Source organism: Peromyscus californicus, unplaced genomic scaffold, assembly GCF_007827085.1.
Source record: "Peromyscus californicus insignis strain IS unplaced genomic scaffold, ASM782708v3 Scaffold_12__1_contigs__length_115047231, whole genome shotgun sequence".
NCBI classification, from domain to species: domain Eukaryota; kingdom Metazoa; phylum Chordata; class Mammalia; order Rodentia; family Cricetidae; genus Peromyscus; species Peromyscus californicus.
Window position 1 is genome coordinate 62580102 of NW_026294413.1, and position 240565 is coordinate 62820666.

A 240565-nucleotide genomic window follows, 5' to 3' on the forward strand; every position below is an offset into this window, starting at 1 on the left:
CAATTTTCAGAGTGTGTTACTTACTGTTGAGTATTTAGAGTTATATGTGGGCTTTGTGTAGATTCCTATCAACCATCTGCAGATATTTTCTACAATGGGCTCACATATTTTTCATCCTGTCAGCCACCTTTTGTGGAGATGAACATCTAAGTTTTAATGAGGTTCTGCTTATGTGCCTTTAATGTTATGTCTGGAAATTCACCATCAAACCCAAGGCCATCTAGATTTTCTCCCATGTTATCTTCTAGGAGTTTTATAGCTTTGCATCTTACAGTTATATTTATGATCTATTTTGAGTTAATTTTGTGAAGAATATAAAGTCTGTGACTAAATTCTTTTTTTTCCCATGCAGATGTTCAGTTGTCTCAGTGTCTTTGCTGAAAAGACAAACTTAGCTCCATTGTGTTGTCTTTGCCCTTCGTAAAAGTTCTGCAGACTGGCTTTATGTGGGTCTATTTCTGGTCTTTCTAGTTTATCTCTCTCTCTCTCTCTCTCTCTCTCTCTCTCTCTCTCTCTCTCTCTCTCTTTCTCTCAATCAGTTTTAGAGGTTTCTATTGAGATGTACTCAAGGTCAAAGATCCTTTCCTCAGCCATGTCCTGTCTATGAAGAAGTCTATCACATCATTCTTCATGACTGTTCCAGTTCTTTTGCCTCTAGCATTTCTTTTGTTACTGTTATTTCTTTGTGTTTTCATCTCTGCTCACATTGCCTGCCTGTCTTGCATGCTACCTGTCTCTTGTTTGTTATATCCCATAACATGCCATACTAGTCAGGGTTCTCAGAGAAACACAACTGATACACACTACACACACACACACACACACACACACACACACACACACACACACACACACACACAATCTATTACAGTGGCTTACAGGCTATGGTCTATCTACTCCAACAATGGCTGACTGTTGACAAAATGTCTAAGAATCTAATAGTTGTTAGGTCCGTGAGGTTGGATGTCTCAGAGGATCTTCATTATATGTCAGAATCTGCTAGGAAAGAGGGGAAAAAACTTGAAGAAAGTGAGTGAGGTGATAAAAATATATGGAGTCTATGAAGTGGTGACTGAGGCTTGCAGGATCGCAGACAGGAGGGTCTAAAGCCACTCTGACGCTTCCTCTCAGTTTCTCGTTACCACCCATCACTGTCCCCCCCCCCTCCTCATGTCAGAGCATCTTCATACTGCCCTCATCTTTGAGGTACCACACTTCCATAGTCACGATACCTCTAGTACCCAAGTTCAGTGGTAAAGGATATTTGAGGAAACAAATTCTGGGTTAAGGGGATGGGATGAGAGGCGCTCAGGAGGCGACATAAGTGGGACACTGTTAGTCACAATAGGCTGCATGGGAATCCTAGCACCTCTTAAAAGGAGATAATGGCTGCTGGGTGAAAATGACCATGAGCTAAATTGACAGATCATGTCTACAGTTAGGACTGACACTCAGCAATAAAGGTCTTTTATAGGTGGGGGCTGGAGAGAAGACAGCTCAGTGGTTAAGAGCACTGACTGCTCTTGCAGAGGACCAACGTTCAATATATCTAAATGGTGGCTCACAACCATTCCTGACTCTGATTCCAGGGGATCTGACACCCTCTTCTGGCCTTCATGGGCACTGTATACATGTGGTGCACACATATTCACACAGACAAAACACACATGCACATAAAAAGAAAAACAAATCTTTTTTAAAGAGTCTTTTAAAGGTTAGAGTTAAACATCTAAAGGGAGCGCTAAGTCAGCTCAGAGAGAGGAAGAGGAGGTGGACGGGCAGAGGAGGCGCCAAGGATTTTAGATGCTTGTTTGTTCATGAACCATTCTGATCAATTACTTCCTTAACCTGCTGTGTGTATTTGGCTTTGATGGTTACCCTCATTGCTTCTTCGGAGATTCTGACTGCCAGAAATAAGAATTGCTGCCCACCAAGTCAATTAATAGAGTTCTAATGTCTGTTCCCTGTGAATGATGCCAAGTCACACCTTCATGGCATAACTGTCAGAATATTATAACTCTTTCAGGGTCAGTCACGGAGCTTTAACATTTCAGGAGGAGTTCTATTTTCTCTTCTGAAATTGAAGTTTTCTTTTTCTTTTAGTCTTTCTTATACCTCTTACATCATCAGTATCCCAAAGATCCCTCATTTATTACATGTGTATTTTCACTCTGTCTGCCCTCACTGTAATGAATTAGGCTTTGACCCTAAACCTTAGCTCCCAGCTTCCTCCAAAAGAGCATGATAAATACAAAGTATTTGTATTTAGTAATCTAATAATCAATCTAAGTTTTGCTGATATGTCATTTATGGATGGAATCTGAATTCTGAGCTGAGGAGGTAGCTTACATGGTAGAGATTTTGCTTAGCATGGACAAAAATCCCTGAGTTCGATCCTTAGCTTCCCCCCACCCCCCAATAAACTAGACATGGTTGCTTAGAATAGTGACCCCAGCACTGGAAAGTAGAGGTAGGAGGCTCAGAAGTTCAAGGCTTTCTTGGGAAACATGAGACTCTGTTTCAAAAAAACAAATTAGAGAAACTGGAAAAGAATTAGCCAGGATCTTGCTGTATAATCTAGGTCATCTTCAACTTTGTAGCAATCCTCCTGACACAATGGCCTCTGGTCATTGTCTTGAGAATGTTTTCTTCCACAATGGTCTCTGTGATGGTTGGCTTCATTTGTCAATCGGACACAATTTAGAATCTCCAGGGAAGAGAGTCTCCATGAGTTGTCCACAGTGTGTTGGCCTGTGAACACGTTTCTAGAGCATTGCCTTAATTAGTTGATGTGGGAAGACCCAGCCCACTGTGGGTGGGACCATTCCCTAGGCAGGAGGTCCTGAACCATATTAGAGTAGAGAAATTTAGCTAAGCCCAAGCAAGTGAGCAGGTATGTGTTTACTTCTCTCTGCCCTTGACTGTAGCTCTACTGTGACTGGCAGCTTCAAGTTCCTGTTATTTTGACTGCTCCACAACAATGGGCAGTCAGCGGAAACGGTGAGCTAAAACAAACTCTCTCCCACCTAAGTTGCTTTTTGTCAGGACATCTTATCAAAATGTCATTGTTCATTCTCACTCCAGAGACTTCCAAGGTTATGACCCCACTATCTACCCCACTATACTCTATGGTTTGGATAATTTCATTTAACAGAGATCACATGGTCCAGTGAACTGGGAAGACGTTGGCGTGAGATCCAGGTAGCCCTGAAAAATGCATGTGTTTCAGAAAGATGGTACCATATCTTAAAGACCATCTGAAAGCTTTAAACAAATAAGTGATGTGGGACGGACTGCTGGTTCGGTGAGAAGCCCTATTACCGCTCTAGTGGTGATGGGACCTGGGGGAATGGGGCTGATAAATGAGACAGACTAAATGACAGACAGTCTCATGCAATAGCCAATTTTTTCAGAGCATCAACTTATACGCTGAGGGTTAAGAAGAATCACATGAGTAAAGTGTACAATCACAAGGGCAAACCACACGTGGCAAAAACATCTTTTTCCATAGAGGCATAAACATTTAATTGAATAACACCAGCAAGCAATAATTAGTAATCTGAAGTAAACTCACTCCTATCCAATACATCTGGGAGGAGCAAGAAAACACATTTTACGAACAATTTCGTGTTTTGAAGAAACTGAGGTCACAAGACTCTTATTTTCTTAGTGTTTTCTCACTAGCACTCAGAATTCTCCTCACAAGGTTCCATTCCTGGACTATGTTCTGACAAACCCCTGTTTGAGAGATAGAGAGATAGAGATAGACAGACAAAGACAGAGACAAAAAGACACATACAGAGAGACACAGAGAGTGACTAAGAAAGACCCCTGAAGTCAACCTCTGTTTTCCACATACATGTGTATATATGTGCAAGTACATCCATCGGCACATGTATACACACAAGATTATGTACATCATATACACACACAGCAACACACAAATATGCATTGCAGGGTGTGATATTTTCAACATATGATAGGTGGCCCATCCACAATGGGGTAGCATCACATCTCCACTTCAGTCTATTGCAAAGTCAGGGTGCAGGGTCAGAGTTGAGATGTAGACTTGTGTTCAGCTATTGAGGAGAAAGGGTGGGACTGGGTCCAGGTGAACTAACGGGTGGGTGGCGAACAACATGTGGACAGAAGGAAAATTCCAGTAGGCCACATCATTCGTGGGAACTAAACCAAGATGACCCGGAACCGTTGGGAGTTCTCTGTGTGTTGCTCATCAATGCACACACCTAGTGGCACAATGACAGGTCAGCAGGGCCATCACAGTGGTGATGCTGGATGTCTTCTTCTTGATGGAACCAGGACGAAAGGGTTGGACCTTTTCCTCAGCCTGGTGTGTCTCGTAAGTCCTCAGACCTACTTTTCCTAATATGATTTTAATATGCCGTGTGCTCCTATAGTCTCAATTCACCCTGGTAAATTGATGGGTGGCAACCTCTCCACCTCTAGAAATCAGTTTGCATTGCACTGTCTGCCAGGAAGATGGTGTTTTTCATGTGCCATCCAGTTGTGGAACCATCCTCTGTCCTCAAAACAAACCCAATGCTTCTCTTGTGGGCAAGAGTCTTTCAGGACAAATCACAGTCTAAATAAAACCCACCCTTTTATACAATATGAACTAATTTAGGGCAGTGCACAGCCTGCTCTCAATACACCTCCAACTCCATTTGTCCAGATTGTAAGACAGACAGACAGACAGACAAATGTTACTCTCCTAAAAGTCAAAAGATAGTACCTTATATATTTAGCAATGTGAATTGGGACTGTGTAAGTAGTGCCTTGTACACTTAGCAAGAAGAACTGGGGCTGTGTGTGTGCTTGGACATATTAAAACCATATCAGGAAACCAGGTCCAAGAACCTGTTGAACACAGCACACTAAGGAAAGGGTACAACACTTTCCCCTGGACCCTACAAGAGGAGGATCTCCAACACTGTGATGCTGATGGCCCCAATGACCTGTCATCTGACCACATGGTGTGTGCATCAAAAGACCAATAGGCAGAGAACTTCCCACTGTCCCGGGGACTTGAGCTCAGCTGAGTGCCTGCCGTTGATCTGTTGACACAGGCTACTTGGATTGGCCATTTATCTGTCACTCCATATGTTCATCTGGATCTAGACCTGTCCACTGCCTCTTCAGCACACACACACACACACACACACACACACACATTTTACTTCTGTTTGTTGTGATCAACCCTTGAGTCTGGGTTCAACCCTTACCAGTTGCCTCAGTATTTCCAGAAGATGGGAGAGCTAGTTAGCTGACCGCTGGGGAGCCTTCTTCCCCGTCCCTATCAGTTCCCAGTTCTGCCTCCCAGTCCTCTTGGAAGAGCATTGAACTCTGCAGTGGCCTTTTTAATACTTTGTGCTCATTCTCTCTCTCTCTCTCTCTCTCTCTCTCTCTCTCTCTCTCATCTCTCTCTCTCTCTCTGTGTGTGTGTGTGTGTGTGTGTGTGTGTGTGTGTGTGTGTGTGTGTGTGTGTGTGTGTTTGTGTGTGTGTTTACTGTGTGGTACATAAGGTGTGGTCCAAGAATTAACATTAATAGTTAAGACAGAAAAAAAGAAGCTGTGTTTGCCTCAGCAGGCTGTCAAGGAAATAGAAATTATTCGGCAAATTGAAGCCAATAAAACTACCTTATCTAATTTATTGTTAGTCAATAAATTCTGATACTATGGAAGGACACAGACACGTTTGCCTGTTTTTGACATAGCATGCTTATGACATAGATCCATTTTCATTGATCAATTTGTGCCTTGATTTCTTTTAGGATGTGGTGAATGTTTGAATCTAAATTCACCCTATGACATCACTACCCAAACCTCTGATACCACTAGGGCTATCTACACTGAGAAAACTTGAAAGACAGGGACCAGGACAAAGGCTGTAGCCCTCTAAGCACTGTAGTATAGTGCTAGAAAAAGAAAATGAGATGACACCAGGCTAGACCACAGAAGTGTATGGCCATACATGGACGCCATGGGTGTACTGAACAGGTATGGAAGCCGAGCCGGCTTTCTGGTCCTTTCTGCTCGTGTCTTATTAGCCATGGAACCTTGAACACATTACTTGGTCTTAGAGTAGAGTTACTTTATGGTCTCTTCTGTATATCTTTTAAAATGCTGTAATTCCATTGAAAACATATCATGTGTGAGTTTCAGACTTAAGCTAGACCTACATTAGAAACATAAAAATCTTAGTCAATAATTTCAACTGACCTATAAAATCAGACACATCTTGAGTCCTTCTCACCTGGAGTACTGGATGTAGACATTGATAACATGAAATTACCTAAGTGTGAGTGGAAAATATGCATAATGCTTGACTGACATAAAAAAAAAAAAACCATCCCCAATGACAAGTGCCTGGTTGCAAATCCAATTGACCTACCAATGAAAAGGGCAATGTTGAAACCTTCAACCTTGTCCCATTTCAATCAGAACACAGAGTTAGGACTTTCAAACTTCTATTTTTCCATTAGTGTGTGCATGAAAGGTGAAGGTGGCATCCTTGGCAAATAGGTGAACTATTTTTATTAAGAATTGATTGTTGTGCTCTGGTTTTCATTTGAATTGTCACAACAGACAAAATTGTGTGTAGAGGATCCATGAAAGAGTTCTAAGTGCCCTATAAATATAAGATGATTTGAAACTGTCCTGGTTTAATTTAAGGCCTGCAGCTGTTCCTGTAGAGAAGCATCAAGTTTCAGAGTTACAAAGACAATGAAAATAAAGAGAGAGGGAGTGTCTGTCTCCCAAGGGGAAAGTAAGATTAACCCTGTGTGTCCTGTGGCCCTGCTCCGTCTACGCAAGGTTTGCTGCTAAGACATAAATCTCAAAGTATGTCATTTAGTCTGCTTTACTTCATGTTGCCAGGCAGTATGCAAATAATGCAAAATATAAGATTAAGATGATTCAAAAGGTTGATATATTTATGCCTGATAAAAATTAAATGATCTAAATATTTTTAAATAAAGACATTTAGCACCAGATGGTTACATTCACATAACTTGTTAAATGGATATATTACCTTCCTTGAAAATAGCTATCATCATTTTAATATGTAAAGTTGACTTACCTTCTGTTTCTTACGGTAACCACGATGTAAATTTCTTTCTCAAATAATAAAGTTTTTTCACTTACAGTTGGACTTAAGGAAAGTGTTTTTCAAAGACAGACTGTTTGTTATTGGATAGTTTCCTCATCTCTGGGTAAGAAATCGAACCCTTAAAGCAGGGAAGCCCAAAGTCTAAGACTGTGAGCTACTGTGATGTGATTGTGGTGAGGCTTGGCATCCGAGTTCACCAAAGAGGCCTACTTACTCTTTCTCCTTCAAGAGAAAGATTCTTTTCCAAAAGTGGAGCAGGATTTACATGTCAGGGTGCTGGCTTTGCAGAAACGGTTGGGATTCTGTGTGGCCCTGGCTTGGGTTTGGCACACCCGAGGGTATGGGCTGGAATTGGTTCCCAGTTTTAGGAGAGTCTGAGCGATTGAAGTCATGGGGTAAAATTAGATTCGCCTGTTGCTGCAGGAGGGGCAGAAACCTGAGCTGAGGGAGCCTTTTCTTGGGGCAGAGCCAGTGAAGTCAGTGTCCGCCTCGTCCTACACAAATGGGAGTTTAAATCTTTCCACCCCTGCAGAGCTCAGCCTCACGTCTGGAATCAGTTCATCAGTGTGGTTTCTGAGTCGCTAAGGTAAGCAAACAGCTTGGATTTTATATGATTAATGTGTAGCTTATAAATCAAACAGGTACAAGGTTCCTTACTTTTTTTCTCCCCCAGTGGCATAATGGTTAATAATCGGAAATAATGCTGAATAAATTCTCTCAATTGTATTTTAATTATTAACACAGTCCAGTCCCCTCTCACGTCACCTGAGTCAGCCATCCCAGGAGTTTCTGTGCTATGCAGTCAGCCTGGCTGTGTGGCTGACATTATACACTTGTCATAACGATGTGACTGTGTCACGGGATGTGGACTCTGACAGTTAAACAGAGCAGTTATACTCTTTAAAATCATCTTCAACTCCACCCAAGCCTTTCTGGTAGACTGAGTCTGGCGATCCAGACTTTCTGGGTGGTTTTCTTAGAGACACTAATAGGTGAAAATGGAGACAAAGTCAAGGTGCTTTGAGAATGAATAACACAAGAGCGAACTGTCAAGCCCGCTCGGGAACTGATCCTGGACTGTTTCCCTCACTAGATTTGGAAAAAAAGAAAGTGTTATGCACAAACAAAAGCCATCCTGTGCGGTAACTATAAAGAGGAACGAACGTGCTTTTGACTGCTCACATTAGGCTTGTTTCTTGTGTTACTAAGTTACTATGTGGCGAGTGGAAAATGTGAGTTACTTTTAAAGGAATGAAGGAAACCAGGGGAGAACAACTGGGCTGGTTGAAGGATTAGCCCCAGGACGGGTGAGTCTGGGTTCACAGGAGCTATAAAAACCTGCCCTGTTTGCTTTTTGCCTCTGTTCTTGGAAATATCTAGATACAAGGAGGTCCACTTTGGGAGTTTCAAAACTAGTGGTTCAAGAGGAGTTAATTTTGTGAGTTCTAGAATGGCTTGAGATTTTCTTTTAAAGCCAAAGAGACAGTAGTGTCTCAGATGGTTAGGTCTGCCATTCTGAAGACTGCCAGGTTCCCAAGTGACCTTGACAAAGATGGCAGTTAAATATCGAAAATAACACCCTTCCATCTTGTCCTATAAAAATACACTTCCTGGGGCTCGAGGTATAGTTCTGTGATCCAGTGCTTGCCTAGCATGGGTGAAGTCCTGGGTTCAAAGTAGTTAGATGATGATGATGATGACGATGATGATAGATAGATAGATGATGGATAGATAGATGATAGATCGATAGATGATAGATGAAAGATAGATGAAAGATAGATAGATAGATAGATAGATGATAGATAGATAGATAGATAGATAGATAGATAGATAGATAGATAGATGGGACAATGATCTTCCAGTCATTAAGCTAAATGCAATTAACTGCTATTAAATGCAATATGAAAACTAACACAGACTATAGACTACAGTGGCGCCAACTCCATTCAGTACTGTGTGGTAGGTGTTCTGTTTCAGCCCTTCCCTTCCCTCTGGCCAACCAAGACCCCTTGCTGCTCGCCATCCATGCCCAACTTCCCTGTGGCTTCCTAGAGAAAACAGACAGAGCTCTGAGACTAAGTCTGCCACTTCCGCATTCCTTCAGGCCACGCCTTCTTTCTACCTCCCCTCTTAGATCAGTATCTAGGTAGCTCTAGCCTTGTCTGGCCCCATGACAAAGCCCTATCGTTCAACTCTTGAGTCTGGGTTCAACTCTTACCAGATACATCAGCGTCTCCAGCAGACCTCTGGGAGAGCTGGTTACCTGACCACTGGGGAGCCTTCTTCCCTGTCCCTATCAGCTCCCAGTTCTGCCTCCCAGTCCTCTTGGAAGATCCTTGACTCTGCAGTGGCCTTTTAAAAACTTTGTAGCCATTCTGGTGTGTGTGTGTGTGTGTGTGTGTGTCTGTGTCTGTGTGTCTGTGTGTGTGTGTGCATGAGGTGTGGTCTGGGAATTATCGTAAGTAGTTAAGACAGGAAAAAAGAAGCTGCGTTTGCCTCAGCCGGCTGTCAGGGAAACAGGTTATTTGACAAAGTGAAGCTAATGAAATTGCCTTACCTTCAGCTCTATGGCCTTCTTATGACAACTGTAGAACCTGTCCCATCCTTTGCTATTTCTTCCCCTATAAACACTTTTTAATTTTGTCATGTTGTCATGTAAGGAATTTTCTAAGGAAGTCTGTACAGGAGTATTTTGTATTTTGTAAGGAGTAAGTAAAGTCCTGAGTGAATATGTATTGTTTGATAAGGGCCAGCCATGTCAAGGACCCTAATGCCTTAGACCCATGGGAAATGGCAAGGCTTTTCCAGGGTGAGGCTCCAAGGAATTGCAAAGCCTTGCCCTAATGGTCGCTGGGTGGATGTTGATACTGTGTGAAGAAGACGTCCACTTCTTTCTCTGCCTGCCCCGGCTGTTCCTACAGAGGGATCCCTTTTCAGCTGTGTATAACAACTTCTTGTTTATCTGTGTGTAATAACCCTGCCTCACTGTCTATCTGTATGCAATAACCCCACCCCTGTGCAGCTATAGATCATAAACACACTGAGCTTCTCCATCAGAGAGCCTAGCCCACCCAACACCAGCTTTCCTGTGTCCATGTGTCTGTCATTTCTTCATTCCCTCATTGCCCGAGTCAGGGTTTTGGGACCCAAGCTGTGCAAGGACAAGGCAGTGATTGGTGGCTTCATAGAGCATTTCAGACTTCTCTCAATCTCCCTCAAAATACCTAAGTCAGCTGGACTTTAGGGTGACTGGTGTGAATGCAGCACAGATGAAAAAAAGAAAAAACTAAACTAATTATTAAGTATATATTAGGAGGACTTGATGGTGAAAATCATTTTTATGTGATCACTATTTAAAATATTTTAGTATGAATGTAATGGAGAAAGCATATTAGTAAGTAAGATCTCTTATTTAATCACTTTAGTAAACTGGCATTGGAAAGACTTTTGATTAGCACATTGTAAAATAGTTGCAAGGTAGGGTGCAATATTTCAATATGTCTATGCATGAAATCAGGCCAATTAGTATATCTATTATCTTAAATACATATTGCTTCTTTGTGGTGATAACACTCCAGATCCTAGCTTCTGGTTATTTTGAAACACATGATATATTTTTAAAACTACAGGTAATAATTGGCTTGTTGCTCTGACAAAATATCAGACCAAAGGCAACTCAAGAAAGGAAGAGTTTATTTCCACTCACAGTTTGAAGCAGTATAGTGTGGGAGACCAGCTCCCACCTTTTGAATGGTTCTTATGAGAAAGAGATAAGAAAATAATAGATTAGAAAGAGAGCCCTAGTTGATGAGAAGAAAGACAGAAACACAGGATAGCTTCAGGAGGGCCTGGATCACCACCCAACAGCCCTTTCCATTTATTCAAAAGGGCTTTTTATAACAATGCCAAGGGGTGGGGCAAAGGACCTCCCCCTTGCTAGACCAAAGCACATGGCACAGCCAAGTGTAGACCCTTCCAAATACCTGGTAACCAAGTTCTCACTAGGAAACCTCTGTGGGTCACCGCAGTGTAGTCCATCATTGTGGAGAAGGCATGGCAGTAGGAACAGAGACAGCTGGTCAACCTCTGTGGTGATATTTTGTTGTAATCTAATAAAACTTGCCTGAAGATCAGAGGACAGAGCCAGCCACAGAGTTAGCCACAGAGGTCAGGTAGTGGTAGCACATGCCTTTAATCCTAGCACTCTGGAGGCAGAGATCCGTCTGGATATCTGTGAGTTCAAAGCCACCCAGGACTACATGAGATTAATCCAGTTTGAAAGAGAAACAGCCGGGCAGTGGTGGCACACACCTTTAATTCCAGCACTTGGTATCACACACCTTTAATCCCAGCACTAGGAAGGTTGAGACAGGAAGTGATATGGCTGGCAGAGAAAGGAATATAAGGTGTGAGGAGACAGGAATTAGGCTCTTTCCAGCTGAGGACTCAGAGGCATTCAGTCTGAGGATTCGTGGAGTCAGGATCTCCTCTTTTTGGCTGAGGAGTTGGCAAGGTAAGAAGTGGCTGTGGTTTGTTTCCTCTGATCTTTCAGTATTCACTCCAATATCTGGCTCCAGGTTCTTATTAAAAGACCATTTAGGATTCATGCAACAAACCTCCGCACTTGCAGTCAGGAGTTAGGGAAGGTGAGAGATGAATGCTGGTGTTTAGTTGGTCCTCTCTCCTCTTTATTCGGTCCAAGATACAGGTTCACGGGATGTTCTCACCTTCATTCAGAGTGGGTATTCTCTCAGCTAAACTTCTCTGGAAACACCCTCACCCAAAGGTGTATCTCCTAGGTGGTTCTAAATCCAGTCAAGTTGACAATGAAGGTTATTTTTAACCTACTGTGAGATAGACCACAAGATGCTATTTCTCCTAACTATAATCTAGCACCTGTGGATCAATCTCTTTCATCCCTCCCTACCTCGACTTTCCCAGCCTCTGGAAACCAACATTCCACTCTCAACTTCTATGAAAAGTCTTTAATTAATTAATTAATTAATTAATTAATTAATACTGTTTTTGGAAACAGGGTCTTATTATGTAGCTCTGGCTGTTCTGGAACTAACGATGTAGACTAGGCTGGCCTCAAACTCACAGAGATCCACCTGCCTCTGCTCCTGAGTGCTGGGATTGAAGAGTCTACCACTATGCCCACCTTTGCTTGGCTTTCCATGCCTGACTTATCTCACTTAACATTGCCATGCCCAGTACCACCTGTGCTGTCACAAGCAACAGGATTTTGCCATTTTTGTGGCTGAAGAACATTCCATTGTATTTATGTATACTGCATTGTCTCTGTCCACTCATCGGAAGCTGCATACCTTCTGTTGATTCTGTACTTTGATTTTTCTAACACTCAGTAGACATGGGATGCTGGAGTCCTCTCAACACACAGATCTTGCTTCCCGAGGATACAGACCCTGTAGTGGGATTGCAGGATGACATGGATGTTCTGCTTTTAGCTTTCTGAGGAAACACATACTTTTAACTGTAATGTCTGTACTAATTTACATTCCACACATACTATGAAAGAGCTCCAGTTTCTCCACACTTTCACTAACATTTGCAATCCTTCATCTTTTTATGATAGTCATTCTAATAGATACGATGCTACCATTATAGGTTTGAATAGTGATTGCAGTTTTTGTCAACTTGACAAACTAGAGTCGCCTGAGGTGACTCTGTCTCAACTGAGGAAATGCCTCTGTTGGATTAGCCTGTGGGCATGCCTGAGGAACGTTTTCTTTATTGATGGTTTGTGTGGGAGGGCTCAGATTACTGTGGGTGGTGCTGCCCAGGATGGTGGTCCTGCATGGTATAAGAAAGCAGGCTGAATAAATCATGAGCTAGAAAACAGCTTTCCTCTGTGACCTCCGATTAAGTTCCTGCCTCCAGGCTCCTGCTTGAGGTCCTGCCCTGACTTCCTTTGATGATGGAGTGTGATCAGGTGGTCCATCAGTTTCTCTTTGGGCATCTGCATCACTTTTGTAATATTTGAGACATAGTGGCTTGCTTGGATATCATGCCTTCCCAGTTGTAGTCTCTATATCTTGACTGATAATATCACCCTGTGTTACACAACCTTGATATTGGAAACGGGCTCACACAGCTGAGCGCGGGATCACAACCACAAGAAGCTGAAGTAGTCTTCCTCATGCAGACAAGAGAACAGTAGGTGCCCAAGCATCATATACAGAAGCAGACATTCACAGAATACAGTAGGCACTGACTGCAATACGATGCAGAAGAAAACATTGGGAATCCCCTGTAACACGTTAAGAAGAAAACAGTAGGTGCTTTCTATGATCTCACACAGAAGAAAACCATAGGCGTCTACCTTGCATTCACAGAAAGAACAGTGAAAGTGTCAGATCTTTCAACCACTGTGGGAGCCCACAGAGGTTTCCTGGTGAGATCTGAGCTTGCTTTACCCAGCAGGGGTATGGATATGCATAAGAGGATGGATTGATCACATGCGTGGTTACCAGATGTTTGGAAGGGTCTGCACTTGGCTAGGGGGAGGTGTTTTGTTCCACCCTTTGGCATTCCTTTAAAAAGCCCTTTAGAAGAGACAGAAGGTAGATAAGGACCCAGGCCCTCCAGAGGCTATCCTGTGTTTCTGTCCCTCTCCCCTCTATATTTCTATCTAAATCTCTTATTCCTCACTCTTCAAGAGTACTCTGACAAAAAAAGTGTGAGCGGGTCCCCCACAAACCACCACACTCGGATTCCTGTTTTCAGATATACTTCGTATAGTACTAACCCAATAACTATTAGGTACTCACAAAAACACAAAGAAAACAGAAGGTGCCCACAGTCATGTGATACAGGAAAATTAGGCACCCTCGACAACGACTCAGAAAAAACAGAACAGTAGGCATTCACTATCACATGACAGAGGGAGGCACCCAGTAGTCGGCGTCCACTATCGCCTGATGCAGAAGTGCTGTGTCCAAGCCCTCAGCAGTTGCTTGTAGAATTTTGTCACCACTGTTGCAGCCACTTACAACTTTCCTGTCCCCACATGACGTATGTGCGGTAACTCAGGGGCCGATGCTTCGCATGCTGAGGATGGAAGTCAGGTTGGCAGTGAGTAACACCAGATTGTGTTTAAGGCTAAGGAGGCCGAGGGACATGGTTTTCATTACAGCCCCTTAACACATGCACGTTGAGGTGCCTTTAGTACTGTTCTTACCTGGTGGCTGTGCCGAATGGAAACGTGTGTCATTTGCGACAGTTCAGCCTCCTGTTGCTGAGGACTCCCACGGTTTCTGAGTGCGCTGACCAAAAACCCAGACAAAACGCCGAGGGAAGTAGGGAATGGAGCTGCTTACTGTTGGAAACACGACACTGTGTTCTGAAATGAGCCTGTGGCTGAAGTGAACAAAGCGAGACCACAGTGTTGTAAGCTAAAAAACAGTAGGGCAGTCAGCTGGGCCTTTGCTCTTCCCTCTGTTCTTTCTAAAAAGACATCCTTTTGGGTTTGTCAGGGTCTGAGTGCTGTGTTCTGGTGGCTTGGTATACTTCTCGAGGACCTTTTTTTAAAAAACTGCCATTTTAAAAGCCGATCCCACTATAAAAGAGCAAGAACAATTTTATGACTTTTTAATGTGTTTGTGAGCACGCATACATGGTGCCCTTTGTCACTTGGATACATGTATAATAGGGCTATCTATGTGCTATTCTGATAATCAGACTGCTTGGAGAGAGTCCAGAATTATGACCCAGCAGCTTCTCTGTCTTGAGGTAAATCAGATAGAGTGACTTGGGCAAAAATGAAGCAGAACTATCTCTAAAACTATTTGGTCATTGAAATGTGGTCATGAATTTGGGACAGTGATAGAAATGGAGTCATATTATTCATTTTACTATGAGAAGGACTACTACATATATGTAGATGCACATGCATATTTATAACTCAGTCGTGTAAATCCATGCAGAGAGGCTGGCTGAAGTCACACTTGGGGTACATAGTCATATTTCAGTCCTGTGTGGATGGAGCAGTAGAGGTCAGAGAGAAGTGATATTTTTAGACAGGCTCAGACTAACTTCAAACTCACCATTCTCTTGCCCAGACCTGCCCGAGCTAACATGCTCTGCTTCTGTGGCCTTTTCTGAGCTCTACCTTCCAATATACACATTTTATTTCCAGCTTGTCCTAGTTTGCTTTCATGGTGGTCTGAATGAGAATGGCCCCACAGGCTCATATAATTGAATGCTTGCCAACAGTTGGTGAACCATTTAGGAAGGATTAGGAGGTGTGGCTTGTTGGAAGAGGTGTGTCACTGTGGGTGGGCTTTGAGGTTTCAAAAGCCCATGCCATTCCCAGTCTCTCTCTCTCTGCCCAGTGCTTGTGTCTCAAGATGTAAGCTCTCAGTTCCTACCTCAGTGCATGGCTGCATGCCTACTGCCATGCTCCCAGCCATCATGGACTCTAATCCTCTGAAACTGTAAACCCCAAATGGACTCTTTCTCCTTTAAGTGGCCTCGGTCATGGTGTGTTCTCACAGCAACAGAAAAAGTAGTAAGACTTTTTTTTATTGCTGTGATATAACACGAAAAGTGTTTATTTGGCTTAGAGGTCCTAATCACAGTCCATTACTGAGGGAAGTCAGGGCAGGAACTCAAGGCAGGAACCTGGAGACAAGAAGGGAAACACGGAGGAGTGTTGGTTACTGGCTCACCCCCAGGCTCAGGTCCAGCCTATTTCTTCCCAGAGGTGGCCCATCCACAGTAAGCTAAACCCTCTCCCACATCAATCATTAGGCAAGAAAATTCCCCATAGACTTGCCTATAGGACAATCTGATGAGGCATTTTCTCAATTGAGAGTACTTCTTCCCAGATGACCCTAGTTTGTTTCAAGTTCATTAAAACAAACAAACAAACAAAAAACCCTTATCACTACACAGCTTTGTATACCCTGTCAGATGTGTGGGACTCAGTATACTGTGAAATTGTAAACTACGTAACTCACCCTTTGAGTTCTCAGACAGAATTGAATTTGTAGGTTTTCAAGACTGACTAGATTTTTTTTTTTTAACATACCCACCCCCCTTATGAAATCTTGGTGTTTTGTTTGTTTGCTGTTTTTGTTTGTTTGAAAGTCTGGCCACATAGCTGAGGCTGACCTTGAACTCAAGTCCCTGCTGTCTGAGGTTCTGTGTAATAGGATTGTAAGCATGCACCCCCACACCTGGCTCCCTTTTAAAGTGATATGCTATTAACTCCTTTTGAGCATGATTCATATGTTAGTCATCTTGGTGTGCCTAGCTCCTGGAAGTGTCTTGTCTAAAGCAGACATGTAAGCAAGGGCTGCTTGAAATACAGTAAGACAGATTAGACAATTCATTCAACCATTTGCCGGTTTAACAGGAATCAAAGGTGGGACCAGAGTGATGGCTCAGTGCTTAAGAGCATTTGTTGCTCTTCTAGAGATCTGGGTTCAATTCCCAGCATCCACATGGTGGCTCACGAGCATCTGTAATTCCAGTTCTAGAGGATCCAGCAACCTCTGGTCTCCATGGGCACCGAGTGTACATGGTGCACAGACATGCATGCGGGCAAGACACTCATACATACAAAATAAAATAATTTCTTTAAAAAAAGAATCAAAGAATGTGTTAGATAGAATACTCATCTGTAAGATTGTTTTGCTTAAATAACAGAGAGCTATGAATTAAAAATATGGCAAATCTGATGTTTTTGTAAAAACACTAATGACTTATATCTAATGAATGAGCAATAAAAATACTGATATTTACATTTGAGCCATGCATTTAAAGTCAATAATAATTAGGCATAATACCAATATATTTAGAAGGATGGTTAACAGGAAGTACAATTTTTAATGCTAACATAAATTATTTAAAACTAGCTTATAAAATGATTATTTTTTCAATATATATAAATTAAAGTACAGAATTACTCCATGTCATTGAGTACAAGTCTGAAGTTCCAGAATATTCACTCTGTCCATTGCTGTTGTACAAGGTTATAACTAGATCACAGAATGCTCTGTGTTTTCAGGTCAGTACAATCTCTTGTCAACATGAACTCCACTTTGCATGACCTCAAAGCACTAGGGAACTGCTGTCCTGCCCAGTGCTGATTAGAATAAATATCTGAAAGACACTAGCTGAACTTCCGGGGTCCCTTTCCACAGGCATTTGGTTTCGGTACCAACAACAAAATCGGCTCTTTAGGAAGACTATATTGTATGCTACCTGGTCATCAACTCACGCTTATCGGAGAAAGGCCTTGTTAATACAACGCAGCTGACATCAGCAGGTAACAGTTTAGGCAGAAACATTAGAGAGGCACTCATCAAACACGAGAATGAGGCGCAGTGGCTCATGCCTGAACTCCCAGCACCCAGGAGACAGAAGTCAAAGGACTGCCATGAATTTGAGGCCAACCCAGGCCAGAGTGAGTTCTAGGCCAGCCTGGGCCATAGAGTGAAATATTGTTTGTTTGTTTTTTTGAAGTAAATAAGTAATACTGGTATGAATTTAACAGCAGGTGTGCTCAACAGCAAATGGAAATGGTTCAGGTAAATTCAGCCAAAGGAGGGAGAATCAGGAAGCATCCCCAAGCTCCTGACAGCACATGGGCTGGACTCAGGAAGTGGGCCTAGCTCCTCACTCATGTGAGCGATACAGTTGCAAAGGTGAGGGTGACCATAAGCCCAGGACAGCTCGTGCCCAGGTTCCCCTTTCCAGGGAGAAGTGCCTGTGAGAGCAGTGAACCCATGGAGCCTCCTCACCACCTCTGCACATGCAAATGAGAAAATTCAGACCCCTCACGTTTCATTGATCTATATCCAGTTTCAATTGAAACAAAATGCTCTGGGCGCTTGATCACATAATGTATTCAGCTTATTCAGCAAGTATTTACTGAGCTCATCCACTATGGCAGATGCTGTTCAGCTGCCAGGACACAAGAAAGTGGCCAAACAGTTGGGGACCCGACCTTCATATGTGGTGACTGAAGCAAATACAGAAAAACACCCGGATAAAGTCCACAGTGTCGCCTGTAGGGCTGAGTGATATGGGGCGAACTTTAGCAGGAAGGAGCAGAGTGCCATCTCAGCTAGGTGACAGAGCAGGGACCGCCAGGAGGTGAGAGGTGCCAGGAAGTTACCTGGGAGAACTGTGCAGGGGACAGCAGCTGCCGGGCAGGAGTCACACTTGGGGCACACACACATTCACACCTACAACCTGTGGGGCTGGAACTCAGGGCACGAGAGAATGCTGCTGAAAAGGAGTTATGTAAAGTGAGGTGCCTGTGGATATTGGGATCCTGGGTTCAAAGTAAGCCCAGGCTAGGAATGAAAGTGTGTGTGTGTGTGTGTGTGTGTGTGTGTGTGTGTGTGTGTGTAGTGTGTGCATGTGTGCATGTATGTATAAGCATGTGTGTATATGGGATCCCTTCCCTTACACATGCATGCACATTAGTAAAAACGCTTCTGAAAGTGGAGTCCAAGGTCTGGGCCTCAGTATGGAGTCTAGGCAAAGTGGACAAGGAGAGAGCATAGAGTATCAGTTGCCGTGAGAAGAAAGCCAAGTGGGTTTCCAGAAGCCAAGTAAGAAAACTGCTCAGGAAGGAGGTGATGATGATCCTAGGCCACCAGGCTGTATTTTGTTTAGCAGAGAGGAAATCACCAGTGACTTTGCCTGAGCAAGGCCAAAGGAGTTCTAGAGAGAATGGAAGACACAGAATTCAATGACACCAAGGCCAACCAGTCACCTAGCTGGAGAGGAGCAGACACACCCCTTAGGCCCGGCTACCAGTCACATCCCTCAGGAGGCTGTAGGCCGTGGCTTCTTCCGCCTAAAGCTGCTTCTCCAGCCTTGTACATCATACAGTCGTTGGTAGTCTGTCCACACTTAAAATACTGGACGGTTTGAGTTCCCCAACACTTCATTTTCTTTTTATTATATATATATGTGTGTGTGTGTGTGTGTGTGTGTGTGTGTAGGTATGTGTGTGCAAATTGATTAAAATCTGAAAATATGGCCATTAGATTTTAAGTGAATTGGTTACATCCAAATTATTTTAAGTAACAAGTTAAATATCTTCCTGTGGTTGAAACAGTATGACATGTTTCAAAGTAATAGTATCTCTCTCTCTCTCTCTCTCTCTCTCTCTCTCTCTCTCTCTCTCTCTCTCTCTTGTTCTTCTTTTGAGATAGGGCTTTATGCAGTTGGCCTTGAGCTCACCACGTAACCAAGAATTCCTTTGAACTCTCCCCCTGGAGCTCTGGGCTTACAGTGGTGCATGTCATACCCAGCTTCTGATCTCTTTTTTAAAATTATTACTTCTAGAAATTTAGGCCTGGGGTAAATTTGTTTTCTAGACTCATAAGTCAGCACTGACAACTAAGTTCTCCCTCCTCCCTCCGTCCCCTCTCCTGTCTCTCTGCCTCCTGTACTCCCCGAGAAGATGGTACGAGAACAGTACACCACAGTCACGGAGGGCACCCACATCGAGCGGCCCGAGAACCAGCACGTCTACAAGATTGGGATTTACGGCTGGAGGAAACGCTGTCTCTACCTCTTCGTTCTTCTCCTGCTCGCCACCCTGGTTGTGAATCTCGCTCTCACGATCTGGATTCTGAAAGTGATGTGGTTTTCTCCAGTGAGTATCGCCTTTGCCTGAGCATGCTCCAGATGTACTGGATTACTGTCTTAATAGTGCGTGGATAGAGGTTTGCTGTCTTCATCAGGATTGTCAGGAGATAATGGCATCATCCTCTGACTCATTGTAAACTATAGGGTGCTGATTTTTTGGTCCTTATTGCCTTGTATTTTTCATTAATCATTATCTCTGTAGGGTAGGAAAATTCTAATCTTGAATTTGTGGTTGATTGTGTCAAGATGTCTTAGTGGTCACTTGTAGAATATGTCTATAGGACTATATAAATCAGTTTCCTAATGTTGTCAATCCTATATGTTTAGCATTTGTACACTTGCTCTCATCTAATTAAATTAGCAGAATAAAATATCTGAGGCGGGTATATGTTTGCTTTTAAAGAAGAGAATTTTTGTTTTTCATTTAGTTTTTTAGTTTGTTTCCTTTATTCTTGGTAATTTTATGCATGTATACATTAAAATACAATCGTGTTTACCCCCATTTCCCCCTCCAATTCTCCCCATATCTCTCTTAACAGATCCAACTCCCAATTTTATGTCATTCTTTTTATAACTAATTCCAATGAGTGCTGTGCGCATGTGCCAGGGTGTGGGGCCGTCCACCGGAGCATGGGAAATCTAGCTACCAATGGCCACATCCTAAGAAAAGTGATTCTCTCTCCCTCTGCAGTTATCCACTGCCATAGCTCCCCGGTAAGGGCTGTGGCCCAGAGTTCATCTACCCATCCATGCCAGAATTTGGACTGGCTTGGTCTTGAGAAGGTAACCGCAGCTGCTGAGAGGTCCTGAGTGCACCCACCCATGCCCCAGAGAACTTTCACGGCTCTCCTCCCCATCCTCCAGCTCTTATATTCTTCCTGCCACCCATTCCCTGAAGGTCCCCAAGCCTTTTGGGGAGGGACTTTATAGAGATGGCCCATTGGGAGCTGATTGACTCAATATAAAAAAGTGGTTTGTTTGGCTCACACGTTTGTAGAGTTAAGGACTCAGGTTCAGCTCTGATGGGAACCTCAAGGTGCCTGGTGGGAATGTAAGAATTCGTGTGTCGGGAAGAATCACAGCAGCAGGGCAAAAGCCAGCCAGACCGAGTGGGACCCAGCTGGGGCTTCTGTCACCCCTCTCCTATGAGAACTAACCAGGGCCTCCAGACAAATATTGCAGGTACAGGTTGCCATTGACCCAAGGGCCTTCCATGTGGACCCACTCCTTAAAAGTCCGAAAAACTGCCACCCCAATTGTCAAGCTGCTAACACAGGAGCCCTTGGAGCAGTGGTTCACAACTTTCCTAATCCTGTGACCCTTTAATATATTTCCTTACGTTGTGGCGACCCCCATCCATAAAATTACTTTTTTTGCTACTTCCTAACTAATTTTGCTACTGTTATGAATCTTACTGTAAATATCTGATATTTCTGATGGTCTTAGGTGACCCCTGTGAAAGGATTGTTCATCCCCCAAGGGGTTGCAATCCACAGGTTGAGAACCACTTTCTTGGAGGGACACACTTAAACCACGCCCAAGCCAGAGCAATGCAACATTTGCATATTTTAAACACTCTGATCTGATATGTGGGAAAACACTTCAATATTCACAACAGAGTTAGTAAATAAAATACCATTAGTCTTAAAGAATGTATTCTATTCTGAACATTTGCATACACTAAAAAATAATTGCATGATGTTATTTGCCTTGATACTTTATTACACTTCGTTTATTTTGTGGTACTGGGAGTAGAACACAGGGCCTTTTTGCTTGTTGGGCAAGTGTTCTACCATTTAGCTATGTCCCAAGAAGTCCTTGTTTTGTGCATTTGGGGATGGGATTCTAAAAATTAATGTAGAATACATTAATTTGGCAAGAGAGATCCAATGAGATAAAAATACTACTGCCAGGAACTTCACAGTTTAGTCATTATGTTTTTCCCAGGCAGCTGAGGGTGTGATGTGTGCCCAGGCTCTTTCTAAGAATGATAGCTTTAGTCTGAGGTTTAGTGTGAAATGCACTCAATGAATCCTGCATTTTCTGCATCCTTATTTCTGTCCTGCCATGATTCTCAATACCATTACTCTTGTCATATAATAAACATTTGTATTTCCACATATTCTGGTAAAATACTCATAAAAATTAAATTATAGCTTGAAAAACATTATTGAATAATTTAGTATAGAATACTATAAGTGTATTTACTATAAATATACTGTAAATTATTACTATAAATAATATGTAAGTAGAGGTTACAAATATGAGTGTGTTTAATATTAGGCAATATAGAATATAATTTATGGGTCAGAATTTATAATGATAATATTTCTGTAGCAGTATGATGGTACTAGTACCAATGCCCAGCATTTCTTCATGAAGATAGGACATCTGGACATATATCAGTTACTTTTCTGTTACTGTGATAAGACACCCTGACCAAGGCAACTTATGGAAGAGTCATAGCCACAGTCTAACTTCAGCTAGCCACAGAGCACTGAAGGTTGCTTTAAATGCTATCGTACACAGCAAAGCCTACACCAGATGCACAATATCATGTCACAGTCATGCAGTTTATAGAACTCATTTGTACAGATTTCTAAGACAACGCAATCTCAGACAAAGAAGACAGCAGTGACTTCAGGTCCCCCTCATGCAAGGCACAGCCTACACTCTCGGCCACAGTTGATATATGAGATGGTTTTCCTCCTTCAGGAATTTGTTACTGACAGTGTGTGTGTGCAGACTCTCTAGTGCTGATCTTATTGACAGTGTGTGTGTGCAGGCTCTCTAGTGCTGATCTTACTGACTGTGTGTGCAGACTCTCTAGTGCTGATCTTACTGACTGTGTGTGTGTGCAGACTCTCTAGTGCTGATCTTACTGACTGTGTGTGCAGACTCTCTAGTGCTGATCTTACTGACTGTGTGTGCAGACTCTCTAGTGCTGATCTTACTGACTGTGTGTGTGTTCAGGCTCTCTAGTGCTGATCTTACTGACTGTGTGTGTGTTCAGGCTCTCTAGTGCTGATCTTACTGACTGTGTGTGCAGACTCTCTAGTGCTGATCTTACTGACTGTGTGTGTGTTCAGGCTCTCTAGTGCTGATCTTACTGACTGTGTGTGTGTTCAGGCTCTCTAGTGCTGATCTTAACAGAATGAGATATCCTACCATTCACATTTGAATGCCTCAAAAGGCAAGAAATACAAAGCCCTAATCCACAAAAGGTGCTGGGCCCTCACCCAGAGGTGTTGAGTATCTCCTGGCCTGTGTACCTGCAGTGGAGTAACATTCACCACACAGCTTGTATGGGTGTAAGCTTGAGGCTTTGCTTTGAAAACATCATAGCTTTGAGACTACAAATTGTTTTCTAATTCATGCTTTAATTTTTTCTGTTTCGAAAAATCTTAACATATAGTATTTCTGCTTTTTAAATTTCATTTGGTTGTGGTAAGAAATAGCAGATCTACTCATGAAATTTGTAGGTGTAAAATAGAGTATCATTAACAATAGATGTGTTTTGATTCAGCACCTCTGTAGGCTTTGTTCATGTTGGCAACCTGAAAATTTATGGATATTTATTAAGCAGTCCATTTCCAAGTCCTCAGCCCCTGTAAAGACAATTGCAGTGCTGAATCTCTTGAGTGTGACTGTACAGAGATCTCATTCATATGTGATGGTCACACCACATGTGTCCTTTTGTGTCTCCTGGATGTGTAGTTTGTTTCTACATCTTTGCCACTCTGAGTGTTGCTAAAACTAACATGAGTGCACAGACAACACCCCTACATCCTAAGTTCTACTCTTTTTAATAAATGACAACCTACCTGAAAAAGAAATCAGAAAACAACCTTATTTTCAGTGGCATCAGAAAGAATAAAATATCCAGTGAAAAACCAAGGAGGTAAAAACTTGTTCATGGCAATTGTAAAACATCGATGAAAGAAAATTTAAAAGATACAAACAGATAGGGAGGAAATCATAGGTCACATTCACGGGTTAAATAATTTAATACACATGGGGCCTGGAATGTTGGCGAGCACCTGGTGTCCCATCACCAGAAGGTGGAGGCAATGCAGGGAAACCCGAGTATTCACATTCCCAAGAATGAAAAAGAACCCATGCTTTACACCACACACACAGAAGTCATCACACGCACATTAAAGACTTAAGACTAAGGCTTGTAACTGCCAACCTCCTCGGTGTGTCAGGGGATTAATAGGAAAGACTGATGACTGCCTTAGCAATGATTCCTTGTGAATGATCCTGAAAACATTAAAAAATCAATAATAGACAAATAGGACTGTATAAATTTAAAAGCTTTTGCATATTTACATCCATACATACGATAAAGATAAATTCTAAAATATATGAATGATTCTGGCAACTTGATAGCAGAAGCATTAACAAACCAATTTTGAGAATGGGCACAGGCCTGGTAGATAATTCTCCAAAGAAGCTACAAATGGCTAGTAGAATATGAAAAGTTTCTCAATCACTAATTGACAGAAAAACACCAATTACAACCACAGTAAGAGAACACTTCACATCTATCAGGATGACTATTGTCCTGATACAAAACAAAGAACAATTTTGTCCAGATTTTTTTTAAAAAGAACTTTCTTTTGGCAAGAATATGGAGAAATTGGAGCTCTGAAACATGGTTGGTGGGTGTGTAAACTGGTGCAGGCACTCTGGCAAGCATTTCACAGGCCATTAAGAGTTACAAACCTAACTACCGCATGACCCAGCAGTCGTGTGGTAGCTTACCCAAGTGAATGGAAATTTACCCAAATGAATGGAAATTTCTTTTTATTATTATTATTTTATCCATACATAAGCCAATATCCCTTCCTTATTAGGGTGATTAGTTCATTCCCAGCATCATTTGGGTAGGTACTCCCCCTACCCCTGCCCACGAATTCTCTTTATTAAATTCTATTTCTTATCTCAGCTTCCTTATTTTACTCATCTCTTGGTTTTGTTCTCTAGGAGTATATTCATGTTCCTTGAGTTGTTTGGACATATTCATGATCATCCTCTTGAATTCTTTGTCTGGAAGTTCTTCCAGGTCGTTCTCATTGGCTCTATTATTGTGGGATTAGTTATTTTTGAAGGAGACACATGCATGCATTGTCTTGGATTTTCATGGTTCCCTGTGCTGGGACTTGCACACCTGGAGTTGGTTGGGTAGAAGTGTGTGTGGAGAAAGAGGTGGTGACAGTCTGGGGGCTGCTTGCCTGACAGAATCTGGAGCTAGGGGAACCACAAAAATATGAGCCAGGGTCCCAGGACAGGGGGCTTCTTGTCCACACCAGAGACTAGGAGCTGGAAGGTGTCGGAAGTTTGGGCTGCGGCTGAAGGTCTGGAGAACCCCTGCCTGTGAGCACCAGGAGCTTAGGAGGCAGCAGGTTGAGCTGAGTGTTCAGGGTCTAGACACTGTTGGTGAAATTATTAAGGCCACTCCACGTAGTTAAAAGGGAGGTTTATTTTGTGGGGTAACTTACAAGTGAAGGGATAGGTAACAGGGTCTGGGAAAGGTGTGGCACAGTCCGGTGGTGTTCTCTGGAGAACTCTGCTCGGTCTACCTCCAGCGTCCAGGGTCCAGGAACCAAGAGCGCTCACGCATCCAGATCTCGGGTCTTCATCCAGATCTCGGCCCCGCCTTGTAGGCGTGACAGTTACCGAAGCCTCAGTGAAGTTGGAACTTCCAGATCAAAGCTGGAATGGCTACCCACTACAAGACATCACTTACCTAGCAGTGCTAGGAGCAAGGGAGGAGTGGAAGTTTGGGGTCTGGAGACCCCTTACCTGTTGGTACCAGGAATGAGTAGACACCAAAAGTTTGGGCTTTAATATCCCTTCTTGAATTCATATGTGCCAAGGAAGTATTGTGACTTGTACAAGCTTTGGCTATAAAATGATAAATGATAGTGCATTCACCATTTGCAGAAAACTGTAGAAGCTTGATCATATTCCAACCAGTGTAGAATTCTCCACCTAAATCCACCACAGTAACCTCTAGTATAGAATTCCCCACCTAAACTCAGTGTAGTGTATCACCCACATAGCTGTTAGTCAGACAAGGAAAAACATAAATTTCCAAATTAGTAAAGTGACTCTTTTTGCTTTGATCAGTATAGTAGTGACTTGTTAATTATTCAGTTATCAATCAACTCACTGTCTTTACCTCATCGTGATTTAAGACTCCATCAGAGGAAAAAGAGAGAAAGTTAATGAACAGCAATGAAGGGATGGCTGGGCCATAACTCAAAAGTAAAGCATTACCTGATGTGTTCAAAGCCCTGATTGATCCCCAGCAAAATACACACACACACACACACACACACACACACACACACACACACACACACACACACACACACCACAGCTAGAGATCTTTTGAGGAAGGGGGTGCAGGTTAATAATCCCAGGGCTGCAAGCCTGGAGGGTCAAGAATTCAAGACAACCCAGAGCTACAGAATAAGACTACTAAAGAAAAAAAAATCCATAGTACCAAGACAAAATCAAAGAGAAATCAAAAAGAAGTCTGTCTTAGTGAGGCTTTATTGCTGTGATAAAACACCATGACCAAAAGCAACTTGGGAAGAAAGGTTCTGATTCATCTTAAAACTCACAGGTCACACTCCATCACTGAGGAAAGTCAGGGCAGGAATTCAAGGCAGGAACTAAGAGGCAGGAGCTGAGGCAGAGGCCACTGAGGAGTGCTGCCAACTGGCTTGCTCCCCATGGTTTCTTCAGTCTGTCTTCTTATACCATCCAGGGCCACCTTCCAGAGCTGGCACTGCCCACAATGGGCAGAACCTCCCATATTAATCACTGATTTAAAAACTGCCCCACAGGCTTGCCGACAGCCCAGTCTTGTGGAGGTAGATTCTCAGTTGTGGCTTCCTCCTCTCAGACAACTCTAGCTTGTGTCAAGGTGGTAAGAAACCAACCAGAATGAGGTCATAAATTGAAAACAGGATAACAAAGAGCAATAGAAGTTGAAAAAGACAAAAGTCTAGGAGAGATGGGCACAGTAGCAGTGAGAAGTGAATGGGATCTAGTGAGGCCAAGTCAGTTTCTGCCTAGCTTCGATTATGAAGGACCCAAATCACAACATCTAACACGTTCAATTCTTAGAATTAAGACTTCATGCTGGGCGGTGGTGGCACACACCTTTAATCCCAGCACACAGGAAGCAGAGGTAGGCGGATCTCTGTGAGTTCAAGGCCAGCCTGGGCTATAGAGTGTGAGTTCCAGGAAAAGTGCCAAAGCTATGCAGAGAAACCCTGTCTCGAAAAACAAAAACAAACAAACAAAAAACAAAACAACAACAAAAAACCCAAAAACAAAAAACTTCATATAAGACCAATGCACACAATTACTGTTGGCTATAAATACTTGGGAAATTATAACAACTAATGTTGTTGAGCATTGAGATTCTGGAATATAACATGGTAATTAATATAAAAGATAAACCAATTAGGAAAATGGGGATTAAAAAATAAACCAGTGTGTGCCTAGGGTTGCAGCTCAGTGGTACTGTGCTTGCCTAGCTGAGTTCAGCCCTCATGCCCATCCCCTCACTACACACACACACACACACACACACACACACACACACACACACACACATTAGTGCAAGACAATGTCTTCTTACGGCAGAAACCTTTAAAATTTTATAGTTATCGATATTTTCTCACACACGATTATTTTACAGCATTCAGTGACTATAACTATAGTAAAATAGAATTAATGATACTGCTAGCTAAATTAACCTTGAAAATTAAATCCAGGGAGCAATTTTATTTGGGAAAGGGGTACAAGTAAAACAGAATTTATAATGGCAAGTGTGGTTAAGTTTATATTTCTATAAAATACTCTGTTGGCTAGTTGTGTTTGTTGTTATTTATTGTTGTAATAGTTGGCATTACCCTTTCTAAGAGGCTGAGAACTCCAAGTGAACTCATTCTTACATAGATTTGAAACTAATTTCCATTACTATGCAGCAGCTGAAGATCTGCTACCAAGGACTGTGCAATTAAGAATTTATCATTGGGCAGTTGAGTGCAGAGTTTTTAGAGGCCTCTGTGGGCATTTCCTTAGATAAGTGTTTGTTGTTAAGTAGTTGGTGATTCTTCATTGGGTGCGAGGGAATGGAAATAGATAACAACTTGATGATTTTTATTTTAATCTGAGGTGCTATCACTTGGAGAGAATTAAAAAACACCGAAAAGGATGTAGATATACAGTTGACCTTTGGCTGTTGGTGAATGCATGGTGGTCCTGGGCGGGCATCTAGATACTACATTTGAGCCAGGCATGGTGGTACACATGCTTAATCCCAGAACTCAGGGGGCAGAGGCAGGAGGATCTGGAACTCAAAGTAATCCTTGGGTGTATAATAGTGAGTTCAAGGACACCATCAAGTACATAAGACTGTCTCAAAAAGTCAAAATGTCTGTGTTTGGCATGGGAGTCCAGCTCAGTGAAGAGCACTTATCCAGCATGCATGAAACTTGAAGTCAATGCCCAGCACCCCCACCCCCCAATCACCTCTGTGTTGTTTTTTTTTTTCTAAAATCCCACTCACAACTCTCAAAATCTCCTTTAAATTAAAATCTTTGCCTCAGTGTTACAATATCACCAACTGGTCTAAAGCAGGATCCTTTCCCACCCCTGGATAACTTAGATCCTATACCCCAACATGGATGCCATCATAAGTTCCCTGATGGACTTGGTTTTAATGATGCTATTTGCTGAGTCAAAGCAACTGAAATTATAAAGGAGCTCCATATTATTTCCTTCAAGACTTAGCTCATCTTCCTGAGCTTGAGACCCAGAATAAGCAAAACTGCTCCAGAACCCCAAGATGCATTTTTCACCCTAGATATTTCAGTTGAGACCCATTCTCTTCAATGAGCATGCTGGTGGGAAACATGTGATGGAGCCCAGTGCAGTGCCTGAATCATGTTCTCCAAGACTGCCACAGTAGGAGGCAGCCGGGTCCTTCCATGTCTGCAAAACATGTCAAGCCAGAGCCTCTTCTATGTTGATATTGAAGCCCCTTAGAGGGCTCTCTAGGACCCTTCACAATAACCTTGTGTTCCTTCAGGGTTATGATGACATGTTCTAGAGTGTGATAGTCAACAGGAGATACAGCAAAAATCAAAACTCTTTCTCTCTCTCTCTCTCTCTCAAAAAAAAGAAGAGTTGTACAATTCAGTATGAAAGCATGAATGAAGTGTTTATCTCAATGCCCTTTGCTTCTGTCTTAGTCAATTTTCTATTGCTGCGATAAAACACTATAACCAATTTATAGAAGGGAGAGTTTATTTGGGCTTACAGTTCCACGTAGCTAAGACTCTACCATCATGGTAGGGAAGCATGGCAGCAGGCAACCATGGTAGCCAGAACAGGAAGATGAAAGCTCACATCTTCAATGGTAAACACAAGACAGAGAGAGGAAGTAAGTGAGGCAAGGCTATACACTCTCAAAGCCCCAGCCATGGTGACACACTCCCTTCAGCAAAGCTATACCTCCTAAACCTCCCCCAAACAACGCCACCTACTGGGGACCAAGCATGAACTTCCTGAGCCTGTTGGGGTATGTCATTCAAACCAGCACAACCTTCTTCCTTTCTAGTGTACCTGATATAACAAAAGCTTCTGTGGTCCCTCCTGGTATAAGATAGATGATTTTATGGCCAATGTACTTTGCTCATGGATTTTAAGTAAGTGTTAGCCTCTTATTTTTGTGGACCCAGATTCCCAATCCCATAAAACACTTGTTGCTTTATTGCTGTACAAATGCAGCACTGAATCCTAACTTTATGACTATCTGCACTGTTTTATAGAATCAATTAGATGATTATCATAATAGCCACTAAATACCTTTATATTGTCACAAATGTTTTCTTTTAAATGCCTTTATTTCCTTCTTAATAACCTACTTGCCAGAATTCTAAGATGTCTCCATGATGTCCACCCACTGGGTTACAGCCCCTGTAGCCCCGCCCTTGAGTGTAGGCTGGTCTATGGTTTCCTCCATCCAACAGGAGATGGTGAAAGTGATGGAGCAGCAGTCCTTCAGTTACCTTAAAAATATACCATGGAGGAGTCTGCAGGTGTAATTAGGGCTTCAAATCAGATGATTTTGAGTTCATGGGAAGGAGTATTCTAGGTGGGTTTGGCTCTTGTTGTAAGGACTTTTACCCCTGTTGTAGGGATTCCTGTAAGGCAGCAGTTCTCAACTTGTGGGTCTCAACCCCTTTGGGGGTTGATTGACCCCTTTACAGGGTAACATATCAGACATCCTGCATATCAGATATTTACATTATGGTTCATAACAGTAGTGAAATTATAGTTATGAAGTAGCAAAGAAATAACTTTATGGTTGGTGGTCCCCACAACATGAGGGACTGTATTAAAGGGTTGCAGCGTTAGGAAGGTTGAGAACCACTGTTGTAAGGAGTTCTCCAATTGGCCTTGTGTTGCTGTGTTTAGAAGGTTCCTGGAGCAACTTGGCAGCTTCCTCTGCTCCCCACACAGGAGGGTGCTCAGTAGGCAAAGAGACTTGCTACTAAGTCTGGCAAGTTGTGTTGGATTCCTGGGACTCACAAGGCCAAGGGAAAGAACCAATTCCTGAAAGTTGTCCTCTAACCTCTACACAGACACTGTGGGACATATGTGCCTAGATGCAATCCATCCATCCATCAATTAATGTCTTTAAAATAAAAGAAAATCAGTAATAACAAGATTTTATTTTCTTTTATATGGACATGGGGTCTTAGATGTTTATTATAAAATGATTTGTTAAATCTTATACACATCTCCCAAATAGACCTTTGTACTTTCAAAATGTTTTTTAAAATGAATATTGAATATAAATACCTAAAGTTTCAGGTAGACATTTAAGAGAAATACAGAAAAATGAAAGGAATATATGGAGATTCATGTGTAATTTTAGTTAATCCAAGAGAAGCAAAAAATAAAGCAATGGGAAATTTCATGTCTCTTTTTCTTTAACAGATAGGAATGGGTCATTTGCATGTTACACAAGATGGACTTCGCCTGGAAGGGGAATCCGAGTTTTTATTTCCACTGTATGTCAAAGAAATACGCTCCAGAGTGGTAAGAAGGCTGTGTGTCACATGATTTGTGAAAAATAAGTAACGGTTAAGCACAGCAATTCATGGTATGTCCTATCTAACACATTCATGGTATATATGATCTAACACATACATGGTATGTCCTATGTAACACACTCATGCTATGTCCTATGTAACACATTCATGCTATGTCCTATCTAACACATTCATGGTATAAGTCCTATCTAACACATTTATGGTATGTCCTATGTAACACATTCATGCAATGTCCTATGCAACACATTCATGGTATATGTCCTATGTAACACATTCATGATATGTTCTATCTAACACATTCATGGTACATCCTATGGAACACATTCATGGTATGTCCTATGCAACACATTCGTGGCATGTCCTATGTAACACATTCATGGTATGTCCTAACTAACATATTCATGGTATGTCTTATCTAACATATTCATGGTATGCCCTATCTAACAATGTGCTACTGGACAGTAAGCCTTACTTTACAGAATATATGCTATGAAGATTTTATTCTTAAATGCTTCAGCTCTGAGTTTAGTAACCTCAGCAATTTATTCCATAGGAAAAAAAACATAATTTATAATTAAAAGTCTTTACTCAGAACAATTGACTATCATTGATGTTGTAGAATATTTGTTTAACTAAGTAAAGATGTGTTACATTTGTTTAATTATGTAAAGATGTGTTGCTGTTTCACCTTGCCTGCCTAAGGCACCTGATTGGTCTAATAAAAAGCTGAATGGCCAATAGCTAGGCAGTAGAGGGATGGGCAGGGATGGCAGGCAGAGAGAATAAGGAGGAGGAGGCATCTAGGCTGGGTGAGAGAAAAGAGAACAAGGGAGAAAGAGAGGGAGACATCTGGGGCCAGTCAGCCAATCAGCCACCAGCCAGCAAGACACAGAGTAGGATATACAGAAGGAAAGAAAGGTAAAAAGCCCCAAGGCAAACATAGATGAAGAGAAACACGTTAAAATAAGTTGTAAGAACTAGCAAGAAATGAGCCGAAGCTAAGGCCAAGCATTCATGACTAATAATAAGTCTCTGTGTCATGATTTGGGAGCTGGTGTTGTCCCAAAAGAAAGCCTGTTACACATTGGTGCAAGCAGCTTAAACAGACTTGATTCAGAGCAGTCAGAGCTCTCTGGGGGGACTCCAGAGAAATTCCTGCCATAGAGACATTCTGCATTACTTGTGCTACTTATACGTTTGTGAGCCTGAGATTCATCATAAGCAGATCCAAATCAGTCACTATGAAATAATCATGAACTTGAAAAGCAAATCGAGACTTGCCTTGCCTCCATGGAATTTAAGAAAAAGATCACAGAGACTGAAGTAAAGATATCCTAAAAGAACCATCAGGACGTTCACCAGGGTCTCCTACCAGCAGCAGAGTGACTCAGCAGGAGAGTCCCAGTCCTGACACAAAGGGGCGTCCTAGAGAGGACAGAGCAAAGGGGAAGTCTCACCCATGGTTGTGTTGTATTGTTTCTAGGAATCTTGCTGGCGGAAGGGGCATTCAGATGCGCTGTAATTCAGACTGATTCATGCATGGACCAGATGTGAAGTTTTTCCGGCAGTACACTTGCATTAACCCTAGTGACATTTAGCAGTGTTATGGACACTGTTGTGTGAGGACAAGGAAAGTTAGCACAAGTTTTGTTAGTAAGAAAGTCAGGCCTGAATAAATTAAAATGTGAGATCTTATTCTCTCCACCTCCCCAAGTCATGTTGGTTGATCCCTCCCTGTATTTAGGGAGACAACAGACAGTAGGACCCGGTGACTAAAGCCAGGTAAATTGATCATAGCCAATGGGACCTTCCAGAATGAAAAGCTTTAAGTTTTATTTTATCAGGCTGTCATTTCCAGAATGCTTTAAGAAGAACAGGGAGTACAATTAGAAAGAAAGTCAGATAACCAATCACATATTAAAGGTTCACAATGTGGCATCAATGTCAATCAGGACATAGAATTATAGAAACCATGAAGTGAACAGAGCTGTGCAGCAGTTTGTAACAAATATGACTTCCCTATAGTGACATGTGAAGAACAGATCTCCCCTGAGAAACCTGTGTGTGCCAATATGTTAGTTCTGCTTTTCTGGGGAGCAGTTCTCTATAAAATCCTAGCAAGTGAGCTCCGTCATCCATCTGAAGAGTTTGCCATTCAACAGTGATCTACATTACTGAGCTGAAAGAATGTCTTCTCATGAATGTAATTCAGTGTGTGCTCGTGCCTCTGACTCTGGCTATGTAGTACCCTCAAGAGTAATGGGGCTGGGGGATGGCTCAGTTGGTAAAGTGCCAACTTCACAAGCTTGAGGAATTGAGTTTGCACAGTTGCTGTGGGATGTTCTGTATGGCAAATGTGTTGCTCTGATTGGTCAATAAATAAAACACTGATTGGCCAGTGGCTAAGCAGGAAGTATAGGCGGGACTAACAGAGAGGAGAAAAGAAAGAACAGGAAGGCAGACGGAGTCACTGCCAGCCGTCACCAGGACAAGCAGCATGTGAAGATGCCGGTAAGCCATGAGCCACATGGCAAGGTATAGATTTATGGAAATGGATTAATTTAAGCTGTAAGAACAGTTAGCAAGAAGCCTGCCATGGCCATACAGTTTGTAAGCAATATAAGTCTCTGTGTTTACTTGGTTGGGTCTGAGCGGCTGTGGGACTGGCAGGTGAGAGAGATTTGTCCTGACTGGGGGCCAGGCAGGAAAACTCTAGTTACACACAGTCATGGTGACCCCACTCTCAAGCTCACACTCATGAAGCACCAGGAAACACACATTACATACTTTTCAAAATTTTTATATACTACTAGTAGTGTGTGTGTGTGTGTGTGTGTGTGTGTGTGTGTGTGTGTGTGTGTATGTGTGTGTGTGTGTGTGCGCGCGCGTGTAGAGGACAACTTTTGAAAGTTGTTTCTCTCCCTCTGTGATGGGATACAAGGATTGAAGTCAAGTCATCAGGCTTACACGACAATCTTTTATCTACTGAGACATCTTACCCACCCAAAACTTACATATTAATGAGTACCCTGAGATGTTCCAATGCATACATATATTGGGTAATGTTTAAATGAGGTCAAACATATTTCCTCCAAAGTTTAGCCTTTCTTTATTGAGGAAACATTAAAAGCGATGTCTTCTAGCCTTTGAAATGTGCAGTGCATCACTGTTAACGATGGTCCCTGCAGCTCCCTAGGACTCCCCAGCATCTTCCTGTCCCTGATGGACTGTAACTCATACCCACTAATGACCTCCTCCACCCTCTCACCCCACCTCCATCCTCCTCCATCCTCCCTACCTTCTAAGTGACTGGCTTCTTCAGACCACACAGCTGAGGAGTCCTGCAAGACTTGTCTTTTTCTGTGTTAGGCTTTCTCTTTTTATTGGGAGAAACCTTTGCATTTTGAAAATAAGCAGTGTGGTGTTTCTTGTAGAATAGCTAACATTCTCTGATTTATCCCCCCTCAAATGCCTTGGACATAAATAACAATGACAACAACTGTGAATGTCTTGGCAAAGATAAAACACTAATTAGAACCTATTTTCCTTGAGAACTAATCAACATGTTAAGAGCAGTATTTTCAAACATCATAAACTCAAAGGATTATTATAATCTTTTCTTAAAAGCCAATGCATTTATATCCTAAGCATAATATAGTTCTGGTTATTTAAATGTTTTTGCTGCAAGTGTATAGGATCCAAGGATCTAATGTAGAAAGTATAAATGTAAATTATACACAAACATAGCGGTATACTTTGCTAATTTTGAAAATCCTTTCCAGGACTCATCTCTGCTTCTGCAGTCAACTCAGAATGTGACAGTCAGTGCTCGCAACTCAGAAGGGGAGGTCACAGGCAGGGTGAAAGTGGGTGAGTCCAACAATCTTATATCAAGTCCACGGAGGGTGTTGAACAGATGGAGTTTCTTCTAAAGAATTGCAAACTTATTTATAAGTAATAAAAAATGAACTTTTTAACTTTCATATTGTGCATAGAGAACAGTTAGCACTGAGAGGCAGAGGGGCAGTGTGAAGGTTTGTATGTGGAGAGGGGATAGTGTTAAACCTGAAAATAGTGAAGAGAAAGACCAAATCCACAGTTATCTAATTAAAGCAAGCTTTATTAAACACTGGCCAGGACGATGGACACTGGCCAGGTCCATACCCAGGATTCCCAGAGAATGGCACTGAATTGGGCTAGTAGGGTGCTCATAAGGCAAAAATCCACAAGGTTATGTACTTCCCACCTTCATCCAGCAGGGGGCAAGCATACATCCTGCCCTACTTCCTGTCTACATACCTCTCACCTATGTGTGTAGCTGGGCAACCAACCTTGTTTACAAAAGTGAAAACACATGCCATGTTATTTTACATGAACAACAGCCCCCAGCATTCCAAGAAGTTATCTGTCCTTGGGCAAGTGGAGCTTACAGGTTAGAGGCTTTTTTTTTTTTTTTTTTTTTTTTTTTTTTTTTTTTTTTTTTTTTTTTACAGATCCCTTAAGTACAATAATTTAAACTTGAAACATAACTTGAGCGCTCATATTTTCCCCTTGTGTTGTATCACGAGTCAAATCCTTGACTCTATAGTGGGTACCTATACATATTGAGATCTAATAACTATCAGTTTAATAGCACCCAAATGGAAATTTATGTATCTAGTTAAGGCATTAATGAGCAAAGGCCAACAGTAATTAGCAGAAACAGAAGGGCCAAAGGCTCTGTGATGGTCAACATCAGAGCGGCTGTGAGAATGGAAACCAGTCATTTTTCATCTTGGGTCCTTTTTTTTTGCAAGGTTCCTGAGTGATTTGCATAGAAACAACAATTTCTATTAAAGTCACATAATAATATATCTGTTCACTCTCTACTTCCTGCCCACTGATGCAATGTGACCGGCGGCTCTTGCTCCTGCCCCACACCTTTCCTGCCACAACCTCCTAGAACTGCAAACCGGAACAAACCTTCCTCAAATTGCTTCTGTCAAGGCATTTTGTCACAGCAACAAGACAAGTAACCAATGCCCTTTCTAAGACTGGCCCATGGGAAAACACGCCAGCACATGATGGCACCTGCTAGAACTTGGAGCCCACTCTTCTGAGCACCAAATCCCAGAGGTCACAGAACAAATTCTGAGACTAAACTACTGAGGCTTTTGTAGAAGGGAGAGTGCCGAACATGGAGAATGGGATGCTAAGCATTGCATCAGAGAAGGGGAAATTCTGGAATCTGAGAAAGGCAGAGTGATGAAAGTACCAGTAATGGGGCACGGTGGGAGGCTGAAGTGGGTCTGTGGAGATGTCTCATTCTTCCACGAAGAAGCAAGAGCTTGCCGAGAGGTTGGCCAGCACCCTCCCAGACGGACCACCGTCCTCAGCCCCAGGAGAAGTCTAACCCAGGAAGGGTTCCAGAAACCACCTTATAAAAAGGGGACAAATTCAGTGGTGCTCAGTAAGCCCCACACGGAAATGCCCACATTGCAGTGCGTAGCACAGATGGGCCAGCAAACAGTTAGGTACCTTCACCCAAGAATTCCAGGTTTGACAGGAAGACGAGACTAGCAATGTCCCGAAAGATCGGCTAAAGAGGGTCTGTGGGGAAGAAAAGAAAAATGAGCCCATTTTCACTCTCACAAATAGAGAGAAGAATATTCTCACACTGCATTGTCTCCAGAATCCAGGTGCAAAGAATGTTATGGGAGGAAAAGCCACTGGGGCCATGATGCATGCTTTTAGGAAAAACAAAACAAAAAACAGAGCTAATGGAATGACATAATAGATGAGTGTGTTTCTCATTCCTGGGATCATGCTGGCGATAATCCTTTATGTTTAAAAATTGAAAGGGAGCTGGAGAACAGCTCAGTGCTTAAGAGCACTTGCTGCTCCTGCAGAGGACGTGTGTTTGGTTGCCAGCATCCATATCAAGTGGCTCACAACTGCTTGCAACTCCAGTCCCAGGGCATCCTATACCCTTGTCTGGCCTCTTTGGGAACTCACACATGGTGTATATGCACAGGCACACACACACACACACACACACACACACACACACACACACACACACACACACAACTTTTTTAAGCTGAAAGGCAACATATTTTGGAAAGCAGTAAAAATGATCCACAGGAATATAAATGAAGGAGAACTTAATGTCTCAATGGACGTGTGTAAGGATGGAGTATGCACCATGTTGCTGTGGCTTGCAGAGATACCTCAGAACAAATATGGTTCTGGTCATGTGATGGCTAGCTTCATGTTTAAGAGTGTAAAATTACTGTGCTTAAGAGAACTATAAAGCAAAATTGAATTTCCAAACATGAAGGGCTTAAGTTAAGGGTTGATCTTTGTAATTGCCTGGTCTTGTACAATTTCAACAAAACTATTGTTTATACAAGGTAATAGGTCATAAGGTCAACGGCTGTTCCTGCTGCTGTAAAGGAAAGCTTGTTTGCTCAACAGAACCATAACTTAGTGTTCTTTGCCTTTACAAACCCCTGACTGACGTGGCTGACTTGGCTGGTGCAGCATTTGGGGATCCTTAGTCCTGGTTGTAGATCCGGTGCCAGTATATAAAAGGAAGCCTCTTCTTTGTTAAAATGTATTCATGGCCAGACTGGTGGGTCTCTGAATGACCCTGGACCCTTAACAGTCACTGCAGCTTCCTCCTCAGCCTCTGCTCTGTTCCCCCTTTTCACTGCCTGTGGGGAGCCGGGAGTCCCTTGACCCTCAGTCTCACCCAACTTTGTTTTCATGGAAGTGAGTGGACCCATGTGCAAGGCCTTCCCTCGTTCTCGAGTGGGAAGCAGTGAGCCTGCACTGCATAAGTTGCCCTATTTTTCCATAATTTTTTCGTCACAAAATGCCACATTTCATTCAATAAGAGTCAATATTAATATAACATATATACGAGATGCTGGTGACCCTGGATCTCTGGGTAGGAAAAAATATATATATATATGTATGTATATGTATATGTATATATATAATTATCTAAAAGTAAAGCCACGTTTTCTTAAGAAAAAGAAAATTTAACAAACTGAGGGCTTTAACTCCTAACTACATCTGCCACCCAAACCATTTCTACAAGTTTATGTATTATTATTGTGGTAGGGATGGGGAGATGCATGCCATAGTGTGCCTGTGGAAGCCAGTCATGTCCTGTGATTCAGTAGTGACCCAGCAGTTGTGAAAATAGGGAATCCATGCTGCTTACAGCAAACGTCTAATACCCTGTGCTGATTGGCCCCTCAGGTGCCGAAATGGTAGAAGTCCAGAGCCAGCACTTCCAGATCAGCTCTGAGAATGGCAAGCCACTGTTCACCGCCGAGGAGCAGGGTATGGTGGTCGGCACGGGCAGACTGCGAGTCACGGGTATGTGGAGACAGGCGGCTGCAGCGCATCCATAGCTCTGCTCTGCACTCGGCTAAGGAACAGTATCTGGCTGTTGAAGTTTCTTCCTGGCATTTCCTTTGACATTCTGTTTGCGTCTGAAGGACGATGCCTTCCTCACACAACTTTGCCCACCTTCGTCTTTCTCCTTTATCTCTTTTCTAGTCACTGAAGCCAAGAGCTCACACATCTCTCTGTGTGGTTTTCGTATCTGTTTTATCCCCCATGTGTCTACAGACAGCCTTTTGAGTCTGGCTGATTCAAAAGTGGACTGGAACTCTCAACAGGTTCACCTTCAGTATAAAAAATTCTATGAAAAACATTTTCAGAACCTGTTGCAAACTTGCTTGCTATGTTTCTGGAAGTCTAGAGGTAAAGCAGACAGATGTGTTTAAGCCACTTTCGGAATTTTTCTGCACTAATCAGAAGATCAACAGTAACATTATTCTCTCGCACAGTGTTAACAGGAAGTAGACTCAACCCCTGATATACAATTTTATGTGATTTATGCATCACTTCCAAGCACGCTCTAAAGTAGTGACCTAATGTTGCAGACTATGCCAAGGAAGCAGCAGCTTTCTTTCTTTCTAAAAGACACTAGGAAAGCCAAGATAAGAAATTGAAGCCAGTGGGCGGTGGGGGGTGGGAGGGGTGAGGCATGTGCCTGCAGTCCAAACATCAGGAGACAGAGGCAGAAGATCATGAATTCAAGATGTGGGCTAAATGGTGAGACCTGTTTCTCTCTCTCTCTCTCTCTCTCTCTCTCTCTCTCTCTCTCTCTCTCTCTCTCATTCTCTCTCTCTCTCTCTCTCATTCTCTCTCTCTCTCTCTCTCATTCTCTCTCTCTCTCTCTCTCATTCTCTCTCTCTCTCTCTCTCTCTCTCTCTCACACACACACACACACACACACACACACACACACACACACACACACACACTTACCGCTTAGTAAGTAAAAGAGCAAGTAGCTAAGTATCTGACATAGAATCCACTGGCTCAAAGTACATACGGTCTCTGCCTTGTGATGGTTTAGCTCGTCTGCCTTGTAATGATGGAGACACGACACAATTAGTAGGCACCGACTGGAATTTTTTATGTGCTTACTTTCTTGGACTAGCATTACATCATCCCATCCTCATGGCTGGAGAGCTACAGTGGGCAATACTACACCTCCTACTCAGTCCTTGGATCACATACGATTGAACCACCTCACTCTACAGTGGGCTGTGCTGCTGAGATGGCATGGTTGATAGTCAGGTAGATGCTATCTTCCACTTGGGATATTATCAGTTTATGACATGGTTATTAGAACATACCACCATTATGAGTCGAGGGCCACCTGTTTAGGACACATTGGCTTTCTTGACCTTGATGCTATTTCTGTACTCGCTGCATGCAAGTTGTCAGTAGGTCTGTCTCCTGATGTGTAAGAGCAAGTTGGTACCACTAATCTTCTTGATGGTGGATCAAATTAATATGTGCAAAGTCAGCAAAGCCCTTGGGAAAGTACCATTGTGCTGTAGGGTATAGTGAAAAGAGTATAAGTCAGGTGGTGGTGGTGCATGCCTTTAACCCCAGCACTCGGGAGGCAGAGCCAGGTGGATCTTTGTGAGTTCGAGGCCAGCCTGGTCTACAGAGTGAGATCCAGGACAGGCACCAAAACTGCACAGAGAAACCCTGTCTGGAAAAACCAAAAACAAAAAAAAAAGAGAGAGAAAGAGAGAGAGAGAAAAGAATATAAACAGAAACTTGGATTCCATCAAACCCAAGCCATCCATCACAGAGGATAAACCATTCCCAAGCCTGGGGTTTCTTTCAGATTATGGCATTATAAGGGAAGCAGATGAGAAACCTGATAAGCAGTTGCAGTGGAAGTTAACTGTATACATCAGAACCACTTTGGGCGGTTGTTATGTCTGTATTTATTGTATTCAACCCTGGAATCTCTGGCTGGGTAGCACATCGGTTACTTCTCTTGCTCCCGGGACAAAGCATCTGCCAGAAGCACCCTGATGGAGGAAAGGCTTGTCTGGGCTCACAGTTCAGGAGATGCGGACCATTGTGGGAGAGAAGGCATGAGGCTGAACATGCTTGCTGTGCAGCTGAGAGAGCTGATGGGCTGGCTTTACACATCTCAGAGGGGCAGCAAACAGAGAGAGCTCAGACAAGAAATTAGATGAGCAAGAATCATCAAGATCTGCCCCTAGCAACCCACCTCCTCCTGCTAGGCCAACCTCCTAAGGCTCCACAACCTCTCCAAACTGTGCCAACACCTAGGGACCTGGGAACTGCTTGAGCCTGGAAGGGCATCTCACATCCAAACCATCAACAAGTAGGCTTGGCATAAGACTGAAGACTCCATTTCTAACCGGTTCCTAGGGGATGTCAGTGATACAGTTCCAGGGGCCACACTGAGAACCTCATCCCCACACTAACCTGACCAGAGTCGGTGGGAGAAGTAGCTGGTCAGTCGCATATAAATGCATTCTCCAGCACAACCTTGAAGCTATCCTCTTAAGAGACAATCTGAGCCCACGCTTCCATCTCAGGCACTAATTTCTCCCAAACTCCCCCTTCTCTCCAGTGATGCTAACCAGGGTATGTGAACCTCACCTCTAACAACTGTGTTCCTTCCCTGTCGTTACAATATGGAGGTTCTTGTTGCCACAGTAACCATGAGTGGGGGAGTGAATGACCAGACCTGAGCTTGCTGAGCTTTCCAATGTGTCCTTGGCTTGACCCAACTCTGACAAATTGTAGAAAATTCCACAATTCTGGTATTTCTCTTCTGGGTGTCTCTCTATATTTATTGTCTGGTTCAGGCTTCCTCAACCTTAGTACTGTTACCATTTGAGGTGGGTAGTGTTGGAGTGTAGATGGGGTGTACACAGGAAAACTAAATAAAACCATCATGCAATTAATTATAAGTACGTTGAGAAGGTTATCACCAAAAGTTATCTATTCATAGTGACTATAGTTATGACCATATTTTGTTAAATAGAAAATTTAGTAGGATATTTTCATGAACTTTAACTTTTCAAAATAAATTCCCATGGCAGCTTTTCTTCACTACATCCTGTGAAAGTCCAGGGTCCACTAAAAAATATGAAAACAGATGTATCTGGATCACCATGCCTGTTAGGCCCATAACCAAAAGCACAGACACTTTGTGGTATGTCTCCATGGACAGCTGACAAGCCACAGGCACGGGCAGTCGTCTTTCTACTGAAAGGAATGAGGACTCCCCTGCAGTGGCTGCGGCCTCACGGACACACAGATATCACATGGGAACCCGGAGGGTGCACCTCCAGGTTGACTCACACTGACTCCAGCTTTTCCTGAGTGCAGGAGCTCGGACATGGGATGCACCCTGCCGTTCTGTGTGACTTTCTCCGCAAACATCTACGTGAGGGTCTCAGTAGCTTCTGGGGCCCTGGTGCTGCCAGTCAGGTTGCCACAGTCTCCTCACCTCATTTCTTTTTATGTAGTTTGGCAGTTGCTCTGTTTGGGTGTCCCTCTGTCACAGCAACTTCATGGCTGCTCTGTTGGAATCGTTTCGTGTTTTTTGTGTCAGATAGTGTATGATGAGAGAGAAAGGACACCATCATATACTCACTGGCTACAGTGAGGATCTCTCTTCAGTGCAATGCAAAGATGTTGAGTTTCCTGGACGGTGGTGTGCCTTGACTCATGCTGTAGAACTCTGACCTCTGGGTCCCATTGAAATCAGAACAGCTGCAGTCACCCACGAGAGAGACCCACAAGACTGGGCGGATTAACGACTTACAGTTGTTAGAAAGAGAGACTCCTTAGTGGTATAATTGTCGATGAGTCAACCATGCACCTCTGACTAACCCCTTATCCACACTCCTGTAAATAGCTTCAGTAGACTCAGTGGTTCACCAAGCTAGACTTGGATGGAATGATTTCTTTGATACGTCATTGCAACAGATAGAAATGTAGTTCCCAAGAAAAGTCACAACAAATCCATTGTACATTTTAAGGCCAGTCTAATCATTACAGGGAAAATAGATTGTTTAGAGGCAAGAATCAAAGCATAGAGCCAAGTAGGATGGTGGCCCGCCGAGGCGGGGGCAGTGTTCTGGAGGAAGTGGGTCACTCCGAATTAAGGTCTGAGATAAGAAGCTCTGTCAGGGTTCAGGTGGGTGTCAAGCATCTGGGGAAAGAATCAAAGGCGATGCTTGTTGGTGGGTAACAAGGTTGTTCTGTGGGTAATGGAGAACCCAGGGGAAGAGAAAACACCACACAGCAGAGGCAGCCCGCAGATAATTCTTATGTTGAGGATCAGCACAGCTATTGACTGTGCATCCATGGACACTTGGAACAGAAGCCTTGAGTGAGCACACGTGAGCATCACACACCAAATGAGCTATGAGAATGCCCATGAGGCCCCAAGTGGAAGAGTGGAGAGAGAGCGTGGGGGCAGGATTATCTCAGTAGCCATTTTCCTGGTGCCAGAACAGCTGATGTTCCAGAATTTGAGTCCAGGAAAGATAGAAATTGTCCTTGGATGTCATCATGGAGGTTACTACTATCTTAGAAAGAGCATTTTCAAGGGGGGAGTGAGGGATTCAAGGCAAGAAGCAATTTGAATTGTTTGCATTGTGAATAGAGTGGGAGGTTGTACAGATGCCATGCAGTGTGGCCATGATGGGAACAATGGCATTATTTTACATCATCTGAATAGCCTGTGACAGTCCACAAATGCTCAATGAATGTGTGGAATTGACCCTAATAAATTTTGGGCAGCAAAGATGCAGTGATTTAACAAAGATGCAGTAGCATCCCCTACTCAAATAGAACTGTTAATATTGAATTCTGTGTATTGGAGGAGTCTAAAAGGAACCTGTCAGGAAGAATGGAGCCACTTGAAGCCACCCAGTACTGGGCTCTGTCTATGAACTCCATGGTTGTTGGACTCTACTCCATGAACCGTCTCCCACCTTCACCACTGTAATCAGTCTAGTGCTCAAGGCTTACTGCAGATCCCCCCATGACTATCATTCATTAAAAAATAGGTGGGCACATAGGTATGTCTGCAGGCAGGTTTTTCTGTCTCTCCTACCAGCTTCCAAGTCATGACACAGAGACTCATTGTTAACTATGAAAGCTCGGCAGATAGCTTAGGCTTGTTTCTAATTAGCTCTTGTAACTTAAATTAACCCATTTCTATTAATTTGCTTTCTGCCTTGTGGCTTTATTACCTTTATTCTGTACTGCCCATGTTGTTTTCTCTTTGTCTGTCTGGCAACTCCTTGGGACTCTGCCTTTCTTCTTCCCAGTATCCTCCCTGTCCTGAAAATCCTGCCTATCTATTGGCTGTTCAGCTTTTTATTAAACCAATCTGATTGACAAATCTTGACGGTGTACACAAAGATTATTCCACAACATATGTGGAATATAGGACATTTATTTGATTGATGTGGGAGGACCCAGCCCACCATGGCAGTACCACTCCTGGACAGATGATCCTGGATTGTGTAAGAAAGCAGGCTGAGTAAACCATGGAAAGCAAGCCAGTAAGCAGCTTTCTTCCATGGTCTCTCCTTCAGTTCCTGCCTCCAGGTTCCTGCCTGTGATGAACCTGGAATTGTAAGCTAAGAAAACCCTTTCTTCCCATGTTGCTTTTGATCATGGCATTTATCAAAGCAATAGAAAACAAGCCAGGTCAGAAACTGGTACCCATGTGTGCCCTAGGCATGGGGTATGCCTACAGTGAGGGTGGGGCCTGGTGATAGGTGAGGTCCAGGCAGAGGTGTGTCCTAAACCTGGGATGGGCCCAGTCAGGGGTGGAGTCTAGGCATGAATGGGACCTAGGCAGGAACTGAGCTTTGGCCTGGCAGAACCTAGGCCAGGCAAAAGCCCTGGATAAATCTTAGTGGGTGTAATAGATGAAGCGCTACTGCTAAATTCTATGCATAAGCCCATAAAACTTAAGGTAAGAAATACCTTGAATATAGCCTGAACAATGGATTTGCATTGCCGCTGTGCCCAGTGTAGCGGTTACCCACTTGTTCTCACGTGCTCAGTGCCTGCGGCCTTGCCACTTTGCTTGAATCCTCACCTGCAAACTTCGAATGTCACAAATGACTTTATCACAAGGTTTGTACTAGCCCCCATGTGCTGTAGTCTGCCCTGCTGCCTGAAGGTGGATAAGGAGCTGTGCTTTAACCACGGCAGGACTTTCCAGCCAACACTGCTCGTTTACTTAGGTAATGAAGCCCCACGGCATGCAGATTTAAAATGTGAACGCTGGTCTCAAATGATAGCTAACGTAGGATATGACAAACAGTGTGTCTGCTGCTCAATGTATCTCTGTACCGTACCCTGGGCACATTCTTGCCTGTGATCATGTTCTCTGATAAATGGACTGAGAGAAATGCTAGTTCCAGAAACACAAGGGGGCTATTTCAGATGTTTAGAATTCTTTAAAACTGTTCTACTGGGCCTTAGAAACAAATGACATAAGACACACCTGTCACACACACACACACACACACACACACACATACACACATGCATGCACACACACACACACACACACACACACACACACACACACTAACTTAGTATTACTGGAAAAAAGATGGATGCAATGTCAATGTGAGTTATTTCTTTTTTTTTTTTTTTCGGTTTTTTGAGACAGGGTTTCTCTGTGTAGCTTTGTGCCTTTCCTGGAACTCACTTGGTAGTCCAGGCTGGCCTCGAACTCACAGAGATCCGCCTGGCTCTGCCTCCCAAGTGCTGGGATTAAAGGCGTGCGCCACCACCGCCCGGCACCATTCTCTACTTTTAAAATAAGCCTGTTAGTTTGCAATAACTTGGGTCAAAAAAAATCACACTCTGTTGATAAGCTGTCCTGGTGGCCTCAACATGTACAGGAACTCTTGTGCCCTTTTTCCCTGAATTTTGAACCCATGAACAAATTTGGCAAAAAAGAACACAGACTACAGGCTCAGCATCCCTTACCAAATCTTGGGATCCAGAGTGTTTGAGGTCCCAGACGTTTTAGATTTGGAACATCTGCCTGTGCACAGACACCCGAGGGATGAGAATTCCCTTGGGCTGTAGCTTGGAGGTACTAATCTGTATTAGAGTGGGTTTCATGAGCTTGCGTTTTGACTGCAGCCCATCACATGGGGTCAGTGATGGAACTCTCTACTCTCGATGGTTAAACTGATCGAAAACCCTGGATTCTGGGACTAGGGACGCTCAGCCTTTTGGCTGGACGGGCTGTTTAATTTGGCTGATTCCACTCCTTGTATTTTGTTCTGATGCATCTCTGGGCTTTGTTTAGGGCCAGAAGGAGCTCTTTTTGAACACTCAGTGGAGACACCCCTCGTCAGAGCTGACCCATTTGAAGACCTTAGGTAAGGAGTTTGCTTCCAATATAAACACACTTTCTTACAGCAAACACCAAGTTGTGCCTGCAGACTGATGCTCAATGTCCCCATATCACTTCTTACTGCCTCGGTTGCCTTGACTTTCAGGGCTTTCAGCACATAACTAACTGGTTATTACTTATTAGAACCCGAGGCAAGTCCAAAGCCCTGTTGGGTCTAAACTTTGTTGTGGTTTCATGGTTCTTCCTCTCTTGTCTCCACTGCCTCTGTTCAGGCTCCGTAGGACAGTAGGGGTCTGCTCGTCACACTCAGTCAGAGGGACACTGCTCTTTGGACACTGTTTAAAATGCTTTGCTGCTTCCGCATCAGCCATGGGATGATGGGTGTGTGCTCAGGGCACCCATGGGTAGGGCTGTGCCTGGCAGTCCTCTCCCTCACAGGCCTCCCCGACTTGAGCACCTACTGCCCCTTTCCACCCCAGGCTTTTGAACAAACTCTTCCCTCTGAGGGGGGTACCTTCCATTACATTATCCGTCCCTACCCACCTAAAACAAGCCAAAGCCTCATGGAAGAGGACAGTGCCCTACATAGACTTTGAAATTTGAAATCAGCATTCTTGAAAGTGTCCACTTACTCAAGTAGTAGGTGTCCTCTCCTCTGTGTGTGTGTGTGTGTGTGTGTGTGTGTGTGTGTGTACTATTCATTGAGGAAAGAATGGTATAAATGCAAGCACAGGATAAATTCATATTTGCAAAAAAATGTTAGAAAGCTTTGGTTATCTATGGTAAAAATTCACATCATGTATAATTTACCCTCTCAGCCATTTTTAGTGTGCAGCTCAGTGGTGTTAAGTACTTTTTGAACCATTGCCACAGTCCATCTCCAAAGCCTTTTTCCTCTTTGAACTGAAATTCCATCCCCCTTGAGTAGGTCTTCATCCTCCCCTCCCCACCTCAGCCCTGGTATCCACCACACTAGTTTCTACTTCAGTGGACTTGACTGTCCTATGTACCTCATGTAAGAGGAATGTACTGTGATTCTCCTGTTGTGACTGTTTCCCTGGGTATAAGGCCCTCAGCCTTTGATGTGTTTGTGCATGATGACTGAATAATTTTGTACAAAAGTTTCCTCTTACAGAGTCTATCTGTAATTCTAGACTGTTGGCTATCATGTATCTAATGTTAACTCCACTAATACTTTTTTTTTTTTTTTTTGGTTTTCCGAGACAGGGTTTCTCTGTGTAGCTTTGCGCCTCTCCTGGAACTCACTTGGTAGCCCAGGCTGGCCTCGAACTCACAGAGATCCGCCTGGCTCTGCCTCCCGAGTGCTGGGATTAAAGGCGTGCGCCACCACCGCCCGGCTCACTAATACTTTTTATGCCAAAGGCCAAATAAAATTTTTCAATAAATGGTCTATCATAGTAAGGATGTAGAATGTCCCCCACAGGTCCAAGTAGCTCTGTGGTGTGCTGACAGGATCTTTGGGTATATATACACTCCGGCATGGTATAGCTGGGTCATGTGGTCACTTTCAGGACTTTCCATACTTTCAGGAACTTCCATACTAATTTCCGGTGACTGGACTATTTTACATTCCTGCCAGCACTGTATGTGTGTTCCTCTTTCTGTGTATCTTCACCATCGCTTTCTTTTCTTTTCCCCCCACAAGGTCTGAACATTCATTTGTTGCTATTTAAGACTTGCGTTTTTTTTTTTGTTTTTTGTTTTTTTTTTTTTTGGTTTTTCGAGACAGGGTTTCTCTGTGTAGCTTTGTGCCTTTCCTGGAACTCACTTGGTAGCCCAGGCTGGCCTCGAACTCACAGAGATCCACCTGCCTCTGCCTCCCGAGTGCTGGGATTAAAGGCATGCGCCACCACCGCCCGGCAAGACTTGCGTTTTTGACTGGACTCAGACGTAGAAGCTCTCAGCAAGGACAGTCCAGGTCTTTTGGCAACCTGTTCCTGGAGCATTTCTCTGGCTTCCTTCATTTTCTTGGTCAAAAGTTTAGCATATTCTGCAGTCTCCTCTTCATTTTTCTTAGTGTATTGTTCCTTCAGAGCAACATGTGGGCATCGGTGTTGCAGGACATGTAGGGTAACAAGACACTGAGTCTTGGGTGCCTTGGTCTTGGACGTCTTACCTTCTTTATTCAAGGGCTTTCAGACAACATGTCGGCAGACATCATCATCTCAAGAGAGACCGAAAAGTTTTCAGATTCTGCTCTCTCTTTTTGAGCCCCAACTGCTGGTGTCCTGGAAGGAGATATTCGGTTTTATCTTGGCACAGTGGACCACCTAGGAAGCACCATGGAAAGGGGACTTTGTTTTCCTTGATCACTGTTCTGGTTGGGATCATACATAGTCATGATGCTATTTTAATTTGCATTTCTCTTTGGGTGTTGCCTTAGTTTCTTGTGTCTGTGATAGACTATCCAGACAAAATCAGCTCAGGGAAGAACAGGTTTATTTCAGCTCATAGTTTGGGAAGTCAGAGCCACAGATGCCTGAAGCAGTTGGTCTGATTGCACCTACCCACAATTAGGAAGTGGAGAGGAACAGATGCCTTTGCTCAGCTTCCTTGATTCTTTTTGTACTGCCTAGGATCCACCCCAGGGAATGATGCCACGCTCAGTGAGCAGGTCTCCCCACCTCAATTAACCTAATCAAGATAATCCCACAGGAATGCTCATAAGGAAACCATACACATGGCAAACAGACGGACAAATAGGCATGTACCACCCTCCTCCCAAATAACTCTCCTTACTGTATAAGAAAGTAGGTGCAGCTAGAGAGATGGCTCAGTAGTTAAGAGCAGTGTTGCTCTTTCAAAGGACCTGGGTTCGATTCCCAGTACCTACATGCTAGCTCACAACTGTCTGTAATCCCAGTCCTAGGGAATCGGATGCTCTCTTCTACCTCTGAGGACACTGCACTAATATATGTGTACTCATAATCATGAACATACACACTCACAATTTACAATATCTTTAAAGATATCATTCATTGTGGAACATTTGATTTTCTTTCTTTTTGTTTTTAAGACTTTTCATTCATCTCACTGATCTGTATGATGTGGGGGTGGGTATATTTTAACGTAGGTGGGGATATTGGTGACTGACTGGGACCAGCAGGTCATTCTTGGGTGACAGGACCCTAATGTGGCTGGCCAGAGATGAGAAAATAAAGAATATAGAAAAGTTGGGACCAGGAAGTACTGCATACACTGATGGTTTATGCCAAGCAAGTTAATGGGAAGTGCAGCCCCTTATACACAGTTGGCAGGAGGGTGTGGGTGGGACAGGGAGCAGAAAGCTGTCATAGGATGGGATGAGGTCAGCAGCAAGCTAATCAAGCAGGGTTGCACAAGGGGAACCCATCATACCTCAAGTATATCACACATGGAGCACACAGCAGCCTGGAATTGATAACTCTGGTCTTTTCAGGGAGAAAGGCCAAGCTCCCAGAACGGAAACTTTAACTCCTTAGAGACCCTGGCCCCAGCCCCAGAGTAGACCTTGGCAAGTCTGCCCCTTGGCAAGGACACAGAACTAGGTTCCCTTCATCTTTCATGGGGGCTTCGAGAACACCTGGGATCTGCCTTGATCTCAGCGGGAGACCTTCAGTTCCAGGGGCCCTGCTCCTTTTGTGATTCTGGAGAACCCAGAGCCCTTAGTTCTCAGTGTGTGCCATCCTTGTTCTCTGGAGGTGCCAAGTCCTTTGCTTCTGCCCTCGGACTCCTTGGGAGATCGGGAATAGGATTCTGTGTGTCAGTGAACGTGGCTGGAAAAGCGTCCTTCATTTTCATGGATTTTCAGCTGGAGTTCCACATGCCCTTTAGGTAGGAATTACAGCCACAATCCTCGGTGGCCTCACCAATAAGAGTCACAGGTATTTCATTTGAAAATTGTGGCGGGTGTCTCAATATGCTGCCTGGCCTCTGCATCAGAATTTTAATTCTCGCAAATCCCACTGCTGAATGTTACCAAACGCATAGCTCAGTGAGCTCTCAAATCACCGTGTCATGATTTTGAAAATCTCATTCTTACACTTGAAAGTTTGCAAAGTCCTCTGCAATTCTGTTTTATTTTATGTATGGAAAGTATTAAATCCATGGACTTCACTAGAATGCCAAAGACTCCATGCTGCACTGGCCCCCATTGCAGAGCCTTCCCCTGAAGACACCCCACTCCTCACCTCCAGAGTTTTAATGTTTTGCATCATACTTTATCTGCATTTAGTAACTGATCTGAGGGAACAGACCCATCTTCACTTCTTCACTAAGGCTGTCAAGGTCACGCAGGATTTGCCTGAAATGCAGCAGGCCTATAGGAGCTGCTTCCATGTTTTTCCTTCCCGGCAAGAAAAATGCAGGTCACAGCAGAGCACCAGTGACCCAGATGCATGGACAAGCAGACAGAGCAAGCAGGAGAAGATTCACCAGCGCTCACACAAATGAAGCCAAACCGAATTAGATGAATCAGCTCCATAGATGTCCTTTAGGGGTATGCTCACATTCAAAGCAAGATTTCAACATATGCAGGACTCGGATTTTACATGCTCTGATAACTGAACAAAAGTGAAATTTTGTCTTGTGTTATCCACAGTGATGGAGGGGGCAGGGTGCTGAAAGAGGGCAATGGGAGATGAATATGATCAGAGCACATTATATGTGTGCAAAATGTCATAACAAAACCCACTACTTTGTGCAATTAAGATATGCTAATTAAATGTAGGAATAAAAAACGACAGAAATTTCCAATCTAACATGTATCCATCTGACTTAAAAGTCTCTCCAGGGCTGGGGGAAAGGTTCAAAGGTCAAGTGCTTGCTCAGCGTTCATGAGGTCTTGGGGTTCACCCCTAGCACTGAAAAAACGCCATCAAATCCACTCCTAGGGCCTTTTAAAGCTATGCCACACCTTCCTAACCCTCCCGTGGTCAGTGCTACCCCACAGCCGGCACCGTCCCTGAATGGCGCAGCTTTCCTGTCTGCTGTCCCTCTGACTGGTCTGAGTTGAGATGTTTCTGTGAAATCACGTTTGTAGCTGTGGGGCTGGACTGTCCACCACCAACTGCATTGTGCCCCCAGGTGGAATCCATCCTTTTCCAGGTGGAGGCAAACAAGACATACTTTCTGGCACATATATTTATGGTTTGTTCTTACGCTTGGCCCAACCCCAGGAGAGCCTGATCCACTGTACCAAGCCAGGTGGGGCCAGCAGGCATCCTGTCTCCTGAGCTCTTCACTTCAGTGTTTTCGAAAAAAATAATCTTCCCAGTTACCCTTGGATCTGGCTGAACTTAAAGAGACTTTGAAAGGGGAGGCTGGGGAGACAGCTATCAGTAAAGCGCTTGCCAGGAGCTAGACAACTTGAGTTCATTCCCCAAAACTGCATAAAAGAATCAGGCACAGTGGCCTATGTGCCTGTAACCGCTGTGATGAGGAACATCCAAGGCATCCTGGCCACCCAGCCTTCCCTAACCAGCGAGCTCCAGACCAATGAGAGGCCGCGTCTCAGAAAAATGAAAAGTGAACTGTTCCTAAAGACCAACACCAAAGGTTGTTGACTGGTCACCACCTACACGTGCACACATGCTCCCTACTCTGTGTTAAGAGTGTGCCATCATGAGAGCATACACATGTACACACACACACACACACACACACACACACACACACACACACACACACACTAAACACGTAGCAAATATTTGTCCCTAAATCTGTCTCCCTTTCCCTTTCCTGGGAGTTTGTCCATTAACTAAATACTATCATTGTTTAAGCTGTCCACCAATGGCAGTTCCTTCTGCAGGGCCGTCTGCACAAGATTACAGCCATCTGCCGACTGTACCCGGGGACAGAGCACACTAAGTTCATAGGCTGTCACTAGTGGGATGCTTATTTCTCTGCTACTCACTGTGTAGGTTATTTGTTGTCAACCTGACACAAACTAGAGTCACCTGGGAAGAGGGACCCTCAGTGGAGAAACTGCTTTCATCAGACCGACCTGTGAACAGTTTTGTGGGGCATTTTCTTGATTGATGATTGATTTGGGAAGACCCAGCGCACTGTGGGCATGCCATCCCTGGGCAGATGGCCTTGGGCTATGTAAGAAGGCAGACTGAGCAAGCCATGGAAAGCGAGCCAGTGAGCAGCATTTCTCCATGGTCTCTGCTTGAGTCCCTGCCTCGAGTTCCTGCCCTGGCTTCCCTCAGTGATAGACTGTAAGCTGAAACAAACCCTTTCTTCCCCTAGTTGCTTGTGGTCAGTGGTTCATCACAGCTACAGAGAACAAACTAGAACACTCATTATTTCTGGATGTATGAGTATAGAGCACGTCAACACTCACAGTGACATCAAGTTTCTTGGAGAGTCTGCATCCCTTGTTAGCTACCCTTTCTATATGAAGCCACGTGCTGAAGGTTTGTGTGGTAGTTTATTTTCCTCCTTCAGTCTGTTGGTCCTCCCTGGCCCAGAACTGCTCACCTGGAGCCATCCTCCCACCTCAGGCTTCTGAGTAGCTTGGGCTCAGAAGCATCTTACTGCTGTACCCCACTCAAGGGTGGCTTTTAACATTTTTTTTCCTCATTTCAGGTTAGAATCCCCAACCCGGAGTCTAAGCATGGATGCCCCGAGGGGGGTTCACATTAAAGCTCCCACTGGGAAGATGGAGGCCCTTTCTCAAATGGACATCGTCTTGCGGAGTAGTGATGGAGTGGTGAGTGCAGTGATGGAACTGTGTGTGCTGGTGAGGCACCAGAGTGCCGCATCCGCCAGGGCGTCAGGATACAGCCTTCTGCTGGCTTGTACTGAAACATGACGAAAGGGATAGCATGGCCAGTGTGGGAAGGACTGAGTCAGATAAGGACTGGGGAAGGGCACAGAAGATTAGATTCACACCATAGTGAGCTCACTTTCATACACTGGCATCTGCAGCACCAAGTCACTCATTATTTTCAGCTGTGAAAAAGCGCTGCAGACTTTCTGGACATGCAGACACCAATTTTTGCATTTCCTAGTGACTCAGTGTTTCAGAGCATGGCTATGATTGGGGTTATACACAAATGACAACTGGCCCCTGTTGTTGCCCAGAGCACTATGCTTGCTTGCACAGAATTTAGTGCAAAATAAAATGAACGAAGAAAAACAAGTATTTTTCCAAAGGTCAACTACAGTAAGGTTCCTTTCTGGGGCTCAAGTCCAGAATGACAGTATAGCAGATCCACCCTACACCATGATTTGTAGAACTTTATTAATAATAGAAGGCAAAGGCTCAGCTTCAGTCAGTGGGGAAACCAGGCATTCCAGGCTACCTAAAGAGTCCACAGTGAGGTGACAGGTTGGAGCAGAAGCTGACTGTAGTCATTAAAGTGCATATTGCACAGATTGGGAGCTTGCTTCTATGTTCAAATAATGCATAGGTTCAGGAAGTCTCTTAAACAGAGGCTCCAGAATGTCCTTTTGATGTGTAGGTAGAGCTGTGTGCACTTGTGCTCCTGATTCCTGGGTGTGTGTGTGGAGTGTTGTCCTAAGTCACTAGCACAGTGGGGGTGCATGGTTAAGCTCTCTCTCCCCAGCTCTGCCCCAGGCTTGCCCCAGGGACAGTCAGCAGAAACGGTAAAACACAGTACAAGGAGTGCAGGGCACAAGAAAACCCGGAAGCCTGGGCCCTATGGGTCACCAGTCCTCCAATTCAAATAGGGATTTGAGTTCTGGAAAGTTTGCCAGCCCTCTGTACCTGTCTCCTCATTAGACAAATGTGGGAACTGTTTGCTTAATGGTGTCTGTGGTCTGAAGGCACTAGTGCAGCATTTTGAAATGACGTTCATTTAAGATGAACAGGAAAATGTAGTTAGGATGAACCTAAAGATGGTCATGAGAAGCCACTCTGGGTATATGGACAGAAGCCAGTCAATGATCACCCACAGGGAAGACATGAAAGTCATCTACAAACTGAAACTTAGGAGCTTGTGAGACCCAGAGCTGGCAAAGTCAGAGATGAAGTCAGGGATTTTGAAATCTTAATATGGAGACACGGTGTCACCACACACTGCACAAAGCTTCAGTTGCTAAGGAGACACAGTGTCACCACACACTGCACTAAGGTTCAGTTACTATGGAGACACAATGTCACCACACACTGCACAAAGCTTGAGTTGCTATGGAGACACAGTGTCACCACATGCTGCATAAAGGTTTAGTTTTTAAATGGTCATATTTCCTTCTGTGAATCAGGCAGCATTTTTGCAGGCAGCACACAGTGGGACCTCTAATTCCAGTTGCTGTTCCCCATGAGTAGGAGCTGGACAGAGGGAGGACAGATGTCTGGAGTCCAGCCTAACATGGCGAACAGAGAAACAGTGTGGGCTGTGAGTGGAGAAAAAGAAACGACTGGACCAATTAACCTACTAACTACAAGACAGGAGAGGGCAGAGAGGCCGGGGTAACAGCCCCCCAGGAAGAGCAAGCACTCGAAGATCCCCTGGCATGGCCCGGTGCCCGCTGGGTTGCCTCTGCTCTGCTGCTCTGCAAGGCCACACAGTGCAAGGCGTCTGTCATGCAGCTAGCAGTGCTCTGACAGCCCATTAGGAGATGGGAATTCTAGACGAGAGCTATAGGAATCAAAGAGAGCGCTAAGCTGGCTGACAATGAAGACACTATGCCAACCTACAAAGCACCGAAACTTCTTTTTAACGATTGAGTGTGGGGAGGAAGGGGCAAGCGGCTCAAGGCGACTGTTCTCATGTCCTTAGCAGAGTGGTTCCCCTGCCTCATCAATGGCTCTTTCTTAGGCTCCTATTTAACAAACCCGGTGGTTTCCATGGTGCTTGCCCTGGCTTCAGTCTTCAGGTCTACTACATTCAGCACTTGGTAGAAGACAGAAAGGTTTCAAATAATGGTAAGAGTTTAGGGAAATGGCTGGCAGCTAGTAAGGTGAATTCAGTTGTCTCTCCTAGGAAAACAAATCACAGATAAAGTCAGGATAAAGTCGGACATCCACAAGCAAAAATAAAGATGATCCCATTTCTATGGACTGTTTGTTATCCCAATGGGAAGGAGATGATTTAGCATAAGCTCCACTCGATCACAGTATGAATTGGCATAACAATTCTGTCAGTTTTATCAGATAAGTTCAAAAGCCATTTTTTTTTAGGAGTGTGTAGTTGGTTGTTTTTACTCTTTGCTCTTGGGGGCCCTCCACCCAGCTCCCAAATAAATACATGGAATCTTATTCTGACTTATGAATGCCCGGCCTTAATTTGGCTTGTTTCTAGCCAGCTTTTCTTAAATTAGCCCATCTGCCTTTTGGTTCTAGGCTTTTTTTTTTTTTTTTTTTTTTTTTTTTTTTTTTTTTGGTTTTTCGAGACAGGGTTTCTCTGTGTAGCTTTGCGCCTTTCCTGGAACTCACTCGGTAGCCCAGGCTGGCCTCGAACTCACAGAGATCCGCCTGGCTCTGCCTCCCGAGTGCTGGGATTAAAGGCGTGCGCCACCACCGCCCGGCTGGTTCTAGGCTTTTATCTTTATCTATTCTATATACCTTTCTTTACTTCTTACTCTGTGACTGGCCTCTAATGTCTTCCTCCTCCTCCTCCTCTTCTCGCTCCTCATCTCTTCCCAGATTTCTCCTCTTATTTATTCTCTTCATCTGCCAGCCCTGCACATCCTTTCTCCTGCCCAGCTATTGGCCATTCAGTTCTTTATTAGACCATCAGACAAAGTATCACAGCTTTACAGAGTTAAACAAATGCAACATAAAAGAATGCAACACATCTTTGCATCATTAAACAATTATTCCACAACATCAATGAGTATATCTTCAATTATACTCCACAACAGGAGGGAAGCAACCCAGAATTGAAAAGCAATGTAGTTTGCTGAACCAATTGTAAAACAACTGGGGAGTAGAGGAAAATATGGTCTCTCTCCACATTGGAGGAGCATGTCAGTCCAGCCTGCACAAAGAATGGAAGAGGTCATTTTGGGAGGACTCAAGTACAGGCAGGATCCAGCTGCTCGGTACCCAGCCTGCTTTCAACGGGAGGAAACTATCTTTCTTAGAATACGCTGGGAATTTCCCTTGGTGCCGCCTGTTCCTCCTTCCTCATGTCTCACTTTCTCCCAAACAGCTGGTGCTTGATGCTGAAACTGTGGCTTTGCCCAAGCTGAAGCAGGGGACACCGGGTCCCTCTGGCAGCTCTACGGGGTCCTTTGAGATTTGTGTGTGTCCTGATGGGAAGCTGTACCTGTCTACGGCTGGTGAGGCCACCACCTGCGAGGAACACAGCCACATCTGTCTCTGACCGCTACCTCTTCTGCAGAGCACGAAGTCATCTTGATGAGCCGAGAGCTGTGGCCTCAGCCTTCGTGTCCATGGCAGCTGGATGGGAGCTGGAGGCTCATTGCTAAAGCACTTAGACGCATGAAGGGGATGGGGGGGGGGGGGGTGTGTGCCGACGGAACTGTTGGGCCCAAACTGCCTGGTTTCAGAATGGCACAAAGAAATGTCAAGAACTTACTCACTGGATTTTCATCTTTCTAGCCTCCCTCCACGTCTCCCATGTTGAACTGCTGTCTGGAAGCAGCAGTTTATAGTGCTCAGCTATCTCTTCACATACATACAGCTGGCTGGTGGATTCTGAAGTGCCCCAACTCTGCACAGCCCTTCCTTAACCTTAAACCTCGAATGCTCCCTTCAGCCAAGTATAGTGTGTGAGGTTTTACCAAGAGATCTCCAGGGTTTGAAGGAAATTTGAGATTGATGGATTTTCAATAGATAGTTAAGGAAAGAAACCACACAAAATTAGTCATGCTTTTTATATACATACCAGCGAGCAATAAAAATGACATTTTTTTTCAGACCAGAGTTTAAAAGTGTCTTACTTTCTTTAATCTCACAACTCTCCAGGGTAGGTATTAATTTTCCTCATGTTACTTGTGACAAAGACTCAGGCCAGTCAGTCATAAGGTAACTTATAAGTCACGGGGGTCCCAGGTAACTACTGAGATGAACTCAAAATGTGACCCTAAATTGGTATGGCCATTTTCACTTGGAGAACTGATATACTCACTCCACCCCAAACTCCAACTACGGAAGCTGTATGCATAGATGTTAATTTGACAGATTTAGAAGGTGCCAAGGGCTTTTGTCTCCAGGATCAAAGGGAATGATAAGCCTCTACCTTCCAAGCCTAGTGCTGGTGCTGACTTCCACAAACAGGGGAGGCTGGGTGCAGCGGCATGGGAGCAGTCATGCAACTTCTACAAAGGAGGCTGGGTGCAGCGGCATGGGAGCAGTCATGCAACTTCTACAAAGGAGGCTGGGTGCAGCGGCATGGGAGCAGTCATGCAGTGTGTGAATGCATACAGTGCCCATTGTTGCATAGGTTGATAAAAACAAAAAAACACAGCACATACCTAGGTTTTTATGGAGGCCATTCACTGACAATGTCCATCATGGGAATTGAGAAATGGCTCAGTGGTTAAGAGCACACACTCCTCTTGCAGAGGACTAAGTTTATAGAAAGCGGTTCACAACTGTCTGTGACTGCAGGTCCAGGGGTACCTGCCACCTCTGGCCCCCACCAGCACCCACTCACATGCTCATACTTCAACACAGACACATCCAAGTACATATAATTTAAAAAGTGTTAAGGTCTTTTTAAAATGCCCACCGTTTAAAAAAAAACCAAGGTGACGGAAGTTGCTTGCTTGTTTTTAACAGTCTTAGAAGAATCTTTGACAGTTTAAGATGGAGTGAGACCAGCTGTCCTGCAGCTTCCTGACCACAGATCTGGAACACTAACACAAGCCAAATGGGCCTTCTCATCTCAGAGCAGGAGAAGGAAGAAAACCGAACTCGTTTTAATGCTGTTTTAATAAGGTGTTTATCTAATGTTCTCTTCCAAATCCCTTTTTAAGGGCTAGCATACACCACACAGGAAACCTCAAAGTAAAAATACAGTGCTTCCTAGCAATTTGAGAGCGAACACCTGCATGCACAGTGCTCCTGGATCACAGGGGTGGGCATTTTCATTTGGGTTAAATCTTGATTTTTTTTTTTTTTATCTCTGATTTCTGTGGCGTGTCTCTTGTCAAGGTCAATCAGTCAGCTGTTCTGTTGTTATTTACTCTGGTCCCATGTCCCATGCTTGTGCCTAAGCAATGTCTTCAAGCCCACATGACCTAACAGGACCACATTTATAAGTGAACTTTTCTCTATACAAGTCCACAAAGGCTCCAGTGGTAAAGTGAGGTCGAAGAGAAAGCAGGAGGATGCAAGATAGATATGGGGAGGTGGCTCAGAGGACTGGAGTCCAGATTCCCAGAACCCACTAAATGACAGGTGGATGTGGCCATCCACCTGAAACACCAACCTTAGAATGCCCAGAAGCTGGCTAGTGAGACTAGCCCTACCAGAGAGCTCTGGGGGTTAACTGAGAGACCCTGCCTCAAAAAGTACAGCGGCAGAACAATCAAGGAAGATTCTTGACATTAAAACCTCGAGCCTCTACAGGCAGATGCACATGTACTTGTCTACACACACACACACACACACACACACACACACACACACACACACACACACACACACTAAAAGGTATGAATAAAATGTTTAATTTTTTGTGTGGCTTGGCTTTGTAGACTCATTGGAAGATCCTGTGCATAGAGTCCATTCTCCAGAGTGATAAGTACTTTATCCTTTGTTAGGATAAAAAATAAATAAATAAAAAAACAACTTTAGATAGACCCTAATATAAAATTATAGATACATGTAATTTACAAATTTCTCACATTCAAGAACACACCTATGCTTACAAGGTCTAATACTTGCTCCTGGGTTTGTTTCTTTTTTTCAACTTGACACAAGATAGCATTACTTTAGAAGAAAGTATCAGACCTGAGAAAATCCTTTCATAAGATTGGCCTGGGAGCAGAAAGATTGTAAGAGCCAGAGATCAGGGAGTTTGCTATGAGACTGAAAGAAAGTATGAATTTGAGAGGTAGCAGGGAGGGGTATTGTGAGGGTTCATAGGGAGGAGAGGGAAGGAGAAATGATGTAATTATAATCTCAAAAGTAAAAGAAAAAATACTGGCTTGTAGCAGGCCTGAAGGGCATTTTTACATTAGTGACTGATATGGGAGGGCTCAGGCCATTATGGGTGTTGCTCTTCCTTTTATTTACTAGTGGTCCTAGCTTGTAAGAAAGAAATCTGAGAAGACACGGAAGGCAAACCAATAAGCAGTATTCCTCCATGGTCTCTGCATCAGCTCCTGCTTCCGGGTTCCTGCCTTGAGTTCCTGCCCTGACTTCCCTTCATGATAGGTTATGATGGGGAAATGTAAACTGAAATAAACCTTTTCCTCCATGAATTGCTTTTGGTCATGGTGTTTCATCACCACATTAGAAACTGGGATGGAAATTGGTACCAGAAAGTGGGCTATTTTTGTGATAGGCCAGACCATGTGTTTTGGGAAGGCTGTGAAAGGACTTTGGAATTTAGGACTGGAAAAGCCACTGCGTGTTCAGAGCTTAATGAGCTGTGGTGGGAACTTGGAGGTTGACACTGAACGCAGTGAGGACGATGGAGGCCTGGCTTGTGAGGCTTCAGAGGGAGCCTGAGAGTCCCTTAAAGACCCTATCAGGGCTGATCATGTGATTTTAAATTAAAAACCACTAAAATGAAAACTGCTTTGCTGGGACAATTGAAACTGGTCATCTGGGACTGAAGAATCAGCCGTGATTAGGAAGAGACCAGCATCACTGAGGCAAAATCTGGAAGAATCTTGCTCTGCTCCAGATCACAGCTTGTGTGTGTGCTGACACTGAGAAAACATTTCCTAGAAGATTCTGTGTCAAGTATGCCTCACTGTCTGTCTCTGCCTCTGCCTCTGCCTGTCTCTCCCTTAAATCAAGGCCAGCAAACAAACAGAATCTGTGATCCAGAGGGGGCCAGGCTGTACCTGTGCTGGCAGCTGAACTTGGTAATGTGTAAGAGTCTCCCAGGTCTCTTCTCCAAGGCATGAGGAGGATACAGAGAATAGATGCGGCTTGGTACCAGGAGAGGCCATTGGTGAAGGTGCATCCTCGATTGCAGTAGAAGTCCCAGTATTTAAGGGGTCATAGAGAGAAGTTGAAGTTTGGCACTATGTGGCAGGGGCAGGGTCCCTGAGGAGAGCCCAGCAGAGGCTACTGATGAAAGAAGGTACAGTTCAATTGTAGCAGAGACCCCAGAATTTTGGAGATGCCAGTACCATGAGACAGCCACCAAGGACAGCAGCTTATGTGGAGTGGGGCCAGGCTGAGCCTAGAAGACAAGTCACATGTGTTGTGGATGGCAGAGCCAAGAAGACAGTTACACAGGCAGTGGTTTTATAACCCAATGAACACAACAGAATTCAGGCTCTACCTCCCATAGCATCCTGTTTAACGGGCACTATGGTGGTTTGAATAAGAATGGCCCCCATAGGCTCATACATTTGAATGCTTGGTCATCAGAGAGTGGCACTGCTTGAGAAGGATTAGGAAATGTGGCCTTGCTAGAGGAAGTGTGTCTCTGGGGGTGGGCTTTGGGGTTTCAAATGCCCAAGCTAGCCCCAGTGGCTCTCTTCCTGCTTCCTGTGGGATACAGGATGTAGAATTCTCAGCTACTTCTGCATCATGTCTGCTTGCATACTGCCAACTTCCTGCCATGATGAGAATGGACTAAACCTCTGAAACTGTAGCCAGCCCCAATTAAATGTTTTCCTTTATAAAAGTGGCTATGGTCATGGTGTCTCTTCACAGCAATAGAACCCTAAGACAGAAGTCATTGACTAAGACAGACATACAGTTTTCTGAAAGCTGCCAAGTTCTTATGATAGTGCAGAGCTATGCTGGCTGAGCCCTCCCTCAATCCACCCATCGGCTGTCTTGAAGGCAGAATGCCCAACGTATGGTTTTCAGTGTATCTGTTTTGTGTGGGTTTTGTCCCTTCCCTGACTTAAATAACAGTGGGTCTAGGCTGGCTTCAGTCACCCCCTACATGTTTTAAATTTCACTATCTACATTCTTATAGCTTGGAACACAATGAACTTTGCATCAAGTATAAACCAACAATTTAAATAGTGTGAGCACTGTGTATGAAAAGCACACTGTTAACAGAGTAGAGCACAAGTTCATTTCTGGCTTCTTAGAGGCTATGGCTTGTGGTATCCTCTTTTCCCTCACAGTCCACTGGCCACCAGTCCACAAGGACAAAGGGGCAGAAGAGGCAAGAGAGAACTTTGTATGGACTGAACATGGGTGGAAATAGCCTTCCAGGAGATAGCTTCAGGGAGACAGCTCAACTTTATTCCAGAGTGAGGAGATATAAAAAAGGATGGGGACAGAGGCTGGGGCATCACCTAATTTGCATTAAACAGCAAGTTCCTATCATGAGGCTCCTAGCTCATGTCTAATTACCTTATGGACATCAGGGGGAAGGCTTCTGCAGGGAACTGTGTCAAGGGTCACACTAGAGATAAGTCAGGCATCCAGGCCTAGAGACATTCTCCAGATAACGTCAGGTAGAGCGCATGAAGCCCCCCCTCCCCCGCCCAGGGTGGAGAGAGTCCCCCAGTTGCTGAGCTTGGAGAGAGCTGCCAGGCCATGGTAGACTGCAACCTCTAACCAGCAGGGCCTCCCAACAATGGCTTTGTCTTCAGAGGTAGGAGAGGGCATTTCCTGAACCCTGTTCCACTATTCCCTACTTACACTCATGATCTTTAAACGAAAGTTAACTAATTTGGCTTTAGAAAGTATGCAGATTAGTTTTATCATGTTGCTAGGTAAATCATACCAGGCTTTGGTCTGACTGAGACAAACAGGCTGGAATGCCCTCACCATATCCTCAGATCTAACACAGGGGACACCTACAATGTGCTCAGAGGGTCTGTGTGATAGCTAATCTTGGTTGTCAACTTGATTACATCTGGAAGCAACTAAAAGCCAAGCAGCTGAGTACACCGTGGGGGATTTTTCTTGGATTATTTGAGGCGGAAGACTCACCCTGAATTGTGATCATCTGTGATCAGAAGACCCACCCTAAATCTACCACATCTTCTGGTGGTAGCCCACATAAAAGGACACAGGAGGAAGCTTGAATTTTGTCTCCTTACCCTCACTCTCACTGGAATGCTCGTCTATCCTGACCAATTCCTTTGCTGGTGTTAGAATCTACTTCTTTGGGGTTCCAATGTGGACTAAAAACTGGCAGCTCTCTAGGACCTCCCAGGGACTCCAGCATCAGATTGGGACTGCTAAAACATGCAGTCTTGGGACTGAACAACTACTGGATCACTGGCCTTTCCGCAGGAGAGAGCCATTGTTGGACTACTCAGACCACAGCCTGTAAGGCACTCTGATAAATCCCTAATATACAGGTATATATTAGTTCATTCTATCAGTTCTGTTCCTTGGAGAACCCTAATACACTTCTTTTAAATAAATGAAGCATAACCTTAAGTCATGTTAAGACAAACGGGCAACAAGTTTAGAAATCAACGTGTTGAGAAATTCTATCTGGGGATTGTTCCTCGGCTTCTACTCAGCTCTTTCAGTCTTAGGGGGACCACTGCATTCTAGACTTCTGCCCAGTTACCAGGCACTGCCAGGCAGTGAATCTCCTCATATACACCCTACTGGTTCTGACTAACGCATGGTAACTAAAACCTCGTATGACTGCCATTTTCTCCCGGAACTAGAGCTGTATCATGGTGTTGTATAAGATTTCAAGAGCACAGCTTACGAGCAGTGTTGATGGAATAAACGTCACCCATCCCCAAGTCAACTAAACATCTTACGGGAACAATTCTTGGACTCAACACCCTTGCTCTCCTCTCTGCTGTACTGACTGCAGTGCACAGACTTGCCTGGTACAGCCAGGACACCCATCCTTGCTGGGTGCCCTGTCTAATCCCGAGAGAAGGCCTTACTTCTACCCCATCTCAACCAAGATCTACTCAGAAGCACCTGCTTCAGGCATTCAGTTTTCATTATTGTAAAGAAAAAGAAAGAAAGGAAAGGAAAGGAAAAGAAGCAAATAGGTATTTAAAAGCTTAAGCTAGTAAAATACACAATTTTATTCAGGGCAGAAATTCTTTATTCTCAAACTCTAAAAATATCCAGGGGGAAAGACTTTTCAAATATGCTTGCTGCTGCTGTCAAGTTAGTGTTGAAAGCTGATCTCAGTTCTGCAAGGCTATTTATGAAGACTTTGTAGTCAAGTTAGGGTGGATATTCACAGGCTTACTGCAGAGGACTGCAGGGTATTGTCAAACCCCATGAAGATGTTTCATTAAAAGCATACATGATCTCACAGACCTAGAGAGATGGCTCAGAAGTTAAAGAGACCTGGCTGCTCTTCTAGAAGACCCCGGTTCAATTCCCAGTGCCCACATGGTGGCTCATAACCACCTATAACTCCAGTTCCATGGGATCTTATTATTCTGGCCTCCATGGGCACTGCACATACGTACGTGGTGCACCAACAGACATGCAAGTAAAACACCCACACACATAAAATAGTAAAATAAAATAAAAATAAATCTAAAAAAATTAAACAACCAACCAACCTAACATGCTCTCAGGTTAGCTCATTGAAGTGAAAATCTGAAACACCTCTGAACCCAATACTGCATATAAGGGATTATTAACCTGAGTTGTTTGGTTTGTTTTCAACTAGATCAACTATCACAAAGGCCAGACAGAGTTTTCTGTGTAATTTTAGCATTAAAAGTTCTAAGTGCTGAATCTAAGCATCAAAATAACACACACTTTTTAAGTAAAGCAGAACTGGGTAGGACCACAACTGAATGTTTAGCCCTCAATCACTTACCTTCAGAAGTCTGGTGCCTGAGGCACAAACCATTTCCCAAAAGTTAGGGCTCAGATGTGAACCAGCCCCAAACACAGGGCTGTTCTGAAACACAGGAACTGTCACGAGATGCTAGATATGGTACAGTTATTTCCAAACCCACCCCAACAGATGTATCAACTAATTCTGTTCCCTACAGAGGTGAAGCAAGCTCTTAACTAAATCAGTGAACACCTAGTAAGGCTGCATATATTGTGCACTTTCTATCAGTTAACCACAAGGAAACCTAACATCTCAGCATGAAACACATAGGACAATGCTCTCCTGAAACTCACAATGAACACATACAGATGCACACCAAAACTCAAAACATGGGAAACACTAAGCTTGATTTCCACAAATTGTATTTCTCAAGAAATCACCCGAGGCTGCAGAGATGCGCAGCAGTCAGGAGCAACTGACTGCTCCACCAGAGGACCCAGGTTCAGTTCCCAGCACCCACATGGTGGTTCAACATCATTTTTTAACTCCTGTCCCAGAGGATCTGATGCCCTCTTCTGGACTCTGAGGGTACTGCATGCAAGTGGTATATGGACACATCCAAAACACGCATACACAAAAATAAAAATAAAATCTCAAAACAAAAATTATTAAAAAAAACAAAATGATTTTCTATGTACATTTTTATTTATTAAAATTATGGCATTTAATATTAACAGCAGAAAATATTCATGATTCACATCCAGAAGCAATTAACATTCCTTATTACAAATGAAGTAAAAAAAAAATCTAACATGTTCTGTATTTAAGCCCTTAATTGCATAAAATATATTTAAGCATCATTTACAGCCAGTGCACTTATATAAGTTATTATTTCCTTTCTTTGACATTATGCAAAAGGATATGTTAAATATGTATGTTAGGACTTTCGAACATCATGAAAATTCAATGTCAGTTCTCAGTCATTCATGGGGGATAGAACACACTCATAATTCCCTTTGTAAACTACTACATATCATCTCAACAATTTGAGCAATTTTAATGTACTTAAAGTAAAAATTTTAAAATTCCCACTAAGTGCCATATTGAAAGACAGGTTTTTTTTTCACTGCAGCACCTTTAGACAACGAAAGATTGCATCCTGTTCAGCCACACTATACAAATTATGACATCTGTGGAAAATATGTACACAAAACATAATGCCAATGTTCTTTTGATAAATGGCATGTTGGTAAGCAGTTTTAGAAACAATATCTAGTAGTAGGAACCGGCACTCTGAGATTTCCGTAAGTTATCTTCAGGAATCAGGAAGCCTGCAAACACAAGTATAAAAAAAATCAAAATAAAGATGTAAAGTGCACCCAGTGCACTCCAAGGCCCATCTTCACACTTGTAGTCAAGTAATAGTCAGGATTAAATACTGTACCATTTTAAAATATACAACTTAAGATTTGAAACTGCAACAAATTCACAATCAGATCCAGCTGATAAGAAAATAATGCATCTAAAGTGTCCACTTAGAAAGTGATAAGCTCCAAAGACCTAGTTCCCCTCATATGTCCAAATTAGCATGTCCAGTGTTTCCTTCACTTCAAAAACATGTTTAAAAACAAAATTACCTTCCTCCTAACTGGAGACATGTGTAGACTCTTATCTAACAAACCGCTAAGCTTTGGTTACATAAAGTGCAGCTCAATAATGTGCCACCCAACTGTTCAAATACTCCTAGGAACTCTGCAGTTCACTGCCATCTTCAAAATCCGTTTTCAATTCTGTTAAGGTTTCTATTAGGAGTCATACAGCTTCAAAATGTTTCCAGAACATTCTGCCGTGTGCTTCACAACTCCCAGGTACTGGCAATGAAGCTGAATGAAGTACAGAAATTCGTATTTGTGCTATAACACATCAAGACCTGGCTCTGCTTTTTTCTTTAAATACTTTCATACCTTTTGCTGTATAAAATTCTCAAGTTTTATGATGATGCAGGCAGTACATTCCATCACCCTCATGGCAACCTCAGATGTGAACCTGTCGTTGGGGATCTGTGGGAAAGGAAGCAGGTCAGGGTATCTAGTTTTCAAGCTGTCCACACCATAGGCTTCCAGTGTGTGCACATCGTTCGTCAGCCCTTCCAGCTGCTGACTGTACTCCTCGATCTTCTGTGCAAGTGCAGTTGGCTTGACATCTTTGTCGGACTTCCCCCTGACAGCATAGTCGGCCGCAATCAATGCTAACTTGGTGGAAAGGTAGCACTTGAAGCACACCCATTCATTGGCGTTCTTGTGAAGGTCATTCCTGGCAGCTGAGAAGTTTGCTCTGGCTTGTCTTAGCCATCTCCGGGCTTCCACCGGATTGCCCACAGACTTGAAGGTGGGAGGGACAAAGAACCTCTGAGAGTATGTCTGTCCAGCAGAAGGAGGGCACTTTTCTTTACTTTGCTGTTGCCTTTCAGATTTATGGCTTGTGGCTTCTTGATTCCATGAAGTATAAAACCTTTGAAAAGAGTACTTGTCTGACTGAAATCGGGATGCAGAGGTTGAAAACGTTCTTCTTGAAGCTCTGTCTGCATTTTGATCTAGAAAAGCCTGTTTTTCTAATCTGTTGATTTCATTCTGCAGATGTTTGAAAACCTCATTAGCAATATCATGATTCTCTGGATTTTTGTCAGGGTGCCACTTCAAATACAACCGTCTAATGATCTTCTTTCGTTCTGATTCTGGAAGCTTCCAAGCTTGCTCCACTACAGACGTCACTTCTTTTAAGATTTCTGGTAGAGCATTTACCTTGAGCTTTTTGGGGGAGTGGTGTTTGGAGGAGGGGGACTTGTGACTCTCTCTGCCAGAGAAAAGAGGAGGAATGCTTCTCAGACCAGGAGTCAGGAATTCGGTGGGGCTTGTTGGCGTGGTGGGAGCACTGTCTCTGCTCTGAGAGCTTTCTTCGGGCCTTGAGAACTTGTACAGATCGAGAGAGCTGACTATCTTATACTCACTGTAGCCAATGTCAATCTGATAGATCTTTCCTAGGAAACTAGTATTGTCAGCATCTTCTCTCTCAACTTCTTGCACAATAATTGCATATGTGTATGTTGGCTGGTATGACCCATAGATATCTCCTCCTTCAGCATCCACAAGGTACCCAACATATTCCCCAGGATAAAAAACATTCATTGGATCCATAAGCAGTGTATAATGGATCTCAGCAGGTATTGGCGTGCCAGGCATGGGAAGTTCCAGTTTTGATGGCTCAGAAGAGTCATATTTTACCCCTAAACTGTCAAGTTTCTCGCTGATCCTGTAAATGTCGTTGCATCCCAGCATAGCAATTAAATACGATGTGTCAGAAATCAAGTTGTCAGTTGCCGATTTAAGTGTCATTGCTAAGGCGAGCAGGAAGTTAATGTCTTTACTGTCTGAATGCTGGATGTAGAGCAAGATGACCGCGTTGCCAAACCGCTTCAGAAAAGCGAAAGTTTCGCTCCTGCTGTGGGGAATAGGGTTAAACCCTTTAACCCTTAATGTTGTCTGAAGCTTTTCAAAACAGGACACTTTCAGCCCTTCTCTTAGAGCTTTGCAAAGTCTGATGGCTTTTTCTTCATTGGCCAGGAAAGCATTATCATTTTCATGTTTCATGATTCTAATGAGTCCTGTGATGAACTGCTCTGAAGACAAGAGAAGCTGCAGTCTTCCCTGAAGAGAGCACAATGCTCCAAACTGGCACACTTTGGGAGTCTCTTCATCAAGCTGTTCTTCAAGTATACTGCTCAGCAGACGTGGTCGAAGCTTTTGAGGAAAAAGCATTATCAGCTTAGTGTGGAAACCGTGGTCTTTCCCTAAGTAGCACTGGCTAAGATCAACTAGCATTTGCACGCCAATATTGCCTTGGATTCTACTTTTATAGTGTGGTGCATCATCAAACACCAAGATGCTTGACTTCACCAACCTACCGTCCTGGCTCGGAAGGTAGAGTGCCAGGTCCCGGGCATTCTCCAGATCACTCCTCACCTTGACTGAATCATTTTGTAGACTCTTGAATAGACCAGAAACCACTCTCTTAACTGTGCGCATTTCATTAGGATCTAACTGCTTTCCTTCAGAGTTTTTGAATATGCGACTTAATACTTCAACATATTGCTTAGTTGAGATGATATCTTCAGTGCCTAAATGTTTAAACAGCTGATGAAATGTGCCAAGCTCTAAAGGCAGCTTGTACAAATAAGGTTTAAAATCAGCTTCATATTCCAGGTTTATCACTACTTCCTCAGGCTTCAGAAGTTTCCAGCCATCTTCGACCATCACAAAAGCAACACCCCGAAGTTGAAAACGGAACTCCCGTTTTTCTGCACTGAGAAATTCATATATGCTCCTTAGGACCTTTGCTCTAGTTTTTACCATTTCTTCATCCAAAGTTGTTATGTTGCAAATGTTTCTGCAATTATTAATGACCTTATCAAGAGGGGGGTCCAAGTTAACATTAAGCATATTTAAAACTTGCTCAAGCTGTTCCTGTGGACCAAGGTCACTGCCTTCTTGTTCTTTGATGCTCAAGGGTGTGGCTTTCTCTGGAAGAATAGGGCAGGATGTCCACAGCAGCTGGAGCACATCACACTGCTTGAACTTTGGATTCACTTGTGCTCCATTGAACTTTATGAGAGGAAGTGTTCCATTTACCTCCTGGTACTGAGGGTGAAATCGAATGTACTCAGCAGGGGCCCGTTCAGGACACAAGAATGGTATTAAGGATAGTTCCTTCAGAAAATTCCCAGATAACAAATCCATTCGTTCTTGGAATATGTGATGGAGAAGGATGTCAACTGTATTTTGCAGTGTTTCTTTAGACCAGTTTTCTGTATTTGCTCTCACACTGATTTCCTTAGCAAACTGTAGCAGCTGCTGCTGGGAAAGTACGTACTTTAGTCCAACATTTCTCAAGAATTCCACCCAGGATGTCATAAAGGCAACTTGATTTTTAGGTTTTATTACTTGTTCTAATTTTTTAAAGAACTCTTTAGGAATAAACAATTTTTCAGGAAGCATAACTTCAAAAACTCTCACAGTTCTATCATAGAAATGTTTTGCTTGTTTTAGTCGATTGTTGGCATCATGGATAATCAATAAGCTTTCTAGTTTTTCAAAAAGTTGTTCTTTAATCTCTGACAGCTCCTCAATGCTTGACAATCTATTCTTCAGATAGATCAAGTGCTCTAATTTTGCCTCGTAAGAGAGATTTTCAATTTTTGGCAGAAGGTGTTTCAAATACACCTCCAGATCATCTACTGGCACACAACCGAGCACCTCATACAGTTCTTTTAAATAGACCTTTTCTTCAAGAAATGCAGATGATGATGACTGGGTCCATTTTTCCACTTCAGCTGAAGGGATACTTTTGGTAAGCACATAGCATGTTCCAAATTTTGCAATGCTCATATAGCGGCCACTGATGGATTTGTAGCATGGAAGAGACTTTAAGATTTTTATGTCATCTTGGGACATCAAGTGACTCAAATTACAGTTGAAATACATTAAAAGTGCTTCAAAGTCATTTTCCACTAGTTTTTCAGTCCTAAATGTTGAAGTTTGAACCATATAATGTACAGCCTTCAAGATACTTGTGGGACTATCTATGTTTGCTGTGTGACTTGACAGCAGAGGAACTAATGCACTGTCTTTAGAGCAGATTTTGTTCAAAGCAAGCTGAATACAGCCGGCTTTCATTAGAGCGTGAAACACCTTATCGCTCTGAGCATTTGGGAAAACGGCAATGTGCATGAGGCTCAGAGGAATCAGCACATCTCCCTCAGGAACAACAAGCTGACTGGCTGACACAGTGAACTTGGTTCCTGGAAGCAATGCCCAGTCTTTGAGGATGTCAACAATGACATCAAATGCTGGCTTGGGTTCTTCCTGATCTTCTGTGACACTTACGGATTCACTGATAAAATGCCAAGCATTCTTAAGCCAAGATTCACTGGCAAAATTGTCTTTCCACTTTGTACAGTTTTTGGTCTTATATTCACGAGGCAACACAGAAGAGAGTAAGTCAGCAAAGCTGGAAATGTCAAACACTTTTGCAACTTTGCAGTTCAACAAAACGCTACTGTATTTCAAGTATAAAGTGTTCATAAACAAGTCTTTACGTGATGGAATTAATTCGTGGTATGTTGTTAGAAACTTGGGTCGTTTACCATCAAAAATCTGCAAAACGCTGTCCAGTGTGATGAGCAGAGGCAGTCCCTCAACTTCAAACTCACTTTCTTCAGCATCTTTAAAACAGTAATCAACTAAAAGTTTTAAACTATGAAAAAGTTTTAGGTTAGTTTGCTGAAGACGGCAAGGCAGCTTCCCAATATGGCAATTAGTATCAGGAGAAGAGAAAGTCATTAAAAAGGACCTAACATCAGCAGGAGTCACATAGCTAACAGGAATGTCTGCATCTATGAGACAGTGGTAAAGATTGGCAGTTTCATCACAGTTATAAACCAAGTTGAACCCGATTTCTAAAAGCAGGTGCTTTAGCCTGTAGACATTCTCTGCAACTGTTTTTCGAGTTGTGATGTTATAATCTGCATTTTTAAGGTGCTGTAATTCATCCTGTAGTAAGTTATCAAAAAATGGTCTAGTTTTATTCAAAGTAGACATATTGATCCAAGTAATTATAACTGCAGAGTGCAAATCGGAGCCGTCAATATTTGGAGCACGGACAACAGGTAAAAGACGTTTCATGTCTTCATGAATGCAACTGTAAAGTGCTTTTACTAAGCAATATAAATCTGGCTGCAGATCAAGCCTGTTAACTGGAAAGAAGGACAGAAACTTCTTTAACGTGTCCTTTACAACATGAATGGGTGTGTTCTGTAAAACTGATAATGTTGGGTCAGAACCAGGGAAATACCGTTTTTTTAACTGGATTAGTAATTCAACATATGCAGGTGCTATTAATGCTGTCATTAAACTATTATTCCAGTCACTTCGAACACCAACCCCATTATCATCACGCCACAAGTTTCTTCTGGCTGAATCTAGAGCAAAGTGGCCGTTCACATGAAATGGCAGCCCTGTCTCCAAAGAGAGAGGCAGAAAGCAGAAGGCCCTGTGGGGCTTTTTATAGTTGTGAGTAATGCAGGCAGCTACTCCACCACGTGGAAAGAGAGTGATATCTTGGTTCTTGTGAGCCGATATAACACTCTTGGATACTTTGTCCATACTTGAAAATCCTGATCTATTGCAGATCAGCCATGTGGTCAGATTTCCTTCAGAATCCTCAGTATCCATAGTGTAGGTTATCTGTTGAACTGGTATGTCTTTGAGCTGCCTCTTTTTAGTAACACTATCAATTACAGATGCGTGGAATTGCTTCCTTTTCAATCGGTCTCCATCAGTGATCTTGCCCTTTACTGAATAGAGCACATTCAAACCTCCTGTGGCCTTATCTATTTCACAAATAGATATTTTTTCCATGTGATTGAGAAACATCAGAAGTTCTGCCCCATCAGAGCGCAATTTGTCCAAAAGATTCTGGACCATTCTGTCTGATGATGGAACTGAGGAAATTTCTGAAACTTGTGCCATTTCTGCATTACGCAGAGGGAATCTAAACATTGTACAATTGTCCAGTTTAAAGTGGTTTCCCAAGTAAAGATCCAGAACATCTGAGAACTGGGTTCTAAAGTCTGCATCCAAATCTCTAAACATACGACCAGGACTAACTGATGTGGCTCCTGGTGCATATCTGGCATGGGGATCAAAAATACACAGGATATCATTGCCAGAAATAAAGGAAGGGCAGTCTGTAATGTGATACACGGAATTGAACCCGATTCCATATTGTCCCGTTTTGCAAGGATTTCCTTCTTTGGTGCCTTTCCCAAGATTCTGAATTCCTCTAACATCATCTTCTGTGAATGGCTGGTTGTTGTACACACACAGTGCTGGCCCTTGCAGTGGGGCCCATTTATCATCAAATATTCGGTCAACAGGATGCTGTCTAGGATCAAACACAAAGCAGATTTCCGTGGCCTTTGCATCATCAGCATTTTGAAGAAGCTCTTTCAGCATTTCCTTTTCTGAAGGATAGGCATTGAGTATGCTCTTAATTCTGCTGGTCAGTTTTTCTTTCTGCCCAAATTCTGTGCCCAGAGCTGTGAAACAGACGTTGGATGCATATCTCTCTAAGGCTTTATGTCTCTTTGGTATTGCTCCTAGTTTTACAGCTACTTCCCGGGGTATGTCAGCATGGCAATACTTAACAGTAGAATCCTTTACTTTTATCCAGGGACAGTCATTGTAGCATAATGACTTAGCAGGGAGAAGCAGGAGATTAGTGTCTGGCAGTAATATTTTGCCATAATTTTTCTCACAGAATTCTTGTCTCTTTTCTCTAATGAGACTCCAGATTCCTTCACTGACAATTCGTCGGCAAAGCTGAAAATTCTCTTCTGTTATTTGTTTTTTCCCTCTTTCTTGATCAATAGTCTCTAAAACTAGGGCAAAATCTTCAACTGTAAATGACTGCCGCACACCCACACTTTCAAAAAGTTCACGGAAATTATTTTTATACTTGTTAGGTAACTGATAAAGGTATGGTGCTGCTTCAAAATTCAAATGAAAAGAAACTTTTTCTGACTCAACATATACATTCTCAACCAAAATGAAACGAAATGGTTTTAGCTTTTCAATAATTGATGCCTTGGCCATTTCATTCTGCATCATTGCTTCATGGAGATATTTGTAGCAAGCATTGGTGATATTTTCCTGATACAATGTAATGCCATCATCAACTGATTTTGCAACTTGCTTCAACTGGTTTATTACCAGATCAACTGTTGGCTTCTTTAGTAAACCCAAAAACTCCTTAACGGCCAATGACACTGAACCACAGCCTCTGAAGGAATGGGAATTTTCATTGAGAATTGGTTGCAAAAGACAGACTATATCTTGATGTTCAGCTGTGTAAAGGTCAGTTGCTGCAAACATGGTTTCAGGCTTAAAACTGTTCCCTTTCCACTCTAAAGAAAAACCTGCTGGCTTTGTTAGAAACGGAAGGAAGGGAATTGTTTGGTATTTTGCAGCAAAATCCTTTGCTCTAGGATCCCTTATTTTTAGCTTCTCATCAATAAGGCTTAGGAGAATACTGCTCCTCAGACAGGCAGCAGCATGGTCACTTTTATTAATCTCAGCTACTGACTCTGCACGCTCTAGCATGTCATCCCATAAAATATCATCTTTTGCCATGCCTAACTGAACTAGTTTAATCAAAATAATAGGATTGAGGTAATCCTGTGTAGAGCCATAAGGGAATCTCCCATCTTTAGTATCAAATAGCTTTGCAACTCGTCCTTCAGGGTGGATCAGTCTTGATGGCAAAACCAAAGGATGGCCCTCCAAGGAACAAGGAACACATGGGGTAACACGAAGAATTCCTGAGAATTCATCAAGTTTTTCATTTAGGACAAAATTCATTAAAGGATCTCTCAGTTCTGCTTCAATTTCCTGAATATTAGGAAAAAAGACTTCTGAAAAAAACTGTTTCTCTGAAAATGTATTTTCAAGCAGTATCTGTTTGCAGCCAGCCTCTTCAAATCCTGCTTTTACTGAAGAAGGAAGCTCAACAGCGCAGAGGTTTTTGGAGCCTGTTTTCTTGAGGTACTTCAGAAATATCTTGAAGGCTGCTGAACCAACATCTTTCCTTTGAAGTATAGAGTCATCTAGGAATCTCACATTCTTCATGGAAACCCAAGTAGAACCATCAGAGAAGACTCTGGTCAACTCCTTCCCCTTCCCATGAGCTATATCTTCATAAAATCCTTGACAAATCACAGAGAAGTCATCATGAACTAGATCAGGATCAGGCCACACAGCATAGTAGGTATAATCAGTCAGCTCACCACCAGTGGCGAGGTCCCGTAAGACACTGAGGGCTTGTAAGTAAGCTTTCACAATGACATGCCTCATGAATGTGGTATTCCATCGCCCTTTTGTATCTGTCTTCCAGATTTCTTTCCTATTTGAAGTAACAGCAAAGCATCCATTGATGTGAATTGGCAGCCCTGTTTTTATTCGTAGAGGTAAATAGCAAAACACCTCTCCTATGTGTGGTTTCACAGTCCACTTTTGCTCCTGGATTTCATGTAGAAGAACACCTACTGCCCCACAAGGAACCAGCCCTAGTCTTTTTCCACTTTCGCTCAAGGAAAACTTGAGAGCCTCTCCTGTGTCCATGCAGGTGCATATAAGCCATGTGGTGCAATCTACCGTCTTTTGTGGCAACTCGTCTGATGGCTTTTTTGACTGGCCAGACTTAGCCATTTCAAAGAGAGTAGCTGGGTCATCATCTGGACCTCTAAACAGGGGTGACTGTAAGTCAGCAATCCTCCTAAACACATGGTGAAATTCTTCGACTGTGATCTGAAGAATGCAAGATGACTTTGGTACATCGGTGGGAAGCTTCTTGTTGCTGCTGCTACAAGTCTTCATGAGTTTAGCAGCTTCTTTTAAAACACTCAACACTGGTGCACTCAACACTTTGGAGGGGCAGGCTTTTTTCTTAATGATGACTGTATCTTGTGCTAAGCTAGGGTTGGTTTCTTCTATCTTCAAGTATTTCAAATACATTGAGTTTACACTCTGAGTGAAAATGATAAGTCTGTGCCCACAAAGGCTAAATTCATCCACTAGGGAGTAAATGTCTGCAGTGTTATAACAGGTACTGCTAACTTCACTCACTTTTGCCTCCTGTTGTGTTCTAAAGGACAGCCGGAAAAGAGTTCCATTGTAGCTGTAAGGGGCTTCTACAGCCAAAGGTAACTGACAGCCAAATACATCTATAAATGGTTTGAACTGATTTGGAAATTTCCTAAGTCTTTTCTGCTGTTTACTCCAATTAATTTTGATTCCAGGATTAGATCTATCTTTTATGTGTTTACTGATATGATTTATGTTCGGATCAAACATAATCATAAATTCTCGGCTCATAATGATGGGAATGTCAGTAATGTGGTACACCGAATTAAATCCAAGACCAAATTTCCCAACTTTGTCAACTTCTCCCCTTTTTAAAGATTCTCCTAACCTGGTTATGTTTATAAAATCTGAATCTGAGAATTCAGAATTGTTGAATGACCACAAAGCAGGCCCATGGCAAGCTGCCATCCCTGGGTCCAGGAGATTCTCTCTGATGTCCATATTTCTTCTCATATCAATCATGAAACTGCATTCTGTAGCATTTGCATCATCAGCATTTTGGAGCAGCTCTTTAAAAATATCCGACACAGAAGGGTATTCTTCCAAAATATTTTTGATCCTTACAGTAAGAGGCTCTCTTTGTCCTGACTGCTCAAACCCCATGTTTTCGGGGTTGATCAGTCTTGTACTAAGGCAGGGAACTTTTAGCCACTCCGCAGTTTTCATGGGTATGTCCTCATGTACCAAAATGATTGGTTCCACCGAATCTTCAAGTAAGTCATTGAGGTCATCAACTTTGATGTCACAATAACAGCACTCATGAATTGGCTTCATGACAAGTTTGGAAGGATTTTTGCTATGATAAATTGGAACTGGTGTATTAGGGCTTGCTGGAATCTGGTTGCTATACAGCCATCGCATAATATTCAACATAAGATGAAGATTTTGTTTACTTTCTTGTTCATTCAACTCCTGGTCACTTGTGAGATAAACCTTCTGAATGACCATGGAAATATGATCTGATGTCAACTCTTCTATTGAGCCACAGGCCTTAAACAGCTGGTGGAATTTTGCCATGGTTTTAGGCACATTATATAAGTAAGGCTGAAGATCCAGATCGTGAATTGGTTTTATCACAGCCTGGGCAAGAGGACAAAAGTTTTTGCCAGTCCAAACCCATGGAAATTTCAAGGCTTTAAAAGAATCCTTTCCTTCATTCAGATGATCGTGCATGAACCCATAAATTTCAAGCAAAATATGTTGGAACTGATAGTAATCTTCATCGCTGAAGGTTTTTGAAGTATACCAGTCAACAACAATTTTAAAGTGTTTTAAGACAGCACTGATGCTAGGCTTTGTGAAGATGCCTAGAGCCTTCTCCAAGTTTACATGGACACTTTCCACAAGAGGAAGTGAGGAGCCCACTAGAACTGCATGTGCTGCATCACACATATCTGGGGGTGCACAAAGATTACAGAGATCCCCTTTCCAGACTAAGGAACCTGGATAATTTGGAGGCCTTTCCTTGCAGGCTGGAACCCATTTTATTTTCTTCAATGCCATCTTCCCTTCAGAAGACTGTAAGAGTGTATGGTTCTTATTCAAGACTAGTAAGAGTGTTTTGGCTTTCTTCAGGAGAACATCTTGATTCTGACAGGAACTGACTTGTAAAGCTTCAATTTTTTTTGCCACTTGCACAACATCTTTCTCTTTCAGGCTGGCTTCATTTTTTAAACCAATCTGTCTCAAAGAGTGAAGGATATCTGGTGAGGTAAAAATTGCAGGCGGGAAACAGGCTTCCTCTTCATTATAAAAGAGATCTCTTAGTACCTCTATATCAGGATCAAAGAGTTCACTGGCTGTTACCACACGCTCCTGTGGCATAGGAATGAATTTTAATGGCATCAGCCAATCAAGCACATTTGGATTCTCATTTTTAAGAGAGGACAGATTCTCAAGGATCCATAGCATAAGATGTGTTACCTCTTCCTGTGCATAAAACGCATTTTCAATATCTTTTAAAACAAACTTTAAACAGCTTGTAGTCTTTAATTTTTCAATTTTCAACATGTTTGCCAAACGAATGGTAGCTTCATCACTACTATCTATCACTGAAAGAGATAGTCGCAGGTCTGCTGGAAGTTTGGCAGTATGATCCAAAACTTTACATCCTTTTAATTTTGTGTAAGAGGAAACCCCTTGATCAGATGAGTGATTAATTCTTTTGAATATTGTCAATTCTTGAATTATTCTTTTCTCTTTTTCACTGGTATCAGTTAAGCTGGCCAGAAACTTCCTTAGAGCATCCTTGTGGGTTGGAAGCAATGATGCTATTTGGTTACATAACTTCTGCAGTGGTATCTTCTCCATTATCTGCAGAACAGCACTCGGTAGTGGTGAATGGATGTATTTTTTAACAAGTGGATGCTGAATAGAGGTATCTAACCTTTTCAGGACAATCCCCCCAAGTTTTTGTACAATATCTGCTAAGAATTCTGGAAGCTGAGCTTCAGTTTCATTATCTAAAATGACTACTGATGGGATCCTGAGTCTAATGAGTTCCACACACGTCTGATCTTCATCCAGTATAGTTCTGGGAATAAGTGGCATCTCATCAAATAAAGTCAAATCCTCGGAAAAGTGTATATAGAGATTCTTCCAAACCATTTTAAGCCATGAAATGGACGGGTGATGTTTGTCTTCACTGAATGGATACCACTGAACCACCAACTCTCTGCCAGGCCAGAATGTATTCATTACTTCTTTAATAAGACGTGCAAATCGTTCTGGATTTAGAAGCTGCAGCTGAGTACATGGTCTTCCTGTAAACCACACACAGAAATGTTATGCACAATTCTACTTTAAATTCTTCTGGTCTCACAGTTAAGATGGCACTAGAAAGCTGTTTTAAGAAAATGCAAAAATTCAGTATAACTAAAGTAATTTTAAAATAATGATAGTCTATACAGAAAATAATACTTATAATAACCTCTAAAAGAAGTCATTTTCTCCACAAAGTGCTTATTTTAAGTAAATATAAAAATACATAAAATGTGTATTCAAAAGAATCTAGTGTTCTGGAGATGGAATCAACATGAAAAACAATGTTTAGCTGTCCACAAGTAAAAATACCAAACAAAATTCGGATAAAATTTACATATTTTTCATTTAATGGGTAAACATTGATAAGCAGACCCAATACAAATATCTTTGGGGGTTGTGTACTTTCGGCACCTCACCTGCATGACTGTAGGAAGAACAGAAAGGCTCAAAGTCAGAGCAGAGGCTGCAGTCTCCACTCAGAAGCTAACACTTTCTGAAACGCAGGTAGCAATGCCCTCGTGGACTTTCCTGTGAGTCTCTAATCACATATGCAATTGGGTATCAGCTAATGTCTTAGAGCCTTGAACTCACTCATCTGGAAAGCAATGGGAGGAGGCTCTACCCACAGACTGTCCTAATCACAGCACAGTTACCTTTGGCCAAGCTTGCTATTTATTAAAGTGTGCTCTCTAGAACCAGGAATTTTGTAGAAATGATTCAAGGCAAACAAACTGAACATGTGGGGTGTTGCTGTAAGGGCAGATATTTCTTCCCACCAAAACGGCTCTATTTCTGAATGCTTGTAAACTAGGAGAGTAATAGAATTTCCCCCTTGGGGAGGGGGGGGTAGTTGCTTATCTTAATAGATTGCCTAGAAATGAACATCCCTTTAAAGTGTATTTTATATGTCAGAGTATTTTTGATATTTAACATCAGTAACAACAAAATAGAAAAGTATACCTGTAGGTATGTATTTGCCCAAATAGAGAAGTAAAAGCATCTCAAAATCAATTATGAGAAAACTAACATTTATCTTTCCCCTATGTGCAAATGACTTCCAGATCCTTATAAGCAATTTTGGGAAACGCTGTAACAAGAGGTATACCTCAGGCTCTTGGGGCTTTTGTATATAACTTTATTTTTTTTTTTGAGAATGTCATATGTGAGGTGCTTCAGAGGCCTTCTAACGGAGGACATGGAGACTCGTATGTGAACATTAAAAGCTGACTGTCTTCAGTACAAAGCAGCTGGAACTCAGAACTTCAGACTGAAGACACTGTATTCATATCATTCCCACTCTCCCCTCCTCCACTCTAATACTTTTTAATCAAGGAAGGGCATCTTTGTTTCAAAGGCTTTACTCTCTACTCCAAAATTACCTCCATGCTATTTTCAAACCACTGACCTAGAAATCCCAGCAAAGACATGCTTTTGAAACTTTAGGAGAGTGATAATACCCACATTCAGAACATTTTCAGTTTCTATGTCATGTGACAGAATAATTAAAGTAATACTTTAAAAATTAAAATGTCAGCAATACAATCAATGTAGTTTCTTTGAGCTATGGAGTGAATTAAATTTAATTTTATAATAATGTTTCTTAAAGTGCTTACAGACTAGAATTAGCTATAACTGAATATCCAAGTCATAAGTAAAGCAAAGACATAATGTTAAAGATATAAAAATGTTGAAAATTCAAATTCAGAATACCCAGAAAGCAAAATCTTAATATGTACCATGTATGTTCTATGCAAATTACCATGTCACATGCATTCTATAGATAATCCTGCCTAATATGCTAGCATAAAATTTGGCAATTTACAAAACATACTTACCTTTAGGAAAAATACTTGATATGAATGTATAAATAAAATGTCAAGACACACACACCTCACAGATAGCATGCAACTAATGCGTCAGTCATGCTCAACTGGAAAAACAATAGAAGTAAAGGAGAGAGAAAATGCAGACAGGCACAACTCTAAGTGCATTAGCTAATTCAAGCGGAAGTCCCAAGTTCCAGCTACCCTGTAATAAGACAGTTAGCTGTTAACCCTGAAGAATAAATGTTCACACAGTAATCTCCATGCCCCCCACTAGAAGGCCTCTACAACACTGCTACTAGGATGAGCAAAACAATTTGTGGGCATTTTCATAAACGACTTCCGGGCTTAGTGGCTTTCATAATTATCAGCAATGTCAAACACATCTAACTATGCTTCTAAAAAACTGTTCCTAGGGACAGCAAACTATTACCAGGTACATTCAGCTTTAACTAGAAAGAATTCTTGTGCATAAGTTCGGTTTGCCATAGATGAGTCCATCTCTTAGATACCGGAAACAGTATCGATACAACCGGTCTCTACTCAGAGACTGTACTATTTTTGTTTCCATTTATTCACATGTCTGTTCCTTGCTGATCTGAATAAATGCAACATGGTCAGAAAGCAGAAGTATCAATGAACGTAAAAAATCTCTTAACAGTGATGATTTAGTTCCAAATGCTTTATGTAAACTCCTCCAGAGGTGCACTCTACTGGACAATACTAACTCAAGGCACTGGGTACATGGCAGTTCTTTTTGCTTTTTGGGTACACAGTGGCAATGGCAGCTTTGATAGCTGGTGAGTTCTAATAATGCACTACTGTATGGAAGATTCAAGTCCTTGTAAACACAGACGAACAGCAGATGTCCAATTAAATGATACGCTCTTTATCAGTCACATCTTTAAGAGGAAAAAAAAAAGAATGAAGAAAAAAAAAAAGACCAATGTGGGGAGTTAGGGGAAATAAAGGAAAAGGCAGCCTAGTGCCTGCCAGTCAGGACTCCACCAGCACTCAAGTCTAGATGTGGTGCTATAGGGCTCTGGGCCTTTCAGAAGCATCTTATTCTAGCTCTAATGGTGCACTGATTCCCAGAACGTCTGCATTGATACTGTGCCACTGACATCTTGCCTTTGGCCTTTGGTTGTTTTTCTTGTAATACTGGGCACTGACTACAAGGTCTCAGACAAGCTAGGCAAAACCCAATTCTCTTTTTATTTTACTTTTCATAGATTCTCACTAAGTTGCCCCAGGCTGGCCTTGAACCCACTTTGTAGTTCAGGTTGGCCTTGAACTTACAATCTTCTTGCCTTTGCCTCAGGAGCAGCTGGTATTACAGGCCTCTATTATCAGGCCTTGCTTGGACTTGAAAAGGAGATGCAGCAACAGAGATTTAGTAACCAAAATGGGACAGTCCCCAGGGCAGGCATTAATAGGGTAGCTACACATATCGAGATTTTGCTGCCTCTTCCACTATACTTTCCCAATACAAAGGCTATTGATAGAGCATCAGATACCTTTAATATAAAGTGAAGCCAAATTTAATATTTATAAAAAATTGTCACTCTAATAACGATTTAGTTTCTAAACTAATTATATATGTGTATATGTATATATATGATTATATATGTGTGTGTATATATATATATATCCTGCTTCAAAGGATATGTATAAAAACAATTTCCATAAATCAAATCTTACATCCTTTAAATTTCCAAGTAAAACATAAACTTGGGAAAATAATACAAAAATAATAATAAGGATATTAAAGCAAAACAAAAAGAGTGGGCAGTCAATAAAATGACACACCCAGCACTGTAAGATCATCTAACTGTCCCTAATGAAAGCAGACCAGCCACTTTCGTGCTCCTTGTAGCTAGACAGGGGCTTCCTATTCCCACCAGTCTGCACACTGGGCTACAATTCAAATAGTTCGCAGAATGTGCCCCCTCCTTCATTTCTCCTCTGAGCATTTGTATGTATAACAGAAGTGCATTCATGCCACACTCTCCCATTTAAGCAGTGAAAATACAAATTTCATGTGTGTCTTTCATTTGAGACTAAATATTTATGAAATGAAGGTTTTCAAGTCATTTAAACATGTTTTTTTATCAATGTTTGCAATAACAAAGGCCTATATTAGTAGTTTCCTCTCTCCTTTAAGTTATTTCCAGCAGAAAAAAAGAATGGTTGACATAATTTCTAGCTATTTAGGTTAAAAACAAAACAAAACAACAACACAGGATTCAACAAACCAACAAATGACAATAAATCAATCAAGTTTCAAATGAACACAACATTCAGTCAGTGATCCTACCTGAGTATCCCCAGAGAAGCTGCTGTGCTAGAATATAATTAAATCCATTCTTAGAAAGGCCAAAATGTTCAATATTTCACAAGCTCACTACAGAAGTTACTCTACATCTTAAGGCAATGCTGTCTGCAGAATTTCCACATAGCATTGTGCAAAGGAAACAGCAAAAACAAAGCTCTAAACAGTAAATGCATTTAGAATTAAAGATCTATTCAGATGCAAATTAACCCTAAGCTTTCTAAGAACCAAGACTTGGTTCAGAAAGTAGTGAAGAAGGAGAGTGCATGTTTATAAGCACAAACACACTGCGTTCACAACTAGCTGCAAGCTAACCATGGGCTTTTCACAAGCTATCATCGAACAGTCAAAGGGCCTAGAGAAGAACTGAGAAAGGGAGAAACAGAATTTTTGTAAGTACTTTAATATCTATACAAAGTAAACTTATACTTAATTCTCGGTTTAGGAAAAGGAGGGTGAATTTATCAAAAAAATTCTACTGCTTGCTTATGATAACCACCAATAATCACAAAGTCCTAAGAATTGCTCCCGTGGACAACTAACCCTTCTATGCCTAAGGCAAGTCATTAATTCCATCAAGTACACCACTGCACCTTTGTGGAACGTTTGTGCATTGGGGTACCTTGGACTCAATTTCAAGGCTAAGACAGGAACTGTAAGTCTCATCAAAATAAATACCTCACTAGCAGCATTTGTCAGTAAGGCAATACTAAGTGTTAGATTGCTAGAAATAAACACCTAGACATGTCCTCAGACTTTGTTTGTATCTAATGAGGAAGGCAGATTAGATAAGTGATTACAAGTAACTATACAAATGCAGGTGTGTGGTGCTGTGTTGTTCAGTGTTACTGAAGCACGCATAGACTGCATGAAACAAGAGATGAATGGAAGGAAATCAAATGCCTGTACCTAATGGAGAAAAATAAATGTTCTTTAAATATGAAAATGATCAGGAAAAAACAAAACCAACGAAGGATATGGGTAACAGCAATCACTGATTTAGCATTCCTATGTACCAGGCATCTTTATAATGCCCAAAATAAAATAGAACCAGGTAATAAAGAAGCCTCATGGACAATGCCAAAGACTGGTTTTTGTTTAATTAGAAAAACAAGAAGCCTTTAAAAGATTCTTGATAGAAGGTGGAAAGACAATGTTTTAGAAAAGTAAGTTCTCATAATGCTGTATACCTAGAGAAGTAAGAAAGGCTTCGAGAGATACCAAGGTTCTGCCTGCATTTCAGGGAGAGATGCAGTGGCCTGGACACAGGTGAAGGCAGGCTTAGAACACTCTTCCGAGCACACGGTCCTTTTCCCCAACAAGTAATTATGGGTGTGGTAGGCCCAAACATCTCCACAAGTCTTCTGTCAAATATAGCTGTCTGTATGCCAGAGGCTAGCAATTAAAAGTTCAACATTTTCTGAAGATTTGTGTATTGTACATACAAGGTCATCATCTTTTCAATAAATAGTGTATATAGTGATAAAGTTGTGTCAGAGTCATCATTGAAAACATGCTGCCCCTGAGACATGAAGGCTTAGTCTTTGCCCTGTGTGTGCCACACAGAATTCAAAACACCCTCCCTCATTTGCCACCCAAGTCAGCAGGCCCAGTCCATTCTCAGCAAGTACCCACTGCATGAATGGCAGTGTTGATTCACATCCACATCCTATGCAGCTGTGGTTTTTTTCATCTATTAACTAATTTCATTTAGCACAATGCTTGGTATACACAGGAAACTGAAACATTTAAGGACGACTCTTGAGTCACTAATTGTAATAGAGCATGTAAACTCATCTCATAAAAAGTATCTTGAAAATTAAGAAACATGTAAATAGGATCCTAGTTCTACTCCATTGGGAATTTGTCTACTCAATTACTTTTTTGCTAGTTTTTTTTTTTTTCATCTAAAACCCATTTACTGGCAGAATTTTCTAACTATTCACTTCTCACCTAATTTCTGATAATCATCCATTTACTCACGTAATTTAAACCTCAAATAATCTAATTTACAAATAAAAATGAAAAAGAACAAAACTGGAACTGTGGTTCCAACTCTGCATTCCAAGTTATCTAAATAAAGTCTTTCATTTCCTTGAGCTTTTCGAGTGGAGATAAAGACAGAGGCTCTGCTACCTAAGGGTTGTGGAGAGCAAACAACAGGAGATACTCATCATAGATGATGCCTCTTACCTAGGGAAGGGAGAAGGAACTAAGACAAGGCCTTGGACTTGAAGCCCACTACCAAACCCACCATGATAGCATCCAAAGCCAGACAGAGCTCCAAGACCATTCCCCCATGCTACTACCCACAGACATCTCCAGGGCCTGCAGAATCACATACTGTGTGGCTCAAGGGATGCCTCCAAGACTCCTCTCCCATACTTGGGCAATAAAGAGAAGACAAAGACTCCTCCACTAGGAAGCATTCTAGGAAGGCTAGGCCAGAACTTCACTCTGGAGTTCAGTGCTGGGTCTGCAATAATACGACTCAGCCCCAGGCAGAAAACAGATGTCTCAGAGAGCCTTCCAAACACTGGGCAGAGATCTGTACAACAGGAGGACAGACTAACATTCCAGCATGCTCCACTGCCAGCCTTACAGCAGGACTTCTTCCCCAGCTATCTTATTTATCTATTAATATCTAGCTCATGAGTATCTCCCAAGCTTTCTCTGTGGTTACCAAATGCTGAGAGAGTGGGGGGGATGGAATGTGTGGGATAGATAGAGATTGGCCAATTAGTACTGTTACAGGTCAGATTAAGAAGTTCTGGGTACTACTGCATAGTAGGGTAACTAAAGATAATAATAATATATTGTATGCTTCAAAAAACTAGAAGATTCTCCATCAAGAAATGGATAGAGGGGTTAGGGATTTAGCTCAGTGGTAGAGTGCTTGCCTAGCAAGTCCAAGGCCCTGGGCCCTGGATTCGGTCCTCAACTCCAGGAAGGGGGGTAGGAGGGCAGGGAGAAATGGATAGAAGGGAGGGAAGGAATCCATGTTAAAATAGCTCAAAAGCAGTTCTTTTCAAATGCCCACCACCAAAGTCACAGCCTGAGGTTCTCAATGACACTAGAATGTCTCCTAACACATCTTTTTTTTTTTTTTTAATTTTGGTTTTTCGGAGACAGGGTTTCTCTGTGTAGCTTTGCACCTTTCCTGGAACTCACTCTGTAGCCCAGGCTGGCCTCGAACTCACAGAAATCTGCCTGCCTCTGCCTCCAAGTGCTGGGATTAAAGGCGTGCACCACCACCGCCGCCGGAGATTTTTTTTTTTTTTTGAGCTGAGTATGGAACACAGGGCCTCAAGCGCTCTACCACTGAGCTAAATCCCCAACCCTCCTGACACACCTTCAACTGAACAATTCTTCTAGGTTGAGTCATATGAACTCAGGTTATATGTCTAAAATGGATGTTTTTAGAAGAAATCTTATAGAAACCATTTATAGTTTTATAAAGAGGGTTGTTTAAGAAAAGCACTCAATGGCTAAAATACCTCGGGTCTGGGCAGCTTCTTTTAAAGCAGCTAGAAGGTGAGGCTTCAAGTTCTCCAAAATAAGTCTTGCTTCAAGACCTGGGAAAAGGGACCTAGAACGTGAGAGGTGCACAGCAGTTACAATTCTAACAATCCTAAGGTTAAAAGAGTCCATCATATAATTTCAAGTCAGTAAAACATGCTATTTCATTTTACATGAATTACAGTATACACATCCAACTATAACATTATCTAGGTTTTGCTTTAAAATATGAGGGTATCATACACCATGTCAATTTAAAAACAGTCTAAATACCTAACAATAAAATAAATTTTATTCCATAAAATGTCAATATCTAGCCTCAGCTATAAAAACTTAGTTGCTAAAGCCAAGTAGGATGGTGTACATCTGAAAGCCCAGCATCTGGGAGGCGGAAGCAAGAAAACTGCTTTCCAGGCTCGTCTGGGCTACACAACCACACCCTGTCTAAGAAATACAGAGAAACAGTTATTGCATATATTATTTTAATTAAAATGTCATCAAAATAATTCTACTAACTCATCTTACCTCTATTAGTAACATACAGTAATTGTTTTCAGTTTTGTGACTGAGAAAGAGCTACTAGAATAATTGTTTTTTAGACAAGCTATTACTATGTTGTCTTGGGACTCCCAGGTTCAAGTGGTCCTCCTCAGGCTCCCAAACAGCTGGGACTACAGACACAAGGCAATATACCCAGCTTTTATGTAATCTTTTAATTGACAAATGCCAGAATGCCTTTTCCTTTTAAAATATAACATTTATCTTTTAACATCTCATGAAAAGCCCTCCTAACCACACAATCCACAGATACCTGATGGACCTGGCAGTCAAGGACTCTGTGGATGGGACAACCCCCCACTCCCTCGATCAACCAGTGTCTGAGCCACACTGTATCTACCTTGGGAATTCTTCTGAGGTGATGTAAACAACATCTTGATCAGAGACAGACGAGGAGAAGGGGACAAAAGCCCCACTTTGTAAAGGCAGCAGCTCGAGCCCAAGCAGCTCGCTGTAGGCTTGATCAGAAAGCACGAATTCTAGAAGATGAAGCTTCTCTTCAGCACTGCCCAGGTGTGCACACTTCCTCAGAACCTGCCGCACCCACGCAGGTGTCACCTTCCTCACAGGAGTCGCACTGGAGGTAGCAGAGGCTGCACTGAGCTGAACAGCAGCAGCCAGGTTCCCTGGTACCTTGGCAATCTGCTTCCCTGAGCTCTGGAGGTAGTTGAGCACAGATTGTGTGTATTCTAAACTTTCATCAAGTTCTGAGAAGTACGCCTGCTCCAGCTTTACCCACTCACCACTAATTGAGTAAATCACCGCATGCTGCAACAGTTCACTAAACAGAGGCCCCAACACCGGCTGCCAGTGTGCCTTGACTTTGCTGGCCTCAGGCCAAAGTTTGTAGACGGCATCAACTGACAAGGGGAAATCAGAACTCTTCTCTGTCTCCAGGCGTTTTATTGCATCTAGGATCAGAGTAGCATAAGCTTTGGGAACAACATTCACAATAAGGAATTCATTCCACAAGGCTGCGGGGTCTCTCCATTGGTCCAGCTCTCTCCATTTTATGCTCCTGCGGTTGTCAGTCAGACCAAAGAAGCCACTGATATGGACTGGAAGCCCTGTTCTGCTTTCCTCACCAGGAGGCAAAGGAAGAAAACAAAATGCTTTTCCTGAGAAATCAGATATTGCTCCATTTTCTTCATCATCCCTGCCTGATAAAGACATCGCTAGTCCAATGATTGGCACAAATTTCAATTCATCAGCCAAAGAATCCAGCTTACTACTCATGCCTCGCCCACCCACACTGTTACACACCAACCAAGACGTCTTCTGGGCATCCTTTGTACTCTCATCCTCTAGAACTATGTTTATATGATATGTTACACAGGTGACACTGTTGCTCGGGATCTTTTTACAATAGTTGCTTATGGCCGTTCCCAGAATCTTGATCGAATTGGGCCGTTCGTGTTTCAGGGCCTTATTCTCACTAGCAGTCACTCTAAATACCAGTTTTTCTGTCCCATCAGCCTCTCGGACATGTAAAGATACAGCCTGCACACTCTTCAGGAAAAGCAGCACTGTGTCTGCATCTGCCCTGAAAGAGTCAAACAACTCCAGAACCTTCTGCTTAGTGTAGAGATTGCTGCTAAGCTGAGAAGGCTGTAAGCGAAGAGGGAAACGGAAAAATGTCCCTGGAAAGCTGCCATTTGTAAATGTTTCCTTGGTGCTTCCAAAAACGCCAATGAAGGGTGCAAATTGATCTGGAAGCTCATTTATTTCTTTGCTGTCCTCTTTGAGATTCCAACATTGGCCTGATTCATGGGGGCCAAAAAGTGTTTGATGAGGATCTAGCATTCCTATCTGGTCACCACTAAAGATACAAGGAACATCTGTAAAAATAAAAACCAAGGCATAACCAACTCAGAAATCCAATGAACAATTATAATTATAGCCATAATAAAATGATAACTACCATCAAAATATTACATAAGAAATAGTATGATACATAAAATTCTTCAAAAACAAGTTACTTAATACTTTGAAAGTGAGGCATAATGGTTTCTGGTTTGAGCCAATCTAGTAAGAGCCAGTTATAGAAACTTCCATGATTTTTGTGAAAATCTGTGCTGTATCTTTAAATACTCATCAAGTGGAAGGTATAAACACTATTTAGCTATTTATACTCAGTGCTCACTGCCACATAAGCCCAGTTAGGAAGAAAAGAGTTGCAATTTATGTTCAAAATTAAAGAGACTACTATTGACTAGACAATGCAGCTTGCTCCACTGCCACATCGCTCAGCAAGCACAGACCCCAGAGTGAGTGAGAAATGAACCTGCCTGGGGAAGGACTCAGCTACAGTTCTTAAAATCCACACCCTACCACATGGCCTCTAGACTGATGTCAACTGCTTCTTCTGTTCCTCAACTAAAGACAATGATATTTCAACAGTGTCAGATTTATTATTCTGAAAGAAACTTTTATCCATGATACTACTTAAAGGACTTCCCATGGGTAATTCTGATGTGTTTTGTCTCCCATGCAGACTTTAGCCCCTAATCTTCACGCTCAATGTAACTCCAGTAAAGTCTGTCACCTCTTTAATATCTGTGGTTGTCAAATGCAAGTTCAATTGTGACTATCACCAACTCCATAATTATTATGTATCTTAAGTAGCAAATGTTATATCCATTAAATCCATCAACAGTGCAATCTAGGATCTGTTTGTCAGTAGTCCCTTTACACGGTGCCACATACCCACACTGAAATCAGATCAGAGAGACTCTTGATAGTGTAAAAGCATGACCTATGGTTTTCTCAAGTCTTCAGATTGCAAAAGAGCCTTCCAGCAAATGGTCCACATCAATGTGCTCACTGACAACTAGGGGACAAAAGAGCACTAAGGTGCACACACAGGACAACTGACTGCTCTAAATTCCTGCATAATAGTCTACACTTGTGCAATCCTCAACTGTGCTTCAACATTTACAAACCATCACTTGGAGCTCTGAAGGTGAACTTCCAAAAGGGGAATACATAAATACAACCTTAAGATTTGTGTAGGGGGCTGGGGAATAAAAAAAATAAAAAAAAAGATTTATGTGCAACATCTACATTTTAGTATATAACAATATAATTTTAATATGCAGTATATTAATGTAATACAGTAGATTTACTAAAATTTATCTATAGTTTAACTGAGTTTACTCCCCACTTGCCCACAGCCAATACTGCACCTGTTATATGGTAGACAGAATTAAACCCAATTCCAAATCTTCCAACCTTCAAAGGATCATCTTTTTTCCTGCTTCTTGCTATTTCTTGAATGCCATGCCAGTCCTCTGGGGTGAAAACCGCATTGTTGTACACATAGAGAGCTGACCCTGGGTATTGAAATGCACAGGCAGATACTCAGCAAGAAGTATGGTCAGCTCTGTTTTAAGAGCTTCATCCATACCAAAACAAAAAACAAAACAAAAAAAAACACAACAAAATAAATAACAACAAAAACTTATTTGATGAGAAAATAGAGACAAGTGAGTACAGTGACTAAATTTTGCATTATTATTCCAATTGTTTTCACAATTAAAAACAAAAACAAACTTGGTAAAAGCTAACAACCAGAGAAATATATTTTTTGTCAAAAATCCTGAAAGAAGAAATTAAGAGAATTACAGAACTTAAATACCAAAAAATGCAGATCAAACAAGGATATCATCACAGGGTACCACACTCTGTTTAAACTCTTCTAAACAGCATATTTAAATTATTCTTTGTAGAGGGAATTTCTTGACAATGTGTGCAGGGTACATCAGATTGAGAATTGTTATGTGCTGATTGAGCTCCCCAAGAAGCTGGCTCTGGGATCAGTGCTGCCCCCTTCCATTTTAGCCCCAACAATGCTTGTGTCAGGGCCTCTTGTGAGGATGGTCTGAGGCCCCCTAACTCTCTGACAGGGTGGGATAAGAACAGCAAAACAGAGTAAAAACGCTGTGTCCTGGAGAAGAGCTGGAAGGCAAATGTTTCTAACCAATGCTACTACTGTTTATCCCTTATATAAAAAAGGTTTGAAGTGGGAAAGAGAAGCCAGTTCCACTGTGAAAAGCTCATCCATGGAGAGAGCGTTCAGTGGGGAATTCCAGTCTGACTGTCTCAACTTCCCTAGTCATTTTCTGTTGGATGTTGTGTCCAGTTTGATGATGTCAGCTCCAGCAGTTGCTATTTGTTCTTTTACTTGGACACCCATCCTGAGGGGAGACTCTGCTCTGCCATGGGACTCTCTGTTGGGAACTCCACCTGGCTGCCCTAAAGAAGCTTCCTCAGTGGATTTCTGCTGGATGTTTTCAGTAAGCGACCTGGTGTTTTGCTGTCTGTCTGTCTATCTATCTATCTATCTATTGTCATTTATTCTTTTACTTTTTTATTTTATTTTTTTTTAAAGATTTATTTATTTATTATGTATACAGTGTTCTGCCTGCATGTATGCCTACAGGCCAGAAGAGGGCACCAGATCTCATTACAGATGGTTGTGAGCCACCATGTGGTTGCTGGGAATTGAACTCAGGACCTCTGGAAGAGCAGTCAGTGCTCTTAACCTCTGAGCCATCTCTCCAGCCCTCTTTTACTTTTTTATATACACTGAATAAATTCATCCATTTAAAATTGAAAGTATGGCAAGCATAGATAATCTTCTAAGACATATAGAACAATGTACTAAGGAAACCTACAACCAAAAGAGATTTTGTCACTGTATTTTTCATAAAGTAGAAATTAATCCCTTACTAATGTTAATAATCATCTTGTAAATATTTGGGTTGTATGTTTTTTTATTTTGCTTTACTTGATTTCTATTCATGGCACTGATGGTGTAATTTAATAAGTCATGAATGTGGTAAATATTTAAATAAATTATTTGGAATTATAATGCTATCTCCAAAGTGGTTTATTTAACAATATATTGTATGTACAATTCTGAGTAAATACTTTGTCACTCTCTTTTGAGCCCTGTTTTCAGAAATCCTAACATTCTCTAAATAGAGGCAACTATATCAACTCATTCTTTAAATATGATCAATGTTTTCCTTTGAAAAGTTGCTTAGGAATAACACAGATACAATTAAGCACAGACTCTATATATGTACCCTTGGACCTGTGAAACCTCCATGCTAATGAACTATATGGAGATTCCCAGTACCCAAAGAACATCTCCTTATGCTTCTTTAAATATGGGATGTTGGCCTGGTCTTTTTTTTTTTTTTCTTAATTAGTGCAACTGCTATCTTTATAGTAGTCAAAGTCAGAACATGAAATTGGTCAAGGCTGAAAAGGCTATTCTGAAAAGGACAAGCAAACAGCTGTGAAAAAGTACTCAGGAGTCAAGGGAGTCTGGTGTCACCAGATTCACTGTTACCAATTACAGCCACAGGCTCAGCGTCTTCATCTATCCTGAGATAAGAGCTTTATCTCCCCACAGAGGAGTGCTAAGGATCCACTGTGGTATTAATAAAGGCTCACCACAGCACACACCATAGAGAAGAGCCCTTAAATTATTAGCTATTTCTATTATGATACAGTAAGTCTTCAATATAATATCAATATTTATGTTATATCATATGTATATGCAAAAATAGCAGTGTGACTTGTTATTATCTAACAGCTAACCACAGCTCATTTAAAATGGCATATGCTAAATACTGTATGGTTCTGCCTGCTCCCTCTTCACTAAAATACCAGATATAGAAGGAAAGATCACAGAGCAGGCCCAGGATGACCTTCTTGCCAGAATCTAGAAAGAACTATGTAACTTTAAGATCTATAGAAGGGAATTAAGAAGTTCTCAGTTACCAGTACTCCGTCCTAGAATCAACAGGAAAGATAAGAGCTCCTCAGCTGGGGTGGGACTTCCTGACCTCCTCCCTTCTCTATCCTGGAACACCATCAGGTTGAGCTTGCGCATGCAGTCATGGCTGTTGTCAATTCATATATGAATGCCTGTTGTGTCCAAAAGCACTGTTTTACTGTCTCTGGTTCTTACAATCTTTCTACCTCCATAGGAGGCGCGGCTTTAGAAAAGCACTGGAGGAACCAGACTTGTTAAAACAAACAGGCCATTTTCTTCAAAGGAAGATGATGACTGACGCCTGGTCACTTGGAAAGCTGGACTGGATGCTGCTCTATGGAGTCAGTCTTCCTGAGTCCCCCAGATCCTGAGCACTGTTCAGGCCCTTATCCTGAGCTTAGTCTCTCAGTGAGTAGAACTTATCATTAAGAATGAGGTTCCAGCGGGGCGGTGGTGGCGCACGCCTTTAATCCCAGCACTCGGGAGGCAGAGCCAGGCGGATCTCTGTGAGTTCGAGGCCAGCCTGGGCTACCAAGTGAGTTCCAGGAGAGGCGCAAAGCTACACAGAGAAACCCTGTCTCGAAAAACAAAAAACAAAACAACAAAAAAAAAAGAATGAGGTTCCATGTACTCTGCGTCCTCCACCAACAGAGTCTATCCTTATGTTTATTACAAATGGTTCCTCCTTAGGCCCTTGGCCTGAGCTCTATCAGTCAACAGACCTTTCTTATTCTACAGGTCACAGGTGCTTTGCTACTTTGCTAGGAGTTTCTATGTAGCTATATCTAAAGCTTTGTTGTGATCATTGTCATATGGAAACTTTTTCCCAAAGTTTTACTGTTTAAGAGAAATAAAGCCTAAAGTCAGACTCTGGAAGTTCTGACCCATTGCTTAGGAAGGGGGTGCTGGCTCAAGTTTCATTCTCCACCTTGGGTGGATCGTTTCCCTCCCAGCCATGACACTTACAGGGTCCCCAACTCCACCTACTCTTCTGAGATGACCCCTGAGCCATGGAAGGAAGGGGTGTGACTGTTTAAATCTTTTGGTGGCGGTTGTGGTGGTGGGATGTAGAAATAGTAAGTGAAGCTCTGAGCTCTGACTGACCTGGAACTCACTATACAGATCAGGCTGGCCTTGAACTCACAGAAATCCACCTGCTTCTACCTCTTGAGTATTGGGACTAAAAGTGTGCATCATTACACCCAGCTATTTCAATATTTTTTAATTAAGATGGGAAGCAAAAACACTTAAAACACGTGGCAGAATTTTGAAGCAAAATGCCTCTAGGATCTCTACATTCTCAGCGGCACAGTACCCCAGGACAGTGAAAATAGAATGCCCCTGGCATATGCATAACCACCATCACATCTAGGACCCTGTTCTCTCCTCAGAATAACTACAAGAAAAACTGCCCTTTCGGTCACTAGTTTGTGGGCAGGGTGGATATGGAGATCTTGCCCAGTGTGCCACTGCCTGTGGACTGCACAATGGAGAAGGCTGTGTAGGACCAGGACTTGGCCTACAGTCCCCTGAATGCAAATCGAACACCAATCTAGGAGGCTACATTAAATAATAAAATTAGAACCGAGAAACTCCAAGTTAATCCTCTCACCACTGAATGACCAGCCTCTAGAGGACTGCACTAGTCAGCAAGGTGGCAGGACTCAGAACCAGGGTGCAAGCCTCCTGATAGTATATCATACACATCTCCTTTTACAGATGAAAAGAAAGTACCACAGTCAAGTATGAAATCTGATATCAGAATGACTGTAGCCATTACATTAAATGCTAAATATTCAATTAACAACAATGATGATTACCTCAACAAAACATCATACTGACTTAAACTTCTCTAAAATATATCTAAGAAAATGAGTTAAGACTTCTTAACGCATTAAGTATTCACAATCATCCATCAATTTCAGAGCTGAGCTGAGTAAGTTATGTACATGTTTTTCTACATGTCAGGGTGCAAGCAAGCTAGCAAGTCTACAGGTGATGTTCTCTTAGACTTGCCCTCTCGTCCCCTTCTTTCCTCCTTTAAGTCTGTGTTCCGACCCACAGCAGAAGGGCAGCCCTGAAGTAGAAAGCAACATACAAAGCACAGCTTCTTACAGCTTCTTTCCAAATGCCGAAGAAACGGTATTTATTTAGAAGCAGTGTCCTTTATCTTAATCATAATATGAAGTACAGGCTGGCTGAGAGGAATGGAAGGCTATGTGAGCACACTGTTAGCCACTTTATTTGTTTGTTTATTCTCTAAAGACACCAACTGGCAGAAACATCTTCCACCAAAAGCAGAAAAAAAAAGACACCTGAATTAAACATGCCAAGAAGTATAAAGGATAATTACACTGTTCATCAAATAAAGTATTGTAAATCATTAAAAATCACCATTAGTACAAAAAATAATCCAAATTATTCTTACCCTGATACTGTGCCATATCCTTTGACCAAAGAGTCTCTGTTCCATATTGCGTTTCATCATATAAAAATTTAACCTCTGTAGCCCCGGCATCTTCTGCATTCTGAATTAATTCCTAACCATGAAACACACCAAAAAACCATTAATACAGTAATCTACTCTCCAACTTTGTATTTACCTACAATATCTAAACTGCAAGTATGTCAAAGTAAAGAAACCTCACTGTCTCCAGGAGGAAAGTTAAGCTCTCTAAGATTCCTATTGAAAGTAGTTCCTACATACACAGGAGTTGGGAAGTCTGTCCTAGCAATTCACACCTGCAAGTCAGCTATGAAGTTGCTACTATCATTTAGCCTCTAAGTACAAATCCTGGAAGTACGGACAAACCTACACAAAGCCTTGTTCAAAGGAAAGTACTCTAGTTCAAAGATCTATACAGATTATTCTGAGATATCTTATGCTTGGACAGCTTCCAAAAATAGACTACTAGTTCTCATTTGTTTACCAAACTTAAATGCTCTTAGAATAAAGGATATCCAATGGTATTAGTCTACATGTACCCAATAGGCAATATTCTTGACAGCCTGACATCCCTGAGACAGAAAGCATCTTAGTGAGGAAAACTATTCATAAAGGGAGTAATATTGATCATTTGTTGGATTGTGGGTGAGTTGGTGGGTGCCCAGACACTTGTGATATAGAAAGGAAAGTGTAAGTAAGCATTTCAGTCCTATCCACCCCAAATACCTCTAAATACCTAACAGACCATTCTGGTCAACTAGAAGGGAGCTACAGCTGAAATAAGATTCAAGTCCTAGAGAAGCAGCCACAATCAGCAAAAGTTGAATGGAACTCTGGAGAGCCACCCCCAGCTTATTTTTCACAGCCTGATTGAATACAGTAGGGAGAAATCATCAGATGATAAATTCTTGAATAGATTCCTACTTAAAAAACAAAGCAAACTGAGGGCTACTGCTTTAAATAACTGTATGGGTAGTTAAAAAAAAAAAACACACACACACACATACACAAATCACCCTGTATTATCAAACTCATCAACGTCTGACTTTGGGGAAAGGAACTTTTTCATCTTCCTGGAACCTTGGAATCACTAAATTGAAGAGCACTTAAGCTGATACTAAAGCAATGCCAACAGGACAGCCTCTAGAAGAGTACAAGTGTGAAACAACTTGGGGAAGAAGACAGACTTAAAAAAGCTAAGCTGGGATTGGGTTGACCAGGTTCATCAAGTACAGCCAAAGGCCTGGCGGGTGGGTGCTTCGGTGTAGCTCAGGGGTACAGTGCTTGTCTAGCACATGGAATACCCTGGGTATATGAACCTCAGAAACAAAAAATGGGGGGCTGGAATATTTAGACCAGCAGTCATATATCTAACCCTGAATATAAACACCTGAACATCCTCTAACTACCCATACATCCATTAGCAGCTATGGCTCCTATTTACACAGCTGCCCATTTCTCATAGGTGTTTTAATGGCTTAGGCCTCATTCCTTCTCTGTTCAGTCCAAGAGAGTCTTTAAAAATGAGCAAGCTGTGGACAGTAAGGACTAAATGGTTGGCAGAATATGTCAACTTACAAAAAAATAAGAACACTTCAGAGATTAGAATTTTGTCTTCATGATGTATGTGCATGGAAGCAGGGATTAAGAAAATTAAAAAACTAAACATAAAACACTAAGTTCCAGGCCCCAACTACCAATTGTAGGTTGTACAATAAGTAAAGATATAAAAGAGCTCCCCTAAGGCTGTAACCCGTAGGGAATTACTTTCAAGTGGATTCTGGGATGTCCCTAAAATCCTGCCTTAGCAAACACCATAGAAGGTGGAGGTTGAACTGCAGGCAATTCTGAAGAATCCCTACAGAGTCTAGCACTGAAATATCCAAGGAATAGATATGCTATTGAACTGGCTACAATACAAACATCACAAAAAGAGCCAAGGAGGCCAACCACAGGCTACCTGCCACGAACGTTCCTGGAAGCTCAGACTCATTCCTAGCAAGGGTCCTACTCACTCACTTCTGACCCAACTCCTGTAACCACAACTGAATCCTTACTCTGAATTCATGTGGGCCATTCAGTCCTCCTCAGCCACATGACAACTCCACAATCATACCCTTCATTTCTCTAGCAATCAATATAAAAAACAGGTTTCAAATTAGCCTTCTATGAACCATCCTGGTAGTCACACTGAAGCTGCTCCAGTGTCCCTGATGATAGCACAACCTTTATTCTATCTGTGCCTATCTGAGCATGACTACACGGACTAATAGACTTTAAAACTTTACTAAGCTGGAAGAGAAATAAGGGCTAAGACATTGAAGAGAATAACAAGGAAGATGCATAATAATTCATCTACGTACATTAAGGAGGTGTCTTATTAAACACCAAACCTAATTTTCACAAAATCTTCTTTCATTGCCTTTTTTGTGGATATTTAATTTTTGTTTTATTAATGAGTATATTCAAACTTAAAGAACATATCACAAACTAGTCCATAACTCTAGCACTAAGACTGATGTAGAAGTCTTAAACTGACATGGTAGTTTAAGATTTATCTCACACGTACAGAGCATGCTGCAGATGCTTAGTAAAGCCAGGTCCAGACACAGCAAACCTCTAAAAAAGGTACAGTATGTTTAAAATTGTGCTTCGATGCTAAAAAAAGGGAAAAAATGGACACAGACAATCAAAAAAATGAGTTTAAGGTCAGCCTGAACTACAGAGAGTGTTCCACTCCATCCTGTGGAAAAATATAAATAAACAAGTAATTGTCTTATTAAAGTAGACTCTCTCATAAAAACAAACTTCTAAATCTAAACCTCTAACATGAACTTGTGTTAGGCTGCTGAAGTACTGGTTGCTTGGGTGGTTGATGGCTGGTGCAGGACAGCAGGGCTCACTGCTCTACAGAAGCATTCCTAGAGGATACTGTGTCTAGAGAGAGCATACAGCAGCTTAGTGTAGTCCTCTACCCCAACCTTCCTCCCTTCATGCCAACTGTCTTCTCAAAGCTACTCTATTCAGCTATGCACTGTGGCCGTGGAGGCACAGTGATCAAATCTAGATCAAATGTAAACACTAAGTTATTTGTCCCGAAAATAAACCACAGATAACCTACCTTAAGGATCTGTCCTCCTTCTGGATATCTTCTTAAAATATCCTTGAGAAAATCAACAAGTGGAGGAGTTGTTTGACCAAATCGACCTAAAATGCAGAATATATTTTAAAAGGTTTAGAAAAACAAGATCTCCTGACTTAGCACCTGTTTGTGATTTGGATTCTGCCACATGATTTCACGTATGGCACTACAGAATCCTAGGACCAAAATCTACCGCGTTAAGCAACTCAATAGAAAATAAAGCCAATTAAGTGTTATCAAATCTCAAGATTTTTAACTAAATGACACATTAGGTTCCAAAGGATTTTTCCAAGATATTCTATCTCAAAAGGTTAATTCAACAGCAAGCAAGCAACACGAAGGTGGGATAAAGGTGCCGCCAATAGCTGTTCATTACTCCCCTGCTGAAAAACAAGCCAGAAGTAATGACACTTATTGCCACATTCTCATTCCTCTCAAACTCAACTGGTAATCTGCCGGGTGGTAGAGGTGCACACTTTTAATACCAATACTTGGGAGGCAGAGGCAGGTGGATCTCTACGAGTTGGAGTCCAGCCTGATCTACAGAGTGAAATCCAGAAAAGTCAGAGCTGTTATACAGAGAAATCCTATCTCAAAAAAAAAAAAAAAAAGAAAGAAAGAAGAAAGAAGAAGAGGAGGAGGAGGAGGAGGAAAGCTGTCCACATTGTTCTATACCAACTAACCAGGCTACCTTCAGATAGGTAGGAGGAAGGTGTAAAGAGAAAGATGGAGGAAAAAAAATTCCTTAAGAACAAGCAATTTTTAAAATCTACATAAAAATAAAAAGTAATAAATGAAAAGTACTTACACAGAGAAACGATCACCATAGGCTGGACATAGAGTATTCCATACTTCAGACTTCAGAATATTTGCACTCGTTAGTGAGATATCTTAAGGATGGGACCCAATACCCAAAATGAAATCCATGTATTTTCAATATATACCTTATGCCCATAGCCTTAGGGTAATTCTATATAAAATTTCTAGTGTACCTGTGTTTTTACTATAAATTGTCTATGAAGTGAAGTAATGAATTTTTCATTAATGCCATGTGCTAAGCTGAGATGTGCAGTGGCTGACATGGCAGTTTAAAACTTACTTCACTTGGTCAGAGAATGTTGCAGGTGCTTAGTAAAGCCAGGTCCAGACACAGAATGATGGGAACCATAAGCCTAAGCGACCCTTGACACACATGCTGCCATATTTAGATTTCTCTCCTCTTTTCTTAGATCTAGGCCTTGCTTAAGTCTCCATAGTAGCAGAACCTCTTCCCACAGATACCAGAACCTCTTCCCAGATATCAGGTGAACGAGCTGCAGTTAGGCAATTTGGCAGTTAGACAAGAGTAGATAGATAACCCCCAGAGCAACATTTCCTGCTGGCCGAACAGCCCATAATTAAGTCCCTTCCTGCTTGCAACCCCCATTACTAAGTCCCTTCCTGCTTGCAACCCCCATAATTAAGTCCCTTCCTGCTCACAACCCCCTTGGCCTACTTATATATGCCTTGAGAGAAAAATAAAATTTTGGAGCTTGATCAGACGTCCTGTCTTGCTCTCATTCTTTGTGTCTCTTGTCCCTCTCACTGGCCCTCCCTTTAGGTCCCCGTTGAAGACCCCACTGGCCGGGGCAATAGAAAACCTCTAAAAAAAGGACAGTATGTTTAAAAATGTGCTTAAATGCTAAAAAAAGAAAAAATGGGTACAGTCATAAAATACAGTTTAAAAATAATAAAGTCTCTAAAGAAAAAAATAAAGTAATATAAAAAAATCCATACAAAGATGGAAAATACACAAGGTGTCTGGATCTTATATGGTGTTTTGTTGACTTTGAATTTTTTAAATGCTAATGTACAAAAAACAATAGCTGCTGAGAGACATTGGATTATAGAAACTGCTAAATAAACCAACCTATATATTTTAAGAATGTCTTCACTTCAGAATGGAATTTAAAAAATATACTGCTTTGAGGGAAAGGTTATGCCTCTTTTTCCACAGGAAACAAAAAGTTATGGCTCCCTTCAAAGTTAATAGAGATTAGATCTGATCAGGAGGGACCTCCTGAGGATCTTGGCTACAGACATGAGGAAAAAAGCAAAAAAAGACTACAGGACAGGTGACATATATACTGACCCCTCTACTATGGGAATAGCTCTGAAACTGGATGAGACATGAAAAATCTTGTTGGCTACAGAGTCTTCATGACTTATTATCCATGCCATCCTTTCACATGGCATGGATAGAGGTTTGGTTATACAGTCCAAACAAACTTATAAAGTTAACATGTCTTAACTATAAAGTTAACAGATGTCTTTTACCTGCTCAAACATAAAACAAAAAAAAAATAATAATCTTTAACTGACTTGTGCACACTACACATTCCATACCTGTGTTAATACAGATATCTATGTCACCATTAAAAGTTTATGTGTTTTCAGAAAAAAAAAGACCAGACACCAATAAAGACAAGTAGCCCAGGTAATCCAGTCTCTCAGAATGTTTCTGTTACAGTTTCCTCAAAATTCTGAAAACACATAAACTTTTAATGGTGACATAGAAATTTTGTAGGATATTTGTACACTGTGTGAAGATGTATTTTACTGTGATTGGTGTAATAAAAAGCTGAACAGCCAATAGCTAGGCAGGAGACACAGGTTGGATTTCTGGGGAGAAAAAAGAAGAAGAGGAGATTCGAGGCACACAGGAGATTCACACGCACACTGAAACAGAAGGTACAAGATGGAAGAGAGCTAGAACATAGATTAGTATGTATGGGGTAATTTACGTTGTAAGAATTAGTTAGGAAGAAGCCTAAGCTTTGGTCAGAGCTTTCATAATCAGCAAGTCGTCCCTCTGTTGTTACCTGTGAGCTGGCAGCAGCCCAAAGGACAGTCCACTACAGAAGTACATACCAAAGCTACAGTTACGGAATGCATGAACTTATATTTTTGGTTGTGAGCCTAGCCTTTAATGGCTGAGCCATCTCTCCAGCCCTGAATGCATGAACTTCAAGGTCAGTATACACCCAGGAAACTATCAAACACCATTATCACTACCACACCTTATCAATCAGCTCCAAAAGTTTCTCCCAACTCCCTTTCGTTTTGACTTTATTCCTTTTGTGGAAAAGCATTTAAGATCGTCCTTATTAGCAATTTTATTTATTTGTTTGTTTGCTTATATATTTATTTTTAACTCAGGGTCTTGCTAGGTAGTCTAGGCTGGCCTCACACTCAAAAGATCCTCCTGCCTCAGCTCCCTATGTACTGAGATTACAGGCATCCACCACCATGTTCCACTCCTCTTAGCAGGCTTTACATAGTATAGTACGAGTACTAGTCATCATAACTGGGATCTCCAGATCTCATTTGTTTTGCATAGCTGGAATTTATACTCTTAGACCAATACCTCTTCATTTCACCCTCCTCCACTTGGCCACCATCCTCCTCTCTGTGTCTGCAATAAAATAAAATCTTCGATGGACTGAATTATGGCATATGCTTCTAGTAAAGTCAACATTATACCTCCTCCACTCAAGCCTCTTGATTGAAGGTTCACAAAAACATGACAAGTTTCGGAAGTCAGATCTCCAATCTTGATCCAGTCAGGTAACTGAAAAAGATAACAGAAAATGTGTAAGAAGCAATATACAACATCCAATACTGTCACTTCAAAACCTTACCTCAAATGATTTTCATTTTAAGTAACACTTGTTAATCATTCTAACAAAGAAATAAGTTGCTCTGAAGGGAATGTTTGAAAAGACAGAACAAAATGCTAGTTAAAATATTTATGTAATAAATACATTATTTAAATTTAAGAGCTAGAATTTTTCTTTAAATAATTATAAATAAAAATACACCTATTTGTCCTCTACCATACAATTCTTCCCTCCCTCTCTTTTACAACCTAGGCAAGTATTCTTCCACTGATCTACACCCTCAGCCCAAATCATCAAATTCACAGTTTCAAATATGTATAAGATCTTTTTTTTTTTTTTTTTTTTTTTGGTTTTTCAAGACAGGGTTTCTCTGTGTAGCTTTGTGCCTTTCCTGGAACTCTCTTTGGAGACCAGGCTGGCCTTGAACTCACAGAGATCTGCCTGGCTCTGCCTCCCGAGTGCTGGGATTAAAGGCGTGCGCCACCACCGCCCGGCAAATATGTATAAGATCCTTAACATAAGCAAAAACACCTTCTTGATCAATGCTATCAAAATGTATTTGGTGTGCAGCATAGGTCCAGGAAACTGCAATAGATCAAAGGACAAAAATTGTGGCATATTAATATGTATGGCAATTTTCTTGGAATTAATCTATGCAGCATTCCCTTGAATTAGCAGCTTATTTTTAATTTTTTTCCAGTGGTATCCCATAGAACCATGTTCCTAGGCATTCCCTTTGGAAAGCAATATTACAGATGCCCCCAATAGGAGAGGAGTAAGCTGTAAGCTTCCTGAAAAATGCCTCAGTGCTTGCCTCCCTGCTTCTCATAAAGGCAGGTATAAAATGAATTAATTCTATGACCCACAGAGTAGACTTCAAAACCAAATTAGCTTGCTTTCCATCTGGGTCCACTTTTCCATCTACCTATATGATCTACCTGCACTGACCTCTTCAACAGTCCAAAGATCACAAACATGACTCCAAAGCTTACCTGGAGGACTGCTTTTCTAAGGTACACTCACTGACAGGGCCAACTGTTTCCGTGTACAAAAACTGGACCTGGGGAAAGGTGAGCTCACTAGATTTCCTTCCAGCACCAACTCATCTTTATTTCACAGTTCAACCAACAGTGTCAGCACCTACAGTCACTCGGGGGTGGGGTGGGGGAGCATCTTTCTCCAAAGCTCCTCTGCAGTTACTTCCAGGTCCAAGCACATCATCTCCAGCCTCTCTACCCTAACTCATATTTCTCCACTCCCTGCAGCAGCTGCTCCACATCTCCTGGGACTTAATAACCATCTCCCATTTGATCGCCTTACTTTCTGTATGTAATCCTTCTTCTGCTCCTCTCTTTGAGTATACTGCTAATGGCCTTGGCTATAAAGCATGCTTACATCCTATACCTGCTGAACCTGGGAACTAGCCTGTGCAAACTAGTGCATGCTGTGGGATGGTCTGTATGTCAAGTGTGTTGCTGATTGGTCAATAAATAAATCACTGATTGGCCAGTGGCTAGGCAGGAAGTATAGGCGGGACAAGGAGGAGAATAAAGCTGGGAAGTGGAAGGCTGAGTCAGAGAGACACTGCCAGCTGCCATGATGACAAACAGCATGTGAAGATGCCGGTAAGCCACGAGCCATGTGGCAAGGTATAGATTTATAGAAATGGATTAATTTAAGCTGTAAGAACAGTTAGCAAGAAGCCTTCCACGGCCATACAGTTTGTAACCAATATAAGTCTCTGTGTTTACTTGGTCGGGTCTGAGCAGCTGTGGGACTGGCAGGTGAGAGAGATTTGTCCTGACTGTGGGCCAGGCAGGAAAACTCTAGCTACAAGTGCATGTCTTGCACAGGTGCTTAAAGAAACATAGGTGAGAATATTGACTGCCACTAGCAAAATTAACCATCTAATTAATTACTAAAAGAAAGTAATACATAAACCAATGATCATTAGTCCAGTTTAGGATCATAAGGTGCACTGAAAGAAAAAAATGCCAGAGCAAAGGAAGAAAATCTAAGAAGTTTCCAGGTTTTAAAGAGAATCAATTGTAAGAAACTAAACACCAAATGTAAGTACATTAGTCCAGCCAGACAACCAAGGGTCCAACAATAGACAATTTGGTAGACTATAATGTGTGGCTATCACAGTCATTCTCCTAGAGAGCAACTGGGCAGTAGAGATGTCCTCAGCACTACTATCTCTTACGGAGTGTACCACGATTTGGGGGCTTGTACAGGCCCTCTCCCTTCTCTCCTGGATACTACAACAAAGCAAAGCAATGTCCTTATTAAACTCCCCCACATGCAATGTGCCCTATTCAAAGTGCCCATTTCACTGTTTTTAAAATGATTATAAAATCATTAGAATCTTGGTCTTGCCAGCTTCATTCTCCCTTACAAACCTCAGAGACATGCATCTTCCATTACTAGCAAACAGTAACTCTATCCAAATTATTAAACACTATGATAATATAACTGTTCAGTAGATCACCCAACACCTCTTCCTTTTTTCCAGTGTCAAAGACATAGGGTGATATTCAGGGATCACAAGCTGGGGTTTGGGGAACAGGGGACTGGAGACATACTTGTGATGACTGAAAAGCTAAATCGCCATCTACTATCTATTATCATCTGCTGCTCACCCAGAAATATTCAGAATCTAGTAATGTCAATCTAAAAAGTCCTGAGCAGCATGGGACCGAAAGGTAAACTCCACCTGTGGAAAGAATGCCAACACACAATGCCTCTTCTGAGCATAAAGTGAGGCTGTAGGTATAGAAGTCACAGAACCGTGTCTGGAGGACAGCAGGGAGTAGAGGTCATAGAACAGGGCATCGGAGCTCAGCTGGTCCATTCCTACACCTTTTCCCAAATACAGAAAAGGAGAGGTGCTAAGCAACAGCCATGTCCTAGAATTCTACCTCCAACATGGACCTCTCGTTCAGTTTCAGAGCGGCAGCTGTGAATTGACTTTCATTGCCTTTAGACTCACAACCCTTAGAACTGGCTAGACTTAAAAGTGGGAAAGCAGAAACTAATACATGAATTTTGCTCTAGTTGCATACACATGGCAGCAACACGCAGGATCTAGGTCACTCACTTCTCTGTTATGTGCATTTTCCTAGCTGCTTCTATGTCTCACCATCAGCTGAACCCACACATAAAAGCAAACCAACTGCCATACTTCTTCCAGAATGAACTGCCTCTGTCATCTGCTAAGGAACCCTTGGTGTCCTTATCTGACTCCAGACTCACAAACATGCTCTTTTGCCTTATTCTCCATCCACTGTCCATCCTTTAGATCAGTGGTTCCCAACCTTCCTAATGCTGCAGCCCTTTAATACAGCTCCTCAAAATGTTATTTTTGTTGCTACTTTGTAACTAATTTTGCTACTGTTATGAAATGTAATGTAAACATCTGATATGCAGGATGGTCTTAGGCAACCCCTGTGAAGGTGCCACAATTCTGTCCTTTACAAAGTATCCTGTATAGCCTTTCATTTCCTTATTTATAGTGTTGGGGGGGGGGCACACGCGTGGAAATCAGAGGACAACTTTGTAGAGACAGTTCTCTCCTTTTACCTTTACATGGGTTTCGAGGATTACATTCGGCAGTCAGACTTGCACAGCACCGAGCCATTTCACTGCCCCTGCCCCAAGCTTTCAATTTCACCTTCATAGCCATAGACTAGAAACCCATGACCTCAAATCAAATGGACAAAGATATCATTCACCCTCCTAACCACCCAACCCAAACAACGTGACCACTTCCAGCAATCACTCGAGCTCTGAGCTTTGCAAAGACACCTGCAAACAGGCACACTTCCAAAGGCAAGAGCCACAACTGAGTCATTTGAGCAGATGCATTGAGGAAAACACAATGACGAAGTAGGACCAGGAGTAAAGTGGACACAGACGCGGAAGAGTAGACCCACAGAGGTGGGCAAGGCATGGAGGTGACACACATAAAGAAAGCAGTAACAGTGTGTGCTTCTTTATGGTTCTGCCTCAACTCTTTGGACAAGCCAATGTCTGCACACCAGCACACACCTCTGGGGAAAATGGTAAGGAACGACCTATCTGTACAGGTACATAAAAACAGGTTCATCAGAAACCTATGTTTAAGTGTGCTGGAAATCAGAAAACTGACTCAGGCATATAAAAAGTCAACAACCATACTGGAGAGTTCTGAATCAAACAGTATGGAAATCCAACTAGAAATGTCATCCATGTCGCTCGTTACTCCTGCAATTTCATTTGACACTCTAAGTCCTGGAAATGGTGTTCTTTATCAAATAAGAAAGGAATGGTGTTAGAATTAAAGAATAAGATGATTTTCAATAAAAATTATTTAAATTTCCCATTCAAGAAAACCGTAGGATTTGTCCCAACATGTAAGACATTTGAACATGTGAAATGTAATTTTCCAAAGTTGTGATCTACTAAGACATTCATTAGCACTTCAGAAGTTTTAGATTTTCTCCTCAAAACAGCAGTTTGGGTATTAAATAACGTCTGAAGTTCCTTTTCAGCTGTAAATTTCTGTGATTCAAAGAAATTAGTGTAGAGTACTTGCCCAGCACGTGCAAAGCCATAGGTTTTAGCTCCAAAACCACAAAGAGAGTGGGAAAGGCTTCAGAATAGGCCGTTTTTTAAACAGCATTCTTGTTAAATTTAGGAACTGAAACATATGAGTGATGATCCCGTCCCATCAATAGTGATGTCTGTGAATATTTAAAAACTCCTCGGTTTACAATGACCACCCAAAAGAAAACAAAACAAAAACGTTCGTTTTAGGCAGTGAAGATTCACAAATGTGGAAACCGTAAATGCAAAACAAACAAGTAAAAACCCCACAACTACCCGCAGGCACATGCTCCTGCCATTCTGCTCCAGCTCTTTACAAAGCTCCAGTGAATCATCCGAGCATCAGTCTTCCGTGAGAGACAGGAGCCGGAGTTTCCTGCCGCCCGCGTGCGACTGCGCCCATCTCCGGGGGGCAGGCCCGGGAGTCCACCTACCTCCCTGTCTCCGCGCCACAGCCGCTGCTCCGCCACCGGGAAGCCGGTCTCGGCGAAGATGCGCTCCTTGAGGTCCCGCGCGGTTGCGGTGGCCGGCACCGCCACGGTCCTGCAGCCCACGCAGCCGCGGAGCACGGTCACGCGGACCCACCTGCGACAAGCAAAGGGATGGTCAGCGGGGTTCGCGCGCGGCCGGCCGGCCCTCCCTCACTCCCTCCCTCCCGGGGTCTCGGTCACCTGTCCCCCATGGCGGGCTCCCCAGGCCCGCAGGCCGCCGCCTCACGCCCAGCCCAGCCGCTCCGCCAGGCCCGCCGCTGGCCCCGACGCGGGGATCCTCATGGCGTAGGCCTGCGCCGCCGCAGCGCTCTGCCGCAGCCCGCAGCAGAGGCAGAGGAAGGCGCCGCTGCGGAGGAGGAGCGAGCCCCGGCGCGCCGCGCGCTCCCGACCGCCAAGGACCCGGCGGGCGTGGCCCGCGGGCACGCGCGGCCCCAGGACCGTTAGCTGGCGTGCGGCTCCTCCGCGCAGCTACGCCTTCCCCGACGCGCCCTGAGGGCCGCTACTGTTCTTGGAGGAGCCTCAGGCCCCGCCTCAGCCCCCGCCCACCTCCCGGGGGGCCAAGGACAGCCCCGCCCCCGCCCTCAGGCCACGCCCCTCCCAGACACACCCCGCGGACTGCGGCTGTTCGGAGACGCAAGCCCCGCCTTGGCTCCGCCCCTCTCCGGGGTGGCTAAGAACCGCCCCGCGCCCTTCGCCAAGCCACGCCCCTTCCAGGAGCGTCCGCAGATTACAGCCCTTCTAAGGAGCCTTGGGCCCCGCCTCAGCCACGCCCTCTCTCCCAGGCTAGTCTCTTAAGGAACGACTCCACCGGCTCCGCCAGGCCACGCCCCTCTCGAGCCCGGGACGCACAGAACCCGACAGCTGAAGAGCCGCCTGTCCCTACCTAGCCCAACCAGACTGAGTAGCTGCACAACCCCTCAGGCTATGCCCCACCCCGCCCTGTCCACCCTGGACAGTTAATTGACAGCCTTCCACCCCGCCCACCTGCCAGGCCCCGCCCAGTCCGGCCCAGCCCCCTTCTGCGGGGGATTTCAAACTGGAATTCGTGTTTGAGATGTATTGCCCTGGTTAGAGTTAACTCTGAGGACCAAATATTTCTAGGCCTTCAACTCTAAAGTGTCTATGCAAGAGTCTCATCTCCAAACAAGAGGGAAACGCTGAATTGCAATATGGTTTTTCCTGTTTGTTTTTTGAGACCAGTAGTAGGACGAATGTTTCAGATGTGGAGAAAACCATTCCTGTAAACCTGGTACTGGGGAAGCTGAGGCAGGAGGATAGCCCCGAGTTTGAAGTGAGCCTGTGCTCTCCAAAAACCAAAAGGGGTGGGGGCAGCAATTCATACATTAGATTTGCTGGAGGCAAGAGAACCAGAAGCAATACAAGAGAATACACATAAGGTATTTTAACAGCATAAGTACCTAATTTGGGTAGCATTATCTTGTACTTGGTGGCATAAGTCTCCCTCAATCACATCTGCAATACCATGGAAGTAGGGATGGTATATAATACCATTATATAATAGGGTGACCCCACAGCTTTAACTTAAGTTGCCTTGTAATTGAAAAGAGAAGATGGCTTCTATGAGTACCAGGTGACTCCTTCCATTTATTCTCACAGATCTTGATGAATATCACAAAACCAAACCCCTCATCTATTACAGCAATGCAAAAGCTACATGGTGAAATAGTAAATGGGTGACTGTTATTTGAAATATTCTCACCAGAATAAAAGCTCCATTTTAGAGTTAACCCTAAAAAGTGGTATTGATTACCACTTCTCTTTGCTCCTCTCAATATGGTCAGAATTCATCATCAGGAGTAAAAACATAGACTCCCCTGGGAGCTGTTCAGTTCTCTTAATGAAGCTAATGGAGAAATGATGCCAGTCAAGATTGCCTTTTTGCTATTGGAAGGAGTCAGTTTCATCAACTAGAGAAAAATACACTAACTCAGCATAAAGATCCTACCAAGAAACCCCAATATTTTATTTTTCAATTAGATAAGCCTGTACAAGTGAATGCATTGGGTTATCAACAAATAGAAAAACAATAAGGGTTTTTGTCTATCAAATAAGATCTCTTTTTCTCCCTCCCCCCATCTCCCTACTCCCCAAGCACCATGCTCAGCACCTATGACCTGTCACCACCCAGACACCAGGACAAATCTTCAGGTTAAAAGACTTCAGAGTTTAGGGTACACCTTCTATTCTACCTTTCCATATGCTCTTTCCTTGGTCACCAACAGGATGTGGTAACAATAGAACTCAGATGTGGAATGGACAGCCTAAAAGGAAGGAATGACCTCAGCCACCAGGCATGCCACAGGAGAAGCAGAGTCAGCCTGCAAGGATACTGGTCAGAGGGAGCTTGAGCATGTAGGGCAGAGTGACTTTGGGATACATCTCACAATGTTATTACTCACAGGAAATGTGGATCTAGAACTCAGGAGAGGTGCCAGAGCTAGCAGTGTAGACTGAGGACTCGCTAGCTTCTTCAGATAACACTGATACAATGTATGGAAGCGACTGTCATCCCAACTGGATACACGCCTGAATGACAAGGACGCCCAAGGATTAAGACAAAGTACCTAAGCAACTGTTTGAGTAGACACAGTTTCAATTTTACCAGAAAGAGTTCTGGACATGAACATGCTGGTGATTACAAGATATCATGGCTATAATATCATGGAACTGCACAATTCAAAATGATTCTGAAAGTAAATCTTAAACTATATGTATCACCATATTAAAATATAATATTTCTGCTGGGCTGTGGTGGCTCACACCTTTAATCCCAGCACTCAGGAGGCAGAGACAAATGGATCTCTGTGAGTTGGAGGCCAAACTTGTCTATATAGTGAGTTCTAGGACAGCTAGGGCTGTTACACAGAGAAGCCCTGTCTCAAAAACCAATAATAATAATAATAATAATAATAATAATAATAATAATAATAATAATGTATTGTACTATTTGTGTTGTATGATAGTTTGTCTGTGTTCTGACAAATAAAGCTTGCCTGGAGATCAAAGGGTGGAGCTAGCCACTAGTTAACCACAGAGACCAGGCAGTGATGGATCACACCTTTAATCCCAGCACTTGGGAGGTGGAGACAGAAAATGATAAGGCTGGGCAGAGACAGGAATATAAGGCAGGTGGAGACAGTATCTCAGGGCCCAATCAGTCTGAGGATTCGTAGAGGTAAAAAGTCTCTGGTGGCTGGCTGCTCTGCTTCTCTCCCTTGATATCTGACTCCAGGTTTTTATCTAATAAGACTAATTAGGATCGCGATTCAATTTTGTTTTCTGAGACAGAGCATAAAGCACAAGGTGGTCTTGAAGTATCAGGCTCCTCCTATCTCTGCCTCACAAGTGCTAGGATAGGACATGTGGTCACATATTCAACTAAACTTTTCTTGCTTTTTCAATATTTTTTGAGAGGTACAGAAACACTGAAGAAGTTGATAAGACCAGCTGCCAAGGTTTGCAACTGACATGTAAAAGGCAGGCATAGGGCAGGGACATGAGTCACCTCACAATGACACATTTCATATGACATATTGACTGACAGGTAGCCACAAGGTACAAAAGACTGCAAAATTAAATGAGCAACTAGCATGGAACTAGGACAAAGTGGACAAATAGCAACAGGAAAGTCATTGTTCTGTCAGTCAAAGTGAAAGGCCGGTTCCGTGAAGGTTTTGTCCTACTTTCTAAATGCGTAAAAGATTTATTATTTATTCATTTATTTATTTGAGACAGAGTCTTACCATGTACCCTTAGCTGGCCTGGAACTCACTACATAGACCAAGATGGCCTTGAACTTGTAGAGATCCCTCTGTCTCCTGAGTGCTGCCATTAAAGGTGTGTACCACCACTCCTTGCAAGGATGTATGCTACCTAAACAAATGACACGACTATTTTGACAGAAGCCATCAATACATAGATGAGTTCGGAGAACTAGGAATCTGGGAAGATGGTTGGGTGGGTCAAGTGCTTGCCACATATGCATGAGGGGCTGGATTAAGTTTCCATCCTACACACAAGAAGCTGCTCCTGGTTGTTTGCAGTCCCTGAGTTTCCAGGGGGGTAGGAGCAAGTGGGACATAGACAGATCTCTGAGGCCATCCAATTTAGCCAATCAGTGAGCTCCAGGTCCAGTGAAGAGACCCTGTCTCAAAATAATGATGATAATAATAATAATAATGATAATAATAGTAATAATCATAATAACAAAATAACAAAGCAGAAAGAAATAAAGAACATAAACAAGCTATATAGGCCTCCATGTGCACACGCATGGACATGGACAACACATATGCTATTGAGGGGGGAATCCATCTTTAGTGAAGATCTTTATTTGAAGGGTACAATGATTTTCACAAGTTGAAAATATGCAGCTTGGAAATAGTAAAGACCAGCCAGGAACTCAGGCCTGATTTCACCCTGCAAGCTCCTCCCAAACAGGAGAGAGTAAGACTAATGGGGATCATGGAAATCCTTATTTTAATAAGCAAGGAAAGTAACTAAAGCTGCTAACTTTATGCTTACATTCCTAGTCAGGAAGAGAAACAACAGGCAAGTCGGCAAAGACAGATAAACCCTCCCTGGAACGTCAGGGAGCAGGACACAGCATTCAAGACAGTCGGCAATGGGGGTGAGTGGTTGAAGCGCCCCACTCTGAGACGAGCCTTTAGTTAGAGGCCTGAAGGAAACCGAAGTTACGCAGGTTCGCGCATGAAGAACGGGACCCAGAGACACCCAAGTAGACGACACTTTCACACTTGCACTGGTTGTATCATCACTTCCGCCCCTATAAGCAACTTTGCTTTCTTTCCAACTCTCTCCCTTCTTGCCACATAAACAGATTTTTATTTGATACCTCTCTTAGTTAGATTTCTATTATTGCGATAAAACACCATGACCAAAAGCAACTTGGGGAGGAAAGGGTTTATTTTGCTTACACATCTTCATCACAGACCTTCATCAAAGGAAGTTAAGAACTCAAGGCAGGAACCTGGAGGCAGGGACTGAAGCAGAGGCCACAGAGGAGTGCTGCTTATTGACTGTCTCTCCGTGGCTTGCTCAGCCTATTTTCTTATACACCCCAGGACCATCTGCCCAGGAGTGACACCACTCACCATGGATGGAGCTCTTCCACATCCAACACTAAGAAAATGCCTTACAGGCTTGCCTGCAGGCCAGTCTTACAGAGGCATTTTCTCAGATAACTCTAGCTAGTGTCACATGACAAAAAAATAAAATAGCCAGTATAATACCTATTTTTTTTATCAAAAACTTCCCACAGCATGAAGCAAGTTATATCAAACAAGTCCTCAGAGAATAACACGAAAGGGGGATGTAAGGAAGAGAGAAAAAAGTAACAGAGGGAAAGGAAGAGTAAGAGAAAGGAATAGAAAAGGGGAAGAGGCTGGGGATGGGGACAAAGAGAAGATGGGGAGATGAAAATGGAGGGGTAGAAAGAGGGAAAAGGAGAGAGAAGGGAGGGGAAAAGACAGGAAAAGACAGGAGGGGCAGGGTGGGAAAGAAAAGGGGGAGCAGGAAAAGGAGCATAAATAAAGAGAGGGAGAGGAAAGAGGGAGGGAGACAAAAGGAAGGGAAAGGAGGTGTAGTGAAAGAGAAGAAGGGTGGGATGAGGAAATGGAGGGGAAATCAGAGAAGGAAAAGAGAAATGGGAGATGAAGAGGGAGGTAAGAAATGGGGGAGATGACAATAAAGACGGTGAGAAGAAGAAGAGGGAGGACTGGGAAGCACAGAAGAGGGAGGAAAAGAAGGAAGAGGAAGGGAAGAGGAGAGGAAGGGAAGAGGAAGAGGAAGAGGAAGGGAAGAGGAAGAGAAAGGGAAGAGGAAGGGAAGAGGAAGGGAAGAGGAGAGGAAGGGAAGAGGAGAGGAAGGGAAGAGGAAGAGGAAGGGAAGAGGAGAGGAAGGGAAGAGGAAGAGGAAGGAAAGAGGAAGAGGAAGGGAAGAGGAAGAGGAAGGGAAGAGGAAGAGGAAGGGAAGAGGAGAGGAAGAGGAAGGGAAGAGGAAGAGGAAGGGAAGAGGAAGAGGAAGGAAAGAGGAAGAGGAAGGGAAGAGGAAGAGGAAGGGAAGAAGAAGAGGAGAGGAAGAGGAAGGGAAGAGAAAGGAAAAGGAAGGGAAGAGAAAGAGGAAGGAGAATAAAAGGACAGGAGGAAAAGGAACAAGAATGTGAGAGAAAAGGGAAAGATGAAGGTCTAAAAGAAGGGATGTAGGAAGGGAAAAGAGAGTGGAAATAGAGAAAATGAGGAAGAAAAGAAAAGAGGGATGGAGAGGGAAGACGAGAAAGGATGAGGAAAGGGGAAGAATAAAGAAAGGATGGAGGAGAAGAAGGAGAAAGGAAGGAGAGAGGCAGTAACAGGGAAAAAGAAGAGGGGATGATGAAAGAAAACAGTGGTGGAGGGGAAGAATGGAAGAGAGAGGGACAAAGGAAGGAGGGAACGGAAGAAAATGAGGGAGAGGAGGAGGAAGAGGAAGGAAGAAAATAAGAGAGAAAGGAAAAGAGGCAAGATGAAGGAAGGGCAAGAAGGAAGGGAAAAGAAGGAGAGGGAAGGGTAGAGAAGGAATAGAAAGGAAAGAAAGAGAAAGAGGAAGAGAAAGGGGTGTAAGGGAAGTGGAAGGGGGAGTAGTGAGTGAAAAAGAGGAAGGAGAGAGAGAGGAAGGAAGGAAGGAGGGGCAAGGGAAGTATCTTAGTCACTGTCCTATTGCTGTGAGGAGACACCATGACCAAGGCAACTTATGAGAGAGAAGGTATTTAATTGAGGCTGGCTTACACCTTCAGAGGGTTAGCCCTTATCATTGTAGTGAGGAGTAAATCAGCAGGCAAGAAGGTATGGCACCAGGCACCAGAGCAGTAGCTGAGTGCTCATGCCTGGTCCACAAGCAGGGGGCAGAGTGGGGGGGAGAGAGAGAGAGAGATGAGAGAGAGAGAGAGAGAGAGAGAGAGATTGAGCTTGTTTGAGCTTGTCATGGACTTTTGAAACCTCAAAGCCCACCCCCAGTGATACACTTCCTCCAACAAGGCCACACCTCTGAATCCTTCCCAAATAGTTCCACTAACTGGGACCAAGAATTTAAAATATGAGGCTATGGGGGAAATTCTCATTCAAACCACCATAGAAAGGATGGATGGAGAAGGAGGAAAAGGAGAGAGGGAAATGAAAATAAGGGGAAGGCAGATAGAGGAAAGGCAAACCTTGGAGGGAAAAGGGGAAAGAATGAAGGAAAGAAGGGGATTTTTAAAAGGAAGGTAGAGGGAAAAATGGAGGAAATAGAAAGGGGAGGGGGAGGATGAAGGAAGAGAGGTGAAGAGAAGGATTAGAAGGAAAAAATGAAGGGGAGAGGGAGGGGGCAGCGGAAAGAGGAGAGGAAGTGAGGGGCGGTTAAAATAAAGCAAATAAGGGATAGCAAGGAAAAGGGAAGGGGAGAAATAGGAAGAGACAAAGTGGAGGGAGGGGAGTGAGATGGAGGCAGAAAGATACAGAATCAAAAAAGACGGAAGAAAATGAGGGGGGGATGGAAGACGGAAAGATGAAGGGTAAGGAGAGGGATATTGGGAAAGAGGAGGGGGAAGAGAGGAAATGGAAGGGGAAAATGGGAGGTGGGAGGGGAGCACAGGAAATAAAGAAGAGGACAGAAGGAGAGAAAATAAATGGGGAAAGATGGAGATTAAAGGAAGGGAGAGAGGCTGAAGAAGGAGATGAGGGAGAAGAGAGGAAACGGGGGGGGGACAGGAAGATTGGTGGAGAGTGTGCAGAGTGACAGGGGCGGGGGGGATGAAAAAGGAGAAAGTCAAAAGGGAGAGAAATGCAGGGAAGGCTAAGGGGTGGGAAATGTTAAATGAGAGGAAAGGAAATAATGGAGAAGTGAGGAGCAGACAAAGGAAGGAAAGACAGACAGGGGTGGTGGAAGAGAAGAGAGGAAGGGGAAGGGAAAGAATGATGGAGCCAGAAGATGAGAAAGGGAAAGTGAGAAACATGAGGGGGAGACAATGGAATGGGTAAAGAAGAGGGAGGGGAGGGAGGGAGGGAAAGGAAGGGTAGAGAGGAAAGGCAGGCACAGGATGGTACAGGAAGGCAGAGAAAAAGGAGAGAAGGTTTACAAGGAGTGGAGAGAGAGTTGTGGGAGGGGAAGGAGGGAGGAAAGTAAGAGAGGGAGAAGGGGGAGGAAGGCAGGAAAGGGGAGAGTGGGGAACTGGAGAGAGGGAAAGGAGAAGGAGAAAGGGGAAGGAAGGGGGGAAGGGAAATGGGCCATAAAGGAGCGAGGCTAGGCAGGAGGGAAAGGAAAGAGGGATAAAAAGAGTAAAAGAGTAACAGTAAGGAAATAAGGAGGGGAGGTGGGAGGAAGCAAAAGGAAGGAGCAAGAAAGGAAGGGGTGAGAAAGGGGAAAAGGAAGTAAGGAAGAATGGAAGGAAGAAGGGGAAGGATGGAAGGAAGGAGACTGGATGGAAACAGAGAGTGGAGGAAGGAGGGGTAGAAAGGACCTGGGGTGTAGGGGGAGGGAGGGAAGTGGGAGATGAGGGGTACACTGAGACAAATGAGCGTGCTAGAAAAAAACCAGGGGTCAAAAGAGAGACAAAGATACAGGGAAGCAGGACGTGGAGGGGAGAGAGGAAGGAGAGGGGGAGGGAAGAGGAGAGCAGGACATGGGAGATGACAAGGCGTGTGAAAGACGGGGAAGGAGTAAAACCGGAATGAACACGAAAATGAGAAGGGGGAAAAGAGAGGGAGGGGACAGCATGATGACAAGAGGAAGGAAAAGGAAAAGGGGGAGGAGAAAAGAGGGACAGGAGGAGAAGACCGAGAAAATGGTAGAAAAGATGAAAGCGAAAGGGTAGAAGGGAGAGGAAGGGATGAGAAGGGGGAAAGAATGAGGAAGGGGAAATGGAAGGAAAGGAAGAAGGGAGGGAAGAGAAATAGAGGAAGGGAGGAAGGGGAAAAGAGGAAGGGAGGGGGAAAGGAAGAAATGAAGGAAAGAAGAAGGAAGGGAAGGAGGGGTGAAAGGAGAGAAGATGGGGAGGAAGGAAGGAAATGGAAAGAAAGAGGGAAGAGAAATGAGAGAGGGTAGATCTGCGGAGGGAAACTGGAGAAATGAGAGGAAAGGGAGGCTAAAGGAAGGGATTGTTGGAAAACATGAAGGAAGGAAGGGAAATGGGAGAAAAGAAGGCAGCAGAAGGTGTTGGAAGAAGAGAGGAAAGGGGGAAAGATGATAAAGAGGAAGAAAGGATGCAAATGAATTAGGGAAATGGGAGGCAGAGAGGGACAGGAGCAGCGAAAATGGAGAGAAAGGGGAAGGAAATGAGTAAGGAAGGGGGATGGATGAGTGGAGGGAAAAGGGAGACGGGGGGAGAGAAAAACTGGAAGGGCAGGAGAAGGGAAGAAGGAAGGAACGGAGAAGGTGAGAAGAGGGAGGGGAGAAGCAAGGGCAAATGGAAAGGATTCAAGGGAGGGAAGAGAGAGAAAGTGGGGAAATGGAAAGAAGAACGGGAGAGAAGGGGAAGAAGGGAGGGAGAGAAGTGAAGGGAAATCAATGAACAAAGGAGGAAATAGAAAAGAAAGGAGTAAAAAGTGCAGGAAGAGGAAAGAAAGAATCAAGGTAAAGGGGGGTAAAAAGAAGAAACGAGAGGAAGGAGGGGAAGGAAGTAAAGGAAAAGGAGAGAGAAGAAGGGAAGAGAAGGAAAGAAAGAAGGGGAAGGAGAGACAGGGAGGGGAGGGAGGAAAGAAAGGGGTACAGAGGAAGTAAGTAAAGGAGGAAAAGAAGAAAGGAAGGGGAAGGAGGAAGGGAGGGAAACAGGAAAGAGGAGAGGGAAATGAGGAAAAGGAGATGAGGGAAGGGGAAAGAATAGTGAAGGGGAGAGGAAGGAAAGGGGGAAGGGGAAATGAGAAGGGGGAGGGGAAGGGAGGGAGGGAAGGGAAGAAGGAGGGAGAGAGAGGAAAGGGAAGTGTAGCGAAGTTAGGGAAGGAAAGAAGGGAAGGAAGGGAAATGGTCATGAAAGGGGAGGAAATGGGGAGGAAGGAGGAACAAATGAAGGAGGAAGAAAGAAGGGAAATGAGGAGGAAAGAGGAGGAAGGAAGGAGAGGGGTGTAAAGGGGGATGAAGGAAAGGGGTGAAGGGAGAAGGGGAAGAAAAGGGGAAGAAGGAAGGTAGAGAAAAGCACAGGAAGGAGATGATGAGAAAGGAGGAGAAATGGGGGAGAGAAGGGGAAGGAAAGAACGGAAGAGAAGGCAGGAATGAAAGGAATGGATCAGGAAGGAAAGACAGGAGGACAAGAGGGAGGGAGAGAAGGAAGAGAGGGAAGGGGATAAATGAGAAGGAGTGGAAATGGGCATGAAGGAATTGAGGGGAAAGGAGAGGAAGGGAGGAGGGGAAGGGGAGGAAAGGGAGAGGGAAAGGGGGAGTGAGGAAAGGGAGAGGAAGAGGAAGGGAGGAAGGGAGAGGGGAAAGAAGGAAAAAAAACAAGTGGGAAGGGGAAGTAGAAAGGAAGGAGTCCCTGAGGAGTGGTTTTCATGGTACCAGAAGATGCCGTGAAAGCGTCCAAAGGAGGGAACAACCAACAATCCACTCAGCTAACTAACTAACCCGGCTAACTATTCTAGCTTGTGAAGTCACGGTTACTGGAGGAGACTCTACAGCCACCAATTTACTAATCAATATAATCCCTAACGGCAGCCGAAATATTTGTCTTTATGCCCACAGATAAATGCAGTCTTCGCCCCTCATCAAGGAAACTTCTCTTTGCCACAGACAGAGACCATTACAGAAAACCACAACCAATCAATATGCAGAGTGGTGGCGCCTGGTCCCAGTGGATACATCTACAAAACACTCCGGCACCTAAGGCTCAGGGGACATGGTGGAAGCGGGTGGGCAGAAAGACTGTAAGAGCCGGAGAATCAGACTCTGCTGTGAGACTGTGTCTCCTAGTAAGTTCAGAAGCCACAGTCACAAAGTCTCACCAATATGACCGCCCAAATGTGAGCCGATCAACACACATACGGAACTACTGGGGGGCAAGGGGTGGGGGGGGTTCGGGGGGGGGAGCCCAGGCGGCCTGAGCCCTACACAAAGAACTACAGACAACTGAGAAGAGCCAGCAGTGGTGTTCTCCCCAGGGAGGAGCACACCAATCGGTTGCTCAGTGTCACAGCCAGCCCTGAAAACATACACGCAAGTAGCATTATATGGACTCAACAGTTTCTACTTAGGAATGTGCCTGTGTATATGCAAATCTATATGTGCATGTAGTAACAACGAAAAAAGAGACCGTGGATGGAAGGAAAGGGGGAGGGGAGTATGAAAGAGTCTGGAGGGCCGGGCGGTGGTGGCACACGCCTTTAATCCCAGCACTTGGGAGGCAGAGGCAGGCAGATCTCTGTGAGTTCGAGGCCAACCTGGTCTACAGAGTGAGATCCAGGACAGGCACCAAAATTACACGGAGAAACCCTGTCTGGAGAAACAAAAAAAAAGAAAAAGAAAGAAAGAAAGAAAGAAAGAAAGAAAGAAAGAAAGAAAGAAAGAAAGGAAGGAAGGAAGGAAGGAAGGAAGGAAGGAAGGAAGGAAGGAAGGAAGGAAGGAAGGAAGGAAGAAAGGAAGAAAGAAAGAGAAAGAAAAGAAAAGAAAGAGTCTGAAGGGAGAGAAGGAAATGTAATTATAATACCAAAAATAAAATTTAAATAAAAGAGAGGGAGGGAGGAGTTGGGTGGAAGATGGCAATGGGGAAGGAAAAGGAGAGGAAAGGAGAGATGAAAATCAGAGAAATAAGGGAAGGAAGAAGGAAGGGAGAATAAGAGAGTGAAGGGGAAGGAAGGAGGGAAACAGGATGGAAGGAAGGGAAAGAAAGTGGGAGGAAGGAAGTTGGGGGAAGGGGAGGAAGAACAGTGGGGAAAGGGGGAGAGAATATGGAAATGGAAGGAGGAGGGAGATAAATGGAGGGAAGAGGAGGGAAGAAAGGAGGGAAGTGGGGAGAGAAGAAGAAAGAGAAACAAGTGGAAAGAAATAGAAAGGGTGGAGGGAGTAAGGGAAAAGTGTTGGAAAGACGGGAGAGAGGAGGAAAGAGAGCGAAGTGGGAGGAAGAAGGGAAAGTCACAGGAAGGAAGGGGATGGAAGGGAGGAAGAGAGAAGGGAAGGAAGGACGGGAGAATGGAGGAAAGAAATGTATACGAAGGAAGGGGAGGGAAGAAGGGAGTAAGGGGGTAAAAAGGATGGAAAGGGAGAGAGGAAAGATGAAGGGAGAGGGGGAGGAAGGAGAGAAGTGACAGGTGCAGGTGCGAAAGTGTGGGGAGAGGGAAAGGAAGAAAGGAAGGAAGGGAGGGAGGAAAAGGAGGAAGGAAGGAAGGAAGGAAGGAAGGGAAAAAGAGAGGAAGCAGGGAGGTCAAAAGTGAGAATTAAAAGTGATACCGAGGGAGGAAGAGAGAAAGGGAGGAAGGGGAAAGGGAGATAGGAAAAAAGGAAAGTTAGGGGATATGAAGGAAGAAGGACACGAGAGAAAGAGAGTAAAGAAGGAAAGAAAAGGAAAGGGAGGGGGAGAAGACTGTCCTAGTTAATTTTTTTGTCAACTTGCCTCAAGCCGGGATCATCTGGGAAGAGGGAACTTCAATTGAGCAAATGCCTCCACCACATTGGCTCTTAAGGAAATCTGCAGGGCCGAGGGGAGGGTTAGGAGGGAGGAGAAAGGGGGAGAGAGGGAAGGAGGAAAGGAAGCAAGAATAAAATGCCCAGAAAATGTAGAAACATTTAAAAAAAAGATTCAAAATAGACATATTTCTTCTGTTTGGAATGAGGAGGAGAGTGATGCCCAGGAATGTGGTGTTGAGGGTCGGTGAGTTGAGGCTCACTGCATGTCTGCATGATAGAGAACCATCAACAACTCTTCCCCTCACGGGTTAGGTAGAGACAAAAATGGAAGAAATTGTTGTTCCTTTGCTTAATGAGCCACCAGAAGGCTATTCCCTTGAAAATAAGAAGTGAGGATGTGCTGCAAGATGATTCGAGGTTCAGGAGGTCAAGACTTGCAGTTCAAGTCTGATGACAGGAGTTCCATTCCCCAGTACCCTGCAAAAGGAGAGAGCCAACCCTGCATATTGTCCTCCGGAATCCACACATAATCCGGGACATATGCTCCCAACATATATAGTATTCCTTTTGTTTGTTTGTTTGATTGTTTTCATTTTCTGCGAGAGGGTTTCTCTGTGTAACAACAGCCTTGGCTGTCCTGGAACTCACTCTGTAGAACCAGGCTGGCCTCAGACACCCAGACATCCGCCTGCCTCTACCTTTGCCTCTGCTGGGATTAAAGGCTTGCGCCAATACCAACAGAGTAAAATAGTATCTTTTAAAGTACAGATATCCTGTTAAGTCCTAAGAACGAGAGAACGGTGTCAGCCACATGGGCAAAGGAAAGCCCTTTAAGGCAAGGGGCGGCCCCTATGAACCATGAAGGCCAAGAGCCCAAAGGACAGGGCAGCTCTGCATAGGAAGGGCGGGGCTTGCGCAAGAGGGCTGGAGACTGGGCCCAGTGGAAGTTTTTGGGCTGATTTCTTGAACTCGCTTTCCCATGTCCATCCTGTGTGATGGCCCTCCCTTGTACAAGTCCCTGCCTAGTGAGATCCAAACTGGCAAGTGCTGATTTTTCTCACATGCCCAGCAACTGTGGGAAGGCCACCCCTCAGCCTCCTCATAACCAGAGACTTGGTGTATGTTAAGCCGGTCTCTCTTTTTGTCCTAAAATAGCCAATATCAGTTAGGGAGGGTGGTTCACACATGTAATTCCATCACTTGAGAGGCTGAGGCAGGAGGATTGCTATGAATTTGACCTTTCCCTGGGTTATGTAGTGCCAGGCCAGCCAGGGCTATGTAACCAACCATAAGCTAGTTTTTTTTTAAAAAAAGAAAGAAAAAAGATTGAGGCTAGCCTGGGGCTAGAGTGAGAAAAAAAGAAAAGAACCAGAGGCTAGCAGGGTTGAGATTTACTCAAACTCAATGTAAAGAGCAGCAGAGTCTGAGGAAAACAAGAACTTTCCCAGCAGTCTCCTGCTTCTTCTGATTGGCCAGAACTGTGTCACATGATCAACTATAGCTGCAAGGTCTGCAGCGGAAGTGGCTGATAGCTTTTCAAGCCTGTGTAGCAGACGCTTGAAAACACATGCTCGCTGAATCATCCAACTGTGCCGTTTACAGTGCTGCTGTAGATGGAAACCCCCAGGGAAAATACTTTCAAAGTGTCTGCAAGAATATCAGAGAGCAGTACCTGGAACACTGTCAAAGCTGCTTCATAACATAAAACATGTTCTCAAAGATATCAGGGAGGCAGGACTTTTCACGCTGGTGGCTTGGGCTCACCTTGGGGCAGAACCTTGGCAGATCATGTTTTTCTAACTTTTTTTTCTGGATTGACACTTCAGTTCTCTGACTAGAGCAAATCCAGCCAAAGTCATCAATTCCAACCTCCCATCTCCTTCAGAGATCACCTCTCCTCACTCTGGCCATCTCCACCCTGGAAGGAGGCAGCTCCCATCTCCTTCAGAGATCACTTCCCCTCACTCTGACCATCTCCACTCTGGAAGGAGGCAGCTGTACCCTAGGCCAGAGCCGGAGAGCTGGGAAAGGAAGGGTAAGGCTGCCCCTACCTGGCCAAGATACCTAAGGTTAAAATAGATTCTAGGGATAAACAATGTGGGTAAAGTAATAGAAAATATCCACATGGATTAGGCCACTCTGATATGCATGTCATCTGTGAGGACACCTATAGAAAAAAGCACTAAGATGATGGTGGTGACTTTGGAAACACAGCTTGCCTAAGGTCATGGGCAAGAAAATGACTTCTCCATAAAAGGAAATTATGAATAACTACTCTGGTTCATTCAACTTACTTAGCCTCATTATGTAACCTCTGCTTAAAGTACATAAAATTGAGATGACAATCATACTAGAATCCCACTCAGTACAAATTTGTTGCACAGAATATCAAGTTTTCTGCCTGCTTCAAGTTTCTTTATGGAATATTAAGTTTCATACTCACTACAAATCTCTGCATGGAAAAATTTCTCTACAGTCAAATAACCTACTTCATTGAGGAATTTTTCAAACTGATGTGTATTACTGTATACTATTAGTTTTTGTTTTTAGGGATGCATTACTTGTCAAAACACCAGACAAAGCTGACTTAAAGAAGGGAGGGTTTGTTTTGGCCCATAGTTTGAGGTTATAGTCTGTCACAGAGGTGGAAGCTGGTCACGTGACATCCACAATCAGGAAACAGAGAGAAATGAATGCTGGTGTTCAGCTCGCTTCTTCTCTCTCCCCTTTTTATTCAGTTCAGGACTCCAGCCCATGGCAACATGCCGTCCACACTCATGGTGAGTCTCCGTTCCTCAGTTAAACATCTCTGGAAACACCCCCACAGATACACCCAGAGGCTTGTCTCATAGGTGGTTCCAAGTCCATTCAAGTTGACAGTGAGGACTAACCATCGAGCACAATGTCTTCTGTCTCTTTAGGAGGAAGAATTTCACATGTATTTGTTCCGCAGGACTGCTTGTGCGTACAAGGTTGTATGGACACAAGTGTGAGCGTGCTTTGGAATGTGGAGATAATTGTCACTGTTGTGTTAACATCAGAAGTCTTTGGGACTCTAGACCATTGTGAGCTGTTAATACTGATAGAAGCAAATTCAGGGCCAACAGCTGGACTTTAAACCATCAGTACCAGATGCAGTTGGTACATGTGGGTGAGAAGAGGCCACATGGGTGTCCCCACGAGTCCTTGTCATGGACTGCAAGGGCAGCACCCAGACCCATGACGACAAGGCAGGGCCAGGTGCTGCCCAGTTACAGTGGCGATAGTTCACCTTGGCCAGTGTGCAGCTACGCCTCTGACTTCTCAGTCTCCTCCCTTCCTTCCCTCGGGTTCTAACCTTGGTGTGTGACCACTCTCCATCATAGCTCTCCATCAGACTCCTGCTCTTCAGAGAACCAAGAAGGGCCCCCTTCTCTCAGGCAGGCTGGGCCCCTGCCAGGCTTTCCTCTGTGCTGGCCTGCGGCATTCCCACCCCTTCGCTCTGCCTCCCCACAGCCCTGCCACTCCCCATCTGTGCCACGCACAGCACAGGTCAGCATCTCTTTTCTCTCCCCAACAGCACTTTCTGGATGAATACTCAGACATAAATGCCCACTCGGACAAACAAGCTTGAGTTCAGCACATGACTCCATGCAAAACTGTTGGGCAAATCCAATGTCCACACAGAGGCATGACTGAGAACTGCAGGTGGTGGTGGCTGGGGTCTTTAGGAAGATGTGGCCTCAGAGAAAAGCCAGGGTGGACTGTCACACAGAACCAGAGTCAGCGACCTGATTGGTCCTGTAGGTCTTGGTGGTCAATCGCTGCTCCACACACCAGCTTCCCAGCGTGAGCATGCCCCCAGCTCTCTGAGCTCAGCCTACCACAGTCACCACGATTGTCTCCAGAAGTCTCGACTATCCAAGCACGTTCTCTTCACACATGTCGGCCTTATCTTCCAGAGGGCCCTTTTCACTCCCTCACCAACTTTGGTCTCCACTTAGGCATCATTCTTTGACTGACAGTCAGAAAGCTGCTTCATCACACTATAAAAATCGGAACACCCCCCAGCACTCGGGAGGCAGAGCCAGGCGGATCTCTGTGAGTTCGAGACCGGCCTGGGCTACAGAGTGAGTTCCAGAAAAGGCGCAATGCTACACAGAGAAACCCTGTCTCGAAAAAACAAAACAAAAAATCGGAACACCCCCAGTGCAATCTCACTTCTTTCCAAAGCTTCCTTTGAGTCTTCTTACCCTCTCGTCACAGCTGTCCTCAGATGTCTGTTCTTCCGTTTTTGTGTGCACCGTCCACAAGGCTGCTGTGTGTTCCCCCAGAGCAAGACTGGCATGTTCAGGCCCGAGTGTTCCCTTGGCAAGCACTGGAGGGAAAGGGGGGCAGATGGCAAGGCCTGATGTGCCCTAGAGCCTCAGTCTGCTTGTGGTTGCCGCCACAGAACACCACAGACAGAATGGACTGAACTACATGCTCCTCACCGTACGGAGGGCTGGGAGCTCAAGGTCAAAGGACAGGTAAGCTAGGTCTAGTCCCCAGCTTAGCCCCATAGCCTCTTGGCTGTGTTTCTCTGTGGCCTCTGTTAGGAGGGTACTAGTCCCATCATGGACCCACACCCTTATGAACTCATCTAACCCTAATCACCCTCCTCAAATACCCTACCTTTGAATACTACTGAGGCTGGCAGGTATTAGGAAAAGCTTTGTTCCTTGTGACCCCACACACACTGTATCAAGCCACATGCTTGACTTGAATAATGGAAATAAGCGATTTCCCTTAGCAACCTCTTGATAATACCCATTTCTACTCAAACATGCTCCTGGGTATATCTGGGATTGGGAGACATGGGACAGATCTGGCCTAAACTGACTGAGGATACATGCTCAGGAAGGCAAACTATGTCTTCTGAATGAACTCTTTAAAGATCCTCTGTTTACCATCCTATGCCTATGAGAGGTGTACATATAATAAAAATCAGCTGCACCATGGAAGGTGATAAGTCTTTGCACCCCAAAGGCCTCTCCACCGACACAGCAAACCAAATCAGACCAAATTAGAAAAGCCCTGGTTTAATGGGTAAAGCATCCTGGGAAAACTCCCCGGCCCCACAGAGAGGAGACAGGGACGAGACTGGAAGAACCACTGGATGCAGCTTATATACCCCATGGGAGTGGTCTTGAACCTTTCTGGGGGAGGAGCTGTGTTTGGCGGGCTTTGAAGGGGTGGGTTTAGGAAAAGAGATAGGGGAGGGGAGTTGAGGTGGATCTTCCACCAGACTCCTTCCAAACAGAAGGGACATGCACAATTAAAAAAAAAAAGTTATGTAGCCCAACCCTGCCAATCAAAACAGAGAATCATCAGAGCTACACTCCTAGAAATCAGCTCCTCCTCGTCTTAGATTCCAAAAATGGAATTCTCGATGATATCCAAGGCCCTTGAGCATTCTCTCACTCAAGAGGTTCAATGCCTTTCTTGGCAGTGTATCTAAAATGTATGCTTTCATTTCACTCTTAACAAGACTTCTTGCTGCCTCTCTCTATCTCTCTGTCTTGGTCTCTGTGTCTCCATCTTTTTGTCTCTCTGTCTACCTGCTCTGTCTGTATCTCTGTCTCTCTATCTTTGTCTTTCTGTTTCTGTCTGACTTTGTCTCTCTGTCTTGTGTATGTGTGTGCACATGTGTGTGTGTGTGTGTGTGTGTGTGTGTGTGTGTGTGTGTGTGTGTGTGTGTGTGTGTGTGTGTGTTTCAATTCTCTAGACAAAGCATCAAGAATCAGAAAACACAGAGTCCAGACAATGACCTCCAATAACACTATTACCTTGAAGGCTTGAAACACATAAATTATAAAGAGGCACAAGCATTAAGTCAGTCCACAACACCAGAAATGCTCAATAAACATGGCTGAACAACTGGCTGGATTACTACCGACTGCTGCCCGCATGCTGTACCTCCTCACACAACATGCTGAGGGATTGTGTCAGGATCCTTTTCCCCCTTGAGCGCCCTGGTGGAAGATCATAAACTGGTAGAGCTCTGTGGGTTACTGAGTAACACAAAGATGACCGTGAAAACATTTCGCCAAGTGAAAAATGCAGGGATGAATGGCTGCACTTGTTTATATGTTCAGAATTGGTCCACAGCAACCAAAAGCAGATGGTTGTGAGAGACCATGGGGATCGGGAATGACATGTGGGTGCTCGTGAGTTTGGGGTTCCTTTGCAGGGTAGTGAACATACTCTCGAGTTAGAGGGTGGCAATAGCTTTTGTGATGTTGTGAATAGTCAAAAAAAAGACCCTATATCCATTAAAATGACATTTCATAGTGTGAAATAACACCTGAAAAAAAAAGAGAAAGAAATAAAACCCGTGGCTGCTGTGAAAGCAAAGGCTGACCCCAGGCTACCATGTGCAGGGTCTTTAGGAACAAAACATTCTAACTTAGCAACACTGGCTTTTCTGGGGAGCTCAGTGGTTGTTGTTGGTGGTGTTATTGTTGTTTAAAGCTGTCTTTCAATATTCTCAGTCCACTACCAGAATAGTTAAACACAGGCATCTTTGCCCTCTCATGAACACAAAGCAAGCTACAACCAGCCCATCTATCTCATCAGCACACTGGGTCCTTTCAGGCTTATGTCCTGCTTCCCCAGTTTCTTCCTCTACTTCTCACTCCATGCTGGTCCCCAGGACATCCAGTTCCCCAGTTTTCCTACACAGCCTTTGCATACATCCCTCCATCCATCTTGGTCATTTCTTCCAACTCAATGCAAGTGTCCTTGCAGGGGATGCCTGACGCTTCAGGAGGCATCATCCAACACATCTTTCTTTCTTTCTTTCTTTCTTTCTTTCTTTCTTTCTTTCTTTCTTTCTTTCTTTCTTTTTCTTTCTTTCTGTCTATGTCTCTGTCTCTGTCTCTGTCTCTGTCTCTGTCTCTCTCTCTCTCTCTCTCTCTCTCTCTCTCTCTCTCTCTCCCCTACTGTTTTGGGTCATATTTCCTCCCTAGGTGGGATCTGTCTCTCAGGCATCAGTACCAGCAGCAGTACCTTGGCTGACCCAGAGGACCTAGGCAGAATTCTGGCAGGCCAACTCACTCCCTAGTAAGCCAGACAAGGGGGCTGGACTTCCCTTGTCCTTGTGCTCATGTAGACACAGTCAGTTAATGCTTATTTTTAGTCTCAATAAGCGTGCCTTGGGAAATGAGGTCATGTTCCTGAGTTAGCATTCTTGCCTTTTCTACTTCCAAAGAGGGGCATTATGAATTCCCTGGAGTGCTGTGAAGTCATCTTGAGATAGGATGGTACAGACTTTACATGAGGCTTTTGACTATACCGTTAATTTTAATGAGAGCTAGTTGTTTGGATGCCAAAAGTCCTGAGTAAGCCGTGACTCAAGCCCCCAGACTTTGTGGGGTGACACATCTTGAGCTGTACTGGCCTGGGAATATGAAGCCCAAGTATGGTTCTTGAACTTATGATGGATGCTGATTAAACAACCCCCTCTGAAATTATTACTGGAAATACAGGACTGTAGTGAGCTGGCTCCACAGGACTGGAATGAGCTGGCTGTAGCAGGAATGTGTTCAAATGAACAATGTGTCATAAAAGAGTCTCAGCCCAAGGCATCATCATAGAAAAGTTCTTCCATCATGAAACTGAGCACAATGTAGAAAGAAGTACAGGCCAAGAGTCCCACAGTCACCCTCCTGCTAGCCTTTCTCCTGTCTTCTAGATGTCCCCATGCTGCACGATCACACCGCTTCCTAGCGGACATGATCAAGGAGGTGGCAAGTTCCATGTTTTCCTCTCACTCTGGGCCTCTTCCTTCCCCGTCTCTCTGGCTGGATCATTGACCAGTTAACACTAATATAAAAGTAGGCAAGAGGGTCTTGAGCGCCTTACACCCTTCATCTCAGCTGAGCCTCTTTTCCCAGCATGCCCTGCTCTTTGCTCCCACCCCTCCCCAGTCCTGTTGAGTTCAGTAAACTCTGAACATTGTACTCGCTGGCCCTCTGCCGGGGGCTAGGAAACCTAAAACGGTGGTGATCCTAGCACCTCCTCTGCTTTGTGCGTGGGAGACAGACAATCCAGTAAACAGAACTGCCACACAAAGTCAAGTGCAGACGTCCAGGAAACCGACGTAAACCCTCAGCAGCTCTTCAATGAGCAGAGGGTGTCGTCCACTAACAGGGCTGTCCTGGGCCAGCAGCTACTATCCTGAAGGCCGCTTTGTATCTGAAAGGAAATCTTTTCTGTCTCTGGGTGTCATGTTGTCTCGTTGGTTCTGACCGTGAGTGCCGTCATCAAGATCAGGCTTCAGTTCCTCAATGTCCCTCCTGCTCAGGGGCAAAGTATCCCTCCAGAGTGGCTCTGGCATTCCCTTCTGTGTGTGTGTGTGTGTGTGTGTGTGTGTGTGTGTGTGTGTGTGTGTGTGTGCAGGCCCATGGGTACACATATGCATGTACAATCAGAATTGACATTTTTCTCTCTTCTTTGAACCATAGGGTGAGATGGAGTGACTGCCATTAACACTTGTCATCCTCGGTGGCCATGGCAGTGCCCTTCAATCACTGCACACAGGAAGAAAACAGTCACCTCTCTCCAAAATGTTTGTGCTTCAACAGGAGATTTTAATTTCTACTACTGTGTGGAACATGGGTTTCATACTTTATAGGTTTTCCGTGCACTTGCTTCTGGAGTCACACTGTAGAAGTGTTCGTTTTCATCAGTAATTGAAATAAGATACCGAGAAGAAGGCCCAATGAGAGTGAGAGGAACGTGATACCCGCTGTCAATCTGAGCGTTCGGCGCACAGCAGATCCTTCCTATTCAATCTCAAGATGCTCTGTAAACAACTTGTACCTACTGTACAATGAGGTATTCACATTTTACAGCCAATAAAAGAGAAATTCACACATTTGGGGTTCAGTTAAGAGAAAACATGGCAATAATCAGGACAGTTCTCATTTTCAATCATTGACCACTCAATATATTCCAAATCCTCCACACTCACATTGTCATATTTAATTCCCAGAAAACCCTGCAAGGAGGTGTTGTCATTACAGGCATAGCTAAGGCTCAGCCCCCAGTGTGAAGGAGTGCTTGTCTCAGCTTCCTGGCACGTGCAAGTGTGAACGAGAACCTGGAGCCTGGGATGGTCCTGTCTCTCCTGTGTTGTGTGGCTTTCTACTTTGAGGCGGTTGCTTATACTCCACTTAGGTTGCTGGAGACCACAGTCAGTGTTCTCTAGGGCTCTCCTTAAGGATAATGACAATTTAAATTCCCAAGAACACCACACTTTTATAGTCTGGCTGGATGTAGATAGCATGAAGCCCTCACACATGCCATAGAAAACATGTCTACAGTTTATGCCTTACAAGAATTACTTGGGACCCGAAGTGTTTGAGATCTGGGGGTTTTCCAATTTTGGAATAATATAGGTGGCACCTATAATGAATTATTTGGGGATGAGACCTGAGTCTAAACAGGAAATTCATTTGTGATTCAGATGCATCTTATATATATATAAGCTAAAAGTAATTTCACAAAAATTATTTTTAGCATGCCTTCCTCTGACTGTCACCCCAGACCCTGAAAAAAAAGGATTTTATAGCATTTTACTCAGGATTTTATAACTTTTTGATTAGAGATTATCAACTTATACTTAATGTAGGATAAATGTACAAGTAGAGATTACAAAATAGAGATATTCAGCAAAAATCTTACCTAAAAGATCTTACAACTGCCTATTTCTACTCAGCTAAGCAACTTGTCTAAAAATACGCTCACCTCTATCTTTGCTTTAAAATAGCATATCAGAGAGAATCCCAAGAGTGTAAGTCGATTAAAGATTCTCCGGTCAGAAGTCATTAAAAAAGTAAGATTATTTATAAAAACAAAAGGCACCTGTTTTTTTGTCATCTCTCTTTTTTAAATTTCTTGCTTATGTTCACAACAGGGATTTTTACTGTTGGTGTAGAAGGGTCTTGTTTTTACGGCTGGGGATCAAGCTGAGGGCTCTGTGGTAGGCAAATCCCTACTGCTCAGCTACACCCTGGTCCCAGCTATGGATCTTTCAAAATGATATACCAATGTGCGATGTATGCCATTTCTAAATATCTGACTTCGTCAAGAAGCAGATCAAGGGTTCCTAGCCCATGTCCTGCAGACCCGTTGCCATAGTAACTTGAAACAATGAATTGTGGAAACCACACACACAGAATTACAGACCTGAGGAATCACAGGTCTGAGGAAAAGGAGGGCACGGGCCACCACCTTCCCCACATAACCGACGGGGGCTGTACAGTGTGTGCATTTGCTGTCTCAGAACAGGTACAGCTGTTGGCCGGCATCCACTAGAGAAGAAGTCAGTTAGAAATAGGTCAAGGGAGTTTTATTTATTTATTTATTTATTTATTTATTTATTTATTTATTTATTTATTTATTTATTTATTTATTTATTTATTTATGTTTTACTAAGGAAAACTGGGGATGAATCCGTAAAAAACCAGGATGACTGGCTCTTTCACTATCACCGCACTGGACCGGAAGCTCTGCCCCCAAATCCCATCATTTACTCACTTCCAAAGCCGTTTCTCCACAGGCTCTCACTGTTCATATTAGATAGTTGTACAATACAAAAGATATCTATTTTCTCACTGGTGACTAAAATAAATGTTTCTGAAGTATCAAGAAGAAGGTTTCAAATGGAGGATGCAAACTACAATGCTTCCATCTGTATTTTATTTAAAACTCACTCAAAAATAAATCTATCATTGTTTACCACCATTTCCTTACTTATTATAAACATAATAGTTAAGTAATTCACACAAAGAACTCATCAACAAGCCATCATTTAGGAAAGAGACTACAGCTCGGAAAAATAATTGTTTAATTCACAGAACCCCTCAGAGACCAGCTGATGCCTTTAGTCACCCTAACCATTTCTTTCTGCTTTTGGCACATGGCTGGTGTTCAACTGTTAATCCGTGACTGAGTGTCTGGGTAGGGGGATGGTTTGGTACAGTGGTACAGCGTGTGGGTAGGGTCTCTGTAGTCCATTTGGGGACAGTGGGGTCCAGAGACTGCTGTCTGTGAGCATGAAGTGCAACTTGACTTGACTTTAGTGACCAACTATGTAGCTGATGTTTTAAATGTCTATACAAACAACCTTTTGTAATCAGACAGCTCTTTAGAAGGATTAAGAAACTGTGATCATCAGTCACTTCTTTTTCAATATTTAAAAGTAAGAAGAAACCACTAGCAACTGGGCATGGTTTAACCAGCCAACTGACTGGTTCCAGAGTGTCCAGTTTATCATTAGAGAACCTACCTCATGAATCTTGTGGGCTAAAGAGCTGTAGTTTTAATAACATCCTTCAGGGTTCTCTAAGGGATCGTCAGGAAACACCAGTGGGATTTGCTTTAAAACTCCTAGTAAGAGCTCCCTTTTGTGAGCCAAGGAATTGAGGAGGAGAGAACGTAAGAGTTGAAGAGTGGGGAGAAGTGCTGTGAGACATGGCCTTGTGGCCACAATATAACCCCACTGCAGCTGTGGCTACCTGCACAAGAGCAAGCCAACAGCATCAGTCACATTCCAAGACGAAGCACTAACTGAGCCGCGGTGGCGGCCCATGCCATTAGTCGCAGCGCTTGAGATGCAGGAAATGACAGATCTCCATGAGTTCAAGGCTACCCTGGTCTATATAAGTTTCAGGCCAGCCAAGGCTACACAGTTAGACCCTGTGTCAAAAAAAAAAAAAAAAGAAAAAAGAAAGAAAAAAAAATTACTTACTGGAATCAGTGGGTTTCAAACTTTTTTAAAGGAGGACTCAAATAAAGGTGAGGCAAGAACATGTTGGGCTAAGAGTGTCCAGGGGGAGTTGGGAGTGGATATGACCAAAATATATTGTAAACATGTGTGAAACTGTCAAATCACACTAATTAGTAAAGTGTAAATAGATGATTCTCTGAATGTTTGTGTCTTCCAGTGACCTTGGTCAGTAGATGGAAGAAAGGACAGTTGCTATTCTTCTGAGGTAAAGGACTGATACTGTAACTACCCTAACTTAAAAAGCAACAACAACAATTGGTGCATGTGTATAATGGGTTTGTAGTACATGATTCTCTTTGAAGAACACGCCTATTCGCTTTTCTTCTCCACAAAGATAAATAAACAAATAAACTCGTGGCTGAAATCTGTTCTTTCTGGACTTTGCATTTAGTGTCTTTTCCTATGTAACCAATACTAGAGCTCCTCCAGCACCCCCACCCTGTTCTGGGGGATGGTGGTGTCAGTGAAGGAGAGGAGAACATTTCTGTCTTTTGTTAAAACACCAAATTGTTTTGTCTACACTTTCCAGGTCTCAGTAACATGAAAATCTTTTTTTTCTCATTTTCTCCACAGTGATTTAGGAACAGTTTTCCTATAAAACCTGTTCATTTGATCTAGGAGTTACAAACTGTAGAGACCTTGGCATGGCTCTCTAAAAAGATAGGTGTCTTGTTTGTCTACTTATTGCCTTATTTATATTTGTTTGGGGTTTTTTGATAGAGATTTTTGGGGAATATCTTGACCTTGGGTGGGTTTTTGTTGTTGTTGTTGTTGTTGTAGTTTTTGTTTTGGTTTTTTTTTTTTTTGTTTGGTTGTTCGTTTGTTTGGTTTGATATAGGGTCCCACTCCATTGCCCAGGCTAACCTAACCTCACTCTGTAACGCAGGCTCCCTTTAATCCCCAGTAACCCACTTGCATTGCCTCCCCAGTGTTGAGATTACAGGCATGAGCCACAGCACCTGCCCCTGTTTTTCATATTACCATATCGTTAAACCAAACAGCATAGCACAAATGAGATCGACTTGCATTAAAGAATCACAGAGAAATCATTTTCCCCACCCCTGAGTTACTCAGTTTGGCTCACCATTTCTAAACAGGATTCCCTCCCCCAGGAGAGTCAGTGAATGAGTTCATTTAAAATCCCAGTGTTTTACGCTGGGAAATACATGCATTTTCATTATTCTCACAGAAAAGTTATCTGTTGATTTTTCAGTGGCGGTGTCCATAGTTGTGGAGATGGATCAGCCAGTAAAGGTTCTTACTGCTAAGCCTGAGGATCTGAGTTTGATCCCTAGGATTCACGTGAAAGGGGAGCATCAACTCTTGAAAGCTGTCCTCTGATCTCCAACACCAAGGCACGCACATGCCCACGCATACACACAATTAATATGTTTAATAAAAGAGTAAAGACCAGGGTTGAGATTGGACTCACCGGGTTCCCAGCACTGACCAGGGTAAAGATTCCAGCACCCTAACTAAAATGGCGGGTGTGTTTGTGTGAGTTATCAGCCCACGCTCAAGGGTTTGCTGTGAACTTACCCTGGCTCCACAGAGTCCCTTCTCCAGTTTGCAGCCTCCCAACAGGAGCTCCTCACACCCCCAGGTGACTGCTATGCAGTTTGAGAGTCCCCACACAGCAGTGCCTCTAGGCACATGTGTTCCAGGAGCCTGGTCATGGAGACCAGGGCACTGTACAATGTCTGAGACTTGCTTCAAAATTCAGAAGTGCAGAGGCAGAGCTTCAGTGGGAGATGAGTGTGTGAGTGCCCCTCGAGAGGAGGTGAGTGGGTGGGTATATCTTGGTAGGAGGTGAGCATGTGGGTACCCCTCCATAGGAGATGAGAGTGAGGGCATTCCTCGGTAGGAAGTGAGGGTGTGGGTGCCCCTCAGTAGGAGGTGAGCATCTGGGTGCCCCTTGGAGCATTTTTCTCTTTTTCTCTAGACATGCCTAAAGTTTTTCAGGATAACTTTTTTTTCAAAGAGATAAAGAGGCACCAAGAACAAGCCCAGGGCTCTGTCCAGTCCCCCTGAAGGAGCAGTGTATCTCTGCTCCACATGGCCTCTCTACCCTCCCTCGCCCAGCTAGCCTTCAAGGACAGCAGGAACACTGGGCACTTTGTTAACTGCAGACCATGGGGTCTCAGAAAGTGATTCACGAATTCACTGCCCAACACCCACCTTGGGCTTCATCATGGCATGTCTTGGATCTTCAAATCAAGGTGACTGCCCTTCTCCGGGAGCCTTGCTCTTCCTTAATACATTTGGGCTTCAAGTTCAAGTTCAGGCTGAGCACCCTTTATCTGAAATGTTTGGAATTGGAACTATTTCTGATTTGGGGTATTTTCAATTTGGAAACACTAGCATCTATACAATGTGCCTTGTAGAGAGACACAAGTTGTATTAGTTTGTATTTGTCAACTTGACACACACTAAGGTCACCTGGGAGGCAGGAACTTCAATTGAGGAAATGTCTCCATCAGATTAGCCTGTAGGCCTGTCTGTGGGGCCTTTTCTTAACTAAAGATTGATATGGGAGGGCCTAGACTACTGTGGGTGGTGCCATCCAGGGGTAGGGGTCCTGGATGGTATAAGAAAGTATGCCGAGCAAACCATGGGGAGCAAGCCAGTAAGCAACACTCCTCTGTGGTCTCTGCTTCAGTTCCTGCCTCTAGGTTTCTGCTTTGAGTTCCTTCCCTGACTTCCCTCAGTGATGAATTATGTGACCTGGGAGTTGTAAGATGAAACAAATCCTCTCCTTCCCCAGGTTGGTTTCAGTCAACATTTTATCGTGGCAACAGACACCTACTAGGACATAAGTTTAAACTCAAAGTCATTTATGTTTCAGACATTTCTCATGCAAATCGCCTGGCTGTGATTTCACGTGGTTTGGTTTTGTTTAGTACACTTGCATTTTAACTCCACACGTGAGGTCATGGGGAATTTTCTATTGACAATGACATTTCAGATTTCACATGTTGGATCAGGGGTGTTCAACCTGTTCAGCTCCTATGCCTTGTCTCTAGAGGTCCAAGAGGTAAGAAAGTTGCTGCTGCTGGCTTCCAGGAGCTCAGGGATGCTTTCTTGTGGCTCATTTCAGCCTTTCCCTATGAGCCATGGTTAATCCCACTCCCATTCTGGGGGTGCAGCCTGAGTGTCCACTCAACATCCAGGGGACAAGGGGAACGAAGTCACTGTTTCTTCTCTGGTCATGGTGACAGAATGTCTAGCAGAGGCTCCTGAAGGGAGACGGGTTTGTTCTGCTTCATGGTTTCAGTCAGCCGAGGCTGGAGTATGTAACAGCTCCTTCTGTGGCACCAGACCAGGAAGCAGGAAGCTGGGGTGGGAGCCAGTGGCAGACAAAGCCTTCGGTGTCTAATCCACACCTCACTTCTAGCTGGGACACACCCCCCAGAGGTTCCATAACTGCCCCAAACACCACCACCAGCCAGGTCAGGTATTCAAACTTGAGAGGCAGCAGTGAACACTGAGCACTTACACTGTGACTCACTGTTATGACAAGGAGCCACAGGAGGACAGGCACTCACCTGTGTGGTGTCACAGGGCCCGCTCAGTGGGACTGTGGGGATGATTTTTCTCACAGTGAGGAAACAGTCACTGATTCATGGCCACAGCACCACAAATGGCGAGGCTGAGATCCAAAGCAAGCAGGGCCAGCTTGGCTTACACCATTACATGACACTGTTTCCCCGCCCAGAGGTGGAAGGATGCTTACAAGGAGTTTGTTTTCCACTGTTTGGAGGTGACTGTTTCTAAGGCAAAGAGGAGATATGGGGACAGGGCAAGTCCCACATTCCTCTTTCCTGGGACACGCAAGGCAATGGCTCTGAGCCTGGGACAACACAAGGTGAAGCCACAGTGCCCAGGAAATGAGGGACAGAGACAAATGTCACATGTGTCCTCTCACATGCAGAATGTAGATGTAAGACTTATACACATGAAAGCAGAAAGGGGACCAGAGGGACGGGGACGAGAAAAGATGTGGGAGAAGTGGCTATGATAAGCTTTCATGGAAAATGCTACGATGAAACACATTGTTTTCTATAATAAATACATAATAATAAAAATTATTTGATATAAAATAAATAGTGGGCAAGACTAACTTCACATGGTACTACCACAATGGCCCTAGCCACTGTGTCCCCCCCACACACACACACACTCACTACAAGTAGCTTTGGGCTCAAGGGCTCCACTGGGGACATGGGAATGACATCTTGCCCAGGACACCAGCTGCAGAAGCATGGCACGGACTCCAGGGCCAAGGGACTCAAGTGGAAAGAACACGAGCAAACCTATCCCTGAGCCCTTGTGAGCTATCCCTGGCCCGAGCACGCCCAGAAATAGATGGGAGAAAATGAAGCGGATGGCAGAGGCAAGGGGCTTGGGGTCCTGTCACTCAAGAGAAGCTTTGGAGCCAGCCAGACACGCAGTGCACACTACTTGCCCTTACTTGTACCCGTGAGCTTCTGCGACCTAGGAGGTATGGAATTATCTCGAAACCACTGACCCAGGCTTGCCCCCAGCACTGGGCACTGCTCCTTGATCATGGCGTCAAGCCTGAATGACTTCTATGCCTGTCCTTCATCAGGCATGCTGGCTTGGCATGGTGTCCTGCCCACCTGCTCCTCCCTGTCTGTACTTGTTTCCAGACACTAGAACTGCAGATCTGCCTGCCGTCCTGAAGACTGTTTCTGCCATCTGCATATTTGTTATTTCCATTTGGGGATCATACAAATAGATATATATATGATTCCTGACACAGAAACACCTAAAACCCTTGAATCTTGCTGAGTAATAGGAGTGTATTTAGTTATTCACAGTGAACTTTGAGTATAGATGCAAAGTTGACTCTTAGTGACCTCAAGATGGAGGCTTGTGGCCAGAGGAACAAATCACGTCATTAAGTCCCCCTCTCCTCCCCACCCCTAAGAAACTCCAAGAAGAAAACATGGGGTGGAGATCGAATGCAGGCACCAATGGCCAATGACCAAGTCATTTCAATGTAATGGAAGTTTAATACAAACTCTGAGGCAATGGAGCTCAGGAAGTTTGAATTTGGTGAATGTGTCAAGGTTCTGGGAGGATGGATGCTCAGAAGGGGACAGGAAAGATCCATGCCTGTGCCCCTCACCACACCCTCTGCATTTCTTCTAGTTGGCTGTTCCTGGAACACATAGAATATATAGAATCCTTTATAATAAACTGCAATCTTAGGGAAAGTGTTCTCCTCAACACCAAGTTATTTCAGCAGATTATGAAACCCAGGTTCAGGGGCAATCTTAAGCATCCTATAATTTGCAGTTGATTAGGCAGAAGCCTAGGTGGTCTAGGATCCCATTCATCGGTAGCTGACATCTCAAGTACGTACAGCCTCGTGGGACTGAGGCTTTGATGTCAGGGTTTGTGTTAACTCTGGGTTGCTAATGTCAAAATTGAAGTGCGGACTATCCAACTGATGCTGGAGAATTTAGGGGATCATAACCTGGTGCTGAGACTCTTCTTAGACATGTCAACATTCTGATGCAGACAGGGTATGGAGATACGTTCTCTTTGGAGAGACTGGCAAGTGGGCCAACACACAGCCATCAGGTGAGTATCTCTAATACCCACCCTGCTGGCCAGAGCCACAGACTTCTTGTCTGGAGTGTTACATCTTGTAATGGGCTCCACAACTTCTACCTCTGCTCCCTCAACAGGCCAGCTACAGGGACACTTTGAGAATGGTTCCCTTCTCCATCACAGAGACTCAGGGCCTGGTTACTGGAACATTCTTCCCCACACAGCTTATGACCAAATCTCTTTTTGCCTCAGTGCCTGCTCAGATTTCACCTTCTCCGGTCACCAGTATGTCCTGATCATGTTCTTTAAGACTCTTGGTCCCACTGAGACTCAGCAGGTGTCTCTCTTTTGTCCCATCTTACCCTACATTGTATAATTTGTTGTTTTTGTTTTGCTTTGCTTTGCCCTGTGTCCTTGTTTACTTTCTATGGATGTGATGAACACCATGACCAGAAGCAACTTAGGATGGTACAGGTTGATTTGGTTTACATGTTCCAATCATAGTCCATCACTGAGGGAAGTCAGTGCTGGGGATGTCTTTCTATATGCTGTGAATGTGTTGCTATGATTGATTGATAAATAAAATGCTGCTTGGCCAGTAGCCAAGTAGGAAGTATAGTATAGGTGGGATAAGCAGAGAGGAGAATTCTGGGAGGTGGAAGGCTGAGTCAAGAGATGCTGCCAGCTGCTGGCATCATGAGAAGCAAGATGTAAAGAACCAGTAAGCCACAAGCCATGTGGCAACTTATAGATTAATAGAAATGGGTTAATTTAAGATATAAGAACTAGATAACAAGAAGCCTGCCACGGCCATACAGTTTATAAGTAACATAAGTCTCTGTGTGTTTACTTGGGTCTCAGAGGCTGTGGGCCTGAGCGGGACTGGAGAAAACTCCAGCTAAAAGTCAGTGCAGAAACTCAAGTAGGAGCAAAGGTGGGAACTGTGCAGGGGTGCTGCTTAGTGGCTTGCTCCCCATGGCTTGCTCATCCTGCTTTCTTGTACAACCTAGGGCCACCTGTCCAGTTGTGGCACCACCTACAGTGAGCTGGGCCCTCCCACATCAATCAATCAATCAATCAATCAATCAATATACCCACAGGCCAATCTGATAGAGGCAATTCCTCAGTTAAGGTTCTCTCTTCCCAGGTGTCTCTAGTTTGTGGCAAGTTGACAAAAACCAACCAGCACACACTGCTAATATGTAGGACTCATAAAAATTGCTGTCTGCATCAGTTTTATTCCTGAGTATAACCCATGGCCTTGGTACATAACAAAGCCTTAATCTATGACAGGTGAATGCATGATTCTGAGGACAGAGCTGGTCTAGAAAAGTCCCAGCATGCTGGGGTCCTGGGATCAATGGAAAGTCTGGCTTACAGGGATGACCTACAGAAAGACAGGAGAGGAGTCTGGGAATGCCTCTGTGTGAGTCTGATGGGATGCTCTTCTTGACCAAATCCAGTAGCTCCTTGACCAACTACAGATTGACCACTACTCAACAGGCCCCATCAGTAGGCTGTCTTTGTCCTGTCTAAGGTCAGTCATGGCAGGAATCGTTCAGTTAGTTCAGGGAGAATTCCCCGGTCTAGAGACTTATCACTCTGCTTCCTGCCTCAGGAATCCCATGGAGTCCATTTAGCAAGGATCCCTTCATGATTTTTCATAGCTCCTCCCTCTGCCCATTGGCTGGAATGCTCAGTTGTCTTCACATGTAAGAAGTCGAGCTGACATTCACCTCCATTTTTGAAGTCTTGGTGCCTGTCGCTACAGTCCTAAATAGCCTTCCTCACCCATGTAACAAGGGCCAGAAACAATTTGTTCTTTAACACACGTGGTACCGTGACTTGTGCAAGATCATGTTCATCACTGGGCTCTCAGAGCCCTTACTCAGGACCCCAGATGCACGTTTTTTGAAACCTTTGCCATCTTTCCTGACTGACTGATCAGCAATAGATGGGAAACCACACTCCTGAGCCCCTGCTCCCCGTGACAGCCCATGGAAGTAGAATGCGGAGTGAGTCTCCTTCCCACAGTCCTGAGTGGAACACTCTAGAGACTGTGTGGAGTCTTGGGCAGACAGAGGCTCCATCAGAGTCCCAAGCTCATGGAGGCAGCTGGGCTTGTGCATAGAGACAACTGGGTTGGTGTCCCAAGTATCTCTGTTTGCACAGTACCCTTAGTTAATACAGGAACCCCTCTGAGGTCTGAATTCCACTCCCCACCCCCCCCACCCCCGTGGCCTGTGTACTCCACGCCCCTACCCCTCTCACTAAAGTGTCCTTCTTGTGTCTGACTTTACTAAGGATGACTTTGTGTGCCAATGACCTCCTCACACTGCCTCCTCTCAGACCTGTCCCTTTCCGGTAGCTGTCCCCACCCTCCTTCACACCGAAGCCTTCTCTTCAGTTCCTTCCACTCCTCTGCTATTCTCCTATTCAGATCCCCACTTCCTCAGCCCACTCAACAGACACCCTCCCTCCTATACCAGCCCCTCCATTCTCCATCATCACTTGAATTTGAGATTACTGCCACCAGGGGTTCTCAAAGGACTAGAGATCCATCCCCCAAAGCTAAGCATCGGGACAAACAGCATCTCCAAAATGCCGTCCATGAATAACAGTAGAAAACCAACGGCTTTCTCTGGGAATGTGACGAACGCAGTTCATATTAAGATGAAAAGTGGGATGAAAAAGGGAGCCTGCTTTCTCACACAAGCCAGTGGCTGTCAACTGTTCTGCTTGGCACACGTGGATAAAGACTTAGAACAACTGCTGTGAGCTTTATCTGCACCTGTGCGTTTACATGTGTTAGACATGCATGTTTTTCTACTTCAGTACGTCATTGCCAAATTAGTTTATGAACCCCTTTAACAAGATGCTGTTAAAAACTGGTTTAGCAACAGTGAAACACATGGGTGAAATTCCCAGCTCTCTAAAAAAATAGAAGTGAATTCAAACGTTTTTCAGGTTCAAATGATTTAAGCAAATTTTTAATAAACAAGGTCAGTTTGGAGCTACGGCTTTTGTAAAAGTGGGTATGTTCTCAGTTGTCTGTATTAAGTTTAACACAAGAACTGTGCTTGCATTTACTAGCCAATAATATGATAAAGTGCTTGAAATTATTTTTTAGGGGATGAACAGATGGCCTGGTGGTTAAGAGCCATCTTAACCTTTCAGAGGACCTGAGTTCAGTTTCTGAAGTTCACGTGCTGTTGTTCACAGCAAGTGGTAACTCAGAGAACCCAACATCCTCTTCTGGCTTGTGTGGGTACCTGTACTGATGTGTGCATACCCATACATATACATACACACATCTACACAATTAAAAAATAAAATAAATCTTTAAAATTAAATTATGGATTTAACTTAAAACATAAAAGATGAATTTTGTTTTACTTTTGAATTCATTTCTATTTTTTTTTTAGGGAGCTGGGAATTTCACCCATGTATTTCACTGTTGCTAAACCAGTTTTTAATAGCACCCCATTAAGGGGGTTCATAAACTAATTTGGCAATGACTTACTGAAGTAGAAAAACATACATGTCTAAAACACGTGCTACTACACAGACACCAAGAGCAGCGAGGAAACTATCCAAAATGGACGCATTTGCTGTGTTCCTGTTTTTTTTCTTTCTCTCTCCCTCCCTTTTGTTTCTTAATATTTGTCTGACATACATACATACGCTGTGTACAGTTAGCCGGGTAGTAACCGGGGTGGTAGTGAGGGTTTCTAGGTTATCACATGCCTGCTGAAAAGGTTCCAAAACCTCTTTGCAACTTACAGCCTTAGAGCTGTGATAGGCAATTTCTAAATAAAACACATCGCTGCTGACACACGAATTACTACGTGCAGGTTTCTGTGGGTTTGGATTGTTTTTATATTGTACGGAGACACCAGCTATATCTTAGTCTCTTGAGAAATATGAAACCTTGTACTCCAAATTATCCTGCCTACAAAAACTGTGAGATAGTGTTGGGGAAAAAATTAGGCAACTTGCTCTATAATGTTGGCTAACGGCGGGCAATTCACAATGTGTACAACCTACTTGGTTGAAAAGAATGAAAAAGAGTTACCAGGGAGCTGCAAATAGCTCAGTCCATAAAGCGCTTGTCATGCAAACGTAAGACCTGAGTTTGCTCTTCAGAACCCATGTAAAAAGTCAGACATGGCAGTGCCCGCCTATAGTCCCGATCTGGATCCCTGGTGCCTGATGGGAGCCAGCATTGTCTACTAAGCACACTCTGTGCCAATGAGACCCTGTCTCAAAAGAAACAAGGTGACTGGCTCCTCAAGAGTAATGCCTGAGGTTCACCTCGAGCCACCACATGCCTGTGCTCACACATGTACACACACAAACACATAGGTACATGGGCATGCACACAATAAAAGGATTATCAGTTGTTGAAAATTATAAATAATTTGAGGCTGAAGAGGTGGCTCAGCAGTTAAAGAGCATGTGCTACTTTTTCAGAGGACCTGAGTTCAGTTCCGAGCAGCCCTGTTGGACAGCTTACAACTGCCTCTAACATCAGCTCCAAAGGGATTTGATGCCTCTGGCTTCTGTGGGCACCTGCACTCGGGTGCACATACCCCTCATACACACCATGTGGATGGTGGGACCCAAACCCAGGTCTTTTGCAAAAACATCTGGTGCATTTAACCATTGAGCCATCTCCCGAACCTCTGGAGAACAGTTTGTTTGTTTTTCACATATAACTGTTACCTCCTTTTGAATCTTTGTTATTTTGGTTCAGTAGACAGACAAGAATTTCATCACAGTAACCTAGGATCCTATTTAGTCAAATGTTCAAATAATTTTTTTTTTGCCTTCCCCAAATTAGATCCCAAATGAATCTAGATCTCAAACTGACCTTGAGATTTCTGGAGGGGCAAAGCAACCTCAACAAATGTGTTCTTTTGTCTTATGAAATGAGTGTTCATTATTATAAGACTAATAAAGATTTATTTGTCATGTTGAATTGAGTACAACACGTGATCAAATCTTCTAAAAAAACTCCTAGCTTTCTCTAATCTAGACTATATTCATGTGGGGAGGTAATACGAATTTCATGACTTCTGCAGAAGTTCTACCACAGGCCTAGAAAATTTCTTTTCTGCAACACGTCAGGGCATCGTGCTATTCACCACAATTCTCACCATTATTTGCAAATGTTAGATGCTGCAGAAATAACATTATTCTCTTGTTACATAATCTCTGCTCTTTAACCACAGCAGCCCCAGTCTCTTGCCGCTCACTCAGAGGTGCTCTGAACACCAGCAGAGACATGAGGGGTCTGCAGCCAGGAAGCTGAATGAAGCGGATGCACAATCGAGTATGTATACATATATGTATGTGCTCACATGCATGTGTGTATGGCTGGTCACTGACACTTTTTAGTGTTTAGTAAAGTGAGCTTTCTAAAGTATCTACAGCCTATATAATGTCCTTGTCTGAAAAAAAATACACTCAAATTTAGTTAATCTTTCCTTCTAGATATAAATAGAATTTATCACCTGTGAGTGACTGCAAAACGGCCTACATCATTGGGCTTTGTCCTGATGATTGACATTTTGTCGTCAGTGTCAGGACCAGTTGAGTGCTCTATATAATTACCGTAGATGAGATTTCTCAAAACAAGTCAGCCAAACTGTTTAGTTAAACAAAAACAGTTCACTTTTCATTCATCTACTTCCAGACTTAAGGGGACAGGTACCGCTGTGGAAGTACTTGAGAAAACCTCTGAAAATCTGCAGACTATTGCAAGGAGTGGTGAAAGTTATGCACGCACCTCTGGTGGCTAACGACAGCATCAGCAATAGTAAAGAGATTCGTTTCCGGTGATTTCTCTGGGTTCTAGCAAACACAGATGATAGTTGAATGTGCCCATTGTTTGATGGTACCCATATATATTCATACGCTTTAAAAGCAACCAAGTGTGATGGCTCAAGTGTGATCCCAGCACTGAGTTGGGGGCGGGGGAGACAGGTTCAAGGCCAGCCTGGAATGCATATCAGGATTCAGTTCCTAAATGCTCCTGGGAATGCTAGGGAACAATAACAGTGCTTCTATTTAATGTGCAGTTTTCAGGAGCTGGTAGAGAAACACTGCTGTCGTTGTTTTCTAATCCCCTTAGTATTTTAAGTTTGGAAAATAAAATTTGAAAAGTCTTTTAATCTGTTGATATCACTATGTAAAGATGTGAAGTCTTTCTTGTTTTTATGGTACTAAAAATTCATTTTTTTTGGAACATCATTCAAATAAGAGTAGCACTCTAAGCTGGTGGAGGTAACACACACTTTTAATTCCAGCACTCAGGCAGCAGAGGCAGGTGGATCTCTGAGTTCAAGGCCAGCCTGATCTACAGAGCCAATTCCAGGACAGCCAGGACTACACAGAGAAACCCTGTCTCGAAAAATAAAAAAAGGAAACAAAACAAAACAAAAGAGTAGCACTCTGTTACATGCTTAGAGAAAAGGTATGTCTATATATGTATTTGTACACATACATATGTATGTTTATAACAGTAATCATCAAAGGAAAAGAGGCTATTAACATGAGGGGGCATGGGAGGGGGTTGAGGAAGGGTAGCTGGAAGGGGCTGGAGGGAGAAAAAGGGGAGGGAAAGTAATGTAATTCTATTTCAATTTAAAACATTCAAAAAGAGAAAGAACACATATAAATTTCAATAGTAATAGATAAACACATAATTTTGTCCAAGTCCTTAAGCTTGTAAGATCAAGCATAGACTCATAAAATAGCACCCATGGGGACAGGAAGACAAAAGGTACCCTCTACCCTCTACCAAGGCTAATGACCTGAATTTGATTCCTAAAATCCACATGGGAGAAAAAAAAGGCAACTGACTTCTAAAATTAGTCCCTCAACCTCCACACTCACGAGTGCACACACACATAAATAAATGAACAAATTATCGCTTAAAACATTAACTATTTACCTAGTCTCCTGGGTCTCCATGATCCCTTCTTCAGGAACAGCTGTCCTTGAAAACCACTGACGTTTCGCGTCTCCTTCTGCTTAAGGCTGGTGTGTGTTTCCTTTCAGTGTGCGCTCCGAGCGAAGCTCTTCCTGGCTGGTGAAAAGCCAGTTTCCTCCGGCATCTGTCATCATCTGACATCAGAAAACATTGTGTTTTGTGCCTGTGTTCTGTATGCTACTCTGGTCTGATAAGGTCGAGTTTTTTAAAGCAAACCAGTATTAGGTGGTTGGGAGTTTCCGGCTTTCCCCAGAGGCAAACTTAACTTCTTCTCATCTGAGGCACTTCTGTATTCCTTGTGGGAGGTGCAGGGTGAAGATGCTGTAGAGGTTCTGGGTAGGGCGTGGCCCACCCTCATCTCAGGAGCTAGAAAATACTTGCTGTTGAGAGCACTTCTCCAAGCTCATAAATTACAGGCATTTGGCTTTACTTCAAGGACCCTGAAAGAAAGAAAAAAAAATGGTAAAAAATAAGGAGAACACAAAATGTGCGCATTGAGAACCCAGCCTGCATGAAAGACAGCCAGGTCCTTGGCTTCGGCGACTCATTAAATATAAAGTATCATTGTGCTGCACCCCTGCCAACCAGCATGACATTCCCCCCTCCCCCGTCCCCAGCCTTCCAACAAGGCGCACACCAACAAACACACACGTGTTACTAGATACAGAGGCCTCTGAAATAGTAAACGTATCTATCTATCAACCTAGCTCATGTGTTCAGTTTCCCTGATTTCTTCCTACTGTGAATCCTACTTTGCACACAATATACCTTCCTTGAGGAACAACAGTCTTTAAAATCCAAACCTACAACTTAACACAGACAATATCTCATGTCTGGAAGACAAATATTAAGCTAGGTAGACGGTTGAGTGAGTGAAGTGTCTGTTGATCATGAAGACCTGAGTTCAGATACCCAGGACCCATGAAGAAAAGCATGGACATGTGGGAACCTACATATAGTATACACACAGGCACACACCATACACACACACACACACACACACACACACACACACACACACACACACACACACCAGAAACACTTGTCTTAGAAATAGAAACTGTGCCTGTTGCCTACTAGTCCTTAAAACAGCCTTGCTTTTTAAGAAATAAAATAGAGAAATGACAAACTTCTGCAACGATGTTAAGTCAGGACACAGGAGACCAAATTTTCTATTTATACAAATGTCACGGTTAGAAAATACTTTGTAATTTCAAAGCTTTCTTAGACATGGCCACATATAAGAGCTATCTGAAGGGAGGTGGGATTGGTAATATGTTAAGGAAATTTGGAAAATAAGTGATTTTGTTGAAACATGTTCCAGGAGGAAGGGGAGACGGGCTGAAGCTGTAAAGAATCAGCTCCTGGACCTTCCACTTGTGCAGCCCAGCATCTTTATTTATTTCCTTCTATTGATGATGCTAATGATAGAACCCAGGGCCTCATACATGCTTGGCAGGCACTCTTCCCCTATGTTACATCCCAACCCACCAACCTTTCCACTGGAGGAAACGTCTGCAGTAATAACCACTTATGCTACAGTGAGTCATCACAGGTTTTTGGATGACCAATAAAATCTAGAAAATCTCAAAATACAATGCAGTCCCATCCCTGAAAACAAATTCTCAGAGATTTGCTGTAATTACATTTTTTTACAGGGCATGCTGATTGGCGTTCATCAAAGCCAATCCGTGCAATTTTCAAAAGCTGGCCGAGAAACCGTTTTTCTTTCCTTAAACAAAAATGTTTTTGTTCCTTAATTGTTTATTTTAAATGCAACCATAACACAGAGCAGGCTCAGGCCTGCTAGAGTTTGGAGCTGGCTTGCTCCCTCTACAACACATGCTGAAGTTTCATCCCTGATGCAAAGCCCATAGAGGGAAGAGACTTAACCCAGCTGTGAGTTCAGAGGGGCCCTTGGGAGGTGAACTTCAAACGATTGAAGACTGGGTTAAGTTTTAATTTCAAGAGCTGAGAAGTAGGGTCATGAGATTAACCCCAAAGCGTAATATGCCCGTGATTGAATGCTAGAGCTTTTATCAGAAGAGGAATAGAACATAGGAGACTCACACACTCCTTGTCTCCTCCTACATGACGGCCTGTGCAGCCTTGGGACTCTGCCAGGAAGAAGCAACAAGGTCTCACCAAATGTGCCACTTGACCTTCAACCCAATCTGTGAGGTTTGGTAGACCTCTTTTCTTCATAATTTACCCAGCCTATGGTGTTGTGTTGGTAGCAACAGGAAATAAACTGAAGAACCCTCAGCTCCAGTAAATGTATTCTGCATGGAAATACTCCATCTCTATATGCAGAAACGCAGTACCATGTGCCACAAACAGAGAGCACCGAAAACTAACTAAAACGAATGCACAAGGATCTGTACATTCAGACTGGATACACATGCCCTCCAAAGACAGTCCTCACATGTGGATTCTTCATTAAAAATTGGGAGCAGTACATTTATGGGACAACTTATGGTCTTCGATGATTTTTACTCCGAAGGAAGAACGATTGAAGACTGGGTTAAGTTTTAATTTCAAGAGCTGAGAAGTAGGGTCATGAGATTAACCCCAAAGAAATGATGAATGGAGATGGGAGGGTAGTCAGTGAAGGGGGAGCAAAGGGGCTTTGAGAAACAGCACCTGTTGGTTCTGGAAAAATACTACTGCGGTTGGCCGACTCCGTGAGGGCTGATCACAAGGAAGCAGGAAGTTAGAATGAATGTGGAGGATGAAAACTGGGCCAGTGCACCAGAGCTCCATCAGAGAGGACCAGTTCCCTGGGAACAACAAATCATTTAGAGGACCTCTTGCCCTCCCCTACCTCCCTCAAAGGTAAGGGAAGCCATTGGTCCCTGTCATTTGGGAAAGAACAAAACATCACACAGCCTTCTGGAGCCTTCACACCTCTTGCGAATTCTGCAATCTCTTTGTGCCTAACTTTCCACATCTGTAAATCAGGGCTGTGTGACATCCATGAGCAGTGTCTCCATAAAAACCAGAACTGTGTCTGAAGGCACTCAGCAGTGCAGCCAGTTTGTTCAAATTCTAGATGCCACTGTCTTTGCTCATGTACATTACATTACATGTACCTATGAAATGGCTTCTGTCTACCAATTCACACACTTTCCCCAGGCCAAGGCAATGGGTGCCCTGCAACAGCCATGGGGGAATGAGGCTGGACGCTTCTCCTGGCCAGCTGCTGAATCAATCACTCATTTGGCTCCAAAATCTGGAGCTTCCGTCCACGATTGAGATTAGCACCGTGTCTATGCTCTGATCTCTTTGCCTTCTCAGCAAAAATATCCTATTTTGGCAACCTGAGCGTCACGGCAAGATTTGGCACTGTGTGGTTTCATTTGGGGAGTAGGAAGAAAGACATGCCAACTCCACTCTCTAACTGATGCAAAAGTGTCTGTGAATTGCGCAGCTTGAAATAAACAACCGTGAGTCCCGGTGTAAGGCACAATCACCAAACAACTGGCCAGGATCCCTTAATCCAAAGCTGTGCTTCAGTAGAGGTGAGCAGAAAATGAAGTAGAGGTGAGCAGAAAACGAAGTGTGGAAAACAAAAGGGATGTAGACTGCAATCAACTGAAATGAAGCATCAAAGTCAAAGCAGACCTCCTAGGAGTCAGAACAGACAGCTGGCTGTTACCATGGAAATGAGAAGAAGGGCCTTCCCACAAAAAATGTAACTAGGGCCACCTTAGTGCTTTATCCTATATAGGAGTCTGTGAAATTCCAGAGCCTTTTGAATAGACCTGAAACACTTAGGGCCGAGGGAAGTGAAGGCTCTGTGGAAGGACGTGGGTGGGATGCAGTGGCTGTCTCCTCCTGAGGCTCTTCATGGTGCTGCAGTACATCTGGGCAGCCGCAGCTCTCTGCAGTTTAACCTCTCAGAATAGCCTCAGTGGCCCCGGAAACAGTTGTTTAACCCATTTATAGCCAACAGGCATTGCACGGCACCTGGCCCCCTCCTGAGAGCAGGGTACACATTCATCTGTGGATGAGAACTGAAAATCCACACTGCCAAACCAAGTCGCAAGCAGTAAACCCCCAGGCATGGCAAACACTTGCCCTGGGATGTCTTCAACACAGAAACAAGAAGCCGCATGCAGGCAGACTTCTAGCCCTCCTCCTCCACTGAATTACCAAGAGGGACCACTCCACCCTCTTAGGGCAGAGCAGAGCATGAGTCAGCAAAGAATGAACAGGCTTGAAACAGAATCTTTGCAAAATGGAAAAGTTAGATGAATTCACCCTCCGAATCAACAAACCAGGATCTAGCATAGTAGGTACTGTCTGTGTCACAAATGGCAGTACTATGGGCCATCGGCTGTAGAAAAGGCCATGGTCACCACAGCCAGCTTTGGCCTCAGAAGCCTCTGCAATCAAATGCAGAAATAAAATGCATTCACACACCACCACAATGGGAAGCTGAAGGTGAAGGGTACTCAGTGTGCACACATGCACACAGGGATTTCCTTGGAACATACACAGTTGTGAAAATACCCTACTTCAGGTCACAGGAGCAAAACGCCCAAGTGTTTTCCCTGGAATTCTGAAGCCTGGTGTGAGAACCAGGCAGGCCTTTCTCATTTCCTTTGCTGCCAATTCCTCAAAGCTGTCTGGCTCCTCTCGCGCTTTCTGGATCACCGATACAGGAGGCATTCAATAATGTGAGCAATTCAGCCCATTGCACCAATGTGCATATAATCAATCTCTTTTCCAGGTCCTAAGAACAAACGCCTAGTTTTATATCTTGAATCAAATTCAAGCTGATCCCATGTCTTCGTGTTTCAGTCAACCAGCAGAGCTGACGTGGTAGGCAGGGGGTTCCGGGTCTTGCACTGGCCAAAAAAAAAAAAGCCATCTATACTCACAGATAAAATTTTACAGAAACATAACTCGGAAGCAAACTGGATGCCATATGGATAATATCTCTGTAAAGTTGCTAAGAATAACATTAAAAATGGTGGAAATCTACCAAATTTGACAAGAATTGAATAATTATGTACTTTTGGAAGACATAAACAATTCATTCACCTTTTAAAAAGCTGCCGCCTTGGAGAAGCCTACCACCATGTGCCACCACATGCCACCATGCCAGGGGCTTAGGCACCTGTGACCTAATCTCCAAAGTGGGGTTCTTGATCTGTTCTCAGCCTCATTTCAAAAGCCGGAAGCCTGGAGTGCCACTGCACTAAACACCAGAAACGCTATGGTGAGAAGCAGCTTTTCTGAACAAGCCTGTCTTTGAACAAATCGGCTAAGTCTTGGGCTTTTTTCTATTCTTTTTTTTTTTTTAAATAAGTCTGAGGAATATAATAATGAGTTGAACAAATATGTTCTTCAGGATTACAGTTTTCCTAAAGCAGTCACTCAGCACAGACATTTTATAAAAACACTGATAAATAAAAATCAAGGGGGTTTTGATAGGAAGCTGACATAGACTGAATAGAATTTACAGGCTGAGCTTCAAAATATAACAAATTCATAGCTTTAAGGGGAAAGCAGCTATTATTTAATCCGACAATTAAATTGTAAGACTTTAGAAAATGAAAGTTATAAATATATGTATACCTAGTCAAGTTTCAATTTCAGATAGTGACTAATATTTTAGCGTGTGTACGTCTTATCCAGTATTTCCTTTGTTTTACTGGGAAATTTTAATGGTTAAGTGTATCATCATGTTAAACAAGGGGAAACATTAAATCTACTGTTGTGTAGATGTTCACACAAATTCCAGCTACATACAAGATTGGCATGCCCGCTCCCTTCTAGTACTCAGTAATTTGATGAAATAAAGATGCTTATGAAATTTAAACCACCACTTATAAGGTGACTGACTTACTTTAAACTTTTATCTTTTTGGAAAAAGTGAAAGACTATGTAGACTAGGTAGACTAGGTAGATTGGAAGGAGAATTTTTTAAACAAATGTCTGTCAGGGCGCTACATTGCTATAAGGGAACCAAAAATGGCTTCACCCAAACCTGGCAATCACTATGCGCTCTCAGCCTTCCTATCACCCTAAATCCTACGTGCAGCGGGAAAACACCACACCAAGAACCAGAACTTGGGGTTTGAGTGTCTAAGAACTCGGAGATCTTCAGTGAGAAAAGCTACACTGAATCAATCTCTCCCTTTACATGTAAGAGTGTGCTGGGCTTTTATTGCATTTTGTATTTAAGCTGGCATTTTTGTAACCTACGGAATGGGACTATTGAGTTATTTCTGGTTTTGATCCCACAAGTGAAAAGTATTTTATTTGACTATTTCTGAGACAGTGAGGAGGGTCCAAAAAGAGCTGTCCAGATCATATACTTAGGACTCTAACGAAAGTTAAGGAGTTTCTCCCCCAAACCTTTTATCTTAGCGATGAGGATAAATGGTTTTCTGATGAGCACAAAGAGAAGTAAACAGAGCCAAGGCCACACTTTCTGGTCCCCAATCCTGCACTTCTTCCAGTTTCTCTGTGTTCCATCTCTCAGGGAAGGGTACAACATCTCCCTCCTAGACACTGAAATCCAGCACATGTTAAGCATAGACTTTAAAGACAAATAGCAAAGAGAAAGGAGGAAGACAGACAAAGTAGAAATTAAAAATAGTTATAGAATTGGCAATGCCTTTAAAGAGTGAACGGCCTCTGGGGCTGTCCAAGATCAGAATAGCAACAGGACATATTCTGACTTCCAATTTGGCACATTTGATCACATTTAACTGTCCTTACTTGGGTTCCTGATGGACATGGCCATTACAGTCATTGCTACTGCCACCATGATGTGTTTAGGGAAAGATATGCAAGAGGAATCAGCCTCCTCTTCCCCCAGAGAACAGTCCTGTGGCAGTGAGGAAATTTCAGCATTACTTTCATAGGTCAAAGATATAAAGACAGCTTGGTAGAACAGTGGATAGCATTTAGCCCAAAGCAAGAGTTTTTAAAGATGCACTCAGCCAAAAGTTCATTTCTAAATTCAGTTTTTGAAGGAGAACTAATATACAAAGTTATTTGGCTTGTTTCATAGATGAGTAGATAGACATATGTGTGTGTGGATGGATGGATGGATGGATGGATGGACGGACGGACGGACGGACGGACTGACGGATGGATGGATGGATGGATGGATGGATGGATGGATGGATGGATGGAATGGGAATGAATCAAATACTAAGTAGCCACACTCTGCCGAGTCCAAGCTAGCTATCTTTGCAAACATTTGGTGTCTCAATGATCCCACCGTCCTATGAGCAATGACCATCAGTGTCTTGGACAGAAGGGAAACAGAGACTGTGACTTCTGAGGGCCTGTGGCATGAAGATCAGTTGAGAAAACAAAGGACACTTCCTGTAAGCCTTCTTTGTTCTTCAAAAGCTGTGACTGGGTTTTTCTTCTTATGTGGAGAATAAGAAACATCAGAGCAGCATCCAGCAGTTCTTACAGCCGTTCTTTCAGGCTGAGCAAAACAGGAGGGGCACAGGAAGATGGAATAAGCTCGCTTGGTTCCTCTGAAAGAGGAAGTCTTGAGGATCTTGGGGGGAAACTTGGGCAGCCAACAGCGAAGAGAGATAAAGGATAAAGAAGAAAGTGGCAAGATGAAGGAAAGAAAACTGGTTAGTCATCAGTGAAACTCAGGAGACAGGGGGACACTCACACCGCCCTAATACACATCTGGCTGCCGGTGGGCAGTTCACAAATTTGTCGTATGACAAATAGATGAGACTGAGTGTGAATTACCTGGGTTGGTGCAGAAATAAAGAGTTTCCCATCAATGCAGGTTTGTGACAGCTTGTGCTTGCAAAACACCTGGAATCAACCCCGACCCTGTCTTTGGCGGAAATGGAAGAGACTTTTTTCCATTTTCAGAGACACAAGGAGGAAGATTAAAGCCAAAATTATCCTCATATTAGGCTTGAAGGCAACACTCTTGACTGAGATACTGACCTTGTTTTAAGGAAAACGCAGGCAAGCAAAGAGGACAGCAGAGTGGGAGAGAATTTTACTAAAATTACAGAACTCTTTCTAAGAATTTATTTACCAAAACGAAAGAAAAAACGAAAAATGGTTTTCACCAAAAGGCTTTCGAGTATCATTATATAAGTTAACCAAGAAACGGGCTGGTTAAGAACATGCTATTAAAATTAGGGCGACTACAGATTAAGCAATAAACTATTCTAAGAATACCACTGTGTAAGAGTCCGGACCCCACTCTTCATTACAGCAGTGGGCCCATTGTGACCACCCTCTACAATATGCAGTGGAAATTAAAAAGACAAAGCCTGCAATCAGAGCCCCTCTGGAACTAAGACCACAAGGCAGAGCGGGCGCCTCCCCAACCCGAGGGTGCAATGGTATGTAACAATTCCTCACCGATGCACCGCAGCCCCACACCACGGGGCCGCTGGAGCTGCTCTGTCCTCCCCGGGGCACAGATGCTGAGTACCGTGGTCCACAGCCTCGGGCTAGCAGCGGCTGCAGGGGCGACTGCGCCGCCCGGCTCCACCAGGATACAGCGTCCAATGCAGCGGCTCCTAGACTAGACGCACCGGAGGGACCCCCAGAGACTCGGGGAGGCCGTCATCAACCCGGCCGCTGGGCCTTTGTGTGTCTTTTGGACCATCAGCAGGTCCCAGCGTGACCGTCACTGCATCCAGCGCAAGGCCAGGAGAGTGCAGCAGTCACAGCTCCCCCTACCTAGCTGCTTTTTTTTTTTTTTTTTTTTTTAAAGAGATAGAACCAGATCAGCCTCAGATAATGCCATAATGCCACAGACGCAGTGTTATGGGTCCCTGAGGTAAAGAGTCACGGTGGAAGCTTTATTTTCTTCGTTTTGCAAAGATTAATTTTAAGGAAGTCACGTGACTTAAAACAAAGACACTCCCACAGCAGCTGGGGGAGCTTGGACCTCTCACATGGGCTTCCTCAGCTTCCTGAAGAGTTCTGAACACACAGTGCCGAGTCTGAAGATTCTATAATATGCCTAAAATAAAACAAAATGCTGCCGTGGTGATGCTTGTCTGTAACTTCAGCTCTTGGAAGGTAGAGGCAGGAGGATTAAGAACTCAGTCATTCCCATACAGAGTGAATTCAAGGATAGCTGGTCCCAAGATGGATAGATGGATGGATGGATGGATGGATGGACCGACAGACAGATAATAGGTGATAGCTAGATGATAGTACCATATTTGCAGATAAAACAGCACGCTGTGTGTTACATCCCATGGTGCCTTTGTTCACTGTTACATGTGGTTCCAAATATCAAAAAAAAAAAAAAAAAAGCATTCACTCAAAATGTGCTGCACATTGTCAAATGTTCTACAGTTGTAAACTGGTGCCAATGTTAATTGCTCCTGTCAATGTAATATTGAACACACCGGGGCCATAAATGTCTGCTTCTCACAAACCAGGGCATGGAGTCCCCAAAGCACCCGGCTTTGTGTGCAGATCTGCTGCACTGTCCTTGGGTGCACTGTGTTCTAGTTATAACATCAGGTAGAACATCCTGCTGCGTCCTATGAATGGGGAGTGTAGATCAGCTAAAGCTCCAGAGATTGGAAGCTCCTGTTTGCTGTGCCCTTGGGGAAATTACCTAATTCAGTTCTGCCAGCTCCAGACTGTACCAGCTCAAATGATGTCTCTGGGGAGAGGCTTCAGAAAGGGCACTCTTGCCTTGCCGTAGTCTGTCCCTTCCCACAGGGCCACTGAAGATATCAAAATACCAGTACTTCTTCTACACCATGGCCTCTGGCTGTTGTCTCCCTTCTATCTACAGCAAACCTTCTCTCAACCATACCTAGGAGCAGCCGCGTTCTCTTTTTTCATTCACAGTCCATCATGAAGCGGAAACCCTGGGGGATAAGGGTTTGAGACAGCTGCTCCACTGGATCTGCAGTCTGAAAGCTGAAAGCAGTGGATGAACAGTGATGAGCTTTCTCCTCTGTGTGCAGTCTAGGACCCGAGCCCAGGAAATGTTGCCACCCACTTCTAGGGGTGGGTCTTCCCACCTTAATTAACCTAACCTACATACCCCACCCCCCCAGAACACAGGCACACCAAAAGCCTTGTCTCCTGGGTGATTCTGGGTCCTGTCACATTGAAAGTAAACACAATTGGGTGAATATGGCTCTGTTCTTGGGGTAGGACTACATGTGGAATGCCCCCATGGCCCCTACCATAATGGGCACCCCTGCACATCATCTACTGTTACAGGATATTTTAACCCTGAGATTGTGTTATTTAATGGAAAAACCTGTTTCTAGTTATGGCATGGTTTAACCCTATCACATCCCTTTAAAAGATTAAATAAAATCAAACATAGATTGAGAGGCAGGGCAAGCAACCAGTTCCCCTGACACACACACTCAAAGCCATAGAGAGTGGGAAGAAGTCAGGAAGATGGATAGAGAAACTCACAGAAAGTAGTGAGGAGGGATTTCTGAGTTGGGTGGTCTATTGTGGTTTGTGATAGCAGAAGAGAATCTCTCTTTTGTGGAAGGCAGCGGAAGAGGAACCCCATCATCCTCTGTGCCCTCTGCTGGAGAAGTAGAACCAAGTCTCCAGCGATTCCATTTCTGGTGTCGCAGATGGAAGACAGCGCTGCCCTACATCTCCCACCAGCGGGTGTAAAACAGCCTGCACCTGCCTCCCCATGCACAGAGGGGCGAGCGAGCTTTCTCAGAGCTGTTAGCAATGTTGCAAGCATGTGTTCTTTCCAGATGACCAATGAAGAAGCTAATTTTGAAAACAGTGTCAGATAACAGCAACAAATGTGCTGTTCTCTGGGATTTTTTTTCTTTTTTCTTTTTTTCTTTTAATGGAGGACACTGGGTATCTCTACCATTTTGTTCAAATAACTGTAAAACCTGGAAAAGCTGTTGCTGCCACTGGAGTATAACATGCTACTGCTCTTTTACACACACACACACACACACACACACACACACACACACACACACATACCACACACACACACACACACACACACACACACACACACACAATTTGAATTTTTGAAATTTTAGCCATGCTGTTAACTTGGGCAAAACACATCCCAATTTACCATGTTGTGTTAGCATTACATAGAAATTGATAACCATATTGGCCTTGAAAATTTAAACTTATTTTTTCCCATTTGTATAAGGGTGACATACAGCTCTGAGTATGTGAGATACTGTCTACCTGAAGTTTGATTACAGAAACTAATAAAGTATTCTTCAAATTAAAAACATAAATGCACTGGATAAGGAACAGATTATTTATACCCAAATACTCACACCTGATTTTACTTTCTGCTCTAGTCTAAATGTCTTTCTCAAAACTTTATTGGAAAGTGAATCTCTGTGTGAGTGTTTAGAAAATGGGAAATTACTCCAACTACTGTGTCGGTGATGTCTTAGCAGAGACTAAGGTTCAGGGAGTCCAAAAAGATGGGGGGATAACCCAGTGGATTTGTGGCTTTCTGATAAGAGGGAGAGAGAGTTGAACTTGTGTACTCTGTCTTGCTGTGTGCTGTTCTGTCACTATGGAACCCTGCAGAGTCCCCACCGGCAAGGGCATGACAGCCTTCCTTCACGTACCCTCACATTCAGACCCACGAGCCAAATAAATCCTTGTTCTTTACAAATTATTCCACTTATAATAATAATCAGCTATGGTGGCAGGAAATGGACCAGGGCACTCCCTCTGAAACTGTGAAGGAAGCAGTTGTCGCTTCCCTGAGACAGTGGCTTCTGGTGGTCCAGGAGCAGCTGCTTCGGGTCACACAGTGACATGTGTCAGTGAAGCCCTCTACAAATGGCACCCCGGTGAGTGTTGTAATAAACTCATCGGTGAGTGAGTGTCTGGAATGTAGAGAAGACACCCTTAGGAAAACACCAGTCAAGGCTGGGACACAGCAGCTGCAGAATCACGTGAACCCTGAAGGAGAAGCCATTGAGAAACCAGGCCAGGCCAGCCAAGCAGGCTCAGCCTCCCCTCTGCACCTGCCCCAGCCCCGGCCCTTCCCTCTTCAGTCCGCTCTCTGCTCTGGACTCCTTTAGCAAATGTCTTGAGACCCCTTAGAACCGAGAGAAGTAAGACGGGTCCCTGCCTAGCAAAGTCCGGTCTCATGAGAAAGGGGGTCTCAACAGCAGCTGTGGCCTCTACAACTGTACATGTTTACCAAGTGCTGGGGACGAGCTACATAGAGGCAGGTGACAGGAAAAGATGGTTAAATATTCCCAGGAGTGGTTTTCACACACCAGAATATTACTCAAATACTATTTCTGTTTTCAAAATTAATATTCATTTCATTTGCTACAAGATTTAAAATCTGATTTTCCTTTAATTTGTAATCCAGTTTATAAATCTTATTTTAGAAAATGAATAGTAGCCCTCTAGTGAGCTTCAGTTCTCTACTGAGAAAACATTTACAATTAAATGATAAACAGTTCTACCTCATAAATGTAAAAATGCAGCCATCCTTGTAAGCACTATAGTTTAATAAAACCTCCCTGTGTACTTAAAAAAAACTCATAGGAATCAGATAAACATGTGATGCAAGTCACAAATGATCTTCAATGTGTATCGTTTGAGTAGAAATTGAACGCACTAGTGTGAGTTTGTTCAGCAGCACCATCAGGTTTACATGAATGTGCCAGTTTTAAAAATATTATACCTTTAAACATTACAACTGTAACTGACCCTCCACATCTGTGGGTTCCACATTCATGAAGTCAATCAACTGTGAATCAGAAACATGTACAAGGAAAAAAAATCTACTGTGAACATGTCCGAAATGAAGATGCAGATGGTGAGCACGTACCCAGTGAACACGAGCACGCACATAGTGAGCGTGTACACAGTGAACATGAACATGGACATAGTGAACATGTACACAGTGAACATGAGCATGCACATGGTGAGCGTGTACACAGTGAACACGAACATGCACGTAGTGAACATGTACACAGTGAACATGAGCATGCATGTAGTGAGCATGTACACAGTGAACATGTACATGGTGAGCGTGTACACAGTGAACATGTACATAGTGAGCGTGTACACAGTGATTAGCATGCACATAGTGAGCATGTACACAGTGAACATGAGCATGTACATAGTGAGCGTGTACACAATGAACACGTACATGGTGAGTGTGTACACAGTGAACATGCACATGGTGAGCATGTACACGATGATTGTATCCACAGTGAACATTACACAGCAAACCTATACACTGTTCTTTTCTTCTTAACCATACTCCCCAAATAAGACAATGTAACAGCCATTTACAGCTCATTGGCTTTTCTCATGACTGATAAAAACATCTGGCAGGAGCAACAAGGTTGACGTGACTAATTTTGCCTTGTGAGAATTTCAGAGCATACAGTCCAGCATGGCAGGAAGGCATGGGGCTGGGGTGACTCTGTCACCATGGTGGGCACTTACAGTACAATTCGTTTCTTGTCAAGCTGATAATAAATATTAACCATTATAGCAGGATTAAGAAAAGAGGTGTACAGCTGACTTCAGCATCCCATAGGGTCCACCTGGACCAACCAGCAGACAGCAGGAAGCCACCAGAGTGCTGGCGTGGAGTCTCCACCTAATGCATGCAGCACCTCCCTCTCCATACACCCTGCACAGTGTCTGCTCTTTAACTGATCAGAATGTCAGACACAAACTCAGTTAGGTGAAGTAACAACCAGGGGCTGGACATATCCCCGAGTGAGCAAACACATTAGTTAATGGGCTAGACCAAGCTAAAGCCCACGTGTGTGGGCTGCACAGACATCCCTTTCCATGGATGGTATAGTCCATCTCCTCAGGCTCAGCCTGGTGTCTGGGGTCAGAGGGCAATTAATCTGGATGTGTGAAGCCTCTCAGCCCAGGTCCCTGAGCGTCTCTGCGTGATCCCATCAAGATGAAAATTTACCTTCAAGAGGGTTGACCCAGTAAGAAAACAATTTTGCAGCTGCAGCCATTTTATATAAGAGACGTGAGCTTCTGCAGATACTAGTATCTGCGATGAGCCCATCTCCATTGGAAATCATTCTTAAGGCACCATACATGTACCATTTATTTTACAGCACCAATATCGAGACAGTCGTTGGGTTTGATATTCGGAAATATTTCTATAATTCACATCTTCCTTATTTTATATTCTTTGTCGGCTTGACAGGATTTAGAGTTACCATGGGAACACATCGCCCAGTGCGTTTCTGAGGGAGTTTCCAAATACATTTAACTGAAACGGGAAGACCCACCCTGAACATGGGTAAAGATTGATTATTAATACTGAACCCACACAAGTCCTCTTTAAGTTATTGAGTAGATGGGGCTTACAGAATTCAGCAGAACTCTGTAATCATCCACAAATAGCACCGCAGATGACAGCTGATACGTAATCAGCACCCATCAGCCAGATCATTAGATACAATAGGTATTAGTAATAGTGAACTTTTGCTAACATCTTCCTTTTTTGCAATGTCTCAAGCATGGTACATATAATATCTCATTAGACACTTTCAGCTCTGTGAGGCAAGAATCGCTCCATTTTGCTGAGTTATTACAACCATTTATTGCAGCATTTGTGAGGTTACACAGAACAATTTTAATGGAAATCATCTTACCTCGAGCTTTGTATATTTCCTTATATTTTTCATAACTTTTGGGGAAAGTATGATCCAAAATGAAAGTCGCCAGAAAATTTATAAACTCACTTGAGGGGTTAGTTGCTTTCTTTAATCATAATTTTGGTTTTAGTGAACTTCTACTATGAACAAGAAAGCAGCAGATGTTCAATGAGTTCAAGTTAACAAACGTGAAATGCATTACCTCCATGCTATCTTTAAATTTTGTTTTATTATTAATGTGTGCTTATGTGGGATATGATGGGGACAGGTGCGTGCCACAGTGCATCTCTGGAGGCCATAGAACAACTTTGTGGAGTCAGTTGTCTCCTTCCTCCTTTATGAGGTTTCTAAAGATTGAACTTGGGTTTTCAGGCTTGCACTGCAAGCTCCTTTACCAGTTCAGGCATCTTGCTAGCCTTTTGTGCTGTTTTTATTAATGTTTTTAGTAAGCATACAAAGTAACAGACTTCATTATAACCTTTTACTGTGTATATGCCATTATACCTGTGTGACTCCGTTTTATGATGAGAATGTTAGTGAACATGCAGGTGAAGGACCACGTCTGAAGTCCAGCCGTGAGGGAGTCAAGGTCCCCTTCAGCTGCACAGTTTTAGCACCCTCATTCTCCAGGGCCTCATAGCACAGCTTCATCATTAACACTCACAGGTGTGCTCAAGTCATAGGCAATTTTAGCCACAGTTTTAGAGATCTGAAAAATACATTTCTTAAATGTTATTTGGGCATCAATCACCAAAAAACAGTCGATGCAATATAAATAAAGAGAATAGGAGATTTGGAGACAGATGTGGCTGTGTATGTGGCCACATCAATCCTTTACGCCCCGAGGCCCACTGGCTTTCTCTCTCTGAGCTGTACTTCTCTGGTGGTGAAATGGGATAAAAATACCAACCTTCAAAGGTCATCTAAAAATCTGTAAAGCTCCTGGCTCAGCCTGTTGCTGTCTCTTCCTCTTCTTGGGTATACAATGAGATTGACTGACATCCTTGCCCAAGTTATGTGAGCTTAATGGATCCTGCTTGTAGATGCTCGCCGTGGCTGGCCAGGCTCTGCTTGGTGCTTAAGATGCCAATTCTCTGACCTGCTGCTGCCACAGCTTGATTTATTTTATTCTGAATGTCCAGGTCATTGCTTATCCCAAGGTCTTCTTCTCAAACCAGCTAGGCCATGGCAGGTCAATGCACGGCATCCTTGGAGCAGAACATCCAGCCACTGAAAGACAATTCAAGAATTTTTAACTAGAAGGCAGGATGGAAAATTCATTTTCCAATTTTGGAAAGCACTCTGGTCATTTTTATTCTAAATTTAGAACTCATCTCAACTGCGGGACTCCTAAGACTGCAGAATACTAGCAAGGCAGGTCCCGAGGAGCTGTGTTAGAGCAAGAAGCAGGGTAGCCCAAGATGGCAGTCCCAGGGTGCCTGACCAGCTTGACAACCCTGGATGGTGTGTGTGTGTGTGTGTGTGTGTGTGTGTGTGTGTGTGTGTGTGTGTGTTGCTGAGGGTGGAAACCACACTAGACAAGTGCTCTACCGTGGAGTTGCACCCGAAGAACTGCCTTCAGCTCTGTAATTCTGTTTCCTCATTCACTAAAGAGCAATTGCAATGGTGCCTTCCCTTCCTATGGCAACCAGAACTAAGAGGCAGGGCACTAGGCTCAGCGGCCATGGAAGCCTGCCTGTCTTCTCTGTCTATGCTTAACATGTACTCAGGGCACTAGGTTCAGCGGCCATGGAAGCCTGCCTGTCTTCTCTGTCTATGCTTTACATGTACTCCGTGTAAGCGCAGTGAAAGCACCAAACAGGACCCCTCCATGGCTAGAAAGAAAAGTGTATTGGGGGTCCAACTGCCAAGGCCATCTGGGGGCAGGGGTGAGGCAGAGAGAATATCAAAATGGTGGAAAAGCAAGTGGATTTTATGAGACTGTCAGCAGGGTGGGGTCTTTGAGCTGATACAGGCTGCCTGGGTTGACCCAGAACTAGATGCCCTTGTCCATGGTAGTTGACCTTTGGGGAGGATCAAGGGACGCTCTTGGCAAACAGAAACCTCCTTTTAGCCCCCTCTTTACCCAATAACAACCCTTCTGTTTACCTGGCCAAAGTCTTTCTGTTTAGGACATTATCACCAGCACTGCCATTGGGGGCGGCTTTGGACCTAACACTAGGGAAACCAGTCTCACTCCAAAGCAGCAGCAGGTGTCTGCTGAAGAGAGAGTGTGTTTGACAGACAGCACATCAGGTGAGAGGCAACAAGTCCTCCAAGGCTGCCTTGAGTCTGGTAGCCAGAGCCAACTTGGACCAAGACTTAAAGTCATCTTCCCTAAACCCCCAGCAGTCTCCTGAAAATGAGAGCCATGTGCGCAGTAACATGGAGGGAAATCACTCTGAAATCTCCTCCACTGCTTCCTTTGATTTTTGTGGGGAGTAAGTTGAATATTTCTGCTGGTTTAATGGGTGGTTGTTTAAATTACTGTGTGTCGGGAAATCTGGGCATAGGTCATGTTTTTCTCAGATCCCAACTTGGTGTGCCCTCTGCAAGGAACTTTCTGGCATGTGATTAATTAGTTAAAAATATAGTTCTGGGTACTTTCATGGATTATTATTTTATATCCTGTGCAGAAGGGTATATCATCTTTTAATTCAGTATGATACCCTGTACATAATGCTTTTACATCCTTTAAAATAATTGTACTAAATATTAGAAAATATTCATACTCCTTGAGTATGAGCTGTGAATGGATGCCATTATTCATTACTTTTCTAATTTTTTCCCATTTATTTATTTATTCATTTAAGAGGGGCACATGTGTGCCACAGTACCCATGTGGATAACAGAGGACAACTTTCTGGTCGGTTTTATCCTTCCACCCTGTGGGTTTCCAGGATCAAACTCAGGGCCTCAGGTTTGGCACCAGGCAACATAACCACTGAACCATCTCATAGCTCAAAACCCAGAAATCATAGAAAAAAAAGACAATGCCAAGTGCTTTCACTTGCGTTAGCAAACAAGAGTGGATACTGAAGGAAGGGATAGAAAACGAAATTCAAAATACATAAAAAAGGAGAGTATATAGAATATGATGAAGTAAAGTACAATATAATACAATGCACCAGAAGAGTCTGTGTGGAGAACAGTATGCTCGTGACACTCTGGCTGATGACATCATGTGAACATGATCTTAAAATGTGAGTTGCATTCAGTATCTGCAACATATAGTAAATACATTATTACTCATAAAAATCATTCCAAGTCAAAAATAATAATACACTAGCTGACAGGAAGAGAGAGGAAATTTTAACAGTGGGAAGAGAAATGTCCAGTGGCTGAGACTCAGTCTTAAACTTTTATAATCTAACATTACAGCAGGGTGGACCAGTGAGATCCTATGTCTACCTAAGAGAGAAAACGCTGCAAATGTCATATGTATCAGAGGAGCAGGTGTGTACTATGTGCTCCAGCAAAAAGAATGTGGGCTCCCTGTAGACTGAGCATGCATGGTGGGTGCCTGGATCTCTGATGCATACTGCATGGGACTAGGGGCTCCACCTGCAAAGAGAATGTGGCCTCTCCATAGACCATGCCTGCCTCTCTCAGATTGTGTCCAAGAGGTGCCCTGTGTCTGATGCTCACCTGTGACCCTTGAATCAGGTTTGGGAAAATGATTGGATTTTCCCTGTGGTGGCATGTTGGTAGTGCCTGGCTGAATGTTGCCAGTCTCCCAGGCCTGGTTAACTGACTGACTGCAAAGCGGCCCCTCTTCGTGTCCACTGCTGGCTCCTGAATTTTCCAATGGTGTTTTGACTTTAGGGCTGGGTGCCCAGGGGATGGGGCCCTGAGGAGGCAGAAGCCTCTTCTCTATGCTGGTCCTCGACTCATTAAAGGGAAGATCAGACAAAAGAGGAGTCATCTGAGCTCTGCACACAACAGATCCACCATATGGCCCAGCTAAAGGTGTGTTATCACAGCCACCCAGGTCAACTTCTCACAGACGCGCTTGCCTGCGTTTAAGGCCTCACTGCTGAGGACAGCGGGTTACGGAACTGAAAAGCGTCCAACAATAGAGGGACGGGTAGGGAAGATGGAGCATGCATGTGAACAGTAGAATCTGTTCTCAACCACAAAGAATGAAATTCTGTTTTTTGTTTGTTTGTTTGTTTGTTTGTTTGTTTGTTTTGCAGGGGTCGAGGCGGGGGGGAGTAATGGATGCTACTAGCGATCTTCGTATTAAATAGGTTAACCTAGTCTCAGAAAACCAAGTATCATTTGTGTCTCTCGTTTGCAGTTCCTGGACTTTATACAGATACATAAAGTCATGCATGTGCATATGACATGAAAGCAGAAGTAAAACTGGGGAGCCGAGGGTGGGGAGCCCACAGTAGCGAATTCAGGACATGGTTGATAATTGCTCCAGGCAGGTTTGCTGCCGGCTTCAGGGACAGCGACCCACCTGACTTCTGGCCACATGGCGGCGCTGCAGGATCATTTTAAGAGCAAAGCGGCTGCTGCTACAAACTCAAACTCGGATTATTGAGAATTGAGAGGGTTCCTAGCCCTTTCTTCGCAAACTGAGAACGATACAGGGAGGCCACCCCACCCCCACGCTTCCCAGAGAACCACTGAAAAAGCCAGAGTAGACCCTCCTGGATTTCAGCAACACTTGTGGTCCTGGGAGAAAGGAAGCGCAAAGGCTGGGTCGCAGCCCCAGAGGCTTCTCAGTCTCCAGGGCCCTCAACCATATTCGTTGCTGCTCTTGTCATAGTAGATAGAAGCTGGAAACAGCATAGATGTCTGTCAACAGACGAATGGATACAGAAAACGTGGTACATTTATACAGCGGGATATTATTCAGCTATTTAAAAAAAATCATGAAATTTGCAGGCAAATGACGGAGCTAGGAAAAAAAAAAATCACCCTGAGTGAGGTAACAGACACAAAACCACACATACGGTTATTTATCCATTTATAAGCAGCTGTTAGCTGTTAAGTCTTCAATAAGTAGGCTACAACCCACATAACCACAGAGGTTAGGTATAGAATAAAGGACTGGGGGAGGTGGGGGATGGGGGAGGCTCCTCTGCGGAAGGGGAAATAAAACAGATAGTATGGATGTCCTGAGAAGAGGAGGGGTGTGGGGGACCTGGATCGGTAGGATCAACTGAAGGGGGGGGTGCGATATATTCCTAGATCGGTGCCTTGCTCAGCTGTCATCGGAGAAGCTTCCTCCTGCAGCAGATGGGAACAAATACAGAGACCCACAGCTGGACGACGTGCAGAGAGTCAGAGGCCGTGGAACACTCAGTCCTAAATGGGATGTTCCATCAAATCACAACCGCCCACCCCCCACCTCCGAGACACACACACACACACACACACACACACACACACACACACACACACAAGGCTCAGGGAACTCTGAGGAAAAGGAGGCAGAGAGATTGTAAGAGCCAGAGGGGACAGAGGACACCAAGAAAACAAAGCCTTCTAAACACAAGTGGGCTGACACACATGAACTCACCGAGACCCGTGGCAGCATGCACAGGGTCTGCACAGGTCTAAGCCAGATGAGGTTCCAGGGCAGAAAGGAAAATTAGATGCAAGGCCCGATCCCTAACCCAGAAGCTGTCTCCAATAGATAACCCCTGGCCAAGAGAAAAATCCATTTTTTTCCGAAGGAGTCTCACTGGGTGGACAAGGCACACTGAAGGGCAGGCCCCATGCACAGCCGTAGAGGCAAACACAAGGTGAACTCAGTGGTAGTTTTGGAGGTTCTTGTCTCACAGGGCTTTCTCTGGGCTTTCCCCACTTACTCACAGAGCTTCTGCTTATGTGTTATGGTTTCTGATTTTGTGTTTGTGGGGTTTCTGTGTGTGTGTGAAGGTGTATGTGTTTCTTGTGATTTTCTTTGGCTCCTTCCCACCCCCAGGTTTGTTCGCATCTTATTTATTATTAATTATTATTATTAATTATTTTAGATGCTTCTAATAAGAGAGAGAAAGGGTGTGGATTTGGGTGGGCAAGGAAGTAGGGATGAGCTGGGGAGGGAAGGGAAGGAAGACCGTTATCAGAATATAGTCTATGAAAAAAATGATTTTTAATAAAAATAAAAGCAAATTAATAATTAAAAAACAATAAGAGCAGTTCTTCCAGAGCTGCATGGTGGCACATGCCCTTAATCCTTGAAGTCAGGAGACAGAGGCAGGTGGGCCTCTGTGAGTTTGAGACAGCCTGGTCTATATGTTGAGTTCCAGGCCAGCCAGAGTTGCATGGCGAGACCCTGTCTCAAAAAACTGTGTTCCTGGAAATTGGATGTAAAAAGCATTTCTCTGAGTAATGACTCGTGTATAGTTTGGGTGAATAAGCCATAAAGACTATTCCTCCACAGGGCTTGTATGTAAATGGAAAGGGTAGGGATTTCCAATTTCTACAATAGTATAATGCAATGACATTAACCTTGTGAGAGGTGGGCTAGCCTGAACAAACCTCTGGAAAAGAGCCTTGGTGACCAGAGGCCTGGGGAGGAAGATGATGCCCCAGCTATGACACTGCAGCTTGGGTCAGTCCCCGCTGCCACTCAGATGAGATGGCCCAAAATGGAGTCTGCATGGACTCAGCGCTGATCTGAGATGGTGACCGGGTCTCCTTGGTCCTGTGTCGGTCCCAGGGCTGTGCAGTGTGCCGTCTGGCGACATCGCACACGAATGGAGGCTGTCGACATTGCTGGTGTGCGATGCAGCTTTGTGTCATGGTTACATCTCTGGGTGGAGTTTGGACCAGATGTTCTCTGTTTCCTTTATAAGAGATTGAAAAGACAAAAAAATTAAAAAATAAATAAATAGAGGTGCAGGGATTTTACATTAAAAAGCAAACTTTCAAAAATCAGGTTTGGGGCCAACACGATGGCTCAGTAGGTAAGAGCACTTGCTGCACAAATGTGACAACCTTAGTTCCCCATGAGAGAATTCTCTAGAGCTCTGGGGTCAGGGAGCCTGGGGCACAAAGCATGACAGACGTGAGAGACCCTCTGCCTCGATGAGGAGGGAGAGAGCTGACACCCAAAAGTGCTGTTCTCCACAGAGGTGCTGAGGCATGCCTGAATCTACACACACACACACACACACACACACACACACACACATACACACACACACACACATACTCACACACACACTCTCTCTCTCTCTCACTTACACACACTCTCTCACTCTCACATACACACACACTCACTCTCACACACACTCATACACTCTCACACTCACACACACTCACTCTCACACACACATTCACTCTCTCACTCTCACACATCACATACTCACACACTTACACACACACATTTGAACACAGTCACACACACAAATAAATAAATATCAATTCTTTAGAGCTTTTCACTCCCCCCTCTATGCTTTAATGTTCTTTTCTTTGCAGCAAAATATTCTATTGAGAACCCAACGTGCCCATCGCATTCCTACCAAAAAAAATTATGTGGGAAGTTTGCACTAAGAGACAAATTCCTCACAGTTCAGTTTTATTTCTAAATAATCATTTCGTTATGTTGTATGCATTTGTAATAAATTAGCCAGTTGTCATGGTTTGGATAAACGTTGCTCAAAGGCCCATGTGTTAAAAATCTTGGTCACCATACTTAGAGCCTTTAGGAGGGCTGGTGGGAGGAAGTTAGGCCATTGGGCATTCCCTTTAAAGGGATATCGGGGTCCTGTCTTTTCCTCTCCCTTCACTTCTTGGTTACCAGGAGGCCAGCAGTGTCCTCTGATAGATGCTCCCACCACAGTGCACTGTCACCTCATCCTTGGGCCACAGTCCAGGACCTGTCTAATACCATGGACTGAAGCCTCTGAAATCGTGGACCAAAATAAACTGTTCCTCCTTTTCACTTGTTTTCCTTGGGGATTTTGTCATAGCAGCAGAAAACTGGCTACCACACTAAATAAAATGTGAACCTAACTAGGCATGGGCTAAACTAAACAAACAACAAAACAAACAAACAAAAAACCCACTTTATTCCATTCTCAAAGGTGCCAGACCTCACAGAGGGCTTAAAGCATGGGATGTACTAGAAGGCTGGAGCATTGTGGGAGGGAGCTCAGGGAAGAATGCCTGGTGTCCTGCAGCCGTGATCACCCTTCCTGCTTAAGAGAAGTAACTCTCTGCCCTCCACTTTCCTCCAATCCGACAAATATTTATTCAGATCCAAATTAGCATCTCAGATTTTACAGTGTGGATCCCTGTGTCCTGCTTGATCTAAAAAACAAAACAATTCTGCATGAAGTGAGTCAAGAGAAAGTCTTGTTTGTGGACAAGACATAGGCCCCCAGCTCATCATTCCAGCATGGCGTCCTGAGCACTTTCCCACATTCTTGCTTCTAATCCATGCTTGGCACCCTTTCACTCAGACATCATCGTTTGTTCAGGGAACCAGGCACGTTTCTCATCGTCATTAATCCTGCATTTAGCACACACGTAACAGGCTGGGGCGAGTGCCCCAGGATGGGACTTTCTGCAGAAGAATGAAGCTTGGGCTGCTGACGAAGCATGGGTCACAGCACCTATGCCATAGCACAAGAAGCTGTACGGCAAACTGTGGGTGTGTGACCCAGAACACAGACTGCACCAGCTTCAGCTCGCCTCTCTCTCTCTCTCTCTCTCTCTCTCTCTCTCTCTCTCTCTCTCTCACACACACACACACACACACACACACACACACACACACACACACACACACTCTCACACACATACTTTCTCACATACTCTCACACACACACTCTCTCATGTGCTTTCTCTTGCTCTCTCACATACACACACTCTCACACACACACTTTCTCATATTCTCTCTCTCTCTCTCTCTCACACACACACACACACACACACACACACAAAGAAAAATAATGTAAACTAACAACGACCCATGCTCAAGGCCTAAACATACACAGCCGTATTCCTTCTGTGACTCTCACAGGTAAGACAGTAAACTTTTGTTTATAAGAACATCTTAACTTCCATCATAACCCAGGTGGCCTAGAACTGCCCAGAGCTCTCATTGGAGCCTCTTAGCAGCCCTTTAAGACATAACTTCAGAAGCCAGCAGTCTGCAAATGACAAGTGTAAAGACACTCTCAAGAAGATTGCAGCCAGGCTTAGGTGTTTTTTCCTTTCCCCTGAACACCTCTCTTTCTATTAATCCCATGTTTAAACCTATGTTTTAAATTTTTCTCCTTAATAAATCACAATTGTGCTTCCCACTGGCTCATCCTGAAATTCTCTGTGGTAAAGTCAGGAATGCAGGCTTCTCTGAGCAGTGGACTATGGGAGCCCGTTCTCGGGTTCCTCGTGGCTTTACCCAGCAGGTCCGCATAGAGGATGATTAGGACCACGGGCCTGAGTGCAGGTGTCTGAGATGGTCTGCACTTGGCTGTGCTGGGGGAGGAGGTCTTTTGCTCCACCCCTTGGCGTCTCTATAAAAACCCTGGGGCAGAGACAGTCGGGGCCCGTTGGAATAGGTTCCAGGCCCTCTCGAGGCTATCCTTTATTTTCTATCTGTTTATCTCCGCAAGATTCTCCACAATAAATCCTTCTATCTAATATTTCCTGCTGCTCGCACTCAAGAAAACTCTGGGGGAACTGTGGGGGTGGTGGGTAAACGCCCCACAGTGGACCATAGAATTCCTATCAGAATGAGAAGTTAACGTGGATGATGGAGTTATCACCTATGTGCTATGCACACTGGTGTGCATGCTGTCTCTCTCTGCCATAGTCTGCTAAGACAGGGTCTCTCACTGTATCTAGAGTGTGATGGCCAGCAAACACCAGCCATGGTGTGGCACCCGTGGTCACACCCAACCTTCCTGTGAGTATTGCAGATCCAGACAGCTCCTCAGGCTTGCAAAGGAAGTGGATAGAGCTCTTGGTGAGCCAGGCATCTACTCAGCCCCAGGTGCAATATCAGCCACTAAACAGCAGACCTTATGTGAATGTCACCACTGTTCCCAGACACCGTCAGGACCCTGCATTCATTGACTCATGTTTAATGAGTCCTGTTGAAGAGAGAAGAAAGCTCCAGAATTGCCAAAAAAGAGCGGCTGACCTTCAGACTCCGTGGAAAAGCTCTGGTGTCTGAGAGCAGAGGCTGCTCAAAGGACGGGGTTTAATGGGTAAAGCTTTGGGTTCAACTGCAAGTCCCTGCAGTTGCCAATAATGACCCCTACCAGACATTACAAACATTTTAGCCAGGAGTGATAGTGCAGGCCAAAAGGCCGAGGCAGGAGGATCCCAAGTTCAAGGCCAGTCTGGGCTCTGTATTATGTTTTATTTTGTGTTGTATTTCACATTTTCCCAATGTAAGGGACAGAGATCAGTCTTCCTTGCTAGGACAGTATTGAACATCATTGGTGTCCTTGTTCTAGATAATGTGACTAGTGGTCACCTCTCCTCGGGCAACAGCAGTTCTGTGAGGCATTGTGGAAAGGTGAGCTCAGACAAGGTGGCCCTGAAGCAGAGGCCTGTTCTAAAGGTAAGCCAATTCATGGAGAAGGAAGGAGAGAGGGAGGGAAAAGGCTTTGGAGGACAAGTCTTTTAGAGGGAACAAGGGGAGCTGTGGTGGTCTGAAAGAAAATGGCCCCCAAAGGGAGTGGCATTATTAGGAGGTGTGGCCTTGTTGGAGTAGGTGTGGTCTTGTTGGAGGAAGTGTGTCACTGTGGAGGTGGGCTTTGAGGTCTCATATATGCTCAAGATACTACCCAGAGCCTCAGACCACTTCCTGTTGCCTACAGAATGTAGGACTCTCAGCTACTTCTCCAGCACCATGTCTGCCTGCATGCTGCCATGTCCCTTCATGATGAAAATGGACTGAACCTCAGAACTGTAAACAAGCCACCCCAATTAAATGTTTTCCTTTATAAAAGTTGCCATGGTCAAATGGATGAAACTAGAAAATATCATCCTGAGTGAGGTAACCCAGGCCCAGAAAGACAAACACGGTGTGTGCTCACTCATAAGTGGATAGGAGATGTAAAGCAAAGGATAACCAGGCTACCATCCACAGCCCTAGCGAAACTAAGTAACAAGGAGGACCCTAAGAGGAACACGGAGATCGCCTTGGGAAGGGGAAATAGATAAGATCTGGGAAACTGGGAGTAGGAGGGGGGTAGTGGTGGAGGGGATGGAGGATGAAAACAGGGAATGGGATGGTAGAGTTGGGGGAGGGATGGAGAGGGAGAGCAATGAAAGAGATATCTTGATAGAGGGAGCCATTATGGGGTTAGAGAGAAACCTGGTCCTAGGGAAATTCCCAGGAATCCACAAGGATGACCCCAGCTAAGATGCCTAAAAATAGTGGAGAGGGTGCCTGAACTGGCTTACCCTGAACTGGGTGCCAGGACTGATAATCAGGTCGGTGACTACCCTAATTGTCATCATAGTACCTTCATCCAGTAACGGATGGAAAGCAGATGCCAAGAGACCCACAGCCAAGAACTGGACTGAGCCCCTAGAATCCAGATGAAGAGAGACAGGAGGGATTATATGAGCAAGGGGGGGTCAAGATCATGATTGGGGAAACCCACGGAGACAGCTGACCCTAGCTAGTGAGAGCTCATCGACTCTGGACTGACAGCTGGGGAGCCTGCATGGGACGGAACTAGGCCCTCTTAATGTGGGTGACAGTTGTGTGGCTTGGTCTGTTTGTGGGGCCCCTGGAAGTAGGACCAGGACTTATCCCTGGTGCATGAACTGCCTTTTTGGAGTTCATTCCCTATGGTGGAATACCTTGCTCAGCCTTGAATTGGGGGGGAGGGGCTTCGTCCTGCCTCTTATTTGATATGCCAGGCTTTTTGACTCTCTGAGGAGTGGATGGGAATGGGGTAGGGGAAGATGGCGGAAGGGGGTGGGAGAGGGAGAGGGAGGGGGAACTGTGGTTGGTATGTAAAATGAAAAAAATGTTTAGATGAAAAAATAAATTAAAAAAGAAAAAGAGCCAACATGGTCATGGTGTCTCTTCACAGCAATAGGAGCCCTAAGACATGAGCTCAGCAGGGCCTGGAGAAAGCCAGGCCATATGGAGAACTGTAGCATTCTACGGGACTGAGTGCAGGGCGCCCAGGACTCCTGTGAGAGAGAGCTGGAGGCAGGACAGGACGAGGTTTTGTGTCACACTGGATTTTTCCTCCTCCAGGCACATGGAAGCCATTGAGGGTTCAGATGAAGGCAGTGTGATCAGACCTACCCTGGGAAACAGACCTGCCATGAGTTCACGAACTCCGTTCCTGCTTGTTAACCTTTGTTTTAGGGTTTGGTCTTCAGCTTCAGTTACCAATTGAAGTCCGTAGTGATGGGAGTCAAGAAGCTGGGCCGCTTAACAAGCCCAGGCTACTGTCACGTTTGCTTTTGGAATGCTGGTTGGAGTCTGCGCTTTTTCTTACTGGTTTAGTGGAAGACTAGAGTGAGATGGAAACAGAGAAAACAGTGTGTGGAACTATTGCCGCCAAACTCCATCAGCTAGCTGGTGTCAAAATGACTACAGACAAGGGCCGGGAGACAGCTCAGCCCTCAAAGCTCTCCCTCAACAAGCATGAGAACCAGAGTCCCACCCATCATGTACTTCCGAGGTGGTGGCAGGTGCCCCAGTTCTGGGGCAGAAAGACAGGGGAGTGTACAAACCTTACAAATCCTCAAATCTTTCGTTTTACTTTACATTTTTAAATGAAGGCTTCAGAATTAGGGTTGTGGCTCAGATGCAGAGCACTTGTCTGGTAGGCATGAAACCACAGGTTCACTTCTCAGACTCAAAACAAACAAACAAACAAACAAATAAATAAAATGCTAACATCAAGCACTAATTCAGAGTTTCTGGCGTCACTGTCTGCAGTATGACATGGGCACTGGGACTTTTAAAGACTCTCCAGGACAGTTTGATATGCAGCCATGTGTAAGCCACTTCTCCAGCCATGGGGACTTCACAGGTAAATTCCTGTAATTCCAGCGGTGGCAACCGATTCACCAGTTACAATGCTAATAGAAGAGAAAGACAAAGGATGCTCATGGGTCCCCCTTTGTGTGTCAACCATCCCAGTAACAAAAGAGGGACATCTTAAAGGACACAAAACTGTACACTGAAACTTTATGAATAAAGGTGTAGAAATGATAAAGAAAATAATGTAGAAACATTTAAACTATATGAGGAAAGACCAAATGGGATTTATGTCAAGACTTGAAAGATGGAGCTAGGCGTGGGAGCTTATGCTTATAATCACAGCACCCAGGAGAGTGAGGCAGGAGGAGTGCTTGGGTTTGAGTCTAGCCTGAGCTACAGTGCTGGGTTCCAGACCAATGAGTCAGAACGTAAAGGAATAGAGGACTGAACCTCTCACAACTTTGTGGAAGGCAGATAGACAAACGAATAAAGATGAGCAGATTTGGTACTGAATGCACATAAGGAAATGAAGGTGAAAGCCTGGTCAACATATGAGTACTCAGAGAAATATCAGAGAAAATGGTAAGGAGGCCAGCATGGCGGCACACACCTGTAATCCCAGTAGGAGTCAGGTTGAGTTTGAGGCCAGCCTGGGCTACTTAGTACATACAGGCTGGTGAAGGCTACAGAGTGTGAATGTGGGTCAAAAACGAAACAAAAGAAAACCAATCACACTAGACTGTCTATTCACAATGCCACACATCGTCACAGCCAGATCTACTCCATGCCAGGCTTCCTAATTCCAGTACTTCTGGGATTTTCTGTGCTGAAAGACCAGTTTTCATTTTGAAATTGCTGGTCTATTGTTGACTGTCCCTTTCTAAAATACAGTTTTAAAAACCCTGGAGAAATTCTTCAAAGGGGAAACCACGAAAGGCCAAGTGCAAATCTAAGAGTACACCTCAGCCGTGGGATGAGGACAAGCCCGGGAGACAGGAAGTGTCACCGAACAACACGTCTATGGAAAGTGTGCACGAGGGTCATGAGAACAGACGGTTTTTACATTGATGTGTGTGTGTGTGCCAGGTATGGGGGTGGCTCAATTGTAAACCTGGTCTCTGAGAAGCTGAGTCAGGAAGACCAGCCTGGGCTACAGAGCAAAGGCCTGCATCACCCCCAACTGTGCCCATGCTCACTCTGTGACTTAGAGCACCTATGTGTATTGTTGATGGTGCGGTTCACAGAAGAGGACAAGGCTGAACTGTCTCTGAATCCTTTTTCCTTTGTGCTTTGAACTACCTCACACACTATAAAATCTGCCTGTTCAGAGTCTATGTGTCAGTGGTCGCTGCTATGATTCACAAACGGCCACGTAAGCACTGTCTCTTCCAGGGTGTTTCCAACACCCAACGTCTCGTGCTTAACACCACTCATTCTCTATTGTGCTCTTCCCCCAACTCCGGATCATTGCTAATTTATTCTCTGTCTTCATGGTTTTGCCTATAACATGTATGAAAATGAAGTAATACACAGTAGTCGTTCATACTTAGTTCCTTTTGTGACGCTAACAAAGGGTTTTCAAGCTTCATGCGTGCCATGGCGTATGCTGATCACTCATTTCTCTTTGTGGGTGGATAATATTCCTTCCCAGGGATGTACCACAGTTTGTTTGGTCACTCATCTGCTAATGGAAAATTGACCTACTTCCCCTGCTTTGCCATTAGGAGCAGCGCTGCTGTGAACGTAGTGATACAAGTTATTGTGTGAACATACATACTCTGTTTTCTTGACCACACTCATAAGAATGAGATTACCAAGCAATACGGTAACTTTATGTTGAACTCTTACGTGAACTATCAAGCTGTTCTCTACACTGAAGACATCATTTTACAGTCCATTAGGAAATTGTGAACGTTTTCGCGTCCCGATGTCTTTGCCAACATTTGTTATTTCTCCCTTTAAAATGCTTGTTTTAGGCATCCTGGTATGTTTAGTGCCACACTGTTGCTGTTCCTTGTGTTTCTCTAGTGACTGGTGACCAGCATCTTTCCCTGCTCTTATTAACCACTCACGTGTGTTCTTTTGAGAAACATCAATGTAAATCATTTGCCCTTTTTTTTCTTTAACTGACATGTCATATAAGTAGGGGGGTTTATGTGCATCCTTTTGCATTGCGGAGTGTGAGAGACCTTCACATGTTCTGGATAAAAGATGCTCATCAGATGGATGATTTGCAGATTTTTTTTTCATCCTGTGGTCTTTCTTCATAGTGCCCTTTAACATATAAAAGATGTCTGATTTGACAAAGTCCAAATTGACAATTTTGGTTTTGGTTACTTATGTATTTGAGATCATATTGAAGGAACACTGACTAAATCGTAAGGATCTGTGTGTGCTTTCTTTTAGAAATCTTGTACACATAGCTCTTAACTATAGGTCTGATCCATTGTGAGTTGGTATTTTAGAATGGTGTGAGATGGGAGCCCAGGCTCATTCTTTATTTTGGGATGTTTGACTCTCCATCCAGCTGCTGCCCCACTTAGTGAACTTGGTGTTTCTATCGGGGTCAGCTGTCCACGGATGCAGAAGCTTACCTCTAGACGGTCCCAGTGGCCCTCTGTCTGGATGTCTCTCATCATCACTGTTCCACGCTGTTTGGATGAGTGGCACTTTGCAGTATAATTTGAAACTGAAGATTATGAATTCAAAAGCATTACTGGCAACTTGCAGAGGTTTAATAGTTGTCAGAGGGACAGTCTAGATTTGTTGGATGGGCAAATTCCCATCTTAATGTGTTAACTCTTCAGATCATGCAGAGGGACAGTCTAGATTTGTTGGATGGGCAAATTCCCATCTTCATGTGTTAACTCTTCAGATCTGTGAGCATGAGGCCTTAGAATTTCATTTTTCTGACAATAACAGGCTTTTATCTTCTGAGAGCTGAACAATGTTCCATGGTCTGTGTACCATATTTTCTCTCTCCATTTTTCTGCTGATAGATAAACTGGTTGGTTTCATATCTTGACCATTCTGAATAGCACTGTAATAAACATTTGAGTTGTAGATATGTCTTAGATATGGGGGGAAATGGTTTAATTTGCTGTACCAACACACCTGGAAGTAGTATAGCTGGATTTCATGGTAGACCCTTTTAGTTTTTTTCAGGAACTTCCTACTCTACACCATAATAACTGCACTTATTTATACCCTACTAACTGTGAATAAGACCCCCCCCCTTTTTTCTACACCCTCCCCAGCATTTGATATGATTTTTCTCTTTTATTAGTGCCTATTCTGACTGGTGGGAGATGGGAAACTGATTTGAAACTCCATTTCTAGCTCCAGATAAGCTACCAACCATAGAAACAATCAGTTCATGTGCTATTGGCAAGCTACTTCCCCACACTCCCTTTCCCAGGAATTTACAACACAGTCCATTAAAGAAAGTCAAGTCCCAGCATAGGGATATTATAGAATGTAACATGCGGCCCAGAATCCAGCACACAGAGGCTGATTCAAACATTTCTTGGGGCTAATGACTCAAACATTTAGCCCCAAGAAATCTCACTGAAAACAATCATTTGAGGATTCTGGGGAAGAGGGGCATCACAAGTGATCAAGAGATAAATGATGGGCCAGTAATACAGCTCAACAGGGAAAGGCATGCTATGGGATGTTTTGTATGCTGTGAATATGTGTTGTTCTGATTGGTTGATAAATAAAATGCGGGTTGGCCAGTAGCCAGGCAGGAAGTATAAGCTGAACAAGGAGAATTCTGGGAAGAGGAAGGCTGAGTCAGGAGATGCCAGCCCGCCATCCAGGGAGCAGCATGTAATGGCACACAGGTAAAGCCATGGAACACGTGGTGACATATAGATTAACAGAAACGGGCTGAGCTTAAGTGTAAGAGCTAGTCTGTAGTAAGCCTGAGCTAATGGATGAGCAGTTTTAATTAATATAGGCCTGTGTGTGTTTATTGGGTCTGAGTGGTTGTGGACTGGGTGGGACACAGGAAAACAGCAGCTACAAAAGCACTTGCTGTCCAGCGTAAAGACTTGAGCTCAATTCCTGGGACCTGCATGATGAACAGGGAACTGACTTCGGCACATTGTCCTCTGACTTCTACCAGTGTGTTGTGGTTCATGGCCCCCTACCAAATAAATAAATATAATACATTTTTTAAAGGGGGATAAATGTCAGGACACAGGAAAAGTATATCGTTCCTTTTCTATTAAGAAGGATTAAGAGGCCATTAGAAGCTGGGCAGTGATGGTGCATGCCTTTAATCCCAGCACTCGGGAGACAGAGGCAGGTGGAACTCTGTGAGTTCAAGGCCAGCCTGGTCTACAGAGTGAGTTCCGGCACAGCCAGGGCTGTTACACAGAGAAACCCTGTCTCAGAAACAACAAACAAGCAAGCCATTAGAAACTGGAGTCGGGAGGCAGAGAGGTGAGAGGCTAAAGAGGTGGTATAAGGGAATGTCTTGCCTGTGACACTTGCCTGCACTGTGGTATGACCGGAGAGTCCAAAAAGGACACGGCAAGGGGACACACTGGACTGCGAGGGGGGCACACTGCCCTTGGAATGTGACTGCACCTTCAATGGACACAGAAAGAAAGAGATGGCCCCTGGACAAACAGAAAAAAATAAAAAAGTCAATTCTGCTCACTTGCCCCAAGGGCATTATTATCCATGGAGCCTCCTGTGCTCACCTCCCCAGGGCTGGGATTGCAGAATGCGCCACAATACCTGGCGTTTTGTGTGGTTTCCAGGGCTCAAACTATGGTCCTTTGACTTGGGCCACAAACACTTTGCTAACTTAGCTATCCTCCAGTCCTCGAAGAAGTCTGCTTTCAAGGGCCCCCTAGGATCTCTGGGATGGTGGGGTATGAAAGGCAGGCTGCCGCTTTTGATAGTGTTCTGTAGTCATTGATCTTGCCTATCAATGCATGTGTTGCTGTGGTCTACCGTTCGTCTTTATGTTTTTATTGTTTGAAAGAGTGTAGTGTTTGTATGTATGTAAGTGTGGTTTGCACATGCCGGAGGCATGAGCTCGGCCAGAGGACAGCTTTCAGGAGTCAATTCTTTTCACTGTGGACTCCAAGAATCAAACTTAGGTTGGCAGACTTGTACAATAAACACTTTTACCCACCGAGCGAGCTAGCCAGCCCTCTGCTGTGGGAAAAAAAAAAAATTGACATTGAGATTCCTTGATGCAGGAAGAAAACATTGTTTTTAATTCTTTAAAATTGAAACATGGATAATAATGCCCTTGGGGCAAGTGAGCAGAATTTCCTTTTTTTTTTTTTTTTTTTTATTAAAGTTCAGACCCAAGCAGAAGACTATTTTACAAGACACCATTGGTGACTTGGTGGGAACAAGAACTCAAGCCAGCGTTGTTGAAACTCTGCATCTCTCCCAGAATAGAACCGTGAAAAGGAGAGTAAGCAACTGCTGGTGTTGGGAGCGGCACTGGATAGCTGTGTTGTACGGTTGCCATGGATGAATACAGCAAACACAAATAATTCTCAGGGAAGCAACTGCCGCAGAAGGAGATGACAGGCGAAGTCGCTAATGTTACCGGCTGCCGTCATCTGTTTGTACAAGAACACTGCCAAAGTCACCTCCAAGGGCTTGGGGTTTAGGTCTCGGGAGAGTCTTCTAACTTGAGCAGAAATTGAGAAGGTGCTGGCTGAGGGCTGCTGGCCTTGAGGCTGGTTTAACAATGTGCTCTGGGCACTGCAAAGCTCCTGGGAGCTTCCAGGACCATTTTGGGTACCCAGCTTTCAAACATGGACTCCCTATCAAACAAAGTGGAAAGTGAACTAGTGGTAATAAAGCCACAGCCGAATAAGTCCACCCTTGCAGCTTTTCTCAGTGGAATCATATGAGGAGGAATATGCCTGCCTTTTGCTCAAATCCATCCGCACTCCCCATACAAAGGTGCGAGCTTGCCTTCCCAAGGCTGTTTGTCGCTGGAGTAGTCGGGAACCAATGCAATTAACTGTCCATCTCTCTGGGCTTTGAAGCCTCTGATCCAACCATCTGTAAGTTAAACCTGAAAAGACCTGAGTCAGCACAGGACACCCCAAGAAGATTTATGTGCCCCAGAAGGACAGAGGGCAAGGAATAAGAGACAAAGACGGGAGACAGAGGATGGACGAGGGAGAAAGGGAAAAGGAACAAGAGAAAGGGGATAGGATATTTGCCCCTGAGGGACAAAGGACTGCCTCTGGATAGACGTGGCCCATAGGAAAGTGGCAGTTTATAAAGCTAAAAGGGGAAACCCTGGGTTAGGACGAAGTATTTAATTTTGATTAGGTATGTTAATTAGGTGAACCAAAGTGGGCTTTGATTCCTGGACTTCAGTACTTTGGTAGCTGGACTGTGGTGGTAGGCCTGAGGAGGAGGAAGTGGCCAAACAAGGAAATAGACCTTGGGGGCTAGCATTAGGAATGGCTTATCAAGGAAGAGGGAATGGGGGAGGGGCAAGGCCCGCCAGAGCCATGTTTGCCATGCTTGGGTCTAACAGAGCCCTTCAAAAACCAGTTTTTAAATATTAGCGTCTATACAGAACATACATAGTCTTTTCTCTGGTGGTTTTTTTGTTTTTGTTTTTATTTTGTGAATAGTGAGTTATAACAGTCAATCTCATAGCACTCAGATATTGCATTAGGCATCCTGCTTCATGCAGTGGGTTTAAAGTCTGCAGGCGAGTGTACATATGATCTACACAAACATTATACACTACTTTGTTTGAGAACCTTGGGGTGCTGGTGGATGTTAGTGTCTGCAAGGGTTCTCCAACAATTCCCCTGTGGATATGAAAGATGATTCTATTTTCTGCTAGGTTGGCCTCATTGCCTGGATATGCTAAGTCCTTTAGCCACTGAGGATATGGTTAAATTGCTCTTGGTGTGTACGCTCCTTCCGGGTTTCTGTTCTTCAGGGTCTCTGTTCTGGGGATGGGCAGGACAACAGCACACCTGCAAAACTGGGCTATCCTTATCCCTGGGGTTATTAAATGCGATGGTTAGTTTTAATTGTCCACTTGACATAACCTAGAATCACAAGAGAGTCTCAATGAGAGATTGTCTAGATCACATGGGTCTGTGATCTGTCTTGGTTATGTTAATTGAGATCATAAGGCTTGCCTATAGTGAATGCTGTCATTCCCCAAGATTGAGTCCTGAACTCTCCAAGAGTAGAGAAAATGAGCTGAGCACTAACAAGCTTCACGCATCCATCTCTCTCTGCTCTTGAGCATGGATGTGACCAACTGCTTCTAGTTCCCGCCTTGACATCCCTACAAGGATGGACTGTAATCTGGAATTGTGAGCCAAATAAATCTTTTCTTCCCTCCTCTGAGTTGCTTTTTGTTAGGATACTTTGTCACAGCTACAGAAATGACATTAATATACTGGACAAAGTCAGTGGTGTTATGAAGAAGAAATGTTCCCCTCCAGGGTAGAGCGGAAGCCACCAATTTCATTTACTTATGATGGTAAAATGATTCAAAAGAGAGAAGGGGGATAAAGATCAGGACTTTTTCAGTTAGGCAATAGTTACTGATTTTTTTAAATGCACTCCACTTCCGTGGGAGAGAGAACCACAATTAGACAGACAGACATAAGACAAAAACGATGGATATTCAGTGAGGTACAAATATAGAATTATGTTTGAATCTTTCTATTGCTGTCAGTACTTGGTGATGAGTGGTTGTCTGAGCTTGCTTTCTATCGCTGTGATAAAACACCATGACCAAAAGCAACTTGGTGAAGAATGGGTTTATTTCAGCTTAAAACACTCAGGTCACACTCCATCACTGAGGTAAATCGGGCAGGAACTGAAACAGAGGTCATAGAAGAGTCCTGCTAACTGACTTGCCCCTCATGGCTTGCTCAGCTTGCCTTCTTACAGAACCCAGGACCACCTGCCCAGAGGAGGCACCTCTCACAGTGGTCCGGGCCCTCCCATATCAATCATCAATAAAGAAAACGCCCCCATAGTCTTGCCTACATACCAGTCTGATAGAAGCAATTCCTCAGTGGAGGGTCCTTCTTCCCAGATGACCCTAACCTGTGTCAGATTCTACTGGACACCCAGATTGGGGTCAGATAGATATCAGTAAGTACCGCCTACAATATCAGCATCTAAAGAAATTCTACAAGAAGTATCCTATCAATACAGTTAAAATCAAACCTTTCTCAGTCAAAATGAACAGATTTTATTACAACACACGGGAATGGAGAGGGGACTTCTTATTTATGGGAGAATGAGAAGTCCCTGAAAGACATTGCGTGGAGGCAGCCATTGTCACCTTTCTTTTGGCCTCCCTGGGGGCTGCCAATCACTGAAACATTTACACCCATGCTTAGTGGTTGAGCATGTGTGCTCACTGGCTTGAGGACAGCCATGGTGGCTGACTTACTGTTACAGGGAATCTCTCTGTTCTTATCTTCTTGAAGGAAAGAATTCAGTTGAAAAATACAGTTTAGGCTGTGCTTGTTTAACAAAGCAGAGTAAAGCAAATGCTCCAAAGAGAGTGAAGTGTCATGCCTCCAAGCAGACGGGCCACTCAGTCAGTGCTGCGTTGTGAATTTAAAGAAATTATTATGATTATTCATGAGATTCAAAGGTGTTCATGGGGTAAGGTAGCCCCTCTCAAACCATGGTGGACCGATGTCCCTTTTAGAGTATTTCTTCCCATAATCCTGTAGACCAGTGATTCTCAACCTTCCTAATACTGCAACCCTTTAATACATTTTCTCATGGTGTGGTAACCCCCAATCATAAAACTATTTTCATTGCTACTTCATAATTGCAAATTTGCTACTGTTATAAATTTTAATGTAAATATCTGTGTTTTCGGATGGTCTTAGGTGATCCTGTGAAAGGGTTGTTCGACATCTGCCCCCAAGGGGTTGCAACCCACAGGTTGAGAATTGCTGCTTTAGACAAACCCATGGGGGTGGGAAGGGATGTCAGAACCCCAATGCAAATGATTATGCCACTTTCGAGGGCCAGCCAGAATGATCTAGGGTCTTTGCTGTGCATATGTGCCAAGTGGGAAAGCTCCTCCGTGGCTCAGTTTTCAGTATAGCAGGAACCTACCTGCAGCTCCAAGAGTGTCGCACCATGAGGGGCATCTGAACTTCGGGAGACAGAGCCACCAAGATGTAGGAGTTTCCTGGGTTACCGCATGTCTAATTTCTTGCCTACCTAGTATTATTGCTGTTCACTAGCCGCAGGGTCTTATGGGAGGGTCTTTACATTTCTGGGCTTTCGTTTCCTCCATCTTTGCACCTTACACCACTGTGCTGAGCTTAAATGACAGTACATCTGTAGGAGGTGGCACAGGAGTTGGAAGTGGAGCTCAGCTGTAGATGTTTGCCCAAGGTTCCACATCAGCATGATAAACAACCATTAACCAAAAGGCAGTTGAATGGCACCTGGGAGGCTGCAGCCCTGCAGAGCCCACACCACACCCACACATTCTTCCTAGAGCTGGCAAGAGCTGAGCACATTCATCTCTTTAGCTCCATTTCCTTTGAGATATAAAGCACAATGCCTAAGATTTCTAAAGAGAACATTGATCACATTCTGGTGAGGGCTGCTGGTGAGGGCATTTCTGAAAATGCTTAGTTCCTTTAAAAAATGACCATGTCAATGCAGTTTAAAGAAGATTATTTAATTACGCTACACAATTTATCCTAATAACAGTCATAATTTGCTCTTCTACTTTTCCCCCTATTCTAGAATCATGTCTACTTAAAATTGTCCTTCCACCAGTTGTGAAACTTAACCAAAGGCAGTAGTCTACTAGTTTCCTGGGTTCCTGTGCACATGCGTGCATCTGTGCATGTGTGTGTGTGTGTGTGTGTGTGTGTGTGTGCGCGTGCATGCGTGTGCGTGTGTGTGCGTGTGTGTGTGTGTGTGTGTGTGTGTGTGTGTGTGTGTGTGTCTGTGTCTGTGTCTGTGTCTGTGTCTGTGTGTATGTACTTCTCCCTTCTGAGAACTGAGTCTAGTGAGCAGAGCCCTTTCTGGTCAGCAGATCAGGCCCTGGAATGCAGACATTCAGCATCTGCTGCTGTCCATGACAACCCCTTTAGGCCTCTCAGCTCTCCCCAAACCATGCCTTCAGCTGGCTTCACACTCTTTAGCCTTTTTAAACTTCCCACAAGGAATTCTTTTTTTGTTTTTTTGTTTTTTTTTTTTGTTTGTTTTTTTGAGACAGGGTTTCTCTGTGTAGCTTTGCGCCTTTCCTGGAACTCACTTGGTAGCCCAGGCCGGCCTCGAACTCACAGAGATCCGCCTGGCTCTGCCTCCCGAGTGCTGGGATTAAAGGCGTGCGCCACCACTGCCCGGCCCCACAAGGAATTCTTTACATAACAAATTTCTTGGTTTTGTTCACTACAGTCACAAATTTATTCTCATGTGGTGGTCTCAGAGAAGCTGTTCAGGAGGACAGAGACCCAGGGAAACATCCCGATCATTGAACTGTACTGGGCCAGTCATTCACTCACTCCCTACTGTAATGGGGAAGTAGCTTCTCTACCAGCACTTATCCAGCTTGGAAGCACATTTTCATCCCTTGTGGTGGTTGGAATGCTGTTTGTCATCCAAAGGATAAGGGGGCAGGGGTCGAGATTTATTCCAAATGTGACATCAGTGACAGGTCACTGTGACTCTTTCAGACCTAAGGCCCACAGGGAGATGAGTGGGTCACTGAGCACTTCCCCTGGATGGACTTGATAGAGTTCTCCTTGGACCAGGTCAGTCCCCAAGAGTGGTTTGCTATAAAATCATAAGCCCAGTTGGGTGTGGTGTCATACCTGGAAGCCCAGCCTATGAGAGGCTAAGACAGGAAGATCCCAAGATTCAGGCCAGCTTGAGCTACATGTCAAGTTTAAAATCAACCTGGGTTACACAGGAGGGGCCTGTCTAAAAAGCTGACAGCCCCTCCACAGCCTCTATAGTCTGGTCTCATTTCCTGTCTTAGTACATGGCACCGATCTTTCACACATGCCTCCTTCATGTCCCCTCCCATACGGTGATGTTTCTGAAGGAATGTCACCAATTGATAATAGTGACTTGACTTGGAGCTTCAGAACTGTGAGATAAATCAACCTTTTCTTTTTATAAAGTACCTAACTGTGGGTATTTTGCTACAGCAACACAAAATGGACTGAAAATTCATCTTTGATTACCAATTATGCTTTTCATGACTCCTGACAGACTCTCTGGAAACTGTATTGACATACCAGGCAAGCACGGAACCTCTTCTTGCTGTTCTTCAACACAGGAGATTATAGGAGCTTGTGATCAACTGCAGAGCGTTGCACGAGGCATAAATGATGCCTTTGTTTTCAGTGGCTTGGTTATACAAGCTGCATTAATAATGGAGGTTAGAGTATTGTGTCCAAGGTAAGAGTGAGTCAGGTTCAGTGGTGCATGTCTATAATCCTGGCATTTGGGAGATGAAGGCAAGAAGATCAAGAGATCAAGACTCTCCTTGGCTACATTACAAAATGAAGGCCTACCTGGGTAATGCATCTCAGGAAGCAAGCACGTGCTTTGATACACGTTGAGGTTTGTTCAGTTATTATTGTATCAGCCATATGAGCCCGTCAGTGTGTGTGCATGTGTGCATCTGAGACAGTGGTCATGATGCTGAACATCTTATGAAACAAAAATCAAGGGGAAAATGAATCATGATCAGTGACAAGTGTGGTTCTCTCTTATTCAAGGACGTCCTTCTCTCTCGGCATGTCACTTCCTCCTAAGGCCCAGGAACAAGCAATTGCTGAGCTCAAAGATTTAAAAACCTTAGCATAGCCATCCGACAGTTTCTCTAGCCTAGAATCCCCTGACCTCCCATGAAAATGTGTTATTGCTTTTGAATCCTAAAGACGGGTGAAGAAGATGGGGCCTGTTCCATGCACCGCCACACCTCTCCATGCATATATGAATTTTTAGAAAGGTGCTCAAAGGCATTTGGCGCTTGGATTCCAATCAAATCCTTTTTTAAAAGAAAGTAAAATATCTGGACATCGGGGCTTATACTTGTACTCCTATCATTGGGAGGCTAAAGCAAGAGGACTGATGTGTTTTGATCACAGCTTGGGCTACATAGTAAGAACCTATTTTAAACAAAAGAAAAAGAAAGAAAGAAAGAAAGAAAGAAAGAAAGAAAGAAAGAAAGAAAGAAAGAAAGAAAGAGAAAGAAAGAAAGAAAGAAAGAAAAGAAAGAAAGGCAGGGAGGGAGGGAGGGAGAAGTGTTGTGGGATATTTGTACACTGTGTGAACACATAGTGCTCTGATTGGTGTAATAAAAGGCTGAACTGCCAATAGCTAGGCAGGAGGTACAGGCGGGACTTCCTGGCAGAGAGTGAGGAAGTAAGAGATGACTTTAGGCTCATGAGAGACACCATGGGAAACGGAAAAAGCAAGATGGGCAGTATATGACAGAACATGGATTAATGGAAGTGGGTTAATTTAAGTTATAAGAGCTAGTGGGATAAACCTAAGCTAAGGCCAAGCTTTCATAATTAATAAGTCTCCATGTCGTTATTTGGGAGCTGGTGGGATAGAGAAAGACTCGTTTCAGAGAAGGGAGGAAGAGAGAGAAGGACAGGAAGGAATCAAGGAAGGAAGGAAGATAATTGAGTAAGAACTCATTTGGATGAGCTGTCACAGTCTCCTTGGACTCTGGTTCACTTTCATTGGAGTTTGGTCTTCTGCCCTCCAATTCTTTGTCTTAGGATCTCTGGACTTTCAGAGTACAGTAAGAATCCAGTGAACTCCTTCTTCATTCTTTCCTCTAAAACTTTGGTGTTCCATTGTCAGTGCAGGAAATGGAGGGAGGGGATCAGGGAAGCTACAATATGCCCCAACCCTAGTCAAAGTACTATAGGCAAACAAGAATGCTGAGAGTGGGAGAAATGGTCTGGATAACCAATACCTAATGGTCAGCCCTGAAATCATATACATATAAGTAACATTTATACAAACTGAGCAGGTTGTATTTATATTTAGGAGAGAGAGAGAGAAAGAGAGAGAGAAGAACAACAGTTAAAGGGAAAAGAGGCCACATTAATTTGAGACAGAACAAACAGGGACATATGGGAAGGGTTGGAGGGAAGAAACAGAAGGGGGGAAAGATATAATTATATTTTAATTTCAAAAAATAAAATAGATCAAACCAAGCTCCCAAGCAATCAACAGTATAATCACATCTGAACATTATCAAGAGTTTCCAGTATTAACAAGTAGAAGATAGAAAACTGGGCTGAAGAGACAGCTTAGTGGGTAGAGTGTCTGCAAGCATGAGAACCTGAGTTCAGTCCCTAGAAGCCATGTAAAAGCCAGGTGTGACAGCGTGCAACTGTAGCCCCAGCAATGGGGTGCTGTGGGATGTTCTGTATGGCAAATGTGTTGCTCTGATTGGTTAATAAATAAAACACTGATTGGCCAGTAGCCAGGCAGGAAGTATAGGCGGGACTGACAGAGAGGAGAATTGAGGGAACAGGAAGGCAGAGAGGGAGACTGCCTGCAGCCGCCGCCAGGACAAGGAAGATGTAAGGTACCAGTAAGTCACAAGCCATGTGGCAAAGTATAGATAAATAGAAATGGGCTGAATATAAGAGTAAGAGCTAGACAATGATAGACCTGAGCTAATGGCTGATCAGTTTAAATAATATAAGTGTCTGTGTGTTTATTTTATAAGTGGGCTACGGGACTGCCAGGGCTTGGTGGGACCCAGAGAGAAAACTCTCCAGCTACAATGGGGAGGCAGATAGAGGTGGACCATGGGAGCTTGCTGGATAGCCCGTCTAGCCAAAATGGTGAGTTTCAAGTCCATTGACAGGCCTTGTCTCAAAAAAAAAAGTTGGAGAGAGAAAGAAGAGACTCAAAGTTGGCCTTCGACCTCCGTATGCTCATGCATATGCTAGTACACCCATGCACACACATATGTACATACTTGAAGTGGGGAGGGAAGGGGGAGGAAGGGAGAGCGAGAGAGTGAGAGCACAAAGTAAGACCTGGAAGGACCACGTAACTTTATCATGTGAGCCCTGGTAAAGGCCTGAAGGAATGGAGCAATGCTTTTGAGATTCTAAGGGACAATGTTTTCCATCTTAGAATCGTACACCAAGCCCAACTGTAGATCAGCTGTGAGGATATAAGAAGGACCTTTCAAAACTTGCACACCCTCAACACAATGGTCATTGTCCTTAAAACGTATCAAGTGACGCCCAGACATTAATTTCTGTCCCAAAGACTAAACCAGTAAAGGAGGGAGTCAAGAGGGGCTAGGATGTTGGCTGTGCACAGGTACAGAGCCCTGTACATCAGTGGGACCACAGACACTGCTCCAGAAAAACAATGGATCAGAAGCCCAAGGAAAGACAAGACAGCCTGTGAAAAACTGGAGCTGAGTTAATTTGGGAGCCCACAAGATTCCGGCTTTATGGCTTGATTCCCTCTTGACTCAAGGTCAGAGAGTTCAAGCTCGTCTTTACTCTTTAAGGCTGGATAACAGGTTGTTTGGCCAAAGGCATGGCTATTAGATGTCTAACTTATCAAGGTTGGGTAACAGGATGTTTGGCCAAAGGCATGGTTACCAGGTGTCTTGAAAATTAAGGAGGTCTTTACACTTATTTGTACCTTGAACCATAGTGTCCTTGAGAGGGGGAGGTCTTTTGCCCCCCTTGCTTTGGGTATAAAAAGGCCCTGAGAAATAAACTTGGGGCTGCTGTGGCATTGACCCAGAGCCCTCCCAAAGCTATCCTGTGTCTCTGTCTTTTTCTTTTATGTCTATGTCTCTATGTTTCCTATCTATTATTTCTCAGTCCTCACTCCCCTATTCAGGACTGTTTAACAGGTCGAGCGAGACCTGGCAAGTTAACATGATGACAAAAACCAAGGAAAAACAGAAGTTGGTACAGAAATGAAACAGTAATCTAAATTTACTGCAAGGCCTAGAAAAGAATAGCATGCATGTAGTTGTGAGAATCTGAGTGTTGAACTAGTCATCTTGCAGCATATTTCGGGAGATGAGAGAACTGGAAGAGCCTGGGTGCGTGTGCAGATGGGAAAAGGAAGCAGGAGAGTAGCCAGCGTTGCTAAGGGAAGGTAGCCAGCACGGACAAAAGAGCCGTTCACAGGGCATTTGGAGAAATAGTGTCTAAGACCAAACAGCTCAGGCCCACACAGATGCCTCGCTGGTGAAACTAAGAGTGTCTGTAGATCCGACAAAAACTCTAGCGAGGACAAACATACGAAAAAAGAAAAAGCCAACAGCGCATTTGTGCCTACACCTTAAAACCAGGGAAATCTGGAGCTTACACTGGTAAAATTATTCTCCAAACTGTATGCAAAAAAAAATTAGACATATACACTTAAAAATCATTGGAATGAGAAGTTATTAGAATTTTCTAGAATTCAAAACTTCTGGAACTTGTGGAGATTATGAAACGTATTAGAAGAGGAAATAAGAGCTCCCGTTATGAAACACAACTGACTAAAGACTCACATGGTTTCATGAAAATACAAATCGTGAGTTCAGGTTGGACGATGCTTCGGTGTTTCCGGTGGGGTGTTCCCACAGAAAGCAATCCAGGCTGCAGGCTGTTTCTGTCCGTACCACAGCATGGTCTCACGTCCTCATAACAAGGGGTGATGTGAGGACTTGGGCCACATCGGCTGCTTCTCCAATTCCTTGATCATTGGTGTGTTATTACTATCGTGTGTCTCCGCGTGTAAGGCTGTGTGCCACAGCACATGTGCGGAAGTCAGGGGACAACCCTGGGAAGTGGGTTCTCTCATTCCACCGGGGAGTCCTGGGATCAAACTCAGGTTGGCAGGCTTGGAAGTGCCTCTACCTGTGGAGCCAATTGGCAGCCCACTTCCTCAGTTTCTCATTCATGATTGGCTATCATCTCAACGACAGGGGTACACAGACGCTCCTGCCTCAGTTTTCCAGAAAGCTCAAGGAGGGAACGGTCGTGAGGGACTCACTATGGCAGAGGCGGCTCAGGACGGGGAAAATGCAGGAACACAGGCGCTTGGGTGGCTGGGGAGAAATGGAGCCGACTAAGCAGCGAGGATCCAAAGTGAAAGATGAGTCATTTAGGACCCAGCATAAAATGTGGAAGCAAGCAAACAGCCAAAGGGAACTCAGGCTCCATGAGTGACAGCGCATCCTGTCCCCATCTGTTTGGGTTTACTGCTTTCCACTCTGCCAGCAAAGTTGGAAAATGCATAAAACAACTCCGTCCCATCTCTGGCAAGGAGGCTAATCAGAAGGAGAATATAATGAAGCCGGTCATGGAAATGGCGGGGGCGTATCCTGTAGAAATCAAAGCCAGCAGGCATGAGCCAGGACTGCCTCTTTACAAAATACTGCTGGGATTCTCAGCGCAGCATCCTGAAAAGGCCCTGGGAAGAGAATTCTGGACCACTTCCTAATCCTGAAAACTCTGTGGCAGATTCTCCTAGAGAGAATGTCGTTGGAAGTACCCGCCTGGGATCTTGGTTGATTTCATTGGGAGTCAGACATGGCGTCAACCGGAAGTGGGAAATTAGACAACCAAAGCAAACCTTTGGACACTGGAGAAATCAGTCTCCAGCACACCATCCCTTCATCTTTTGGGTTTCCTAACTCTTGGACTCCTAACTAGCACTGTGTGTTTCCACAAGGAAAGCAGGGAGAAGCCAAGCTGGTCCCTTGCCAACAAGTTTCAAAGGACACAAAATGTCACTTAAAGGATCCACTTTACTAGAGTGTTTTCAGGGACTACACACAGTTGAGGGTCACACTGAACTTGGATAATACCAAAGGTGCTGAGCCATCCAGAGATGGAAAAGGTCTGCTAGCCACGGTGGCCTCTAATCCTGATGGAGCAAGAAGAAAACATGACCAGAATACAGTAGCTACAACTCAGAAGTTACTGCCTGAACTGCGCGCGCATATGTGTGTGTGTGTGTGTGTGTGTGTGTGTGTGTGTGTGTGTGTGTGTGTGTGTGTGTGTGTGTGGGGGGGTGTTGGGGTTGGGAGGTGTATCTCAACTTCTCGCTCCACTTGCACTCTCTTGCCCAGACTTGGCAATCTACTGAGAAGCAGAAACCGAAACATGGAGGGTCAGTTTCCCCCGTTCCAGACAGTAAAGACTGGACCTGTGAGGATGAGCAGAAGAAAATGGGAAATAACTCGTGTACCTTGTGTTTAGACCAAAGCTGTTGATTTAGGCTGCATCTGAAATGAAATGGAAAGGTCCATAGGTGCATGTATATGTACATGTGTACATATAAGAAAAAGATGTTGGATGGTGGTGGCACACGCCTTTAATCTCAGTGCTTGAGAAGCAGAGGCAGGTGGATCTGTGAGTTTGAGGCCAGCTTGTCAACAAAGTGAGTTCCAAGACAGCGTGGGCAACAGAGAAACTCTGCCTCAAAAAAAAGACTCAAAATAATAATAATAATAATAATAATAATAATAATAATAATAATAATAATAGATGTCATTGGGCACACCACACCACACACACACACAAAAAAAAAACAAAATAAAACACTAAAAACATTTGTGTAATTAAGCATCTCAGCTTGCACATAGTCAAAACACAAGCCATTTTAGGTTACAAAACTATGGGGAGTCATAGCATACTGGGCTCCCCATACCCTTCAAGATTCCTATATCAGTGTAGATTGAGGTGTCTGTGTTATTTTGCTCCAAATGAAAATAAAAAGCCTGTCATGTCAAGGCCAGCTTGGTCTACACAGAGAGTTCCAGGCCAACCAGATCTGTGTATGTATGGTTAATATTGTATTGAAGGTCTTATGTAAGGGCAATTTAAATCACTTTAAAACTCTAAACACTGCAAAGACAGTGACCACCTGCCGAGAAGGTCTAGATAAGAGCAACTCCCTCACCAGCAGAGTAAAACCCACGTAGTGAGAGAAGCTAGCACTCCCTAGAAATAACTGCTTCTAGGGCTGAAGCAGGGAACACACTCCTGGAGCATCCTGTAGTCTTAGAACAACTTTGAATCACAATGACTCAGAGGCTAGCCTGGGCTACCTAGAGGAAGCCGGTCTGAAAACAACAATCATAAAACATAACAAAAAGTTGGAAGCCTTTACCAGGCAGGCTTCTTACTGGTACTTACATGATCTTACATGGCTGTGAAGTTTCTGTTCTTGGCTGATGGACTAGCCATAAGAGCTGGAGAGAGCAAGTGAAATAAATGTACATTTGAGCATTACCTTTACCTAAAAGACCAATCCCTGCTTTCATTAAGTTGCTTGAAGATTGTAGGAAAAATTATAGTGCTTTGAGTTTGGAAGAAAGTTGTCTTACATTTAAACAGTTACAGATGGCTGCCTTATTTCTTCTTAATAACATTATTAAAACCACAGTGATAGCATCAATGTACCACGTACTGCCATGATTCCCAAAACCTTTTTTGTCTTTTAAATTATAAGCATGAAAAGTCAAATGTTTATGATCAATCCCTGGATTCTGATATCACAGGCTGCAAAACACCAACCAGGGCCTTTGTCATGGAATACTGTAGCAAATAGGTCAGAGCAGAGCTGGAGGCAAACATCTCAGGCAGCTGTGAATGTCATCTCAGGCTTGCAGAATGTCATCAGGTGCCAGGTGTGCTCCCACAGGCAGGACTCCTCCAGGTGTCCTCCCCCAGGGGAAGCTGCACACCCCCAGGGGCTGCTTCCTGGGAAAGGCCGCATGGTGTTGTGGCAGATGCCTAAAGCCTCTGACCCCATTGGTAGAAAGAAGCAAATGCTGACTTTCCCTGTTCCCAGCTTTGCAGTTGGCAGTAGGAAGGAGCAAGAATGCATTTCTGGAAGCCAACCAGACCCAAACCCAGAGAAGGAAGGAATGTCATTTTTTTAAATGTCAAAAGTAAAAAGAGAAGCCAAGTATTCATTAGATAAGAAATACATTTCAGAGGAAAAAACATGCCAGGTGAAACCATATTCTACCTAAACCTGACTAAATGGTCAGCTGTAGCCCTGGGACAAAGAGTTGCTAACAGATCATCCAAATTCCCCATCTCATTTCTTCTGTGAATGTGTCAGTCAGCTGGTTGTATACTTACTTTTTCTTGATCATAACTATTCAGAATATAAATATTTTGAAAAACATAGAATTATTTTAATATGGCTTTCCTCAAATTTTTTATTTACTTAAAAAGCATTTAAGATTTTATTTGATTACAAAGTTTCCAATTGGCCAGAAATAGAAAATCTTAATTTTCAGAGAAAATAAATTCCATGCATTTCCTCACCTTGTATGTCAGAAAACAATTGAGATTCTCAGCCATCTTGCACCTTTCAGGTTTGTTAAGGGATTTCAAATACTGTCAACTTTCATATCAGGATCTTTGTTTTCAAAGGTACTAAGTGTGCATGACTTCCCTCAAGGCAGAATCGCTATGGACCCAAAGCCACATTCCTGAAGGAAGCTCTATCTACCATGACTAACTCACATCACTTTAGCTGTCCCCAGTATCCATTGGTACATCAGTCTCATGAGTAGATCTAAAAAACAAAAAGGTAAAAAGAGCCTGCTTGACATGGATTTGGTACCACCGAGCACAGAATGTGTCCCTTGTTCTCTGAGGAGCTTCCAGGACACAGCCTGACAGTGTCTCAGTTGGAGCTACTTAATGCAACTCAAGAGAGATGCTAACCTCCCAGGTGCCACTTTAAAATGACAAGCAGAGGCTTGTTGTTCTCCCCAATGGAGGCAACTTCCACATTCAAAGTCCATGCAGAGCAGTGCCTACCAGTCACAGCTCCTGCTGGAAGAACAGTTGAGCTGATCTTGACAAAGGACAAGACACTGCTTTCTCTCCCTGGTCCTCTTGTTAAGGCACCCTGACTGTATTCAGGAAAATGAATGACATAAACAGAGAAACTGAAGGAGGAGGAGGAGGAGGAGGAGGAGGAGGGGGGGAGGAGGAGGAGGAGGAGAAGGAGGAGGAGAGGAGGAGGAGGAGGAGAAGGAGGAGAAGGAGGAGGAGAGGAGGAGGAGAAGGAGGGGAGGAGGAGGAGCAGACAGGAATTTGGTTTTAAAGAATGAGGGTTCAAGGTACGAGTCTCCTCTTGAGCAGTTCTATTCCATTTCTTCCTCAGCTCTTCTCTCACTTGCTGAGCAGCAGGAGTCCTTTCCATGGTTTCTGATGGAAGCGCTCCTCTAAGAAGGATGTCTTGTGCCAAGAAGACCAGGATGCATGTCTCCTTGACCACATAAGGACAAGGGGCTTGAGAGCAGAACCTACCCCTTCATGTGTATATCTCAAGTGTCTTCCCAGGACGGGTCCTTTTTACAGAGACTCTTCAGTAACTGTTGAGTTTAATTTGAGTGGAGGGCAGTGGAGTAGAAGTAGCTCTTACAGTCTTTCCAACTCCTCTTCCATGATGTTTGCTGAACTTTATGTGGGTTGTTATGTTGCAGATGTATCAGTTGGGGCTGGGAATCCCATGACCAGTTTGTTCTTCTTGCCTTGATCAATATGGTTTCTGTAATTGTCTTTGTCTGCTCCAAAGACAAGCTTCTTTGGTGAGGTATGAGAGCCACACCTACCTGTGGGTATAAAGAATAAGTATTTAGAATGTAGTTCACATTATGCTGCTTTAGGGAAGTGGCCATAGTAGATTCTCACTATGACCTCACATGGAGCTCACCAGTTATGGCTAGTTGGCTAGGTTTCCAGTACCAGCCATGATCTCCCTCCTGTTAAATGAGCCTTAAGTCCAATTAGACATCCATTGGTTACCACTATTACATGAGTACCCACTATTACACCTTTATAGACATCTCGCCCTGCTGGTGTCACCGCTGGATAGGACTCCTCCCTTGGGATCTTGGGCAGCATCTTCTTAGGCTATAGGTACAAGTCCTCATGGAGGGGGCTCTCAGGTCAGATCCAGCTTGGATCCTCTGAATCCCGTGTCTCAAGTGCATGATACTTTCAGCAATAGAGACTTGTCTTCGACCTCTAGGAGGTAACCAGGGGCAGCAGCAATGGCCTATATTGGTTTTGAAGTCTCTTGAATTTCTATGATGAACAACTAAAAAGGTTTTTCAGGCCTATCACTGGGATTTCTGGTACACAGTCTAGAGCTCGTGGGGGAACATTATCATCCCAAGTGGTATAACTTTATCTAATCTGTATACATACACACTTATACTATTATATGTCATTTAAGGGAAACATAAAATAATGACTCCTTTGGGTTTTTCAAGCATCTTTGGTATTATTTACCCCCCTCCCTCCCTATCCTCCTGTATTGAACGCTCCCTCTACTAGAGCCACTGTTTTTCTCTTTCCCCTTTTCCCCTTCAGAGTATGTCAGTTTTTAAAAGGTACTTGGGTTCCATCATATTCACTCACAAGTCGTTTCTTCATATAAAATGAAAAGTGTACATGAAGAAAGGGACACAGGATATAGCTCGGTTGGTAGAGTGACTGCCTAGCATGCACAGAGCCTTGTATTTGGTTCTCAGCAGCCTATAAACCAGGAAAGACTCTAGCACTTGAGATGTGGAAGCAGGAAGATCATAAGTTCAAAGTCATGCTCAACTACATAGTGAATTCAAGTCCACTGTAGGATACATGAGACTTTGTCTCACAAACAAACAAACAGGAAAGGGAGAAAGGACTGTGCTCTGTTGATGTTTGTAGTCCCCAGCCTGAGTCTCTAGTGGTAGAACATCCAAGGGTAGAGATTGGTTACATCTCTGTGAATTGTATTAGGTGATTATTATCACCACTGTTATTTATGTCTATGTGGTGCTATGGATAGATCCCAGAGCCTAGTGCAGACCAGGCAGTGGTGCTCTACCACTGAGCGATGTTCCTATCCCAACCCCCGGGAATTTAACTCAGACTTTTCATACTTTCAGGAAAAACAAGGGTATCAGTAGGCACTCTGAAACTTCATCTAGAAAAGACATTTCAAAGACACAGGATTGAGCAAAAATACTCTTTGATTGTCCCAAAACTGTTACTATGTCAAGAGAAATCTAGAACAGTCCCCTGTGATAAACAAACAAATGCATGAATAGTGTACCTACCACTTATCAAAAAGCATCGTGTTTTGTGGATTCTCTGTAGATGCTCTCCAAGCCACTGAAAACCAAGTCCCCTCTCCTATTGACTTAATCCGGAATGATCTCTCACACTGTTGTGACAGTGTCCAGGTCACCAGGCACTATAGAAAACACATTAGCAAAGGGTAACAAGGAGTCAGGCATTGCTGAGCAGCCATTGTTCCACGTTCTCCATTAGCAGGGATTCCCATCTCCCTAGATATGGCTTGCCAACGTCCTCCCTTCTGTGCGAGCTAGGATCACAATTCTTTGCCAGCAGGTGGTGCAAAAAGCATATCACAGAAATATTGCTCATAAGAGCAGCACCAGGACTTCTGGTGTGGGTGTCCTTGGTGCCTGAGGTCAGTGCTCTGGAAAGAGACGATGACCTTGGCATTCAATGCCAATCTGTGCCACTTCCAGCTTGAGACGCCTTTTCTCTACGCTTTCTCCTTTGCCAGTTGAATGGATTTGGTTAACAGATAATCCATTTTGAAGACCTCAGACTTGCTATTTGCTAGCCCTTTCTCATCCTCTCTGTTCTTAAAGTTCACTCCACGCCTGTGCTATATCCTTAGACATTCCCAAATGGAGAAGAGGGGTGTGACACTCAGTGACTTCTCCATTTGGTAGGTTCAGGATTCAATCAGGGCTTCCCAGTTTACTGGATCTTTAGTGTACCAGTTTTCTACATCCACCCTACCTCTGCCCCTGTTTCCCAGAGATGAATTCCAGCACATCACAATAATTCAGATACAAATTACTACTGTTGCTTTTGCTTAGAAGTACTAGACTATGAGATGCATCCTGGGTGAGGGGTCAGAGTGTGCACCAAGACACACTTATTTTTTTCTGAAGGTATAAAAGTCTGAGCTATATTCACAGGGGAAGGGGTGGGGTGGGGTGGAGTAGGGGGTGGGGCAGGGGGCCGCTGGGATGGGAGTATAGCTCATTAACAGAGCTGCAAAGCTCCTTGTTAGTGAAATGGTCCTAGAATTTTGAACAGCTTAAGAACTGCATGATTTGTCCTGTGTGACCTCAGACAAATTTCCCAGCATTTGTATGCCATGGTGTATTTCCTTGTTTACTGGGCACCCACTGTTTTTAACACCTGATGAGAAAGGGTATGGAGAAGCTGAATGAGTTATAAGCTCCAGAGAAAATGGGGTACATTAGACACAGACTTCATTTTCTTTACTATAACAGGCTCCCTGCCGAGGATGTCTACAAAGTTGACTAAGAGAGCTGCTAAGCAGGAGAGCCAGGTTTTAGTGCAAATTTTCTGTCCCTCGATGCCTTGATTCCTATGCGTTGATTCATAAGTGAGAATTCAGTTCTAGGCTACAAACTCTGGGGTTCAGAACCCAGAGAATCCTAAGGCTGAAGGCTGTGGGCCTCCTTAGCTGCTTAGAATACGGTTGTGACAGAGGAAAGGCTGAGGGAAAATCCTCTATCACACGTGTGTGCATGCCTACCCCACATTATTTCATGATGCATGACTATCTTAGAAATCAAAGATCCAGGCCTAAAGGACATGAAGTTCTGGTCCACATCAGAGGGACACCTGGATTCTGGGGAATACCTCTCTCTCTCTCTCTCTCTCTCTCTCTCTCTCTCTCTCTCTCTCTCTCTCTCTCTCTCTCTCTCTGTGTGTGTGTGTGTGTGTGTGTGTGTGTGTGTGTGTGTGTGTGTGTGTGTGTGTGTGTGCATACTGGCTCTCTTCAACCCCTGTGTGCTGTATAGCCTTATGTCCACTTGACACAAGCTAGAGTCATCAGAGGGAAGGGACCCTCAACCGAGAAAATGCCTCCGTAAGACTTGGCAGCAAACTAAGCCTGTACAGAATTTTCTTAATCAGTGATTGATGGGGAGGGCCCAGTGTGCCAGCTTTTTCTTTTGGGCCACCAATCAGCTCCCAAATCATGACATGGAGACTTACTAGTTTTGAATGCTTGGCCTGGCTTAAGCTTGTTTCCGGCTAGCTCTTTTAACTTAAATTAACCTGTTTCTCTTTATCTACCTTTTGCCTCGGGACTTTTTACCTTTCTTTCCTTCTGCATATCTTGCTTTCACTACTTCTTGTGTCTGCTGGCTGGTGGTTGCCAGGCTGGCCCCGGGCATCTCCCTCGTACTCTCCTCTCTTCTGCTTCTCCTTCTTCCTGAGCCTAGATTTCTCCTCCTACTTATTCTCTCTGCCCACCAGCCCTGCCTATCCTTTCTCTGCCTCGCTATTGGCCATTCAGATGCCTTAGGCAGGCAAGGTGAAACAAATGCAACACATCTCTACATAACTAAACAAATGCAGCACAAACAAAAGTAACACACCTTTCCACAGAAGTAATATTCTGCAGCATAAACAAATGTAACACACCTTTTCCTAGTTAAAATAATATTCCACAACAGCCCAGCACATTGTGGGTAGTGCCATCCCTGGGCTGGTGGTCCTGGTTTCTACAAGAAAGCAGACTGAGCAAGTCATAAGGAGCAAGTCAGTAAGCAGCACCCCTCCACGGCCTCTGCATCAGCTCCTGCCTCCAGGTTTGAGTTCCTGTCCTGACTTCCTTTGATAATGAACAGTGCTGTGGATGTGTAAGTCAAATAAACCATTTTCTCCCCAAGTTGCCTTAGTCATGGTGTTTCATCACAGCAATGATAACCTTAACTAGGGCACCCTGATTTCCAGTACCCTACTGGCAAACTGGTCAGTTTATCCTCTTTGCCTTCCTCTGTTCCCACCACCCAGACAGTCACTTCAGGAGCCATTCTGAGGATCCATGTTCTCCTTGACCCAATCTCTTGGATTACTCGGTTCTCAAATCAAGGTCTGCTCTCCTCAGCTGTAGTCCCAGCTCCTTCCTGTTCTCACTCACCTATCCAAAGGCAGCTGGTTTGTCCTGCAACATTACTTCCTTCAACACAGCTGTGACCAAATACACGATTTACTGTAGACGGAGGAGGATTGGCTCCAGGGCCCCTGGGTAGAAACCAAAAAGACTTTGGAGGTTTGGATCCCTACATAAAATGATGCGGTGTTAGCTTAGAAGCCACACATCCCTAGATGATGCTGAACACCTGACAAATTGTACGTGCTGGGGAATTAATTGTTATGCTCTGTTTAGGAACTAATGATTTAAAAAAATCTACACATATTTTGTACAAATGTCATTAAAAACAAACAAACAAACAGTTTCCATCACAATTGGTTGAATCCAAGACTGCACAGGGCCATGCATGACGTGTGTGGGATTTTAAACCTATGGTAGAATGAATAAAGAGCTTATATAGAATGCTACAAGTTTGCTTTAGAAATCCTCTGGGGTTTTTGCTGGCTTTGTTTATTTTGTTTTTAGAAAGACACTAGTTGTTTTTGGACTGGCCTCAAACTCGTGACCTTCCTGACTCAGTCCCCTGAGTGACAGGGTTGCAGTCACATGGCACCACCCTCAGCTTGAAAAGCTTGTTGTATATCAACACGCTATTCCATCAACCAGCATCCATTCTGATGATGCTTTACCTCAGCAAACATTTTTATTTTTGTTGTTGTTGTTTTATTTTTTATTTTTGAGACAGGCTTTCACTGTGTAACAGCCCTGGCTGTCCTGGAACTCGCTTTGTAGACCAGGCTGGCCTTGAACTCACTGAGATCCACCTGCCTCTGCCTCCCAAGTGCTGGGATTAATGGTGTGTACCACCACCACTCGGCTATTTTGATTTTTTTTATATGTTCTAATATCACACTTAAGACTATCAATGCTTAACCTGGACCTGGTATTACAAGAACATCCCAGATACTGCAGATGCTGAGGCAGGAGGATTATGCGTTCAAGGCCAGCCCAGGCAACTTAGCATGACCCTGTCAAAAAAAAAAAAGCCAAAATTTAAAAATATGGAAAAAGAGGCAGAAGATGCAGCTTTGTAGGAGAGCATTGCCTAGCTTGCCTAGCATGGATATGAGGCCCTGGGTTCAATCCCCAGCATGGAGGCAGGCAAGCACAGCAGCTAGGTTAGTGTCTGGGACCACATCCTCTTGTGATAATGTATTTGTCAGGCCAGTATCTTCACCTGCAAGGATTATGCACACACATCCCTCTGCAAACAATTCACCTAGCAACCTCAGAAACCCTCACCCTCCCTATCTGTATTAGGCTACACGTACTACCATCTCTGAACAATGGAATCAGTTTCCCTGCTCTTTGTAGCGATCAGGTTTAGAAAATTTCTATTCAAATGTATTCCCAATACGTACTGGTATGAAGACTAGAAAGGCCAATCTGAGATGAACCAGTTTGGAGTGCATGCTTAGAAAGTCAAGAACTGTGTCTTCTTGGTAACCTTTTAGGGTGATTCTCTTACTGCCCTATGCCTGTGCGTAACTGGGTGAGCATATGATTCAAATCAGAAACACATGGGAAGTGACATGCACAGTAGGAAAAATGATCCTATGACCTAGTCTGTCAATCAAAATAAAGAACCACCTGATCTATGCCCACCTAAACTTCCAACTCCTCCTTTTCCTGAACTTTATAAAAGGAAGTCCTGGGTGGTAATCCAGGCTCTTGAATATCCTCACTCACGTGGCCCCCATCAGCCTAGACAATGTCTTCCTCTAAAGTCTGTGCCATCACTTTACTTCAAATAAAGTGAGTTTGCGTCTTCTGATGGCCAGTTCTTTGGAGAAGAGGCCAAGAACATGCAAACACCCGGCCCAGATCAGAGCACAGGTTACCAGTGCGGGGTGGGAGAGGGTTTGATGTCATTTTCGTTGATGATGCTACTTGTACCTCTCCCTATTCTACTTTCCTATTAGGTTTATGAAACCTGTGACTTGAGAGCTATCAGAACCCATGCGTCCTTTTCATAGTACCCACCTTATTTGGGAATAGTATACAGTTTCATCATTCCCCTTTCATGTTCCTCCCTCCAACTCTTCTCTTGTGCCTTCCCTCAAATCCATGGACCCTTTTTCTTTAACTGTTGTACACATATATTCTTAAATATATAGACACAGTCTTCTCAGTCTGTACATGCTACTTGGATGCATATGATTGCAGGGCTGAACACTTGGTATCCGATAAGCACTTGGGGGGCTCTTTCCCGGTGAAGGCTATTTCCCCCACTCTCAGCTTTCTTTAGTTGCCTGTAGTTCTTTGTCTAGGGGTGGGACCCTGGAGACGCCCCCTTCCATGTTAGCGTGTCTGTTATCATCATCATGGTTCAGGTCCTGTGGAGGCAGCCATGGTGATTTCGTGGGTGTAGCTTCCCTGTCGTTTCTAAGAGACACAATCTCACAGCAGACATCCTGTTCCTCTGACCCTGGCCATCTTTCTGCCTCCTTTTCCTCGATGGACCCAGAGCCTTAGGCCCAGAGCTGTGCTGTAGATGGGTCAGTTGGAGCCGGGCACCACATGTGGTCACTTGTTCTCTGCATTCTGATTGGTTGTGGTTTCCTGTAACTGTCTCCATCTGTTGCAAAGAGAAGTTTTTGGGTTTTTTTTTTGCTGAGGGGTGAGAACAACTCCACTTGTCTGTGGCCATAAGGACAGACATTTTACATGTAGTTAGGAATTACACTGATTTAGTGAGGTATCAGTTGTAGGTTCTCCACTAGGACTCATGACCTCACTCACCCTGAAGAATCAGCTAGCTTTCCAGTGCCAAGCATAATTTCCCTTCTGTTGATGATCTTGAAGTCCAATGAGTGAACTGTGGTTGCCACCAAGGTATGCATGTGACTACTGTACCCTTAGGGCTATTATGCCATGGTGATGGTTGTAGTTGGTAGGCATCATAGCTGGGCAGGACTATTGGTTGCTTCCCTCCCTGGGGCGCTTGCATTAGTGCCTTCTGGTACCATGAAAGCTGGTCCTCAGGGAGAGGGCTTTCAGTCAGATCCAGCTTGGATCCTCTAGATCCCATGTCCCAAGTGTATAGTGTCTTCAGCAATTATAGACTTATTTTCAACTTCTGGGAGGTAATCTTGGGCAGTATCAATCACCTATAGTTTTGTGGGAGTCTCTTGGACTCCCTTGACCAACAACTCACGAGGAGAAATTTTTATTCATGGTTGTGCTAGTTTGAATGTAATTGGCCCCCATAATCTCACAGGGAGTGGCACTATTAGCAGGTGTGGTTTTGCTGCAGTAGGTGTGGCCTTTTTGGGGGAAATGTGTTACTGTGGGGTGGGCTTTAAGGTTTCCTATGCTCAGAATACCACGCAGTGAGTCAGTCAACTTCCTGGTGCCTGCGAGATGCGGGACTCTCAGCTATTTCTCCAGCACCACATCTGCCTGTGTGCGGCCATGCTCCCTGACATAATGATAATGGATTGAACCTCTGAAACTGTAAGGGAGCCCCCTCAATTAAACGTTTTCCTTATAAGAGTTGCCGTGATCATGATGTCTTTTCAGAGCAAAGAAACCCTAAGACAGTGGTATTAAGTTTTGGGGATTTTTTTTTGGTTTTAGGTAGTCTATGGCTCTTGGGAGGATCATTGTCAGCCCAGATGGGAAATTTTCGTTTAAATTCTATGTGTATATGTATATACATAGACTTATGTGTACTGTTCTTTATGGCTTGTTCAGACATCTTTACTGCTATTTTGCTCCTCTCCTTCCCTCTTCTATATTGATCTACCCCCTCCCAACTAAGCACATCCCTGTTTTTCCCATTTCCCAATCAAATTACTTGTATCCTGCTACTCTCTTATCCATTGCTCCCAGATCATGGTTCCTTTTTGCTTTTCTAGCTTCAGTGTTTATTCCAAGTTTTGTACTCACATCTGAAGATTTGGAGCTAGGAGCCACAGATGAGACAGAACATGTGATGTGTGTCTTTCTGGATCTGGGTTACTCCACTCAACATGATCATTTCCAGTCCATCCATTCATCTTCAAATTTCATCATTTCATTTTCCTTTACAATATCCCATGGTGTATACGTGCCACATTTTAATTACCCATTCATTTAGGCTATTTTGTTTTACTCACCTCTGGCTATTATGAATAGTGCAGCAATGGACATGATTGAGCAAGTGTCTGTGGAGTAGGGTATGGAGGCCTTTGGGGCATATGCTAAGAGAACTTGGTATAGGGTCATATGGTAGATTTATTTTTAGATTTTGGAGGGTTCTCCACACTGATTTCCAGAGTGGCTGGAACAGTTTGCAAAGGTCACCAACAGTTCCCTTTTCCCCATATCCCCTCCAGAATTTGTTGGTTGTTTTGTTTATCTTTGCCATTATGATTTGGTGTAATATGAAATTGCAAAGTTGGCTTAATTTGCATTTTCCTAAATGCTAAGGACAATTTTTTTAAATAATTTATTTAACTTTATTTTATGTGCATTGGTATGAAGGTGTCAGATCCCCTGGAACTGGAATTAGAGACAGTGGTGAGCTGCCATGTGGGTGCTGGGAATTGAACCCGGGTCCTCTGGGAGAGCAGCCAGTGCTCTTAACCGCTGAGCCATCTCTCCAGCCACCAATTTTTTTTTTTAAGTTTCTCAAGACAGTGTTTCTCTGTGTAACTGTGTGGCTGTACTGGAACTCACTTTGTAGACCAGGCTGGTCTCAAACTCACAGAGATCCTCGTGCCTCTGCCTCCTGAGAGTTGAGATTATAGCCATGCACCACCACCAATCGGTGAATATCTTTGAGATATTTCATAGCTACTTTTATATCTTCTTTTGAGAACTCTTTGTTCAGATCCATAGCCCATTTTTAGAATGAGTCAGGTTTTGGTTTTATTTTGTTTTTTACTCTTGGTTTTTTGAATTCTTTAGATATTCTGGATATTCTCCTTTGTCAGATGTATAGCTAGTACAGATTCTTCCCCATTCTGTGTGGGCTTTCTCCTCACTGGATTGTTTCTTTATCTGTGCAGAAGCATTTAAGTTTTAGGAAGTCCCACTTCTCAATTGTTGGCCTTAATTCTTAGCCAGTAAATATTTTTAAGTTTAGACCAAATAAATTACTGAGACTAACTCCCAGATAAGAAAAAAGGAAGGAGAAAAAAAAAATAAAGCAAGCAAACAAAACAAAAGAACACGTCAGCACTCCCAAGTGCTTTATGTGGAGAATGGAAAAGTTCCAGAACCCAATGCCATCTAAATAGGGTGAAGCTGGGCTTTCAGAGCTAAACAGAATGGTTTAGAAGCACAGAGGAAGCAAAATAGTTTCCTGGCTGGTACAGAACTGGCCCCATGCATGCTGATCCTCAGAGTTTTAAAAGAAAGCCTGAATGGATACACGAAAACATTAAACCTTACTGAGTAACTCAAGTTTCAAATGGTAAAAGTGTGATGATAGACACCACATGGGAAACATGCCTCTCTACCCTGCAGTGGTTGGTTGGTTCACCAGCTTCAGATAAGGGGCTGGACTGGGAGATGGGGATGATCTGGAGGAACAGCATGTGTTCACTGATACCAGCAAGGAATCAGAGCAAACAGAGGCAGATTGCTGGAAATCCACCTGTTCTCCGGAGGGCTGGAGAACTTGCTTAGTTGTAAGGAATGGCTGCCTTGGGAAGCCCCTGCCTCAAAGGTGCATGGTAGAACTTTTCATCTCAGCCTGGTGATGAGAAGTCCAGTATCGACGACACCAGCCATGAGTCCAGCCCTGTCCTGAGTTGCCTCCGCAACAGGAAGAAGACCATTTCTATCTCGGAGTCTGAGGAGCCGCCACTTGCTGAACCAGGGGAGGAACCCTCCAAGGATCGGAATAAAGGACACTTCAGTGGTGGTCTCAACAAGTGTGTTATCCTGGCCTTGGTGGTTGCTGTCAGCATGGGATTTGGATATTTCTGTGGCACAATTCAGATTCAGAAGCATCAGCAGTTAGTTAGTCATAAAGATCCATAAAGATGAGCTGAATGATGTGAAGGATTACCTCTTGCAATGCCAGCAGGAACAAGAGTCTTTTATAGATTTCAAGTCATTGACAGAAAACCTTGAGAGGTGTTAGACGGTTACTGGAGCAGAGCAGATTACCATTGAAAACAGAAAAAGAACCTTGCTGCAGAAAACCAGCATTTAAGAATATCTCTGGAGAAGGAGGAGAAAGTTCTGTCTTCACTACAGGAGTTACGGAAACTAAGGGAGCAGATTAGATTGTTGGAAAATAAAGGCACAAGTACCCAGGTATTTAGGGAGAACCAGGTTCTTAAGCGGTATCCAGAAGTGGAAAACCAGAAAACAAAGAGTTTCCTTAATGAAAGGGAGACTCTGTTAGAGGAAGCAAAGATGTTGAAGAGGGACCTGGAGAGAAATGCATGGTAGATTTGGTACAGAGGGAAGGTAGAAGTGACTGTCTCTCCAAGATCTTTCTTATTGTATCTGCAGGAGCCAATGAGCCAGAGAGCCAGATGTAATCAGTCCAGGTCACACCCATTAGCATCCATTAACATTGTCCCCACCTGTTGGTGTCTTTGAAATTCAAGAAATTTTGTTTTGGCAGCTACAGAGCTAACCTGAGACCCTCAGGAGACTGAGGACAATGGGAACTGGGAAACTGGTACCCTTATCAGCCTCTCCGGGAGAGGACTCAGCTCAACCTCTTTGGCAGGTTTCCCTTGTTTGCAAGAAGCTTGGGATGGGTTAGGACATCCACTGAAGACTTGCTGTGTAAGTGAGGCAGGCGGTTCACCCTTCTGGGACTTTGTGATCTCTACAAAGTAGAAATTATGATAATAGACATGATCCTGGACGTGCTTGTGTTAGCCGATGTGAATTTAAAGAAGTAGTGTGTGTGTACAAAGGGGAACATCCATCAGAATTGAATATTAAAAATCTGAATATTTTTCTCCTTTTTTTAAAGTACATGATTTCCAAATGACACTGTGGAAGGAAGCACACTCACGCACAGCTGATGGAAATATTCTTCATTCTCTACATCACTGTATCAATGTCAAAGAATATGCTTTTTAGAGATTATGAAGTATTTTACTGGAAAGCTCCAGTAAGCCACATTTTGTTTCCTTAAGAATTTCTGGAAAGCTCTTCTAGAACTGTTCAACGTGATTCATGATACTCCCACACTGCTGCAAAGAATCAAAGGGTACCTGTGGGTTGGAATTAAATCGTGTTACCACAACAGCACGAAGAATCTCTCAGGGCTGGATTTTAACCAATGCTCATTTTCATCAAAGCTAAGTAGCATTTAGGGATTCTGAAATTCGCTCTTGCTGGGTAGCTAGTTCGTTTAAGGTTGAATCTTCTCCATCGCTTTGATGTGTGGATTTGTTTGTTTTGTAATCATTTCATAGATCTGTTCTGTGATTATTCGGCGGCTGTGCCCATTCTTTCAATCCTTGGGATTTTAAAACAGTGCCTGTCACAGGCAAACTCCAGACTATTCTACCAAGAGAGAATGATGGGATTAAAGTCCCACACACGGGCAAGGGGTATCAGGGAATCTAGGGCAGCATAAGTGTATACTAGATCAACGACACATTCGTCATCAACTTCAAGATTTGTGCTTTAAGAACCCTTCTCATCTAACTGATGCTGTTGACAGTCGATCTTCAGGGGTGAGTGGGATAGTTACCTGTCACTTGTCCAATAGGCCATCACACTCTGCTTTTATTTTCTACAGAGAAAAAAAAAATATTGCTGAGGGGATGTGCTGGGCGGATAGTTCAGTAGGCAAGAGGACTTGCTGTGTGACTGTGGGGGTTTGAGCCCAAACCCCTCAGCACCCAGGTAAAAAGTTGAGCCTAACTGTGTGTACCTGTAAAGCCAGTACTGGGGGCTGAAGAGAGGGAGGTCCTGGGAGCTTGCTATCAGGCAAGCCTAGTAAAAATGGTGAGTTTCTGGTTCAGTGAGATACGCTGTCTCAAAGGAATACGGCAAAAAGCTGTAGAGGAAGGCATCACACATCCTCTTCTGGCCTCTGAATGCACATATGTGGAATTGTACAACCACACACTCAGGTATATGCAATAAACACCCATGATTCGCAATACATATACAAAAAGAAACAAAGAAAAGAAAATGAAATATTCTTAAGAGGAAATCCATGACTCTATTTCCCCAGAGCAGACCTCCTCTTCAGGATACCATTTCTTACCACTTGCAGTTCGAAAGCTGCTCACCTCTGCACAGGTGGCTCTGGAGGGGAGGCTGAGAGCAGAGTCCTGAAGAAAGCTAGGTTAGTGAGTGGCCTAGGAATCCGAGACATTTCTCATCGTGCCACTTTCACACTAAAACGCTAAAGTAGAGAGAAATTCCCTCAGGTTCCTCGGTCATGCATTTTCACCATCAAAAGTAGGACACGAGTTGACTCAGTCTGCTTGCTACAGAACGGGTCAGTGCTTCAAAATAAGAGGCAAAAGTCACCTCCACAATGTCAGAATTTGTTATCATTACACTAGTTCAAATCATCCTTAGTAATAAGTAAACACTTTCCTAATCTTATCTAAGCAGGGGGAAGATGGCAGTGACCGTGGTGATGGAGGTGGTGATGGAGGTGGTGATGGAGGTGGTGATGGAGGTGGTGATGGAGGTGGTGGTGGAGGTGGTGATGGAGGTGACACCAGAAGGTCACAACTGGCCAATGTCAGAGTTGTTATTCTGCTTTTCTATAAATATCTGTTCTACTCTAGATCATTATGAGATCCATGCCAAAACTGCAGAATTGTTCCTTGGGTTAGATTTCTTGTCCCTTACATGACAACTACAAATCTAAGTCTGTTGATCTGGGTATAAAAGGATCCTTTAAAGAGTTTTCTGTTTGATTTCTTTTTTGAGGCAGGGTCTCATGTAGCCCAGTCTAGCCCCAAACTTGCTTTGTAGTTAAAGATGACCTTGAACATCTGATCTTCTTGCTTCTACCACTCAAATGCTGCAGTTATAGACACATGCCACCACAGTGAGTTTATGGGGTTCTGGGGGTGGAACACAGGGCCTTAGGCATGCTAGATAAGTACTCGAACTTCATTTAGTATGTTATGGTTAATAGAGACGCTCTGTGGTCAGCATGCCTGACCTGCTGGAAGTTTCCCATACACTATTGCTCTGCCAAAACTCCATATGAAAACACCAGGGCTGAGGACAGAGTGCTCAGAACTGCTGCCTTCTTTCCCGATAGCAACTGAGTCCTCTGCAGAGTGTTCTAGCCCTCATATCCAGCAAGGTGCCTGGCAACACTTGACAGTACGTTGTACTTTTCTGGGGTATTTGTAAAAGCATGCTGTTTATCTGTCTCTAAGCACTGATAACTGTTGGATTCATTTAGAACATCAAATAATCCAAACACAGAAATATGCCTTCCCTGTCCTTAACAAAATGCCCACAAGTTCTCACAAGTTAGGTATATTCCACTTTAAAATATATATATATCTGCTTTTCTCTCCCAGGTACTGATCCTCCACAGACAGCTTCAAGTGGTTTTTTGTTTTGTTTTGTTTTGTTTTGTTTTTTTTAGCTCTGTTGGACTCTCTCAACACAATTCAGTTCAATGACTCTACTGTACTGTGGAGTCCATTCTTTACATGGCTGCCTTTTAATGGGTAAACTGCTTTTATTTGCTCAAAGTAAAGCAAAACCCAGCAAACATGATACCTGGGCTGCTGGTGTAAACTGACCACTGAGAACTCCAAAGAACTTTTAGTGGTTGTGGTCCATGCTGCCTGGTTGCCTAGTTACCATGCACTGTCTTAGCAGAGCCAGCAACGAGAATCTTTGTGTTGTATCTCACCACTTCCCTTTCTTTGTTTATTTTCTTGTTTGTTGATGCTTGCAGCACTGGGGGATGAACACAGAGTCTTCCTGTAACTAGAGTATTCTTGTGTCCACCCAGCTCCTGTAGCCACTCAGGTCCAATTAAACACACAGACACATATTACTTATAAGCTGTATGGCCATGGCAGGCTATCTGTTCTAATATTTTAAATTAACCCATTTCTATTAATCTATAAGTTGTCACGTGGCTTGTGGCTTACCGGTATCTTATATCATGCTTCTCCTCGTGGTGGCTGGTGGCGTCTCCTCCCACTCTGCCTTCCTGTTCCCCTAATTCTCCTCTCTCCTACTTCTGCCTATACTTCCTGCCTGGCTACTGGCCAATCAACGTTTTATTTATCAATCAATCATAGCAATACATTCACAGCATAGAGAACATCCCACAGCATCTTCCAGATGCTAGACAAGTGCTCTGCCTCTGAGCTCTGTCTTCATCGAATCCCTGTCTAAAATTTTATTTTGAGGGGCTGGAGCAACAGCTCTATGTTTAAAAGGGCTGCCTGCCCTTGCAGAGGAGCTGAGTTTCTTTCCAACACCCACATTGTGCTCTTGTAACTCCAGCTTTGGGGAGTTGATAACCTCTTCTGGGCTCTGAGAGAACCAGAGTACAAGTGACATATACTCACATAGACCCACACATTTAAAAATAAAAATAAATAAATTTCTGGCTAAGTTGCCCAGGCTGACAACAAACTCAGGATCCTTCTGCCTCAGTTTTCTGAGTACCTGGAATGATGGGCATTGATTGGCCAACATGACCAGTAGTACTATTTTGCTCTTCAGAAAATTTTTAGCTACCTTCCCTTTTTCTTCTTTTCAGGGGTGGGCCAAATATATTATTATGTGAGATTAAACAAAGCTATAATAATCTTTCTAAATTTTAGGGCTAGAGCCAGCAGGTAAATGAAGCTACCTATTGTGATTTGAAGTTGCTTCATTTAGGTAGAAGAAATAAAAAAAAAATCAAAAGTATTCCTTGGTCATTATTTTCTCAGACTTTAAAGCATGATAATGTTCTTAGTAGCAATGATTTATAAAAGAGAGAACTAATAAATTGATCTAACCCAGTAGTTCTCAAATAGAGGCAGCTGCTGTCCCCAAGGGCCATTTGCAAAGTCTGGAAACAGCTCTCATCATTACAACTGGGGTGGAGGACAGATGAGACCAGGAGCATCACACTAGCCAGTCCCCATGCTGCAGGGAGACACAGTCCCCAAACACCAGCAGCACCAAGCTACTGAGATCTGGCCTGGGCTGTACCCAAAGACTGTGCTGTTTGGGTTAAGTGCTGGAGGCTGTGCCCAGGCCTGGTCCCATGACTGCTAAACAGGTGCTCCGTCACTGAGCTATTCTGCTCCAGCCCTGCCTCTACAGGTAAATGTTCTTATCACCCCTCAGCAGATTCTGAACTGCACAAATAACAGAAGAATTTCCCTGGGCTTTTGAAATAGAAGCAGCAGATAGAAACACACAGTGCTAGTGAATCCCATCCTTTTCCCACCAGCAGCTGACACTGTGCAGTGGTCACAAGCATCTTTAATCTGTGGTTGTACCGGTGAGAGACCCTGCACAGGGGCTTTCAAGAGGCAGCAGGCTGAGATGGTTCGCTGAAGATCAACCAGGATTTTCTTTCCCTCTCCCTTTTCTGAACTGATTTGTCTATGGATTGGCATGCTCTTCACTCTACAGTTAAGGCCTTGAAGCAATGCCACCCTGTGGCATCTCTGATAACAACCCAGGTCCTAGTTGGGTGGGTGGGGCTGGCAGGTTCTATCTGCCAGGGGAGTCTTAAATTAAATGCACCTAAATTTAACTTGAGAATGTTCTCTGTTGATTTATTTAACATGCTTTGACCTGCTCAGTCCTGCAGCAAACAACAGAAGAAAACTAAGTAGATTTTTTTAAAGCATTTAAATTCAGTGCAAACAGTAACCCACATTCAAGGTATTATTTTGAAATTCCAGGAAGATGTGAGGGGTTAGAAGGTTTACCCACTCACTTTAGTAGTATCTGACCTAATTGCATTGAAAGGCACTTATCATAATTGTTTTATTTGTTTATCTAGTGTGTGTGTATGTGCATGAATGTGTGTATATGTGTGTTTGCATGTGTATATGTGATGTGTGTGTTTTGTGTATGTATGTGTATATGTGTTTGTGTATGTATATCTGCATATGTATATGTGTCTTTATACATATGATGTGAGATATATGTGTGCATGTATGGTGTGTGTATGTATGTTTGTGTATGTTGATGTGTGTTTGTGTGTGTGTGTGTATATATGTGTCTTTGTACATGTGACATGATATGTGTGCATGTGTGTGGAGGTCAGAAGACAATTTGCAGTAGTTCCCTCCCACCACTATGTAGGTTCCAGGGATTGAACTCAGGTCATTAGGCTTGTCTGCAAGTACCTTTACCTGCAGAGCCATCTTGGTACCCAATTATTGGGTGTAAATATATTGATTAATTTCAGTTAATATGTGATATTTGTTGTTTGGGGGGATAGCTTTAGAACTACATTAGATGGAAATAAGTCTGCAAGATACTGTCTTAGATACAATCTTTCAGGTAAAACTAGTTATTCAACAAGTGTGGTTGAACATTTAAAATCCAGACCCTGCACTGAGCATGATGATGCTACTATAATCCCAGCCCTAGGAGGTGGACTAGGAGGAAACTGAGTTCTAGGCTAGCCTGGGCTACATAGCAAGACCCTGCCTGAAAAAATGCACAGGATCCAGACTCTGGAGTCAAGTTGCCTAGTTCCAGCCCAGCCTCACAGACTCCTCTGGAGGAATGTGTGGGGATTAAGATGTCACCATATTCCTCCACCTTTCTTGCTACTTGTGTGTCAGATGGTGGTGACAATATTATCTCTCTCATTCACAGTTTTCAGAATTACGCAATCCAGGGATTCACCCCAAATGCATGGAACCTTGTTAGCAAAGCACACATTCTGCTCCCACCCAGATCCACTAAAATCTTGATGCTTCTGCTCTGGAAGGTTTGAAAACCATCGAGTTAAACCCCATTTTAGAGCATATACTGCAGGACCAGGACATAGCCCACAGTGAACTTTGGCTGCACCATCATAAAGCCTGTGTGGCTTCTCATTACCATGTATTTGATCTCATTATAATTTATTTGAACACAGCTCTGTTTATGAGATCCTCCTGGTCTTCACAGATATCCTGCTGTTCCTCAAGCACAGAGTGACACCTGACATCACCTGCCTCTGGCATCTTCTGTTCCTGGCATCCATCTTCTCCCCCAGATCCCTGGACTTTGCTGTTATTCCATGCCTACCTCAGGCTTCCTCTGTGAGTCCCATGCAGATTTTGTTGCCTGCTTTCCACAGTATCAATGACTATGAGATTGGGGGTGTGTCCTGACCCCAGAAAGCACACATACACTGCACAGTCAGTTTGGCCCTATTGTTGTGGTCCTTGGTGAGGCCATGCATGCACAGCCTGGCTTTGTCATTTTTTTTTTGTTGTTTTTGTTTTTGTTTTTGGTTTTTCGAGACAGGGTTTCTCTGTGTAGCTTTGCGCCTTTCCTGGATCTCACTCTGTAGACCAGGCTGGCCTCGAACTCACAGAGATCCGCCTGGCTCTGCCTCCCGAGTGCTGGGATTAAAGGCGTGCGCCACCACCGCCCGGCTGGCTTTGTCATTTTTTAGAGCAACAGTCTTAAGTTTGTTCAGACACAAAAGTCGGGTGACAATAGATGTCCACTGTTCGTGTCTCTTCTCTCAGAGTTCCTGGTCTTTGGCCTTCAAGTATAGCGTGTCACAGTTGTTCACGGTAGGAGGGCAAGTCCAGTGGCGTGGCTACACCATCAATGAAAGCAAAAGCTGCTAAGCAGTCTTTATCTCATTATCTAAGCACATGCCTCCCCTCCCCCATCTTCAGTTTGTCCTAGAAGGTAAATTCTATACAGCAAGGAACTTGGATCTTCTTCTCTCCAGTACCTAAATGTGCCATACATATCTGTTAAATTGCCAGATGAATGACTGAGCTGTCTGTAATTTACTGATTTAGTCAAGAAAGGATAGCATGTTTGCTCCACTAAATTCAAATTTTAGTCTGTATAGTCAATTTCTTTAGTCATGAGCCTACACTGTCTAGTATAACAGTGAACGTCTAAGAACTTACTAATTAGCAGGCCACACGTGAACATGTGTGGTATTTGAAACTGTCAGGCTAGAGAGACTGGTTACAGTACTTTAGAGACAGTCGTAATCCTTACAGTGCATGGGGCAGAAAAATTGAATGAGCCTTTATCCGCGGTAGCTAGAGTTTTCTCTCCGGGTCCCGCCAAGTCCAACAGCCCACTTATAAAATAAACACACAGACGCTTATATTATTTAAACTGTGTGGCCTAATGACTCAGGCTTCTTGCTAGCTGTTCTTATATCTTAAATTAACCCATCTCTATTAGTCTATAAGTTGCCAAGTGGCTCATGGCTTACTGGTACCTTACATCTTCCTTGTCATGGCAGCGGCTGGCAGCGTCTCTCCCTGCTTCAGCCTTCCACTTCCCAGAATTCTCCTCTCTGCTTGTCCCACCCATACTTCCTGCCTGGTTGCTGGCCAATCAGCGTTTTATTTATACAGAGCGATATCCACAGCAATCCTCACATGATGCTTTGAGAGCTGTTTTTCAAACAGTGTCAGCTCCAGCCATGGGGCTGGTTGTCCGGCACCACCTGTGCAATCTTGTCAAGACTTCAGCAACTTGGGGGTCAGAGACCTCAACTAAACAAGGCTAGAAAGCCACCTAGAGAATAGGAAAGTAGGTTTACACTTTGAAGTCAGTGTGTGTTTGGTAAGCCTTGCGCTGTGTAACAGATCTGGGATGAGACTTGCTTTCTTATGTCTCCCTGGTAAGGAGATCCTGGGGAATGGCTGCTGCCTGCTCTCTGCCAAAGAGGAGCCTAGAGTGAAGAAAAGTCAAATTACTTCAACCAGTTTGTAACTGGCCAAGTTGTGTTTACCCCAACCAAGTTCCCCTAAGAAAACAGTGGTATGACTTACCTTGTTAAAAGACAACTTGAAGAAAAATTGATGGCCATCTATCTTAAAAGATTCATCATTATGTTGACATATGATTTCAAATAAATACATGTTTTGTAACAAAATGGTCTAGCCGCTTTTTCCTATCTTTTAATTTATTATTGGGGGTGGGGAGGCATGAGCATGCCACAGCTCCAGTGTGAGGATCAGAAGACCACCTTTGAGAGTCGGTTCTCTCCTTCCACAGTGGAGTGTGGAGATTAAAGCCAGGTCACCAGGCTTTCTTGGCAAGCTCTTCTGCCCCTTGAGCCCTCTCACCAACCCTAGACATTTTTCTTAATTTGAAAAACATGGTGTCACTTGGTGGTGGTGGCACACACCTTTAATCCCAGCACTCAGGAGGCAGAGCCAGGCGGATCACTGAGTTTAGGCCAGCCTGGTCTACAGAGCAAGTTCTAGGACAAGTTCTAAATCTACACAGAGAGAACCTGTCTCAATGCCCCCACCCCCAAAAAAAGAAAGAAAAGAAAAAAGAAGAAGAAACAGAAAGCAAACCTGTGAGGACGGTGGTAAAGCATGGTGAGTGGCAGCTCACAGAAGAACGATTAGGAATGATTGGTAAGCCCTTGGATTCCAACATGCTTACCCTCCTTCCACAAAGCTGGGCCATGATGAAGAGCCTGGATGTCCTGTGGCCTTGTGCCCTGGTGGATGGAGGAGGCCTCCGCAGTCGCCAGCCCACAGACAAGGGTCGGAGCTTCAGCACCTGTGTCTGGGCTTCCCTTCAACAATGACCACAAAACACGCTGTAAAGCCGGGCGGTGCTGGCGCACGCCTTTAATCCCAGCACTCGGGAGGCAGAGGCAGGCGGATCTCTGTGAGTTCGAGGCCAGCCTGGTCTCCAAAGCGAGTTCCAGGAAAGGCGCAAAGCTTCACAGAGAAACCCTGTCTCGAAAAAAACAAAAACCAAAACCAAAACAAAACAAAACAAAAAAAACCCCATGCTGTAAAACGGATTTCATCAGCAGCTTTCAGTAGCCATGTCTTACTCAGAAAGCTAGATGCGCAGAGTTCTGGATTCCCTGAGGTCCAACAGAAGCTGTTTCCCTCCCGAAGGTGACTCAAATGCTCGGCTGAGGCACTCAGATGTCCACTCTGCAGCATAGCTAAGTCAGGTTCTGTTTGGGCCTATGCCATGGGTCCTGTGTTTCACCTCCAGCTTCAGGCAGAACCTGCCTTCCTCAGTCTGCTGAGAGACTGCAGCCTAGCGGAAGACCCAGGGGGATATGAACGCCCTGCTCTGTGAACTTAATGGCGCCGTGTCCCACCGGAGTTACAATCCAGAGTATTGCCTGGATACAGAAAGAGGACCTGAGAGTCTGAACGCTGGGACAATTGCCTGTAGCCACCTGAGGTGTCACCAACCAGGAGACACGCCTTCAGTTCGGAGTCAAGCCTGACCTGTTCCTGGGTGAGCTTCGTAGGCATGCTTTGTGCACCAGCTCTGCACAGAGGATGTATGGTAGTCCCGTTCACACTGGTCCCGTTGGCCTGCTATTTTGCTAAGAATTGTTTAATAAACATTTAATTAACTACACTTTTGGCCACCTGGAACGAGACCAGAGTCTTTTATAAACACTGTATTTGTGCACGAGCGTTCTTAGGACTTTAAGAACAAAGATGAGCGCCCGCTGGCAAATGGCCCCTTTTAAGTATAAGGTACGATACTGTAGAAGGAATATGCGCAGGGAAAATCAGAGATCGCTAACTTCAATTTTTTTTTTTTACAACAAAGCAAGCCTTTTAGAACTCGTGGGAAAGATGCCAGAACAGAGATCTGTCCCTTCGCCATTTCCAGTAGCAGAATTCCTTGGGGGGTTTCTCTACATCTCAGACAGATGTCAACAGTGGCTAAGTAGCAATCCTGACTCAGAAAGCTAGATATGCAGAACTCGGATTCTCTGGAGCCTAACAGAAGCTTTCTATTTCCCTTCTGAAGGTGACTCAAAAGCTTTGATTTAATCTACAAAGCTCTTCTGTCCATAATCTGGAATTCCTTAGACATCTCAGCTCCCTTTAGACTTTCCACAGCAAGTAGATGCTGGCTTCTATTGCTGATAGAGGGAACACCTGACCTCCAGGGGATATGAAATTTGAAGAACATAATACCCTGAGCATTAACAATGTCCTACATGTGAACTCACATAGAGTTCAGTGAGCACAATCCTGACTAACATACTAGCTGTCTCTTTTCAAAGTTTGCAATTCATGACTGTAGAGGCTAACATTTTTTCACACATGAAACTGAGAAACATTAAAAACAAATATTCAGGACCCATGCAAAGTAATTTATAGAACAGAAAAACCAAGGTACTTTGTTAGCAAACAAAGTATACCCTGGACAAAATGAATATTCATCTGGCAAATGGAAAGGATCAATTCAAGAAAACCCTGAATCCTAACAAAAATTAATCATGTATTTTTTAAATATTCTTTTTTGGCCCCATGATATGACACATGTCACAGGAGGTGTCAAGAATGGCTATTTATTTATATAAGGTATTGATTGGGTCCCTAAAGGTTCCTCAGAACAAGGCTAGTTTGGACCCAACATCACATTTGCCTTCAGCTTTCCTGTTCCTGGTTTTGCAAACTTCTTTTAGTCCCTTTTCTCTCTGTAGTTCAATTTCTAATTCTAAGTACCACAATTAAAACAAATAAACACGCCGGGCGGTGGTGGCGCACGCCTTTAATCCCAGCACTCGGGAGGCAGAGCCAGGCGGATCTCTGTGAGTTCGAGGCCAGCCTGGTCTCCAAAGCGAGTTCCAGGAAAGGCGCAAAGCTACACAGAGAAACCCTGTCTCGAAAAACCAAAAAAAAAAAAAAAAAACAAATAAACACTTTAGTAATTGTATATCTAACTATAGCGGTTATGACTTGTTCTTGAAATTTTCATATAAGTTTCACATAATTTTCACATCATCCCTACTTCCTCTCTCCCTTCCATCTCCTCTCATACCCTCACTCCCTCTCAAATTCAAAGACTCTACTTCTCTAATTATTGTTGTTATATGTTATATACTATGTACTATATTTACATATGTGTGTATACATACGTGTGTGTATATAGTCCATGGTATATAATATATAAAGTATATTGAATTTGTTTACTGTTGCCCATGTGTACCTGTGTTTAGGGCTGACCACTTAAGATTGGGTAACCAGCCGGGCGGTGGTGGCGCACACCTTTAATCCCAGCACTCGGGAGGCAGAGCCAGGCGGATCTCTGTGAGTTCGAGGCCAGCCTGGGCTACCAAGTGAGTTCCAGGAGAGGCACAAAGCTACACAGAGAAACCCTGTCTCGAAAAAAAAAAATAGATTGGGTAACCTACGGGGGCTCATCCCTGAAGAGAACTGATTCTCCCTTTCTTGGCAGTTGTTAATTGCTGGCAGCTCTTTGTTTATGATGGACCTTGTGAGATTTCCCTCATCCACACTGGCCTGTTGACTGGTGTAGTCATTGTACAGGTCTTGCTTGGGCAACCTTATTGCTAAGATTTCATGGGTGTAACTTCAAGAGTGGCAATATCTTAATGAGAATTTAGGTCTATATATCCTCTCTGCCTTGGTTAGCTTGTGGTACTGAGAAACTCACAGACTAGGTCTCTTAAGCCCCAGTTCCTTGACCTCTGGGCTATGAACTCACAGGAGGTCATGTGACTGGACGTGGGGGTTATGAACATTTTCACAACAGTAGAAGATTTATAAATACACAATACCAATAATTAATGAAAAATATCTGTGTGATGACTCTGAGGTGTCCCAGCAGCCCTTGCTTGGGTTACATCACAGATGTTCACTGCAGCCTTGGTTCTGAACATGAATGATGTGCCCTCTGTACATGCATGCTGTCATGCCACTCAATGCCGACTAAGACAGTCTGAGACAACTTGCCTCAGATACAGTACCATGTCCCTCATAATATTTTTGTTATCAACTGTAGTGTCATTACTGTTCATACAGATTTTTGCTCTTATAGAAATAATGATTATGAAAGAGAAAGACTTCCAACCTTTCCCAGCATCGTTTCTCAACATGTATGTGTAGTCAAGTTAGTATATTTTGGGTTCACTGGAAGCAGGATGCCTGATTTTGAAAGTTCCTGTTTGAGTTGCTGAGTTGAGTTTTATTTTTAAAAATCTTTCAAAGGATTTTGGCTTGAGGTTAAGTAGAATTTCCAATTTTTGAAATGGTCTTAAACATATATCTGCTATTTTGTGCTATGTTTTTATGTGAAATGGTATTCTCAGCATTGACTATTATAAAATCAAAATAATATTAATCAACTCTGAAAAGCGTTCTTCAATGCTCTATAATGCCGTGAAGTACCAAATACTCTGCCAAGATTTAATTATTTATGTAAAAACAAACAAGCACATCATCTCATTAGAATGCAAATTTACTTTTATCTAACAAGTGATAAAAAAAGTCTACATACCGAAGAAGTGTTTTAAACTAACTTATGATTTATTATCAGTAAATGTTTGATTTGTATAACTACTTTATATACCTATAACCTGGAGTTGTGTAAATATTTTGCAAATAAAAAGGGCTCATATGTGGGAAAGTAGAAGACATGCCACTTAAGCCTCAGAAAGTCACTTCTCAGTGTTCTGGAGACTGGGAGGTGCAGGATGGAGCAGCAGACACACTGAGTTTCTGGGGGGGCCTTTCCTGGATGGCAGGCAGCTAAGTTCACGTGAGTGTTGCAGTCTCATAGGGAAAGAGAAGAAGCAAGCTCGCTGTTGCCTCTCATACTGGCACTGTTTGCCCCCCGGGGGCGGGGGGCCCCACCTCCACATCCTCCTGTAAACCTAATGCTTTCTAAAGCCTCCCTTCAAACAGCACCGGGGTTGCAGTTAAGGCTTCAACATATGGATTCGGGAGAATGTGAAATTCAGCCCAGAATGAGAATGTGAAATTCAGCCCATAATACTATCCCAGAAGCAGCCATATCTTAAAATGTATTCATGCCAACTGAAATACTTGACTGGCAAATCAGGAGGTGGAAAGAAACTCACTGGTAGAACGCGTTGCTTAAGGGGCTGTCTTGTTACTCCATGAGTCAAGCTATGTTGCATTTTATCATGATTAGGATTTAAAAAAAAAAAAACAGAAATCATTTTTGTTTGGGGTCCCTCACCGGGCCACAGTTTGAATATTTGGTGTCTGGTTCTGTATTTGAAAGTTCTAGAAATATAGAAGGTGGAGCCGAGCTGGAAGAAACAGGTTACTGGGGTCAGGTCATTGGGGGACATAATCCCCCTGACTGCCTCATATCTCCGGCTCTGCTTCCTGGCCCTCCAGGATGTGCACCACAATGCTCTGGCAAGCCTTCCCCACCATGGTGGACTGAGCCCTCTGGAACCATGAGGCAGAAGAAAGTTTTCCTCTCTGGGGTTGTTTCTGTCAGGTGTGTGGATCCTAGTGGCACAGGGAAACTAACACAAGTCTACACCTGTCTGCCTGCCTGCCTCTCTCCCTCCCTCCCTCCCTCCTACCTTCCCTCCTTCCTTCCTGCCTTCCTTCCTTCCCTACTTCCTGCCTGCCTTCCTTCCTGCCTGCCTGCCTTCCTTCCCTTCTCTCTCTTTCTACTTCCCCCCTCCCTCAATTCTCCCCCTTTTAAAAATTTTTGGCAGCTTAATTTTATTTTAGTTTGTATTGATATGTGTTCGTTTTATATATAGTAATGAGTTTCACTATGACATTTTCATATGTGTTTATAATGTAATTCCATCATATTTACCCCCCTCTTGTTCCCCTTCCACCCCAGTGATCCTTTTCCTCTTTCATGTCTTATTTGTTTGTTTGGGTTATTCAATGGGTTTAAAACAGAACTACTTACCCAAACATGGGTGAGGGGTGAGGGGTATTTATGGGAACATGAGCAACTTACCAATAGCTATATCACTGAACTTTCTTCATTTTTTAAAACAGGATCTCACTAGATTGCCCAGGATGGTCCAGAACTGAACTCAAACAATCCTCTTGCCTCAGCCTCCCAAGAGGTTGGGACCACAATCACGCTCCATGGTAGCCACTCTTAACTGGGACCTTCAGTTAAAGTTGAAAAGAAAACCTTGAGTTGAGTCCAGTACTGCAAGGGCTTACATCATGGAAAGAAGGGGGAATGCCACTAGGAATGTCCTCTCTGTGATCTGCTTCTCCAAAGACCAGTTGGAATGCTGCAAGTGATAGAGTTGAGAGGGGCTGATATCGCTGAGAGTCCGGAGCACTGTACCAAGATGATCAAAGCAACCACTGGTGCATTAAGATCAAAAGCCTGGTAGTGCAGGCCAGGTAGGGTGGAAGGGAGATAGCCAGGACGTGATAAGAGTCCACAAATATTTAAAAGTGTTAACGCAGAGGAAACCAAGTCCTTATTTTGCCTGCATGGAGGAGATAGAATGGGAAATAGCAAAGGCAAAGCTCACAACAGAGAAATGTGTCCAGAGGAGCAGAAAATATTCCTAACAGAGAAAATACAAACTACATCTATTTGTCCAAAGCAGGAACTAACCATGAATAATATCCCTTGTTCACAAAGCACTGTATCTGAGACTGCTCTCTTTGCCCCCTAATTAGCACGTTATTTAACACTCTACCTGGCCAAAGGCTTCCCTGTCTTTGTGATCTTATCAGTGACACTGGGTGTGTTTTCTGAGTCTCACTGTGGAGCTCTCTGTTGGAGGCTTAATATCCAGTGTGGGGTGGTGGGGTATGCTGTAGACCTTTAAGAAATGGGACCTAGCCGGGGCGGTGGTGGCGCACGCCTTTAATCCCAGCACTCGGGAGGCAGAGCCAGGCGGATCTCTGTGAGTTCGAGGCCAGCCTGGACTACCAAGTGAGTTCCAGGAAAGGCGCAAAGCTACACAGAGAAACCCTGTCTCAAGAAAAAAAAAAAAAAAAAAGAAATGGGACCTAGCTAGAACCTATTAAGCCTCTAAGGACATGGAGCTCTTTCTCTTAAGAGTCCGAGTTAATTCTCCTGCTACAGATGCCATAAAAGTCAAGCATGTGCCCACCCGGCTCTCTAGGCAGCCCGGGATGAAATGTGGCCACTTGCTCCCACCATTAAATGACACTGAGAGCCCACAGGATGAGGCTTCCTGCCCAATCGGAATGGAGGCTCTCTGACGGGCAGGGAACTTTAGCCTGGAGGGCAACGGAGCGATGGCGGAAAGAAGAGAAAAATTCCCAACCTCAGCTTTTGAGAGAGAGAGAGAGAGAGAGAGAGAGAGAGAGAGAGAGAGAGAGAGAGAGAGAGAGAGAGAGAGAGAGAGAGAGAGAGAGAGAGAGAGAGAGAGAGAGAGAGAGAGAGAGAGAGAGAGAGAGAGAGAGAGAGAGAAAACCAGGGCAAAGCGGCGACCTGCAACCAGAATGCTGGGCAGCTGACAGCTAACTCTTCCCTGATTGGCTGGATGTGGTTAAAGACTTGAAGAATCAGGGCCCAGCTGGTCCTTAATACATTTGGTGGTCCCGGGACTTAGACACCCTTTCTCTGCAGAGCTTGACTGAGGAGGGAGGTGAGAAGATTTCAGAGCTGACTCCTCAGGCCAGGCCCCTGTGGACCGGCTGGTTCTCCATGCCATGCCTGAGACTTCTGGCCAGGCAGAGAGATCGTGTGAGCCAGCTTCCAGGACTCCCCCAGCAGTAGCAGGTAGAGGGACTCATTCCCTAAGCCACCAGAGACTCCATTCTCAAAACCTACCAGAAATGAGAGGCCCGTTCCCACTACTTCTGCCAGTGACCTGCAGACTTGCTCCGCAAGGGCCTGTGTTCATCTGGTATCCGGAACTCCTGAGCTTTGGGCCCTAATACTTTTTAGAGTTTTACCGGCTTCATCATCCCACTACCTAGAGTTCAAACTTGTACATTGAAATTCTTCTTGACAATCCATTTTGTCATCTTACCCACATTGGCAATGAAACATCGCCAGTTGGTCCTCTCCTCTCTGCCCACTCCATTCTTAGAGGCAGTGTAGACAACAGGGTGGGAAATAGATGTGTCTCTGCCCACTGACTGTTTCAACACCTTCTGCTGCCCACAGGGGTTACCTGAGCTCGAACTCTGACCCTCCACAAATGTGAACTAAACAAACTTTCTTATAAGTTGTCTGTCTCCAGTCTTTTCTTGCACTAACACAAAACTAACTACTAGTCTTTGGTAGACTATGACTCATGCGACAAAGCCACCAGACCTACTTAAACAGGACAGCATTTGAGCAGTTGCCATAGTCCAAACACAATACCTTTGATACCTTGGGAGGGTGGACTTCAGAAGCACAGAGTTTTGAGGAGCAGAAGCAAGTTCAAGGTGACCCAATCCAGACCAAGAGCCTTGATGAATTCTCCAAAGGCACAAGCAAGATGCAGTGGTAGAGAAGAGCCTGAACCCAGTGCTCGATGGAGTACGGTCTGAAGACAGCATGGACTGTTGGATAGCTGGTCACTCATGACCAAAATCTTCCCTCCTAAGGGAAAAGGAAATTCAGAAAGCCTTAGAAAACTAACACAGTACAGGCCTCACTGGTCCCCATTGTTACAAAGCAGAAAACAGACTGGTAGAGCTGCCCCCAGGCTGGGGTGGGATTTCCCCTGGATGCAGCTGCTTGTATTGGTTCACAAAGCTAAACTTGGGGGACTCTAGTTTTGTTAGTTTTGTTTTTCTGTAGTCTGTGCCCTGTTCCCAGGAAAAGTCACAATGTAGGTGTTATTAACTCTATCTTGAAAGAAAATGTGAGGTCCCATTCCTACCTAAGGAGTTATTGGCAAATGATAACTTCAGGGAGAAAGAGAGTTGGGTTTTTAAGGGTGTGGCTCCTGGTAAGAGTGGCCTCAATCAATCTAGTAGAAGGTCACACATCCAAAGGTATATGAGCAGCACAGACTGGACTAGATGGGTGTCTTAGTTACGATTTCTATTGCTGTGAAGAGACACCATGACCACGGCAACTCTTATAAAGGAAAACATTTAATTGGGGTGACTCACTTCCAGTTCAGAGGTTCAGTCCATTATCATCATGGTGGGACATCGAGGCATACTGTTGGAGCAGTAGCTGAGAGTCCTACATCTTTCAGGCAACAGGAAGTGGTCTGAGTGTGGCACGGGGCAGAATCTTGAACACAGGAAACCTCAAAGTCTGCTCCTACTGGACACACTTCCTCCAACAAGGCCACGCCTACTCCAACAAAGCCATACCTCCCAATAGTGCCACTCCCTATGAGCTTATGTGGGGGCCAATAATATTCAAACCAAAGAGGACAAAGAATTAGATGGTGGATCTGGGAGGAATTAAGAGAGTGAATATGATCAAAACACATTGTATAAAATTCTCAAGGAACTAATTAAAATTGAGAAAAATACAATGTAATAGTTTTTATTAACAGATCTTGGACTTTTTTCTTTTTGTCAGATTCCCAAATTTCCATACTTTTACCACCGATAGGGTAGTCTTAAAATTGAAAGCTAGGTTTATGATAGCACAACACTTGTCTTAATGGAACATGACTTTGGATCAGGGTGTAAATGGAAGTCATCCCAACCATGTTTTTGCACCCCGTGAGATGCTTGGGTAGAGAAAAGGTTCATCCTCACACACAGTACTGCTCTGTCCAACCTCCCCACTCATCTCACTCCACCTTGAGTAACTAAGATCCATGAGGACTGTTGGGAGCCAGGTCTACCCAAGACTTTCCCTGAGGCCCTGATGTTTGGAGAAGGAATGCAGTTCCCTGTCTAAAACCAGGAGCATGCTTGACAAGGCCGGTAATAGCCTGGGACCAGGGCCTTGAGGGTGCTGTGACTTTGGATCCTGAGAACCCAGCTCTTTTGCCGAAAGGGCTGTGGTTATCAGTCCCAAGGCTGTGTGTGCTAGTCTGCGACACACTTGAGATATCCCATGTTCCCTTTGAGCAACGTTGCTTGATTAGCTTCCTGCCGACTTCATCCCATTGAATGATAATTTTTGCTTTGTTCCCCTTTCCCACCTTCAAACCATATATAAGATGCTGTACTTCCTTTTATATGTAATTTATTTATTTTATGTGCATTGGTGTTTTGCCTGCATGTATGTCTGTGTAAGGGTATCAGATCTTGGAGTTACAGACAGTTGTGAGCTGCCATGTGGGTGCTAGGAATTCAACCCAGGTCCTCTGGATGAGCAGCCAGTACTCTTAACCACTGAGCCATCTCTCCAGCCCCAAGATGCTGTGTTTCTTAATAAATTTGCTTGCATGAGCCATTAGCTTGTGAAAGATTCTCCTGTTCCCAACTTTCCTATGTTTATTTTCTCATCTCCTGGTCCTCTTTCTCAGGAACCTGCCAACAAATGGCAAGGACAGATGACATTCTAACAAGATTTTGGGGATATCCTTACCAAATGAAGCATACCAAAAAGTTAAGATCATGGTGATTTCTTCTGACCTAAGTATGTCCAATCAGAAGATGACTAGCGATTCCTACTCCATTGGAGAGTTAGGTGGTCCTCAGTGTTGAGCTAACCAGGGACAGTGGAGAGGGTATGCCATATTTTCTGCCTTCAGACAGCAAAGTAGAAACAGAAACCAATTTATAGATGGCATTCTTTGCTCTTGGAGAGCTAGTTCAGTGCTGTGATGAGGAGTCAAAATTCAAAGACAGTTGGTTAAGAAAGCCTCCAAAAAGAGAAGTATTTTATAAAGTGTTCATCTCTCTGTCTCCCCGTGTGTAGGTGCCTGCATAGAGACTTCCTATGGTTTTATAGCACACATGTTTTGTGTGATGGTTAATGTAGACTGCCAACTTGACAGGATCTGGAATAACCTAGGAGACAAGCTTCTTGGCACCCTTGTGAGGAATTGTCTAGACTAGGTTCACCTCTGTGCATGCCTGTGAAGGGTTACCTCGATTAGGTTAACTGAAGTGGGAAGACACACCCTCAAAGGAGGTGGCAACATTCCGTGGGCTTGAGTGGATGGAATTACAGAGAGGAACTGATGAGCAGCAGCATCCATTGCTTCCTGACTGTGGGTACCATGTGAGCAGCTGCAGCACGCTCCCGCCACCGCGGCTTCCCCGCCATGAGGGATGCACCCTCAAACTGTGAGCCAAATGAAACCCTTCTCCCTTAAGCTGCTTTTGTCAGGGTGTTTTATCAAGTATCTAATACGTTCTATAACTTAGTTTTTCTTTTAAGACTCATAACATAGCACACGCATCTTCCTGTGTATATAAACCTCATTTCATCTGACAGGTACAAGGTGTACATTTCCCTTTTTATTGCTAACATAGTCGTGGAAGATAGCTTCTCTTTCATTATGGTCTCTACAAGAGGTGTTATTAGTTGATTATGCCCCCCAAAAGGTCACACTTCAGAAACCTAATCCCTAGATTTGTACACTGATACTATTTAAAAGTCAGGCCTTTGAGTGGTAATTCGAGTAGATGAGGCAGGCCATAAGGATGAGGTGTCCCAGCAGCCTTGTAAGAAGGAAGAGCCGGGAGCTAGCAGATGGCCCCCCGCCTTGCCACGTGCCTCTGCCACATTGTGATACACCACAAGGCTGAGCAGACACTGCTTCCCTGCTCTCTGGTTTTCTAGCCTCCAGAGATGTGGGCCAAATAAACTTCTTTATAAACTGCTCAGACCCGGGTCTTTTGTCATAGTGGCAGAAAGCAGGCCAATGCAGGAAGTGTCTGGCTGCCTCCTGGAGGGGAGTAATGACGGGCCAGCGAGATTACTCCTGAAGCCCTGGCACTGGTCCTCAGTTGCCTGGCACCCTGCTGACCTGATGCTTCACAGCAAGTTGGGCTGGTGTTTTTCAGAAGACCATGATGAGGAGACATGCTCCTTCAGAAGGAAAAAGAAACATGATTCCCTTCTGCTTCTTTTTTTATCAAAGAGACATCTCCCTGCACAGATGCAGGAGTAAGACATTTCCTGAAATAATGATGCAATGCTCCAGCTGTCCTGGAATATCTTGGAGTTGGTGGGGGCACCCAAGGAACTGCGGTCATAGGTTGTCCATTCGTTTTGTCTGTTCTGACCACTCACGAGGCATCCATGACTCCCCCAAGCCTCCTCTGCTCTCCTAATGGTCAGTCTCCTGTCTGCACCCCGTCATGAGAGAGCAGGCTCCATTCTGGAGGGCACAGATTCAGCCCCTTTCTCTGTCGTGTGCTCTAAGAGGATCACGCCAACATAAGGAGGGTGGACGGGAACAGGCATGTCTAGGTGCTTCTCCTAGAGAAACCTGAGTCTGGCTAATCTCCTCAAGGACTTGAAGAAAACATAGTTTACCACTAATCTGCACCTGCATAGGGAATCTGTGACCAAGCTGATGTACCCTCCCACTTGGACTCAGACCCCATTCCTTACAAAATGATGACCTTCCTGAACTATGTCAAAGGTGCACGGACCCCTGCCCCTCCACAAGCCTGATTTCTATGACAAAGATCTCCATGGTAGAGAATGCCTCAGTGTGAGGTACCAGAGTGACTTCCAATATTCTCCAACCAAAAATAGAGATAAAGCTATGGTTTCATCTGCCAAACAAATCATGACAGAATGGACATCCTTTTCAACCCTCTGGAGAGGAGGGGTCAGCTCTGGAGAGAGGGAGTCAGCTATGGAGAGTGGGTCAGCTCTGGGGAGGGGGTCAGCTCTGGAGAGAGAGAGTCAACTCTGAAGAGAGGGGTTAGCTCCAGGAAGAGTCATTTGTGCATCACTTGGTTTTCTCTTCAGTGGATAAGCTGAGTACCCAGGAAATGGCCTCATAGCTTGACATTTCTGTTCAGAATAAGGAGACCCAGTTCAGAAAGTCAGATTTTCCTCATTGTAACAGCAAATCTGGAAATCTAGAAAGCAAGTACAAATTGTTTTCTTCTGCGTTAGAAACAAGAGTAGATACTGAAGATATTAGAAAATTAAATTCTAAATATGAACAGAAAGAAAAATATATAAAATACAATGAAGAAAAATACAATACCATGTCATCCTATGCTACAGAATACACCAGAAGCGTGCTGGGAAGCTGTGTGCTCGAGCTAAGAGTGACATTCTGACTGACGATGTCATGTGTACACAGGTTTAAACACAAACAGCAGATCTGAAGACAGTTTTGCAATATAATAGATTGTTAATTACAAAAATAATTTCGAATCAGAGCATGTTAACTGATTTGGAGAGACAAGCAATCACGGCAGTTGGAACAGAATGTCTGGGGACTGTGAGACGCTGTCTAGCCTCTTAGAAGCTACGAAGAGCAGAGTGAACCGTGAGATCCTGGGTTCACCTAATGGATAAAAAACCACACATAAGCACTGCCAATAAATGCCAGTACAATTCTGTGCTGGCAAAAGAAAGGAGTGTTCCTTCTTGGTGCTGCTGGTGAGGGTCTGAGTCCATTTAGTGACAGTGACATGACTGTCCCCTAGACCTGTCAATGCCCCTCATGCTTGCTCCACAGTCTCCGAGGAATCTTTACCAGGAGCATGCACACACATGCTTGGAAGCAGCTGTAGCTCCCACATGCATGTAGTATGCAAAAGTAAGTATGTAAGTAAGCCTTGCAAAAAGGTGAGCATCAGCATGGCACAACACTGTTTTCTTGAAAAAACCAAAAACCCAAAACATGTATGTCCTTGCACACAGGTAGTGTGTTCTGTGTGAGGCATGTGGGATGTGTGCATGTGCGTGTATTTCTGTGAGACCTGTGGGGATGAAAGTGTTTATGTGTGGTTTCTGTGCGGTGTGTGTTAGGTATGTATCCATGTCTGTGTGGTATATGTGCATGCGTGTGTGTGGTGTATATATAATATGACTGTGGTAGGGAAGTGTGTAATGTGTTATAAATGTTGTGTGTATGGGAAGTGTGCATCTATGGTGTGTATATGTGCATGTGGGTGTGTGTGAAGCATGTGTAGTGAGGGGTGGTATATGTGAGGTGTGTGTTAGAGGGATGTATGTGTTTAGTATTGTGAGATATGTGCAGTCTAGTATGTGTATGATGCATGTGCAATATCTGTGTTATGTGTGTGTGTGGACATGTGTATGGGTGAAGTGTGTCTTAGACATGTGCATGAGGGTATGTTTGAGAGTTGTTTATGGGAAGTGTAGTATATGTGTATATGTAAGGTCTGTGGTATGTGTGGTGTGTATGATTGTGAGGTGTGGGTCTATGTGAGACTTACCACAAGTATAATATGTATGTGATGTAGTGTGTACAACGTGTTGGAGGTATATGATTTGTAGTGTGCCTATATTTGTGAAGCATTTATGTATGAGATCAGAGTATGTGTATAGTGCATGGTATACATATATGAGGAATGTCTGTGTGAGGTTTGTGATGTGTGTATGGTGTGTTGTGAGTAGCACTGTGTGATGTATGTAGTATGCGTGTATCTGTGGGAAGGTTATTTGCAGGTGCAGCACAAGCATGACATAGGTATGTATATTGTGAGCAAAATGTGTGTATAGTCATATACACAGTGTGTGTGCACAAGGCATGCTTGTGTGAGAATTGTTTAAGGGCTGTAGATCGTGCGCGGTGTGGGTATGTGTGGTGTGGGTATGTGTGGTGTGAGGCGTGGCCTCTGGTGGGAAAGCCCCCTAAGCCCCTGCAGGAGGGAGGAATAGATGTCCGCAGTCCTTTGCGCTGTGCCCAGTCTTGCAGCTTTCCCACCCCTTGCTATTCCACCCCTGGAACTGCTCTGGTCCCTTCTCACACAGGCCCCCAGGGAAGTGGTGCGGTCTCTCTCCTCAGCCCGACACAGACACCTTTCTCTCAGAGTCCCTGGGTTGCTTCTGTCTTCCGCAGCCTCTTTCCTGGTCTCAGAGATGTTTCCACTAAAAGAGTGATTGTCGGGCTGGAGAGATGGCTCAGCAGTTAGGAGCACTGGCTGCTCTTCCAGAAGACCCGGGTTCAACTCACAGCATCCACATGTGGCTTACAACTGTCTGTAATCCAGCTCCAAGAGACTGGACACCCTCACACAGCCATGCATGCAGGCAAAGCACTAACACACATAAAAAAAAAAGTGATTGTCAATCATGTCTGTGATAGAACATGATGCCTGATGCTGACATGAGATAAAGTGGTGACGACACAATTCAAGAATTAACTTCACTGAAGGAACAGCCCCTCCCCCGCACTGTGCTCCCACCCCAGACACCCAGGAGAAAACAGGAGAGGAGGCACACTGTTGGAAGAGGCAGCCTTCTTTATTCAGAACTTGCCAGAAAAGAGGCAGTGTGGTGGCAGAGCTGAGTCAGGGCTCCCAGCCCTGGAATCTGTCTGGAAAGGGGTATCTGGTAGTGGACAGGAGGTATCAGAGGATGATGGGGAAGCAAGGCTTTAACTATTTGCAACCAAACCATTTTTAAAGAAGAATAAGAATTACATGTAGTATTTTTTATTTTTTACATACTTACCTATTTTCTGTAGTATTCAGGAGAAAAAAACAGAACTTGAAAGTTAGTAATTTTGTGACAATGTGAATATTTAAGGCATTATTTATTACAGGGGGAAATAGAAATACTGAAGAGAAAAAGCTTATCAAAACACATACACAAGGGGCAGAACAGAACAGCCCTGCAAAAAGAATATCTAATGTTCGGCGGTGGTGGCACATGCCTTTAATCACAGTACTTGGGAGGTAGAGGCAGGTGGATCTCTGTGAGTTGGAGGCCAGCCTGGTCTACAGAGAGAGTTCCAGGACAGCCAGGGCCAGAGCTACACAGAGAAATTCGGTCGGTCTCAAACACACACACACACACACACACACACACACACACACACACACACACACGAACATCTAATAAACTTGCAGGTTCATATGTGTAGTGAGTGAAACAACCTGACCAGCAAATAACACATTGGGATACACAAAGGTAAAGGCTTCACAGTTCAGGAAGACCTCAGCTCCCGGCCCTGGGAGTCTAAGCAGTCCAGTAAGTTAGCAGCTGCGAACTCTTCTTAGTTGGCAATGATCCCTACATTCCTACACAAACTGCATTTGAGAAAGACTCTATCACAAACAAGGGCCTGCAGAGTGGAGGCTCCTGAGCTGGGTTTACTTTTCTGGCCTTGCAAGGTGACTTAGCTTTCCTGCCCCAGCTCCCTGCCTTGTGAACTGGGAACATGGATTAAGAACTAACAGAGCAGGGCTGAGGTGTGCAGTGTAGCTCAGTGGTGGAGGGCTTGCTTGGTGTGCAGAAGCCCCTGGGTTCCATCCCTAGCCCTGCAAAAACAACCGACTCCAGCATAGCACTGGGGTGCCATGAAAGGAACTCTTGGGGACCAATACACTGCCCCCAACTTCCAAAACAGGTGTGAGCCACCTCACTGCAAAGCAGGTGAGGGAGACCTGGGCACCTTGCTGAGCTCCCGACCCACCGGTGTGGAGGTAGAGTCCTTCCTCTCCCACCATGCCTGGATTCGCTCAGCAGGTGGACTTCCTTCTCTTCTACTGTCATCTTTTTACTCACCCCCATTCCCCATCCCCTGCCCAACCTTTGCAATTACAGGCTTTAACTTAGTGCTGGCATCGGGGCACACAACTTTAATCCCTGTGCTCTAGAGGCAGAGGCAGGTGGATCTATGTGAGTTCAAGGCCAGCCTGGTCTACAGAGCGAGTTCCAGGGCAGCCAGGGATACACACCTCCTCCCTAGATTACCTCCTCCCTAGCTACCTCCTCCCTAGACTCCTTTGACCCACATGCTCTGGCCTGCTCTGTAGAACTGCAGATGTCCCTCCATGGTACCACCTGTCTACCCTAGGCTTCGGAACCTTTGAAAAAGCAAGCACCTTCACTTGCCCCGGCTCTCTCTGCTCCAACGTTAGTGGCCGACTCTAGACAATGGTTCAGAGTCTAGTAACCTGCACAGGAAGCCGGCTGGTCAGTCACTGGAATTCACACACAGGTACCCACATGTGCATGTGCGTGAACACACATACACACACACACACACACACACACACACACACACACACATACTTTATGCCTTCGTTTGAGAATGTCATGTATAATTTCACATGTTCATCTGAAAAAGAAGTGGCATAAACCTAACCTTGAATTCTAAATTAAGTGAACTGTCCCTTCTAGAAAAATTTCATAAAACTCTTTGGGATTTTTCAGCTCTGTGATATCATGACAGTACTATAGTGGTTATTAAAAATCAAAGTGTCACTTTCATTTCTGGAAAAAAAAAATCTAGTTTTAAAGTACGCTGTGAGGTATGCTATGAGGTACGTTGTAATGTAAACTCTTTAGGCTTCAGAAGAAGAGCAGAGTACATTGGGTGGTTCTGTATTTCCTAAGGGAATCAATGTTTTTCCTCACCTGCTAAGAATTAGAAATAAAGTCATTTTTTAAACCAGTGCTTTTTAAGTGTGCAGTGCTGGGAATTAAATCCAGGGCCTCATACATGCTAGGTGCACACTCTCTGAGCTGCATCCCAGCATACTCTTGTTGCTTTAAATAGCTGGTTAGTGTGCTACATGATGTCAGCATGATTCTGATCCACAGTTTAAGAACTCTGTGAGCTAGGTACCCTGCTATGGCTCTCATCTTACATATCCCTTAAAGACTCATGTGCTAAGTTCTCGGTCCCCAGCACGCTGTCCTTGAGAAGTGCTATTACCCTTTGGGAGGAAGTCGGGTCATTGGGGCCATGCCCCTAAACAAGCTGTTGATACCCAGCCCCATCTCCTGCTTGGCTTCTTCCAACATACATCACCACCCAGGATGGTGACGTTAACAAATGGTAGGATCTTTAAGATGTCATTGGGAACACTGCCCTCTGAAAAGGTTAATGTAGTTCTAAGGGAACCCACTATTTCCTACAGGAATGAGTTGTAACAGAGCTTACTTGGCCTCTAAGTCCTCTGGTTCCCCATCTTGCCTCTGATTCCCTCTGCATTTGTATCACTGTGATACCATCGGCCACAAAGCCCTCATGAGAACTGGGTAGAGGCCAGTGCTTTTGACTATAGCTGTGGGCCAAATTGACTTACTTTCTCCTTACAATCCTGAGGCCTCCGTGTTTTGTCATAGTAACAGAACATAGGCTTCATCTTTTTTGTTGTTGGAAGCACTAATTATAGCTAGCTACTGACCTCAGAACTTCCTGAAGGTGGCAGATTATCTAAACCACGAGTGCTTTAGTGTCCTGTAATTATAGTTAATTGATTCTCGCTTCTAAGTTTACACAAGGGACATTTAAGAGTTGAAGTTAACGGTGCTGCGGCAGCCAACATGAAATAAACATAAGGTCACAAAAGTCACGAACTGTAGCAGGGCGCAGTGGCCCATGCCTGGAGAACCAGCTACTTAGGAGACTGGGAAAGGGGGCTTGAGTGAGTCTGGGGGTTCAAGACCAGGATGAATGACAGAGCAAGACCTAGCTTTAAAATACATTTTAGAAATAAGTTCAAAGAAAAGTTATAAAAAAAATGAAATCCTAGAGGCTAAAGAGATAGCTCATTGTTTAAGAGTTCTGCTTGCTCTTCCAGAAGACCCAGGTTCAATTCCCAGCACCCACCTGATGGCTCACAACTGCTTGTAACTCATCCCAAGGGATCTGATGTCTTCTTCTGGCCTCTGAAGGCACTGTACACACACACACACACACACACACACACACACACACACACACACACACACACACACACACACATATGCATGCACGTGTATGTTATGCTTGAAATTCATCAAGCAAAACATCCAGATAAAAACAAATAATAAAAATGAAAAGCAAAATCCTAGTACCAGATATGAGTGAAATGGATTGTATTGCTCTAATGGCTGAGCTATAGTCCTTTTCGTTAGACTCATGGTGCAATGAATTTGTGTGTGTGTGTGTGTGTGTGTGTGTGTGTGTGTGTGTGTGTGTGTGTGTGTGTGTTGCATGCATGTGTGTATGCATGCTCAAATGAACAGAGGCGTGTGTCTGTGTACACATGCATGTGTATGCATGTGAACATAGAGGCATAAAATTGACATGGAATGTTTCCACCATCGTTCTTCACCTTTTCCTCACTGAGGCAGGCCTCTCATTTGAAAGCTGAGCTCACCCGTGCAGGTTGCCAGGCGAGCCAGCTTGCTGCAGGATCTCCCACCTCCACCTTCTAAGGCACTGATGACAGTTCTGAACTCCGGTCCTCACACTCACATAGCAAGCCCCATATTCACCGAGCCTTCTCAGCCCATAATATTAAGGTCACAGAGAAAGCCACAACAAATCAGAACTTGAAATAACACAATTCCCAGTATTTGTTCACGGTTTTTATTCAAACAGATTCAAACTGAGTGTTGATGGCTAGGAAATGATAACACTACCGATGAAACACATATCAAAATGAAAAGTGTTACCTGGGTAATGATGATTGTGGAAGCACTGTGGTGTTCAAAGGACTTCCGGTTCCCACGTCTGTGTGTGAAGAGCTTGGAATGCATCATCCCATCCGCACAGCACAAAACAAAAAGCTGAAAGTCAGTGACTTCTAGATCCACCAACGGACTGGGACTGAGTTCACAGGCCAAACCTGTTTCCCCAGTCTGGTAATCTATGTGAAGACAGCCTCGCCACATCATCTTAACTCAGGCAGATCTCATCAGAGCCAAGAAGTCTGAGGAACACCTAAATGATGACTTGGGTGACTTCCCAGAACTGTGTGTAGACTCCTGTGCCTTAGAGACCCTTGGAGGACCAGTCTCAGTGAGAGTACCACACCTTCTTGGATTTTTGCCTCCAGAACCCCCCCACAAGGTTCTCACAGAGAGAGACAAGGGAAAACCCTTGGTGTTTGGGACAGAGATGGGGTGGGCAAACATCTGAACTGTGGTCGGGATAATCTCCATCAAACGGCCTTGGGTAAGACAGAGGATGCTGTCTTACCCAAGCCTTACCTGTTGTCCCAAAGAAAGAAGACAGCCTTCCACTCCTGCCATTCTGCTTCCTATGAAGCCTTTCTAAAGAGCTCCAAAGTACTTCTGGAATTCACAGGGCGAGGATGTGGGCCGCTGACACCTGAGCTTTCACAGGAAAACACAGGAAGCTTCCCACCACATCAAAGGCTCTAGGAAAGCAGCAATGGGTTAGGCAAGAGAGCTGCAAGATTGTGGAAGGAGTTCCTGGGGATGCCAGGCCTGCAGGGGGAGAAAACAGAAAACAGGAAGGGATGAGAGGAAACCGTCCTGCGGCTGCCATAGGAAACACTAAACACAGATTCTGCACCAATAGCATAAAACTTACACTAAAAGCCTCCTCACCTCCCTTCCAACTACCTCACACATTAGGACCCACTTTCAGCAATTAGTTGATTGGTTGATTGAAATCGCGAGGCATTAAGAAGCAGTCTGAAGGAGACATGGCAGCATTGGAACCAGACTCCTGCAACACAGGTTTCATGGTGTGAAACAACCACTCAAGTTGTGGCAAATGAGTAATGGGGATTTGAAGGGAGAAAAAGAGAAAAATGCAGAAGAAACACTTCAAACAGGAACGGGAACTGGAAAGATGGCCCATTAGAGCACTTGGGGTGCTTGCAGAGGACTCCAGTGCAGTTCCCAGCACCACACTGGGTGCCGATTGCCTGTGACTAGCTCCAGGGGATCTGACATCCTCTTTTGGCCTTTGCAGGCGCCCACACTCAAGAGCATGTGGACACACAGACACAGACACAGACACAGACACACACACACACACACACACACACACACACAGACAGACAGACACACACACACACACACACACACACACACACACACACACACACACACACAAAGTTAAAAAAACAAACAAAATAAAATCCCCAAATCTTAAGTAGTAAAGACTGAGAATTTTTCAAAATTAACAAAACCTCCAAGTTACAGATCCAGGAAGCTCAGGGGCTATTGGCCAGGAACAGAACAAAACCAAACACTGGAAACATCTACACCTTGGCATGTCACATTCAAACAGCAGAAAATCAACGAAAGATTAAAAAAAACAAAAAACAAAAAAACAGGACACATGAGCATGTTGCGCACACCTGTAATCTCAGCACTCAGGAGGCTGAGGCAGGAGGAGGGTGAGTTCCAGGCCAACTGATGCTACCCAGAGAGACCGTGTCTAAAAATCAATCAAACCAAATCAAATCTGGGCAGGTGACGGCAACAAGGAAGCTGAGGTCCCACTGAGGGACCAAGGCCAAGGACACAGCAGAGAGAGGAGGGCAAGGTGCACACAGAGCAGGACAAAAACATGGAATTCCAATTCTGTAGAAAACGAAACCCTTCAAAACAGAAAAAGAAAAGGACTCACCCAGGCGATCAAAGCTGAAGGCATCTGTCACTAGCAGGGGCCTGGGGAAGGGATTTTTCAAAGAAGTTCTTCAAAGAAGAGAAAATGACAGGGGTCAAAATTTTGATCTCTGTAAAGGGAGAGAGAGATAAATGACAAAATCTTTAATTTTTCTTTTTATGGCTACCGGATTTTAATATTTTTTTTTTTCCGAGACAGGGTTTCTCTGTGTAGCTTTGCGCCTTTTCCTGGAACTCACTTGGTAGCCCAGGCTGGCCTCGAACTCACAGAGATCCACCTGGCTCTGCCTCCCAAGTGCTGGGATTAAAGGCATGCGCCACCACCGCCCGGCTGGATTTTAATATTTTATAAGGCTGCACTATTGGTGAAAGGATAGAACAATAGGTCAGTGGAAGCAGACAGTTGGGGATACAAGCATCTGGTCTTAGACACAGAAGGTATGGGAACTGAATGGAAAAGGAGTCTCCACCCTTCTCAAAAATTACCTGAAAATGGGTCTCAAATCTAATTTACAAAAACTCAAACTTCTAGATGAAATATAAAGGAAAATCTGGATGACCTTAGATTTTTGCAGGTTTTTTTTTTCATATAAAATATCACAGACACAACCTATGGAGTGTTAGTGAGTGGGTTTCATTAAAAATATAAAAGCTTCTGTCCTGTGAGATCCTGGGGGGGCGGGCGGGAGCACAGACTAAGGAGCAGAATGACCTCTTCTCACCCACTGAAGGTCCAATCTGACCCAGAAACACCTCCAAGCCCCACATACGCTGCACACAACTGTGGGAACATTGAATTTATAAATTAGAAACAATACGAGATTAACAACATCTGAAAATAAAATAGACAAATGACAACAAATAGGCTGAATTAAAAGTTGTGTAAATGTTGTTTCTCAAAAATATCTGCTGAAATGCTGATGCCAGCAACCTCTGCCCACAACTTTTCTCTTTCCTTAATAAAATCAAAACCATCCATCCTTTCCCTTGTTGGAAATGTGGCTTTGCTTCATAGTGCTGCTCTTGTGCTTTGGAGCTGTTGTCAAATGACGAGGTTGGGGTCCCCTGAACATGGCCCCATCGATACCATGAGTCGATGTGGTGGTTTGAATAAAAATGGACCCCAAGCTGGGTAGTGGTGATGCATGCCTTTAGTCCCAGCACTCTGGAGGCAGAGCCATGTGGATCTCTGTGAGTTCGAGGCCAGCCTGGTCTACACAGAGAGAGAGAGATCCAGGACAGGCACCAAAACTACACTGAGAAACCATGTCTCAAAAAAACAAAACAAAACAAAACAAAAAAACGGATCCCATAGGCCCATTAGGAGTGACAGTATTAGGAGGACAGTAGGTGTGGCTTTATTGGAGGAGGTGTGTCACTAGGGGGTGGACTTTGAGGTTTCAGAAGCTCAAGCCTGGCCAGTATATCACTGTCACTTCCTGCTGCCTGCAAATCCAGATGTAGACCTCTCAGCTCCTTCTCCAGCACCATGTCTGCCTGCATACCACTGTGTTTCCTGCCATGACGACAATGGATTAAACCTCTAAACTGTAAGCCACCCCAGTTAAATGTTGTCCTTATAAGAGTTGCCGTGGTCATGGTGTCTCTTCACAGCAATTGAGCCCTAAGACAGTCATAAGATGTGATAGCCAGGAGAGGTACCAATCAACCAATCAGGTGAGCCATAGATGAAGCACGCATGAGAAACTGGACATGAATGACTCATGCCCCAGACGAAACAGAACAGAATGGGCTATTTTTTTTTTTCATCACGTTGCTCACCAAGACATGTTTACTGTTATATTTCTCATTGTGGTGACAAATATGTTCAAAAGCTTTGGAAGGAAGGAAGGAAGGAAGGAAGGAAGGAAGGAAGGAAGGAAGGAAGGAAGGAAGGGCTTATTTTGACTTGGTTTGAAGGGACAGTCTATCATGGAGGGGAAGGTGGGGTGGCAAGAGTGTGAAGCACGTTGTGTCAACAATAAGGAAGCAGAGAGAGATGAATGCTGTGCTTAGCTTGCTTGCTCCTTTGGATTCGGTCCAGGAGCCTAGCCCACGTGACAGTGCCGTCTACTCTGAGAGTGGTTCTTCCTACTTCAAGGTCCAATACCTGGCATTGGAAAACAAAGAGTCAAACCCAAAACCTTTGTTTTATGTTATTGAGAGAGGGATCTCATGTAGCCAAAGCTGGCCTCAAACTTAACATGTATAACTGAGGCTGACCTTAAATTCTTTATATGCCTGCCTTTATCTCTCAAGGGCTGTTATTATAGGCACACACACACACACACACACACACACACACACACACACACACATACACACACACACTATTATGCTTGGTGCCAAAACTTAGAAACTGTCTATTTCTGGAATTGTTAACCCATGCTTTCTGATAGCTGTTGACATTGATGACTGAAACCATGGAGACAAAATTTCAGATGGGTGTAAATACTCTCCAGCTGTATATATGTGTTTATAAAACATATTATCTGATATAGAATGTATACCCAAATATGCAAGCAACTGCTAAAATGCTGCAACTTATAGTGTGGTAAAGATCTGAGCAGACACTTCTCTGAAGATGGATTATAGAGGGCAAATTAACGTGTGAGAAAGTGCTCCATGGCACAGGCCACTGTAAACTAAAACAGGAGCAGGTCATTACACTACAGCATGGCCAAAGTCTCAACTGACCTAGCATTGCTGAGGTTGCTGAGGACAGAGCAAAGGTAGTTTCCTTTGCTGATGGTGAGAATGCAAAGCACAGGTATTTTATAAGACAGAATCATGGTTGATTCTTAAACACTAGCCGTAGTCCTGCTCTATGACCTGGTCACTATGGCCCTAGGTATTGACCATTATTCAGTTGAAAGCATATGTCCACACCAGAAACCTACACATATATTCACAACAGCCTTATTCACAGCTGCAAAACTGAAGCAGCTGAGGTGTTGGTTCACAGGGGAATGGATAAAGAAATGGAGGAATGTCCAGACAATGGGGTACTAGTCAGCAACTTTAAAAAAATCCAATATTTTTTTCTCATAAAGATCTCTCCCCACCTCTCTCTGTGAGTGTAGTTGTTTGAATAAGAATGGCCCCCAGAGGATCATATATTTGAATGCTTAGTCATCAGGGAGTGGCATTATTTGAGAAGGATTAGGAGGTGTGGCCTTGTTGGAGTGGGTGTGGCCTTGCTGGAGAAAGTGTGTCAATGAGGATAGTCTCTGAAGTTTCAAAAGACCAAGCCAGGCCCAGTATCTCCCTCTTCCTGCTGCCTCTAGATCTGAATGTAGAACTCTCAGCTATTTCTCCAGCACTGCCTGAGTGCTGCCATGCTTCCTGCCATGATGTTAATGGACTAAACTTCTGAAATTGTAAGCAAGCTTCATTTAATTACTTTCTTTTATAAGAGTTGCTGTGGTCATGGTGTTTCTTCACAGCAACAGAACAGTGACAGAATAAAACAAGACAGAAGTTGGTTCCATGAGTGGGGTATTGTTATGATAGGCCTGATTGTGCAGTTTGTTGAAGGAATATGGAAGACTTAGGAACTCAGGATTAAGAAAGCAATTGAACATGTTAAATGGAGCTTAATGAGCCATGCAAGTAGGAGCATGGAAGACAGTGGTGCTGAGAACAATGTAGATTATGATGGTCCAGCTCAAGAGAATTCAGAGGGAAGGAATATTAGTAAGTGGCCTACAGACCATTCTTATGGTGTTTGGCAAAGAATGTGGCTGCTTTCTGCCCTTGTCCAAAAAATCTGCCTGATGATAAATTGAAGAGTTTTGTATCAATGGTATTGACAGAGGAGATTTCAAGACAGCCTAGTCTTGACTATGTCCTGTGGTAATTAGGAATCACTCTTATACAGATCTATAATGAAAAGGAGCAAGCTGGACAAAGAGAAATACAAAATGTACAGTTTGAAGAGAAAAAAGAGCACCAGAAAGTATAACGGAGCTAAGTCCAGTGCTCACAGAGATAAGTTTAAAGAAAAACATGATGCTAAATGGAATAAAGGGAGTGGTGACCCCAAGGGGAAGATCCCATCCAGACAAACTTCCAACTTGTGAAAAGGAATTAAAGAAAAGCTTAAGAAGTGAGGGAAACTATCATCAAAGAAAGTTGATATAGATGTAATTGAAAGAGGGGGACATGTTCTACTTCCAGCAAGCAACAGAACTTGACCATGTGGTCCTAGCTTTAGAGTCAAGGGTACAAGAAAGGGGTTGTGAAATCTCTCTCTGTGACTTAGGAAAGCCACTGAGGCCAGGCATGTGTCAAGGGTGTCACTGCATGGAGGCCTAGAGAGGCCATTGTGTGAAACTATGAAGCCTGGATTGCCTTGGAGACCCCAAAATGTTGGAGATGCCAGATTCTTAGGATGTCTACCAAGGAGACCTTTTAACAGGGTGTGGAATCAGTCCAAGAGAGAACAATGTGTTGCAGTCAACAAAGCTGAAAAGAGTTGGAATTCTGAAGAGAACTTTGACATCAGACATAAAGATGCAGTATTTGGAGTTTGCCCTGCTGATTTTAGGTCTTACTTTGGTCCAGTAGTTCCCAACCCTTTACTCTGAGATAGTGTCTGTCTTTGAAGTTGAGGTGTGTTTCTTGTATGCAGCAGAAGGATGGATCCTGTTTTTGTACCCATTCTGTTAGCCTGTGTCTTTTTATAGGTTAATTGAGTCCAAAGAGATATTAATGGCCAGTGATTGTTGATTCCTGTTGTTTTTGTTGTTGTTGGGTTTTTTGTTTGTTTTTTGTTTGTTTGTTTGTTTTTGGTTTGGTGGTGGTGGTAGTGTATGTGTGTTTCCCTGTTTTGGGATTTGCTGGTGTGAGATTATCTGTTGCCTGTGTTTTCAGAGATGCAGCTAACTTCCTTCGGTTGGAGTTTTCCTTCTAGTACTTTCTGTAGGGCTAGATTTGTGGATAGGTATTGTTTAAATCTGTTTTTGTCATGGAATATCTTGTTTTATTTGTCTATGGTGACTGAAAGTTTTGCTGGTTATAGTAGTCTGGGCTGGCATCCATGGTCTCTTAGTGTCTGCAAAACATCTGTCCAGGACATTCTGTCTTTCAGAGTCTCCATTGAGAAGTTAGGTGTAATTCTGATAGGTCTGCTTTTACATATGTTACTTGGCCTTTTTCCTTTGCAGCTCTTAATTCTTTCTTTAGTCTGTAAGTTTAGTGTTTGATTATTATGTTATGAGTGGACATTTTTTTTCCCATAGGCATTTCCTTCTTTAGGTTGGGAAAGTTTTCTTCTATGATTTTGTTGAATATATTTTTTGTGTCTTTTAGCTGGAATTCTTCTTTTTCTATTCCCATTATTCTTAGGTTTGGTCTTTTCATGGTGTCTCAGATTTCCTGATGTTTTATGTTAAGAATTTGTTGGATTTAATATTTTCTTTGATCAATGAATCTATTTCTCTATCATGTATTCAATGCCTGAGATTCTCTCTTTCATCTCTTGTATTTTGTGGGTTATGCTTGCATCTGTAGTTACTGTTTGTTCACCTAGATTTTCCATTTCCAACAGAGTTGGGGGCAGGGCCCAGCTGTTTTGCTGGGGCTGAGATGGCAGGGGGAGGGGGACAGGATGTGCCCTGGGGCTTAGGGCCTAGAGATTGGGACAGTTTAGATAGGAGACCAATCACTCACCTCTTCTAATTGGTGCAGGTGGTGCTTGTGCTCTAGGGGTTGTTGAAGTTGCAGGGGATGGTTAGCCAGGGGGAGGATGATGGGGTCAGTGGATTTGAGCAGCAGAGTGGACTTGTAGGTGGTGATGGTGATGCAGCGGCCTGCCTGCAGGACTCTTACCTGCTGCCAGGCTTCTGGTGCTAAGATCTGATCATGGAGATCTTAAATGCACCCTGCTATGTGAAATAGACACACAGAAAGGCCATGTATTGCTATGTCAGGCATGGCTTGGAAACCTGACTGGGGCAATTTGGGAAAGAATAAATAACAGACACTGAAGAAACAGCAGAAGCATATACCAAAAAAAAAAAAGTTGAGATTGGATGAGCTGTTTGACATCTGATGGAGGACTCCTACTATGCAATTGGGAAACTTGGCCCCCATATTATGTGCAGTACAAGGAGGTGGGTTAGCTAGTCTCATTGGGAGCTGTCTGCAGGGGAGCAGTCTCAGTCTGTAAACATCCTGGAGGTTGAAGCTGGGTTGATGCTTTCTAGACAATCAGCCAACACTGGAACATAGCCCAAGGAAGGCTATGCACACACTGGTTTTAGATAAAGGTCAATCTTTCCTCAACACTAGGATTTGGACCAGAGGAAGGCTTTGCCGTGTCTGTGGGTCTGGGGTATTGGCTGTGCTCATGTCAATGACACATCTTCACTCAGGATTTCATCCACTCCTCACATCATAACTTCCATCCATCAGCATCCTGGAGAAGGCAAAACCATGTGACAACAGAGATCATTGGTTGTTCTGGGCTCTGGGTCTGAGCAAGGGAGCTGTAATTCCAGCACTTGGAAGGCTGTGCTGCTCAGCTTTTACTGTTAACTTGCCTGGATCTAGAGTCATCTGGGAAGAAAGAATCTCAACTGAGAAATTGACCTAATCAGATTATCCTGTGGCCGTGACTGAGACATTGCTTGATTGATGATTGATGTTGGAGGGCCCGGCCTACTGCAGGCTGCATCATCCCTAGGCAGGTGGGTCTGGGCTGTAGAAGAAAACTAACTGAAACGAGCCGGAGAGCAAGCCAAAAAGGGGCAGCGTTCTTTCATGTTTTCTGATGACTTCCCTCAGTGATGGGCTATGACCTGGAGACTTAAACTGAAGCAAATCCTTCTCCCTTTCCTCCCCACGTTGCATTTTAGTCAGAGTATTTTATCACACCAACAGGAAAGCAAACTAGAGGCCAGTGGCAGGAGGTTCATGAATTAGAAGCTAGCCTGGGATACATAGGAAATTCTGTCTGAAGGAAGGAGGAGAAGGATGAGGAGGGAGACGAATCTGCAAGTGAAGAAACCAAGAAGAAGAAAGAAACCAAGGAAGAATGTTTCAGGCGTTGGGGAAATCAGGAGCAACATGAGATCCTCTCCAGAAGCCTGCTTCTTCCTAGGTATAGATGGTGACTGGATGACTCCTCAGTTACCGGGTTATGGAGCTGTGTCTAACTCCCTGCTGGATCAGAGGACTGTCTCCCTGTGGTGGTTTGTATAGGAATGGCCCCATAGACTCATGTGTTTGAATTCTTGGCCCAGAGGGAGTAGGAGGTGTGGCCTTGTTGGAGCAAGTGTGCCACTGTGGGGGTGGGCTTGTGAGGTCTCAGAAGCTCAGGTCAGATCTCTCACTGCTGCCTGAGAATCAAGATGTAGAACTCTCAGCTCCTTCTCTAAGACCATGTCTGCCTGCATGCCGCCATCTTCTCACCATGTCAATAGTAGACTAAACCTCTGAAACTGTAAGCCAGGCCCAATTAAATGTTTTCCTTTATAAGAATCGCTATCACCAGGCAGTGGTGATTCATGCTTTTAATCCCACTACTTAGGAGGCAGAGGCAGGTAGAACTCTGTGAATCCAGGCCAACTTGGTATTCTTCAGAGCAAATTCCAGGATAGTCAGGGCTACATACAGAGAAACCCTGTCTCAAAAAAAAAAAAAAAAAAAAAAAAAAAAAAAAAAAAAAAAAAAAAAAAAAAAAGTGAAAGAATTGTTGTGGTCATGGTGTCTCTTCACAGAAATAGAAACCCTAGGTAAGACACTCTCCCATTGCAGTCAAGTGACCAAAGTGAAATTTTGTAAAGAAAGTAAGAGGCACCATTTATGTTGTGACAAGGTACTAGGAGTCAATGGTAAGATACTGTGTCTAGCTGTTCCTAAAACAGCATTGCCCTAGAATGGTAGTAGGGTCAGTGAGGGACGGCAGGTGTGAGGTTGGAATCTCAAATCTCCTAGAGATGTTGGAGCAATTTGTTACTCATGTGTGGTGTGTGCATGGTGGGGAGGGGCGGGAGCTGGTTTAAACACACTATGCTGCCAATTGCATAAAAATAGAGCCATCAAATTAGGGATATCACATAATCCTTGTTAACAGTAACAAACAACCATGCTACTACTGCTTCATGTATTTGTGTTTTTCATTATCAGGAGTATATGTTTTCTTTAAAAAATTTTTAAAGGTCACTGTAACACAATAGGCTTGTTACTCTGCCACCAGCTTTGTGCGTCTCACATCCACTGTATCACTTTCTCCGTGTTTTGAATTTAATATTACTTGGTTCATCGTGAACAATATGCTAGACTGTGTGTATGTGGTGTGTGTGTGGTGTGTGTGTGTGTGTGTGTGTGTGTGTATGTGTGTGTAAGTGTATACCAGATTCCCTAAGTGTATGGTAGATGACACCCTAAGACCAAGTTCTCAGCACAAAGGAGATTTATTTGCCCCAGAGGGACAAAGGACTGCCTCTGGGTAGAGAGGAGACAGATGTGGGCCATAGGAAAATGGCGATTTATAAAGGGAATACAGGAAACCCCTGTGTTAGGAGGAATTGGTTTGTTTTGATTAGGTGTTCCAAAAGGGGGCTTTTGATTGCTGGACTTCAATACTTTGATAGCTGGACGTTGACAATCAGCCTCAGGAGGAGGAAGTGGCCAAGTAAGGGAACATACATTGGCGGCTAACTTTAGGAAAGTAATCTAATGTTTTTTAGCAAGACAGAGGGAATGGGGGAAGGGCAAGGCCTGCCACAGTCATGGTGGCTATGTTTGGGCTGGCTAGAGTCCCTTTAGACACCATCTAGATGTATGTAACACATTCTGATGTTTGTATGACATATTTCTCAGAAGAAATCCCTGTGATTAAAGACACATGACTGTGCCGGGCGGTGGTGGCGCACCCCTTTAATCCCAGCACTCGGGAGGCAGAGCCAGGTGCATCTCTGTGCATTCGAGGCCAGCCTGGTCTACAGAGCGAGATCCAGGACAGGCATCAAAACTACACAGAGAAACCCTGTCTCAAAAAACCAAAAAAAAAAAAAAAAAAAAAAAAGACACATGACTGTATGTCAGGTATAGTGACATGTTTCTTGTCACAAAGTGTCTAATTTTATTTCACTTATCTGTGTTTCCTTTTAATTTTTAAAATTTTATTGCATTTATTTATTGATTGTATGTGTGTGCATGTGAAGGCAGAGGATCACTTGTGGGTCCTGGGGATGAATCTTACGTCATCTGACTTGGCAGCAAGTTCCTTGACTGGCCGGGACATCTTGCTGGCTCTCTTCTGTGCCTGTTGGAGGTAAGGGGCAAGAGCCTCCCAGTCAAGCCCTTCACAATGCTGGTCAGGATTGCAAGGGCTGGGCTACATCTCACATTGTGGAGAGTTCAGTCAGTTGAGCAAAGCGCAGACAAGCTTCAGGTCAAGAGGTCATTCTTCCTTGGAGGCCAGCCTTTAGCCACAC

At 43.8% G+C, this 240565-nt stretch overlaps 2 protein-coding genes across 8 annotated transcripts; one reads left to right on the forward strand and one right to left on the reverse strand.

Moving 5' to 3' along the window:
- Positions 1-7565: 7565 nt before the first annotated feature.
- Positions 7566-56099, forward strand: Sgcg (sarcoglycan gamma). Its single transcript, XM_052733027.1, has 8 exons — positions 7566-7715; positions 19578-19772; positions 30800-30901; positions 34698-34785; positions 38164-38283; positions 45620-45692; positions 52259-52382; positions 55792-56099. The coding sequence occupies exons 2-8, from the start codon at positions 19578-19580 to the stop codon at positions 55963-55965; spliced, it is 876 nt and encodes a 291-aa protein (XP_052588987.1). The 5' UTR covers positions 7566-7715; the 3' UTR covers positions 55966-56099.
- Positions 56100-64163: 8064 nt separating this feature from the next.
- On the reverse strand, positions 64164-151032 carry Sacs (sacsin molecular chaperone). Of its 7 annotated transcripts, none has more exons than XM_052733019.1 (11): positions 150711-151026; positions 142299-142777; positions 105286-105436; positions 100128-100215; positions 96585-96670; positions 93446-93557; positions 88415-88561; positions 85570-87067; positions 84650-84741; positions 81138-81164; positions 64164-76996 (listed from the first exon to the last, which is right to left on the reverse strand). In XM_052733019.1, exons 2-11 carry the CDS (start codon positions 142316-142318, stop codon positions 65439-65441), a joined length of 13779 nt encoding a protein of 4592 aa, XP_052588979.1. In that variant the 5' UTR covers positions 142319-142777; positions 150711-151026; the 3' UTR covers positions 64164-65438. The 7 variants fall into 7 exon arrangements, with proteins under 7 accessions (XP_052588979.1, XP_052588981.1, XP_052588980.1 ...); XM_052733025.1 differs by having other exon boundaries at positions 76825-76996; positions 81138-81159; positions 150711-151032; XM_052733021.1 differs by lacking the exon at positions 81138-81164.
- Between the last annotated feature and the right edge of the window lie 89533 nt (positions 151033-240565).

Bases quoted from the DNA above. Each gene is read 5' to 3' on its own strand.
- Sgcg (XM_052733027.1), top strand. From the start codon at position 19,578: ATGGTACGAGAACAGTACACCACAGTCACGGAGGGCACCCACATCGAG. The intron at 34,786-38,163 runs GTGAGTCCAACA...TTGGCCCCTCAG, and splicing joins CACAGGCAGGGTGAAAGTGG to GTGCCGAAATGGTAGAAGTC. The intron at 52,383-55,791 runs GTGAGTGCAGTG...TCTCCCAAACAG, and splicing joins TGCGGAGTAGTGATGGAGTG to CTGGTGCTTGATGCTGAAAC.
- Sacs (XM_052733019.1), bottom strand. From the start codon at position 142,318: ATGGAGACCCAGGAGACTAG. The intron at 100,216-105,285 runs GTAGGTGGACTC...TATCTTTTTCAG, and splicing joins TGTGGCGCGGAGACAGGGAG to TTACCTGACTGGATCAAGAT. The intron at 87,068-88,414 runs GTGCAGTATTGG...TTATTTTTACAG, and splicing joins TTCTGTCTACCATATAACAG to ATGTTCCTTGTATCTTTAGT.